Genomic DNA, 288,358 nt, shown 5'->3' on the forward strand with positions numbered 1-288,358 from the left:
GCATTTGCTTTAAAAAAAATATATAATGTTTGGGGGTTCAAAGCAATTTTCTTGTAAAAAAAAATAATTTTTTCATGTAAACAAAGTGTCAGAAAGGGCTTTGTCTTCAAGTGGTTAGAAGAGTGGGTGATGTGTGACATAAGCTTCTAAATGTTGTGCATAAAATGCCAGGACAGTTCAAACCCCCCCCAAATGACCCCATTTTGGAAAGTAGACACCCCAAGCTATTTGCTGAGAGGCATGTCGAGTCCATGGAATATTTTATATTGTGACACAAGTTGCAGGACAAAGACAATTTTTTTTTTTTTTTTCACAAAGTTGTCACTAAATGATATATTGCTCAAACATGCCATGGCAATATGTGAAATTACAACCCAAAATACATTCTGTTGCTTCTCCTGAGTACGGGGATACCACATGTGTGAGACTTTTTGGGAGCCTAGCCGCGTACGGGACCCCGAAAACCAAGCACCACCTTCAGGCTTTTTAAGGGCGTAAATTTTTGATTTCACTCTTCACTGCCTATTACAGTTTCGGAGGCCATGGAATGCCCAGATGGCACAACCCCCCCCCCCCCAAATGACCCCATTTTGGAAAATAGACACCCCAAGCTATTTGCTGAGAGGTATAGTGAGTATTTTGCAGACCTCACTTTTTGTCACAAACTTTTGAAAATTGAAAAAAGAAAAAAAAAAATTTTTCTTGTCTTTCTTCATTTTCAAAAGCAAATGAGACCTGCAAAATACTCACCACACCTCTCAGCAAATAGCTTGGGGTGTCTACTTTCCAAAAGTGGGTCATTTTGGGGGGTTTTGTGCTATCTTGGCATTTTATGGCCTTCGAAACTGTGATAGGTAGTGAGGAGTGAAATCAAAAATTTACGCCCTTAGAAATCCTGAAGGCGGTGATTGGATTTCGGGGCCCGTATGAAGCTAGGCTCCCAAAAAGTCCCACACATGTGGTATCCCTGTACTCAGAAGAAGCAGCAGAATGTATTTTGGGGTGTAATTCCACATATGCCCATGGCATGTTTGAGCAATATATAATTTAGTGACAACTTTGTGCAAAAAAAAAATGTCACTTTCACTTTTGACTTATGTCAAAATATAAAATATTCCATGGACTCAACATGCCTCTCAGCAAATAGCTTGGGGTGTCTACTTTCCAAAATGGGGTCATTTGGGGGGGGTTTGTGCCATCTGGGCATTTTATGGCCTGCAAAACTGTGATAGGTAGTGAGGAGTGAAATCAAAAATGTACGCCCTTAGAAATCCTGAAGGCAGTGATTGGTTTTCGGGGCCCCGTACGCGGCTAGGCTCCCAAAAAGTCCCACACATGTGGTATCCCCGTACTCAGGAGAAGCAGCTGAATGTATTTTGGGGTGCAATTCCACACAGCCCCTGGCCTGTGTGAGCAATATATCATTTAGTGACAACTTTTTGTAAATTTTTTTTTTGTCATTATTCAATCACTTGGGACAAAAATAAATAAATATTCAATGGGCTCAACATGCCTCTCAGCAATTTCCTTGGGGTGTCTACTTTCCAAAATGGGGTCATTTGGGGGGGTTTGTACTGTCCTGCCATTTTAGCACCTCAAGAAATGACATAGGCAGTCATAAACTAAAAGCTGTGTAAATTCCAGAAAATGTACCCTAGTTTGTAGACGCTATAACGCTTTATCAAAGACATGTGGCCGAATACATTTTGGCCTAAATTTATGACTAAAATTGAGTTTATTGGATTTTTTTAATAACAAAAAGTAGAAAATATCATTTTTTTTCAAAATTTTCGGTCTTTTTCCATTTATAGCGCAAAAAATAAAAACCACAGAGGTGATCAAATACCATCAAAAGAAAGCTCTATTTGTGGGAAGAAAAGGACGCAAATTTCGTTTGGGTACAGCATTGCATGACCGCGCAATTGGCAGTTAAAGCGACACAGTGCCAAATTGTAAAAAGTGCTCTTGTCAGGAAGGGGGTAAATCCTTCTGGGACTGAAGTGGTTAATAAATAAAGCTCTGTATGTGAAAAGGGTCTTGGGGCTCATTCACATGTGTGCTGTAGCCTGAATAGTATGAACCAGATATTTTTTTTATGTGGCTGGAGCTGTGTGCAGGGAGCCTATATTATGCTATGGGGGACACAGCAACTGTATGCACACATCTGCAGGTGCTCATTTTATTGGCATGTGGATGCACCTGTATGGCCTCAAACACACAGTGTCCCTTCAGGGCCACTCACCTGCACCTGCACACCTGTCAGATTAGGACCTGGGGCTGTGTTCGTACAGCCGCTAAGTCCCCATTGAGTAACAGGCGGCTCCAGTCACACAAGCAAACCACTCATTCCCACTGTATTTGGCAGAGAACCCATGTGAATGAGCCCTTACTTTTTAAATTATATTTTAAAAGTTTTTTTATTATTTTTTATTTTTTTAATTTTTTTACAATGCTTTTGGGGAGCAGTGGATGATGTCAGTAGGGCAGTGGACGGTATCAGTAGAACAGGGAAGAGAGAGCGGCGCCGATCTAAGTTACATATATCAGTTTAAAAGCTTTATTTTACTTCAAAGGTAAACTCAAATTTGAGTAGTGGCAAACAGGCATTTGTTGTAAGGTACTTTAGCGTAGGGTGCTTATCATTGGGAGGTTTTTGACAAAGTATGTTAAAAAGTCCATACATATACAAACAACACAGGACTAGGAATGGGTAAGTAAAATGAAATAAATGAACTGAAATAAAAAAAAAGTAAAGAATATATGAAAAACGGGGAAAAAGGGAGCATGCAAGGCAGCTCCATGGACGGTCGCATGTTCTGAGAACTCTGCTTCACTCTAGCCAGCTCTCCCCGCCACAGCCACCAAATGACTTGGATCTCATCAGCCCTGCTCCCCACCGACTGCAGAGATCCCGAGGACCCCCGGACCCCCCCCAGATGGCAGGGGGAACAGCAAGAAGGGACTTATCCCGGCAACTCGGCCTACAGCCGTGGCCTCCCCAAAGATGGAGCCCGCCAGGGACACACGAGGCACAGAGTCTGACCCAGAGGAATCCAGAGCCAATCAGGATGGCCTGGATGCTCACACAGAGGGGCCATATCTTCCCACAGTGAGTACACAGATGAACTCCCTATTGTCCCCGGCCTCCACTGAATCGTTGCTGGGCAGAACCCTGGATGGCCTTCTCCTTACCCCAATGGAGGACCTGAAAAGCATGCCAGAGCACCTCAGGGCCCAAAACAGATCACTCCCTAATACTCCTACTGACTTATCCTCATTAATGGAGACATTTTTGAAAATGCTTTCCAGGGGCTTGGCCCAAACTGCAACACAGATCACATCCACTATCCAAGCAGATCTGCACCACTTAGGGGCCAGAATAGAAGTGATTGAAGCTAAAACTGACCAAATAATCGCTAGAGCTAATTAGAACACTGACAGGATTCAGGAGCTTCATGAACAACTGGACATTGCATTCTCAAAACTGGATGATCTAGAAAATAGATCCTGCAGGTACAATTTTAGACTCAGAGGCCTCCCTGAATCTTTTAAGGACACTAACAAGATCGTCCGCATATTCATTAACTACTTAAGGACAAGCCTCGTTTTGAGATTTGGGTGTTTACAAGTTTAACGTGACTTCATCCCCTGATGAAGTCATGTTACCATGACGTCACGCGTAGGGACGGGATAGGCATTCCAGACTGCTGTATGCAAACGAGCTCGCCGCTCGTAGGAGATAAGTTTATTATTTGTTTTGACATGTAAGTTATGTGAGTACCCTCACTGCTGTTTTAATAAACACCAAATTCTGAATGGAATTACTACACTATCTGGCCCCTTTTTTCCTTTACCCCCCCTCCCGCTGAGAGACAAAGACCTACTAAGAATTCCATCCAGTCCAGGAACATAAGGGAGAGGCAGTTAGGAACACAAGGGAGAGGCAGCCATTACCAGTGATTAGATGCGGTTATCTCTTTACCGCAAGGTAAGAGGCCACTTCACATCTATGTGTCCTGTGCACGAAGAGGAGATCACCCCCCTTTTTTCAGCACTTTACTGCACTACTTTGCACATTGTAATGCTCAGCCACAGAAATAGGATTTAATTGCATTGGACTACACACCTAGTCCTATTATACCTTCCACACCGTTGATTTGTTTGGATTTTCACCAGTTTCTACAGGGGACACTGTTTTTTGGTTATATGTTCGCTACACACTGTTTTTGCATTTTTTGCACATATTTATTGCACTGTGCACATTTAGTCTATTTTTGCTGTTTTTGCACATTTTTTTTCCTACTTGCACAGTCCATTGAGGTTTTTAGTGACTGTATATTCACCTACCCATTCCAGCTAGATATTTATCACATCTGGTTCAATGTTGTTATTATTGATTGATTTTTTCACTTTGTCATTATCACCAATTACTGTGATACACCACATTGCACCTATTGTGTATAGAAGTTTTTTAATAGTGATTTTATATATTCTTTCTGATTTCGATTATTTTGTATATTTACATTATTCACTTTTTTATCTACATTTGTACTGCTACCTTTAGCAGTATATTTTTTCACCGTGGATCAAGGAGGGTTGCCAGCCAGTAATGATCCCTCCCCTTGATACCACGAATATGAGGATCCTTCCACAGGCTTTGCAGGATCAGGGAGGCCATGCAGCATAGGTTTGCTGAGGCATTTGGTCCAGAGTCCTCTGAGTCACTAAGGATGACATGATATGCAGCCACCTCCTCCCAGCCATATACAAGTCCATGGGTTTCTTCCGACTGTAATGATCCCTTGAAGACTGCTGCTGATGCTGAGTGCCAGGCTCCACCTCCATGCTGACACAATCCTCCTCCTTCTCCTCATCCTCTTCCTGTGTGATCGGCGGGCACGCAGGAACACTGTCTTGATAAAGGGGGCCTTGAGAGCTAAGGAAGTCCTCCTCTTCCTCCCTCTGTTCTGCCTCAAGTGCCCTGTCCATTATTCCATGCAGTGTGTGCTCCAACAGGTGGACAAGAGGGACAGTGTCACTGATGCATGCACTGTCACTGCTCACCATCCTCGTGGCCTCCTCAAATGGTGACAGGACAGTGCATGCATCCCTGATCATAGCCCACTGGCGTGGGTAAAAAACAAGGTCCCCTGACCCTGTCCTGGTGCCATAGTCGCATAGGTACTCATTGATGGTCCTCTGCTGCATGTGCAGCCGCTGCAGCATGGCCAACGTTGAGTTCCACCTGGTGGGCATGTCACAGATAAGGGATTCTTGGGCAGGTTAAATTCCTTTTGGAGGTCTGCCAGCCGAGCACTGGCATTATATGACCTCCGGAAATGCACACAGGCTTTCCTGGCCTGCCTCAGGATATCCTGTAAGCCCGGGTACCTGCCCAAGAACTGCTGCACACACCAAGTTAAGGACGTGAGCCAAACAGGGCACATGGGTCAGTTGTCCCTGTCGGAGGGCGGAGAGGAGGTTGGTGCCATTGTTGCAAACCACCATACCTGGCTTAAGCTGGCGTGGCGTCAACCACCTCTGAACCTTCCCCTGCAGAGATGACAGAATCTCTGCCCCAGTGTGGCTCCTGTCCCCCAAGCACACCAGCTCAAGCACCGCATGGCATCTTTTTGCCTGCGTGCTTGCGGAACCCCTTCAACGCCTACGGAGCACCGCTGGTTCCGAGGACAAATCAGCACAGGAAGAGGCCATGGAGGAAGAAGAAGAGGAGGGGGTGGAGGAGAGAGGTGTGGCAGAATCACCACTAGTAGTATTTTGGAGGCGTGGTGGTGGAACAACCTCCAACACTACTGCACCCTGTCCTGCATCCTTCCCAGCTGCCAGAAGAGTCACCCAGTGCGCGGTGAAAGATAGGCAACGTCCCTGTCCATAACAGCTGGACCATGAGTGAGTGGTAATATGCACCTTACCGCTGACCGCCCTGTCCAGCGAGGCCAAGACATTGCCTTCCACATGTCGGTAGAGAGCCGGAATTGCCTTCTGTGAGAAAAAGTGGTGTTTAGGAACCTGCCACTGAGGAACAGCACATTCCACAAACTCACGGAAGGGGGCAGAGTCTACCAACTGAAAAGGCAGCAGTTGAAGTGCTAGCAATTTAGCCAAGCTAGCATTCAACCACTGGGCATGTGGATGGCTGGGAGTGAACTTCTTTCGGCGGTGCAGCAGCTGGGGTAGGGAAATTTGCCTGGTACAATCTGACTTCGTTGTACCGATAGCAGATTGCCCGCAAGTACTTGGCTGTGACACACCTAATTCTACACCTTCATTCCTCTCAGTGCAGGTTTCAGAGAGGACTGAAGGTATAGTGGGGTTGGAGATCCCAGCTGATGAGGAGCAAGGAGAGGTCCGATTTGTTCTTTGGTGTGAGCCTTTTTGGTACGCTTGCCAACGAACTGCATGGCAGGTCGACATATGTCTGGTCAAGCATGTGGTGCCCAAGCAGGTGATGTTTTGGCCACGCGAGATACGCTTGAGACATATGTTGCAAATAGCAGCGGTGGGATCTGATGCAATTGTCTCAAAGAAGGCCCACACCAAAGAACTTTTGGAATAACAGCAGCACCCTGCACATGCGGAACTCTGCAGTGTGATGCAGTCGGTGTGCTGCCCTTAAGCTGGCCCCTGGAGGGCATCCTGCCTCGTTGGAGATGTGCCTCCTCCTCCTCTCTCCTATCAGGCACCCACGTGGAGTCAGTGACCTCATCATCCCCTCCCTCCTCATCACTGGAGCAAAGCTGGCAGTATTCTGCAGCTGGGGGAACATGACTGCCAGATTGCTGTCCTTCTTGGGCACCCCCTCTTTCTGGGCTCATGTTTCTGCCTTCCTCTAGCTGGGCACCATCAACGGAGCCTTCAAAACGCTGGGCATCCTCCAGGAGCGTGTACCCAACACTGTGTTCAAACAATTCGGGGGACTCCATAGGAGGACATGGTGGGGCTTTGCCATACAAAGTACCCTGAGCCTGGGTGAGAGAGGATGAAGATGGCTTGGTCATCCACTCTACCAAGTCTTCCGCATGTTGCGGCTCAACAAGGCCAGCTGCCGAAAAAAAGGACAAGCGTGTCCCACGGCCACGTGCTGATGAGGATGCACCTTCACCACGACCATCACTGTTGCCTCTAGACACGGAGCCTGCTTGCCCTCTTTTATTGGCTTGTGACTGTCTGCCTCTCCTTGTTGGCCTTCCAGACATACTAATGGCCTGCAGTGAGATGTAGCTGCACAAAGCTGGGATGTATATATATATATTGATACTGCAGCTAGCAGATGCAACTGCCTGCCTGTAGTATTATTAGTATGAGAACACCAGCAATTCTCTTCAGGTAGCTTTAGGTGCACACTGTGCAAAGGACACAGTACACCAACTGTAAATACTGCAGCTGCCTGCCTGTGGTATTAATAGGTTCAGAACAACAGCAATTGTCTTCAGGTAGCTTTAAGTGCACACTGTGCAGAGGACACAGTACACTAACTGTTAATACTGCAGCTGCCTGCGGTATGAATAGGATCAGAAAACCAGCAATTTTCTTCAGGTAGCTTTAGGTGCACACTGTGTAGCAGACACAGTACACTAACTGTAAATACTACAGCTGCCTGCCTGTGGTATTAATAGGATCAGAACAACAGCAATTGTCTTCAGGTAGCTTTAGGTGCACACTGTGCAGAGGACACAATACACTAACTGTAAATACTGCAGCTGCCTGCCTGTGGTACTAATAGGATCAGAAGAACACCAGCAATTTTGTTCAGGTAGCTTTAGGTGCACACTGTGCAGAGGACACAGTACACTAACTGTAAATACTGCAGCTGCCTGCCTGTGGTATTAATAGTATCAGAACAGCAGCAATTGTCTTCAGGTAGCTTTAGGTGCACACTGTACAGAGGACACAGTACACTAACTGTAAATACTGCAGCTGCCTGCCTGTGGTATTAATAGGATCAGAACAACAGCAATTGTAATTAGGTAGCTTTAGGTGCACGCTGTGTAAAGGACGTAGTACACTAACTGTTAATACTGCAGCTGCCTGCGGTATGAATAGGATCAGAAGAACACCAGCAATTGTCTTCAGGTAGCTTTAGGTGTACACTGTGCAGCAGACACAGTACACTAACTGTAAATACTACATCTGCCTGCCTGTGGTATTAATAGGATCAGAACAACAGCAATTGTCTTCAAGTAGCTTTAGGTGCACACTGTGCAGAGGACACAATACACTAACTGTAAATACTGCAGCCGCCTGCCTGTGGTACTAATAGGATCAGAAGAACAGCAGCAATTGTCTTCAGGTAGCTTTAGGTGCACACTGTGCAGAGGACACAGTGCACTAACTGTAAATACTGAAGCTGCCTGCCTGTGGTATTAATAGGATCAGAACAACAGCAATTGTCTTCAGGTAGCTTTAGGTGCACACTGTGCAGAGGACACAGTACACTAACTGTAAATACTGCAGCTGCCTGCCTGTGGTATTATTAGGATCAGAACACCAGAAATTGTCTTCAGGTAGCTTTAGGTGCAAACTGTGCAGAGGACACAGTACACTAACTGTAAATACTGCAGCTGCCTGCCTGTGGTATTAATAGTATCAGAACAACAGCAATTGTCTTCAGGTAGCTTTAGGTGCACACTTTGGAGAGGACACAGTACACTAACTGTAAATACTGCAGCTGCCTGCCTGTGGTATTATTAGGATCAGAACACCAGAAATTGTCTTCAGGTAGCTTTAGGTGCACACTGTGCAGAGGACACAGTACACTAACTGTAAATACTGCAGCTGCCTGCCTGTGGTATTAATAGGACCAGAAGGACACAAGCAATTTTCTTTAGGTAGCTTTAGATGCATACTGTGCAGAGGACACAGTACACTAACTGTAAATACTGCAGCTGCCTGCCTGTGGTATTATTAGGATCAGAACACCAGAAATTGTCTTCAGGTAGCTTTAGGTGCAAACTGTGCAGAGGACACAGTACACTAACTGTAAATACTGCAGCTGCCTGCCTGTGGTATTAATAGTATCAGAACAACAGCAATTGTCTTCAGGTAGCTTTATGTGCACACTGTGCAGAGGACACAGTACACTAACTGTAAATACTGCAGCTGCCTGCCTGTGGTATTAATAGGACCAGAAGGACACAAGCAATTTTCTTTAGGTAGCTTTAGATGCATACTGTGCAGAGGACACAGTACACTAACTGTAAATACTGCAGCTGCCTGCCTGTGGTATTAAGAGGTCGGACAGATGAGCTAATAACTGGTCTAGAATGGCCACGGGGGGACCAGGCGTTGCGAGTCTGGAAAGTATGATATCTACCCCGGAACCAGACTGTTGTGTTTTGGACACCATGAGGTGCGGGATGAAGTAACTTTGGTGGCGTGTCAGGTGGCATCTACGTAACATATTACAACTGGGGTCAGTGACTGAATTCACTGGGTTGTAAGAATCCGCAGAAAGTCAGTTAGATGGCTGCTTGAATGACCAGGCTGAAATGAACCCAAAGGGGAACGTGACAGGATGGTAGACATGTCTCGGAATATGGTGCTGGTCACATGTAGGCGTTTACTATTGATTTGGAACTGTTGCCTGTGACTACCGTGCAGGATGGTCTTGACCGCATAGGCGGCAACCAAAGATGGTTTGGTAGGTTCTTTGTAAGGAGATGAAATGCTGGATGCCAGCTAAGTAGAGTCTATTGTATTGTGTGACAATGCCAACTGTGTGTGGCAGCATGATATGAAGGCCAGGATGTCATGGAGATCTCCTGATACTGCCCCAGGGTTTGAGACTAGGAACCTGTCATAGATCTTCCAGACAGTATGGTAGGCCTTCAGGGTGTTGTGAGAAAGGTTAGCTACGACCAATGTGGGATAAGAAACATGGTCGGGTCGGTTCCAGATCCCTGCGAAAGAATGACGCAAAGTTAAAACGGGTAGTGCGTTGGCCAGAGTATTGCATTTGCCTGGGATGTAGACGCAGAGGACATTAATTGTTGCTGTGGGGATAGTTGCACCAGCCTGCACAGGAAGGCCATGATGGCCAGCGACTTGGACCTGCTTTTATTTATAATACTAGCTGTGGCTTGCTTGTCTGTGGCAAACGACACGGTTTGTCCTGCCCAGTTGCTGCCCCAGACTTGACCTGCTGAACAAAGAGAAGGACTAACTGAACCTGAGAATCAAGAGGATTTCTGATGGCCATGGCCCTGCAAACCAAAGATGGCCAAAAATTGATGCGAGGACCTGTGGAGGCTGCGGCGTCCGTGACTACCTGAGATGAAGAGGGAGATGCTGATGGAATGAACATTGGTATGCTATTCCAGTTGGTAAGAAATTAATTCCAAATGGGCAGATCCGCTATTGCTGGCACGCCTAATTTAAGGATTTAGTCAGCGTCTTGTACCTGGGAGAGAAACACTAGGAGGCGTGAAATAAAGGATCACCTCGAGTTTGACTGCTGCCCTAGCTGAAAATGAGCAGTGACAGTCATAGAATGAGCACCCTGCATACTTGTGAGCTAGATCCACTACTGCATGCAGATATGGGTCCAGCTCTTCCCTCCTGTTGTGGATGCCCTGCATAGCATGTGTCTGACCATCCCCAAGGCAAGCACAAACTCTGTGACAGTGAGCTTGCGATTAAGTCTAGGGTCTTTGGCCTTCAGGACGATGGAGACGTTTCCTCACGAATATGACTTGATTTCGGCCAAGTCGTGTACTGCTATGAGGAGGGATGCTAAGTTAACGTCATTGCCGTCCAAGACATCCTTCCTGATGCCCTGCTGGGACAAGGTGCGCAGAGAAGACAGTGGTGCCGATGTCGGGCGCACTTGTAAGTAAAGGCACAGGAATGATGGTGGTGACTGAAGCTGGTAGGGGCGTGGCTGGGCGTACCTCCAGGGCTCCCACTCTGGCTTGAATGTTGGTGACTGCTGTTGACAGTGTGGTCACCAAGGAGTGCAGCTGAGTAGTCGCTAAGAAAATAGACTGAAGTTATGCCTGGTAGGGCTGCCAGTGGCGTTTTTTTTTTTTTTTTTTTTTATAAATGGTCCAAGCTCGGTGAGACTGTGAGCTGCCGTTTGCTGCGCCCGCAAAGGGTGATGGCAGGGCGGAGGCGAAGTCATCGCTGTCAGCTTGCGACATGGCGTCAGCTAAAAGCAAGGAGGGGAAATGCATATGTTTAAGGTAAGTTGCAAAGGTAGGAGGGGATAAATGCGTTTGGGTAGATAAGATGGAAAGGCAGAAGGAAAACAAGAAGAACAGGACAAGGAACGACAGCCATAGTGACAGCTAGTTTGCGTGTGAGCGCTGTTGAGTGTGATTTTAGAAAACTCAAAAGAATGCGTGACAACCGAGGTGAACCAGGAGGTGACTGGCTAGGTAACCGATAGCTCAGGTGTCCGTCTGTGCTCGGCACAGACTAATGAACCAGAGCCCCCCAGGGCGGACTGGGGCAGGTAGCTGAAGTCTGGTATTCTAAGTAGGAATATTGCGATCTGTAGTTTATTGACGTATGTTCAGTCTGCTAACGCTTGCACTGCCAGCAAGCTGGACATTAGGCGACCTTGTCTGCATGGTGAAGGATCTCGGATCGCTCTTCGAAAACAGAGTGAAGTCAAATCGTGTATGTGAAGTAAAATATGTTGTGAAAGAGTGTTAAAGAGAAAAGCAAGGGGGATCCCTTTGAACTAAGCACCTGACTTGATGCCCTAGTAGTATAGTTTTGGTTGAGGTTGAGGACTGAGTCGACCGGGAACCTGTAGTAAAGTGACATGGGAATTTTTGTTTTGACAAGGGGGATTGCAAAGAGCTGTTCAGGACAGAGCTGGCAGATACTGTCCAAACCTGGTGCAGGGTGGACCAACTGGTTGTCTAACTGACCTAAAGGGGAAAGCGATAGAGAAAATGATGAGCAGCCGTGTTGCTACTGGAGATGAGTAGCCGTGTTGCTACTGGAGATGATGAGTAGCCGTGTTGCTACTGGAGATGATGAGTGGCGGTTTGAGCCACTTGCTGAAATGCTTGCAGCGATTGCAAGGAAGCAGCCTTATTTGAAAGGCGAAAAACAAAGTTTAGCAGAATTATAAGTATGTAGGAATGACCGTGCGCAACATTGTACAAATAAATGGAGTGAGATGTGAATGTTAATGCTTTGATAAACGTAAGGCTGGGGATCTGAATCCTAAGTTCCACTGTATTCGTAAACGCTGATGCAACTAGTTCGAACCGGGCTGGGGTGTGAGCACCAGTGGGGTTTGTTTGTGAGAGATCGGTCGATGAAGTTTGTATTGCCAAGGATCTGAATCGTTGAGCTGGTGCTGCGACTGGACTCGGATCGGTTGGTGAAGTTTGTCTTGGCCGAGGATCCTAATTGTTGAGCCGGTGCTGCGACTGGACTGGAATCGGTCGGTGAAGTTGTACTGCCAAGGATCCGAATCGTTGAGCCGGTGCTACGACTGGATTTGGATCAGTTGGTGGAGTTCGTATTGCCGAGGATCTGAATCGTTGCGCTGATGATGCGACTAGATTTGGATCGGTTGTGGATGTAAGGTGACGAGGGGGCATGTATGTCGGATCCGAAACGTTGAGCCGTTGCTGTGACTGGACTCGGATCGGTTATTGAAGTTTGTATTGCCGAGGATCCGAATCATTGAGCTGGTGCTGCGACTGGACTCGGATCAGTCGGTGAAGTTGAATTGCCAAGGATCCGAATCATAGAGCCGGTGCTGCGACTGGACTCGGATCGGCTGATGGTGTTAGTGGTTGAAGGGGCTTGTGATTGCCGAGGATCCGAATCATAGGGCCGATGTTGCGACTAGATTCGGATTGGCTGTTGGTGTGTGTTTGGTATTCAGTAAGAGGTGTAGGGTGTCAGGTGAAGTGTGTGTTTTCTGTAGGAAGTGTAGGGGGTCAGTAGGTGAAGTGGGGGTTTAGTAGGGGTGTGGTGTGTGGGACGCAGGTTCGAGACCCTGCGCCGTAAGCGACTTGTAAGCAAAGGTGGCTTGTGCTTATTCGTACGGTTCTTACCACCTAGTCGATAAGATACCAATGGTGCCGAGTGGAGGCTGCCATGAGTCGTAACATCGCAGATGCGACTGGGCTTGAATGAGGAACGGAGAAAGGCAGTAAGTACGAATGTGTGCGAATAACCGAGTAAGACCTACGAAGCCGTAGGCGGTTCATGAAGGGGAACATAAAGTAACGGTTCGGTAGCGGGTAACAAGAAGTCCTACCAAGACAGTGAGTGAGTGTGGGACAATCGATGAAAACCTACGACCGATCTCAAAAGGACATGGACACGCAGTGAGTTGGTAGAGTCGGCCTCTGCAATGCATCTGATACGAATCAGTTTGTAAAATGTATGAAATGAATCCAATATAAATCGGTAGTAAGGAGTATCTGATACAAATTGGTTGTACAGTGTATGCCATCCCTTACTGTGAAACCGAACACCTACCAACCACCCATCCCCCCAGGCTAATCAAGTGCAGAGAAGGCACCAGGTGGGTTTAATTACATCTCAATCAGCCACAGAAACCCATACAAACAATACATGCTCATCTCCTAATGGATGAGATGGCAACCCCATGGACAATTTTTTTTGATAACCAGTGAAGCCTATGGCGAGTGATATTGAGAATGACTAACAGCGACTTGGAGGCTTGGATCTACGAATGAATCGTATGTTTGGCAGAAGGAACTTTACGAATGTACTACGCCTGTGCCGAATGATGTCGGGACATGAGCGACAACAACTCATGGGTAGGTTTTTTTTTTTCAAGAAAGGGGTGCAGGATAGGAAGCGTAATAATCGCAAGATTTTGCACGTCACGAAAAAGTTTGGATACTACCTGCTACCGTTAGCGGGAACCGCCGACGAAGACCACGAATGAAGAAGCCGAAGTGCCCTGCGATTGAATGCACAGACTGCCAAACACGAGGTGAGCTGGGAAGAGTCGGCCCTGTGACGTGCGGTACCGCGCACTGGAACCAACACTGATCATTGTGGGTGGTCTGGTTAAATACCCTCCGGGCTCCTCCCATAATTTCAGGCCAGCATACTGGCCTTCCTATATATACAACACTTAGGATGCATATATATATATATACACAATACACTGTAAGTGCAGCTAACTGACTCGCCTGCCTACTCTATCTAACCTAAATCAAAGGACACTGTCTCTCTGTATATCTCTCTCCGCTGCCGCAATACACTACTTATAGAGTGTGTACTAAACCCCCTGAGCCATAATTGGCCAAAGCCACCCTGGCTTTGGTCAATTACGGCTATCTGTACAGACGGCGCTGTGATTGGCCAAGCATGTGGGTCATAGTGCATGCTTGGCCAATCATCAGCCAGCAATGCACTGCGATGCCGCAGTGAATTATGGCCCGTGACGCGCCACTCGAATTTGGCGCGAACGGCCCATAACGTTCGCAATTTCGACGAATGGTCGAACAGGCGATGTTCGAGTCGAACATGGGTTCGACTCGAACTCGAAGCTCATCCCTAATCCAGAGACATTGTTGTAAAACCGCATTTTTACAAGGTTAAGGAAGAAGTTATGCGGCAAGCTTGGGAAATGGAAAACCTTGCCATACAAGGACACCCCATTCAAATATTTGCGGACTTGTCACCCTACACAATACAAAAAATAAGATCTTTGAAACCTCTTCTCCAGGTGCTGTCCCAGAAATCTATCACTATAGGTGGTCTTTCCCTTCCTGCGTAAACTTCGCTCATATGAACAAATCTTATGGTTTCACCACCCTTGCGGATGGAGAGCGTCTGCAACTGGGCTTCATCTCCCAGATCCCAGCAACCTCATCGGACCCTAGAGGCTCCATCTCATCAAAGAGGCCTCCACCCCAAGCCCTATCAAGCCTATGTGGCAAAAACAGCAAGTGAAGATATCCAAGGACGGTCGCCCCCCTAATGCAGATCTTACTGAGCCCTTCATCCTCTCCCAGGATTTTGCCCACCAAGCTCTAGAAAGTTTGGTCATCCAGTCCTTTCTCCACCATGAGTCAAACCTTTTTTGGCCCACTTTACCTATTACTCCTTTGACAAATGAGCATGTATAGCCACTACAATAGCTCTGATTGGATGTTATTTGTTTTGCATACCAACCAGACTCAACTAGCACTTTCTTCTACCCAGATTCTTCTACGCATCCAAGGACCTGTCTGGTTTAAACTTCCCCTTTTTTTTACCCCCCAGAGTAGTCTTGATTAAAGTCATTGCACTTCAAAGAGGGACGGTAATATATTTCCTTCCAGGATCTCAGAGACTTCAAAGACAGTCTATCCTAACTTGTGAAAATGTAGCCGATTAACCTGCTGTTGGTTTCTCTCTCCCCCCTCATCCTGACTTTTCATGGTGGGGGAGACAGAAACTCTCAAGTAGTGGTTCTTGCTTCCACCATGCTCATATGTTTTTTTTTTTGTTTTGTTTTTCCACTGCATCCAGATTCGAGTCTCCAACTTTATTTTTCGTTTTTAGTTGGCAGGGAGGCTGGAGCGGATGCACTACACCTCCAATTGTCCCAGAGTGGCGTTTTTCCACCATTCAGGGACTATTCTACACCCCGTACATTTGGGGATGTTTTTGGGGAAAAGATTTGCAGTAAGGACACTGTACCTTCTTCCTGCAAAGGGGTTAGGGATTTCTTTTTTTTGCTTTTGTTTTGTTTGTTATATTTTGCTGTTCCATGTTTTTCACTTACCATGTCTTCTCTTCTCAGGACCTGTCTACATCACCCCTTCCTTTCACCCCTCCTTTCTTTTTTCAGGGTCACCTAGAGGCTCCTACCCATGATCTGATCTACATTCTCGGAAGCTTCAGACAGAAGATGTTAAGAACCAACACGGGTCAGGGTAAGATCCCTATTGTTGATGCGTTTATCCCACCCTCTGATCCATGCATGCTGTTCCCCTCTGTATAGCCACCCACAACATTCAAGGGATTAACTCCCCAGTTAAAAGACAGAAACTATTCAGACTCTATTAATCACAAAATATTGATATCCTTTTGCTAACAGAAACCCATTTCCCTTTCGCCTATAATCTCTCCTTCTTACAAAGCAACTATCGCCAGTTCTAGCTCTCTAATGCAAGGAACAAAACAAAAGGTGTAGCCATATGCTTTTCTAAAAACCCTAAATTCTCCCATTTGGATACCATCAGAGACCCCGCAGGTAGATACCTATTAGTGAAAGGCTCCATAGATGGTACAACTTACTCACTTGTTTCCTATTATACTCCAAATAAAGGCCAAGCAACCTTCTTCTCCTCCATGATGTCTACACTTGGGTCCACATCTAGAGGGGAAGATCATTTTGGGAGGAGACCCAAATCTTGCTTTTGATCACTCATTGGACAAATCAGGAAATGGTCTCCCTCGGACGAAAAAGCCCCCAAAACACAGCACTAAAATAGCCTCCACGCTGTGTTCCTTGGGTCTTATCGACATCTAGAGGGAACTCAATCCCCGCGCTAAAGACTACACCCACTATTCGGCCCCACACAAGATCTACTCTAGGATAAACCACATCTTTCTTCAATCCTACAACATACCACTTGCCACAAAAGCTATCATTATGGACACACCCTTATCTGACCACTCTATGGTCCTTTTACTCCTACAACAAATGTCCAACTCCAATAAAAAATTTACATGGCGCCTCAATGAAGCTCTTTTAAGTGACCCAGTTCAATGCTCAATCCTCGCAAAAGGACATTCAGGAATTTTTAAACTAAAGTTTTAAACTAAAAAGATTCCATATCTCTAGAAACCTTGTGGGCTGCCCGCAAGGCTGTAACGAGAGGGAAGATTATACAAACCACTTCTTACCTCAAACGGGAATGCAGGGTAACCATAACCAAACTCACTACAGAGTTCCACTCATTGAGCAAAACCCATAAATGCAACCCTACTAGAGAGTCCTTAGATCATCTAGAAACGGCACGGACAGCTTTAAACCTAGCCCTAACCACAGAAGCAGAGAAATACCTCAGATGGTCAGGAGCCCAATTCTACTCCCAGAAGGACAGGATCGGTACCAAACTAGCAGGCCGAACTATCTCCTAGAGCCCGATCCCTAGCTTTCCCTAAAATACGCACCCTGATAGGAGATTTAACGCAAAACCCATAACGCATCATGGAATCTTTCCATGAATTCTTCACAGATCTGTACAAGGCTAAGAAACCCAGCACACAACCTCACCTTGATGGCTTCCTCAACTCCATATTCCTCTCAAAATTGTCAGTGAAACATTCTGACCTTCTGGACAAACTGATAACTGAAATGGAAGTCATGGAGGTGATAAAACATCTTAAACAAAACTCAGCTCCGTGACCTGACGGCTTTTCGCCCTGGTTCGCATTAATGCGATTTGGCATGCATTTTGACACATCCTTCCTGAGGATTAGTGACAAGAATTGGATGTCATACTCAAGATATGGCCAAACCAGAGTTTTGTAAAGTGGTAGTAAAGTAGTAGAGTTTTGTAAAATGGTAGAATTATAGTTTTATCTCTTGAGTAAATAATCTTTTTAAAACATGATAATAGTCTGTTTGTCTTCCTTTCCTCAGCTTGGCTTTGCATGCTATTGCTGAGTCTGTGATCTACTAGGATCTCCAGATCCTTTTCCATCCTAGATTCCCCCAGAGATTCTACCCTAGAAAGTAACTTGCATTCATATTTTTATCTCCATAGTTGATTACTTTACATTTTTTAATATTAAACGTCATCTGCCATATAGCTGCCCTCCCCTCTATGTTACAGTAATAGGGAACCCTTTGTGCCTTATATGTCTTACCAGCATGTAATATACTATCTAAACTTGTTGCTATAGTTCACATACAATCGCTGTTTTACCCATATGTAAATAATTTTCCACATGGTCACATGATCACAATCCCCCCAAACTTGCTAACACTGAGACGCTGGTGGGTGTGTACTTTCCTTGATAATACACAGCTTCTGGAAGTGACTAAAAATATGTATACTGTGCTTTCTATGTAAGGGAGCAGAGGCAGAGGCACACACTTACATCTCTCCTTCCCCCCTGCAAGCCGTAGTGTGTCTAGGTGAATGAGAGGAGCTGTTTTGGACCCTCATTCAGCAGAAATCATCTGACATGCATACGTCACAGGACAGGAAGGGAGATGCGGGTCCGACAACGGTATAAGGAAGTAGGATTCAGCAGCTATATTATAATGTTGTCAGCCAGAGAGAGGATATATTCCAGAGAGGGACAGAATGGAGGAGAAAAGGTCAGTAGGAGTGACACACACAAGAATAAATAATACATAAGATGATTAATTGGTTCATAGAAAAAAATGTGAATATATAAGATTTTGACTGGAATTCCACTTTAATTAAGTCTTCTTGTAAAGCTGCTATTTCCTGTTGTGAAGTTGTTGCCCTGCTTATTTTATCATTAGCATACACTGAGATTGAACTATAAATTCAACATCTATATTGTTCATGAACAAGTTAAACAGAATTGTTCCTAGGACCAATGCCCTTTTCCACAAAATAATGAAATATTATGTTGGCAATCCTTTAAATAAGATCATTATTTTTAAGCTTTTCCTTTGAGTAAGCATGTTCACAGTGTTAAACCAATAGCACTGTACATGTCAGAATGCACTTGCCCTGATTTTGCAGCCAGCTTCAGCCTTCCCAGACCAGCACCAGCCTCTGAAATGTGGCACAGACATTCTCTTTAAGCCCCTGTTCACACCGGTGCGGCTTTGAAATTGCGCTACTTCAGTGCAATGTCAAAGCCGAACATCAGTGCGATTTTCACTGCCAATTTCATTGCAGCTTGCGACTTCATACAACAGAAGTCTATGCAAGTTGCAATGAAATTGGCAAAAAGTAGTGCAGGAACCTTTTTCAAAGTCGCTGCGACATGAGTTACAACTATTTGAACGGTTCCATTGCTGACAATGAGGTGCGACGTGTCATGCGATTTGGAACTGTTGCATGTGAAAGAGGGCTTACTGTGTGAAAGGTTTGTTATTAGTAGTATATTTATTATTATTGATCGTTACACTGCTTTGATTTATAACACTGTGCTGCCTGATTTTTATACAGTATGGTAAAAGCAGAAGAAATACTTCCCAGCTATAGTTCCTGACCCAGGAGTCAAGCTGAGTATCACAACTAATTATTAAAATGAATATTAAGTCAGTTTAGTAAGTGAATATTCTGAGTGATATCACATTTTGCTACAAAATGTTATTAACAGTGTCTGGAGCTTAGGTGAAAAACGAATATATATATATATATATATATATATATATATATATATATATATATATATATATATATATATATATAATATATATATATATATATATATATAATATATATATATATATACACACACATACACAGTTGTGTTCTGTATGTGTTGTACAAGAATCAGTTTTGCAGCCAATATTGAGCTCTCATGGGACTAAATAGGAGCAATGGCAGGTATTTCTGAGGCCTGCCAACAAGTCCAACAGTGTGCACTGCACTAAAAAACAGCAAGGAGTACATTGGGAGAGTTTTGGAGGCCAAAGTCAATGATGCTCTGCTTCTGTGTCCAGTGCCTGTAGAGACCAAGCAGAAATGTTCAAATTGTGATTGGTAGCATAGGACGTTATTTGTGGTCATTTATATTTATCTAAACCTGACTATGGAAAATTACTATAAGGACATCATATGATGTGTATTTGAACTCTCCTCACATAAGGGAGTTTTATACTGATAACTTATTTATTTATGACTGCTAAGTGTAAATGCTGTAAAAGATGTTATGCAAGATTTTAATTTTTCAATTTAAAATCAAGGTCATTAAATTACATCAAATTATAGTACAATACCTTATACTGAAAGCTCCAGAAGTTATCCTTCCCAAATAATAAACTGTATACTTTACAAATCATATTATAAATATTCTGGGTAAAAATAATACAACTGTACACAATGCATTGATTTGAACAAAGTTTATTGATTAGAGAATAAAGTTAGAGGTAAGAGTTTTGTGGCACATGTAAATGTAAGAAAATTATTGATTTGATTTTATATAATTTTTTTTATTTTTTTGTTCATGCTGTTCTGTTTTTTATGTTTGAAGTCCAAAATGCACCTAGAAAAGAAATTTAAATTAGCCACATCAATAAACAACTAAATATAATGCATTCAGTACTGCAGCATTAAGAATATTTTATGTGTATCTCTTATCTGCACATAAGAATATGACACGAATAATATATAGATTTAGAGATGTAACTCTGGGAAGTGTTTTATAAGTAATTAGATTAAATTCAATGCATTTAAAAGTGGAGGTCTTGTTAACAAGATACGGTAATATGAATAATGAGAAAGAACCTCTTAGTCCTTTAACACTGCATCTATTCATGAAACCAAAACCCCCTTCATCATCAATCTCCCAAAACTTAGTGCACTGTGTTGTTATGACTCCATTGCAACAAATACCTTGTCAGAAAAGACAATGAAGGCTGTACATCAAAGTACTAAACTAACAATTTAGCCCGGTTCTCCAGCATGGGCGTCCGCAAATAGGGGCAAGGCAGGGCAGTTGCCCCCCCTGGAATCATCAGGTGTTGTTGCCAACAACAAGCCGTGGTATTTTTTTTTTTTTTTTTAATCAGCCGAGCTGACCCGTTCACCCTGCACTCCGCAGCCTGCTGGGTTGGAACAACACACACCTCCAGCGCCGCGGCCGCGCCTGGTGTGTCACTGTGTGAGCGTGCTGCATGTCCTCCTTCTTCCTCCTCCCTATCCTACTGAGCCGGCAGCGAGGCTCAGCCTGTCACATCTCATCTCTCACACTGCACTGCAGAGTGAGCGATTACGTCACTCCACACACTACTATCTCCACCCGGGCGGTGTGGCAGCTGCACGCTGTGAAGCTGCCCTCCGCTCTCCTCTCCAGACTCCAGCTGCCACCAGATTCGGAACAGGTGGGGAGGGGGTGGTGTCCTGGTATCCTCCGTTGGCCCGAGACCAGGGGGTGGTTGCCATGGTACCGACACGCCACCAAAGAGCTGGTGTGGGAGGACTCACACTGTCTGTGCTGTGCAAGTAAGTATGATAAGGAAGGGGGGTGCAAGGGTGGTCTGCTAGACACAGCTATAGTTAAAATATATATATATATATTGTGTAATATACCTGGTCCACCCCCCCCCCACCAGACCAGCTCACTCAGCTACTGTGCCTATTTATATCTAATATAATATATCTGTGTCCAGCAGCACCCCCCCTCCCCCCTTTATCAGACAGAAAACACTCACTATATTATATTAGCTGACTGAGCCACCCCCACCCTGAGCTGGTCTGATGATGATGATGATGGGGGGGTGCTGCTGGACACAGATATATTATATTAGATATAGGCACAGTAGCTGAGTGACACACCCACCCACCCTGAGTGAGCTGGTCTCATGGGTGGGGGGTGCTGTGTCCACAGTCACCAGGTAGCTGAGCGGAGCCGCCCCAAGCTGGTCTGATAAGGGGGGGTGTCTACAGACCACAGCACAGGTGTAGGCAGACAGTGACCCACATCAGATCCATCCAGCTAGCAGAAGGTCACAGCAGCATCTTGCCATCTTCCCTGCGGCCATCAGATCCGGTCCAGCAAGCAACACGCCGTGTCAGCAGGTCAGTTCCAAAATGCAAGTCAAATCATCAATGCAAATGATGCCATCACCATACAGTGGGATCTCTGGATCGGATCTATCCCTGGGGACAGCAGATAATGAAAAGTGTGGGTGCAGAGCTGCAATGATGTCACTCATCGTGTTGGAACCCTCGGTTAGGCCCCTTTCACACTGGGGCGGTGGGTGCGTCGACGGTAAAGCGCTGCCATTTTTAGCGGCACTTTACCGTCAATTTCACGGTATTCAGCTGCTAGCGGGGAGCTTTTGACCCCCGCTAGCAGCCAAAAAAGGGTTAAAATCACCCGCAAAGCACCGCTGCAGCAGCCACAGTGCCCATTCATTTTAATGGGCAGGAGCAGTGGAGAAGCAGTATACACACCGCTCCAAAGATGCTGCTAGCAGGACTTTTTTTAGCATCCTGGCAGCGCACCGCTCCAGTGTGAGAGCCCTCGGGTTTTCACACTGGAGTGTGAGGAGCGGCTGTTTCAGGGCACTTTGCAGGTGCTAATTTTAGCGTTACAGCGCCTGCAAAGCACCTCAGTGTGAAAGGGATCTTACAGCACAATACTCTGAAGGTCTGGCATGGTATGTTGGACCTTCAGAGTGCATGCGCCAGTGACGTTGCTGGATGCATCTAGTCTTTAACAGTTTAAGCTTTGAATTCTATTATTTTCATATAATTTTGTTATTCAAAGTTGCTAGTTGATTGATAGTTATTAACGGCACTACTGTTGCCAATATATGCAGTGTTATTAGGGAGAAAAAAAATTATTGAGGGGGGTGACATCATGTTATACTGCACCAGGTGACACCAACCCTAGTGACGCCACTGGTTGTTGGCTGCTTGCAGACTATGTGTTGAAATGTCCGCCGTGGACTTTTTTTCCTTTGTCTGTTTCTCTGCTGGCTGCTCTGAGCTCTCCCCCTGATCATCCCCCGCGCTGCAGCAGCAGAGGCGTTGCTAGGGGGGTGCAGGGCGGGGGTGCGGTCCGCACCCGGGTGACACCCGCTAGAGGGGTGACACCCGTGGGTAGCGGCACCGCTAACACTGCACCGCTAATACTGAGGGGGGTCTGCATTGAGGGGGGTGTTTATACTGAGGGGGGTCTGCAGTGAGGGGGGTATTTATACTGAGGGGGGTTTCTCAAACCTTTGCCTGCCTGAGCTTTATGTGATAATGACTAAGCCCCTCCCCTTCATGACATTGTCGAAAAGGGACTGAGCATGGGTGTCCATAAAATTATGCCCCCCCCCCCCCCCCCCGAAAAAAGTTCTGCGGGTGCCCATGTTCTCCAGCCTACAGACCTATGTAAGTGACAGAATCATTGTCTATGGAGGCAATGAAGTCTATGCCTTTTTGTTACAGAATGTGGTGTTGGTAACCACAAGTGTGATGTTGTCGGATGTGTTGTGTATCGGAGCTTATAAAAAGACAGGAAACTGAAAATCTTTATGGTAAATGGTATCACTGAAGGGATCCAAGAAGAAAATCATGAATATTTAGTACCCTCTTCCCTCCTCCATCTCTGATCCACTCATCCACTGCTGTGGTTCTCCTATTCTGACCACCACTCACTCATCAGATTTGTTTCACTTTCTCTGTCCTATGAAATTACCAGGCCTTTCTGCCTCCCCTTTCCTTTCTTTTATCATGTAAATTGCTGTACACACTTCTCTTCCTTTTACCCCCAGATGTCTCCTCTTCCTCCTCCATACCATGAGGCACTTCCCAGGCATTATTCATTTTCTTATATTTTGTGCCACCCTGCTTAGAAACCAAATCTGATTTACACTGAGTAGGTTAACCTGTTTGCCCAGGTGCAATGTTCCCGCCCAAATCCAGCACAACCCCATGTCCTGTGACACTGGCATCACCCAAAGGAATGAAGGATTTTTTGCTTTCTGGTTTTAAATGTCTTTCTTTGGAACCTGCCCTGGCTTGATGACAATGTCATAGTCTGGTGTCTGCCCTGCAACTATAAGCACGAATGTGTGATGTTCTCAACAAAGATGACTATTGTGACTGATACTATCCAAATGTCTGGAAATAAGAAGGAAGATCTACTATGTGCTGCATGTGCAGTCTGCTCATCAATACTGCTGCCACTACCTCCCTTACTATTTTTAAACATTTGGATTGTAAGTAGTGTAAACATTGGCCTTACGTCTGTTGTGGTCATGTCACAAATATATTTTTGGGCAGCATAGTAACTAGCACCGATCTCACAAACTCTAGCAGAACAATGAGTGCAAATTCTACTTCAAAGTATTTTAAAGACATTGTCAGAACCTGGATATAAAACAGTCACATGGGGGTTGATTTACTAAAACTGGAGAGTACAAAATCTGGTGAAGCTACGCATGGTAGCCAATCAGTAGGGATGAGCCCGATGTTCGAGTCGAACATAAGTTTGACTCGAACATCGGGTGTTCGCCCAATCGCCGAATACCAAACATTATGGGGCGTTTGTGGGACATTCAAGCGCCCCTGAAACGCACCATAATGAACGGCGAGGCCGTCAATGCACTACAAGATCGCAGTGCATTGACGGCTGATGATTGGCCAAAGCATGCACCTGACCTGCATCCTTTGGCCAATCACAGCGCGCTCTGCTATGAGAGCCATGATTGATCAAAGGCAGGGTCCCTTTAGCCAACCATGGCTCAGGGGGCTGAGTCCATGACCCACACTATGTAAGGCTGCTTACATGGCAGCCGTACATAGTTTTATGAATGAGAGCAGCAAAATTAAATTTCTAAAGGAAAAATGTCATTTAAAACTGCTTGTGGCTGTAATGTATTGCCGGATCCCGCCAATATAGATAAAAGTCATTGAAAAAAATTGCATCACCCCCCACCCCCAGTCCATTACAATCCCTTTGGGGCTGGTATAGATATTAAGGGCAACCCTGCGCAAAAATTAAAAAAAAAAAATGCGTGGGGGTCCCCCCCAAAATCCATACCAGGCCCTTCAAGTCTGGTATGGATTTTAAGGTGAACCCCACACCAAAATAAAAAAAATGGTGTGGTGTCCCCCCCCCCAAAATCTATACCAGACCCTTATCCAAGCACACAACCTGGCAGACCACAGGAAAAGGGGGGGCAAAAGAGTGCCCCCCCCTCCTGAACCGTACCAGACCACATTCCCCCAACATGGGGAGGGTGGTTTGGGGTCCCCATTGCCCGGTGGTTGCGGGGGTCTGCGGGCTGGGGGCTTATCAGAATCTGGAAGCCGCCTTTAACAAGGGAACCTCCAGATCCCGCCCCCCCATGTGAATGGGTATCGGGTACATTGTACTTTGACTCATTTCCCCCAAAAAGTGTCAAAATTGTAAAAATGATAGTAGACAGTTTGGGACAAGTCCTTTATTAACCACCAGGCCATTTTTTACGATACGGCACTGCGGCACTTTAACTGACAATTGCGCGGTCGTGCAACGCTGTACACAAACAGAATTGACGTCCTTTTTTTCCCTAAAATAGATCTTTCTTTTGGTGGTATTTGATCACCTCTGCGGTTTTTATTTATTGCGCTATAAACAAAAAAAAGAGCGACAGTTTTGAAAAAAAAAAACAATATTTTTTACTTTTTGCTATAAAAGATATCCCCAAAAATGTTTTTAAAAAACAAATTTCTTCCTCAGTTTAGGCCAATATATATTATTCTACATATTTTTGGTAAAAAAAAAAAAAAAATCGCAATAAGTGTATATTGATTGGTTTGCGCAAAAGTTATAGCATCTACAAACTATGGAAAAGATTTATAGCATTTTTATTATTATTTTTTTTTGTACTAGTAATGGTGGTAATCTGCGATTTTTAGCGGTATTGCGACATTACGACGGACAGATCGGACACTTTTGACACATTTTTGGGACCATTGACATCTTTACAGTGATCAGTGCTCTAAAAATGCACTGTTTACTGTGTAAATGTCACTGGCAGGCAAGGGGTTAACACTAGGGGGCGATCAAGGGGTTAAATGTGTGTTCCCTGGGTGTGTTCTAACTGTGGGGGGATAGGAGTCATTAGAGGAAGAGACATATAATTTTTCCTACTTAGGATGATAGAGACGATATGTCTTTTCTCTCCTGACATTACAGGGATTTGTGTGTGCACATGCACGCGACTGCTATCGCCATTAAAGGTACAGGCGTACCCGTACAGTGATTCACGGGAACTAACCACTTTGCCAATGTATATCGGCGTGAACTGGTTGGCAAGTGGTTTAAAAAAAAAGTGTCCCGCGATGTCCATTCATCTTCGATCACAGCGTCAGACGGACCGGAAAAAAACCTGAAAAACTCTGCCGCCATGGCTTTTTGCATTGACAGTGATATAAATGGGTGACCCCGCCCCCTCACATGATGTCAGAGGGGGGCGGGCGCAGCCACTTAAGTCAACAGGTGGCCACGTTCTCAGCTATATAATAACTGTCAAACCAAAAAGTCTGAAGTTGGCGAGAGCCTCCCATCAAGGCAGAGTTTTTCCATTTTTTTTTCTCGGGTCTTTGGACGCTGTGATCGAAGCTGAATGGACATCACGGGACAGTTTTTTTTTTTCATTTTTTAATAAAGGACTTGTCCCAACCTGTCTACTGTCATTTTTACCATTTTGACACTTTTTTGGTAAATATGTAGGGGTACAATGTACCCGATACCCATTCACATGGAGGGCCAGGATCTGGGGGTCTGGGGCATTTTTCATGTTCGTGTCCAGACTTTCGCACAAATTTTTTGCCTGTTCGCAAGTTCTGGTGCAAACCAAATCGGGGGGGGGTTGGGTGTTCGGCTCATCCCTACTAATCAGCTTCTAACTTCAGCTTGTTCAATTAAGCTTTAAAAAATGGAAGCTGATTGGTTTCTATGCAGAGTTGCACCAGATTTTGCACTCTCCAGTTTTTTAGTAAATCTAGTTTGTAGAAATAAAGAACCTTTTTGTCAATCGGTGCTGCTTCAAATAAACTGCTCTCTTGCAAAGTGTCAGCAACAGGCTCTAATACAACAAGCAATGATCTAGGAACAACTATTTTTGCAGGAATAGTTGCTACTTTTAATGCAGAGTTCAAAAAGAGGTGTACATTTATTAAACAGAGATAATTTATCTCTTTTTAGTTCTCAGCAGTTCTCAGAGAAAAATCTTCTCCTCTGGCACCCTGTTTATGTAGCTAGATATCTATGATATTACAGAGATATCTATGTAATTACAGAACAGCTGAGTTTAAAAAGTGAAACCAACGTTAAAAAGATGGTGTATTTATACATTCTATACTTTGTCCCCTTTTTATTGCGCATTTTGGCATTTATGCGCATTTTGCAGTTTTTACCATGCTGTATTTTTTTTAACACGCATCTGGCATGGATTTTTTTATTGTGCATTTTGCCGCTTTTCTTAACACACATTTTGGCACGTTAACGTACATTTTGGCACATGTTATTTTAACACTCAGTTTGGTGTGGTGTGTAACGCACATTTTGGTGTTTCATAGCATGTATTTTGGCACTTTTGTTAATGTGCATTTTAATTTGGTTTTTATGCTTATTTTGGCAAACAGCACATTTGCTAGCCACTTTTGGGGTGCCATTAACAACTAATGGCACCACAACCATAACATGCATTTTGCAGGTAAAAAGTGAGTAAAAATACATGTTACAAAAGCACCAAAATGCACATAAAAATGTGCTAAAATGCTCAAAAAAGGTCCAAAAATCAAAATTTAACATTTTTGGGGATGGAACCTTGTGTGTTTTTTCAATTTTTTTTTGAATTTTGGCATGTTGGTAGCGCTTTTTTGTCAAATGACAAAATGTGCAGCAAAATGCATGTTTGCTAACTGCATTTGGGATGCCATTAATAATGAATGGCATCAGGGGCGTGGCGTCCAAGCTCGAAGATGGCCGCTTAGCTTCCAAGCTCCGCCACACCACCGGGGGAATCCGCTTCCATCGGAGCAATCAGAGGTGCCATCCTCTTTCATCCAACCCATCAGAGTATACTATACCACCAGGGATGCCGAGGAGAAGAAAAGAAGCTCCGCCGCAGCTCAGTAAGCTGCCGGGGCACTTCTCCACCTCAGCACGGCCTCATCAAAATGGCGCCCAGCCGAAGCGTAAGATGAAACAGGCCGCATCCACGATCTATTTGAGCGGCACCGATCCACAGTATCCGCACAGCGGATCGTCCTCAGCGGCATCCACCCCCACTACCAGGAGTCCTGCTAAGTCCAGACAGAGGACATCCTCTCCACAGGAAAATCGGCCGCAGCAAGACATGGAGGTGAGCGCACACACTACCTCACATTTTCAGGCCTCAGCAGCCCGACCCCATAGCGGGATTCCCTACCTCAGGGCAACCTGTTTCAGACACTGTACTCAAAGAGATGCTAATGTCCCTGAGGTCATCTCTACATCAGGATATGTTGCAGACAGTACAAAAATGTCAGGCAGAAGTACATTCACTAGGAGAAAGGGTAGATCAGATTGAGAACACTCTGGACTCACATGCCTCCTCTTTCAACAAAATGGTGGATGCTCATACCATTCACTCAGATGAAATTTCCTGGATCAAAGATAAATTATCTGACCTTGAAGACAGATCCAGAAGGAATAACCTCAAAATAAGAGGCATTCCTGAATCCATCCCTGCGCTACAACTACCGCAATATGTCCAAGACTTATTCACAGCGCTGCTCCCCGCAATGTCTGTGCTGGAGCTCACGGTAGATAGGGTGCACGGAATACCAAAACCGTCTTTTTTGCCCGATGATATACCCAGAGATGTTCTGCTACGGCTCCATTTTTATAAAACAAAAGAAACCATTTTGGCTTCATTCCGTAACCCCGATCAGCGCCCACCTCAATATGTCTCTCTACAGCTACTCCCTGATCTGTCTAGGCATACCTTCCAGAAACGCCGTAATTTAGCTAATCACACATAACGGCACGACTACCACGGTCTCTACCATGGAAGAAGGTCTGCATATCCTCAGGCAATGGGGAATACTGTCGGAAGCATCTCCGTCTCCTATACAAGTTGACTCTCCTCAATACATGCAGGCAGAATGGCAGGTGGTGAAAAGAAAGAAAAGTGACAAAAAACCTGCTCAACTGCCTGATCGCTCCTAATCGATTTACTCAATCCTTATGTCTACACTCCCCCAGTGAAGGCACACTTGGAAATTTTTCCAATACCCCTCAACCTTATTGAACAGTGTTTATGGATCAAGAATCCCCCTGTGGATTCTCCTATCACCCTGTAACCTTTCTTTTTTCTCCCTTTAACTTGTTTTGTTCTTTGTTTCTCATTGTTTTTATGGATCATCAACCATTTACAGAGCCATACCCAACTACGCTATTATGGAAAGGAACCTGCAACTTTTGCAATCCACCTGTCCGCTTCAAGGGACACTCCAGAAGCAAAGCCACCCTGGAACAGAAGTCATTCATCAAGCGTGAGTACTATCAACCCTTGACATACAGCATACCTTCCAATATGCCTAATGCCAGTTAAAATACTATCCATCAACGCCCATGGCTTAAACCACCCAACCAAGAGAGCATCTCTTTGGAAAGAAGTTGACTCTTCCCAATGCAATATTCTATGTGCCCAAGAGACACACTTCCATCATGCAGCCTCACCAAAATGCTCTCATAGAAATTTCCAACACTACTTCTCCAGTATGAATGCAAAAAAGAGAGGGATTATGGTAGCTATTAAAGACTCTATATCGTTTCAACTTCACTCCGAAATATCCGACGAAGCAGGCCGGTACCTCATTATTGTATGCGACATTAATTCCACCCGTTATACTCTTGTGAACGTGTATGTTCCTAATACCAAACAAATTCACTTCCTGAACAGATTGATGAAAAAGCTGAAAAGAATCCAACAAGGTTCCCTTATAATTTGTGGAGACTTCAATATTACTCCTGATCCACGCATGGACTCTACCTCGACTTATTCCAAAAGATCTCCTTCTCTAAATTTCTTCCTAAGATCGCATGATCTGTTCAATAGCTGGTGCTGAACGCATGCTAATGAACGAGACTTCACATTTTATTCTCATAGACATTGCATTTATTTGAGGATCGATCTGGTCCTAATGGACAAGTGGTTGCTTCAAAAAGTAACTCAAATTAAAATCAATAACATTACTTGGTCGGACCACGCTTCTATCCTCCTGACACTTGGGTATAAATACCCTACTAACGGGGCATTCATATGGCGCGCCAGCCCTCAAGTAATACAAACATCAGCCACTAAAATTGTTAGAAAACCACTTGTCTAATTACTTCCAGATCAATTCCTCTTCCACAAATGATCCGTTTGTTCTTTGGAATGCCCACAAGGCCTACATTAGAGGTATATTTATTCAATTGGCCACAAAACTTAAAAAACAGAGACAGCAGCGGCTTGATACCCTTCTCGCAGATATCAAATTTCTAGAGGATCTAGATAAAAAAAAACCTACACGCCACGTTAGTGAACAACTGACAGCTCTGCGACACAATCTCAGATTAGAATTGCTTCATTCCTTTGAGCAAAAGGAACGACAACTTAAAATGTCATTCTATTCGACCAGTAACAAAGCTGGAAAAGAATTGGCTCGCAAACTACAAGCCCAACGCTTCAAAACTAAAATGCCTTACATCATTAGCCCTACCTCCAAACAAAAAGTATTTGACCCCCAAAGTATTGCCAATGCATTTAGCGAATACTACGGGTCCCTTTACAATCTTAATCAAGACAGTCATATTGACCAGCCGTCAAAAAGAGCTATAAATGATTTCCTAAAAGATATTAATTTACCTAAACTCTCCACTTCTCAAATTCAAGCCTTAAATTCCCCTTTCTCACTATTTGAGTTAATGAAAGTTATTGACATTCTCCCCACCAATAAGTCACCATGACCGGATGGTCTGACAGGGGAATATTATAAGACTTTTAAACACTATTTAGGGCCATACCTCCTTAAGGTATTTGAAGCCGCTGCTGCCTCATCTTCTTTTCCATCTGAGATGTTAGAAGCTTTAATAGTTACGTTGCCTAAACCAGGGAAGACACCGGATGCTCCTCAAAACTTTAGACCGATTTCCTTATTGAATACCGATCTAAAGCTTTATGCTAAAATGATAGCAATAAGGCTAATTGACATTCTCCCTACTATAATCGACCCAGATCAGTCTGGATTCACCAAGGGCAGACAAACATCTGATACTACCAGAAGATTAATAGATGTGATTCATATAGCTAAGAAGCTCAGGACGCCTTCTCTGCTTCTTGCTCTGGATGCAGAGAAGGCGTTCGACAGAGTACATTGGACATATCTCGCAAGCACATTGGAAAAATTTGGTTTTACAGGCCACATAATGTCTGCAATACTATCTCTATATACTTCACCATCAGCCCGGGTATACACTTCCGGTATGCTATCTAAACCTTTCAAGATCACAAATGGCAACCTCTTAATGGAACCCCTAGCAACCAGCATAAGGCAAAACCCTAATATACAAGGCTTTTCCATCAATAACCGCAAACATGTCATAAGTCTCTTCGCAGACGATGTGATCCTCATGTTAACTAATCCGGTGTCATCCCTACAACATGTTTCTCAACTACTACATGAATATGGTACAATATCATATTACAAAGTAAACGAAACCAAATCTTATATATTGGATCTTGGTGTAGCAGCAAACGATAGAACAATTCTGCAAAACAGATACCCGTATGTATGGGACTCCCATGAAATAACTTATTTAGGTATTAAACTAACATCCCAACCTACACAACTATTTAATGCTAATTACCTTCCGTTGATATGTTCATTAAGTTCGGGTCTCCAGTCCATAAGCAAACACACATTGTCTTGGTCAGGTAGGTTGGCTGCCTTTAAAATGCAAATCCTGCCGCAAATACTCTATATATTTCGTACAGTTCCCATTCCAGTCCCTCGACAACACTTTAAAGGGGTTGTAAAGGTAAAAATTTTTTCACCTTAATGCATTCTATGCATTAAGGTGAAAAAACTTTTGACAGTACCGCCGCCCCCAGGCCCCCCGTTTTACTTACCTGACGCCTCGAATCTTCGCTGCTCGTCCTCATCATCTTCATTGCAGCTCAGCCTGGTCGCTGATTGGCTGCAGTGGATGGACTGAAAGCAGCGCAGCCATTGGCTCGTGCTGCTGTCAATTACATCCGATGACGCGGCGCGCCGGGGGGCGGGGCCGAGTGATACAGCGAGCGGCTATAGCCGCCGGCTGTATCACGGGAGCGCGCCCGCAAGCACTCACCACCTTGCGAGGGAGCTCGCATTAAGGTGGTAAATGCTTGCGGGGAGGAGCTGAAACAGCCGCCGAGGGACCCCAGAAGACCAGGTTCGGGGCCATTCTGTGCAGAACGAGCTGCACAGTGAAGGTAAGTATAACACGTTTGTTATTTAAAAAAAAAAAAAAAAAATTAACTTTACAACCCCTTTAATACTTTACAATCCACACTTTCTAGATATTTATGGGAAGGCAAAAAAGCCAGAAGCGCTCTAACCAAGCTCCGCAAAACAAAAACAGCAGGAGGGGTAGGCCTACCGATATTAGCTGATTACCATCTAGCTGCAATCCTAGCACAACTAAGAGGGTGGTTTCCCCACCACCAAACACCACTTTGGTGCACTATTGAACAATCTACAATACCAGGAGGCAACCATTATGATTATTTGTTAGCTTTTATGCATCTTAAATCCAAACCTTCTGACCTCTCTCTCCCAATTCTAGCAACACTAAACTCATGGAAGACCTTGATAACTACCAAATCAAATTCATCTCCTACCAAATCTCTGTCAATCTCTATATCAACATTGGCTCTATTGATCCCAGATATACCCTTGACTAAATGGATAGCGAAGGGAATACAATGGGTTTCGGACGTACACTCTGGCACTAATGCTAGATCATTTGACGATCTACAATCGTCATATGACCTACCTATTTCAGAACGATTTCAGCATTTCAGAATTGCTTCTTATCTCAAAAAACATGACATCAAATACAACTTATTTTGGCAGATTCATGTATACTTAACTGCCAGACTGCCTCGTAAAGGAGGTATATCATTATTCTACACTTATCTCCGTGATAAAAACATATTCACCAAAACGAACTCCATGCTAGCATGGGAAAGAGATCTTAACGACTCCTTTTCCCCACAACAATGGCACAAGGCTTTGCAACATATACATTCGGCTACCAAAAGCACCAACCTCTGGGAACTCTCACATAAGATTACACAACGTTGGTATTTAACACACAATCGATTAGCTAAATTTGATCGCTCCACACCTTCCACCTGTTGGAGGAATTGTGGGCAACCAGGCACTAACTATCACATCCTATGGGAATGTGAACACCTGACCTCATGTTGGTCCCACATCTTCAAAAACCTGCGTCAAACAACGGATCTAAATATACATAATTCCTCTTCATTAGCCATCCTAAACATAGGCATAGAAGATATCCCGCCATTATACAGACAATTTACTATTCCCTTATTCCTAGCAGCCAAATTAGTAATATTAAGAAAATGGAGATCGTTAAACCCACCTGAGATAGAAGAGACTGTAACTACATTATCTTTGCATTACACTTATGAGAAGATGCTAGCATCCATTAGTTGAAAGTATGACACATTTCTCCCACGCTGGCAACGTTGGATCAATTGGTACAATACCCATCGTAAATCAATAAAATCTCACTTAATATCACTAGGGTGAATTATCTCATGCTTTTCTGCTCTTTAAGACCCTTATCCTTCCTTTTCCATATGGCTTCTGAAGTGATCCTGTATAATACATACATTAGTTACTTTTTACTAGTTATGAGCTATACGCTCTTGTTATATGAATGCTAACAGATATAAAATGGTTAATACTGCTGTTGACACATAGGCATGTGGAGGCTGTACCTCCACTGGGCCACAGTTAGTTCCCAAATGGGGTGACTAATGAAGGTATATAGTCTCTCCTGCCTTTCTCTACTCCTCATAATTCAAGGAATTGTATTAAGGCTGCAAAGTTATATGAATCTGTTAGCCTCTATTGTTTTTTTTTCAGTTTATGATATCTACTGCTATATGTAAACATGATGTATATCTTTGTAAACTGACAAAATTTTAATAAAAATGATTTAAAAAAAAAAAAAAATGAATGGCATCCAAAAGTGCATTGCGTAATTTGACACAATTTTAGTGCAATTCGGAATTGCACAATTCTGCCAACAATTCTCCATTGCTCAGATGTGAGTGGATCCTAAAAGACATTATAACTATACTGTGTGTGTGTGTGTGTGTGTGTAAAATATATATATATATATATATATATATATATATATATATATATATATATATATATATATATATATATATATATATATATACACACACACACTGTATACATATAATACATAAACCTATATAACACACAAAATATCAGTCGCATAAAATTACTGATCCCAGCGCTCATAGAAAAAAGGGGTCATGCACATTCAGCTGCTGTTATAAATAAATCAAATAGTATACAATATGCAAAAAGGATATAAAATCATTCTAGCATTAACCTCCCTGGCGATAATCCCGAGTCTGGCTCAGGGTGAGATTTCAGTACCAAAAACAGTAACCCCGAGCCAGACTCGGATCGCATTGCATGATCCAGGAAGAGCTTTCTTACCTTGTCCCATGGATCCTGCGATGTCTCCACGCTGTGATCTGCGAGCCGCCGTGTCTCGCTGGATTCACAGTGCCGAGCTCCGTTCCCTGCGAGTGTTGCGACGCACGGGGAAGGAGTTCGGCGCCAAATTCAAAAAGTAAAAAACACAGTATAGATACAGTATACTGTAATCTTACAGATTACAGTACTGTATCAAATAATTACGCATCCCTTTTGTCCCTAGTGGTCTGTCCAGGGCCCTGCATGCAGTTTTATATTAAAAATTTATATTATAAACAATGTTCTTTCTGCCAGAAAACTGGAGATTGTCCATAGCAACCAAAAAATGTCCGTTTACATCAAAAGTGCTTTTAGACCAGCTAGAAAACAGCGATAATAAATTAGAATCGCTTGCAGAATTGAGCGATAGTGATTTGTGGGGAAATTCGTCATCAAACACTGAAAGTAATGACAGCGATAATTCTGCAACTGAGCAAATTTCAGTGTTTTTGATTTGATTACTTTATTGAATAATTTTTATTATTATTACATTATTATTTCTTATAATTATTTATAGTTATTTATTATATTATAATTTATGATTTCGTTTTTCAAACTTTATCATACCCGGGATGTTTACTAGTCTCTTGTTTGGACAGATTTAAGTGAGTTATTCCTAAGAATTATAGGCCTACAATATAAAACGCTAAATTTCCATGCAAAATATTGTACCGCTTTCAGCAACTAAAATCTGAAATAATCATACCAACAGGGAGGTTAACAGCACTCTCTCAGTACTAAACCAGTGTTAATTAAGTCGACTAAAACCGACTAAAACATTTTAGTCGACTAAAATACGACTAAAACTAAAACAACCGAGATGACTAAAATACGACTAAAACAAAAAAGCCATTTTAGTCAATAGACTAAAATGGGACTAAAACTAAAATGCCATTTTAGTCAAAAGACTAAGAATAAGACTATGTGACAAATGAGAAAACTCAGATCTACGCGCCCCTCTCGAGTTTTCACCACTGCGCTCAAATGCCAGGTAGAAGGGTGCTTATCCCCTACAAAAGAAAAAGACCTAATGGAATAACTATAGAGCTGCCACTTTAAAGTAAAAAAATGTGCTATGCAAACCTTTCTATTGTTTACAAGTCATCCTAGACTATATTGGTACTTGCAAAACAGAAAAAGTGGCGCTAAATGGCGGTATACCTCCTAGCTGTTGCGAAAAATGGTGATCTAGTGTTCTACCAAACAATGTGTACAAATAAAAAGTGAAAAACATTCATGAAAAATCTTATCAGTGTGAGAAAATAGAAAAAATATATAGAATCCCTGTAAAAGTGTGTCATACACACAGCAATATATATTGTATACTAATATAAAACGTGAAATATAAATGATATAAGTCCATAAAGATTCCACAGGCAGGACACCGTGCAGGAAAGGTGAGGTATCTGGAAACAATCCACCAATTCACTCAGTGTTAGTGATTCCTCTCCCCTTGAATTCAACACTCACCAGCTCCATATGCCTCACACTCTCGTGTTTTGGCAATAAGGCATAAGTATAAGGTTGATCAATAGAGGGTCAAAGGATCCAGATTCTTTAATTATCCAAGTGTCACCTCAATTCATAAAAAGAACTCAAAATAGTGTGATACCGTAAAATATATAAAATTTATTCAACTTAAAACTTCAATCATTACACTCACAGGAAAAACTCTTGATTCAAGCCAAACTGACACTGCAAAGCAAATCCAAATAAAACCGAATCCTCCTCTGTGAAACGCCCAGCACCACTGTGAGAATGAGGGTCACGGCGGACCTCAAGAAGCAGCGTTGGATAAGTTCTCACCCCTCTCCGCTGACAATCTAAAGATGTGGATCACCTGCTGGCAACAAAGCCCGGGGGGCAGCTCCTCTGAAACGTTTGAAGGCTCCCGCCGATGCACGGAGATCCGCAACCAAGTCCCCGTCCGTCACTAATGATTACTGATAGGTGCCGTACAGCCACGCCCCGACATGTTTCGTCATATCAGACTTCCTCATGGGATTGGCTGTACGGCACGGCACCTCCTACCCTTATACTCCTTGCGTCTTTCGACGTAATAGTATGCTAATCTGTGTTCACATTCCCAGATGCCTCTGCGGCCCTCAAAAAGCAGCGATGCTGGGCCGATCACGTACATCAGAGAGCAGCTAAACTGTAAACATATCTTGAAGATGGCTAAGCAAAGTATAATCAAATATAATGTATAGAACGGGAGTTAAAAATCAAAAATGGTGAGACAGACTGTTTTAAATTATAGACCTCATACGTTGAGTCCCAATCAGCAGTATATCACCAACCTATTGATTGAACACTCCCCTTATGGAGTATAGAGTCATAGATCTAAAAATGTTATTTGCATGCATCAAAGGTGATAATAGGATAGATGAAATCTTTAAACTTCCATCAACACCGCGTGAAATCCTCTCCTATTGGTAATAAACTCACCCCAAGCTCGAATAAATTGCACCTTGTATCTCCAATATCCTTGATAGACCAGTGATCACTCAAAGTGAAGAATCCACATCAAAACACAATCAACATGGAAAGAAGAGGAACAACTACATAATTCTGTTAAGATTTATTTCCAACTTCCTCCAAAATAAAATATGCTTACAAGATAACACATCCAAAAATGCATTGAGTCAACGAACAATGTTTCTGTTGTGCAAACAGCCTGTAATCTCTCACCGCTACCTGGATATCCCGACCACGGTGATGCCTGGGACGAGATACAAGCTGTTGACACTTCAAAAGAGCCGCGTGGTCATGCATTAACACGTTTCGTCATCACATCTTCATCAGAGGGCGCCCTCTGATGAAGACTTGGCAACACAGTGCGTTTAGTACTGAGAGAGCGCTGGTAATGCTAGAATGATTTTATATCCTTTTTGTATGTAGCGGGGACACATTTTTGATGTAACTTAATGTTAATGTTATGCCTTATCCTCTGGCGCCATCTAGCGGCCAAAGTGCAAAAGGACTGAATCTTTATTTTCTTTTTGCTTTTCAAGTTGACCTGGAAGTTTTTGTTTGTTTATATCTGGACATTAACTTGACCTGCCCACAATGCACAGTGACTCCCACAAGTCTCAGGGGACAGAACTGCATTGTGGGAACCCTATAAAAGGGCTGGGAGCGGCCATCTTAGCTCTCTTGGACACACATGGCCAGCCTGGGAGGATCTGTGTGAGTCCTTCAGCACAGTGCGGCCTACCTCCACGGAACAGCGATCCGAGCAGTGGTATTGTGACATCCCACAGAGTTGGACTGACGACAGAGCAAGACTGGGAAGGAGCCAGAGGAGCTTGTCATAGTCATCTGGGAGTTCCGGAGCGTTTTGAGGACAAGAGCGGAGCATCGCAGCATTGCTGGCCGGCCGGAGGAAGAACCCCGCACATCAGAGTGGAGTCTCCTGACAGCATTGTCCTGGTTGGGTGAGAGGGCTGAGGCCCACAAGTTTCTTGACGCACTTTCATATATCAGTTTACACAAGACAGAGTTGCTGGGACCTGTAGTCCCACAAGTAAAGTGAAGAGGATTCAACACCAAGTCACTGCATCAAAGTTAGTTATAGCTCTGCTGCATCAGGACTTTGCTTTATATATCAGGTTACTTTGTTAAGGAATCATTAACCCTTGGATTACAAAATTGCCTTGTTGCTAGCAGAAGGAAAGAAGATAAAGGACTGTTCAGTAACACATAAGGCCTTGGGTTATTTATCTATATCAGGGCGGTGTGATATTATAGGAGGGAGCTCCCTAGTGTTGTATTATACTAAATCAAGTCAACATTTGATTTAGTATAGCCTTAAGCATGCAGGAAATAGGACAGTACTTAGAGTGAGATACACTCATTCTGACGGTATCCTATTTACTTTGTTATACCTCTCATATATTATTTCAGACATTATACACCTGTATTGTACCTTTGTAATATAAAATTTAGTTGTCTGTCAGACTATGTTGGCCTGGCAGTACAACCATTGTAGTTTAACCCTTCTAATACAACCACAGTAAATACAGTTATTATTTAAGTACAACTGTGTGAGTGTTGTTTTACTCTTCATCTCCAGACAAGAGGAGGGTAAGGTATCTACAGACAGGTATATTATATTGAGTATTGTGAACTTGCCTTGTGATTTCTGTTTGATTGCACACTATTACACAACAGCTGTTATAGGGGGACTGAGATATTCAAGGGGGTATAAAGCAGAGTACAGGCCCAAATAACTCTGCAGCTCCTTCGGGGGTCCATGCTACATGTAGGGGCTCATCCGGGAGCTCTGTCACTGTCACTCTGCAAGCAAGCCCATCCCCTGGCACCAGTATGGACCCTGACGCTGCGGTTCAGTGGTGCGACGAAGAAGGCGCCAACTCGGAATCAAGTGTAGTAATTGAACTCCCTGGAAAGGCATGGACCGAGGAAAAGATCGGTCAGATCGTGCAGACATTGTCCTTTGGCAAGAAAATATGGGTGATCGATGTCAGGCCTGGTCGTGAGACCTCATGCACTCATGTGTTACTGGAATGGAAGAAGGGAATTCCTGACCGTTTCCAAGGATCCAGTATACAGTTGTCTGACCAGACTAAGTTTCATTTAATCCAGACACCAGACAGGTGTCGAACAAGTACCAGTCGAGTTAAGGCCACGAAAGAAGAAGTCCCACCCACGGCACTTTTAGCCACGATCGGGCCAGAGTTCTTGACAGCCATGGGGGCCTTTGTATCCAAATGTCAGAAGAGCAATTCAGTTTGTTCTGGGGCTGACTATCGGAAGCTATGATTCTTCTCAGGAAGAGTGCCCATCCCCTCTGAAGAGGATGATTTTGACACTTGGTTTTATCAAGCTGTACAGGCAGTTGAAGAATGGGAGGTAGCTGATACAGTAAAAAGACAGAGATTGGTAGAAAGCCTGCGAGCTCCAGCTTCTGATGTGATTTGGAACCTGAAGAGAGACAAGCCCAGCTGTGCCACCTCTGAGTGCCTGGAAGCGCTTCGAGAGAATTATGGAAGAACTGAAGATTGCACGGAGTTGCTCTATCTTTTCTCTCACACCTATCAAAAGAAGGATGAGAAGTTATCAGACTATGTCAAGCGTCTAGATCAGATTCTACACCAGATCATAATGAAGGGTGGAATGGAAGGTAAAGTAGCAACCAAGAGCCTAGTATCACAAATGATCAGAGGAGCAAAGCCAATGGATCCCATAGTGCTACAGTTTCTGGCACAGGGTTCGGATAACCTACACACCTACTCAAAGTTAATGAAGATTCTTAGAGAAGAGGAGGCACTCATTACACCAAAGGAGTCAAACCCTGAGTTTACTAAAAAAACCCAAACGGGATGCCTCAGCTTGCATCATACAACCGGAATCTAGAGTAGAGACCAGCATAGAGGAAGAGATTTACAATCCAATTGACATTTTGGTACAAGCCGTGGCCCAGCTGACGCAAACACAGACTGCTCTACAGAGTACCTGTAGTAGGTTTCAGCAGAAAATTAATGAAATAACGAAAGTCCAAGCAGATATACAAAAGGCACTCTCAGAAGGGAAACACGTTGTGCCCATCCCTACGGCTGGAAAAAGAAATGTGATCCCTTCCCCAGTTGCAAAATGTTATCAATGCGGAGAGGTAGGACACTTTATCGCGCAATGCCCAGATAGGAAGAACTTGGCAGATATCGCAGTGGAAGTTGCCAAAGCGCTGAAGAAAATATCTGCCAAGAAGCCAGCGGAAAACTTCAGGGGTCCCCGGTAGAGGAGCCAACCGGGTACCCATCTATGGTGGCTCAACCCAGGAAGATCAATGCGCACCAGACCCTCCAGTTTCGACAGAAGATCAAGCCGGATTCAAACCTCCGCAAGAAAGGAGTGAGAACCACTGAACAGGTTCAGCCTGCCACTTCGTACAAATTTCCCCCCAAATTAGTGGGACCTTCTCCAGTTGTTCCCATCCTTGTAGAGGGAATCTATGCCAAGGCTCTGTTGGATACTGGAGCTCAAGTGACCCTTCTCTACAAAGACTTTTATGAGAAATATCTCAAACATCTCCCCTTGCAAAAGCTTGAAGAGCTGGAGATATGGGGTTTAGGGACACAGAACTTCCCCTATCATGGATACATACCCATCAAACTTAGTTTTGATCCAATTGTGGCAGGGAGGGCTGAAACCGTCAATACCTTGGCAGTGGTGTGTCCCCGCCCTCCAGGGGCGGATAGAAGTTCCCTTATTATTGGGACCAACACTGACTTGGTAAGAAGACTTCTAATTCCACTTGTACAGGAGAAGAACACCCCAGCCGAGGGAGTGCACCCCATGCTAACACAGGTATACCAGGATCTTGTGCAGGAACAAAAGGTCCCACCAGAAGGTGTGGGAAAAGTCTGACGCCTGGACAAGAGGGAAAAGTTGGTGCAGCCGGGTGAGGTATTCTGCTTAAAGGCCTCTGCTAAGCTAAGTTGGAGACAGCCGGGTCCCTTCATCGTTCTTGAGACGGACAGGCAGAAAGAAGGCAAGGGCCTGGAAGTTATCCCTGAAGTGTTGTCAACCAAGGCGTTAAAGAGATGTAAAGGAAGAGTCTCGGTCAGTGTTCGCAACACAACAGCCTTACCTGTAAAGGTACCTGCCCGGATGCTGCTGGGGCAAGTCAGCCAAGCAACCCCAGTCTCACCATGTGGCATCATGGGAGAACAGGAGGGAGAGATTCCAGAGGAAGAGTTCTACCCAAAGAATACACCTCTCACCCCTGCCTGGATGGAGAGAGCGAAGAATCAGCTCCTGAGATGGAGGACTGCCTTCTCAAAAAGTGAGTTCAATGTGGGGCTTGCAAAGAGTGGCGAACACAAAATTCGCCTAGAAGAAGACAAACCCTTCCGAGAGAGGGTAAGGTGGATCCTGTTGGGAGATCTGGAAGATCTACCGGAACAGCTAGCTGAGCTGAAGAGGACGGGGATTATTCAAGAGTCCCGGAGTCCATATGCCTCTCCCATAGTGGTCATAAGGAAAAAGAATGCGATTATGTATTGATTACAGGACATTAAATCGGAGGACCATCCCAGATCAGTACACCACACCTCGGATAGAGGATGCCCTACAGAGTTTAACAGGAGCAAAATGGTTCAGTGTGCTAGATCTCAAGAGTGGGCACTATCAGATCCCCACGTGCCCTGAAGATAGAGAGAAGACCGCTTTTATCACTCCTGTGGGATTTTTCAAGTTTAATCGAATGCCTCAAGGTCTGTCTGGAGCTCCAGCCACCATCCAGCGATTAATGGAAAAGACAGTGGGTGTTAGGTACCTGGTAGTTGAGCCTGACTTGTAGGAGAAGACCTCTCATACAACGCTGGTTCAGGGGCCACTGGAGTGGGGACAGTGGTCTCGTGAGCACAGTGGGGTAGGAGTGCCTGGTGAGGTAGAAGTCTCTGGTGCTGGAGCAGAGTAGAGATCCCTCCAGGGATGGCTGGCTGCAGGTAAGGAGGTCAGCGGGGAACAGCAGGCTGAAGCACTGAATGATGCAGATGAAGAGATCACTGGAGCTGAAGGTGCAGCAGCACACAAAGTAAACGGCAGGCACAAACGGGGTCAGACAGTCCGGGTCGGCAGGCAATCAAGGCAGGTGATAACGGCAGGCAAAAGGCAGAGTCGGTAAGCAGGCAAAGGTCGGCAACGGATATTGGCAGAGACAGCAGCAGGGTCAGGCAAGCCGGGTCGGATTGGAGAGAGAGGGATGGTCAGACAAGCCGGGTCAGTATGGTAGACAGATCAATCAGATGCAGGTAACAAGTTCACAGAAGCTGAAGACAAAACAGCAGCGTGCCAGTGCAGCAGGAGGACCTTTATGTGTTCATTGGTGCCAAACAACGTTAACACGCACCTGCGTGCGTGCACACACCCGTCGCACACCCACGCGTGCCCGAGGGACGCGCTGACGCACAGCAATAGCTGGAGATTGCTGCATAGTCTCCACAGGGGCGCGCCGGCGCATGCAAATGTCCCAGTCTGGTGCTGACAGATCCCTGACAGTGGGTGATATGAACCCGATCGAGGTGTTGGTCTATTTAGACGATGTCATAGTGTTTGGCAGAACACTGGAGGAGCACGAAGAGGGCTTGGAGAAGGTCTTGAATAGGGATGAGCTTCGTGTTCGAGTCGAACCCATGTTCGACTCGAACATCGGCTGTTCGCCCGTTCGCCGAATTGCGAACGATATGGGCCGTTTGTGCCAAATTCGTGTGGCGCGTCACGGCCCATAATTCACTGCGGCATCGCAGTGCATTGCTGGCTGATGATTGGCCAAGCATGCACTATGACCCGCATGCTTGGCCAATCACAGCGCCGCCTGAACAGAGAGCCGTAATTGGCCAAAGCCAAGGAGGCTTTGGCCAATTATGGCTCAGGGGATTTAGTACACGCCCCACACTATATAAGGCCGCCTGCACGGCGGCCCTGTGTAGTGTGTGTCCCGGCGTTCTTTAAAAGAGAGAGAGAGAGAGACAGACAGTGACATTTGATTTGAGTTAGATAGATTAGGCAGAACAGTCAGTCAGTTAGCTGCACTTACAGTGTATTGTGTATATATATGCATCCCAGGTGTTGCATATATATATATACACTGTATTCAGTTTAGCTAGATCCGTTCTTGTTATCTTCCTACTGACAGGCAGGCTTGTCTTGTTACAGTATTTACAGCTACCTGAAGAAAATTACTGGTGTTCCTTTGATCCTATTAGTACCACAGTCAGGCAGCTAGACTATTTACAGTTAGTGCAGTGCGTCCTGCTCACAGTGTTCAGCTAGATCCGTTCCTATTATCTTCTTACTGACAGGCAGGCTTGTCTTGTTACAGTATATACAGCTACCTGAAGAAAATTACTGGTGTTCTTTTGATCCTATTAGTACCACAGTCAGGCAGCTAGACTATTTACAGTTAGTACAGTGCGTCCTGCTCACAGTGTTCAGTTAAACCTACAAAAGTTAGTGGGGTGCGTCCTGCTCAGTGTTCAGCTAAACCTTCAAGTTAGTGCGGTGCGTCCTGCTTACAGTGTTCAGCTAGATCCGTTCCTGTTATCTTCTTACTGACAGGCAGGCTTGTCTTGTTACAGTATATACAGCTACCTGAAGAAAATTACTGGTGTTCTTTTGATCCTATTAGTACCACAGTCAGGCAGCTAGACTATTTACAGTTAGTGTAGTGCGTCCTGCTCACAGTGTTCAGCTAAACCTACAAGTTAGTGGGGTGCGTCCTGCTCACAGTGTTCAGCTAAACCTACAAAAGTTAGTGGGGTGCGTCCTGCTCAGTGTTCAGCTAAACCTTCAAGTTAGTGCGGTGCGTCCTGCTCACAGTGTTCGGCTAGATCCGTTCCTGTTATCTTCTTACTGACAGGCAGGCTTGTCTTGTTACAGTATATACAGCTACCTGAAGAAAATTACTCGTGTTCTTTTGATCCTATTAGTACCACAGTCAGGCAGCTAGACTATTTACAGTTAGTGCAGTGCGTCCTGCTCACAGTGTTCAGCTAAATCTACAAAAGTTAGTGGGGTGCGTCCTGCTCAGTGTTCAGCTAAACCTTCAAGTTAGTGCGGTGCGTCCTGCTCACAGTGTTCAGCTAGATCCGTTCCTGTTATCTTCTTACTGACAGGCAGGCTTGTTTTGTTACAGTATATACAGCTACCTGAAGAAAATTACTGGTGTTCTTTTGATCCTATTAGTACCACAGTCAGGCAGCTAGACTATTTACAGTTAGTGCAGTGCGCCCTGCTCACAGTGTTTAGCTAAACCTACAAAAGTTAGTGGGGTGCGTCCTGCTCACAGTGTTCAGCTAAACCTACAAGTTAGTGGGGTGCGTCCTGCTCACAGTGTTCAGCTAAACCTACAAGTTAGTGGGGTGCGTCCACCTCACAGTGTTCAGCTAAAGCTACCTGTAGAAGGTTGGTGGTGTTCTCATACTACAGGCAGGCAGTTGATTTTGCTAGCTGCAGTATCAGTACATATATATATATATATACATATCCCAGCTTAGTGCAGCTACAGGCCATTAGTATGTCTGGAAGGCCAAGAAGGAGAGGCAGACAGTCACAAGTCAATAAGAGAGGGCAAGCAGGCTCTGTGTCTAGTGCTGGTCATGGAGACGGTGCATCCTCATCAGCATGTGGCCGTGGGACACGCTTGGGCTTTTTTTCGGCAGCTGGCCGTGTTGTGCCACAACATGCGGAAGACTTGGTCGAGTGGATGACCAAGCCGTCCTCATCCTCCTCATCCCCTCTCACCCATGCCCAGGGTACTTTGTCTGGCAAAGCAGCGGCCTCTTCCCTCGGCTCAATGTCATCAGTGACTCCTTCCCTAGCCCCACCATGTCCTCCTGAGGAGTCCCTCAAACTGTTTGACCACAGTCTTGGGTACATGCTCCAGGAGGATGCCCAGCATTTGGAAGGCTCTGATGATGATACTGAGCTCGATGAAGGCAGTAACATGAGCGCAGACAGAGGGGGTGCCCAAGAAGGACAGCAATCTGGCAGTCATGCTGCAGCATACTGCCAGGTTTGTTCCAGTGATGAGGAGGGAGGGGATGATGAGGTCACTGACTCAACGTGGGTGCCTGATAGGAGAGAGGAGGAGGAGGAGGAGGCGGCACATCACCAACGAGGCAGGATGCCCTCCAGGGGCCAGCCTAAGGGCAGCACATTGACTGCATCACACCCCAAAGCTCCACATGTGCAGGGCGCTGCAGTCTCTGCGCGTTATTCAAAAAGTTCTTTGGTGTGGGCCTTTTTTGAGACGAGTGCATCAGATCGCACCGCTGCTATTTGCAACATATGTCTCAAGCGTATCTCGCGTGGCCAAAACATCTCCCGCTTGGGTACCACATGCTTGACCAGACATATGTTGACCTGCCATGCAGTTCGTTGGCAAGCGTATCTAAATGACCCACACCAAAGAACAAAGAGGACCTCTCCTTGCTCCTCATCAGCTGAGATCTCCAACCCCACTATACCTTCAGTCCTCTCTGAGACCTGCACTGAGAGGAATGAAGGTGTAGAATTAGGTGTGTCACAGCCAAGTACTTGTGGGCAATCTGCTTTTGGTACACCGATGTCAGATTGTACCAGGCAAATTTCCCTGCCCCAGCTGCTGCACCGCCGAAAGAAGTTTGCTCCCAGCCATCCACATGCGCAGTGGTTGAATGCTAGCTTGGCAAAATTGCTAGCACTTCAACTGCTGCCTTTTCAGTTGGTAGACTCTGCCCCCTTCCGTGAGTTTGTGGAATGTGCGGTTCCTCAGTGGCAGGTACCTAAATGCCACTTTTTCTCACGGAAGGCGATTCCGGCTCTCTACCGGCATGTGGAAGGCAATGTCCATGCCTCGCTGGACAGGGCGGTCAGCGGTAAGGTGCATATTACCGCTGACTCATGGTCCAGCAGGCATGGACAGGGACGTTACTTAAGTTTCACGGCGCATTGGGTGACTCTGCTGGCAGCTGGGAAGGATGCAGGACAAGGTGCAGTAGTGTTGGAGGTTGTTCCGCCACCACGCCTCCAAAATGCTAATGATTGTGACACAGCTCTCTCCTCCACCCCCTCCTCTTCTTCTTCCTCCATGGCCTCTTCCTGTGCTTTGTCCTCGGAAGCAGCGGTGCTCCGTAGCCATTCAAGGGGCTACGCAAGTACGCAGGCCAAAAGATGCCATGCGGTGCTTGAGCTGGTGTGCTTGGGGAACAGGAGCCACACTGGGGCAGAGGTTCTGTCAGCTCTGCAGGGGCAGGTTCAGAGGTGGTTGACGCCACACCAACTTAAGGCAGGAATGGTGGTTTGCGACAATGGCACCAACCTCCTCTCTGCCCTCCGACAGGGACAAATGATCCATGTGCCCTGTTTGGCTCACGTCCTTAACTTGGTGGTGCAGCGGTTCTTGGGCAGGTACCCGGGCTTACAGGATGTCCTGAGGCAGCCCAGGAAAGTCTGTGTGCATTTCCGCCGGTCATATAATGCCAGTGCTCGGCTGACGGACCTCCAAAAGGAGTTTAACCTGCCCAAGAACCGCCTAATCTGTGACATGCCCACCAGGTGGAACTCAACGTTGGCCATGCTGCAGCGGCTGCACACACAGCAGAGGGCCATCAATGAGTACCTGTGTGACTATGGCACCAGGACAGGGTCAGGGGAGCTTGTTTTTTTTTCCCCACGCCAGTGGGCCATGATCAGGGATGCATGCACTGTCCTGTCACCATTTGAGGAGGCCACGAGGATGGTGAGCAGTGACAGTGCATGCATCAGTGACACTGTCCCCCTTGTCCACCTGTTGGAGCACACGCTGCGTGGAATAATGGACAGGGCACTTGAGGCAGAACAGAGGCAGGAAGAGGAGGACTTCCTTAGCTCTCAAGGCCCCCTTTATCCAGACAGTGTTTCTGCATGCCCGCCGATCACACAGGAAGAGGACGAGGAGGAGGAGGAGGAGGAGGAGGAGGAAGATTGTGTCAGTATGGAGGTGGAGCCTAGCACTCAGCATCAGCAGCAGTCTTTAAGGGATCAGTCCCAAGAAACACATGGACTTGTACGTGGCTGGGAGGAGGTGGCTGCGGACCATGTCGTCCTTAGTGACCCAGAGGACTCCGGACCGAATGCCTCAGCAAACCTACGCTGCATGGCCTCCCTGATCCTGCAAAGCCTGCGTAAGGATCCTCGTATTCGTGGTATCAAGGAGAAGGACCAACACTGGCTGGCAACCTTCCTTGATCCACGTTACAAGGGTAAGGTTGCGGACCTTATCTTGCCATCGCAGAGGGAGCAGAGGATGAAACATCTTCGGGAGGCCTTGCAGAAAGGTCTGTGCAATGCGTTCCCAGAGACTGGGAGGTTACAAACTCCTGTTTCTGGACAACGTGTTGCTGAGGCTTCGGTCAGTCAAAGAAGGAGCGGTGGAGAAGGTGGCCGTCTGACCGATGCGTTCAGACAATTTTTTGGTCCGCAGCCCCAAGGTATGATCGGTTCCAGCAACCATCGCCAGCGTCTGTTTTACATGGTGCAGGAATACCTAGGGGCAAGATCAGACTTGGACACCTTTCCCACCGAAAATCCTCTGGGTTACTGGGTCTTGAGGATGGATCACTGGCCAGAGCTTGCACAGTATGCAATTGAGCTACTGGCCTGTCCTGCATCCAGCGTTCTTTCAGAACGCACATTCAGTGCTGCTGGAGGCTTTGTAACCGATCACAGGGTGCGTCTGTCCACCGACTCGGTCGATCGACTGACCTTCATAAAAATGAATCAGTCTTGGATCACCACCAGCTACCAAGCACCTGATGCTGATGTAACCGAATAATTTTTTTTTAAATCTCAGATCCCTTCAAAGACTGCCTATGCTGATGCTGAGTGACTATCCCTGAGTAATTATCCTCTTCCTCCTCAATCATCACGCTGATAGCTTGAAAGAACATTTTTGGTTCTGGGCGCCACCACCAATGCCTAAGGCACAATTTTTCAGCCCCTGTTTAACAGGGGCGTGTGATTACAATTTTTGATGCAATACTTTGCAGCAGGGCTCATTCCTGCGTTCCAACTAGAGTGTCTGTGAGGGATTGCAGTGTTGTGGCACCAGCACCAGTGCCTAAGGCCCAATTTTTCTGCCCCTGTTTAACAGGGGCGTGTAATTACAATTTTTGATGCAATACTTTGCAGCAGGGCTCGTTCCTGCGTTCCAACTAGAGTGTCTGTGAGGGGTTGCAGTGTTGTAGCACCAGCACCAGTGCCTAAGGCCCAATTTTTCTGCCCCTGTTTAACAGGGGCGTGTAATTACAATTTTTGATGCAATACTTTGCAGCAGGGCTCGTTCCTGCGTTCCAACTAGAGTGTCTGTGAGGGGTTGCAGTGTTGTGGCACCAGCACCACCACCACCACCAAAGGCCCAATTTTTCTGCCCCTGTTCAACAGGGGCATGTATTTACAATTCTTGATCTAATATTTCACAGCAGGGCCCTGTGAGGGCTTACGTTGTTGTGGCCACAACAACACCTAAGGGCCAAATTTCTGCTGAGTATATAGGGCAGGCCCCTACTTTCAAACATCTAACTTACAAACGACTCCTACTTGCAAACGGAAGGAGACAACAGGAAGTGAGATGAAATCTACCCCTAGGAAGGGAAATTCTCTCCTGTAAGAGTTAATATGGGAAAAACATTTCTCCTTTCCACTGATGCTTTCCAATCCTTGTTCCACAAAAAAACCCAAATTTTCAAAAAACATTTGTCATTGGGACAAAAAGTGAGGTGAAATCTTCTGAAGAGGAGCACAGACAGCAAAACAAATGTCACAGGGGTGATAACCCTTCCCTATGTTTTTCAAAAAGCTTAAAAAAGATTTTTTGGCTGGAGCTAAACACGTTAAAAATGTACCCGTTCAAAATGACAAACAGATTCTACTTAACAACAAACCTACAGTCCCTGTCTTGTTTGCAACGCCTGTATACTGCTGTTCAGAGTATATAGAGCCTTGTGGCCCCACACCTTTCCTTATTTTAATTTGGGTGCGGGGTTCCCCTTAATATCCATACAAGACCCAAAGGGCCTGGTAATGGACTGGGGGGTACCCATGCCGTTTGTCTCACTGATTTTCATCCATATTGCCAGGACCCGACATTACATTAAACCCGCAAGCAGTTTTAAATGAGATTTTTTCCTTTAAAAATGACATTTGGTGCAGGGACTGTTCTAAACACGGGAAACACGCGCCACTTTACAGGCATACTATAGACATCCCCCAGGTACGATATTTAAAGGAATATTTCACTTTTTTTTTTTTTTACTTTAACCATCATTAAAATCACTGCTCCCGGAAAAACGGCCATTTTTAAAAGTTTTTTTTGCATTGATACATGTCCCCTGGGGTAGGACCCGGGTCCCCAAATCCTTTTTAGGACAATACCATGCAAATTAGCCTTTAAAATGAGCACTTTTGATTTCGAACGTTCGAGTCCTATAGACGTCAATGGGGTTCTAACGTTCGTGCGAATTTTCAGTCCGTTCGCAGGTTCCCTAGTCTTGAAGAGACTTAATTACGAAGGCCTGAAGCTCTCCTTGGAGAAGTGTCATTTCTACCAACGCTCGGTGAACTACTTGGGCCACATTGTATCCGCTGAAGGAGTGGCAACCGACCCTCAGAAATTGGAGGCCGTTACCTCCTGGCCTAGACCAACTAACGTGACTGAGCTTAGATCCTTTCTGGGAATCTGTTCTTATTACAGAAGGTTTGTGGAAGGGTTTGCTAAGATAGCCCTCCCACTCACCGAGCTGTTGAAGAATCAAGACGGAATTTGCTCAGACTCAGAAGGTTTGGGGAAGCCAAAAGAAGGCCCCAGAAAGAAGAAAGAGTCCATCCAAGAAGAATGGACTACACAGTGTGAAGAAGCTTTTAGACAGTTGAAATGGAACCTTACCACTGCTCTGGTTCTAGCCTCTGCAGACCCTTCTAAGTCCTATGAATTATATGTGGATGCCAGCCCAGACGGGCTAGGTGGAGTACTCTACAAGGAACGTGATGGACAACAAAGGCCCATAGCCTATGTGAGCAGAAGTCTAGTTCCTGCTGAGCGGAACTACCCCACTCACAAATTGGAATTCCTGGCCTTAAAATGGGCTGTGGTAGATAAACTCAAGGATTACTTGTATGGTGCAGAGTTCGTGGTTAAGACAGACAATAACCCACTTACTTACCTACTTACCACAGCCAAGTTGGATGCTACGGGCCATAGGTGGTTGGCTGCACTTTCAGCGTTCACATTCAGCTTGAAATACAGACCAGGAATAGGGAATAGAGATGCAGATGCATTGTCGAGACGACCTCACTGTTCCTAGGGTCAAGAAGAAGAATGGACTCAGCTCACCCCAGAAGGAGTAAGGGCCCTTTGTGATGGAGCACGACGACAAAGTAAAGGTGGGGCTAGGGATGAAGAAGTTGGGGTGTCCGCTGCCGGAGTCTCCAAGTGTTACTGTAATGTTGCTCAGATTGCAGAAGAGGGATTACCAAAGCTGTCCAGGAGGGATCTTCGATTAGATCAACAGGGAGACCCACTTTGTAGCCTGGCATTGAAGGCTTTAGAGAGACCTACCCTACTGACCTACTTCTCAAGAGCACTGAGAAGGAAGCTCGAGTTCTACACAAAGAGTGGGATCGGCTACAGCTCAAACAAGGGGTGGTCTACTGAAGGGGCCCCTCTGACAATGGCGAAGAAAAGTGGCAACTGTTCTTACTGGAGAAGTACCGAGAGAAGGTATTGATCGCTCTACATGACCACCACGGCCATATGGGAGCAGAAAGGACTTTCCAGCTGGTGAAGGACAGGTTCTACTGGCCCTATATGAGAACTGAAGTGGAGGGCTATTGTCACTCATATCTCCGATGTATACAGAGGAAGACTTTGCTTCAGAAAGCTGCCCCAATGGGTCATTTGGAGAGCCAAGGACCGATGGTGCGGGTCTGTATAGATTTCCTGTGTGTGGAATCTGACTTAAGTGGAAAAGGGAACATTCTAATAGTTACTGATCATTTCACTCGTTATGCTCAAGCATTCCCTACTAAAGACCAACAGGCCTCTACAGTGGCGAAAGTTTTGGTAGAGAAGTTCTTTGTCCATTATGGTCTGCCACAACGAATTCATTCCGATCAAGGGAGAGATTTTGAAAGTACCCTGATTCAAAAGCTGTTGGATCTTTTAGGTATTTGCCTTAGATGTGATTACCCTTTGCGATTATCATACCATAAATGACATTTTTGTTGCAGGGGATGCATAAAATCTGAATCAGTAAGCCAATCACACAAGTAGGAAATGACATTTCTGGGGGGCGTTCTGTACACCATTTGTGCACAGAACACCTCCAGGTAGCCATATTGCATTTTACAGAAAATTTCAGTGCCTCAGATTGATAAGGAAAGGTAATTTTTAATAAAATTCAGTTACAACATGACTTGTGTCACAACTATAAATGCTATATTATTTATTTTTTATTTGCTTTTTTTACACACAAAAGTGGAGTTACCCTTTAATTGAACACACTGAAATTAGAAGCTGATTGGTTACTATGCACAGCTGCACCAGATTATGTGTGTCCGAGTTTTAGTAAATCCCCCCCCCCGTATGTCTCTGCAATAAAATGTCTGGATGCTGGATGCTGGATGCTTTTGTTCAGGGGCAAAGTTCTGCTGTAAAGAGGTAGATGACCTCTCTGATGCACTGATACTTACCTTGTCATCACTCCACCTACCCTCACCCACTAGAGCTGCTACCAGCCAGTGAAAATCTCCTGTGCTTTGGGTATGAGGGATGTGTCCTTCTACCAAGTGACAGTGCTTGGCTCTAGCAATGAATCATTACAGAGGAGTGATATCACTGCTCCCCCTAGTGTCTGACATGGAGGATTGTGGAGACAGCTGTGATGGAGGAAGAAGTGGAGAGGGAGGCAAGGTGAGTATCAGTGTGTCGGGGAAGTCCCTTTGCACAGACATTGTCACTTTGCCCTGAATGGATATGGTGACAGTTTGTCTTTAACCACTTCAGCCCCGGAAGGATTTACCCCCTTCCTGACCAGAGCACTTTTTACAATTTGGCACTGCGTCGCTTTAACTGCTAATTGCGCGGTCATGCAATGCTGTACCCAAACGAAATTTGCGTCCTTTTCTTCCCACAAATAGAGCTTTCTTTTGATGGTATTTGATCACCTCTGCTGTTTTTATTTTTTGCGCTATAAACGAGAAAAGACCGAAAATTTTGAAAAAAATGATATTTTCTACTTTTTGTTATAAAAAAAATCCAATAAACTCAATTTTAGTCATACATTTAGGCCAAAATGTATTCGGCCACATGTCTTTGGTAAAAAAAATGTCAATAAGTGTATATTTATTGGTTTGCGCAAAAGTTATAGCGCCTACAAACTAGGGTACATTTTCTGGAAAAAGGAACACAAGGGGGAGGAGGCGCCTCTAAGTGTAGTATGTAAGCCGATTTATTAAAAACACTGTGCAAAAAACTCACATTTTAGTAGAATAAAATACAGCGTGTAGTATAGTTAAAATCCAAAAGGAGGGGAGTCCATCAGATCCATCACAGATATCGCTGCTTCCTGCTGTGCGTGGGGCTATGCTGAACACCGCTCAAGCCGGCCACGGTGATGAGATACTCCAAAGCGAGGCCTGGAACGCTGGTGGAAGGCAGGCGCGGAACTGTGACGTCACTGGAATGTGACGCGTTTCATGAGCGTACGGGCTACGATTTTACGGTAGCCGCGCTCCTTCATCAAAAGCTACAGGTGGATCGTGGAGATGGCTTAAAAAGGAGTTGGGGGAGGGAGTCAAGGATAGGAGGGGAGGGGAAAGGGAACGAAGTGGGATGGGAGAGGGGAAAAAAGAGGGGGGTGGCCATGTGAAAAAACACTCTGTTAAAATAGAAATAATAATAAAAAAAATAAAAAAGGGGTGCATATCTGAAAATAGTCTCAATCAATGGCAAACTGGCAGATGATGAATATGTATATATATGAAATGTGCCCACGTGAAAGGGCAAAAAAAGGAAAAAAACATATCAAGATGATCATGGAGACAGAATTAAATAAAATAAAAATAATAATAATAAAAAATGTAAAAAATGAATGAAATTTAAAAAATGAATTGATTAATTGGTAATGGAGCATAAAAATAATAATAATAATAGTAAAGGAAAAATAATAATAAAAAGTAATAAAATGTAATGTATGAAATTTCTAACGTTAATTGATGGCATTGAAAACTAATAATTGTTTCAAAAATAATTGGGAATTAGATTTGAAAAAAATTTGAAAAATTGAAAAATATGGTGAATAACAAAAAAAAAAAAAAAAAAAAAAAAAAACTTAATGTAGTAGTCAGAGGTATTAGTACATATATATACATATACATATACGCGCGCAGATGCGCATCTGGTCATATACATACGCACATATAAAAACCTCTACTGTATAGCCCCTATATGTAGCAGAAACACCCTCACTGTTTCCTCTTCCATCCCTAACTCAGCTGATCCTGTCATTTCCACTAAGCCAAAACCCTCACAAACTAATGTACTCCCTACCTTGAGTAAACCGATCTCTCGTGATCCCCCATCCACATCCTCTTCCAGTACCATACCATCTTCCCCTGCTCCTTTTTTAGTGCTCAGTCCTCCTCTCGCACAAACCTCCCGAAAAAGAAAGCTCATAGAAGAGGCTGCAGAGGGGGACGAGGAAGGAAATCAGACAAATATGTTGAAATACCCCAAACTATAAAAATATTCAACTTATCTTCACACACGTTATCCCACGCAGATCTATCCCTTCTTGGCCGAGGACTTAATTTTGCACCGACCAATAAACCTAATCCTTTTGTCCTTTTCAAAGACCTCAATGGCTATGTACGTAACCTCACCCTTAAGAGGCACTTTCATATTCAATCAGAGAAAATAGGTCAACATTTCATGTAATCTTGATACTAATTCCCAGACTAATTCCACCATAGTGCCATTGGAACTCAGCCCTGAACCTCCTTTAGACACTGATGATCCCGATGCATCTCATAGTGATATGCTGCTCCACATACTGACCCAACATCTTGCAACATCTCCTCCTATTGTTCATACTTCACTAAAACCCAAATCAATATTTTTTCCTACACAATCCAAGGGCCCCTATATAGAAGCATTCTATAGAATCGTCTTTTCAGATTTAAAGAAATTATGTGAATCTTCCTCGGCCTCCAAATCCAACAATTTATCACCTTCTGAAATTAAAGCACTTGATCAAATCATTCATACAGAGGATTTGGTAATCAAATCTGCAGACAAAGGAGGGGGTATTGTACTGCAAAACAAAACAGACTACCTCAAAGAATCATACAGGTTACTTTCTGACAATAGGACATATGTCTAACTCCCTAGGGACCCCACAACCGAATATGCTATGGAAGCTGACCAATTGATCTCCACTGCCCTTCAAGAAGGTATTATCACTAAAACTGAGAAGTCTTTCTTGCAAAAGACTTTCTACCAAGTACCTTACTTTTACCACCTGCCGAAGATCCATAAAAGCTTAAAGGATCCCCCAGGCAGACCTATCGTGGCAGCCATGGATAGTGTCACCACGGGTTTTAGTTTATATATTGATCAATTCTTACAACTCATAGTTGCCCAATTACAATCATACATTCGGGACGGTACTCATCTCTTGGAAATGTTATCTCTATACAAGTGGGAGCCCACTTACACTTGGCTCTCACTAGACGTATGTTCATTATATACCTCCATTCCACATGACTTTGGACTGATGGCATTAGAACATTTTTTATCCACAGATCCTTTGATCAATATGCGCCAGGCAAGGTTTATTGTGGAAGCAACAAGGTTTTGTGGAAGCAACAAGCCTGACACATAACTACTTCTCCTTTAATGAAGAATACTACCAACAGATACAAGGTACAGCAATGGGGGCAAATTTCGCACCCTCTTATGCAAACCTGGCGATGGGTCTATGGGAAAATAACTTTATTTATAAAAACAACCTCTTTGCGGCCAACATCATATTCTTCGGGAGATACATTGATGACTTAATCATCATCTGGGATGGTGATACTGACCTGATAACCTCCTTTGTCCAACATTGCAATACCAACCCCTATGGGCTGTCATTTACGTCAGCCACTGACTCAGTCACTATCGCTTTCCTAGATCTAGAACTGGGACATGACGGTTCCACCATCACCTCTAAAAACTATACCAAGCCTACAGCAGGTAATTCGTACTTACAGTTTGAAAGCTGTCATCTTCCCAAATGGGTCACAAATATTCCAAAAGGACAGTTCTTCCGCCTTCGGCAGAACTGCACTAGGGATTTAGATTATGTTGAATTAAGTGAAACCCTTAAAAGAAAGTTTTATGACAAAAAATATCCTGAAACTCTAGTAGAAGACGCTTTCAAACATTACCTGCACGGTAAACCACCAAAATTCAAAACCAATTCACCTACTTATGATGGTTCTAGTAGGTTTATAACTACTTTTCATAACAAGCATAAAGGTATGGAGAAGATTCTGGAAAAACATTGGGGTATACTACACCAAGATCCCCACTTAAAAACATTACTCTCACCTCGCCCCAAAGTCATCTACCGCAGGGCTCCCAATCTTAAAAATAAGATTGCACCCAGCAGGTTTAAACCTATTTCTACAATACCGTCTGTGCCTACATTGATTCCCCTGGTAGGCATGTACCAATGCCGTAAGGCCTTATGTAAAACCTGTAATTTTGTCCAGCATGGACAAAAATCCTTCACCACCAAAGGCAAGACCTACATGCTGAAAGAATTTTTTAACTGTTCATCTGACTTCGTCATTTACGGCCTAAGTTGCCCATGTGGCCTAATGTACGTAGGCCGGACAATCAGAGCCCTAAGACGAAGATTTGGCGAACACAGAAGGCTTATAGAGGGTGGAACAGACCCCCATAGTGTTCCAAAACATTTTGCCTCAGCCCACCAAGGTTCTACGGATGGCCTTAAGGTATGGGTCATTGAACAGATCCCGAGGTCCCTTCCAGCTGCTGAGAGATTCAAAAAGCTCTGTGCACATGAGACCTTCTGGATTTATACCCTAGATGTACTTTCGCTGGGAAAAATCAATGAAAGCATCGAGATCGCAACCATTTTATAAACATATTACATATTTCTGCTACATCTGCTTACTACATGAGTTGTGTACATATAGGGGCTATACAGTAGAGGTTTTTATATGTGCGTATGTATATGACCAGATGCGCATCTGCGCGCGTATATGTATATGTATATACATGTACTAATACCTCTGACTACTACATTGAGGTTTTTTTTTTTTTTTTTTTTTTTTTTTTTTTGTTATTCACCATATTTTTCAATTTTTCAAATCTTTTTCAAATCTAATTCCCAATTATTTTTGAACCAATTATTAGTTTTCAATGCCATCAATTAATGTTAGAAATTTCATACATTACATTTTATTACTTTTTATTATTATTTTTCCTTTACTATTATTATTATTATTTTTATGCTCCATTACCAATTAATCAATAATTTTTTTTAAATTTCATTCATTTTTTATTATTATTATTTTTATTTTATTTAATTCTGTCTCCATGATCATCTTGATATGTTTTTCCTTGTCAAAAGAAGTTTATTGAGTATACAATGTTATAAAGATACATAAAGTAAGTTTACAAGGATCTATAAAGTAAGCTCATTGTTTTACAGTAGGGTTTATATAGGTAAATATCATGAAATTTCAAATATTAAACATTGGGTTCACGTAAACCTAAATTAAAGATATATATAATTTTCTTAGTTACTTTTGTAGGTATTTAAATGATTTATACCTACTATACATAATGTTTACAAGTAGAGTGTATATAGGTCAAATAAATTCTGATAATGAGCTTTAATCGTAAGGTGGAGAAAAGGAAAGAGAAAGAAGAAAAAGGGTTGAAAGGTAGAGGTATGGTCCACAAGGTTGTCCCGCTCGTCAGTTTATTATTCTTTTTAGTTCTCTTTGAAGCCTTAGAATGGGTGTCTCTGTAAGTCATTTAATCTGTTACCATGGCAACAGGACAGAGTCATTGAAGTTTGACAGGAACTGTTGTTTTATCCAAGGATGCCAAAGTTTTTCAAATTTTGGAATTTGATTTTGATCGATGGCTACCATCTTAGCATGGGACATTGTATTATTCATTCTGTGAATTGTTTCTGCTAGTACCAATGTAGGAGATTTCCATGCCTTGGCCACTGTTTGTTTTGCAGCCGTTATTAGTTGGATCATTAGTTTGAATTGAGAGAGTGTTAACCATTCCAGTTTTAGATTAAGTAAAGTTAAATATGGATCTGGTTGTATTATTTTTTTAAATATTTTAGATGCAATCACGAAGACTTCCTTCCAGAAGGTTTGGATTACTGGGCACGTCCACCATATGTGTAAATATGTGCCTATTTCTGGGCATCCTCGAAAACAAAGAGCTGAGGTATTAGGTGAATATTTTGCCACTCTAGCGGGTACAAGGTACCAGCGAGTTAGGACTTTATAATTTGTCTCCAGTGCTAAGATGTTGGGTGAAGATGACTTAGATGTGAGCCATATGTTAGACCAGTCCGTGTCTTCTAAAGTTCGTCCCAGGTCCTCCTCCCACCTCTGAACGTAAGAGGGTCTATTAAGATTTGCTACTCCATATAATTGATTATAAATTGATGAAATTGTACCTTTAGCAAATGGATCTTTTGTACAGATTGATTAAAAAATGGATAATTGGGATAATGGTGTATCCCCCTTTAGGAATGGTGTATAGAAATTTTTGATTTGGAGATATCTAAATATCTCAGAGTTTGGTAGATCATATTTTTCTCTAAGCGATGGGAATGAAAGGAATGATTTAGATGCTATGAAGTCATTTAGTGTCTGAATGCCTGATGTTGTCCAAGCTTTAAAAGAATTTGGGTAGATCCATGCCGGATAAAAGGCCGGATTTCTGATAAAAGAAAGGAGAGGATTGTGTGGAGATTGTAACTGATATTTGGTTTTTAGTTTATCCCAGAGAGATAAGAAGTGTTTAGTTATGGGATTATGAATTTTAAAGCGGTCTTTAGGATCAAGCCATAATAAATTTGATATTAATAGAGGGTCATTTTCTGAAGCCTCTATAAATACCCATAATGGGATTTCCTGTTTTGCATGGTATTTGGACAGACTGGCCAAATGTGCTGCTCTGTAGTAGTTAGTAAAATTAGGGTATCCCAGGCCTCCTTTATTTTTGGGAAGATGTAGTGTGTGTATAGGTATACGTGGTTTAGAAGAGCCCCATATAAACGAAGTTGCTCTTTTTTGTACTATTCTCAAAAAATAGGAAGGAATTGGAATAGGGAGGACTCTGAATAGATAAAGCAATTTGGGTAGAATAGTCATTTTGATTGCATTAATCTTCCCCATCCAGGATAAAGGAAGTTGCGACCATTGTTTTATTAGATTTGTGATCTGTCTTAATACAGGAGGATAATTGTTTGAGAATAAGTCAGAATGAGATGCTGTTAAATGAATTCCAAGATATGGGATTGATTTTTCTGCCCATGTGAATGGGAGTGCAGCCCTAGCCGGGATCAATTCCATGTTTGTGAGTGAAATATTAAGCACTAGGCATTTCTTAGGATTAATCATAAGGCCGGATAGGGCTGCAAATCCATCAAGAGCTGGTATTAAGTTAGGACCAGAGACCTGTGGTGATGATAGAAAAAGTAATATATCGTCTGCAAATATACATAATTTGTGTGTAATACCTCCTACTTCAATGCCAGTTATAGTTTGGTTTGTTCTGATGTATTGGGCCATGGGTTCGAGTATAAGGGCAAATAATAAGGGAGATAATGGGAAACCCTGTCGGGTACCTCTTTCGATATTAAAGGCTTCAGATTTGTATCCAGCATATTTTATATAGGCTTTGGGTTTATTATATAATGCTTTGATCCATGTTAAAAAGTGGGGTCCAAAACCTCATTTTTGTAATGAATATTGCATATATTGCCAGGATACTGTGTCAAATGCCCTCTTAATATCGAGAGATAGAAAACATAAAGGGATTTTCCGTTTTTTAGCAATATGTGCCAATAACACTGCCCTGCGTATATTATCGCCTGCCTGTCTATTTGGTATGAAGCCTACTTGATCTCTATGTATTAATTTTCCTATAATGCTATTGAGGCGTTTTGCTAGCCGTCTGGGCCTGGTCTTTTGTTAAGTTTTAGGTCTTTTATGGCGTTAGCAACTTCATCTATAGTTATAGGCTCATCCAAACTGCTTTTTTGATTCTGAGATAACTCAGGTAAGGTTATTTTTGAGAAGAAGGATTCAGCCTCTGTAGGATTAAATTCATTGTTTGTCTTGTATAAAGTTGCGAGATGTGAGTGAAATTTATGGACTATTTTAACTGGATTACAAGTGTAAACATTTTTTGATAATTTCAAACGTATTGGTTTGAAAGATTTGTTAGTTGAATTTAATGCCCGAGCCAAATATGTACCTGGTTTGTTTGTATTCATGTAGAAATTGTGTTTGGAGCGTTTGAGGGATTTATCAACTGACTCAGTGAGAAATAGATCGTATTCCAATCTAGATTTTTCCAGATGAGATTTTGTACTCTGAGATGGATTATCTTGAAATGATATGTAGGCTGCATTAAAATTGAGTTCTAGTTTTTTTGCTAGATTTTTGCGTTCCTGTTTAAATAGTGCCATTTGTCTTTGTATTGTACCTCGCAAGACAGGCTTATGAGCTTCCCACAGTGTTATTGGGGAGATGTCTGTTGTATTATTAATTGATATGTATTCCTTTAAAGCTTGTTCAATGACCATCTGATGTAGTGGGTGTTTGAGCATTATGTCCGGTAAGTACCACGTTGAGTCATGCGCTTTTGGTATGGCTGAGGCTATAGTAGTGTATACTGCATTATGGTCAGACCACGGAATCGGAATTATATCTGATGCAATAATTTCTGGTATCATTCCTATTGTTAGAAAAATATGATCTATTCTGGTGAAGGTTTGATGAGGGTGCGAGAAATAAGTGAATTTCTTTTTCATTGGGTTACTTTCTCTCCATGAATCTACCGGATTGTATTTGGAAAGAAGTTGAGAAAAAGGTAATCTAGAGGTTATTTTGGATGGTGTAAAAGGTGATTTATCTAGAAATGGGAGGAGGACCTGGTTCGAATCCCCACACATTATCACTGTTCCTATTTTGTGTGTATTAATCACTTGTAATATATGTGAGAGGAATGGTGTAGGTTGTTTGTTAGGAGCGTAGTAGGAAATCACCGTGATTGCTGTATCCATTATATAACCCATGAGTATCAGGTATCTACCTTCTGGGTCTTTAATTTCTGATGATAAGGTGAATGGTGTGGATCGGTGAAATGCAATTAGAGTTCCCCTTTGCTTGGTACAGGCAGAAGCCGTGTAAATATGTTGATAAAAAGGAGAAATATATTTTGGAGTAGAATCTTTGGTGAAGTGTGTTTCTTGGAGGCATACTATGTGAGCCTTCTTGTTATGGAAAGTACGGAAGGCTTTGGTCCTTTTTTGAGGGACATTTATTCCCTGAACATTCAGGGAAAGTATATTCAGTGGTGCCATGGCAATAGATCAAATAGTTTTGACTTACTTTTTGTTATGCAGAGCTGACTGCGCAGATCAACCTGTGTGGACTGAAGAGATGGATAGATAGAAAAGAAACCAGTGAATTCTGGTGTAAAGAGTAAACAAAAAACATATGAGATTAGATGATACATTGTATAAATTATTTTTTGCAAGTAATCACAATTTACCCGTGAAAGAGAATAAATATCTCTCTCAGGGGAATAAGTGCCTTCGTCACACTCCCACATAATATGGTTGGGAGAATGAGGAGGGCTAATGGGGGTACACGGATCTTCCGCTTACAGGAGAGAAGTGCTATGTCAAAAGACATCAAAATGATGTTTCATTAATTGGAGTGCAGAATATAGTTTTTGTTGAAATTATTTATTCCAGGGTGGTTGTATATGGTTAGTCTTGCCCTAGGCTAAATAATTCAGTTAGAAAGGTACTGTTAATAACTTTGGTATTGATGAAGATAGTTTGAATTATTTGGGGATTTTAACCCTTTTAGAGTAAACAATTACATATTTTATTCATATGTAACTGTTTAGATATGTTAACTCATAAAATTGAGGTTGTATTGCTTCAGATTAGAATAAACAAAAACATAATTCTAGGAACTAGTTAGGTAATAATATATTTGTTTTAAGAAAAGAAAGAAAAAGCTTCCATTACTTCTGGATTATTGAACATATTTGTCCTAAAAAGTAATAAATCTATTATTATTACCTGATAATATATAACTGAACAAGAATTTCCTTATTTCACTTATATATTCTAAGGCTATATGAATCAGAAGTAATAAGAAATATAACTGGAATGTAACATGATCCCACACAGTGTGTGACTATCAGAATGCAGTTACATTCAGTTATAAATACAGTTTTTTTATAGAGAACCATCTCTTAGTATAATAAATGAAGAGATATCAGGAATTAGGATGTCAGTCCATTGAATCTTCTTGGTCCATGGATGATGTGGCATAACGGCCTCTTTTGTGAGAATGATGATTCCCATTTTGTTCTGAAATTTTCTGGGTGCTGCCTGAAGGTGAAGATGATGCCATTCTTCTGCGTGTGGAAGTGTTGCTGCTTGTGGGTTCTGTCAGATTTAATTTTAAAAGGGTTTGTTGTAGTTCATCTGCTGATTTGCTTCTGTAAATTGTACCTTGGTAGTTAAATCTGACTGAAAAGGGGAAGCCCCATTGATACATAATGTTGTGGCGTTGCAGTTCCATTAGTTGGGGTTTCATGGATCGTCTTTTAGTAATAGTAAGTTGGGATAGGTCAGCAAAAATTTGATAATTGTGTCCATGAAAATTAAGTTCCTTTTTTTCTCTTGCAGCAATTAGTATTTGTTCTTTCGTTCTGTAATAATGAAATTTTGTGATTATATCACGTGGGGGTCCATCTTTCTTTTTGGCTGTGAGGGCTCTGTGTACTCTGTCCAGTTCTAAAAGTTCAATAGGGATATCTGGCTTTAGTTCTTGTAATAGAGCAGTAATAGTAGATTGCAGGTCTGTCACAGTTTCAGGTATTCCCCTTATGCGCAAGTTTGAACGTCTGGCTCTATTTTCGTAATCTTCAAGCTTAGTTTGAAGTATTAAATTCTCTTTTTTTAATTGTTCCAATTCTGTTATATTTTCTTGGGTTGTAATTTCAATTTCATCCATTTTTATTTCTAAGGCTGCGGTGCGGTTTCCCAGCTCTCTTATTTCTTTGGTTAGGCTTTTTGTTATTTGGTCTGAGGTTTGTTTTAAAGCCTTATGAAGCATCTTTTCAAATTGTAATAATATTACTGGGGATACTGAGGAGGCTTGTGGAGAAGTTTGTGAGAGGATTTGTTCTGTATCTGACTCAAATGGAGAGTCTTGCTGTGACATTTTCTGTCTGTGAGAGCGCCCTGATGCTGTATCTTGTGAGGTGACTGGAGCTGCTTCAGCTGCAGTGAGTGCCTGTGAGCTCTTTGTGAGGTGATTTTTATTTCTGCCACGGTTTCCTCCCAGTACCATATTTCCTGCCCAAACTTTCACAGTTTGTTCCCAGGGGCAAAAAGGTTCAAATGGATAACTTTTGAGTCTGCAGGCTCCGCTTTGTCCTTCTCTTCTCTCCTCAGCAGTGTGGAGCTCTAACAATGCATGTCTGCTACGCTAGGCTCCGCCTCCTGCCCCCGATATGTTTTTTTCCTTTTTTTGCCCTTTCACGTGGGCACATTTCATATATATACATATTCATCATCTGCCAGTTTGCCATTGATTGAGACTATTTTCAGATATGCACCCCTTTTTTATTTTTTTTATTATTATTTCTATTTTAACAGAGTGTTTTTTCACATGGCCACCCCCCTCTTTTTTCCCCTCTCCCATCCCACTTCGTTCCCTTTCCCCTCCCCTCCTATCCTTGACTCCCTCCCCCAACTCCCTTTTAAGCCATCTCCACGATCCACCTGTAGCTTTTGATGAAGGAGCGCGGCTACCGTGACATCGTAGCCTGTACGCTCATGAAACGCGTCGCATTCCAGTGACGTCACAGTTCCGCGCCTGCCTTCCACCAGCGTTCCAGGCTTCGCTTTGGAGTATCTCATCACCGCGGCCGGCTCGAGCGGTGTTCAGCATAGCCCCACGCACAGCAGGAAGCAGTGATATCTGTGATGGATCTGATGGACTCCCCTCCTTTTGGATTTTAACTACACTACATGCTGTATTTTATTCTACTAAAATGTGAGTTTTTTGCACAGTGTTTTTAATAAATTGGCTTACATACTACACTTAGAGGCGCCTCCTCCCCCTTGTGTTCCTTTTTGCAGATTTTGGAGCTTGGTTTCAGCTCTTCCTGGAAGGCAGCCATCCGTGTGGATTTTCTAATATGAGTTTGCTTCTGTTTATATAGACTTTTTATGGACTATATCAGTTATAATTTCATTTTGTCATCAACATGATGGTAATATATGGATTTCCAGTTTTTTGCGCCTTTACTTGCTTACATTTTCTGGAATTTACACAGCCTTTAATTTATGACTGCCTATGTCATTTCTTGAGGTGCTAAAATGGCAGGGCAGTACAACCCCCCCCCCCCCCAAATGACCCGATTTTGGAAAGTAGACACCCCAAGGAAATTGCTGAGAGGCATGTTGAGCCCATGGAATATTATTTTTTTGTCCCCATTGATTGAATAATGACAAAAAAAATTACAAAAAGTTGTCACTAAATGATATATTGCTCACACAGGCCATGGGCATATGTGGAATTGCACCCCAAAATACATTCAGCTGCAAAATACTCACTATACCCCTCAGCAAATAGCTTGGGGTGTCTACTTTCTAAAATAGGGTCATTTGGGGGGGTTTTGTGCCAACTGGACATTCCATGGCCACCAAAACTGTGATAGGCAGTGAAGAGTGAAATAAAAAATTTACGCCCTTAGAAAGCCTGAAGGCGGTGCTTGGTTTTCGGGGTTCCGTAAGCGGCTAGGCTCCCAAAAGGTCTCACACATGTGGTATCCCCATACTCAGGAGAAGCAACATAATTTATTTTGGGGTGTAATTTCACACATTCCCATGCCATGTTTGAGCAATATATCATTTAGTGACAACTTGTGCAACTTGTGTCACAATATAAAATATTTCATGGACTCGACATGCCTCTCAGCAAATAGCTTGGGGTGTCTACTTTTCAAAATGGGGTCATTGGGGGGGTTTTGAACTGTCCTGGCATTTTATGCACAACATTTAGAAGCTTATGTCACACATCACCCACTCTTCTAACCACTTGAAGACAAAGCCCTTTCTGACACTTTTTGTTTACATGAAAAAATTATTTTTTTTTGCAAGAAAATTACTTTGAACCACCAAACATTATATATTTTTTTAAAGCAAATGCCCTACAGATTAAAATGGTGGGTGTTTCATTTTTTTTTTCACACAGTATTTGCGCAGCGATTTTTCATACGCATTTTTTGGGAAAAAACACACTTTTTAAATTTTAATGCACTAAAACACACTATATTGCCCAAATGTTTGATGAAATAAAAAAAATGATCTTAGGCCGAGTACATGCATACCAAACATGACATGCTTTAAAATTGCGCACAAACGTGCAGTGGCGACAAACTAAATACATTTTTAAAAGCCTTTAAAAGCCTTTACAGGTTACCACTTTAGATTTACAGAGGAGGTCTACTACTAAAATTACTGCCCTCGATCTGACCTTCTCGGTGATACCTCACATGCATGGTGCAATTGCTGTTTACATTTGATGCCAGACCGACGCTTGCGTTCGCCTTTGCGCGAGAGCAGGGGGGGACAGGGGTGCTTTTTTTTTTTTTTTTCTTTATTATTTTTTTGCTTTTTTATCTTATTTTTAAACTGTTCCTTTCATTTTTTTTAAATCATCTTTATTCTTATCTCAGGGAATGTAAATATCCCCTATGATAGCAATAGGTAGTGACAGGTACTCTTTTTTGAAAAAATTGAGGTCTATTAGACCCTAGATCTCTCCTCTGCCCTCAAAGCATCTGACCACACCAAGATCGGTGTGATAAAATGCTTTCCCAATTTCCCAATGGCGCTGTTTACATCCGGCGAAATCTAAGTCATGAAATGCTCGTAGCTTCCGGTTTCTTAGGCCATAGAGATGTTTGGAGCCACTCTGGTCTCTGATCAGCTCTATGGTCAGCTGGCTGAATCACCCGCTGCATTCTCAGGTTCCCTGTTTGGATAGGAGAGCCAGAGAAAAACATGGAAGACGGTGGGGGAGGAGCATTCCCTCCGACTGCTTGTAAAAGCAGTCTAGAGGCTAATTAGCCGCTAGGATTGCTTTTACATGAAAGCCAACCGCTGTCTGAAAAGAATGATACCAAGATGATACCTAAACCTGCAGGCATCATTCTGGTATAACCACTCAAAGTCCAGCAACATACCAGTACGTTGCTGGTCCTTGTTGGGCATATATTGTAATCTTTTTTTTTTCATGCAGCCTGTGGGCTGCATGAAAAAAAGAGATTGATCGGTGGGTATGCCCACCATTAGAATACCTCCCTTCATCCACCCACTTCTAATGATGGGCATACATGCACCGTTTATATATATGCCGAAGCATGGGGGCATCCTCCCGCAAAAGGTAGGAGCAAATCGCTCCTCCTCCCCTGCTGCACCCATGCTTCGGCATATATCATCTCCGACAGCGCTGGAGTCACAGCTTTATATATCTTGGGAGCAAACGATGTTGCTGTCAAGATAAATAAATCCGCGCTGCAGCTGAATGGCGTACCTGAAGATAAAAAAATGGTTAACAATAAAACACAGTAAACAGTAAAGTATAAAAAATTGCATACCTGAAAAGCAAACATGATAAAACATAATAACAATACAACATTGCAGAATAGAATACAGTAAAAAAGAGCAGAATAATAGAGAGAGAATAGAGAGAGAGAGAACAATAAAACGACAACTATTTTTTTTTATATTTTTTTTTTTTACACTTTTTTTTGTAACTGTAATTTTTGTAACTGTAACCGGTTCCAGGTTCGGGTCTCTCAAAATGCGATGGCATCTTGGGAGACCCTGTGAAAGTGCGCCTAGTCTGTGCAATGCTGTACGCTAATACTCAACTAGTGTATGGTAGAGTTCAAAACATTCACCAATGCAAAGACCAGGATTGTCAGGACAGGAGGGACAATAATAGCGGTGTCACGCCTATATCCGCGCTTGCTGCGGACACGACATCTTTTTTGGGGGGGTTCATTGGGTAGGGGTACTCGAGAGGACATAAAGAAAATGCTTCTCATGCAGCCGACTGCATTTGGTTGCGGATGTGAATGGGGGAAGTACGCGTGCTGCAGAAGTGGTGGGTTCCCAATTAGGATTGGCGAATGCAGCAGGAAGGGCATTATGGGCACAACGGGCCTGTGTTTGTCTTGTGCTTGCCACCTCACCAGCTTGAACTGCACTTATAGGAGTTGTCACGTCACCAAGTGTTACTGCAGTGCTGGTTTGACCACGACCGTGGTGTACTAGGCCGCTGGTGCTTGCCAGTTCACCAAAACGCTACCAAAAAACTGTTAGTGATCGCAGGGATCAGGCCTGACTCTGCGAATGCTGCAGTTATGCGTTTAGTGTTTTGTAAGTGACAGTGATCGATCGATACTGCACTTGGGTGGGCTGGGCTGGGTGGAGGGGCAAAACGCAGGTGCTAGCAGGTATCTGGGCTGATCCCGCTAACACTGCGTTTTTGGGAACCCTAAACTGCTGGGGATGCTAGTATAGATCTGATCGGATCAGATATTGATCCGTTAAGATACTAGACCCCTAAGGGAGGTGTACGGTGCGTGCGTAGGTGTTAGCGGTACTGGCACTAACCTGACGCTGCCTGGGGCTGGTGCTTGCCAGTTCACCAAAACGCTACCAAAAAAACAGTTAGCGATCGCAGGGATCAGGCCTGACTCTGCAAACACTGCAGTTATGTGTGTTTAGTGTTTTTAGTGACAGTGATCGATCGATACTGCACTTAGGTGGGCTGGGCCGGGCGGAGGGGCAAAACGCAGGTGCTAGCAGGTATCTGGGCTGATCCCGCTAATGCTGCGTTTTTGGGAACCCTAAACTGCTAGGGACGCTAGTATAGATCAGATGTTGATCCGTTCAGATACTATACCACTAAGGGAGGTGTATGCTGCGTGCGTGGGTGTTAGCGCTACTGCCAATAACCTGACGCTGCCTGGGGTGATGCAGACACTATCTGACCCTAAAACCTAAAACCCACCGCCGGGCGATCAGGGGGCTAAACCTTTATTCGGTAATAAATGGCGGGTGCCCTGACACTATAAAAAATAAACTAACTAACCAACGTCACCTGTACGGTGATAACTGGTGAAAGGGTTAACTAGGGGGAAATCAAGGGGTTAAAACCTTTATTAGGTAGTATATGGGGGTCCCTGACGCTATAAAACGCTGACAGCGAACCTATATATTTACCTCCCTAACTAGCGTCACCAGTGACACTAATACAGCGATCAGAAAAACGATCACTTAGTGACACTGGCGACGGGGGGTGATCAAGGGGTTAAAACTTTATTAGGGGGGTTAGGGGGGTACCCTAGACCTAAAGGGGGCTAACACTAACTGCCCTAAGACACTAACTGTCACAAACTGACACCAATGCAGTAATCAGAAAAAAAAAACTGCTTGGTGTCACTGTGACGGGGGGGAGGGTGATTAGGGGGTGATCAGGGGGTGATCGGGGGGTGATGGGGGGTGTACAGTATGCCTGGCGTGTTCTACTGTGTGTGTGTGTGTTGTGCACTCACTCAGATGTCTTCTCTCCTCGGTGCCGGAATGGAAAATACGGGAAGCATTTCATTCGCCAGCAGCGATCGCGAGGGGGGGGCCACAAATGAGTGGCCTCTCCCTCACCTTTGATCGCCCCTTGACGAGAATCCGACTGCCGCAGGCACCGGGGGGGGTCTAATCGGACCCCCCGCCCGCGGGCAGGCAAGGACGAACAGGTAAGTCCTTATGCCTGCCCGTGCCATTGTGCCGACGTACATCGTCGCGCGGCAATCGGCAAGTGGTTAAGTAATATATATGTAGCACTGACCCCCAAAGGAGCTGCTGAATTATTTGGGCCTGTACTCTGCTTTAACTCCCCTTTGAATATCTCAATCCCCCTGACACAGCTATGGTGTAATAGTGTGCAGTCAAAACGAAATCATGAAAGCAGTCGGAGGAGGGGTAGGATGAAAATATAAGGACATCATCCGCGAAGAGGGAGGTGCGTAGGTTGTGTTTACCAATTTTGATGCCATGTAGTGGGGCTGATTGAGCTAGATATCTGGATAAAGGTTCAAGTGCAATGTTGAAAAGGAGCGGGGACAGTGGACAGCCTTGCCGCGTACCTTTGTGGAGGCGGAAGTTCTCTGTGAGTAGGCCTGCCGCCACCAGCTTAGCTGCAGGGGCTGTATACATGGTGTTAATGAGATGGCAGAAGGGGCCAGTGAAACCCATTTTTGACATGGCCAAAAAAAAGCCAATCGAAGCTGACATTATCGAAGGCTTTCTCCGCATCTAATGTGATGATGGTGTAGTCTCCGCTTGGGTTATGTTTAGCGTGTTCTAAGGCCAACATGACATTATGTATGTTCAGGGTGGCGGTCCTTCCTTTTACACAGCCAGATTGGGCAGGGTGAATAAGTAAGGGAATGATAGCAGCGAGTCTAGTGGCGATGATTTTAGATAAGATTTTGACATCCAGATTCAGCAGTGAAATTGGTCTATAGGAGCCTGGGTCCTGGGGGTCTTTACCTTTCTTGGAAAGTAATTTAATAATGGCCTGATTACCCGTTGGAAGGTATGATCCGCTGGACCAAATACCATTGTATACCGTGTGAAAAGTGGGTTCTATGATGTTTTGTAGGGTTTTATAGAATTCACTAGTGAATCTGTCAGGGCCAGGGGCCTTGGAGGGAGTTAGGTTGCGGATGGTGGATGAGATTTCGGAGGGAGAGATGGGAGCATTGAGGGTTTCTAGTTGTAAGGGAGTTATTTTGGGCATGTCAATTTTCTGTAGAAAGGAATGTGCTATTTGTGTATGTATGGGATCAGGGGCGTATAAAGCTGAGTAGTATTTGATTGTTTGCGGTGTGGAGTGTATATTGCCGGTGGTGTCTCGTAGAGAGGTGATATGGGTCGGGTGGAAGGCGCCCTTGCAGAGTCTGGCTAAAAGTTTACCCGCTTTGTTTCCAAATTTATGAAGAGTGGCATCCAAGCGTGCTTTTTTAGTTAATTCAAGAGTGTCTGCCCATGAATCGAAAGCCCTCTTGGCTGCCTGCCATTCGTTTCTACTGTCAGAGGAGTCCTTGGTGATCAGGGAGCGTTGTGCCCGATGTAGTCGTGCGCTGGCTAATTTGTACTTTGCTAAAGTGTTTCGTTTAAAGGAGGTGGCATAGGAGATGATCCTAAGGTATGTTTTTCTGGCATCCCAGAAGAGATTTGGGTCACTAATGTGGGGTGCGTTGGCCGTGGAGTATTCAGACCAAGCTTTCTCCATGAACTGTTGGAAATCAATGTTGTTGTAAGGTAGGAAGGGAAGCACCAGATTTTGAGGTGGGGAGGTAAATCTAGGTTGTCGAGGGTCACCTCGATTGGAGCATGGTCAGAGATGGCAATGTCGTGTATGAGTGCCCCGGACAGCATAAGTATTAGGTTGTCGGAACCAAATAAGTAGTCAATCCTGGTGAGGACCTGGTGGGGATTAGAATAAAAGGTGAATTCTCTGTCAACTGGGTGTGAGAGATGCCAAAGGTCTTGGAGGTGCAAGGATTCCATAGGGGATGCAAAATGCGTATGGGTGGTAGGATCGGATCCTGTCCTGGAGCGTTTGGGTGGTGATCTGTCGTCAGTCTGATGAAGAATGTCATTGAAGTCTCCTCCAATTAAGTGTGGAAGGTGTGTGTTGCTAAGTAACTATGTGGAGAGTTAGCTATAGAACTGTTTGTTGGGATTATTAGGGGCGTAAACTTTAGAAATTACTAGGTCCTTAGAACCTATTTGGATATGTGCTGATAGAAGACGTCCCTGGGTGTCTGCTTTTACGGAAAGGACTGTACAGGGGAGATTTTTGTGCATCAGCAGAAGAACTCCTGCTTTACGCCCAACAGCATCTGAGCCTATGACCGTGCCCACCCATTGCTTTTTCATACGATGGAAGTCTTGGGATAATAAGTGAGATTCCTGGAGTAGGGCGATGTCAGTTTTAAGTCTTTTAGGATGTCTGAGGCTCTTCATTCTCTTGTTGGGGGATCTAAGGCCTTTTACATTCCAGGAGACTATTCTCATATTGGGGGGGTGGTGAGAGGGATTTGGACCGCTGTTGTAGATTTATCACTGTGTAGGTGGTCATGTGAAATAGTTTGTATGTCGGGAGGATAGGTTCTGGTCTCATGGTAGTAGTGTAGTGGAGGGGAGTCTGGGGTATTACATGGACCACGGAACTTTTGGAGATGGGGGGGGGGGTAGAGGTAGGAGGAGGAAACTTGAAAAAAGAACATAACAATCAATCGTTTGAACTTCTCTTTTTTCCGCATGGGGACACTGTGTAGATCAGCTCCCAATACAAGACCCTATTAAAATGGCATATGAGCACCCAATTTAACGAGAAAAGTATGCTCGGCTGCCTCGGGTCATGTATGGGGGGAAGGCAAAAATGGGAAGAGGTACACAGTGTGGCCAGGAGGAGAAATAGAGCAAGCAAAAGCAGTTTATAACAGAAAGATTATCATTTGCTTAACATCATAACATGAAACATAGTAGTTGTTATACGGTCACCTAGAAACAAAATGGTGGTTACAGAACAAGTAGAGCTGGTAGAAAGAAAAAGATAACAAAAAAAAAAAAAGGAGTGCCTTTTGAGACGTAAGACATGAAGAAAAAAACTGATAACGTCCGACTGTGTGGTGCTGCAGTATATGCGCCCTTGAAGGAGAGATTGACAAATAGATATTACGTTACTCCCTTTCAGCGGTGGGTGACGTGGTGGTGTTCTGGGGCCGAGGGCCTGAAGTGTTTAGGGGAGTCCTTTCGCGGGCTTCTTTGGTCCAGGGAGCGGTTGAGAGGAGCAGCCTTGGAAGGGGTGTGGGGGTACAGGTCTGCACGCAGAGACCGCAAGAAGGCTTCCGTGTCGGGTGGGTCTTGGAAAAATAATTGCTCTTCATTTGGGGTCCTGAGGTGGAGGGTGGCCAGTAGGGATGAGCCGAACACCCCCCGGTTCGGTTCGCACCAGAACCTGCGAATGGACCGAAAATTCGCACGAACGTTAGAACCCCATTGACGTCTATGGGACTCGAACGTTCGAAATCAAAAGTGCTCATTTTAAAGGCTAATTTGCATGGTATTGTCCTAAAAAAGGGTTTGGGACCCGGGTCCTACCCCAGGGGACTTGTATCGATGCAAAAAAAAACTTTTAAAAATGGCGGTTTTTTCGAGAGCAGTGATTTTAATGATGCTTAAAGTAAAAAAAAAAAAAAAAAAAGGTGAAATATTCCTTTAAATATCGTACCTGGGGTGTGTCTATAGTATGCCTGTAAAGTGGCGCATGTTTCCCGTGTTTAGAACAGTCCCTGCACAAAATGTCATTTTTAAAGGAAAAAATCTCATTTAAAACTGCTTGCGGGTTTAATGTAATGTCGGGTCCTGGCAATATGGATGAAAATCAGTGAGACAAATGGCATGGGTATCCCCCAGACCATTACCAGGCCCTTTGGGTCTTGTATGGATATTAAGGGGAACCCCGCACCCAAATTAAAATAAGGAAAGGTGTGGGGCCACCAGGCCCTATATACTCTGAACAGCAGTATACAGGCGGTGCAAACAAGACAGGGACTGTAGGTTTGTTGTTAAGTAGAATCTGTTTGTAATTTTTAACGGGTACATTTTTAACGTGTTTAGCTCCAGCCAAAAAATGTTTTTAAGCTTTTTGGAAAACATAGGGAAGGGTTATCACCCCTGTGACATTTGTTTTGCTGTCTTTCCTCCTCTTCAGAAGATTTCACCTCACTTTTTGTCCCAATGACAAATGTTTTTTGAAAATTTGGGTTTTTTTTGTGGAACAAGGATTGGAAAGCATCAGTGGAAAGGAGAAATGTTTTTCCCATATTAACTCTTACAGGAGAGAATTTCCCTTCCTAGGGGTAGATTTCATCTCACTTCCTGTTGTCTCCTTCCGTTTGCAAGTAGGAGTCGTTTGTAAGTTAGATGTTTGAAAGTAGGGGCCTGCCCTATATACTTAGCAGAAATTTGGGCCTTAGGTGTTGTTGTGGCCACAAGACTGTAAGCCCTCACAGGGCCCTGCTGTGAAATATTAGATCAAGAATTGTAATTACATGCCCCTGTTGAACAAGGGCAGAAAAATTAGGCCTTTGGTGGTGGTGGTGCCACAACACTGTAAGTCCTCACTCGCTCTTGGTGGGTGCAGAAATGGGCCCTGCTGTGAAATATTAGATCAAGAATTGTAATTACATGCCCCTGTTGAACAGGGGCTGAAAAATTAGGCCTTAGGCACTGGTGCTGGTGCCACAACACTGCAACCCCTCATAGATACTCTAGTTGGAACGCAGAAATGAGCCCTGCTGCAAAGTATTGCATCAAAAATTGTAATTACAGGCCCCTGTTAAACAGGGGCTGAAAAACTGGGCCTTAGGCACTGGTGCCACAACACTGCAACCTCTCACAGATACTCTAGTTGGAACGCAGAAATGAGCCCTGCTGCAAAGTATTGCATCAAAAATTGTAATTACATGCCCCTGTTGAACAGGGGCTAAAAATTGGGCCTTAGGCACTGGTGCTGGTGCCACAACACTGCAACCCCTCACAGATACTCAAGTTGGAAACCAGAAACGAGCCCTGCTGCAAAGTATTGCATCAAAAATTGTAATTACACGCCCCTGTTAAACAGGGGCTGAAAAATTGGGCCTTAGGCACTGGTGCTGGTGCCACAACACTGTAACCCCTCACAGATACTCTAGTTGGAACGCAGAAACGAGCCCTGCTGCAAAGTATTGCATAAAAAATTGTAATTACACGCTCCTGTTAAACAGGGGCTGAAAAATTGGGCCTTAGGCACTGGTGGTGGTGCCCAGAACCAAAAATGTTCTTACAAGCTATCAGCGTGATCATTGAGGAGGAAGAGGATAATTACTCAGGGATAGTCACTCAGCATCAGCATAGGCAGTCTTTGAAGGGATCTGAGATTTCAAAAAAAATAATTCGGTTACATCAGCATCAGGTGCTTGGTAGCTGGTGGTGATCCAAGACTGATTCATTTTTATGAAGGTCAGTCGATCGACCGAGTCGGTGGACAGACGCACCCTGTGATCGGTTACAAAGCCTCCAGCAGCACTGAATGTGCGTTCCGAAAGAACGCTGGATGCAGGACAGGCCAGTAGCTCAATTGCATACTGTGCAAGCTCTGGCCAGTGATCCATCCTCAAGACCCAGTAATCCAGAGGATTTTCGGTGGGAAAGGTGTCCAAGTCAGATCTTGCCCCTAGGTATTCCTGTACCATGTAAAACAGACGCTGGCGATGGTTGCTGGAACCAATCATACCTTGGGGCTGCGGACCAAAAAATTGTCTGAACGCATCGGTCAGACGGCCACCTTCTCCACCGCTCCTTCTTTGACTGACCGAAGCCTCAGCAACACGTTGTCCAGAAACAGGAGTTTGTAACCTCCCAGTCTCTGGGAACGCGTTGCACAGACCTTTCTGCAAGGCCTCCCAAAGATGTTTCATCCTCTGCTCCCTCTGCGATGGCAAGATAAGGTCCGCAACCTTACCCTTGTAACGTGGATCAAGGAAGGTTGCCAGCCAGTGTTGGTCCTTCTCCTTGATACCACGAATACGAGGATCCTTACGCAGGCTTTGCAGGATCAGGGAGGCCATGCAGCGTAGGTTTGCTGAGGCATTCGGTCCGGAGTCCTCTGGGTCACTAAGGACGACATGGTCCACAGCCACCTCCTCCCAGCCACGTACAAGTCCATGTGTTTCTTGGGACTGATCCCTTAAAGACAGCTGCTGATGCTGAGTGCCAGGCTCCACCTCCATACTGACACAATCTTCCTCCTCCTCCTCCTCCTCCTCTTCCTGTGTGATCGGCGGGCACGCAGGAACACTGTCTGGATAAACGAACTGCATGGCAGGTCAACATATGTCTGGTCAAGCATGTGGTACCTAAGCGGGAGATGTTTTGGCCACGCGAGATACACTTGAGACATATGTTGCAAATAGCAGCGGTGCGATCTGATGCACTTGTCTCAAAAAAGGCCCACACCAAAGAACTTTTTGAATAACGCACAGAGACTGCAGCGCCCTGCACATGTGGAGCTTTGGGGTGTGATGCAGTCAAGGTGCTGCCCTTAGGCTGGCCCCTGGAGGGCATCCTGCCTCGTTGGTGATGTGCCGCCTCCTCCTCCTCCTCTCTCCTATCAGGCACCCACGTTGAGTCAGTGACCTTATCATCCCCTCCCTCCTCATCACTGGAGCAAACCTGGCAGTATGCTGCAGCAGGGGGAGCATGACTGCCAGATTGCTGTCCTTCTTGGGCACCCCCTCTGTCCGTGCTCACGTTACTGCCTTCATCGAGCTCAGTATCATCATCAGAGCCTTCCAAACGCTGGGCATCCTCCTGGAGCATGTACCCAACACTGTGGTCAAACAGTTCGAGGGACTCCTCAGGAGGACATGGTGGGGCTAGGGAAGGAGTCACTGATGACATTGAGACAAGGGAAGAGGCCGCTGCTTTGCCAGACAAAGTACCCTGGGCATGGGTAAGAGAGGACGAGGAGGATGAGGACGGCTTGGTCATCCACTCGAGCAAGTCTTCCGCATGTTGCGGCTCAACACGGCCAGCTGCCGAAAAAAAGGCCAAGCGTGTCCCGCGGCCACGTGCTGATGAGGATGCACCGTCTCCACGACCAGCACTAGACACAGAGCCTGCTTGCCCTCTCTTATTGGCTTGTGACTGTCTGCCTCTCCTTCTTGGCCTTCCAGACATACTAATGGCCTGTAGCTGCACTAAGCTGGGATATATATGTACTGATACTGCAGCTAGCAAAATCAACTGCCTGCCTGTAGTATGAGAACACCACCAACCTTCTACAGGTAGCTTTAGCTGAACATTGTGCAGAGCTCGCAAAAAACTAACTTGTAGCTTTTTTAGCTGCCTGCAGTAGTGATAGGATCAGGAAAACACCACCAACCTTCTACAGATAGCTTTAGCTGAACACTGTGCAGAGCTCGCAAAAAAATAACTTGTAGGTTTAGTTGGACACTGTCAGGAGGACGCACCACACTAACTTGTAGTTTTAGCTGAACACTGTGAGCAGGACGCACAGCACTAACTTGTAGGTTTAGCTGAACACTGTGAGGTGGACGCACCGCACTAACTTGTAGTTTTAGCTGAACACTGAGGTGGACGCACCACACTAACTTGTAGTTTTATCTGAACACTGTGAGCAGGACGCACTGCACTAACTTGTAGCTTTAGATGAACACTGTGCAGAGGTCTCACTACACTAACTTGTAAGTTTAGCTGAACACTGTGAGCAGGACGCACAGCACTAACTTGTAGTTTTAGCTGAACACTGTGTGCAGGACGCACCGCACTAACTTATAGGTTTAGCTGAACACTGTGAGGTGGACGTACCCCACTAACTTGTAGTTTTAGCTAAACACTGTGAGCAGGACGCACTGCACTAACTGTAAATAGTCTAGCTGCCTGACTGTGGTACTAATAGGATCAAAAGAACACCAGCAATTTTCTTCAGGTAGCTGTAAATACTGTAACAAGACAAGCCTGCCTATCAGTAAGAAGATAACAGGAACGGATCTAGCTGAACACTGTGAGCAGGACGCACCGCACTAACTTGTAGGTTTAGCTGAACACTGTGAGGTGGACGCACCACACTAACTTGTAGTTTTAGCTGAACACTGTGAGCAGGACGCACTGCACTAACTTGTAGCTTTAGATGAACACTGTGCAGAGGTCTCACTACGCTAACTTGTAGGTTTAGCTGAACACTGTGAGGAGGACGCACAGCACTAACTTATTGTTTTAGCTGAACACTGTGAGCAGGACGCACTGCACTAACTTCTAGGTTTAGCTGAACACTGTGAGGTGGACGCACCGCACTAACTTGCAGTTTTAGCTTAACGCTGTGAGCAGGACGCACCGCACTAACTTGTAGGTTTAGCTGAACACTGTGAGGTGGACGCACCACACTAACTTGTAGGTTTAGCTGAACACTGTGAGCAGGACGCACCCCACTAACTTGTAGGTTTAGCTGAACACTGTGAGGTGGACGTATCCCACTAACTTGTAGTTTTAGCTGAACACTGTGAGCAGGACGCACTGCACTAACTTCTAGTTTTAGCTGAACACTGTGAGCAGGACGCACCACACTAACTTGTAGGTTTAGCTGAACACTGTGAGCAGGACGCACCACACTAACTTGTAGTTTTAGCTGAACACTGTGAGCAGGACGCACCACACTAACTTGTAGTTGTTGTAAATACTGTAACAAGACAAGCCTGCCTGTCAGTAAGAAGATAACAGGAACGGATCTAGCTAAACTGAATACAGTGTATATATGTATATATATGCAACACCTGGGATGCATATATATACACAATACACTAAGTGCAGCTAACTGACTGACTGTTCTGCCTAATCTATCTAACTCAAATCAAATGACACTGTCTGTCTCTCTCTCTCTCTATCTATGAACGCCGCAACACACACTACACAAGGCCGCCGTGCAGGCGGCCTTATATAGTGTGGGGCGTGTGCTAAATCCCCTGAGCCATAATTGGCCAAAGCCTCCTTGGCTTTGGCCAATTACGGCTCTCTGTTCAGACGGCGCTGTGTTTGGCCAAGCATGCGGGTCATAGTGCACGCTTGGCCAATCATCAGCCAGCAATGCACTGCGATGCCGCAGTTAATTATGGGCCGTGACGCGCCACACGAACGGCCCATATCATTCGCAATTCGGTGAACAGACGATGTTCGAGTCGAACATGGGTTTGACTCGAACACGAAGCTCATCCCTAGTGGCCAGAAACACCAGTGTGAATTTTATTTGCTGTTTATAGAGTTCTGTGCACACCTGCTGGAATGCTTTCCGTTTCTTGGATACTTCGATCGAGTAATCGGCAAATATCAGGACCCTTATTCCATTAATTTGGAGAGAGCGGGATTGTCCGAACTTTTGTAGGATGAGGACTTTGAATAGTTCAGATATTTAGCGATTATTGGCCGGGGTGATTTGCGTTCAGTGTTAAAAGATCCCATGCGATGGGCCCGTTCCACTGTGCAGGGGCCTGGAAGGCCTAGTGTTTCAGGGATGCGCCTGGCGCAGAATTCAGAGAGAACCTGCGTTTGGAGCGATTCTGGGACACCCATGAATCGCAGGTTGCTCCTTCTGGACCTATTCTCTAAATCGTCCAATTTTGGGATGATGTATTGATTGGTCTTATCCTGCGATTGTTCAGTGGCCTGAGCCTGGTAGAGCTCCTCTTCCATGCCAGATAAACGGTGCTCTAGATCATTTAATCTGGTGGTATGCTCTCCTAGCTGGGCCTAATTTGTTTAATCCCCGCGTTCACTGCTTTCTCCACAGAGGCAGCAATCATGGGGGATAGCAGAGCAGCCACAGCCTGTGCTATGCGTTCCGTGCTATTGTCTCCTGTGGTTTGTGGAGCAGAGGCCTGTGGAGAGATGGCATGTGGAGCGGAGGTGTGTGGGGAGGAGGCAAGGAGGGATGAGGCATGCAGGGAGGCTTGAGGGGCCGAGCAGCCGCTTACCTCCATTTCGGCCTGTTGTGTTTCTACAGGAAGCTTCATGTAGGCCGAAGCCGGGGCCTCGATTTGCGGCTGGGCCGGCGGCGCTGTCAGGGCCGTGTGCGATCGGGCGCCGGTTTTCTCCACAAACTGGTCCATATGCAGGCGGCAGTCACCCGGAGGAGCCTGTGGAGGTTTGGGGCGGCTCAGGCTGATTTTTCAGGCCGATTTAGGGTCGTTGTGCGGGAGCCGAGGAGAGGAGCAGCTACTCCATGCGGCGCCAGAACCGGAAGTGGTGGTAGATGTATTAAAAAATATATGTAATAATAAACTTACCACATGGATATTAATACAGTAAGTAGTTTTCAGCCTAAACGTCTATACCGAGCACAGAAGGGTCGACCTTGGGAAGAAAAAAAAAATATATATATATACATTAACTGTTGACAGAAAACCAAATTGCTTCATGTCAGGCTTGCAATATATGGACTGTTAAAATATAATATACATAGTTACAGCAAACTGTTTTTTCCCTTTGGGATAAAGGTTCTACATTAAATAAATAAAATATGATCATTGCAAGCACCCCTGTCAGTGTTATATAGGTTGTCTCAACCCTCTAACTGCTACATCTGCAGGACAGCTGTTTCTGTTGAAAAACAACAGACTTATTGCAGAGGGCTCACATTGACTTCAGTAGGAGAGTATCACAGGCGCTGTCAAACTCTGCAAGGTGAGTTCAAATTGCCACATCCACGGCATGTGTACAGACCCTATTTGACTGTATTGTTAGAATTTAGGTGGGTGGCTGGGGGAGCTGTGAAACCGCAGTTCAAACGTTTGTTTTTGCTGCCCCCTAGCCGCCCGTGTGAAACAGCTCTAAAAGGAATGGAAAATCTTACAGTGAAATATTGGAAACTTGAGTTTCTTTGGAATTGAAAAAGAATGTTAGAAGTAATTTAAATAAAACATTTAAATATGTCAAAGACCAAAAAAAAATGCCTTTTTGGTATAAGGACTGTACAAAGTACAGGGGGACATCAGCTGTGTATGGAGGAAAGGAGATTTTATCATCAGTTTATAAAGAATTTCTTTCCAGTAAGGATGTAAGCTGTAGAATGCTTTACTGCATGATTAACCACTTCCGGACCGCCCACCGTACATATACTGCTGCAGGGGGGCCCGTCTGCACAAAACAATGTACCTGTATGTTGTTTGCACTTCCTGGTGTAGGGTGTGCGCTCGCCGGCCTCCCGCTCCCGCTGTGATTGGAAACAGCGAGAATCAATCAGCGGGACCACCTGTGATCGTTCCGGGGAATGACAGAAAGGCGATCTGCCTATGTAAAAAAGGCAGAGCATCATTCTGTCACAGAGAAAGAGAGAGATATGTCATTCCTACTAATCAGGAACACCGATCTCTCTCTTTGTCCAGTGTCAGCATCCCCCACACAGTTAGAAAGCACACATAAGGAACACATTTAACCCTTTGATTGCCCCTGATAACATCTTCCCTGCCAGTGTCATTCATACAGTGTCAGTGCATTTTTTAAGCACTGATCACTGTATTGGTGTCACTGGTCCCCAAAAATTGTCACTTAGTGTCCGATTTGTCCGCCGCAATGTCACAGTCCTGCTAAAAATCGCTGATCACCACCATTACTAGTAACAAAAATAAAAGTCCCTAAATCAAAATTGTTGCTTTTTTTTGTTCATAGCGCAAAAAATAAAAAACTGCAGAGGTGATCATCAAATACCACCAAAAGAAAGCTCTATTTGTGGGGAAAAAAGGACATCAATTTTGTTTGGGATTCAACATCGCATGACCGCGCAATTGTCAGTTAAAGTAACGCAGTGCCGTATTGCAAAAAATGGCCTGGTCATTAAGGTAGATCCATCCAGGGCAGAAGTGGTTAATGACATGGAAAATGCTCTCTCTCCCCTCACAGGACTCATAGGTAGTAGGAGAACCCACTGGCTCCTGCTGTTTTCAATTTAACCCTGTGAGCAGGGAGTGGGGAGTGGGCCAAGCTGTGCTGTGTGTGTCTAAAGATGTACACAGCCCAGCTAGGAGCCTAGAGCACCGGCTGGGGACCCCAGAAGAGGAGCTTTTGGCTGCTTTGTGCAAAAACCATTGCATCACCAGCCCTGGATGGAATCATTGTGCCAGTCAGCCCCAGTCCAGCAACCCAAACAGGCCAAACCAACAAAGACCAACAACCAAAACTAGGGCAGGGGGCTTCAAAGGGAAACCCAAGGATGGGGGAAGCCCACTTACTCCAGGAAAGAAAACAGGGACAGAGGTGGGAGAGAAGGGAATCTGACCAACCAAATTCCCATGGGGAGAAGGGGGACAGGGGAAACCCAAAATAAGTCAAAATAGTTCCCACCTGATGCGGGACCAGGTCATCCGTGGAATAACGGAAGCCTACCCGTGAGGGGGACCTCCCCACCCCACGCGTCCGTACGATACCCAGATAGGCAGACATAGTGCTCCCCTACTTACTGCCAATAATAGATTTGGGATTAGGGATGGCAAGAAAGGCCCAACCTAAAAAGGATAGCTAAGAACTAAAACATTATGTGCCCTCTGAGAGAGACCTAGCCCATAATAACAATAAATTAAGAATACAAACAAAATTGAATGGATATAAACACCAGGCAATGAGAGGTTAAAGTAGAACAGCAACAAACAAGACCAGAAGATGTGTCAAGGACAGAAGGGGAAATATCACAGACAGGACATAGTAGGTGATTCATGATTATAAAAATGGCTTGAAGCTAATAGCTTAATTTAAGCCTGGGTATTTAGCAGCTGACATCTGATAAATTCATCTGGTTTCAATTTGTAATAATTTTTGTCTATGTCCCAAGAATTGGACTTTTGATAAATCAAATCCATGGTGTAATCCACTGTATCTACTTATGGGTGTTTCCATCCTCTCCTTACCTATCAGGGACACATAATTATTTATCACTTATATGATTGGTAAGTTTCTACCATCATTACATTTATTCCCCTCTGTGAGACCCATAATAGCCAGAGACCAATTGATTGGGGTATGTATTATGTCCCATTGTGGTTTTCCCTTTTTAAATCTCATGATCGCTTTATGAATTAATTTGTGCACTGAACAGTTCACAGTGGAAAATCAAGAAAAAAACTGGAGTGTATAGTGTTACTGTGTATGCACCAAGCACTTATCATGGACTCAATGTATTTTTTCTATATGTTATTTTATGTACTGTATAGTACTGTGTGGATGAGGTGTGGATTGTATTAAGTGGATTCATGACCAGTACTAAACAAAAAGAATAGGAGTAGCACAGGTTTTTATTTGTTTTTTTTTTGGTTTTAAAGAATGACTAATGAGGGTTATGATATTTCCCTTTGTTCTACTGAAAAGTACTGAAAAAGACAGTTCTGTCATTTACAGAGACATCTAAAAACTATAATTTTAACAATCTGCTAGACAGAGAGAGCAGTTAAGTCTTTGTAAAGGTTTACTGACCATAAGAGATTTGCTAAGATTTCAAGTTACTTCCCTGTCTTTTTTAATAGGAGACATTTATTTTTTTGCCTATTGCTCATTGTTACATTTTATCTCATATTGATTACAAAAGCTCTTCATTTCTGCATTGTCAACATAGACCATGGCTTTGGACAACAAGGCTTCTGGGATCAGCACACAGCCACCCACACATCATTCTGCTGTCAACAACACATTCTCTTGTATTATAAAGGATCCAGACTGCTGCCCTGCCTGCATTCAGATACAATTTAGCTGGGTTCTTCTAATGCCGTGTACACATGAGCGGACTTTCGGCGGACTGAACTCCGAAGGACTTTTTAACGGAGTTCCGACGGAGTACTGACGCAACGGACTTGCCTACACGCAATCACACCAAAGTCTGACTGATTCAAACGTGATGATGTACGACCGGACTAGAATAAGGAAGTTCATAGCCAGTAGCCAATAGCTGCATACAGACGAACTGATTTTTCGACCGGACTCGAGTTGTTGGAAAGATTTGAAACATGTTCTATTTCTAAAGTCCGTCTGATTTTTCGACAGCAAAGGTCCGATGAATCCCACGATTGAATTGTCCGGCGTATTCGTTCCGTCGGACCTTTGCTGTCAAAGTCCGGTAGTGTGTATACGGCATTATTGTTAGTGGAATAGTGTTGTACAGACCCAGTGTGGATGAACTGTAAGCACACAACTGAACTGATAGCAGAGCAGGGTGAGAGTTTGCCTCATCTTCTAATCATCAGTTTTAGGTGTACTGTCTGGGAATCTGTCTTGCTCGTCTTCTCCACTCCTATCCTCACTCAGTGCGACTTGTGTGGCTATGAGGTCAGGTCTTGTCATTATAATACTAAAGTCAGTCATTCTGCAGTAAGTGGGCACAAGATAGTTGGCTTAGGGTGGCAGGAAGTGTAAATCTTGTCCCGGCTCTTTAGAATGGTTTAAAAGACATCATTTCCTCAGTTTAGGGCACAGCTTATCAACCAGTTCCGTATGTACCCCAATAGACACTTCAAGCATTTTTAGGGGTACAGCCACTTGTAAAAAAGAATCCATTATTTATGCATTGTATTGGTAAATTGAGTCTGATATTTAACAGATTTTGACCTTGTATTCTTAAAAACACAATTTATTGTTTGTAAACATTTATACACAAAGGGTATTAATGATCAATGTATATTTGTCATGGGTTGTCATGGCAGTACAAGATATAGTAATGATAAGGGGGGTGGTGGGAGGATCACTAAGTGCAGGGGAGGTCACAGGAGATGGACGATCCCGGAAGTGTCTGTTTCAGAATGAACTTCACCTCGGGATTTCTCTGCATCAGACCAGTGTTCAGTGTTCAGGGACAGCAGGATAGTTAAGTATTTTGCTTTCTTCTTTGCAAGCACAGATCTCTTTAAGCAACTTTTGCTTAACCTCCCTGGCGGTATGATTATTTCAGATTTTTGGTGCTGAAAGCGGTACAATTATTTTGCTTGGAAATTTGGCGTTTTATATTGTAGGCCTGTAATTCTTAGGAATAATTCACTTAAATCTGTCCAAACAAGAGTCTAGTAGACATCCCGTGTATGATAAAGTTTGAAAAAGTAAATAAAAAATTATAATATAATAAATAACTATAAATAATTATAACAAATAATAATAATAACAATTATTCAATAATGTAATCAAATCAAAAACACTGAAATTTGCTCAGTTGCAGAATTGTCGCTTTCGTTACTTTTAGTGTTTGATGACGGATTTCCCCACAAATCACTATCACTCAATCCTGCAAGTGATTCTAATTTATTATTGCTGTTTTCTAGCTGGTCTAAAACCGCTTTTGATGTAAAGGGACAGTTTTGGTTGCTATGGACAATCTCCAGTTTCCAGGCAGAAAGAACAGTATTTACAATATAAAACTGCATGCAGGACACTGAACAGACCACTAGGGACAAAGGGGGTGTGTAATTATTTGATACAGTACTTTAATCTGTAATCTGTAATCTGTAAGATCTGTATCTGTACTGTGTGTTTTACTTTTTGAATTTGGCGCCGAACTCCGTCGCCGTGCGCTGCAACGCTCGCAGGGAACGGAGCTCGGCACTGTGAATCGAGCGAGACACGGCGGCTCACAGATCACAGCGGGGAGACATTGTAGGATCCAGGGGACAAGGTAAGTAACCTCTACAAGGATCCTGCGATGCGATCCTGAGTCTGGCTCGGGGATACCGCTTTTGGTATTGAAAATCCACCCCGAGCCAGACTCAGGAATACCGCCAGGGGGTTTAAAGTAGAACTAAAGGCAACATTTTTTTTTTCACTTTTTATAGAGTAAGCAAGGATTATAACCACAGTCAGTTTTTTTGCCATCTGTGTCCCATAAGGGAGCTTTATCTTCACTTTCTGTCTCATAATAAAAACAGGAAGGGAGAGTAGATCCCTCCAAAGCAAGGCAATCCTAACTCTATAACTTTTTGAGAGCCTCCACAGTGGAAGCACATGCATTATAATGGCTAGATAGAGGGCAGGTAGTTCTGGAGGGAGCCCATCCCTCAAAGGCACATGTATGTGTTTCCACTGTGACTATCAAAAATTTATAGAGTTAGGACTACAAATAATACTGGGGTGCCGTGAAGTGGTTCTGCAGCTTACTCATGTTTTTGCATATGTGTGCAAACTAAACCCCTTTTTTTAAAGCATGCTGTTAGACAGGATAATTTGGTTGTTTGCAGACTGGTTGGTGAGTTAAGCTGGAAAATGTCTTTGGTTTTGTTTGACATGCATGGCCCTTCCATGTGCTCCTTGCTGTGAAGGCCAGTTATAGATGGGGGCAGTGGCCTATTTGTTTGCCTTTAGTTAATACTTTAAATCACTTTAAATTAGGGTTGTCCCGATACCACTTTTTTAGGACCGAGTACAAGTACCGATACTTTCTTTCAAGTACTCGCCGATACCGATTACCGATACTTTTTTTTTAAATGTCACGTGACAGTGTTTTTTGGGGTTTTTTTTTGTTTTTTTTTAACAGTGCTTGCTTATTTTTGGGGGGGGGGGGGGGGAGTGAACGGGGTATGTGTGTGTTTTTTTTTTTTTTATTTACAACTTTTATTTTTTACAATAATATTTTTTTTATTCTTTATTGTTTTTTTTTTTTTTTTTAATCAGCCCTTTTGGGGGGCTTTGGTGAGATATCAGGGGTCTTAACAGACCTCTGATATCTCCCCCTTGAGACAGAGAAAGAGACCGAGGATAGAGATTCCCCAGTCCCTTTCTCTGCAGCCTCAGCTGCACTGAGAATGAATGGAGAGAAGACAGCGGCTTCTCTCCATTCATAAACTGACACATCGTAATCACAGGAGATTACAATGTTTCAGTTATTGTGAATGGACAGAGTCAGCTGACTCTATCCATACACAAAGGAAGGAGGAGGGGGACTGAGGAACGGAGGGGGAGAACGGAGGGAGACAGATAAGGAGAGAGGAACGGAGGGGACAGATAAGGAGAGCAGAACGGAGGGGACAGATAAGGAGAGCAGAACGGAGGGGACAGATAAGGAGAGCAGAACGGAGGGGGACAGATAAGGAGAGCAGAACGGAGGGGACAGATAAGGAGAGCAGAACGGAGGGGACAGATAAGGAGAGCAGAACGGAGGGGGACAGATAAGGAGAGCAGAACGGAGGGGGACAGATAAGGAGAGCAGAACGGAGGGGACAGATAAGGAGAGCAGAACGGAGGGGACAGATAAGGAGAGCAGAACGGAGGGGGACAGATAAGGAGAGCAGAACGGAGGGGACAGATAAGGAGAGCAGAACGGAGGGGACAGATAAGGAGAGCAGAACGGAGGAAACAGATAAGGAGAGCAGAAGGGAGGGGGACAGATAAGGAGAGCAGAACGGAGGGGGACAGCGGAGAGGCACAGAGGAAAGGAGGGGGCACGGAGGAGGATGCAGTGACAGTCAGCGGTGAGCGATCACCGCTGTATGTCACTAAAGCTGGTGAAAGCCGCTGGGGGAGAATCTTGTAACTCCCCCACGCGCCGATCTCAGCTGTCTTCCGGGTATCGGGGGAAGCATCGGGAGCATTTGCCCGAGTACAAGTACTCGGGCAAATGCTCGGTATCGGTGCCGATACCGATACTAGTGTCGGTATAGGGACAACCCTACTTTAAATACTTGCTGACCAGCCGCCACAGTTATACTGCGGCAGGACAGCTCTATTGTGTGAATCGCCGTACCAGTACAGCGCTCCATGCAATTGCTATAGCAGGCACGAGCCGGAGCTGATGCGCGTGGCCTGCGGCCATGATGTACGCTGGCCACCCGCAATCGCTCCACAGAGAGCTAGAATGGGAATCTGCCATAGTAAACAAAGTGGAACAGGAAATTAGAGAGAGATTGGGGGTTATTTACGAAAGGCAAATCCACTTTGCACTACAAGTGCAAACTACAAGTGCACTTAAAATTGCACTGAAAGTGCACTTAGAATTGCAGTCGCTGTAAATCTGGGGGGGGGGTAGATCTGAAACGAGGGGAAGCTCTGCTGATTTTATCATCCAATCATGTGCAAGCTAAAATGCTGTTTTTTATTTCCCTTGCATGTCCCCCTCAGATCTACAGCAACTGCACTTCCAAGTGCACTTTCAGTGCAATTTCAAGTGAACTTTGCACTTGTAGTTTGCACTTGTAGTGCAAAGTGGATTTGCCTTTCATAAATAACCCCAATTGTCTCTTCCTAGTGATCAGGAACAGCTGTCTCTCTCTACTCCCAGTCAGTCCCCTCCCCTACAATTAGAAACAACTCCCTAGGACACACTTAACCCCTTGATCACCCCCTAGTGTTAACCCCTTCCCTGCCAGTGGCATTTATACAGTGATCAGTGGCTTTTTTTTAGCTCTGATCACTGTAATAATGTCACTGGTCCCAAAAAAGTGTCTGATCTGTCCACTGCAATGTTGCAGTCTTGCTAAAAATCTCTGATCACCGCCATTAGTAGTAAAAAAAAAAAAAAAAAGGAAAGAAAAATGCCATAAATCTATCCCCTATTTTGTAGACACTATAACTTTTGTGCAAAGCAATCAATATACGCCTATTGCAATTGTTTTTTTTACCAAAAATACGTAGAAGAATACATATTGAATACACATTATAATACAAGAATACACATTAGGCTGGTCACTCCTTGCGCAAAGTGTCACGCCGGCAACAAGTGTTTGGCACTTGGACATGGGCACTTTGACTAAGGCACTGCTACAAAAAAGTAAGTACAGACATTATTGTTCCACAGCTATTTTGCAGGACATTCCACTTCATTCTCTAACTTTCATCAGCCTTCCTTCTATTAGCCTGTCCCCACCATCTAAAATGCTCACACTAATCTTTGTTATAACGTCCTCTCTCCTCAAACTCTCATGTCTTTACCCCCCCTCTCCAGCCCCCAACCTTTACATATCTCCCTCTCTTCTGCCCACTCAATATTACTCCACTTACTACCTCCTGCTCATTCTAAGCCCACACAGTATCACCACGTCCATTCCACCACAGCATCTGCCCTCCTATAAATCCCACTCCCGCCTTACCACCCTCACCCTCCTACTACTCCTAATGTCTGGGGACATCGCACTAAACCCCGGCCCTCCCACACCCAATTCCCAACGCCAAGTTTGGCCATCTACCTCCTCCAACAGTAGTTGTAACTTCAACCTTCTTATCCCAATTCCCCTGATTCCACAAGTCAGCCCTCCTCTTTCATGTGCCCTCTGGAATGCCCGCTCAGTCTTCAACAAACTAGTTTCTGTCAATGACCTTTTCCTCTCCAAATCCCTTGATCTATTTGCTATAACTGAAACCTGGCTCCAGGAATTCGATACTACCTCTCCAGCTGCACTGTCCCACAGTGGCCTTCTCTGGACTCACTCCACCAGACCCAGTGGACGAAAAGGAGGTGGTGTCGGACTTCTCCTCTCCCCACAATGCACCTTCCAGGTACTGCCCACACCTCCCTCTCTTTCCACCTGCTCTTTCGAAATGCACTGCATTCGTCTTTTCTCCCCAGCTTGTCTGAGGGTCGCAGTCATTTATCGGCCTCCTGGACCAGTGTCACGCTTTCTGGATGACTTTTCTGCATGGCTACCCTATTTTCTTTCATCCGAAGTGCCTGCCATCATCCTAGGTGACTTTAACATTCCAATCAATGTTAATAATGCTACCACTTCTAAACTACTCAACCTAACCTCCTCTTTTAACCTAACACAATGGACACAAACCACCACTCACTCCAACAGCAACACTCTCGACCTTGTATTCTCCCATCGCTGCACTCCCTGCAATCTCTCCAACGCACCCTTTCCTCTCTCTGATCACAACCTTATCCGTTTCACACTCTCCTTGTCTCCTATATCCCATGCTGCCAACCCACAAACCACTACCCGCAGGAACCTTCGCAACCTCAAACCTTCCCTTCTTCACTCTGCTACTGATGGCCTTTATGACAAAATCGCACCCCTGTCCTGCCCAGACCTAACCACTTCCATCTACAACACCACGTTGTCATTCTCCCTAGATGTACTTGCTCCTCTTGCTACACGCAGAACCAGGCCCCATCTGCCACAACCCTGGCAAACAGACGACACCAGAAGTCTCAAGAGACACAGCCATGCTCTTGAGGGAGCATGGCGTAAATCTAAATCCCTGCAAGATTTTACCCTCTACAAATCTGTCCTTCTCAAATACAACTCCTGCCTCCACACTGCTAAACAAACCTATTACAACACTCTCATCAAAACCCTCTCATCCAAACCTCGTCAACTCTTTTCTACCCTTAATTCCTTACTTCACCCCCCACTGCCCCCACCCACCAACTTGCTTACCGCTCAACATATTGCCAACCACTTCAATAGCAAAATCAACACAATTTGCAAGGAGATATCCAGCATTCAAATTCCTCCCCTACCCAACATATCAGGTCCAACACCACACTCAATACTCTCCTCCTTTTGCCCAGTTACCACAGAAGAAGTTGATAAACTCCTCTCCATGGCCCACCTCACTACATTACTGCGACCACCTTCCCACTCTATCCTCAACTCGATAACCCACATCTTCAACCTCTCCCTCTCCTCCGACACCTTTCCTTCCCCACTCAAACATGCACTGGTTACCCCCCATACTCAAAAAACCCTCACTAGACCCCACCTGCTTGAATAACTTAAGACCTATCTCCCTGCTCCCGTTTGCCTCCAAGCTCATCGAACGTCTTGTTCATGACCAAATGAGTCGCTACCTCACGGACAACAACCTTCTCGACCCCCTACAGTCTGACTTCCGCCTACAACATTCTACTGAAACTGCCCTACTAAAACTCACCAATTACCTAATAGCTGCCAAAACCAATGGCCACTACTCCATACTCATACTTTTAGACCTGCCTTTGACACAGTTGACCACCTGCTGCTCCTCAGCAAATTACACTCCCTTGGCCTCCGTGATTCTGCATTATCCTGGTTCTCCTCCTACCTATCTCAGCGCACTTTCAGTGTCACTTACAACTCCATCTCCTCCGTTCCCCTTCCTCTTTCTGTTGGGGTACCCCAAGGCTCCGTCCTTGGGCCTCTCCTTTTCTCACTCTATACCTCTTCCCTGGGCCAGTTGATAACCTCCCATGGCTTCCAATACCACCTCTATGCCGATGACTAGGGATGAGCTTCGTGTTCGAGTCGAACCCATGTTCGACTCGAACATCGGCTGTTCGATCGTTCGCCGAATTGCGAACGTTATGGGCCGTTCACGCTAAATTCGTGTGGCGCGTCACGGCCCATAATTCACTGCGGCATCGCAGTGCATTGCTGGCTGATGATTGGACAAGCATGCACTATGACCCGCATGCTTGGCCAATCACAGCGCCGTCAGTAGAGAGAGCTGTAATTGGCCAAAGCCAGGGTGGCTTTGGCCAATTATGGCTCAGGGGATTTAGTACACACCCCACACTATATAAGGCCGCCTGCACGGCGGCCCTGTGTAGTGTGTGTTCCGGTGTGCTGAGAGATAGAGAGAGAGAGAGACAGTGTCATTTGATTTGAGTTAGATAGATTAGGCAGAACAGTCAGTCAGTTAGCTGCACTTACAGTGTATTGTGTATATATATGCATCCCAGGTGTTGCATATATATATATACACTGTATTCAGTTTAGCTAGATCCGTTCCTGTTATCTTCTATCTAGACTATTTACATTTAATGCAGTGCGTCCTGCTCACAGTGTTCAGCTAGATCCGTTCCTGTTATCTTCTAGACTATTTACATTTAGTGCAGTGCGTCCTGCTCACAGTGTTCAGCTAGATCCGTTCCTGTTATCTTCTAGACTATTTACATTTAGTGCAGTGCGTCCTGCTCACAGTGTTCAGCTAGATCCGTTCCTGTTAAATTCCTACTGACAGGCAGGCTTGTCTGGTTACAGTATATAAAGCTACCTGAAGAAAATTACAGGTGTTCTATTTGATCCTATTAGTACCACGGTCAGGCAGCTAGACTATTTACATTTAGTACAGTGCGTCCTGCTCACAGTGTTCAGCTAGATCCGTTCCTGTTATCTTCCTACTGACAGGCAGGCTTGTCTGGTTACAGTATATAAAGCTACCTGAAGAAAATTACAGGTGTTCTATTTGATCCTATTAGTACCACGGTCAGGCAGCTAGACTATTTACATTTAGTACAGTGCGTCCTGCTCACAGTGTTCAGCTAGATCCGTTCCTGTTATCTTCCTACTGACAGGCAGGCTTGTCTGGTTACAGTATATAAAGCTACTTGAAGAAAATTACAGGTGTTCTATCCCAGCTTAGTGCAGCTACAGGCCATTAGTATGTCTGGAAGGCCAAGAAGGAGAGGCAGACAGTCACAAGCCAATAAGAGAGGGCAAGCAGGCTCTGTGTCTAGTGCTGGTCGTGGAGACGGTGCATCCTCATCAGCACGTGGCCATGGGACACGCTTGGCCTTTTTTTCGGCAGCTGGCCGTGTTGAGCCGCAACATGCGGAAGACTTGGTCGAGTGGATGACCAAGCCGTCCTCATCCTCCTCATCCTCTCTCACCCATGCCCAGGGTGCTTTGTCTGGCAAAGCAGCGGCCTCTTCCCTCAGCTCAATGTCATCAGTGACTCCTTCCCTAGCTCCACCATGTCCTCATGAGGATTCCCTCGAACTGTTTGACCACAGTGTTGGGTACATGCTCCAGGAGGATGCCCAGCGTTTGGAAGGCTCTGATGACGATACTGAGCTCGATGAAGGCAGTAACATGAGCACGGACAGAGGGGGTGCCCAAGAAGGACAGCAATCTGGCAGTCATGCTCCCCCTGCTGCAGCATACTGCCAGGTTTGCTCCAGTGATGAGGAGGGAGGGGATGATGAGGTCACTGACTCAACGTGGGTGCCTGATAGGAGAGAGGAGGAGGAGGAGGAGGAGGCGGCGGCACATCACCAACGAGGCAGGATGCCCTCCAGGGGCCAGCCTAAGGGCAGCACATTGACTGCATCACACCCCAAAGCTCCACATGTGCAGGGCGCTGCAGTCTCTGCGCGTTATTCAAAAAGTTCTTTGGTGTGGGCCTTTTTTGAGACGAGTGCATCAGATCGCACCGCTGCTATTTGCAACATATGTCTCAAGCGTATCTCGCGTGGCCAAAACATCTCCCGCTTGGGTACCACATGCTTGACCAGACATATGTTGACCTGCCATGCAGTTCGTTGGCAAGCGTATCTAAAAGACCCACACCAAAGAACAAAGAGGATCTCTCCTTGCTCCTCATCAGCTGAGATTTCCAACCCCACTAGACCTTCAGTCCTCTCTGAGACCTGCAGTGAGAGGAATGAAGGTGTAGAATTAGGTGTGTCACAGCCAAGTACTTGTGGGCAATCTGCTTTTGGTACACCGACGTCAGATTGTACCAGGCAAATTTCCCTGCCCCAGCTGCTGCACCGCCGAAAGAAGTTTGCTCCCAGCCATCCACATGCCCAGCGGTTGAATGCTAGCTTGGCAAAATTGCTAGCACTTCAACTGCTGCCTTTTCAGTTGGTAGACTCTGCCCCCTTCCGTGAGTTTGTGGAATGTGCGGTTCCTCAGTGGCAGGTACCCAAACGCCACTTTTTCTCACGGAAGGCGATTCCGGCTCTCTACCGGCATGTGGAAGGCAATGTCCATGCCTCGCTGGACAGGGCGGTCAGCGGTAAGGTGCATATTACCGCTGACTCATGGTCCAGCAGGCATGGACAGGGACGTTACCTAAGTTTCACGGCGCATTGGGTGACTCTGCTGGCAGCTGGGAAGGATGCAGGACAAGGTGCAGTAGTGTTGGAGGTTGTTCCGCCACCACGCCTCCAAAATGCTGATTGTGACACACCTCTCTCCTCCACCCCCTCCTCTTCTTCTTCCTCCATGGCCTCTTCCTCGGAACCAGCGGTGCTCCGTAGGCGTTCAAGGGGCTACGCAGGTACGCAGGCCAAAAGATGCCATGCGGTGCTTGAGCTGGTGTGCTTGGGGGACAGGAGCCACACTGGGGCAGAGGTTTTGTCAGCTCTGCAGGGGCAGGTTCAGAGGTGGTTGACGCCACGCCAACTTAAGGCAGGAATGGTGGTTTGCGACAATGGCACCAACCTCCTCTCTGCCCTCCGACAGGGACAAATGACCCATGTGCCCTGTTTGGCTCACGTCCTTAACTTGGTGGTGCAGCGGTTCTTGGGCAGGTACCCGGGCTTACAGGATGTCCTGAGGCAGGCCAGGAAAGTCTGTGTGCATTTCCGCCGGTCATATAATGCCAGTGCTCGGCTGACGGACCTCCAAAAGGAGTTTAACCTGCCCAAGAACCGCCTAATCTGTGACATGCCCACCAGGTGGAACTCAACGTTGGCCATGCTGCAGCGGCTGCACACGCAGCAGAGGGCCATCAATGAGTACCTGTGCGACTATGGCACCAGGACAGGGTCAGGGGAGCTTGGTTTTTTTTCCCCACGCCAGTGGGCCATGATCAGGGATGCATGCACTGTCCTGTCACCATTCGAGGAGGCCACGAGGATGGTGAGCAGTGACAGTGCATGCATCAGTGACACTGTCCCCCTTGTCCACCTGTTGGAGCACACGCTGCGTGGAATAATGGACAGGGCACTTGAGGCAGAACAGAGGCAGGAAGAGGAGGACTTCCTTAGCTCTCAAGGCCCCCTTTATCCAGACAGTGTTCCTGCGTGCCCGCCGATCACACAGGAAGAGGACGAGGAGGAAGAGGAGGAGGAGGAAGATTGTGTCAGTATGGAGGTGGAGCCTGGCACTCAGCATCAGCAGCAGTCTTTAAGGGATCAGTCCCAAGAAACACATGGACTTGTACGTGGCTGGGAGGAGGTGGCTGCGGACCATGTCGTTCTTAGTGACCCAGAGGACTCCGGACCGAATGCCTCAGCAAACCTACGCTGCATGGCCTCCCTGATCCTGCAAAGCCTGCGTAAGGATCCTCGTATTCGTGGTATCAAGGAGAAGGACCAATACTGGCTGGCAACCCTCCTTGATCCACGTTACAAGGGTAAGGTTGCGGACCTTATCTTGCCATCGCAGAGGGAGCAGAGGATGAAACATCTTCGGGAGGCCTTGCAGAAAGGTCTGTGCAACGCGTTCCCAGAGACTGGGAGGTTACAAACTCCTGTTTCTGGACAACGTGTTGCTGAGGCTTCGGTCAGTCAAAGAAGGAGCGGTGGAGAAGGTGGCCGTCTGACCGATGCGTTCAGACAATTTTTTGGTCCGCAGCCCCAAGGTATGATCGGTTCCAGCAACCATCGCCAGCGTCTGTTTTACATGGTGCAGGAATACCTAGGGGCAAGATCAGACTTGGACACCTTTCCCACCGAAAATCCTCTGGGTTACTGGGTCTTGAGGATGGATCACTGGCCAGAGCTTGCACAGTATGCAATTGAGCTACTGGCCTGTCCTGCATCCAGCGTTCTTTCGGAACGCACATTCAGTGCTGCTGGAGGCGTGGTAACCGATCACAGGGTGCGTCTGTCCACCGACTCGGTCGATCGGCTGACCTTCATAAAAATGAATGAGTCTTGGATCACCACCAGCTACCAAGCACCTGATGCTGATGTAACCGAATAATTTTTTTTGAAATCTCAGATCCCTTCAAAGACTGCCTATGCTGATGCTGAGTGACTATCCCTGAGTAATTATCCTCTTCCTCCTCAATCATCACGCTGATAGCTTGTAAGAACATTTTTGGTTCTGGGCGCCACCACCAGTGCCTAAGGCACAATTTTTCAGCCCCTGTTTAACAGGGGCGTGTAATTACAATTTTTGATGTAATACTTTGCAGCAGGGCTCGTTCCTGCATTCCAACTAGAGTGTCTGTGAGGGGTTGCAGTGTTGTGGCACCAGCACCAGTGCCTAAGGCCCAATTTTTCTGCCCCTGTCTAACAGGGGCGTGTAATTACAATTTTTGATGCAATACTTTGCAGCAGGGCTCGTTCCTGCGTTCCAACTAGAGTGTCTGTGAGGGGTTGCAGTGTTGTGGCACCAGCACCAGTGCCTAAGGCCCAATTTTTCTGCCCCTAACAGGGGCGTGTAATTACAATTTTTGATGCAATACTTTGCAGCAGGGCTCGTTCCTGCGTTCCAACTAGAGTGTCTGTGAGGGGTTGCAGTGTTGTGGCACCAGCACCAGTGCCTAAGGCCCAATTTTTCTGCCCCTGTCTAACAGGGGCGTGTAATTACAATTTTTGATGCAATACTTTGCAGCAGGGCTCGTTCCTGCGTTCCAACTAGAGTGTCTGTGAGGGGTTGCAGTGTTGTGGCACCAGCACCAGTGCCTAAGGCCCAATTTTTCTGCCCCTGTCTAACAGGGGCGTGTAATTACAATTTTTGAAGCAATACTTTGCAGCAGGGCTCGTTCCTGCGTTCCAACTAGAGTGTCTGTGAGGGGTTGCAGTGTTGTGGCACCAGCACCAGTGCCTAAGGCCTAATTTTTCAGCTCCTGTTCAACAGGGGCATGTAATTACAATTCTTGATCTAATATTTCACAGCAGGGCCCTGTGAGGGCTTACAGTGTTGTGGCCACAGCAACACCTAAGGCCCAAATTTCTGCTGAGTATATAGGGCAGGACCCTACTTTCAAACATCTAACTTACAAACGACTCCTACTTGCAAACGGAAGGAGACAACAGGAAGTGAGATGAAATCTACCCCTAGGAAGGGAAATTCTTTCCTGTAAGAGTTAATATGGGAAAACAATTTCTCCTTTCCACTGATGCTTTCCAATCCTTGTTCCACAAAAAAACCCAAATTTTCAAAAAACATTTTTCATTGGGACAAAAAAGTGAGGTGAAATCTTCTGAAGAGGAGGAAAGACAGCAAAACAAATGTCACAGGGGTGATAACCCTTCCCTATGTTTTCCAAAAAGCTTAGAAAAGATTTTTTGGCTGGAGCTAAACACGTTAAAAATGTTCAAAATTACAAACAGATTCTACTTAACAACAAACCTACAGTCCCTGTCTTGTTTGCACCGCCTGTATACTGCTGTTCAGAGTATATAGGGCCTGGTGGCCCCACACCTTTCCTTATTTTAATTTGGGTGCGGGGTTTCCCTTAATATCCATACAAGACCCAAAGGGCCTGGTAATGGACTGGGGGGTACCCATGCCGTTTGTCTCACTGATTTTCATCCATATTGCCATGACCCGACATGACATTAAACCCGCAAGCAGTTTTAAATGAGATTTTTTCCTTTAAAAATGACATTTGGTGCAGGGACTGTTCTAAACATGGGAAACACGCGTCACTTTACAGGCATACTATAGACACCCCCCAGGTACGATATTTAAAGGAATATTTCACTTTTTTTTTTTTTACTTTAACCACTTGCCGACCGCCTAACGTATATATACGCCGGCAGAATGGCACGGGCAGGCAGAATCACGTACCTGTACGTGATCTGCCTCCCGCGGGCGGGGGGTCCGATCGGACCCCCCCCCGGTGCCACCGGCGGTCGGCATCTGACTAGGAGCGTCGGGAGGCGAGGGGGAGACCATCCGATCGTGGCCCCCCCCTCGCGATCGCTCCCAGCCAATAGGAATCCTCCCCTGCCTGTGTGTAGTTTCACACAGGCAGAGGATGTGATGTCATCTCTCCTCGGTCTGGCAGTTTCCGTCCCAGCGCCGAGGAGAGAAGACATGTAAGTGCACACAACACACACACACACAGTAGAACATGCCAGGCATACCTTACACCCCCGATCCCCCCCCGATCGCCCCCCGATCCCCCCCCCGATCACCCCCCCCCCTGTCACAAACTGACATTAGCAGTATTTTTTTTTTTTTTTTTCTGATTACTGCATAGTGTCAGTTTGTGACAGTTACAGTGTTAGGGCAGTGAATATTACCCCCCTTTAGGTCTAGGATACCCCCCTAACCCCCCCTAATAAAGTTTTAACCCCTTGATCACCCCCTGTCACCAGTGTCACTAAGCGATCATTTTTCTGATCGCTGTATTAGTGTCGCTGGTGACGCTAGTTAGGAACGTAAATATTTAGGTTCGCCGTCAGCGTTTTATAGCGTCAGGGACCCCCATATACTATCTAATAAAGGTTTTAACCCCTTGATTGCCCCCTAGTTAACCCTTTCACCACTGATCACCGTATAACTGTTACGAGTGACGCTGGTTAGTTCGTTTATTTTTTATAGTGTCAGGGCACCTGCCGTTTATTACCGAATAAAGGTTTAGCCCCCTGATCGCCCGGTGGTGATATGCGTCGCCCCAGGCAGCGTCAGATTAGCGCCAGTACCGCTAACACCCACGCACGCAGCATACGCCTCCCTTAGTGGTATAGTATCTGTACGGATCAATATCTGATCCAATCAGATCTATACTAGCGTCCCCAGCAGTTTAGGGTTCCCGAAAACGCAGTGTTAGCGGGATCAGCCCAGATACCTGCTAGCACCTGCATTTTGCCCCTCCGCCCGGCCCACCCAAGTGCAGTATCGATCGATCACTGTCACTTACAAAACACTAAACGCATAACTGCAGCGTTCGCATAGTCAGGCCTGATCCCTGCGATCGCTAACAGTTTTTTTGGTAGCGTTTTGGTGAACTGGCAAGCACCAGCCCCAGGCAGCGTCAGGTTAGTGCCAGTAGCGCTAACACCCACGCACGCAGCATACGCCTCCCTTAGTGCTATAGTATCTGATCGGATCAATATCTGATCCGATCAGATCTATACTAGCGTCCCCAGCAGTTTAGGGTTCCCACAAACGCAGTGTTAGCGGGATCAGCCCAGATACCTGCTAGCACCTGCGTTTTGCCCCTCCGCCCGGCCCAGCCCAGCCCACCCAAGTGCAGTATCGATCGATCACTGACACTTACAAAACACTAAACGCATAACTGCAGCGTTCGCAGAGTCAGGCCTGATTCCTGCGATCGCTAACAGTTTTTTTGGTAGCGTTTTGGTGAACTGGCAAGCACCAGCCCCAGGCAGCGTCAGGTTAGCACCAGTACCGCTAACACCCACGCACGCAGCATACGCCTCCCTTAGTGGTATAGTATCTGAACTGATCAATATCTGATCCGATCAGATCTATACTAGCGTCCCCAGCAGTTTAGGGTTCCCACAAACGCAGTGTTAGCGGGATCAGCCCAGATACCTGCTAGCACCTGCGTTTTGCCCCTCCGCCCGGCCCAGCCCAGCCCACCCAAGTGCAGTATCGATCGATCACTGACACTTACAAAACACTAAACGCATAACTGCAGCGTTCGCAGAGTCAGGCCTGATCCCTGCGATCGCTAACAGTTTTTTTGGTAGCGTTTTGGTGAACTGGCAAGCACCAGCGGCCTAGTACACCCCGGTCGTAGTCAAACCAGCACTGCAGTAACACTTGGTGACGTGGCGAGTCCCATAAGTGCAGTTCAAGCTGGTGAGGTGGCAAGCACAAGTAGTGTCCCACTGCCACCAAGAAGACAAACACAGGCCCGTCGTGCCCATAGTGCCCTTCCTGCTGCATTCGCCAATCCTAATTGGGAACCCACCGCTTCTGCAGCGCCCGTACTTCCCCCATTCACATCCCCAACCAAATGCAGTCGGCTGCATGAGAGGCATTTTCTTTATGTCCTCCCGAGTACCCCTACCCAACGAACCCCCAAAAAAGATGTTGTGTCTGCAGCAAACGCGGATATAGACGTGACACCCTCTATTATTGTCCCTCCTGTCCTGACAATCCTGGTCTTTGCATTGGTGAATGTTTTGAACGCTACCATACAATAGTTGAGTATTAGCGTAGGGTACAGCATTGCACAGACTAGGCACACTTTCACAGGGTCTCCCAAGATGCCATCGCATTTTGAGAGACCCGAACCTGGAACCGGTTACAGTTATAAAAGTTAGTTACAAAAAAAAGTGTAAAAAAAAAAAAAAAAAAAACATACAAAAATATAAAATAAAAAAAAAATAGTTGTCGTTTTATTGTTCTTTCTCTCTCTATTCTCTCTCTCTATTGTTCTGTTCTTTTTTACTGTATTCTATTCTGCAATGTTTTATTGTTATTATGTTTTATCATGTTTGCTTTTCAGGTATGCAATTTTTTATACCTTACCGTTTACTGTGCTTTATTGTTAACCATTTTTTTGTCTTCAGGTACGCCATTCACGACTTTGAGTGGTTATACCAGAATGATGCCTGCAGGTTTAGGTATCATCTTGGTATCATTCTTTTCAGCCAGCGGTCGGCTTTCATGTAAAAGCAATCCTAGCGGCTAATTAGCCTCTAGACTGCTTTTACAAGCAGTGGGAGGGAATGCCCCCCCCCCCCCAACGTCTTCCGTGTTTTTCTCTGGCTCTCCTGTCTCAACAGGGAACCTGAAAATGCAGCCGGTGATTCAGCCAGCTGACCATAGAGCTGATCAGAGACCAGAGTGGCTCCAAACATCTCTATGGCCTAAGAAACCGGAAGCTACGAGCATTTTATGACTTAGATTTCGCCGGATGTAAACAGCGCCATTGGGAAATTGGGAAAGCATTTTATCACACCGATCTTGGTGTGGTCAGATGCTTTGAGGGCAGAGGAGAAATCTAGGGTCTAATAGACCCCAATTTTTGCAAAAAAGAGTACCTGTCACTACCTATTGCTATGATAGGGGATATTTACATTCCCTGAGATAACAATAAAAATGATTAAAAAAAAAAAAAAATGAAAGGAACAGTTTAAAAATAAGATAAAAAAATAATAATAATAAAGAAAAAAAAAAAAAAAAAAAAAAAAAGCACCCCTGTCCCCCCTGCTCTCGCGCTTAGGCGAACGCAAGCGTCGGTCTGGCGTCAAATGTAAACAGCAATTGCACCATGCATGTGAGGTATCGCCGCGAAGGTCAGATCGAGGGCAGTAAGTTTAGCAGTAGACCTCCTCTGTAAATCTAAAGTGGTAACCTGTAAAGGCTTTTAAAGGCTTTTAAAAATGTATTTAGTTTGTCACCACTGCACGTTTGTGCGCAATTTTAAAGCATGTCATGTTTGGTATCCATGTACTCGGCCTAAGATCATCTTTTTTATTTCATCAAACATTTGGGCAATATAGTGTGTTTTAGTGCATTAAAATGTAAAAAAGTGTGTTTTTTCCCCAAAAAATGCGTTTGAAAAATCGCTGCGCAAATACTGTGTGAAAAAAAAAATGAAACACCCACCATTTTAATCTGTAGGGCATTTGCTTTAAAAAAAATATATAATGTTTGGGGGTTCAAAGTAATTTTCTTGCAAAAAAAAATTATTTTTTTATGTAAACAATAAGTGTCAGAAAGGGCTTTGTCTTCAAGTGGTTAGAAGAGTGGGTGATGTGTGACATAAGCTTCTAGATGTTGTGCATAAAATGCCAGGACAGTTCAAAACCCCCCCAAATGACCCCATTTTGGAAAGTAGACACCCCAAGCTATTTGCTGAGAGTCATGTTGAGTCCATGGAATAATTTATATTGTGACACAAGTTGCGGGAAAGAGACAATTTTTTATTTTTTTTATTTTTTTTTGCGCAAAGTTGTCACTAAATGATATATTGCTCAAACATACCATGGGAATATGTGAAATTACACCCCAAAATACATTCTGCTGCTTCTCCTGAGTACGGGGATACCACATGTGTGAGACTTTTTGGGAGCCTAGCCGCGTACGGGACCCTGAAAACCAAGCACCGCCTTCAGGCTTTCTAAGGCCGTAAATTTTTGATTTCACTCTTCACTGCCTATCACAGTTTCGGAGGCCATGGAATGCCCAGGTTGCAAAAAACCCCCCCAAATGACCCCATTTTGGAAAGTAGACACCCCAAGCTATTTGATGAGAGGTATAGTGAGTATTTTGCAGACCTCACTTTTTGTCACAAAGTTTTGAAAATTGAAAAAAGAAAAAAAAAAATTTTTTTTCTCGTCTTTCTTTATTTTCAAAAACAAATGAGAGCTGCAAAATACTCACCATGCCTCTCAGCAAATAGCTTGGGGTGTCTACTTTCCAAAATGGGGTCATTTGGGGGGGGTTTGTGCCACCTGGGCATTCCATGGCCTCCGAAACTGTGATAGGCAGTGAGGAGTAAAATCAAAAATGTACGCCCTTAGAAATCCTGAAGGTGGTGATTGGTTTTCGGGGTCCCGTACGCGGCTAGGCTCCCAAAAAGTCCCACACATGTGGTATCCCCATACTCAGGAGAAGCAGCTAAATGTATTTTGGGGTGCAATTCCACATATGCCCATGGCCTGTGTGAGCAATATATCATTTAGTGACAACTTTGTGCAAAAAAAAAAAAAAAAAAAAAAAATTTGTCACTTTCCCGCAACTTGTGTCAAAATATAAAACATTCCATGGACTCAACATGCCTCAAAGCAAATAGCTTGGGGTGTCTACTTTCCAAAATGGGGTCATTTGGGGGGGTTTTATGTCATCTGGGCATTTTATGGCCTTCAAAACTGTGATAGGTAGTGAGGAGTAAAATCAAAAATGTACGCCCTTAGAAATCCTGAAGGCAGTGATTGGTTTTCGGGGCCCCGTACGCGGCTAGGCTCCCAAAAAGTCCCACACATGTGGTATCCCCATACTCAGGAGAAGCAGCAGAATGTATTTTGGGGTGCAATTCCACATATGCCCATGGCCTGTGTGAGCAATATATCATTTAGTGACAACTTTTTGTAATTTTTTTTTTTTTTTGTCATTATTCAATCACTTGGGACAAAAAAAATGAATATTCAATGGGCTCAACATGCCTCTCAGCAAATTCCTTGGGGTGTCTACTTTCCAAAATGGGGTCATTTGTGGGGGTTTTGTACTGCCCTGCCATTTTAGCACCTCAAGAAACGACATAGGCAGTCATAAATTAAAGGCTGTGTAAATTCCAGAAAATGTACCCTAGTTTGTAGACGCTATAACTTTTGCGCAAACCAATAAATATACACTTATTGACATTTTTTTTACCAAAGACATGTGGCCGAATACATTTTGGCCTAAATGTATGACTAAAATTGAGTTTATTGGATTTTTTCTAGAACAAAAAGTAGAAAATATCATTTTTTTTCAAAATTTTCGGTCTTTTTCCGTGTATAGCGCAAAAAATAAAAACGGCAGAGGTGATCAAATACTATCAAAAGAAAGCTCTATTTGTGGGAAGAAAAGGACGCAAATTTCGTTTGGGTACAGCATTGCATGACCGCGCAATTAGCAGTTAAAGCGACGCAGTGCCGAATTGTAAAAAGTGCTCTGGTCAGGAAGGGGGTAAAACCTTCCGGGGCTGAAGTGGTTAAGCATCATTAAAATCACTGCTCCCGAAAAAACGGCCGTTTTTAAAAGTTTTATTTGCATTGATACATGTCCCCTGGGGTAGGACCCGGGTCCCCAAACCCTTTTTAGGACAATACCATGCAAATTAGCCTTTAAAATGAGCACTTTTGATTTCGAACGTTCGAGTCCCATAGACGTCAATGGGGTTCTAACGTTCGTGCGAACTTTCGGTCCGTTCGCGGGTTCTGGTGCGAACCGAACCGGGGGGTGTTCGGCTCATCCCTACCGATGACACACAGATCTATCTCTCCACTCCTCAACTCACCCCCACTATCTCATGGATCTCAAACTTGCTGAATGACATATCGGTATGGATGTCACACCACCTCCTCAAACTTAATCTTTCTAAAACTGAGCTTGTTATATTTCCTCCTTCACGGTCTCCATCCTGTGACTTCACCATTAATATCAACAACACAACCGTTGGTCCCTCCACACATGCCAGGGTCCTGGGTGTAATCCTTGACTCTGACCTCTCCTTCAGCCCCCATATCCAATCACTGGCTTAATCCTGCCGCCTTAACCTCCGCAACATCTCCAGAATTCGACCCTTCCTGACTAATGACACCACAAAGCAACTTATTCACTCCTTGATTATTTCCCCCCTCGACTATTGCAACTCTCTCCTTAATGGCTTACCCTTAAGCAGGCCATCCCCCCTTCAGTCTATTATGAATGCTGCTGCTAGACTAATACACCTCACTAATCGATTCGTGACTGCTGCTCCTCTCTGCCAATCCCTTCACAGGCTTCCCCTACCCCACCGTGTAAAATTCAAAATGCTAACCATAACATACAAGGCCATTCACAACATCGCCCCCATCTACATCACCAACCTCATCTGCAGATATCGCCCAAATCACCCCCTCCGCTCCTCCCAGGACCTCCTGCTCTCTAGCTCCCTTGTTACCTCCTCCCATGCTCGCCTTCAGGACTTCTCCAGAGCCTCTCCCATCCTCTGGAATTCCCTGCCCCAGTATGTCCGACCAGCCCCTACCCTGTCCACCTTTAGGAGATCCCTGAAAACTCATTTATTCAGGGAAGCCTATCCCACACCCACATAACTGTCCCTGAGCCACCCCCATCAAATCATTCTTTGCAGCTATTACCTTTTGTACCACCACCCCCTCCCTTTAGAATGTAAGCTCTACGAGCAGGGCCCTCCTGTACCTTTTGTATTGAACTGTACTGTAATTGTGTTGTCCCCCTTATATATTGTAAAGCGCTGCGTAAACTGTTGGCGCTATATAAATCTCGAGTAATAATAATAATAATATTGGCCTAAACTGATGAATAGGGATGGGCCGAACACCCCCCCTGGTTCGGTTCGCATCCAGAACATGCGAACAGGCAAAAAATTTGTTCGAACATGCGAACACCATTGAAGTCTATGGGACTCGAATGTGAAAAATCAAAAGTGCTAATTTTAAAGGCTAATATGCAAGTTATTGTCATAAAAAGTGTTTGGGGACCTGGGTCCTGCCCCAGGGGACATTATCAATGCAAAAAAAAGTTTTAAAAACTGCATTTTTTTCGGGAGCAGTGATTTTAATAATGCTTAAAGTGAAACAATAAAAATTAAATATTCATTTAAATTTCGTACCTGGGGGGTGTCTATAGTATGCCTGTAAAGTAGCGCATGTTTACTGTGTTTATAACAGTCTGAGAGCAAAATGACATTTCTAAAGGAAAAAAAAAGTTATTTAAAAGTGCTAGCGCTAGTGCCGTATATTAATGAATTGTCGGTCCTGACAATACACATAAAAGTCATTGAAAGTCATTGAAAATTTAAAAGAAAATGCGTGGGGGTCCCCCAAAATTCCATTACCAGGCCCTTCAGGTCTGGTATGGATATTAAGGGGAACTCTGCGCTAAAATTTTAAAAAAATGGCGTGGGGTCCCCCCAAAAATCAGAGGGGGGGCAGGGTCACCCGTACATGTCACTGGGTAACCCTGGCATTTCCCCTTGCATCAGAGGGGGCGGGTGGCCCCGCCCTCAGTTATTTAAGAACTGTCATCCGAGTCGCACGCCATTATGCCGGGTGCCTCCTATGGAGGAGACAGTATCGTTCGTGAATCGTAGAAGGATTACATCGTTGGAATTTTTTTTTTTTTTATTAAAAGACTTGTGCCAAGCTGTGTGTGGGTTTTTTTTACCTTTTTTGTCACTTTTTTGGGTGAAACGGTAGGAGTACAATGTACCCCATTACCATTTCACACGGGGGGGGGGCGGGATCTGGGAGTCCCCTTTGTTAAAGGGGGCTTCCATATTCCAATGAGCCCCCCGCCCACAGACACCCACAATCATCGGGCAATGTTTGTTGGTATGAGGCCCTTCTCCCCATCAACATGGGGACAAGGTGCTTTGGGGGGACTACCCCAAAGCACCCTCCCAATGTTGAGGGCATGTGGCCTGGTACGGTTCAGGAGGGAGGTCGCTCTCTCTCGTCCCCCCTCTTTTCCTGTGGCCAGCCAGGTTGCGTGCTTGGATAAGGGTCTGGTGTGGATTTTTGGGGGAACCGCACGCCATTTTTAAAAAAATTTTGGTGAGGCGTTCCCCTTAAAATCCATACCAAACCTGAAGGGTCTGGTATGGATTTTTGGGGGGAACCCCACGCCATTTTTAAAAAATTTTTGGCGCGGAGTTCCCCTTAATATCCATACCAGACCTGAAGGGCCTGGTAATGGAATTTTGGGGGGCCCCACGTATTTTTTTTTTTAATTTTTCAATGACTTTCAATGACTTTTATGTGTATTGTAAGGACCAACAATTCATTAATAGCCGGCACTAGTGCTAGCACTTTTAAATGACTTTTTTTTCTTTTAGAAATGTCATTTTGCTCTCGGACTATTATAAACACGGGAAACATGCACTACTTTACAGGCATACTATAGACACCCCCCAGGTACGAAATTTAAAGGAATATTTCACTTTTATTGTTTCACTTTAAGCATTATTAAAATCACTGCTCCCGTAAAAAAGGCCGTTTTTTTTTGCATTGATACATGTCCCCTGGGGCAGGACCCAGGACCCCAAACACTTTTTATGACAATAACTTGCATATTAGCCTTAAAAATTAGCACTTTTGATTTCTCCCATAGACTTTTAAAGGGTGTTCCGCAGCTTTGGAATTTACCGCAAACACCCCAAATTGTTTCGCTATTCGGCGAACGGGCAAAAAGCCAATGTTCAATGAACTCATGTTCGACTCGAACAGACAGCCCATCCCTACTGATGAAGAAATTTGTTTCTTTTTTATTTATTTTTTTGGATATTTATTTTAGTAAAAAGTAAAAAATATTGTTTTTTTTTTTTTTTTTTTTTTTAAATTGTCTGTCTTTTTTTGTTTATAGCGCAAAAAATAAAAACCGCAGAGGTGATCAAATACCAGCAAAAGACTGACACTTTTGAAAAAAAATGATTTTTTACTTATTTTTGGGAAAAAAAGGACATCAATTTTGTTTGGCTCCAGCATCCAACGTCCGCGCAATTGTCAGTTAAAGCGACGCAGTGCCGTATCCCAAAAAATGGCCTGCTCATTAAGGGGATAAATCCTTCTGGTGCTGAAGTGGTTAATCTTAAAATTGTTATTGCAGTTATTATAAAGCCTGAGAAAAGGAACATTGCTTACATACTTGATTTTTTTTATCTATAACCTAATTGCAACAGAACCTGCTGGAGAGGTTTCAAGAATTAAGTGTAAGGATGAGCATTCATTTACATACATTTTGAAGAATATTCTTACCAGTTCTGTGACTTTCTGTCCAAACTCATCTACCAAGATACATCCAAGTTCTTTCTGTTTTAAAATGGGTAAAAAGGGGTTTAATACATGATATTGTGTGTGTGTGTGTATGTATATATATATATACACCCCACTTTTATGTAAGCAATGGGGTTTATTTACTAAAGCTGGGAAGTGCAAAATCAGGTTCACTTCTGCATAGAAACCAATGAGCTTCTAACCTCGGCTTGTTCAATTAAGCTTTGGTAATAAAACCTGGAAGCTTTAGTAAATAAACCCCATTGTGTACTTATAAGTGGGGTATGCCTGTAAATTACTCTATAATAATAAATCTCAAATGTGGCACATTCCACAAGAAAACTAAGTGTGGTGAAGCAGGAAAGCTAAAAAAAAAAAAAAAAAGAATTGAGCAAATTGCAGAAAAGTAACATAATAATAATATATAGACTCTGGATCCCTCTGACAAACAGTAACATTGCCAACTATGGACAGCTGCGCCAGATTCTGTGTGCACCAGCCCTTGGTGTCTGCAAATTGGGTTTGGGGAATAATGTTCGAGAAGTGACAGCAGTTGGAGGTTCTTCTGAACAGTGATCTTTCTTAATTGCAGAGACTCTGGGGGTTATTTACGAAAGGCAAATTCACTTTGCACTACAAGTGCACTTAAAATTGAACTGAAAATGCACTTGGAAGTGCAGTCACTGTAGATCCGAGGGGACATGCAAGGAAAGTAAAAAAAACAGCATTTTAGATTGCACATGATTGGATGATAAAATCAGCAGAGCTTCCCCTCATTTCAGATCTACCCCTCAGCTTTACAGTGAGTACACTTTCAGTGCAATTTCAAGTGCACTTTGCACTTGTAGTTTGCACTTGTAGTGAAAAGTGGATTTGCCTTTCGTAAATAACCCCCAATCTGTCTAATACATCAGCAAAAACACCTTGTTCAGAAGTTTGATAAACATTGTTTAACTAGTTTGGCTGTAGAGCAATTTTTTTCATGTTTTGCACACGTGCAAAAAAAATTCTTCATTTAAAGGGGTTGTAAAGGTACATTTTTTTTTGCATAAATCTGATATATATGCTGCATACATCTGGCATCTATATATTATTTCCACCAAAATTTTTATTTTCCCTGTTTTACACATACCTATTTTCGGCACTTCCTCCTTTACAGTCCCTTTAGATTTTCACAGCTTCCGGCTATTGAAGCACACTCCCTGCCACTAAGTCATATGCTGAATGTGAACTATAATTCCCTTTATGCTCAGCAGCATTGCACATGCGCATTGCCGCATTTTCCCTGCCTGCTTGAATGAGAACAAGCACGGGAGGCGGAGCTACAACGTCGTACACGGCTGTGGCTCCCGTGCCTGTGAGTGCAGACAGCGTCTCCCCGCAAGGGGATGTTCGACACGAACATCGGGCTCATCCCTACTGATTTTACTTATTGTAATATTTTAATAACATGAAGGGACACATCGCAGCCAATTACTGATTTTACTGATGTCAGGATGGACAGGATGCATTCTAATTGGTTGTTATCTTATAGCAAAATGTTTTTAAGACTTTTTGGATTACATTGAAGCAAATGTTCAGGATTAAAATGTTTATTCTCCTGTTGTCATTTACCATGGCAGGTTTGGAATTGAATACATGTGAACAGTGTATAGTTGCCAAGCTCTATGGGATTATTCAAGAAGACATTTCAAGTATAGCAAACTGGATGTAGAATATGTATCTAGTAGTCAGATTTTAGCTCATTCCCAACACAGAAATGATTGATAATTGGTTGATATTCTTTACAATACTTTGCATTCACATTATAAAAGGTTCTTACCACTGATGCTAGTATTACAGCAATTTCAGAGGTTGTGAAATTTTGACGTTTGGACCTTCTGTTCTTTAACTATAAAACAGAAAATAATGAATATAAATTAATATTGTATCCAGCACAGTGCTTATGACATTCAAAATACTGATTCCAAGCTTTCTGTTTTGTTTGCTGGAGTAAATGTTAAAGCTTACCAAACCTTGCTACACAAACTATAATGTAATCTAATGTTACTAAAAATTGGAAATTTAATTTCCTGCTTGTATGATTGGCTGACTGGTTTTCTCAGAAATCTGCACTACAAAGTCAAATTTTAAGCATCCCCTGAAATAGAAATGTAAGTTTTGGTGAGATACTCCCCACAGTTTAAATAAGGGTTAAATACCTCTGAAGGGGTGCAGACACTGCAGCTTTCCTCATGAGAACACTGGAAGCGTGACTTGGAGCTCAGCGGGAAAGGACGCTGCCTAACTGAGCTCTGCTAGACCGCAGCACACAGAACCCCTTCCAGCCTCAAAAAACTTGGCGATGGGCAAACGAAACAGACTGCCTGCTTTCCCACAACAGCACCGATCATTTTCCACGCCTGGTTCCCGCAGCATACCGGAGCTTTTCGAGTTCCAGACACACAGGACAAGGGGTCGCTCCGCTGCTGGGATGGCGCTGATGGGACACGAGGCGGAGCACAGCGAGGAGGACTCACTGTCAGCCTCAGAAGACATGGTAAGAGAACCGGAGCACACTGACCATCCCCTACGGCTCTCAGAGATGACAAAAATTGCTGCAGACATAAAAAATACACTTTCCTCTGCCATCACAGACCTGAGAGCTGACTTTCTGGCATTATCAGATCGCTTATCCCACACCGAGAGGGCAGAAGCTAAAAGAGACAGAGCAGTTGAGAGGCTGACTACCACAGTCACATCTCATGCCACACACCTAATTCTCATGAACAGACACCTGGAGGACCTGGATAACAGGGGCCGCAGACAGATTATCAGGGTGAGGGGGATCCCTGAAAAAATAGAACCTGCTCAAATTAAATCAGCTCTTCAGGAAGTGTTTAATGAGCTGCTTGACCGCCCCAAAGACACTGACATTGAATTTGTGCAGCACACAGGGCCCTAGCTCCAAATCCCTCAGATACAGCCCCACCAAGGGACATTATATGCTGTCTACAAAGCTTCACAATAAAAGAGGACATTTTGAACAAAGCCAGAAGGCATGAGCAAATTCTCTTTAATGAACACACCATAGCTCTATTCAAAGACCTCTCCCACATCATCTTGCAAAACAGGCGTGCCATGCGCTCCATGATTGCTACACTAAGGGACAAAGGCATACCGTACAGGTGGCGCTTTCCCTTCGCATTAAACGCCACGTATCTTGGCAAACAGCATTACTTGAGGATGCCAGAAGACATCCCGGCTTTCTGTGACCAACTGCAGCTCCCCCTAATTGATCTACAAGAATGGTATAAGGAATTTCATATTCCCCCACAGGGAGTGTCTCCACCACATACACCGCAAGCTTCGCCCTCCAAACATTCATCCTCAAACAAACCTAAACCCGACAAATACATGGGACTTGGCGCTGGCAAGTCGCCCTATTCCTCTAAAGGATCCAGATTGCAGGATGCTACCTGATTTTCATCTGAGACTCTCAGGAACTCACTCTATTCCCAAGAAACAAAGGTCATGTACATAATGTACTTCCTTTTCATCCCCTTTCTTCCCTTTGCACTACCCCTTTATCAGTTGATAATTGGGAAACTTTGTTTAATCCAGATTTTTATTTCAGCCTGTGAAATTTTCCACACACAGCGATTCCCTATCCTGGATCACCATCTTATGGCAAAAAATGGAACTACAAGTAACTGACTAACTCACATAATATCTATGCCATGCAACTTTCCACCCTGGACAATCCCCAACACCTTCTGTTGGCCAGATCTAAGATACTTGGTATTTATGTATCCCGAACACATCTTGTATTGTATTATGTGTAGGATAAAGGTCCATTTGATATTTTGGGCTCACACAAAACTGACAAATACTTCATATTCGCAAAGGCAAATATGGACTGGGTAAATAATCCAGGTATACCCCTCTCTACAATTTGAGACTCCTCATAGGCTGATCGGAGCTGAGCATGTGCTTGCTTGATGTACGTTGTACGTTCTTGACTGGATAAACAGATCGCACACATGTTCTGCCACGATCGAACCTTGACACCCACCAAATTGACCGCAGACATGACAATTCTAAACCCAACACTGGGGACACCCGATTAGGGTGCGTTCACTGCATCACAAAATAAAACAGATCCTAATTCACTCACAGTAATGGAGCTACCGGTTTTCACATTTATACAATGTTAAATGGTGTTAGCAGGCCATACAATTTATGATGTTTCAAATTTCTTACAATTCTGCTAGGTTAACTAATAGCTATATTTACTCAATGCAGATCCAGCAGATTTTTGATGGATCATAGTTTACAAACCATCGTTCATTATTGAACAACTTTCATGTTGAGATTCATGTTACTACCCTAATGGCTGGAACGGGGTACATGACTAACTTATGTTTACAATTGATTTATATGAGCCGTGGGAGGCTTCACTCAGTTTATTTTAACCTCCCTGGCAGTATGATTATTTCAGATTTTAGGTGCTGAATGCAGTACCATTATTTTGCATGGAAATTTGGCGTTTTATATTGTAGGCCTGTAATTCTTAGAAATAACTCACTTAAATCTGTCCAAACAAGAGTCTAGTAGACATCCTGGGTATAATAAACTTTGAAACACGAAATCATAAATTATAATATAATAAATAACTATAAATAATTATAACAAATAATAATATAATAATAATAAAAATTATTCAATAATGTAATCAAATCAAAAACACTGAAATTTGCTCAGTTGCAGAATTGTCACTGTCATTACTTTTAGTGTTTGATGACGAATTTCCCCACAAATCACTATCGCTCAGTTCTGCAAGTGATTCTAATTTATTATCGCTGTTTTCTAGCTGGTCTAAAAGCACTTTTGACGTAAACAGACATTTTTTGGTTGCTATGGACAATCTCCAGTTTCCTGGCAGAAAGAATAGTATTTATAATATAAAACTGCATGCAGGACACTGGACAAACCACTAGGGACAAAGGGGATATGTAATTATTTCATACAGTACTGTAATCTGTAAGATTACGGTATACTGTATCTATACTGTGTTTTTTACTTTTTGAATTTGGCGCCGAACTCCATCCCCGTGCGTCGCAACGCTCGCAGGGAACGGAGCTTAGCACTGTGAATCGAGCGAGACACGGCGGCTCGCAGATCACAGCGGGGAGACATCACAGGATCCAGGGGACAAAGTAAGAAAGCTCTTCCTGGATCCTGCGATGCGATCCCGAGTCTGGCTCGGGGTTACCACTTTTGGTACTGAAATCTCACCCCGAGCCAGTCTCGGGAATACCTCCAGGGAGGTTAATACAACTAGTTTAATACAAAAGCTTTTTGGTATAGTTGTTTCTAACATTCCTGTGGTAACAACCTCCCACTGCTCCCAACTGTGAATTTTGATTGGCTTATCGCCAAACATAAATTCACTTAATTTCTCTCCTAAAGCTGACACTAGGAGATATATTCCCTATACTCTTTACTCAAGTGACATTCCTCTAGAGAGTTACTGGAATACTTCTTTACTACCTTTTCTTTTTTCTTTTCTTTTCTTCTCCAACAATCAGGGTAATTGAAGAGGGAGTCCCGCAAATTTTTTTTTTTTAAAAGTCAGCAGGTACAAATACGGCAGCTGCTGACTTTTAAAATAAGGACACTCACCTGTCCCAGGGTCCAGTGATGTTGGAAGCGTTGCGGCTTCACTCCCGATTCCCTACTGCGCATGCCTGTGGCCAGCGCAACATCGTGGCCACAGGCCACGCGCATCGGCTCCGGGTCGTGCCTGCTATAGCCATTGCATGGAGCGCTGTACTGGTACGGCGATTCGCACAATAGAGCCGCCCTGCTGCAGTATATCTGTGGCGGCTGGTCGGCAAGTATTAAAAGTGACTTAACCACTTGACAACTGGGCACTTAAACCCCCCTCGTGACCAGACCAATTTTCAGCTTTCAGCGCTCTCACACTTTGAATGACAATTACTCAGTCATGTAATACTGTACCCAAATGAATTTTTTGTCCTTTTTTTCATACAAATAGAGCTTTCTTTTGGTGGTATTTGATCACCTCTGGGTTTTTTATTTTTTGCGCTATAAATGAAAAAAGACCGCAAATTTTGAAAAAAAACGCATTTTTCTTAGTTTCTGTGATAAAATTTTGCAAATTAGTAATTTTGCTTCATAAATTTTGGCCACAATTTATACTGCTACATATCTTTGGTAAAAATAACCCAAATTAGTGGATATTATTTGGTCTTTGTGAAAGTTAGAGAGTCTACAAGTTATGGTGCAAATCATAAAAAATTGATCACACCTGATGTACTGACGGCCATCTCATTTCTTGCGATCCGAACAAGTCAGGAAAGTACAAATACCCCCCAAATGACCCCTTTTTTGAAAGTAGACAATCCAAGGTATTTAGTAAGATGCATGGTGAGGTTTTTGATGTTGTCATTTTTTCCCACAATTCTTTGCAAAATGAAGATTCCCCCCCCCCCCACAAAATTGTCATTGTAATGGTTATTTCTCTCACATGCCATGTATATACCACAAATGACGCCCCAAAATACATTCTGCTACTCCTCCTGAGTATTACGATACCACATGTGTGGGACTTTTTCGCAGCCTGGCCACATAGAGAGCCCCAACATGCAGGGAGCGCCATCAGGTGTTCTAGGAGCATAAATTACACATCTAATTTGTTGACTACCTATTACACTTTTGAAGGCCCTGGAGAACCAGGACAATGACACGTGACACTGACGTGGCACTGATGACAAATGGCACTGATACGTGGCACTGATACGTGGCACTGATGACAGATGGCACTGATACCTGGCACTGACACTGATGTGGCACTGATGACAGATGGCACTAATGACAGATGGCACTAATACATGGCACTGATGACAGATGGCACTAATACGTGGCACTGACAGATGGCACTAATACGTGGCACTGACAGATGGCACTAATATGTGGTACTGATGACATGTGGCGCTGATGACAAATGGCACTGATATGTGGCACTGATGACACGTGGCACTGATGAAAGATGGCACTAATACATGGCACTAATACGTGGCCCTGATGACAGATGGCACTAATACGTGGCACTGATGACACTGATGACAGATGGCACTGATACGTGGCACTGATGACACTGATGACAGGTGGCACTGATGACAGATGGCACGTGACACTGACAGATGGCACTGATGACAGATGGCACTGATGACAGATGGCACTATGTGGCACTGATGACAGATGGCACTGATGACAGATGGCACTATGTGGCACTGATGACAGATGGCACTTATACGTGGCAGTGGGGACAGATGGCACTGGGGACAGATGGCAGGGCAGATGGCAGGGGCAGATGGCAGGGCAGGGCAGATGGCAGGGGCAGATGGCAGGGGCAGATGGCAGGGCAGATGGCAGGGGCAGATAGCAGGGCAGATGGCAGGGCAGATGGCAGGGACCGTTAACAGCGGGACACCTTTTTTTTCCTTTTTTTTTTTTTCTTTTACACTTACCGCCGCAGCGGTTCCGCTCTCCCTCCTCACACGCTGTCTCTGTGTGAGGAGGGAGAGCCGGCGATGAGAGAGGATCTCATATGTTTACATATGAGATCCTCTCTCATTGGCACCGCCGATCGCACTGTAAACGGCCGCTGTCATTGGCCGTTTACGGTGATCTGTGACTGGCTGTGTCCGAGGGACACGGCCAGCACAAAACTTCCGCGATGCGCGCCCGCGGGAGCGTGCAATGCGGAAGTAAACAGGAGGACGTCCAGGGACGCCCTCCCGGCAATTGAAGTCCGCGCTGTAGCCGTCTTTCGGCTATAGCGCAGACGCCTAGTGGTTAAAGTATTAACTAAAGGCAAACAAATAGGCCACTGCCCCCATCTATAACTGGCCTTCACAGCAAGGAGCACATGGAAGGGCCATGCATGTCAAACAAAACCAAAGACATTTTCCAGCTTAACTCACCAACCAGTCTGCAAACAACCAAATTATCCTGTCTAACAGTGTGTGTTAAAAACAGGGGTTTAGTTTGCACACATTTGCAAAAACATGAGTAAGCTGCAGAACAACTTCACGGCACCCCAGTATTATTTGTAGTCCTAACTCTAAATTAATCCTAACTCTAAAGTAAAGCGCTGCGTAAACTGTTGGTACAATATACAGGCATACCCCACTTTTATGTATACAATGGGGTTTATTTAGTAAAGCTGGGAAGTGCAAAATCAGGCTCACTTCTGCATAGAAACCAATGAGCTTCTAACCTCGGCTTCTTCAATTAAGCTTTGGTAATAAAACCTGGAAGCTCATTGGTTTCTATGCAGAAGTGAGCCTGATTTTGCACTTTCCAGCTTTAGTAAATAAACCCCATTGTGTACTTAAAAGTGGGGTATGCCTGTAAATGCTGTATAATAATAACTCTCAAATGTGGCACATTCCACAAGAAAACTAAGTGTGGTGAAGCAGGAAAGCTAAAAAAAATAAATAATTCAGCAAATTGCAGAAAAGTAACATAATGTAATATATAGACTCTGGATCCCTCTGACAAACAGTAACATTGCCAACTATGGACAGCTGCACCAGATTCTGTGTGCACCAGCCCTTGGTGTCTGCCAATTGGGTTTGGGGACTGATGTTCGAGAAGTGACAGCAGTTGGAGGTTCTTCTGAACAGTGATCTTTCTCAATTGCAGAGACTCTGGGGGTTATTTACGAAAGGCAAATCCACTTTGCACTACAAGTGCAAACTACAAGTGCAAAGTGCACTTGAAATTGCACTAAAAGTGCATTTGGAAGTGCAGTCGCTGTAGATCCGAGGAGGACATGCAAGGAAAATAAAAAACAGCATTTTAGATGCACATGATTGGATGAAAAATCAGCAGAGTTTCCCCTCATTTCAGATCTACCCCTCAGATTTACAGCGACTGCACTTCCAAGTGCACTTTCAGTGCAATTTCAAGTGCACTTTGCACTTGTAGTTTGCACTTGTAGTGCAAAGTGGATTTGCCTTTCGGAAATAACCCCCAATCTATCTAATACATCAGCAAAAACACCTTGTTCAGAAATTTGATAAACATTGTTTAACTAGTTTGGCTGTAGAGCATTTTTTTTCATGTTTTGCACACATGCAAAAAAAATTCTTCATTTAAAGGGGTTGTAAAGGTACATTTTTTTGCATAAATCTGATATATATGCTGCATACATCTGGCATCTATATATTTTTTCCACCAAAATTTTTATTTTCCCTGTTTTACACATACCTATTTTCGGCACTTCCTCCCTTACAGTCCCTTTAGATTTTCACAGCTTCCGGGTATTGGAGAGCGCTCCCTGCCACTACGTCATATGCTGAATGTGAACTACAATTCCCTTTATGCTTAGCGGCATCGCACATGCGCATTGCCGCATTTTCCCTGACTGCTTGAATGAGAACAAGCACGGGAGGCAGAGCTACAACGTCATACACGGCTGCGGCTCCCGTGCCTGTGAGCGCAGACAGCGTCTCCCCGCAGGGATGTAGTCCCTGTGGAGGGGGCGCACACCCACGATAACCCCCTTTAGAATGGCTCTGCTGATGGGCGCAACCATCTGGGAGAACAACAGGAAGTGGAGAAAACGAACCCCAAAAAAAACATTTGAAAATAAAATTGAACAAAAAGATAAGTGAAAACACACTACACTACCTTAAAGGAGCAGGATTAGCAGAAAAAAGCTGAAGGTTTAGTATCACTTTAAGACAATAAAATTACTTAAAGAAACGTGAAAATATAAGAGGTTGCGCTCTCATAAACATAAAGCTGTAAAGCTTATAAAGTTGTCTCTTAGTGCATTGACGATCTCGCAGTGCATTATGGGGCGTTCCACGGTGCTTAAATTTCCTATGAACTCTCCACAATGTTCTAAATTCGGCGAACGGGCGAACACACGATGTTCGAGTCGAACTCACGTTCGACTCGAACATCGGGCTCATCCCTACTGATTTTACTTATTGTAATATTTTAACAACATGAAGGGACACATCACAGCCAAATAGAGCTGATTTTACTGATGTCAGGATGGACAGAATGCATTCTAATTGGTTGTTATCTTATAGCAAAATGTTTTTAAGACTTTTTGGATTACAATGTAGCAAATGTTCAGGATTAAAATGTTTATTCTCCTGTTGTAATTTACCATGGCTGGTTTGGAATTGAATACATGTGAACAGTGTATAGTTGCCAAGCTCTATGAGATTATTCAAGAAGACATTTCAAGTATAGCAAACTGGATGTAGAATATGTATCTAGTAGTCAGATTTCAGCTCATTCCCAACACAGAAATTATTGATAATTGGCTGCTATTCTTTACAATACTTTGCATTCACATTATAAAAGGTTCTTACGAATATTGCTGTTTCTCCAGCAGCTGCAGGGGCTGCAGCAGCATCCTCATCAGTATCAGTTGGACCACGGTTCTTTAACTATAAAACAGAAAATAATGAATGTAAGACGCCCTCAGACGACGTCCGGAAGTGACGAAACGCGTCAGGGACGTAATACACCCGAAGTGACGCGTGCGTTCCAGGTACCCGAGAGGAACAAAGAAGCAAGCTGGTTTTAACATCCAGCAGATGTTCCAGAGGACCTCCCGGGAAACGGGATTACAAGGCACAGTGCACTTTATTAACATGCTCGTTTTTTCTGCATATCTGGTACGCATATAAGCTTAAGGGGGAATATTTTGAATGATTAAATAAAATTGTCTTAGCAATATTACACTATCTGGTTATTTCATTCCTCCCATATGTATTGCGGTATCATCTATGAATGTGATTGACATCTGGTGGTTGGACAAAGGAGAAAGGAAGTGTTTATTATAAAGGCTTATGTTTGCTGTCCTTTTGGTGAGTGCAATTTCATTGGGGAGATGTCCCCTGCACGTGGTGATTATCCTTTTTGAAAGAGGCTCTCCACTACAATAGATCACAGCTACTTGAACTTTTCTGGATCTCCTTTATCATTAACGTTACAAATGTGTTTGGACCATCTTTACACATAGCGCTGCTGTAATAAGTGATTAGAGACTGTTTAGGGCATCGGTTATTATTATAGTCTTGTTCTCTATGATTTTTTTGCCTACATACTAATGAATGTAAATTAATATTGTATCCAGCACAGTGCTTATGACATTCAAAATATTGATTCCAAGCTTTCTGTTTTGTTTTCTGGAGTAAATCAATGTTAAAGCTTACCAAACCTGGCCACAGATGTTCTTCCTTTATTTCAATGAAAAAATGTCAAATAAAAAAAAAAATGATGTATCTTATAAAATTGCTACACAAACCATATTGTAATCTAATGTTACTAAAAACTGGAAATTTAATTTCCTGCTTGTATGATTGCCCCACCAAGGGACATTATATGCTGTCTACAAAGCTTCACACTAAAAGAGGAAATTTTGAACAAAGCCAGAAGGCATGAGCAAATTCTCTTTAATGAACACACCATAGCTCTATTCAAAGACCTCTCCCACATCACCTTGCAAAACAGGCGTGCCATGCGCCCCATGATTGCTACACTAAGGGACGAAGGAATACCGTACAGATGGCGCTTTCCCTTTACCTTAAACACCACGTATCTTGGCAAACAGCATTACTTGAGGATGCCAGAAGACATCCCGGCTTTCTGTGACCAACTGCAGCTCCCCCTAATTGATCTACAAGAATGGTATAAGGAATTTCGTATTCCCCCACAGGGAGTGTCTCCACCACATACACCGCAAGCTTCGCCCTCCAAACCTTCTTCCTCAAAGACACCTAAACCCGACAAATACATGGGACTTGGCGCTGGCAAGTCTCCCTATTCCTCTAAAGGATCCAGATTGCATGATGCTACCTGATTTTTATCTGAGACTCTCAGGAACTCACTCTATTCCCAAGAAACAAATGTCATGAACTGGACAGAAGTATAACATTGTCCTCAAGGTTCCAAGTGAGATTTAACACAGCAAAAGGGACCCATATATTGATTTCCCAAAAAGTTGATAATGTACTTCCTTTTCATCCCCTTTCTTCCCTTTGCACTACCCCTTTATCAGTTGATAATTGAGAAACTTTGTTTAATCCAGATTTTTATTTCAGCCTGTAAAATTTTCCACACACAGCGATTCCTTATCCTGGATTATCATCTTGTGGCGAAAAATGGAACTACAAGTAGCTGACTAACTCACGTAATATCTATGCCATGCAACTTTCCACCCCAGACAATCCCCAACACCTTCTGTTGGCCGGATCTAAGATACTTGGTATTTATGTATCCCGAACGCATCTTGTATTGTATTATATGTAGGATAAAGGTCCATTTGATATTTTGGGCTCACACAAAACTGACAAATACTCCATATTCACAAATGCAAATATGGACTGGGTAAATAATCCAGGTATACCCCTCTCTATAATTTGAGACTCCTCATAGGCTGAGCATGTGCTTGCTTGATGACTCTTGACTGGATAAACAGATCGCACACATGTTCTGCCACGATCGAACCTTGACACCCACCAAATTGACCGCAGACATGACAATTCTAAACCCAACACTGGGGACACCCAATTAGGGTGCGTTCACTGCATCACAAAATAAAACAGATCCTAATTCACTCACAGTAATGGAGCTACCGGTTTTCACATTTATACAAGGTTAAATGGTGTTAGCAGGCCATACAATTTATGATGTTTCTAATTTCTTACAATTCTGCTAGGTTAACTAATAACTATATTTACTCAATGCAGATCCAGCAGATTTTTTATGGACCATGTTGAGATTCATGTTACTATCCTAATGGCTGGAATGGGGTACATGACTAACTTATGTTTACAATTGATTTATATGAGCCGTGGGAGGCTTCACTCAGTTTATTTTAACCTCCCTGGCGATATGATTATTTCAGATTTTAGGTGCTGAAAGCGGTACCATTATTTTGCATGGAAATTTGGCGTTTTATAATGTAGGCTTGTAATTCTTAGAAATAACTCACTTAAATCTGTCCGAACAAGAGTCTAGTAGACATCCCGGGTATGATAAAGTTTGAAACACGAAATCATAAATTATAATATAATAAATAACTATAAATAATTATAAAAAATAATAATATAATAATAACAATTATTCAATAATGTAATCAAATCAAAAACACTGACATTTGCTCAGTTGCAGAATTGTCACTGTCATTACTTTTAGTGTTTGATGATGAATTTCCCCACAAATCATTATCGCTCAGTTCTGCAAGTGATTCTAATTTATTATTGCTGTTTTCTAGCTGGTCTAAAAGCACTTTTGACGTAAATGGACATTTTTTGGTTGCTATGGACAATCTCCAGTTTCCTGGTAGAAAGAATAGTATTTATAATATAAAACTGCATGCAGGACACTGGACAAACCACTAGGGACACTGGGGATATGTAATTATTTCATACAGAACTGTAATCTGTAAGATTACAGTATACTGTATCTATACTGTGTTTTTTACTTTTTAAATTTGGCGCCGAACTCCATCCCCGTGTGTCGCAACGCTCGCAGGGAACGGAGCTCGGCACTGTGAATCGAGCGAGACACGGCGGCTCGCAGATCACAGCGGGGAGACATCACAGGATCCAGGGGACAAAGTAAGAAAGCTCTTTCTGGATCCTGCAATACGATCCCGAGTCTGGCTCGGGATTACCGATTTTGGTACTGAAATCTCACACCGAGCCAGATTCGGGAATACCTCCAGGGAGGTTAATACAACTAGTTTAATACAAAAGGTTTTTGGTATAGTTGTTTCTGACATTCCTGTGGTAACAACCTCCCACTGCTCCCAACTGTGAATTTTGATTGGCTTATAGCCAAACATAAATTCACTTAATTTCTTTCCTAAAGCTGACAGTAGGAGATATATTCCCTATACTCTTTACTCAAGTCACACTCCTCTAGAGAGTTACTGGAATACTTCTTTACTACCTTTTCTTTTTTCTTTTCTTTTTTTCTCCAACAATCAGGGTAATTAAAGAGGGAGTCCCGCAAATTTTTTTTTTAAAAAGTCAGCAGGTACAAATACGGCAGCTGCTGACTTTTAAAATAAGGACACTCAGCTGTCCCAGGGTCCAGTGATGTTGGAAGCATTGCGGCTTCACTTCCCGATTCCCTACTGCGCATGCGTGAGTCGCACTGCGTGTCCTAACAGGTCACTGCTATCTCCTGGGACCCGTGTGTATCCCAGCAGACAGCGCGGGGGGACAGGAAGAGGCGTAGACTTCCGTGGGAGTCTATGCCGGAAGTGGGTGCAAATACCTGTCTTAGACAGGTATCTGCAACCCCCTCCCCCCTGAAAGGTGCCAAATGTGACGCTGGAGGGGGGGAGGGTTCCGAAAAGTGGAGGTTCAATTTTTGTTTGAACCTCCGCTTTAAGATAGCTTCTTAACTAAACGGGCTATAATATTTATTGTACTAACCATGTCATACTCTTTGCTTGATAGACATTCTTTTGGTGTCTCTCATAATGTCAAGGGTTTAAATACACCAGAGAAGTGAATCTGGTACACAAGACAAAATCAGCCGTGGTATTTCTCCAGGAGACTCACTTCAAAACAGGTACTGTACCTAGACTACATGACAAACACTACCCACATGCTTTTCATGCGACAAATCCCACGTCCAAATTGAAGGGAGTATCCATCCTACTACATAAAAACGCTGACATCGTCATCACCCAGCAACAGGCAGACATGGAATGGAGGTATCTATTCCTTAAAGGGCATTGGGCAGGAACACCACACAGCAAAGGACAGCAAACTAATGAGTTTTGCCTCTGGCTGTATTGTGCTTGGGGGGGATTTCAATACGGCATTGAACCCCTTACAAGACACATCGGATGGCAAGTCCAGTCTACCTTACAAAAAATTACGCAAAATCAAAACACTTCTAGCCTCACTTACCTTAATAGACACATGGAGCTTGACTAATCCTTCAGGTAGGGATTACACATATTTTTCAGCCCTACACAATAAATTTACACGTATCGATTACATTTTCATCGGTTGCATATATATTAATTGTTTACTTTACTACATTTTATAGATATGTTTGAGCATTGTGCCCTTGATGAGTGATTTACACGAAACGCGTCGGTCATTTTGTTACGCAGATACATGCTCGCATCTCACCATCAACTCAGAACATCTCCCTTCAATCAATTACGGGTTCACACATTTTTGCTATTATTGCCCTATGCTGCTTTTATGTGTATGTATATGTATTTATCATTGTATGTATCCATCGATCACTTGTGACTACCATGTGGCCTCTAGTTTGACATATTGATGTACTCTTGATGCTTTTTGCATGTGCTCATACATATGTGCATAGGTATATTGAATGACATTTATTACAATGTTCTTCTTTTACATGTGGTCTATATTGGTGATATGGTTTGATACAGGTCCCATGATCAATAAACACCATTTTTTATTCACCTCCTGTTGTCCGTGGGCCTCATTTAAAGTCCCAAACTCCCATTTTTCACATGCTAGCCTGGATTAAGACTATATATCACAACCCGACAGCACAAATTAAAGTTAATGGGACTTTGTCAGACACAGTAAAAATCCAGAACAGGACACGACAGGGGTGTCCTCTTTCACCCCTGTTGTTCATCCTCACACTGGAGCCATTGATCCGCACAGCAAATGCTTCACCATCCTTACATGGCTTTCAGGTAGGAGGCAAAACCTACAAATGCGTGGCATATGCCGATGACCTTTTATTTTTCATAACCCAACCACATATTACCATGCCCAATCTATGCAACGTATTTACTCATTATAGTTACGTATTGAACAACTATCAAGATAGATCAACTATAAAAAATCAGAAGCACTGAATTTGACACTTCGGGAAGACACAAAACACAACACACAAAATAACTGTAAATTTAAATGGGAAACAGTCTCCCTTAAATGTTTAGGGATTCAATTGACACCAAACCTAGACTCAATGTACAAACAAATTTCCTATCACTTTTACAAGCCATAGCTAAGGACCTTGAGAAATGGTCGCTAAAATATTTCTCATGGTTTGGCAGAGCAGCCATCATTAAAATGACAATCTTGCCTAGAATCCTGTATTTTTTTCCAAACCATTCCTATCTTATTACCTACGAACTTCTTACGCTCACTACACGCCTTGCTCAGAAACTTTCTCTGGGCATCCAAAAAACCGTGTATAAGTTTATCATTACTCACCAGAGACAAACAAAGTGGAGGCATGGGATTTCCTAACTTTAAAAATTACTACCTAACCACACTCCTCACTAGAATTATAGACTGGACATGCCATGCGGATAAAAAAGATTGGGTGACATTAGAAAATACCATGGGCCCCATACCTGTGTCATACTCACCATGGATTCCATGGGATTTATGCGCTAAACAACTAAAACAACACCCTCTTATAGGGGCGACACTTAAAAATCTACAAACAGTGATCCGTATATCTGACTTAACCACATCCCCAGGTCCACTAACACCACTGACCACTAACCCAGATTTTCTACCAGGTATGTGCAGAATAGCTCAGCCATTTACCAATAGAAACTCACCACTATTGGTCACACAATGGGGTTATTTACTAAAAGAAAATCCACTTTGCACTGCAAGTGCACTTGGAAGTGCAATCACTGTATATCCAAGGGGGGCATGAAAGGAAAATAAAAAACAGCATTTTAGCTTGCACATGATTAGATGATAAAATCAGCAGAGCTTCCACTATTTTCAGATCTACCCCTTAGATTTATAGCGACTGCACTTACAAGTGAACTTGCAGTGCAAAGTGGATTTGCCTTTCGTAAATAACCCCCAATGTCTTGCAGGCAGCAAAGTCAAACCAATTTCAATGTTACAAACGGAATTGGACTTGCCATCTTTAAATCATTGGGTATACCATCAAATACATGACTACATCCTGAGTCCCCAGAGACATAAACACTTTACAAGACCTTGAACGCCATTTGAGACTGTCTGCTTCATGGCTAACACATCCACGAAAAACATTTCCTTTAACCTACACCTGGTTAATGATCTCCTGCCTTCAGGAACCCAACAGACATAAAATGTTCTGGGAAACAGCTTTAAATGTGTCCTTTACCAAGGACCAATGGCTACAGGCATGTGTGTTAGCCAACAAATGTGCGATTAGCACGCGATTACAGGAAACAAATTACTGACACAAAGATCCACCTAAACGCAGCATGCTGCTTATTGCATGTCACCAATTGCTCAATGAAAAGATATAAAAAATCACTGACGAGATTCCTATTCACAGCCGCAAAGGCGGTGATACCCAGACACTGGAGAAATACCACCGCCTCTTCGACAAAAAGAATGGCTAGAAGAGGTACACCTTCTCTACAAAATGGAAGAGATCAGGACAATAGCTCACGACAAAATCAAAAATTTCAATGACACATGGCAACCCTGGATCATCTTAAAATATTCCTCATCATTTGATTCTTTGATACAAACATGAAAATTGTCAAACGTAAGACCCTGACTTACTAATGTTTTCTCCTTACTTTTTTCAATCTTTTCTTCCTTCCCAATGTGTCACCCTCTCGGGGTCGACACCCTTTCTCTCTCCTTTTTACTTTGCTCTCTTGAGCTATAAATGTCTATTTAGAGAATTTCGAAATGATGTTATTGATGTATAATGATCGGTTGATCGTCACAACACATTTTAGCTAAGATTAGGCACTATATATGTTTCTCATGTTGAGACAAGCGTTATTGACAACTCTAATGATGCAATTTCTTATATTTACAGTTTAATTTATTATGCTCAAGTACATGTACAAATGTTATTCCGATTGTACAATGACTTTATTTTTGAACATAAAATAAAAACTTTTATTGGAAAAAAAAATTAGAACACTGGAAGTACTCCAGTCCATTATAATGACCCAGATTCTTACATTCAATATACAATTGTTGTTGTTAAAGAGACATCTATTTCTTCAGAAAACAAGTTTATTAAAATTCCAGCAATGTATATTATCCAACCAGGGAAAGGAGGGTATTTTATTTTTCTCAACAAAAGTGTATGAGAAAAAAAAAAAAAATACAAAATATGTTTAACCACTTGCTTACTGGGCACTTAAACCCCTCTCCTGTCCAGACCAATTTTCAGCTTTCAGCGCTGATGCATTTTGAATGACAATTGCGCGGTCATACAACACTGTACCCAAATGAAATTTTTATCATTTATTTCCCACAAATAGAGCTTTCTTTTGGTGGTATTTTATCACCTCTGTGGTTTTTATTTTTTGTTAAAAAAATGTAAAAAGACTGAATTTAAAAAAAAAAAAATATATTATATTTTTTTATATTTTGTTATAAAATTTTGCAAACAGGTTTTCCTTCATTTATGTACGCTGATGAGGCGGCACTGATGGGCACCGATAGGTAGCAGTGATGGGCACTGATGGGTGGCAGTGATGGGCACTGATGGGTGGCAGTAATGGGCACTGATCGGCACTGGTTGGTTACACTGATAAACAGCACTGCTAGGTGGCACTGATTGGCACCACTGGTGGGCATTGATAGGTGGCACTCATGGGCATTGATAGGTGGCACTAATGGGCACTGTGACTGCATATGACGGCCTCCAGGAAATTCAGGTCCTCGCGGTGGCCGTCATTCAGCTAAAGCGCGGACAGCAAGTGGTTAAAAAAGAAAAAAGACTCAAAGGACCACTTGTTTTTTTTTTCTGCTGTCACGTTTTCTATGTTTCTATAAGTGTGCAAAATAAAAAAGAAAACGATATTTAGTATCTCTCTCAAATATATTCACATTTCTCCATGATTTGCATCTTTACAAATGCGGCAAGCATAGAATAATACCTGTTCGTCCACTAAAAATCCAGTGAGTGTGTATCTTCCTGTGTACCCTGCCTCTGCTGCACTGAAACTTTTTGGACTACAGAACATCTCCCCTCTATGCTAAGGAGGCAAGGTGAGGGGGAAGTGTTATGTTGTCTAGATCAGCAGCAAGCAGCACAAAGTGATAACCCTGCTCCCCATATATGCAGTATAGTAGGAAAGAATCATCACTTTAGAACAGGAAGTGTACTAATGGAAGGAGCACCAGATGAAAATAAAAGGAAAAAAACCTGGGAAATAAAAACAAATGCAGTCACCACATCTAAGGACTGGTGAGCTGAAATATAATACAATATAAAAATTTCTTTTTGGGTTTACATACATTTTATCACCAAAAGGGAGTCTTAATTTCGATTTAGGCAGAAGTAAAAGGCCCATGTACAGATTGGGTGCAGGATCCAAGGTGCTCCACAGGAACACCGATATCAATCTGAAGACTATCACAGTGCATGAGAATCATCAATAGACCTCACATAGTGCCAGCTCCTCAGCACTAATGTTACCTTAGATAGGTAAGATATTTGTTTCTATAAATGATTTGATTAACAACAAAAAAAATCCCCCACACAGTATCAAGCAGTTTTATAAAAGCAACAATTGTATGAGTGCCTGTGCTCTGTGAGTGCCCGTGTACTGTGAGTTCCACGAGTACTGTGAATGCTCGAGTACTCTGGGTGCCCGAGTACTGTGAGTGCCCATGTGCTGTGAGTGCCAGTGTATTGTGAGTGCCAGTGTATTGTTCAGTATTAGAGTCAGGAAGCTAGTTGTTAGTTAATTGGACAGAGTAAATGTCCCAGTCCCCAATAAATTAGTGGGTACGATGCCCAGTGGGTATGGAGATGCGACTCGCTGTACATCTTGTGGCATGTATGCGTTCCTTGATCATCCGACCAAGGGCGACTACAGCTGCGCAAAATGTAAGATCATTGTTTCCCTGGAAGCCCAGGTTCTGAATCTAGGGAAGCAACTGTCAACACTGAGGAGACTCTCCATACTAAAGGAGAGTTGGGATTGTACCCGGCAGGTGTCAGCAGGGGCCAGCACAGAGGCAGGTGGAGACAAAGAAGTGCAAGCACCAGAGCAGAGTAGATGGGTGACAGTCAGGAAGGGTAGAGGGGAAAGAGTCAGGGAGGCCGATCTTGGGCTGGAACATCCCAATAAATATGCCCCGTTGCGTGACATATGTGAAGCCAGTCAGGGACCAGCGTTGCTGGAGCAGAGTGATGCCCCTAGCTGCCAGGGGAGAAACTCTTCTAGTGAGGGCGGGGGCAAAGCCGAGGATAAGGAAAGACAGATTCTGGTGGTAGGGGACTCAATTCTCAGAAGGACAGAGAGAGCAATCTGTCACAAAGACATGAAGCGACAAACTGTATGTTCTTTACTGGGCGCTCTGTTTCAACATGTCATGGATCTGATGGACAGATTATTGGGAGTGGCTGGGGAAGACCCAGCTGTCATGGTGCACGTTGGCACCAATGACAAAGTCAGAGGAAGATGAAGTGTCTTAAAAAACGATTTTAGGGCCTTAAGAGCTAAATTGAGGAATAGGACCTAAAGGTAGTATTCTCATTAATAGTACCGGCACCTCGAACCACACCAGAGAGGCAACGGGAGATTAGGTAAGTTAACAAGTGGCTGAGGAGCTGGTGTAGAAATGAGGGGTTCAGGTTCTTGGAGAACTGGGCCGACTTCTCAGTAGTTTAGCAGCAACGGTCCGGCACCTAAATGGGGAGGGTGCAGTTCGTCTGGGAGAGAAGATGGCCGAAAAGTTAGAGGGGCTTTTAACCACTTGACGACCGCCGCACGACGATGTACGTCGGCAGAGTGGCACGGGCAGGCAAAAGGACATACATATATGTCCTTGCCTGCCCGTGGGTGGGGGGTCTGACCGGACCCCCCCCCCCGGTGCCAGCGGCGGTCGCCTTTGGTCTGGGAGCGATCAGAGATGAAGGGGAGACCATCTGATCGTGGCCCCCCCTCGCGATCGTTCCCAGCCAATGAGATTCTTTCCCTGTCTCTGTGTAGTACACAGAGGCAGGGGATGTGATGTCATCTCTCCTCGGCTCGGCAGTTTCCGTTCCGGCGCCGAGGAGAGAAGACTGGAATGTGAGTGCACCAAACACACACAAACACACAGTAGAACATGCCAGGCACACATTACACCCCCCTTTACCCCCCGATCCCCCCCCAATCACCCCCCCGTCACACTGACACCAAGCAGTTTTTTTTTTTGATTACTGCATGGTGTCAGTTTGTGACAGTTAGACAGTTAGTGTGTTAGGGCAGTGAGTGTTAGCCCCCCTTAGGTCTAGGGTACCCCCCTAACCCCCCCTAATAAAGTTTTAACCCCTTGATCACCCCCTGTCGCCAGTGTCACTAAGCAATAATTTTTCTGATCGCTGTATTAGTGTCACTGGTGACGCTAGTTAGGGACGTAAATATTTAGGTTCGCCGTCAGCGTTTTATAGCTACAGGGACCCCCATATACTATCTAATAAATGTTTTAACCCCTCGATTGCCCCCTAGTTAACCCTTTCACCACTGATCACCGTATAACCGTTACGGGTGACGCTGGTTAGTTCGTTTATTTTTTATAGTGTCAGGGCACCCGCCGTTTATTACCGAATAAAGGTTTAGCCCCCTGATCGTCCCGGCGGTGATATGCGTCGCCCCAGGCAGCGGCAGATTAGCGCCAGTACCGCTAACACCCACGCACGCAGCATACGCCTCCCTTAGTGGTATAGTATCTGAACGGATCAATATCTGATCCGATCAGATCTATACTAGCGTCCCCAGCAGTTTAGGGTTCCCAAAAACGCAGCGTTAGCGGGATCAGCCCAGATACCTGCTAGCACCTGCGTTTTGCCCCTCCGCCCGCCCAGCCCAGCCCAGCCCACCCAAGTGCAGTATTGATCGATCACTGTCACTTACAAAACACTAAACGCATAACTGCAGCGTTCGCAGAGTCAGGCCTGATCCCTGCGATCGCTAACAGTTTTTTTGGTAGCATTTTGGTGAACTGGCAAGCACCAGCCCCAGGCAGCGTCAGGTTAGTGCCAGTACCGCTAACACCCACGCACGCACCGTACACCTCCCTTAGTGGTATAGTATCTGATCGGATCAATATCTGATCTGATCAGATCTATACTAGCGTCCCCAGCAGTTTAGGGTTCCCAAAAACACAGTGTTAGTGGGATCAGCCCAGATACCTGCTAGCACCTGCGTTTTGCCCCTCCGCCCGGCCCAGCCCAGCCCACCCAAGTGCAGTATCGATTGATCACTGTCACTTACAATACACTAAACGCATAACTGCAGCGTTCGCAGAGTCAGGCCTGATCCCTGCGATCGCTAACAGTTTTTTTGGTAGCGTTTTGGTGAACTGGCAAGCACCAGTGGCCTAGTACACCCCGGTCGTAGTCAAACCAGCACTGCAGTAACACTTAGTGACGTGGCGAGTCCCATAAGTGCAGTTCAAGCTGGAGAGGTGGCAAGCACAAGTAGTGTCCCGCTGCCACCAAGAAGAAGACAAACAGGCCCGTCATGCCCATAGTGCCCTTTCTGCTGCATTCGCCAATCCTAATTGGGAACCCACCACTTCTGCAGCACCCGTACTTCCCCCATTCACATCCCCAACCAAATGCAGTTGGCTGCATGAGAGGCATTTTTATGTCCTCATGAGTACCCCTACCCAGCGAACCCCCCCAAAAAAGATGTCGTGTCTGCAGCAAGCGCAGATATAGGCGTGACACCCGCTATTATTGTCCCTCCTGTCCTGGTCTTTGCATTGGTGAATGTTTTGAACGCTACCATTTACTAGTTGAGTATTAGCATAGGGTACAGCATTGCACAGACTAGGCACACTTTCACAGGGTCTCCCAAGATGCCATTTGCATCTTGGGAGATGCATTTTGAGAGACCCAAACCTGGAACCGGTTACAGTTATAAAAGTTAGTTACAAAAAAAAGTGTAAAAAAAAAAAAATATATATATAAAATAAAAAAATAGTTGTCGTTTTATTGTTCTCTCTCTCTCTATTCTCTCTCTATTGTTCTGCTCTTTTTTACTGTATTCTATTCTGCAACGTTTTATTGTTGTTATGTTTTATCATGTTTGCTTTTCAGGTATGCAATTTTTTATACTTTACCGTTTAATGTGTTTTATTGTTAACCATTTTTTTGTCTTCAAGTACACCATTCACGACTTTGAGTGGTTATACCAGAATGATGCCTGCAGGTTTAGGTATCATCTTGATATCATTCTTTTCAGCCAGCAGTCAGCTTTCATGTAAAAGCAATCCTAGTGGCTAATTAGCCTCTAGATTGCTTTTACAAGCAGTGGGAGGGAATGCCCCCCCCCCCTGTCTTCCGTGTTTTTCTCTGGCTCTCCTGTCTCAACAGGGAACCTGAGGATGCAGCCGGTGATTCAGCCAGCTGACCATAGAGCTGATCAGAGACCAGAGTGGCTCCAAACATCTCAATGGCCTAAGAAACCGGAAGCTACGAGCATTTTATGACTTAGATTTCGCCGGATGTAAACAGCGCCATTGGGAAATTGGGAAAGCATTTTATCACACCGATCTTGGTGTGGTCAGATGCTTTGAGGGCAGAGAAGAGATCTAGGGTCTAATAGACCCCAATTTTTTCAAAAAAGAGTACCTGTCACTACCTATTGCTATCATAGGGGATATTTACATTCCCTGAGATAACAATAAAAATGATTAAAAAAAAAAATGAAAGGAACAGTTTAAAAATAAGATAAAAAAGCAAAAAAATAATAAAGAAAAAAAAAAGAAAAAAGCACCCCTGCCCCCCCCTGCTCTCGCGCAAAGGCGAACGCAAGCGTCGGTCTGGAGTCAAATGTAAACAGCAATTGCACCATGCATGTGAGGTGTCACCGTGAACGTCAGATCGAGGGCAGTAATTTTAGCAGTAGACCTCCTCTGTAAATCTAAAGTGGTAACCTGTAAAGGCTTTTAAAGGCTTTTAAAAATGTATTTAGTTTGTCGCCACTGCACGTTTGTGCGCAATTTTAAAGCATGTCATGTTTGGTATCCATGTACTCAGCCTAAGATCATCTTTTTTATTTTATCAAACATTTGGGCAATATAGTGTGTTTTAGTGCATTAAAATTTAAAAAAGTGTGTTTTTTTCCCAAAAAATGCGTTTGAAAAATCGCTGCGCAAATACTGTGTGAAAAAAAAATGAAACACCCACCATTTTAATCTGTAGGGCATTTGCTTTAAAAAAATATATAATGTTTGGGGGTTCAAAGTAATTTTCTTGCAAAAAAAATATTTTTTTCATGTAAACAAAAAGTTTCAGAAAGGGCTTTTCTTCAAGTGGTTAGAAGAGTGGGTGATCTGTGACAAAAGCTTCTAAATGTTGTGCATAAAATGCCAGGACAGTTCAAAACCCCCACAAATGACCCCATTTTGGAAAGTAGACACCCCAAGCTATTTGCTGAGAGTCATGTCGAGTCCATGGAATATTTTATATTGTGACACAAGTTGCGGGAAAGAGACAAATTTTTATTAATTTTTTTTTTTTTGCACAAAGTTGTCACTAAATGATATATTGCTCAAACATGCCATATGTGAAATTACACCCCAAAATACATTCTGTTGCTTCTCCTGAGTACGGGGATACCACATGTGTGAGACTTTTTGGGAGTCTAGCCGCGTACGGGACCCCAAAAACCAAGCACCGCCTTCAGGCTTTCTAAGGGCGTAAATTTTTGATTTCACTCTTCACTGCCTATCACTGCCTATCACAGTTTCGGAGGCCATGGAATGCCCAAGTGGCACAAAACCCTCCCAAATGACCCCATTTTGGAAAGTAGACACCCCAAGCTATTTGCTGAGAGGTATAGTGAGTATTTTGCAGACCTCACTTTTTGTCACAAAGTTTTGAAAATTGAAAAAAGAAAAAAATGTTTCTTGTTCTTGTTTTCTTGTCTTTCTTCATTTTCAAAAACAAATGAGAGAGGTATCCCCATACTCAGGAGAAGCAGCTAAATGTATTTTGGGGTGCAATTCCACATATGCCCATGGCCTGTGTGAGCAATATATCATTTAGTGACAACTTTGTGCAAAAAAAAAAATGTGTCACTTTCCCGCAACTTGTGTCAAAATATAAAATATTCCATGGACTCAACATGCCTCTCAGCAAATAGCTTGGGGTGTCTACTTTACAAAATGGGGTCATTTGGGGGGGTTTTGCGCCATCTGGGCATTTTATGGCCTTCAAAACTGTGATAGGTAGTGAGGAGTGAAATCAAAAATTTACGCCCTTAGAAATCCTGAAGGCGGTGCTTGGTTTTTGGGGCCCCGTACGCGGCTAGGCTCCCAAAAAGTCCTAAACATGTGGTATCCCCGTACTCAGGAGAAGCAGCAGAATGTATTTTGGGGTGTAATTCCACATATGCCCATGGCATGTTTGAGCAATATATCATTTAGTGACAACTTTGTAAAAAAAAAAAAAAAATTGTTACTTTCCCACAACTTGTGTCAAAATATAAAATATTCCATGGACTCAACATGCCTCTCAGCAAATAGCTTGGGGTGTCTACTTTCCAAAATGGCCTGTGTGAGCAATATATCATTTAGTGACAACTTTTTGTAAATATTTTTTTTTCGTCATTATTCAATCACTTGGGACAAAAAAATAAATATTCAATGGGTTCAACATGCCTCTCAGCAATTTCCTTGGGGTGTCTACTTTCCAAAATGGGGTCATTTGGGGGGGTTTTGTACTGCCCTGCCATTTTAGCACCTCAAGAAATGACATAGGCAGTCATAAACTAAAAGCTGTGTAAATTCCAGAAAATGTACCCTAGTTTGTAGACGCTATAACTTTTGCGCAAACCAATAAATATACGCATATACGCTTATTGACTTTTTTTTACCAAAGACATGTGGCCGAATACATTTTGGCCTAAATGTATGACTAAAATTGAGTTTATTGGATTTTTTTTATTACAAACAGTAGACAATATAATTTTTTTTTCAAAATTTTCGGTCTTTTTCCGTTTATAGCGCAAAAAATTAAAAACGGCAGAGGGGATCAAATACCATCAAAAGAAAGCTCTATTTGTGGGAAGAAAAGGACGCAAATTTCGTTTGGGTACAGCATTGCATGACCGCGCAATTAGCAGTTAAAGCGCCTCAGTGCCAAATTGGAAAAAGTCCTCTGGTCCTTAGGCAGCATAATGGTCCGGGGCTGAAGTGGTTAAAGTGGATGTAAACCAAATTTTTTTTTTTTTTTTTATATCATACTGTAGTGTATAAGATTTCCTATCATTTAAGCCCAGTCTTGCCACACAGAGTTAATCCATCTCTGAGCAATCCTCTTTTATTGTTCAGTGAGATAAATCTTGACAAAGAGAAAAAAACTTTGTCAAATACTCCCCCTTGCTGTGAGTGACGGGTGATTTACATATCTCGTGCACCAGCCTAAGACATGCAGTATTTTTTAATTCCCTCCCACTCCTTTCTTCAGCAGCTCTGCAAGGATTGGCTGTTCCACACCTCAGCATGATTTGGCATGCTGAAGTCATGTGGTTACTTTCCTGTCTTTTCACTGGATGTTAGAGATCATAGCAGAAGTTCAGTGTTAGAAATACAGAGGAGAAATGCATATTGACAAGGGGAGTGTAGAGGTGGGCGGAGGGTCTACTGACATCACGACTCCACCCACCGAGCTCCAGACAATAGACCCACCCACAGAATATGCAGTTTTTCGGGTCTAATAACAGACAGAGGGGAGACATTGGACAGGTAAAGATACATGCAGGAGGCATGTATATCCTTATAGATAAGCCCTATGGTAGTAGTTTAGAAAGGATGACATTGGGTTTACATTCACTTTAAACTAGGCGTTGGGGGAGGGTCTAGATGTAGAGATAGCCAGAAAGGAACACATTTCAGAGGGTAGTATTGGGGGCATTCGTGGTAGGATGACTGGAGTACCTAAACTCAAGGTAAGTAAATAAATTAACAAATCCATAATCCAGGTTCAGAACAACCAACAAGGAGATAGCATGTGACCGGACAAAACTATGAGGCTTGTTCACTAATGTTAGGAGTCTGGCTGACATGATGGGAGAACTAGAGCTGCTGTTGTATGAGAAGGATTTCAATTTTGTAGGAATTACAGAGACTTGGTTCAACAGCACTAATGAATGGCTGGCAATCATTCAAGGGTATTACCTATTTTGCAGAGACAGGGAGGGTAAAAAAGGGGGAGAGGTATGTCTGTATATCAAAAATGAAGTGCAAGTGAATATGAGGGACGACATCACTAATGTAGCAGGGGAGGAGGTGGAATCCTTATAGGTAGAGCTTCAAAGGGAGGAAACTAAGAGGAAAGTAATGCTGGGAGTATGGCATAGTCCCCCTAACCAGAGGGAGGAGGGGGAGGCAGACCTTCTATCACAGTTTGGAATGGCGGCAAGGATGGGAAGTATCATTATAATGGGGGGTTTTAATTATCCAGACATAGACTGGGCGGAAGAAACCATGCATTTGACCAAGGCTTGTCATTTCCTAAATATTATGCAGGACAATTTAATGGGTCAGATGAATGCACCAACAAGAAAAATTGCATTACTAGACCTACTGATTACTAACAATACAGACCTAATCTTGGATGTGGAAATACGGGGCAATTTAAGAAACAGCGACCACAGGTCAATTTGTTTTAGCATAAATCACAGAAATAGGAAACTCAAGGGTAATACAAAGATAATGAATTTCAAAAGAGCCAACTTCCCTAAACCGCGCTTTTTGACAGAATATATTAAATGAGATAAAATCCTGGGTACAAAGAATACGGAGGAGAAATGGGTGTGCTTTAAGAGCAAATGAAATAAAGGCATTGGCCAGTGCATCCCAATGGGAAATACATTTAAAAGAGCTAACAAAAGTCCTGGGTGGCTTAACTCTAATGTAAAAAATGTATTTAAAAGCAAAGGAGAAGGCCTTCAAAAATTACAAGGCTGAGGGGTCATCATTAGCGTTCCAACCTTACAAAGAATGCAACAAGAAATGTAAGGGTGCAATTAAGGCAGCTAAGATAGATCACAAAAAGCACATATAGTAACGGAGGAGAGTAAAAAAAAAAACAAGAAATTCTTTAAGTATATAAATAGTAAGAAAGGGAGGTCAGAACATATTGGCCCCATAAAGGATGATGAAGGGAATCTGGTTACAAAAGATGGAGAGATGGCGGAGGTTCTGAATGTATTCTTCTCCTCAGTCTTCACAAGGGAAACGGGGGATTCCATAACCAAGTCTGCAATGTTTATCTTCATAACACATCACAGGAAGCACCCTCTTTGATAACAGAGGATAACATTAGAAGTAGACTTGAAAAACTTAACATAAGTCACCGGGACCAGATGGCTTGCACCCGAGGGTACTTAAGGAACTCAGTCAGGTGATAACCAGACCATGGTTCCTAATTTTTATGGACTGTCTACTCACTGGAATGGTACCAGCTGATTGGAGAAAAGCCAATGTAGCACCAATATTTAAAAAAGGGCCAAGATATATCCTTGGGAACTACAGACCAGTTAGCCTAACATCAATAGTATGCAAGCTCTTGAAGGGGATGATAAGGGACTATATACAAGATTATAGTAATGAAAACAGTATCATTAGCAGTAGGGATGAGCCGAACACCCCCCTGTTTGGTTCGTACCAGAACATGCGAACAGGCAAAAAGTTTGTTCGAACGCACGAACACCGTTAAAGTCTATGGGACTCGAACATGAATAATCAAAAGTGCTAATTTTAAAGGCTTATATGCAAGTTATTGTCATAAAAAGCCTTTGGGGACCTGGGTCCTGCCCCATGGGACATGGATCAATGCCAAAAAAAAGTTTTAAAAACGGACGTTTTTTTGGGAGCAGTGATTTTAATAATGCTTAAAGTTAAACAATAAAAGTGTAATATTCCTTTAAATTTAGTTCCTGGGGGGTGTCTATAGTATGCCTGTAAAGGGGCGCATGCTTCCTGTGTTTAGAACAGTCTGATAGCAAAATTACATTTCAAAGGAAAAAAAGTAATTTAAAACTACTCGCTGCTATTAATGAATTGTCGGTCCGACAATACACATAAAAGTTCATTGATAAAAACAGCATGGGATTTCCCCACAGGGAAACACCGAACCAAAATTAAAAAAAAAAAATGGCGTGGGGGGTCCCCCTAAATTCCATACCAGGCCCTTCAGGTCTGGTACGGATATTAAAGGGAACCCCAGCCAAAATTTAAAAAAAAAATGGCGTGGGTTCTCCCCAAAAATCCATACCAGACCCTTTTACGAGGACGCAACCTGGCAGGCCGCAGGAAAAGAGGGGGGGGCGAGAGAGCGCCCCCCCTCCTAAACCATACCAGGCCACATGCCCTCAACATTGGGAGGGTGCTTTGGGGTCCCCCCAAAGCACCTTGTCCCCATGTTGATGGGGACAAGGGCCTCATCCCCACAACCCTTGTCCGGTGGTTGTGGGGGTCTGCGGGCGGGGGGCTTATCGGAATCTGGAAGCCCCCTTTAACAAGGGGACCCCAGATCCCAGCCCCCCTCCCTGTGTGAAATGGTAAGGGGGTACAAAAGTACCCCTACCATTTCACAAAAAAAGTGTCAAAAATGTTAAAAATGACAAGAGACAGTTTTTGACAATTCCTTTATTCAAAGTCTTCTTCTTTTCCATCTTCTTTCTTCTATCTTCTTTCTTCTATGTTCCTTCAGTTTCTTCCTCCATCTTCTTCTTTCTCTGGTTCTTCCTCCGATCCTCTGCTTCTTGCTCCGGTGTGGTGTTCTCATCCAGCATCTTCCTCCGTGGCGTCTTCTTCCCTTCTTCGTTCTCGGGCCGCTCCGAATCCATGATGGGAGGCTCCCGCTGTGTGATGCTTCTCGTCACCTGACACCTCTTAAATAACGGAGGGCGGGGCCACCCGGTGACCCCACCCCCCTCTGACGCACAGGGACTTGACGGGGACTTCCCTGTGGCATTCCCCCGTGACGTCAGAGGGGGCGGGGTCACCCATTACGTAATGCCACAGTGAAGTCCCCATCTAGTCCCCGTGCGTCAGAGGGGGTCTGGGTCACCGGGTGGCCCCGCCCTCCATTATTTAAGAAGTATCAGAAGACGAGAAGCATCACACAGCGGAAGCCTCCAATCATGGATGTGGAGCGGCCTGAGAACAAAAAAGGGAAGAAGACGCCGCGGAGGAAGATGCCGGATGAGAACACCGGAGCAAGAAGCAGAGGATCGGAGGAAGAACCAGAGAAAGAAGAAGATGGAGGAAGAAACCGAAGGAACATAGAAGAAAGAAGATAGAAGAAAGAAGATGGAAAAGAAGAAGACTTTAAATAAAGGAATTGTCAAAAACTGTCTCTTGTCATTTTTAACATTTTTGCCACTTTTCTTGTGAAATGGTAGGGGTATTTTTGTTAGGCATAAGGCCTTTCATTTCACTACCACTCGAAGGGGCTTGATGTCATTCTTATCCAGGAGATCCACTTCCCGAAGTGCTTTAATCCATCCTTCATGCACCATAATTACCCCACCTTCTTCCTAGCCAACGCGGATGATAAAAAAAAGAGTAGCCACCATCCTCATATCCAAATGCACCCCCTTTAATCTTTCCCAAACTATCAAGGACAGTGAAGGAAGGTACATACTAGTAAAAGGACATATAAATGGGACACTATTCTCCATCATTTTGTATTATGCCCCAAATATAGGCCAGGCCTCCTTTTTCTCTTCCATGCTAACTTTTCTTTCCCCTCACCTGGAAGGCAAGGTGATCATGGGAGGAGATTCAAATGTTGCTTTTGATCACATTCTTGACAAATTGGCACGAGGCAATTCCAAACTCAAACGACCCCCCAAGCAGAGCCTCCGTATTGCTCGGCTCTTACACTCACTAGGTATGATAGACACGTGGAGGGAATTACATCCCAGTGCTAGAGACTATACTCACTTCTCGGCTCCCCATAGAACTTATGCTCGTATAGATCATATCTTTCTACCTACTTCAGACATCCAATTAGCATCTCAGGCTTCTATAAGCGAAGTCCCCTGGTCGGACCACTCCATAGTTTCAATTAAAATTATTGGCTTCCTAAACCAAGCGAGCCCCTCACAGTGGTGCCTTAATGAAGCACTCCTCACTAACCCGGTACACTGCACTATGATCAAAAGAGATATTAAGAAATACTTCCACATTAACGATACACCAGATATCTCCCAAAGCTCATTATGGGGAGCCCATAAGGCAGTGGTAAGGGGTAACTCATTACAATTAGCATCACGCTTAAAATGTGAAAAACAAAGAGATCTTAAAAACCTACAAAAGAACTTCCAATCCATATGTAAGTCATACAAAAAACACCCCTCACCCTCCTCTCTGGCTCAGTTAGACGCAGCTGGGATTGAACTAAACACGGCCCTCACTTCTAGTGCAGAAAAACATTTAAGATGGGTGAGTGGTAGATTCTATCTTCACTCCGACAAATTTGGACCCCATCTCGCATCAAAACTCTCACCTAAACATAGAATTCAAGCCCTGCCCAAAATTATATCAATGTCCAGTTCTCTAACCCAAAACCCCAAACTTATACTGGAAGCATTCCACTCATTCTACTCAAACCTATACTCAAGTCCTAATCCCAACAATACACACACACTCAGTTCTTTTCTTGATAGTGTCCCTCCCCCAAAATCTCTGACTCACATCGCTCCTTAATGGAAGCCCCTATTTCTGCAGAGGAAGTCAAAGAGGTCATAAAAGACATCAAAAGAGGTTTGGCCCTGGCCCCTAATGGTTTCTCGACACAGTACTATAAGACCTTTGGCGAGGTGTTGTCTCCTTATCTGGTCCGGTTCCCTTAGACGCAGCAGCCAATTTAGCCTACATCTCGGTCATCCCCAAACCGGACAAGGACCAGAGCCAAGTAAGCAATTACAGACCTATATCTCTAATCAACAATGACTTAAAAATTATGACGAAAATTCTCTCCAACAGACTAGGTTCCTTCATAGGATGTACATATGTACATAAAGACCAAGTAGGCTTCATACCAGGGAGGCAGGGCCCGGATCAGATAAGGAGGGTGGTGGACATCATTTCCTTGTTGAAATTAAACTGGCATGGCAATCCAGCTCAAGAAGGCTATCTTTTATCCATAGATCTCCAAAAGGCCTTTGACACTGTCACATGGCCATATTTATTTAGCATTTTAGAGAGATGGGGTTTTGGCTCACACTTCATCAATCTTCTCGCAGCCCTGTATTCCCAGCCCAAGGCCCAGATCAGAATCCAGGGTCACCTCTCAGATCCCTTCCCCATTACCAAAGGAACGAGACAGGGATGTCCACTATCCCCCCTCCTTTTTGCCATAGGTATAGAAACTTTAGCAATTGCTACTAGAAATCACCAAGACATTCATGGTGTCAAATGTGGCCAGTCAACGCATAGATGTGCTCTTTTCGCGGACGACGTCCTCCTCTTCATCACATCTTCTCTCATCTCCACTCTTAACGTCCTAACACTCCTTAAAAATTTTGGACAGATCTCGGGCCTGCTAGTTAATATGTCTAAATCTGTTGCCCTCAACATCTCTATCCCTCCGTCCTTGGTAGTTAGTTTACGGAACCATTTCCCCTTTACCTGGAGCACGACCTCCATTCCATACCTAGGCATCCATTTAACTCCCCACATAGACCAATTATATAAATATAACTACCCACCTATGTTAAGAAAGCTCAAGTCTGATCTTGAACAATGGTCACTACATAAATGGTCCTGGCTAAGGCGAATAAATGCCGTCAAAATTACCCTCCTCCCACGGATATTATATCTTTTTCGATCTCTTCCTATACCTGTCCCCAAACTACATATCCATAATCTACAATCATTGATAATCCAATTTACCTGGGGTAAATCAAACCACAGACTTCCTAAAAAGACCCTCTTCAGGCCTAGAAAAAAAGGAGGTTTAGGACTGCCCAATCTCTGGTGGTACTACCAGGCAGCACATCTTAGCCGAATATCAGCCATTTACTCTAGAGGTCCTAAACCTGAATGGATAGAGATGGAAAGACAAGCTATACCTAACTTTACTATTGACTATCTTTTCTGGCGCCCCCCAAATCTAGGCCTCCAATCCTCTCTCCTACCCTCTCGCACTCATTCGCACTATGTGACTCTTTACATAAACTGAACACCATAACATCCAAGTGGCACCCCCTAGCACACATCTTTAACAACCCCCTATTCTCACCTGGGATGGACATAAAGGCGTTTCAGTGGTGGCTCAATAAGGGCCTTTTTTAATTGTAATGGCCCCTTCAAAATGACCCACTGTACTTCCAAATTAGAAATACCCCCTTCAGAAAAATTCTGCTTCCACCAGATAAGTCATTTCCTACATTCGATCTCCTCACAAGAACCGCTCCCCCTTACTATCACCCCTTATGAACAGTGGTGTTCTTCGGCCATGGACATGAGAGGGGGAATCTCCCTTATTTACTCAGCCTTAGCTGAACCACGGGAGAAATGACATATATGCTGAGTTGGGAGCGTGACATCGGATTCAAGTGGGATCTAGTCACCTGGCACACTCATTTCGCTTGCGCTTACAAGGGGATCCTGAACATCTCCCTAGCTTTTTTTTTTTTGTTTAATACATTTTTATTAAAGAAAAGTAGAACAGAGATGTAGTTATATCAAAAAAAAAAAATAGATACATTCTTGGAGATAAAACAACATAGGTTCCAGTGCTCACAGATTACAGCAGATGTCTATAAGCCAATAAACCAATAAATGTCTCTGAAGATACATAAAGGAGAAAAAAGTGCAAATGTGAATACTAAATAGCCAAAGGCTTCTTTCTATGTGAACACTTGAATCAAAACATAAATAAGAGAAAACATTGCTTTAAATAGAAGGGAGAAATAAAGAAGAAAGAACAGTGAAGAAGGAATTGGGAAAATTAGATGATAGGAAAGAAAATAGATGAGAGAAAGCGGAAAGTAGATATGGTATGGGAAAGGATGTTGGGAGGGGAGGGAGGGGGTTGTTGGCATGCATGTTAATACATTGAAAAATGTTGTATTATTGAAATTTAGATGGCTATGCTTAATTGATAGGCTTAAGGGGTTTGCATTATAAGGTCTTTATAGGAGGAGGTGGATTGAAATTTTATCCAAGATGCCCAGGTTAACGAGTGATTCTTGGAAGTACCTCTAATATTGTGGGAAATACTTTCCATGAGATGCACTTCATCCACATTTTGTAGCCAGATTTTTATAGAAGGGATTGTTGGCTGACCCCATAAAGTAGGAATGAAAGCTTTGGCGGTGTTCAGTAGATGAGGAACGAGTGAACGTTTATATAAACTTAAGGGGGTTTTAGTAGCATGGAAGAGGATAGTCCATGGGTCATTGGGTATATTGACATCCGAAATCTGTACAATCAGACTGAGAATGGCATCCCAAAATGGTTGAATGATTGGGCAAAACCACCAGACGTGTACATGGGTAGCTTTGTTCCCACAGTTCCTCCAGCATAATGGGGAACTGGCGGGGAACATTTGGTGTAGTCTAGCTGGGGTGTAATGCCACCTGGTAAGCAGTTTATAGTTAACTTCTGCCATTTTTGAGACCAAGGAGGAGGTATGGGCTAATTGTAGGATCTTATCTTTTTGGTTGTCTGTGAGGGAGGAGCCCAGATCTAGTTCCCATTTAGTAAGGAAAGGTGGAAAGTCGGGATTTTGAAGAGCAATAAGATCTTTGTAGAATAGAGAAATACCATGTAGAGGGGGGTCTTTTGGATGAAATATTTCTTCTATGCCATTTAAATCTTGTATACCTCTAAGCGATTGAGGGAGGGAACTTAAGAAGCGTTGTAACTGATGGTATCTCCAGTTATCAAGAAACGTGGCAGATTTAGGAGCAAGGATCACATGTAAAGGTTTAAGTGCATTGCCACGGAGAACATGATGCAATTGAAGAGGCTCTTACGATCCCCATGATTTAAAGCTAGGGTCCAATAAACTCGGTAAAAAATATTTATGGTTGAGGAGAGGTAATAAAGGAGAATCATAACTCCATGAGAATTTTTTGTGTAGGGCATACCATATATGCAAAGAGGATATGGTGAGTGCTGAAGTAGTTCGAGCAAGATTCCTGCAAGAATCCTGCAAGGGTATCCAGGGAACTATTGAGAGATCAACGCCACTTAAAAAATATTCAAGTTGAACCCATAATTTCGAATTGAAAGCATATTTCCAATCAGGTAATCTGGACAATACAACCGCTTGATAGTATGCCTTAAAATTAGGAAGTGCCAGTCCCCCAGAGCATTTGGAGCGAAACAATAGCTCTCTAGATATTCTGGAATGACTATTCCTCCAAATAAATTGGGAAATCATGGTTTGTAAAATAGTGAAGAACCCCACAGGCACACCTAATGGGAGCATTTGAAAGATGAAGAGGATGCGAGGAAGTATATTCATTTTAATGATATTTACTTTCCCTAACCAGGTGTGCGAGAGGCTGGACCATTTTCGTAAGTCATCCCTAATCCTATTTAGCAAGGGGATAAAATTATGCCGAAAAAGAGAGTGGGGATAAGGAGTAAGATAAACACCTAGGTATTTCATGCATTTCGGTTTCCACTTAAAGGGAAAAAGGGGTTTAAGGGAAAGTGCCTCGGACTTGGGGATATTAATGTTTAAAATTTCAGATTTGGATAGATTTATTTTAAAGTTAGAAATTGTTTGAAAGGCGGAAAATGCAGACATTAAGTTAGGAATTGAAATGCATGGCTGTTGAATAAAAAATAGTATGTCATCAGCATAAGCTGCGTATTTATGGAAGCTTTTGCCTATTTGTATGCCGTGAATTACAAATATTCATTATTCCTAATTGTATCTAGGAAGGGTTCTAAGGTAATGGCAAAGAGGAGAGGGGACAACCCTGCCTGGTTCCATTATGTAAGACGAAAGGGTCACTCAACGTCCCATTAATTCTAATTTGTGCTGTAGGGTTAGAGTAAAGGGATGAGATACGATGAAACATCTTAGGTCCCAGTCCAAAGTGTCATAAGGTCATCTTAAGATAGTCCCAGTCCACCCTATCAAAAGCTTTTTCCGCGTCAGTAGAGAGGAGTAGGGTGGGCTGGGCACATCTCTGAACATATTGGATTAGGGAGATTGATCGAAGGGAGTTATCTTTTGCTTCTCTATTGGGTATGAAACCTGACTGGTCTGTGGAGATCCAACTGGGTAGCAGGGGGAGCAAGCGATTTGCCATTACTTTAGCAAATAATTTAATATCAATATTTATTAATGATATTGGCCTAAAACTGTTACAGATTGTGGGGTCCTTACCAGGTTTAGGAATGACAGTGATATGAGTTGAGAGGGATTCTGGGCGTAGGCCTGAAGAGTGAGAGACTGAGTTTGCATAAGCAGTGAGGCGAAGGAGCAAGATGTCGCTGAATGTTTTATAGTATAAAATAGTGAACCCATCAGGTCCGGGAGCTTTACCAGATGGGGAAGATTTCAATGCAGCCTGGAATTCCTCAACCGAGAAATCCTCTTCCATTTCTTTAAGGACAGATATAGGCAATTTAGGTAAGTTGGCGTCTTTCAAGTAGGAGAGCATGCGGCTTCTTCTCTCTTTCAGAGGCAGAGAGGATAAATCGTTTTTAACATTGTAAAGGTCCGCATAGTACTCTCTAAAGGCATTAGCAATGTCTGGAGTTGCATGCGCAAGCTCTCCTGTTGAAAGTTTGATTTTTGGAATAAATAACTGCGATTGTTTAGCTTTTAATGATCTAGCCAACAGTTTACTTGGTTTGTTCCCCCACTCATAAAATTTCTGTGATAGTCGCTGGAATTTTCTCTTAGTGTCTAAATTGAGAAGGGATTTTAATTCCTCTTGTTTAAGTGTAAGGTATTGGAGGTGCTCAACATGCAGAGAGAGTTTGTGCTGTTTGTCAAGAACCGCTATTTGTTGTAGAACCTGATTAATTTGTTGACCATGCTCCCTTTTTTTTCCTGGCACCAAGCTCAATGAAACATCCTCTAATAGTAGCCTTATGAGCTTCCCAAACAATGGAGGGAGAGGTGTCAGAGGGCTTGTTTTCCTTAAAGTATTGTGACAAATAAGAGGATAACATGGAAACCTCAGCTTCATTAGAAAGAAGGGAATCATTAAGTTTCCAGTTGTAAGTACGTCGTGTTAAGGAAGACATGGTTAACGTCATTGACACAGGTGCGTGGTCTGAGACAGATGCGGTGCCTATGTGAGTAGACTGTAGGAGGGGGAGATGAAAATGATCTAGGAACATGTTGTCTATTCTGGAATAAGATTGGTGTGTTGTGGAAAAATGTGAGAAATCCTTCTCCTTGGGATGGAGGAGGCGCCAAACATCCATTAATTTCAGGCTTTTGAAAGAAATATTAGAGACGTATCCATTGTTGGGTCTAATGCCATGTTTATGTCCCCCACTAGAATAGTAAGACCCTTGGCGAAGTGTGTTAGTTTAGTTAGGATTTGTGAGAGAAAAGTAGGCTGATTTTGGTTTGGACAATATACATTTGCAAGAGTACATTGAGAGCCCCTAAGGAAGAGAAAGCGACCGTGATCATCTGCTAACATATCAGATAAGTGAAAGGAAACACTTCTGCTAAACCCAATGGCCACTCCCTTAGCTTTATTGGTGTCTGATAAGCTGTAATACCACTGCGGAAAGTGGGGTGAGGTCAATTTAACAGGTGTCGTGTGGGTTAAATGTGTTTCTTGAAGAAAAACAATGGAACATGCGGCTTGTTTTAGTTCACAAAATATTTGGTGTCGCTTAGCGGCGACATTAAGACCCCTAACATTGTATGATGTAATCTTTAACATAGCCATTATGATAGAAAAGTGGGATCCCTTAGCCTACACTTCCATGTATGCCAACAGGAGGGGGGGAGGGGAGGGGGGGAGAGAGGAAGATTATTTGGAGAGAGAAAAAAAGAAAAGAAGAAGAGGATGAACACATATAGGAATCACATATGTGAATTAATGAGCTTGTGGGAAACATATGAATAACACGCAGAAATCTGCAGTGGTCCCATTGGGGAAAGAGAGAGCGAGAGGCTATCCAAGTCCCTGGGCAGGGATTGAATAGAACAACTGTAAGGTCGCTCGCCCTCGCTAACCCCAGAAGGAAAGGGGAACAAGGTTATGCTATAGGGGAGGGGTAGTGAGGAAAGTGCTCCCCGACAGCACATGGCCTGTGAAAAACAAATAACTTATAACTATAAGTAATTAATTAGTTCCAGTTAAATACGAAGATTATGTATGCAGGATCAACTTAAACAATATATATCTTACAAGGAGACATATGAGTAGACCAAACTGGTACAAGAACCAAATAACAAATGAAAAAAGGAAAAAGAGAACAGTGGTCAATCCAGTGGCAGGTCAACTTTGGCCAAGTATAGTCAGGCAAAAATAGAAAAAACTACAGCCAAAATCTGACTTTGTAGAAATAACCTGTAGGAGAATGAGTTTCTACATTAGTAGAATTGGCATGGGTAAAAGAATGCACAATTCAAACATGCTTTTGTGCAGAGCCTGGGAGAGAGGTTCGTCTTTTCTTTGAAGGGGTTTTTCTCCAAAGTGGATCAACTGGGTTCGAAAATTTGGGGATTGGGTCCTGCCAGCCTGGGAGCTCCATGGACGGGAGATTAAGATCCTGCAAGAAGGTTGAAAGTTCCTCCGGAAATCTTAATGTATGAGATCGGCCATTTTTTGTGGCAATCAGGCAGGCTGGAAAGCCCCATCTGTATGTTATCCCGAACGCAGGTGATCAAGGAGCGGCTTAAGGGCTCTACGGCGGTTAAGAGTATCCTTGGAGAGGTCTGGAAATATGGTGATGACTGCCCCGTCAAAGTCTATGTTAGGTAAGCCCCGCATCTTCATCATGATGGCATTTTTATCCTCAAAGTAATGCAAGCGACAAATAACATCCCTGGGCTGGTCTGAATTAGCATTACGGGGTCTTAGGGCACAATGCACATGGTCAAAGAGCAGTGGTTCAGTGACAGAGTTACCCAGGATGGTATTGAAAATGCCTCGTATGGATGGTTCAAGGTCATTATCTCCAGTTGCTTCCTGCAGACCTCTGACACTTATATTATTTCTACGATTACGGTTCTCGAGGTCCTTGAGCTTGTATAGAGAGGCCCGATGCGCAAATGCCAACTGGGTAACAGTGTCCTGCAGTTCTTTAATGGCTAGGGCGTGTGTGTCCTGCCGTTGCTCCGTTTCCTCTACTCTGACCAGGATGTGTGACATATCAGTTCTAACAGCAGTTATTTCCTTTTTAATGGATTTCTCCAAACTGTGAAACATACCTGCGAGTCCTTTCTTGTGACCGCTCATTATCGTAGACATTTTGGAACCAGCAGGGGATCCAGGATCATCCATAAGGTCTGAGCAATATGAGGAGGCCAGGGAGCTCTCCTGTACAGAAGCAGAGTGAGAAAAAGGAGATGCGCTTGTTCTTGAGGTTCGGGCCTGGTCGCCACGTGCGTTGGCCAAATATTGCTGAATGAAACCTGTGGAAACTGAATTGGATGATGACCTCTTGCCCGATTGTTTACCTGGGGCAGAACAGAGTTTAGGTGTTTTGGCGGGCATAGCTGGAACTATAGGGCTGATAGCTGTAAGGGGCACCTCTCACTCACATCAGTTCAGTGCCATGTATTCATTAAAATACTGTTATAAAAAATTAGAAGAAAAGTGGTTTAACCTTAAACTGTGTAGAGAGTTCTTTACTGTAAGAGCGGTAAGGATGTGTAATTCTCTTCCACATGCAGTGGTTTCAGCGGGGAGCATCGATAATTTTAAAAAACTAAATCAGATGGGCACCTAAGCGACCACAACATACAGGGGTATACAATGTACCATTAACATAAAATCACACCGACAGGTTGGACTGGAGGGACTTGTGTCTTTTTTCAACGTTACCAACTATGCAACTATATGTATGAAGTAGTGACACACATATTTTTACTGAGACAATGAACAATTTGATTATTCTGGTTTGCTTGGGGAATATTCCCAATCATCCATGTTGGATTTTGCCAGAGCTGTAATATTCCCTAATATTTTTATTTTTGAATATGGTATAATAATATCTAGGAAAGAATTACCTTACAATAAAGATCGTCAAGGTCAGTTAATATATCCGCAATATTCTGAAATGAAATACAGCAGTTTACATAACAACTCATATCCACATGACAAACATTTATTGAAAAAACACAAATAATAGCAAAACTGTTTATACCTTCATATATTTCTGTGAATAATTTATGACATGATAACAGTTAAACGCCAGGTAAATCTATATACTTTTTCACCCGCCAAAAGATTTGTCATTGTGTTCATGAAGTATTGAGATGAAGGCAACCTTAGCAGACCTGAATTTTCCCAAGAGATTGGTCAATAACCTTCTACTATTCTGCAGCTGTCACTGTCAAAAACATTTATGAATTTTACTGACTGAATAACTGGATAAAATATTGTTTCTTATATCTGCATGCGGTTCGTCTTGATTAAAATAGCATGAAGATGTATTATAATGTTCACTGATAAATCTGTAAAAGTCTCTTTACTAAAAATATGTGTTTAGTATAAGACAAATGTCCAAATGGTATGTAACAGTTCAGATTTTGGTCCCGTAGCAACCAATAATCCTAAACAACGTGACACGGGGGGTTATTTACTAAAGGCAAATCCACTTTGCACTACAAGTGCAAACTACAAGTGCAAAGTGCACTTGAAATTGCACTGAAAGTGCACTTGGAAGTGCAGTCGCTGCAGATCCGAGGGGGACATACAAGGGTAATAAAACAGCATTTTTGCTTGCACATGATTGGATAATAAAATCAGCAGAGCTTCCCCTAATTTCAGATCTACCCCTCAGATTTACAGCAACTGCATTTCCAAGTGCACTTTCAGTGCAATTTCAAGTGCACTTTGCACTTGTAGTTTGCACTTGTAGTGCAAAGTGGATTTGCCTTTCGTAAATAACCCCTGTAGTCTATTTTTTTGCCATTTCTAATTTACAGATGATATGATATAAACATACCTCGATGGCTTTCTTCATGCAATTTGATTGTAAAAGGCCCCTTGCCTATTGGAGGATATTATTTTGAATTAGTATATATGGGTAATTAATGTTATACATAAATAAATCATGTAAATCATCATATAATACAGTAAAGAGAGACATGCATAGGTAATACACCATTTATTTAATACAATATGAGAAGACATATTGTTGTATTTAATAAATTATATACAGTATATTTTACATGAGCAGGGTGGTTGGTTTCTTCCTCAAATAATTGTGGTGGTCTCATTGATATAGTGCTCATTTTTGTTATAGGCACACATATTGCAATGCAATAATATACCAAATTGTATAAAAAAAAAGAGTAGTCCTTATTAATTACCCAATAAAAATGTATTTACAGAGGAGTGCATTGGAAAATATGATGATATTTAACATAAAAAACAAAATAAAATGTCTTAGTTGTCAATATACAGTTTTGGTCTTACCAATAAGCAAATAAGCTTCATCTTTAATTCGTCTATTCCCACTGCTTTCTGAAAAATCAAAAGCCCAAAAAGATTATTAGTATATTTCTTTACAAAAATGATTATAGTAAGGCCAGTACCCTGTCCTCATAGACTTCAATGGGCTGTATGCACACACCAACTAGTGCTTCAAGCCACATAAACACACAGCCCATTCACAGACTAATGGTCCCAGCGCACCTGTGAATGAAGATTAAAACACAAAAAGTATTCTTTCCTGAGGACAATAATAATCTAATTCAATCTTCAAGTTATCCCCCATTCTAAGTGTACAGGTATGTCACTTACATGATTCTTACTCATCAGTCTCAGCGTTATCCCCTTACTTTCTTGGAACAGGTTCTCTTTATATTGGAAGACAAGGGAACTGAGGGTTTTGATTTACTAATGTAATACAGACAGTTTGCTTTGCAAATTAAACTTTTACTTAGCTTAAGTTGGCCATACACAGGAGGAATTTCAGATGATTTCTGCTGAATTGGCCAAAATTTAAGCCATAAGTGGTCCTGCAAGCACCATCCAGCTCAACAAAAGTCAACTAAAATTGACTGAGCCAGGTAGAAAATGATCAGCCCAACAGTGTCTGCATCTTAATAGATGTTCAGGTATTCAGACAGTTGCAGGTGGTGTGATTGGTGAATACAATAGCCAGCAGTCAAGATGCCCTCAACCACTGTGTTTAGCTTGGAATGGGCAATAGACTGATTTTTCTATATCAGCCTGTGGGACTGAATGAGATACACCAAGCCATGTATGGTTAGCCTTCGTAAATTAGATGAAGCTTTGTTCACTTTGAGACTGGGTTCACACTGCTGCGGTGCGGGAACGAAGCGAATTTACTGCGGGTTCCCGCATCGCACCAACTCGCACGGCAGTTCACACTGCCATATGCGAACTGCTGGGGAGTGTCATACAATGTTAATGACACCCCCAGTTCAGCCTGCATATCGCACTGCGAACTGACAATTCGGACATTTTCGGATCGCATAGGTGTGAACACCCATGCGATCCGATTCTGGTCCGAACAAAAAAAAGGGTCCTGCGCGAGTTTGGACCGAATGCGGTGCGATATCAGCCATACTATCTTTATGGCTGATATCGCACAGCACAGACATCGCATGTGATGTGAACAGCAGTGCGCTGCGAATCACATATGATGTCTGCCACCGCAGCAGTGTGAACCCAGCCTTAATGCCAAATCATGCACATAGGAAATAGACAAACAGGATTTATGCCTGTATGTGATTGGATGATTACATTGAAAACAGCTTCACCTTATTCACTAAGCTAAGTCTCTATTTCTTTAGTAAATAAACAATTAGTGTTTACCATAGCAGAAAATATTCTTACTAGAAATCAACTAATTAATTCTTTAAAATCACCTAAACATATTTTCCCATTCTTAGGACTATGGCACACTAGAGATCTTGAACTACTGATAGAGTAATTACTCAATGAGTTGGTGAGTGATATTTTGCAGTATTTTTGTCATTTTAGGAGTTATGGCACATACACTTAAAGACGTATTTATAAAACAGTGAATGTGACATTAAACAATAATTTACTGCAGGTGAATATCCCTAGTGAATTTGTTTAAATATGCAGTAAACTTTTCACCACCAGTGAATGTTCAGTGAATGCCACCTTCACTACCTAAATGTGCTGAGCTGGTGTACTTTAATATATATACGATGGCTACTTTTGGTGGTTTTCTCTTGTTTGTTTTGAATTGTACTATTTTAGTCAACTGAAGAACTGATTTCTCATTTGTTTTCAATTATGTCTATATTCCAATTTATAACAAAATAATAATTGCAGCATCTATTTTAACCGCTTCCGCCCCGGAAGATTTTACCCCCTTCCTGACCAGAGCACTTTTTGCGATTCGGCACTGCGTCGCTTTAACTAACAATTACGCGGGCGTGCGACGTTGTGCCCAAAAAAAATCCTTTTTTTCCCACAAATAGAGCTTTCTTTTAATGGTATTTGATCACCTCTGTGGTTTTTATTTTTTGCGCTATAAACAGAAAAGCGGCAATTTTGAAAAAAAGAAATATTTTTTACTTTTTGCTATAATAAATATCCCCCCAAAATATATCAAAAACGTTTTTTTTCCTCAGTTTAGGCCGATATGTATTCTTCTACATATTTTTGGTAAAAAAAAATCGCAATAACCGTATATTGATTGGTTTGCGCAAAAGTTATAGGGGATAGTTTTATGGCATTTTTATTATTAATTTTTTTTTTACTAGAAATGGCGGCGATCTGCAATTTTTATTGGGACTGCGACATTATGGCGGACACTTCGGACAATTTTGACACATTTTTGGGACCATTGTCATTTATACAGCGATCGGTGCTATAAAAATGCATTGATTACTGTAAAAATGTCACTGGTAGGGAAGGGGTTAACACTAGGGGGCGATCAAGGGGTTAATTGTGTTCCCTGGGAGGTGATTCTAACTGAAGGGGGGAGGGGACTGTGTAGGGGAGATGGCAGATCGCTTTTCATACTCTGTATGAACAGACGATCTGTCTCTTCTCCCCTCCGAGAACCGGAAACAGTGTGTTTACACATACAGATCACGGTTCTCCGTGTGTCAGCCATGATCGCAGGAGCCCTTCGGTGATCGGGACTGCTGAGCACTCGCATTGGCTCCGGGGGTGAGCAGCAGGCGTGCACACGCCCCTAGTGTGCACAGGGCGAAGTGACGTAACATAACGTCGCTTCGCCCAGCCATGCCATTCTGCCACAGTACAACTGTGGCGGCTGGTCGGCAAGTGGTTAATAATACAGTATATAAAAAATGAATGCATAATAAATCATTCAATAAATATTATGATCGAAAAAAGTATTTTTTTTTTTTCCTAAAGGCAAATCCACTGTGCACTGCTAGTACTAAGTGCACTTGGAAGTGCAGTCAAACTCTCAAATGCATTTAGGGGGAAAAAAGTCTAAGAAAAATTAGATATTCATAAATGGATATTCATGTGATGAAAGGTGATGAAATTCATGTGATGAAAGGTTAGCACATGAATATCCATTTGGGACTGTGCTCCAGTTTCTCAATTTTCATTCTTGGGACTCTGCTTTAGTCTTTTTTGCTTAGACTTTTTTCACCTAAATACATTTGAGAGTTTTTATTATCTTTATATGGTGTTAGTTTATTGTTTATACACGCATGAATACTTTTTGTAGGTTTTTAGTATTCAATATTATTGTTTGTATATTATACCTTCACTGTTTTGAGCACATTATTAATTTATTTATATGTTATTTCATTAGAGCGCGTTACTGGTGATCACATTTTATATGTCTTTCACCTGATTTGGTTGTAGTTTTCCAATTGTATGTACTGGAACTCTACCTTAGTTTTCTATTTTCAGACTTTTTTTTTTTACCATCATTTGAATTTATTACTTTTTTTTCCTTTTTTCATAGAATTGGGAATTTAATTTTGTACAGTTGCTGCACCCACACCTTTTTCCACTTATCTGACTCCACCTTGGCCTGATTCACTGAGGCTGATTTACTAAAGGAATTGAGAATGTTCACACTATAAATTGAATGAAGGTTCACTTCAAGAATCCAATTCTAAAAAAAAACAACAACTCCCTGTTCACTTATTTCATCTGCCCATGATTGGGTAATTTATCTTCAGTATCTCTCTGACCGGCTGATATGAACAAACAAAAATTAAGCGAATGAACAAGCAAACTTACCAAAATCGTTCTACCAACTTTAAGGGCTTCGATTCCAGTTCCTCCAATTGGCACCAAAAGATTTTTCTATAAACAAAATGCAACAGGATTATGTATGCATGCATGTCAAATATTTCACTTAATATAGATAAAGTGTAGCTTTAAATATTACAGATGACTTAACTAGAACAAACAAGTTAAAATTTCTGAAAAATGAACTTACATTTAAAAAAATAGATAAATGTTTTATTTTTATTTTTTTTATCGTAGTTATGTGTGTGTGATCAGTGCTCATTTATGTTTCTAGTGTTGGCATTTTTTTTGATTTTTAAATATCTGAGTACATTACTGTATCAGATTAGAAAGTTATCATATTATCTACAAAATTCACAGTAACAGATCCCAAAAAACATGGAGATATTTTTGCAGCATTAGGAGCTTTGATGTGTTATGATCACAGGCACACATACTTTTTATATGTCTTTATTTTTGTCATATAGACATTTACTATGAAAGATTGTGAACTTTGATATATATGTATGTGAGAATGGAATAATTTGTGTTATATATGTATATATATATATATATATATATATATATATATATATATATATATATATATTTATTGCTGTCAACACTCACCTCCAATCCAATCCTGATGCATGTACACAGTGTATGACTTATACCCTCTGCTCCTATATATAGAAGATACATTACAATACTTGTCCTGCAGAACCTCGGGTGAGTTATTTAAATATTTGCAAAATCCACAAACTTCATATGTGATAAATCCATGCAATCTGTATAACATTTTTGAAACACCCACAGTCCTTCCTCAGGTAAAGTATGTATAAAACTGAAATAAATCATCTCCATCTTAAGCCCCTGTTCACACTGAATGCAGCTTTGCAATTGCACTTCTTCAGTGTGATATTAAAGTTGCCGATCAGTGCGATTTCATGTGTGGCTTGCCAACATCCGTGCAAATTCATGCACAGATGTCAATGCAAGTCGCACATGAAATCATCATAAATAGTGCAGGAACCTTAAAAAAACACATAGAAAAGACAAGTCCATATGGACAGTATAGTTGGAGTGGATCTGGTTCTCCCTAAACTACAGTCTTTGACCTTTTTAGGGCTTAAACAATATGAATCTTTGCCATGTTTGTCCTGTGTACATTGTTCTAACATGATTAAGGGTTCATCTTTTACATAAACACACAAAAAAAGACATCAAAGGGTACAAGGCATGTCAGAGCTCTTTTTGTAGTTTATGCAGTAAAATGCCCCTGTGGTTTGTACTATATCGGGGAGAAGACACAGAGGATGAAATATAGATTATCACAGCATAAATCCTCAAGGGGGGCAGATCAGCCAGAGCTCCCTGTTTCCAAACATGTTTCTATGCACAGACATTCTATCTCCCAGCTTAGATTTATAATCATTGATCATGTTCCTAGATCACGGAGGGGTGACAACAGGGAACTGCAGTTGAAATGCAGAGAGGTTAAGCTGGCCATACGTGGATCGAATTTCAACGCATTTGGCAAGGAGCGGCCAAAATTTGATCCATCTGTGGGCAGGCTGGTTCTACTAAAGTCAATCCATCAGAAGAGATCATTGTGTTCTGCTGGCCAGGAAGGCTCCTCACCAGCAGAACACAATAGTGCTGCAAGAGGGATTCCCCCATCAACACTGACTGTGATGATAGGGAATCAAGTATTTTTTTCCTTTCAACTGTGGTGGAAAGAAAGAAAATGATATCATCTATGACCTGCATTAAACTGATGGTTGAACTGGACACTATACAGATTAAAGGGTTAAATGCTGACTTGGATTTATTCCCTTTCTTATGAGATTTATCAGCCTTTATTTTATGTATATTTTTTACAGGTTGTACTGTGAATGGAGAATAGAGTATAAACACCAAGATAATTCATTTCCAGTGGATTGTACATATTACATAAATGTCATGTTTTTGGGCTCATACACACTAGCAGTTCAGTTGGCGGTAAAACCCCACATTTGAGCCATGGTTTTACCACCCCAAGCACTCCCCTTTTGCCTAAAAAATACATCAACCATGGGTTAATACATGCCACAGCCACAATGCTTTGCTTCATGGCCACAACAGGAATTATACCCACTGTTGCATTCTGTGGGCATTACTATCCACCAAACGTGACGCATTCAAGTGAATGGAGCCAATCTACAACCGCCCCACAGCCACATACAATGCACATTGTTGCAGCACAGTGGTGTGGTATTTACATGGTTAAAACGGGTGGTGAGGAGGTGAGATATTTCCTTCTTATTGCCTCCCAAACACCTTATCCATATTGCTCTGTGAGAGCGGTTCTTTGATACAACGTAGTGGAGGGATCTGTGTACAGGTGTTACATGGTTCCGGTTGCAATTAACATTTTAAATAGAATGCTCTGTTTTAGCTTTGTACATGCTTCACCTGAGCAAGGACTGTGATGGTTCAAGAGATTACATGGATTTATCACATATGAGGTTTGTCGATTTTACAAATTTTTAAATAAATCACCAACTTTGAAGAAGTCCGGAGATTGGACACTATGCATCAAAGAAGTGGGGCTGTGAGGCTGATGATGTCATGCTAATTGTGTCCGGTGCATCCTCGTTTATCGTTTCAGGTCTGATTTCAGCCTTAATTTTTGGCTGAATTCAGACCTGAAACGGACCAAAAGACGCACAGGACCACTGTGCAAATTTGCACTAGTGTGAACCCAGCCTATAGGGATCACTGCAAAGGCAGTATTGGATTCCTTAATTTCCCTTAAAGGAAGGAAGCACTTTTGACTTTTACATTTTCAGGTCTGGATTGAAGTTGAGCAGCCTAACTTACCACTGGTGGTGTTTGCACTAAGTGTATGCATGAGGAGGCTCACTTTTATCACACCAGAAGAATCACTTATTGTAGAAGTTTGGATAATTCACTGTGAATACATAGAATTATCTTGGTTTATGGACTTTTTTGGCACAAATATACTTTGAGTGACTGATGCACTTTAATGGGATTTCATGATTTGATGCACTTTTGTATTATGTGTATAATATTTTATTTATTTAGGTATTATTCATTGAATTGCATGTCGCATTACGCTACTATTTATTATTTTATATTTTTTTCAGTTAAAGCGGCTGTAAACCCATTCAGACTACTTTTCTGTATATGGACAATTGCAGGTTAGGAAATGTATTGTACTATATGAATATCTCCTTACCCAATTGCCTTGCAAAGTAATCTGTATTTTTCTTTCTTATGACGTCACCCGCACATGCGCCATATGTCATAATTTTACGGCAAGCATAGACCCTGCCGGAAAAATGCAGGGTCTATGCTGGGGCTGCGTCATTTCCTAGTGTTGACGTCATCCCACGATACTCTAATTGAGAAGCTGAGCCTGGACCCATGTGACTCGCTATGTCACAGGGGTTGTGGAGAGGGGACGAGGCTTGACTTCACGGAATAATGTGCACGCATGGGATTATAGCCACAGCTGCATACTGAGGGCGGAAATGTATTACTGTATAGACACGGAAGACAGTAGTTGTAATGGCGGCGGCGAGATACAAGCACGAGCGTTCACAAAACCTAAATTATAACAAGTAAGAAGGTTTTTTTGGCATACTATATATGGCACTTTGATTGAAAATACCTAAATTAAGTTATATTTTATATTTCAAGTGCACTTGAAATTGCAGTGAAAGTGCACTTGGAAGTGCAGTCGCTGTAGATCCGAGGGGGAGATGCAAGGAAAATAAAAAAACAGCATTTTAGCCTGCACATGATTGGATGATAAAATTAGTAGAGCTTCCCCTCATTTCAGATCTACCTCTCAGATTTACAGCGACTGCACTTCCAAGTGCCCTTTCAGTGCAATTTCAAGTGCACTTTGCACTTGTAGTTTGCACTTGTAGTGCAAAGTGGATTTGCCTTTCGTAAATAACCCCCATAGATTACTGGAAGTATGTCCTGTGGTCTGATGAGACCAAGATAAACTTATTTGGTTCAGATGTTGTCAAGCGTGTGTAGCAGCAACCAGGTGAGGAGTACAAAGACAAATGTGTCTTGCCTACAGTCAAGCATGGGGGTGGGAGTGTCATGGTCTGGGGCTGCATGAGTGCTGTGAAGCTACAGTTCATTGAGGAAACCATGAATACCATGTACTGTGACATACTGAAGCAGAGCACGATTCCCTCCCTTGGGAGACTGGGCCGCAGGGCAGTATTCCAACATGATAACAACCCCAAACACCTCCAAGATGACCACTGCCTTGCTAAGGAAGCTGAGAGTAAAGGTGATAGACTGGCCAAGCATGTCTCCAGACCTAAACCCTATTGAGCATCTGTGGGGCATCCTCAAATGGAAAGTGGAGGAGCGCAAGGCCTCTAACATCCACCAGCTCCTTGATGTCGTCATGGAGGAGTGGAAGAGGATTCCAGTGGCAACCTGTGAAGCTCTTTTGAACTCCATGCCCAAGAGGGTTAAGGCAGTGCTGGAAAATAATGGTGGCCACACAAAATATTGACACTTTGGGCCCAATTTAGAAATTTTCATTTAGGGATGTACTCACTTTTGTTGCCAGCGGTTTAGACATTATTGGCTGTGTGTTGAGTTATTTTGAGGGGACAGTAAATTTACACTGTTATACAAGCTGTCCACTCACTACTTTACATTGTAGCAAAGTGTCATTTCTTCAGTGTTGTCACATACAAAGATATAATAAAATATTTACAAAAATTGGAGGGGTACACTCACTTTTGTGAGATACTGTGTATGCGTGTGTGTGTGTATATATATATATATATATATATATATATATATATATATATATATATATATATATATATATATATATATATATATATATATATATTGATAAGCATGCATGCATGATGCATACATACATTTACCACAGTGTTTGTATTTTTGTTTCCATTAAGCTAAGCAAAACTTATTTAATTTCTGTCATTTATCAAAAGTGTTGTCAATCTTTGTAAAAAAAAATTGCCATTATTTTTACTTACAAATGCAAACTGCAAGGCACAGTGACCAATTTGACAATAATTAATCATTTTTGTTTGCTCTGTATGCTGTGATTCAATGAAAGGCAAAATGTGATTAGTTATCATAGATTCCTGCACTTTGCACACTTCATTGTTCATTGAACTGGTTTACTGAGATGGATTTTTCTCATGGAGCAAAAAATGCTCACATTTGAATACCAAATCATGAAGAGAAGCATTTGAAAATAACGTTTTGATTTGAAGATTAAAGATGTTGCATTGTGTGTGATTGGATAATGCTTTATTGAATCAGAATTACTGAAATCATTTGATTTTCTGCTATATGTCATGTTTGAATGTGGCTCATGAGCTGGAAACACATGGCATACATTATATTAAAATGAGATATAAAAAATATAGGTAGACGGAGAGAGACTTACTAACGTTTGACCTTTATCAAGATAGTTATCAAACTGGCAGTTTGTTAACCTCTGCAACAAGAGTATAAAGTACATTGTTAGATATAATAATAATATTAATAATAATAACAGTAATAACAAAATACTTAAGTGAAAATGATAAATAAGGGAATTCCATTCATTTTTGTGATTTTCGTAGTATCTTTTTTCCATGTCTATAAGCTGTATCATGTATTAAAGTGGTTCTAAAGGTAGAGAGTTTTTTAACGTAATGCATTCTCTGCATTAAGTTAAAAAAAAACTTCAGTGTTCAGCTCCTTCCCCCATCCCCCATTATACTTACCTGAGCCTGATCTCTATCCAGTGCTGTACCTGAGAGCAGTGGCTCCCTCCACACTCTCTCTCTCCACTCTCTCTCTCTCCTCTCTGGCCATGGGGGAATCCATAGGCTCCTGATGCTGTCAATTGTAGCCATTTAGCAAAGAGCAGAGATGGAGCTGAGTTGCTCTGTGTGTGTTAATAGACACACAGAGCCCAACTCAGGATCAATGAGCATGAATGCCCCCTAATAAGCAGCTTGCTATGGGGGCACTCAGAAGGGGGATGGAGCCAGGAGCACTGGCTGGGACCCCAGAAGAGGAGGATCAGGGCTGCTCTGTGCAAAACCATTGCACAGAACAGGTAAGTATATACCAGGGATATGCAATTAGCGGACCTCCAGCTGTTGCAGAACTACAAGTCCCATGAGGCATAGCAAGACTCTGACAGCCACAAGAATGACACAGAGAGGCAGAGGCATGATGCGACTTGTAGGTTTGCAACAGCTGGAGGTCCGCTTATTGCATATCCTTGGTATATATACGTTTATGATTAAAAAGATGTATTGCTTGGGGGAAAAATATAAACAAATTCCCCTTACAGTACAATCAGTTTAAAGCTTAGGGCAGCAAAACTCAAAAAGAAAAACTAAAAGTATAAAAAAAAACTTACAGTCAGTAGGATGTGTCCCTTGTGCTGATTCCTTTTCTGGTGAAAACCTCCTCCACCCTGCTCCCTCCAACCCCACCACTCTAATCTTCCAGTGTGGTAGGGGTACATTTTCTTTTACTGGATAGACTTTAGTAAATATTTTCCTATGTTCATGTTGGTCATAAAAAGAAAAAAATATCTATTCTTCAACAGCTAATCTATACATAAAGTCTTAAAATTAGTACTCCGTACCAGAAATTTAATGAATTCTTGCGCTGCAACATTGTAATTGTCTACATTTGGATCCTCCTAAAAAAAGAACAGTCAAAGTTAAAGTTAAGTCAAACTTACTACAAAGGAATGTGAGAGCATCCACTGCCATTAATCAATTAATACATGTCAAAGTTATTGTAACTGCCCTATTAAAAATTTGATTTTTTAAAGCAATCTCAGCAAACCAGTAACACTTTAATAAAAGTCTTTGGCTGGGTGACAGCTGGTTTCTGTGCTCCTGTCTGCCAGCATATTCTATTGCAGTGTTTCTCAACTCCAGTCTTCATGGTGTCCTAACTGGTCATGTTTTCAGTATTTCCCTCTGATGAAACAGCTGTGGTAATTACTAAAGGCCCGTACACACGATCCGAATATCGGACAAAAAATACTGCTTTTGACGCGATCGTATGATAATTGGATCGTTAGTACAGAGCTTTCGAGAGCCGATCACGACAGTTCATCTGATATTATTCGATCGGACAAGCACGAAAATGTTCCTCGTACAATACCAGATCGTACAATTTTTGTTTAGTCAGTACAGTTGTCGTCCGAAAATACAATACAAATACATTACAACACATGACATCACTTCAGATTTTTTTTTATGTCGTATGAGAATTTTCGCGACTTTAGGAACTTATTCAATTTCTACTTGCGACTAGTAAGCGAAAAAAGTTGGGCAATCTGTCGTCCGATTTTCGGATCGTGTGTACGTGTATTAGGCAGTGTAACTGGTCAAATCACCTGTGCAAAATAATAGGAAGCCTGAAAACATGACCTGTTGGGACTCCTTGAGGACTGGAGTTGAGAAACACTGTTCTATAATAAGGCCATTGGCCTAAAGTGTCATGGCAAATGTAATTTTAAAAAGAAAGTGTCCTAGACACCAAAATTCTTTTTAGCACACCAAATCTGATCTGTTGTCAGTGATTAAAGTGTCCATTTATGAACCGATATATGCCACAATAGTGACTATCACTTGTCTCCACTGTACAGTGGTTTATGTGGCTGTGATGAGGAGTGGAGATGTTGTTCTGTCTCCCACTGCAGCAAAATCAGAAGAAATGATCTCCTCCCCGCTTCTCCACCTCAGAGATGGTAATAGCAGGGAAAGAGAAGAGAAACAGTCATGGGGGGGGTAATTTACTAAAGGCAAATCCACTGTGTACTTCCAAGTGCACTGCAAGTACACTTGGAAGTGCAGTTGCTGTAGATCTAAAGAGGGACATGCAAGGAAATTAAAAAACAGTATTTTTGCTTGCACATGATTGGATGATAAAATCAGTAGAGATTCCCCTCATTTCAGATCTTCTCCTCAGATCTACAGCGACTGCACTTCCAAATGCACTAGCAGTGCAGAGTGGATTTGACTTTAGTAAATCAACCCCAATGTGATGAGGAAGCAGATGAATGTCACTGATTGGTAGCTCCAGTAAAATCCCCCTTCTCATTCAGGTTATATATTTACCTACGTGTGTACATATACAACTATAAATATACACCATATGAATAATATATACATGGCAGTTTTTTTTTTTTTTTTTTTTGGGGGGGGGGGGGGTGCAATATATTGCCATGCTTCTTATGTCTTATAAAAGTCAGAGACCATTACACCCTAAAAACAATTTCCTAGTGCTTAGGGGATCATGCCCTTTATATTCCCTGGGATCTAGTGTGGGTATATTTTCATACTAGACCTCAATATATTCCATTGTGTATGTGGACAGTAAAAATAATAATAAAAGTCCTCTTGGAGAGGGACCATGCCTGAATAATTGTGCTCTTATCATAAATACATTTGGTTACAAATGTAATTGTCTTAAAATAAATAAAAACACAATTTCTTGCATAGCCCCTGCCCAATAAGTCTTATTTTAACTGTAATTTTTTCTTCTTTCGCCTGCTTACTTTAATTTTTATTGAAGAGTGCTTTCTCCTCACTTCCAATACACACCATGGCCATTGATTGCATATTCTATCACTTTATTCTTCTTAAAAACATCATGACTTTTATTTTTAAATCTTTTCCCTATCACCTCAAACTTCTGAACATCCTGGCTTTTTGTATTATCATTTTCTGTATATTTTAATTGTTATTAAAGGTTAAAAAATGTCTGTATAGGACCCAGCAGAAAAAAAGCAAATGCATTTCAGGGGCCTAACAAACTTCCCCTTCATCATGATTCAGGTCTGTTTTCATGGACTAAACAGATATCAGACAAATCTGTGGTTTTGACAGTGTTAACGAGCACATCAAAGGACCTGATGAAGGGGGAGTCTGTTTGGCTCCTGAAATGCATTGTTTTTTTTTTTTTGCTATGAACCAGTTTTATCAATAAAAGCTTTGGTTGGTTGTTTGGTGCTCTCATTAGACTGTACATATGGTTTTATTGCTGTCTGTGTCCCTGCTATGAAGTTTAGTTTCACCTTCCCTGTTTGTCCTGATGACCATTGAAGCAGGACATAAGGTGATGAAAAATGAAAATGTTACAGCTGTTACCAGGACAAGAGATGAGGGGAAATCTTCAATGTGGGGACACCTGTTTCTGTAACTGTAAATTCCCCATTATATAGAGATTTCCTCTCACTTCCTGATGCATCTTCAGAATGTAAATTAAATAGAAATCTCCTTTTTTGGTACACAGACAGCAAAAAAAAAAAAAAAAAAAGAGATAAAACAAAGCGTAGTGGGTACATTAAAAAAAAAAAAAAAATGTGAAAGAGCTTGAAACATTTCATGCTTATTTAGTTATATCTTGCTGTTAATAGGCTAAACTCAAGTGAGCTTAGGATGGTGAAAAAGTATTATTTTCTAGAATTAGTCCAAGCCACATTATGAAGGATAACATCTCTATTACATATCTCACTTTTCATCTTCACTTGTTATTCTCAGCTCTCTCCACTGTTTTACAGAAACTGCTTCACAGTGGTGGCTGGTGATAAACTGTTTTTTTTGGAGGGGGGTGGCAAACAAACACCCCCCCCCCCCCAGGTCCACACTCACCCCTCCATTGCTGCGGCTTCTCAGGTGTTCCATCAAATCATGAAGTGTTTGGAATGCATAACACCATGAAACGCATAGCGCATGCGCAGTAAGTATTTTTTGGTTGGAATGTCACTTCCGTTACACAATCTGATGGGTAGCGGTAATCTGATAGAATCTGATAGCTTCCTCAGCTTCTCCTCCTGGCCAACCCAATCTGCCTCCTGTCCTGATTGGCCAGGAGAAGAAGGCGGGAGACAATAGCAAATATTGATTCACTAGTGTCACAAGTGGGTGGGTTCAGGGCGCAGTGCTCTGCTCCCCGAGCCCAACATTTTTAAAGCCAATTAGAGCCTCAGGCTCTAATCATGTGGCTTGAGAAAAAAAAAAACTAATAGAAACCTATGAATCCAGTACCCCGCACATGCATTCTGCATGCAAACTAGAGAGTGGTATGCAAACTGGGGGGGTGGCACCCCTGCTCCCCTTATGGAGCTTCATTCTGCTGCTTAATGAGAAAAATAATCACATTTTTATACCTAGTAGTAGATAACTGGAGGTGAATGTGATTAACTACAACTAAGTATACCATGAAGTGGGTAAATGAGATGCTCCACAGACATTATTTTTGTATAGTGGCTTTTCATAAGCAGTGCTTTCAAAGTAGGGTTATTTAGTAACATCTTGTTATAGTCTCATTAAAATGTACCTTTAATTTATTGTATGCACAAACATAATTGCCAATAGCGGGAAATAAATATCCAAATTCCTGAAAATGAACAACATATGTTAGTGATGAATATATCTAACACTATTAACAAATAAATGCATTGTAATAGTACAGGGTTATGACAGTTTGTTTGGCAAGTAGAGCTTTTGAAATGAATGTTCACTTCAATCACACTTAAGCCGGCCAGACATGGATCAAAATTTGGTCAGTTCAGCAGGGACTGGCTGAATTCCGATCCATGTCTGGGCTAGCTGGTTGTACATAAGTCGATCTATCAATTGACTTGACAGCCTGTTGGGTTTCTCCAGAACGATCAATGCCATCAGCTCCCCACCTGGCAGAACATAAAAGCTCTGCTGGAGTGATTCCTCCATCCACATTGAGTGTGTGAATGGAGGAATCAGATCTTTTCTTGTTTAACCCACTGGTTGAACAAAAAAAAGATCAGTGTATATGCTGCCTTAAATAACAATCCCGTGTATTAAATGTGAACACAATTTTTCTTTACTCACTTTGCTATGTAAACAGCCTCTCTATACCTTTAGTACAGTAACCTTGTAAAAGTGAGGATTTTTTTCATGAAACAAATACAGGAAAACATTGCTTTAAGAGCCCTTTCACACTGCCAGCGCAGGGGCATTGGTGGTAAAGCGCAGCTAGTTTTAGCTGCGATTTACTGTTGTTTTTCTGGCACTTTTCAGGCGCTAGCGGGGCGCTTTTAACCTCCGCTAGCGGCCGAATAAAGGGTTAAAAGCATCCGCAATTAATTCAATGGGCAGGGGTGCTAAAGTGCCTCACAAAGAAGCTGCTTTCAAGGCTTTTTTTTTTGACGTCCTGCCAGCGCAGCGCCCCAGTGTGAAAGCACTCAGGCTTTGACACTGGGATTGCAGATGAGGCTTTTTTCAGTTGCTTTACTGGCGCTATTTTTAGCCTCCAGTGTGAAAGGGATCTTAACAGCCGGTTCACACAGGGGCGACTTGTCAGGCGACCTAGCCGCCTGACAAGTCGCCTCCCGTTCAGTACAATGGAACCGTTCTAATAGGAGCGACGCAAGTCGCTCCGACTTAGAAAAAGGTTCCTGTACCACTTTGGGGGCGACTTGGGGCGACTTGCATAGACTTCTATACAGAAGTCGTTTTGCAAGTCGCCGCAGAAGTCGTTTGCAGGTCGTCTCGCTGAGGCGACCTGCAAGTCGTGCCACCCCTGTGTGAACCGGGGCTAAAGGTAAAATTAAAGATGCAATATATCTGTAGATGACAAAAATTTAATACAATTTTGTAACAAAATTAACAAAATGAGTGTGTAACCAAGAACAGTTCTATACTGTACCATTTAATCCATTTTATATTCCAATCATAAAATTAGAGGTGACATAACAGCATGATTTAGTATTTGAGCAGTTGTACTGGATTTCACTTACCCATACAATGCATTACCCAGATTCCTATTGAACTAAATTAAGAATAGCACACTGTATCTTGTCTTGATGACAAATTAAGCAAATAAATAAGAACAAAAAATATTACATTACCAATAGTGCTTGAATCAGACAATTATGTACTTCTGCGTTAGGATTTACTGGACATTTAGTACCTATAATGCAACATAGACATAGTTTATTGCTGCTTGAAGACCCTCAAAAATATGTCCACATTTTTCTAGCAATATAATACAAATCTTATTTAATGATTAATAGTGCTTAACACCATTACCGTCACCAACATCGCCGTCGCTACCGAAGCTCAGACCGAACAGTGCAAAAAGCAGGATGACCTTCATTGTACTGATTGCTGATTTCAGCTCAGTGGGTGGTTGCCTGTACTTCTCAGCTCCTCTTTTAAACTTGTTAAAGTCAGTGACATCATTAAACACATGACATTGGCACTGGCACATGTCTGTTGGCAGCACTTAAGAAAACAAACAGTGTTTGCCAAGACTAAATGTTTTTTTAATTTTGCTTCCTACTATTTCATCTTTCTGCACATCATGGCCTTTATATGATTTCTTTGTATTTTATGATGAGAATTGCACTTTCCTTTTTAATCCAACTAGACTTAGTTTTTATTTTTTTATAGGAAAAATACAACAGAGGGTTCCAGAATAAGTACTTGGATAAAATGGTATATTAAATATTATATTGTGTATATTTTATAAAATTATATGGACAATTTTAGAGTCATCCTATTATACTGCATTCTTTAAATCGTTGTGATCAGCAATGCAACTCACCATGCCCACTAGCCAGGTTCTCAGTAATGTTAGTAGAACTAGATGTGCTTATTAAAACAACTAGGAAGAGTAGTTCAAAAATTAGTAATACATCAAACTTTGACCTAAAACCTAAAAACTTATAAGTCCATGAAAGTTTAGTTTTATTTAAAGAACCACTTGTCTTGGCTGCAGCACCTCACTGGAATAGGAACTTGGGTGGATCCCATTGGTACCTATAATACAAAAAAGAGAGACAGAGGGCAACACCATCTTAAGGCTGGCCATAGAGGGTTTGAATCTCGGCCAGTTCCTGCTGAACCGAACCATGTATGGGCAGACTGACTATACCCATATTGATCGATGGATCAACTTGAGTACAACCAGCCTGTCATGCAAATATTTCTAGCAGCTGTTATATCCACTAGCAATAATCACTGCGGGAGGGGGGGGATCTGTCCACGTCTGGAGAACACAAGGGCCCTGCGGGAGGGATTCTCCTATCAACACTGACTGTGCTGATGAGGGAGTGGTGCAATTTTCTTTCCTGTAACCCATCCGGGAGGTATCTTAGCAGGTTACAGTCTGTGTGATGTTCTCAGCCCTGAAAAGATTCAATACAATATGTCAAGAACTGATAACTAAAACCTACTTAAAATTAACAACCCATACCTTCCTTGTGCTGAACCTATGGCCCTTTGGTAAATGGAAGTTGGTTTTAGTAACCCATTTAGTATGCTTTCCAGACCCACTAGAACTGCTAATATTAGTCTGTTTCATGAATAGTGCCCATTTTTTTTGGTGACCAATGAAATACAGTCAGGTCCATAAATATTGGGACATCGACACAATTCTAATATTTTTGGCTCTATACACCACCACCACAATGGATTTGAAATGAAACGAACAAGATGTGTTTTAACTGCAGACTTTCAGCTTTAATTTGAGGGTATTTACATCCAAATCAGGTGAACGGTGTAGGAATTACAACAGTTTGTATACGTGCCTCTCACTTTTTAAGGGACCAAAAGTAATGGGACAATTGGCTGCTCAGCTGTTCCATGGCCAGGTGTGTGTTATTCCCTCATTATCCCATTTACAAGGAACAGATAAAAGGTCCAGAGTTCATTTCAAGTGTGCTATTTTCATTTGGAATCTTTGATTTGGCCACATCTAATGTTTTTGCTATCTCTCTGATGGGTTTGTTTTGTTTTTAAGCCTACTGATGGCTTGCTTCACTGATAGTGACAGCTCTTTGGCTCTCATATTGAGAGTTGACAGCAACAGATTTGAAATGCAAATAGCACACTTGAAATGAACTCTGGACCTTTTATCTGCTCCTTGTAAATGGGATAATGAGGGGTTAACACACACCTGGCCATGAAACAGCTGAGCAGCCAAATGTCCCATTACTTTGGGCCCCTTAAAAAGTGGGAGGCACATATACAAAGTGTTGTAATTCCTACACCGTTCACCTGATTTGGATGTAAATACCCTCAAATTAAAGCTGAAAGTCTGCAGTTAAAGCACATCTTGTTCGTTTTATTTCAAATCCATCGTGGTGGTGTGTAGAGCCAAAAAGATTAGAATTGTGTTGATGTCCCAATATTTATGGACCTGACTGTACCCCTTAAATTGAACATCTGAGCTGCCATGTCCCCTTACGTTGGTCAGTGGTAGGGTGATCCCTTACTATGGTGGTCAGTTTTGGAATAGCCTCAGTTGTTGAGGAAGGGGGTCAGTGGTGAAGTGCCTTCTTATATGGAGGTCAATGCATTGGTGCTCCCTGAAATTGGTGGTCAGTTTTAAAATGTCCTACTTCATTAGTTGTCAGTGGTGAAGTGCCTTATTTACATTGGTGAGCATTGATGAAGTTGCCTATTATGTTGTTGGACAGTGGGAGCTAAATAAAGTATAGATATAAGTGGATAGTGCTATACTGTATCAGTTAGCAACATCAAAATGTGCTAAGGTGACAAGCAGTGTATATTATATTAGACTTCAATAAAAAAGTACAGTAAACCAATGAGAAATCTAATATTCCAAAGAGAACATCTGTTCACATATCTGCTATACTTTGTCAGTCAGCACCATCGAAATGTGTTAGGATGACAAACAGTGTATATCAAGAGTTGAGTTTTAAATTAGACCTCATGCAAAAGGACAGTACATCAGTAAGGAATCCAATATTCCAAGGAGAACCTCTGTTGACATATCCTCTATAATGAAACAATGTGAATCAAATGTGCATCACATAAATTAAACCCAAAGACTAAAAAACAAACATAAGCATGTATGAGTGAGGGTAAATGGTGAGTCTCTGAGGTGAGGACAGTTCATATAATCAGATGGAGACTTCTTGGAGCATAGATATCTATCTCAAAATGACATTTGTTGTTGCTGGATTCCTCCAGTGATCAGCCTGGTGTAAGAATAATGTAAAATGCCCTTACCGGACGCGGTGGACTCACAGGCCGTACAGCGGTGAGTCATACGAGCTTGAACCGTGTAACACGGTAGGGTTATAGTTGTTCCTAGTCCGCCATCAGATGATCTTGATAGAAAACTCCAATCTTGTACGGCCTCCCGGTTCGTCCTCCAGCACACACTTGGGTCTCAGACAATTTAAGACAGGGAAAATAGGAGAAGAAAGGCTCCACATAGTGTGAATTCCGATTTGTCAGAAGATTTTATTACATAAAAATTTCCAGCGTAAAAAATTCCAGATGAAAGCAAAATTCATAAAAACATGAAAAAATGTATTGAGCGCAGTAGATAGATGGTTTGAGGTAGCGTCCTACACCCGACGCGTTTCGTCTGAAAAGACATCAACTGGGGTACAGCTCACCTCTCATCTCCTGCGCTATTTAATAAAAAGTGCTCAAAATTTGCTCCCAGCCTGGCGAACATCTTCATGGCCAAATGGGAGGAGGATGTCGTCTATGCTTTAAACCCCCCGGAGCTAGCTGTGTGGGTGAGGTACATAGACGATATCCTCCTCCTATGGAGGGGGAGTATGGACTCTTTGGATGCATTTATTACAATCTTGAATGCAAACCGGAGAGGAATCCATTTGACATACGAAGCCAGCCCGTCCAGAATCCATTTTTTGGATTTAGAGATCATATCCAATAATGGACATCTGGAAACCAAAACATATTTTAAGGCTACGGATCGGAATGGATACATTCCGACCGATAGCTGCCACCATGAGGTATGGCTTAAATCTATTCCGAAAAGCCAGCTGGTGAGAATAAGGAGAAATTGTTCTCACCTTTCGGACTATTTCCTACAAGCTGAAATTTTAAGAACACGTTTCTGTGAAAAAGGTTATGATAATTCCCTTATCACTAAGGAGATCCAACAGGTAGCCCAAATGGATCGGGCCTCTCCATTGGTCGCTCAATCAGAAAAACCTATAAAACACGGGGATTCTAAACATAAGTGGTCTTTTCTTACGAATTTCTCTACTCAATATAAACAAATTAGAGACATCATCAAAAAACATTGGAAAATACTGAGTGATACCATTTTGGGCCCAGTGCTACCTGAACACGCTGCGACTATATTTAGGGGTGCCCCATCAATTAAAGGACAAATCGCACCAAATGTGATAGATCCCCCAAATAAGATATCATTCTTTCATGACATTAAGGGATTCTATCCTTGCAGAAGATGTACAGTTTGCAAATGGAATGTTTGTCAAGCACGGAAAATAGAAACTTTCAATTCCACCATTACAGGTAAAGAATATAAAATGAAACAATTTGCTACATGCAAAACTCCATATATTGTATATCTCATTACATGCCTGTGCAAAAAACAATATATTGGTCGGACAATACGGAATTTCACCACTAGGGTAAAAGAACACATTACAGCAATTAAAAAAGGTAAAACCAATCATAGTGTTCCCAAACATTATGCATTACATCATGACCGCAACCCAGCTGGGACCACCTTCCAGGTCATAGATCGTTTTATCCCACATTGGAGAGGGGAATCTAGCATAAGGGGGGTCTCGAAACTTGAAACTTGGTGGATACACCAAATTAAATGCTATGTACCCCACGGTTTAAACATCGAGTGGGACATCAATGCCTTTATTAATCAGTCCTAAAGACCCCTATTATGTTCCCCTCTTTTATTTATCTATTTTATTTGTTTACTTAGATTTTTCTATATATATTTAAAAAAAAAAAAAAAAAAAAAATTTTCTTTTTTTTTAGATTGTCTGTAGGTACTCTATTGGGTATTAGATTTTGCTATCTCTACTATATTGATTCTACAAATATCTATAACAATTAACTTCACAACAGTATTCACAACACCAATCTCTGATAGTCTCCGGTGGGTAAGACGTCTCGCGCTGTTGCGCCTGCGCGAGGAGCGGTCTTTCTTTGCTATATGCATTGCTTTCAAATGAGAGGGATGTTTTGACGCATGACGTCACCGCGTAGACACGCGGTGACGTACACGTCTAAGAACAGCCAGCTAGCTAGGATGAACGCACTGCGCTCCGCGTCATAAGGTTGTAACACGCGAACGCAGGGATCACATGCCCACACCGCCCGATTCTAATTGGCTACATGGACATTCCAAACCGAGGTCTGGTTTAGATCTGGAAGCCATCTGGTGATAGGTCAGATAGATAGTCAGCTGACTAAGAATATCCTCACGTGATGCAAACCCGGAAGTCACGCCGCACAGGTGTCCCCAATGTAATTTTGAGCACTTTTTATTAAATAGCGCAGAAGATGAGAGGTGAGCTGTACCCCAGTTGATGTCTTTTCAGACGAAACGCGTCGGGTGTAGGACGCTACCTCAAACCATCTATCTACTGCGCTCAATACATTTTTTCATGTTTTTATGAATTTTGCTTTCATCTGGAATTTTTTACGCTGGAAATTTTTATGTAATAAAATCTTCTGACAAATCGGAATTCACACTATGTGGAGCCTTTCTTCTCCTATTTTCCCTGTCTTAAATTGTCTGAGACCCAAGTGAGTGCTGGAGGACGAACCGGGAGGCTGTACAAGATTGGAGTTTTCTATCAAGATCATCTGATGGCGGACTAGGAACAACTATAACCCTACCGTGTTACACGGTTCAAGCTCGTATGACTCACCGCTGTACGGCCTGTGAGTCCACCACGTCCGGTAAGGGCATTTTACATTATTCTTACACCAGGCTGATCACTGGAGGAATCCAGCAACAACAAATGTCATTTTGAGATAGATATCTATGCTCCAAGAAGTCTCCATCTGATTATATGAACTGTCCTCACCTCAGAGACTCACCATTTACCCTCACTCATACATGCTTATGTTTATTTTTTAGTCTTTGGGTTTAATTTATGTGATGCACATTTGATTCACATTGTTTCATTATAGAGGATATGTCAACAGAGGTTCTCCTTGGAATATTGGATTCCTTACTGATGTACTGTCCTTTTGCATGAGGTCTAATTTAAAACTCAACTCTTGATATACACTGTTTGTCATCCTAACACATTTCGATGGTGCTGACTGACAAAGTATAGCAGATATGGGAACAGATGTTCTCTTTGGAATATTAGATTTCTCATTGGTTTACTGTACTTTTTTATTGAAGTCTAATATAATATACACTGCTTGTCACCTTAGCACATTTTGATGTTGCTAACTGATACAGTATAGCGCTACACTTTTTTGTTTCTTTATTTATTGTCACAATTAGTCTAATTGGTGGTGTTGGCTGCTTATCGTTTCACTATATTTTATTTTCACTTTTATTGGTCTGCTGGGTTGGCGCAGTAGTTTTTTCTTCTTTTCTTACTTTTTTTATAAGTGGATAGTACCTTACAGAGGAGCTTTCTGCCATATATTGCAGGATTGGTTTCTAAGCAGTGACATCAGCACTACAACTATGCAAGCACTGTGGTGCTGGAGAAGGTGATTGTAAGCTGGGTATCACTTAACCACTTGCTTTCTGGGCACTTAAACCTCCTTCCTACCCAGGACAACTTTAAGCTTTCAGTGCTGTCATTCTTTGAATGACAAATGCGTGGTCATGCAGCACTGTGCCTAAATTAAATTGTCATAATTTTTTTTACACAAATAGAGCTTTCTTTTGGTGGTATTTAATCACTGCTGGGTTTTGTATTTTTTTGCTAAAAAAAGACCAAAAATTTTGGAAAAAAAAAAGTTTCCTAGTTTGTTATAAAATTTTGCAAACAGGTAATTTTTCTCCTTCATTGATGTGCGCTGATGAGGCTGCACTGATAGGCACTGGTAAGGCGGCAATGATGAGGCAACATTGGTGGGCACTGATAGGTGGCACTGATGGACACTGGGAGGTGGCACTGATGGGTGGCACTGATGAGTGGCACTGATGGGCACTAGGAGGGGCACTGATGGGTGGCACTGAATGGCACTGATAAGTGGCACTGATAGGCAGCACTGATAGATGGCACTGATGAGCACTGATGGGTGGCACTGATGGGCACCGATAGGCACTGGTGGGTGACACTGATAAGCAGCATTGCCTATTACTGAGGCCCTGATGGGCACCGATTGGCAGCATTGAGGGGCATTAATTGGTGGCATTGGTGGGCACTGGTAGGCACTGATAGGCAGCACTGATATGCACTGGTAGGTGGCACTGGTGGGCACTGGCAGGTGGGTGTCTATGTGATGTCCCTCTGACAGAAGCCGGTAATCAGCTTTTCTTTTTCTCCTCACCCTATCAGTGTGAGGAAAAAAAAGCCGATTATGAACTTTTGTTTACATCATGTGATCAGATGTCATTGGCTGACAGCTGATCGCATGGTCAGGGGCCGGGATCCGATCTGTGATCCAGCGAGTCTCATTGACTCGTTGATCACAGAGCAAGCTGTGTGCACCCTGCAGGGGGCACGCAGACAGCTCATGCATGGGAGGACGCACATGGATGCCCTCCCGGCAATTAAGGTCCGCAATGTAGCCATCTTTCGGCTATAGCGTGGGCTGGAGGAGGTTAATACCAGTCACCCAGTAGGTGGTGGGATCTAATGACACCCATGCTGTTTGCTCTTACAGTTAAGAGTGCAGAAGAATACAGTTGAATGAGCATTGCATGATAGATATGTAGACAATAGCCACAAATATTGTACAATGTCTAAACAGTATGTAAGCAGCTGGGTAAGGCTGCAATTTTAAGAGGGAGAGTATACCAAAAAATGATTTGCTCTCAGCAGTGGTGGCCGCTCCATTAGGGGTGCCACCCCCCTAATCCCAGCGCCCAGCCCCTAATCTATATGCAGGGTGCCAGACACATGGATTTCAATAGTTTTTTTTTGTTTTTTTTAAGCACATGATTTGAGCATGAGGCTCTAATTGGCTTCAAAAAGAGTGGGCTCGGGCGCAGAGCACTGCACCCAGAGCCTACCCAGTTGTGCGGGTGGTTTGTTTGATGCCCCCCCCTCACAATAAATGGAGCACCAGCCACCACTGGCTCTCAGTGTACATAAACCAACGGAAAAGCTGCACACAAAAACTATTCAATTACACAATATCCTAAAACATAGGTGGCACTGTCCCATTTAAGACAATGAGAACTAAAACCACATCATCACAATTTGTAACAAATCAACATCAATAAGTGAAATAACAGATTATCATGAAAAATCATATAAATGACTTGCCCCTTAAAGGTAAAAAGCAAAGTCTAAAATTGAAATCCACAAACAAATAACTGCAATGAGGATTCCAAAATCACTCCACCAAATGTGTCCACTTCAGTGTCACACCAAACCACTGTGCCAAAGTTTGCTAAGCAGATAGATAGAATATCTGAAATACAAGAGATCGACTGTGCATAAGCTGTATGCAACATGGCACCACCTTTCACCATGGATCATCTGGCCACAAGTGGTATGCTCTGTAAAAGGAATCACATATGCCATGGGGAGAAGGCGCAAGAGCAATCCTCTAAGTGCAGTAACTTAAAAGCATGAATTCAATAAAAAATAGTGTCACTCACAATATAAAGTTTGCCACAAGCATGTATAGCATTCCGCCATGTTGCAGCCAATGAGCGTGATAATGTCACTGGTCAAAGCTCCACCCAGGGACATTTTAAATTAAAGCAACATAAAAATACATATTTGGTATCCCAAAATTAAATAAACATATAGGGAGACTTTCAAATGTAAATAGGGATTTTTAAATGAGTGAAAATTAAATATGTAATGAATAAAATTAAAATGAATGAAATTAAAATAAAATAAATATACAGTGGTGTAAATAAATAAATGAGCAAACAGTTAAACCACTGGGTTAGTTCATGCTCCATAGAAATTAATCTATATACAAAATATCCACTTAAAAACATAATTTAGGATAGGCTATGGACCTCAAATCAATAAAACGTTAATTAAATAAAATAGTAGGTTGGTAAAATTAATTTTAAGAGCAATATTAATAAAAAGAATGAATTGTATATGAACAATATGTGTTATGTCTCAAAGGGACACATAGAGGTGCCAGAGAGTAACATCCATATTATAGAAGTAGAGAATTGTGACTCGGTACCACAGTCAATACCGGAGGATGAAAAAAATGATAACCCAATGATTTAACTGTATTTATTTAAATCACTTTGTATTTAATTTTCACTGTTTTTAAATTGTTTATTTACATTTAGATGTCTCCCTTTATGGTTCTTTATTTTGGGATACCAAGGATGTATCTTTGTGTATATTTTAGAGTTGCTGATCATTTTAGTTCACCTCTATTATAAATATTGTCTGTCCAGTTCACAGTAGAGGCTTGAGAAAGGAGCAAGGCAGCTTTGAAACATATAACCATGCCCCCTTGCATTCTACTGGCGCATGACGTCACTTTTGGTCTGGCACTGTGTTCCACCAAGGTCCCTGCTTCCTGGTGTTGAGGCACTTCTTGGTTACACTACAACACACGGCCAGTAGCAGCGATTAGCTTGCTGGCATAGACTGATGTATACCCCAAGTTAGCAGAGCTGTTGTGACTATGAGACTTGGTTATAGGCATTATTCTTCATTATGTATATGTGAGCTGTCTTTTATCCATTAAGCGGGGGGGTTAGCAACCCATCAATCATGATCTACCCGTCGATTGTGGGCAGGTAATGGGTACAGTAGATTGCGATTCTTCCTTGACGACCCATGAAACCTAGACAGGAAGGGCGGTGGGGGCATCATTTACAGAAAGTGATCCCCTGTGTTTTTCTCCTGCAACCGCTGAATGTCATCTCCTCCTCTTGCCAATATTTAGGTGCTGTAGGAGGAAAATCCAGGGGATTGGTTCCAGTAAATCCCCCCCCCCCCGTGTGCTCCCCTGTCCCCTGTTCCTTCATAGTGCTGCATGATTTCCTCCTCTCCTGCCGGCTGCTGCGGATCATTTACTATGTTCATTCATAACTGAAGCATAGTAAACTATTCTTCAATTTGTGAATGAACAGGAAGACACTCAGCACAGAGAGCTTCCCATTCATTCATAGTACAGTGCAGCTGAAGCTGAAGAGAAAGAAACTGGGAAATCTGTCTTCAGTCCCTTTTTCTGTCTCAAAATTGAGACATTGGGGGTCTGTTTAGACCCCTGATATTTCACCAAAGGACTCCTAAAAAAAATGTAAAAAAATAAAATATTATATTGTAAAAAATAAGTAAAGAATTAATTTGTAAAAACATAAAATAATACAAATCTACTAACACCATCCTCTAAGGCTGAGTTCACACTAGTGCAACTTGGATGTGGGTTTCCCAGTATCCAATTCACATAACAGGAGATTGTGACCACCTCTCAATGGAGCCGGTCCAAACATCTCCAGAGTGCAGGAGAGGTCCTGTGTGTCTTTGGCTCCAATTTGAGGTCCAAATTCAGGCACAAATTTGGGCCTGATTTGTTCCTGAAAAGGTGAACAGGGACGCACTGGGTCCCTGCTGTCAACCGCATCTGTCTGCAATATGAACCCAGCCTAAAGGATAGTTTAGTCATCTTTGTAGGAACGGTACACTTAATCAGGATTATTTTTGCAAAGGTCAGATCCTCAAAGACAGATTTCTGGAAAAAAGGTCTCAACCTCCCCTTAATTTAACAATTCTTTAAAATGTGCCACTAGCCATATCAGGGCCGTTAAAACGGAGACCACCTCAGGGTCTGACACCAAATTTATAACCCAGTTTTTTATAACCCAGTCATTTCACAACATTGGGAGATCCTTTTGAAGGACCCCAAGTTGGGGCCGGTTCTCCCAAACAGACCTATGTGTATAAAAGGGCTCCCAATGTAAAAAACAGGATTGCTCCCAGAAAATAGCCATCCACCAATAAGCCCTCCTCCCATCCTTTGACTACCTTCTTCAACATAGTAGGGATGTTTCAATGTAAAATGACTAAAATGCAGGCAGGGCTATTCACTCAGTCTGGGTACGTTTTAGTGAACACAGGAGACTCACTGAGGAAGGCAGCACTGATCATAGTGTTCCCCACCTTTTTAAATACACTCATGATTGCTCCACCAAAGGCCTTCGGGTTTGGGTTTTGTTATGAATTCCCCCCTGTATGTATGTAAGAACTTGAGGCACGTACTATTTTGTAGTGTGCACCCAGTTCCCTCTCTTACACACTTTTCAATTTTGGTAAATAATACCAGCTTCTGTTATCATGTACTTTTTGCTACATACCATGTATTCTCATTGGATTAGAAATGGATACCAGTTGTGCATTTTTTTTTCTTTTTACATAAGTGCATACATTTAATTTTATTGACTTGTTTATTTTTATATATCACCATTTTTATTATATATTTGTCTTACATACATCATTATTCCTAATATATGTATAAATTTTTATGAATATATCTTCTAGTAATAGTATTGCTAATTGTTTGCTCTGCATATATAACCATATATTTTATTTGGTGTAATGTTTTATCCATGTATATTCGTCTTTCACCTGGAGTAATACATTTTGTTTTTTCTCAATATAATTTTTATTGCAAGAAAAAGATATTAACTGTTGTACAAAGTAATAACATTTGTACAGATATTTGTAATTGTTATAAGCATAATGATGAGTACATAAAATCTCAGAGGTAATTGTTAATCAATTATCAAATCAGTGTAGAAGGTAGAATAATCAATAAACTAATTCAAAACTTTTTTTAATTTCAATAGTTTTTATTGGTTTTTAAACATATCATGTTATCGATACAATAGCATTGAATATGTGTGTACAAATTATAGCAGTATAATAGCATATCAAAGAGAAATATATAGCGACATTTTTTCCTTGTCAAAAGAAGTTTATTGAGTATACAATGTTATAAAGATACATAAAGTAAGTTTACAAGGATCTATAAAGTAAGCTCTTTGTTTTACAGTAGGGTTTATATAGGTAAATATCATGAAATTTCAAATATTAAACATTGGGTTCACGTAAACCTAAATTAAAGATATATATCATTTCCTTAGTTACTTTTGTAGGTATTTAAATGATTTATACCTACTATACATATTGTTTACAAGTAGAGTGCATATAGGTCAAATAAATTCTGATAATGAGCTTTAATCGTAAGGTGGAGAAAAGGAAAGAGAAAGAAGAAAAAGGGTTGAAAGGTAGAGGTATGGTCCACAAGGTTGTCCCGCTCGCCAGTTTATTATTCTTTTTAGTTCTCTTTGAAGCCTTAGAATGGGTGTCTCTGTAAGTCATTTAATCTGTTACCATGGCAACAGGACAGAGTCATTGAAGTTTGACAGGAACTGTTGTTTTATCCAAGGATGCCAAAGTTTTTCAAATTTTGGAATTTGATTTTGATCGATGGCTACCATCTTAGCATGGGACATTGTATTATTCATTCTGTGAATTGTTTCTGCTAGTACCAATGTAGGAGATTTCCATGCCTTGGCCACTGTTTGTTTTGCAGCCGTTATTAGTTGGATCATAAGTTTGAATTGAGAGAGTGTTAACCATTCCGGTTTTAGATTAAGTAAAGTTAAATATGGATCTGGTTGTATTATTTTTTTAAATATTTTAGATGCAATCACGAAGACTTCCTTCCAGAAGGTTTGGATTACTGGGCACGTCCACCATATGTGTAAATATGTGCCTATTTCTGGGCATCCACGAAAACAAAGAGCTGAGGTATTAGGTGAATATTTTGCCACTCTAGCGGGTACAAGGTACCAGCGAGTTAGGACTTTATAATTTGTCTCCAGTGCTAAGATGTTGGGTGAAGATGACTTAGATGTGAGCCATATGTTAGACCAGTCCGTGTCTTCTAAAGTTCGTCCCAGGTCCTCCTCCCACCTCTGAACGTAAGAGGGTCTATTAAGATTTGCTACTCCATATAATTGATTATAAAGTGATGAAATTGTACCTTTAGCAAATGGATCTTTTGTACAGATTGATTCAAAAATGGATAATTGGGATAATGGTGTATCTTCCTTTAGGAATGGTGTATAGAAATTTTTGATTTGGAGATATCTAAATATCTCAGAGTTTGGTAGATCATATTTTTCTCTAAGCGATGGGAATGAAAGGAATGATTTAGATGCTATGAAGTCATTTAGTGTCTGAATGCCTGATGTTGTCCAAGCTTTAAAAGAATTTGGGTAGATCCATGCCGGATAAAAGGCCGGATTTCTGATAAAAGAAAGGAGAGGATTGTGTGGAGATTGTAACTGATATTTGGTTTTTAGTTTATCCCAGAGAGATAAGAAGTGTTTAGTTATGGGATTATGAATTTTAAAGCGGTCTTTAGGATCAAGCCATAATAAATTTGATATTAATAGAGGGTCATTTTCTGAAGCCTCTATAAATACCTATAATGGGATTTCCTGTTTTGCATGGTATTTGGACAGACTGGCCAAATGTGCTGCTCTGTAGTAGTTAGTAAAATTAGGGTATCCCAGGCCTCCTTTATTTTTGGGAAGATGTAGTGTGTGTATAGGTATACGTGGTTTAGAGGAGCCCCATATAAACGAAGTTGCTCTTTTTTGTACTATTCTCAAAAAATAGGAAGGAATTGGAATAGGGAGGACTCTGAATAGATAAAGCAATTTGGGTAGAATAGTCATTTTGATTGCATTAATCTTCCCTATCCAGGATAAAGGAAGTTGCGACCATTGTTTTATCAGATTTGTGATCTGTCTTAATACAGGAGGATAATTGGTTGAGAATAAGTCAGAATGAGATGCTGTTAAATGAATTCCAAGATATGGGATTGATTTTTCTGCCCATGTGAATGGGAGTGCAGCCCTAGCCGGGATCAATTCCATGTTTGTGAGTGAAATATTAAGCACTAGGCATTTCTTAGGATTAATCATAAGGCCGGATAGGGCTGCAAATCCATCAAGAGCTGGTATTAAGTTAGGACCAGAGACCTGTGGTGATGATAGAAAAAGTAATATATCGTCTGCAAATATACATAATTTGTGTGTAATACCTCCTACTTCAATGCCAGTTATAGTTTGGTTTGTTCTGATGTATTGGGCCATGGGTTCGAGTATAAGGGCAAATAATAAGGGAGATAATGGGCAACCCTGTCGGGTACCTCTTTCGATATTAAAGGCTTCAGATTTGTATCCAGCATATTTTATATAGGCTTTGGGTTTATTATATAATGCTTTGATCCATGTTAAAAAGTGGGGTCCAAAACCCCATTTTTGTAATGAATATTGCATATATTGCCAGGATACTGTGTCAAATGCCCTCTTAATATCGAGAGATAGAAAACATAAAGGGATTTTCCGTTTTTTAGCAATATGTGCCAATAACACTGCCCTGTGTATATTATCGCCTGCCTGTCTATTTGGCATGAAGCCTACTTGATCTCTATGTATTAATTTTCCTATAATGCTATTGAGGCGTTTTGCTATTATTTTTGCTAATAATTTAATATCGAGGTTTAACAGAGAGATAGGCCGATAATTCACACAGGAAGTATCATCAGAAAGGGGTTTTGGGATCATACAAACAATTGCCATTAGTGTTTCTTGCCGAAAAGAATGTCCATCTAGAAGTTTGTTAAAAGTTTCAGTGAGAATGGGAGAGAGTATTTCTGAGAATGTTTTATAGTATAAAGCCGAGTAGCCGTCTGGGCCTGGTCTTTTGTTAAGTTTTAGGTCTTTTATGGCGTTAGCAACTTCATCTATAGTTATAGGCTCATCCAAACTGCTTTTTTGATTCTGAGATAACTCAGGTAAGGTTATTTTTGAGAAGAAGGATTCAGCCTCTGTAGGATTAAATTCATTGTTTGTCTTGTATAAAGTTGCGAGATTTGAGTGAAATTTATGGACTATTTTAACTGGATTACAAGTGTAAACATTTTTTGATAATTTCAAACGTATTGGTTTGAAAGATTTGTTAGTTGAATTTAATGCCCGAGCCAAATATGTACCTGGTTTGTTTGTATTCATGTAGAAATTGTGTTTGGAGCGTTTGAGGGATTTATCAACTGACTCAGTGAGAAATAGATCGTATTCCAATCTAGATTTTTCCAGATGAGATTTTGTTCTCTGAGATGGATTATCTTGAAATGATATGTAGGCTGCATTAAAATTGAGTTCTAGTTTTTTTGCTAGATTTTTGCGTTCCCGTTTAAATAGTGCCATTTGTCTTTGTATTGTACCACGCAAGACAGGCTTAAGAGCTTCCCACAGTGTTATTGGGGAGATGTCTGTTGTATTATTAATTGATATGTATTCCTTTAAAGCTTGTTCAATGGCCATCTGATGTAGTGGATGTTTGAGCATTATGTCCGGTAAGTACCACGTTGGGTCATGCGCTTTTGGTATGGCTGAGGCTATAGTAGTGTATACTGCATTATGGTCAGACCACGGAATCGGAATTATATCTGATGCAATAATTTCTGGTATCATTCCTATTGTTAGAAAAATATGATCTATTCTGGTGAAGGTTTGATGAGGGGGCGAGAAATAAGTGAATTTCTTTTTCATTGGGTTACTTTCTCTCCATGAATCTACCAGATTGTATTTGGAAAGAAGTTGAGAAAAAGGTAATCTAGAGGTAATTTTGGATGGTGTAAAAGGTGATTTATCTAGAAATGGGAGGAGGACCTGGTTCGAATCCCCACACATTATCACTGTTCCTATTTTGTGTGTATTAATCACTTGTAATATATGTGAGAGGAATGGTGTAGGTTGTTTGTTAGGAGCGTAGTAGGAAATCACCGTGATTGCTGTATCCATTATATAACCCATGAGTATCAGGTATCTACCTTCTGGGTCTTTAATTTCTGATGATAAGGTGAATGGTGTGGATCGGTGAAATGCAATTAGAGTTCCCCTTTGCTTGGTACAGGCAGAAGCCGTGTAAATTTGTTGATAAAAAGGAGAAATATATTTTGGAGTAGAATCTTTGGTGAAGTGTGTTTCTTGGAGGCATACTATGTGAGCCTTCTTGTTATGGAAAGTACGGAAGGCTTTGGTCCTTTTTTGAGGGACATTTATTCCCTGAACATTCAGGGAAATTATATTCAGTGGTGCCATGGCAATAGATCAAATAGTTTTGACTTACTTTTTGTTATGCAGAGCTGACTGCGCAGATCAACCTGTGTGGACTGAAGAGATGAATAGATAGAAAAGAAACCAGTGAATTCTGGAGTAAAGAGTAAACAAAAAACATATGAGATTAGATGATACATTGTATAAATTATTTTTTGCAAGTAATCACAATTTACCCGTGAAAGAGAATAAATATCTCTCTCAGGGGAATAAGTGCCTTCGTCACACTCCCACATAATATGGTTGGGAGAATGAGGAGGGCTAATGGGGGTACACGGATCTTCCGCTTACAGGAGAGAAGTGCTATGTCAAAAGACATCAAAATGATGTTTCATTAATTGGAGTGCAGAATATAGTTTTTGTTGAAATTATTTATTCCAGGGTGGTTGTATATGGTTAGTCTTGCCCTAGGCTAAATAATTCAGTTAGAGAGGTACTGTTAATAACATTGGTATTGATGAAGATAGTTTGAATTATTTTGGGATTTTAATCCTTTTAGAGTAAACAATTACATATTTTATTCATATGTAACTGTTTAGATATGTTAACTCATAAAATTGAGGTTGTATTGCTTCAGATTAGAATAAACAAAAACATAATTCTAGGAAAAAGTAAAGATGGCTAGATGGTACCAGAGGATACAGCACCTCATCCCCTAAATAATCAAACGTTAAATGGGTGTGTGGACAAGGGATTATAGCGGTGCTAGGGTCAGGAAGATTAGAGAAGAAAAGATAAAACAAAAAATACTAAAATTACAAATTTTATTAATAGTCTATCATAAATACAATGTACATTATAAACAATTCATACAGTAATTATACAAATTTTGTGGATACATGTACTGTAAGTGACCCTAAGAATGGTCAAGTGGGCCAGATGGCAAGTGGCCGTTGAAGGAGGGGGGGCTCATTTTCCTACATGTTTCGCCAAAACATTGGCTTCTTCAGGGAACAGGAGCTCATAGGGTGGATATATATAAAAAAAATTCTGTGTGGTGGACATAAAAACACATGTTAGAAATATTAATTTGACCAAACACTGCATAGTAAAAACAATAACACATTGCAACTGTGGCTGGACATTCATGCAACCCCAAGCTCCACACCACTAAACGGAACTGCGGACATACCTGGGGCGTCAGTGCCCAAGACGGGAGGGAAGAGAGGGAGAGGGGGAACACAGCCACCCAAGGAGATCCCCACAGGGGAGCAGGCAGACCGCGCCGTAAATTATGCCTGCAGGGGGCATACAGTAGACCTGGCAAAGGAATGTAAAGATAGTCATGTGTCATAATGCACTGTGGTAGTTATTCCAGGAATAGAGGGTTGCGCATATGTGCATTGTATTAAAAAGAGAACAAAAAATATATGTATATAAATAGGTATAAATGTATCTATATCTCTGGAAAAGGTGCGGACTTACATGTATATCTAAAAGCTGTAGAGAGGCAAGGTCAGGAAGTGCCTGTGATATATGTATGCACACAGCAAGGAAAGGACATCAAGGTTGAACCATATCTGCAGACCACTTAAAGCAGGCCTAGTTGGAAAAATGGATAGTGTTAGGGGTCTTGCTGTTGTTAACTGGGGCCAGATATGGTAGTTTATGCCTATACTTACTTGATGGTATCTGCTGTAAGAAAAGATTCTCATAGCGGTACATTCACAGGTATATAGTACCGGTGCTGGGATGAAAAAGGGATAAAAATAACAGTGGATCCTATATGCAATATAAAGGAAAAAAGGAGGATCAGAAAGGTAGGGAAATGGAAGCTTTAAAATGTACTTGGGCACAGGTGAGGCTAGTGAAAAGGAATCTATTACCTAATTCATCATGAAGCACACCGTGTTGCTTGAGAAAATCAGTGTTAACCACCAGAGTAAGAGGCCGGTCCAAAGTAAGTTCTAAAAAGTATGTAAAGGAATAATAAATAATTCATGTAAACAACATGAAGTCAGGGTGTTTTGAAAGGCAGAAGTTTACCTTGTAGCTGTGTGCAGAGCGAATGCAGGCACGTCCCTCGTCCATGGGAACTGAGGGACTGGCCGGTTACTCATATACCCCCCACACCTGATCAGATGATGATCAGGTGTGCGGACGCTAAACGAGGGGTAGCCATGGCTGTGCACTGCACGGTGCCTAGGAACTACGAGTTCCATCATGCAACGCGCGCACATGCTCAGATCTCACGGACCGTGTGGCGATTGGAGAGGCGAACACCCCTGGAATGGGAAGTACCAAGGTGTCATCTCACCCAATCTGCCGATGGAATAAAGGACCAGAGGGTCTGAGAACAGACGTGGGCACCCAGGGGCAGACAGTTGTCTGCGCCTTGGCGTCCGTACAGGCAAAGACAGCGCTAGCCATGTCACCCCCAAACCGGGAGAGCCCGCGGAGCCGCCGCCCACCACCCACGCCACAGATAATCCCCCCAGTCGTGGGGCTAGCCAAGGCACCAGGGACAACCGCAGTCCAGTGGCGGGGAACAAAGGGGCACGAAGTGTAGTGCGCCGAGACACAGGATGGGAGGATATCCCAAAGGTTGCCCAACGATCCACAGGGGCCACTGGGGAAGGTGGGAATTACTGTGTGTCAGCACACGACATCCAGCCACAATGTGTGCAGTGTGCATAGAGAACCACTGGGTCCCAGTACGATAGTAAAACCTACAACCAAAAATTGAAAATACAATGCAAAAACAATATATAGAAAAGAATATATAAAAAAGGAAACACACAGTATATGTATTGCAACAGTTGTGTCGAAAAATATTGTTCAATAATGACAAAAAAGAGTTTTAAGTCGCAAATAAATACAGGCAATATACACTTATAGAATATACAGGGATATAAGATATATTGAGTCAATTTGCCAGCTTGTCTCAGAAAAGGAAAAAGGCATTTGTAATCAATGTAGAAGGCAAGGTATTAGTCCATGTCAAAAAAACATTATATGGATGAAATACCGGGTGGAGCCATGGCAGCAAAGGGAAAGAAAGACAGGGAATACAGGAGAATGAGAAACTAAGAAGGGAATAGAAGGGGGGGGGGGGGGGAAGGGATGGAAGAGGATAGGGTAGAGAGGAAAAACCACAAACGACGTTGTCTGGGGAAGGGGCATGGAAAAGAAAAACTTAAAGGAAGGGCTTAAAACTAATATATTCATTGAGTCCTGGGAAGATGGTAGCATTTAATATATGAATCCATTTGGTTTCGAGTCGTAATAGTGAATTATCAGTACTACCGCCTCTTACATGTGAGGGGATATGTTCAAGTGCGGAAAACAAAATAACATGGGGATCGGAGTTATGTTGGGCAGCGATATGCCTATTAATGGCCGTAGTGGTGGTGTTCTTGTATAGTGGTTTGATATGGTCCCGGATACGGGTCTGAAAGGGGCGCTTGGTTTTGCCAACATAGAATGCGCCGCATTGGCATTGGGCCAGGTATACAACCCCAACAGTGGCGCAGGTGACATAGTGTCTGATGGTGTGTGTGTTTCCATCGGGTAGATTAACAACCTGAGAGTTGGCAACGAATGTACATATGTCACATTTGCCACATTGATAGGTACCAGTGGCAGTGGGCCTATGTGCAGTGTCAGTAGAATGATGACTATGAATCAGACGATCACGGAGAGAGGGAGAGCGTCGATAGGTAATATCAGGATAAGTGTTAATATATTTGGCAATGGTAGGATCAGATGTGAGTAAGGGCCAAAATTGTTTGAGGACGTCTTTGATTTGGGTATGCTGATTGGAGAATTGGGTGATGAGTCGTGTGGGTTGTTTAGAATCCAATGGTTTGTCGGAGAAAACCAGGTCTTTACGGTTGAGTTTTTTTGCCTTATGGAATGCTTTCTTTAAGAGAGAGTGGCTGTAGCCTCTATCTAAGAGTCTATTATAGAGGTCGTGTGCCGCCCTGAAGAAATCTTCATCGCGGGTACAGTTACGTTTAATCCTGACATATTGACTATATGGTATACTTCGAAGGAGGGGCTCAGGATGGGCACTCTGGGCATGTAGGATTGTATTGCCCGAAGAGGGTTTGCGATATAGAGTAGTATAGACTTGGCCATTGGGTTGTACACCAATCTGGAGGTCCAAGAAATGGATCTGAGACTGGCTGCACTCCATGGTAAATCTTAGATTGTATGTGTTGTCAGTAAGGCTTTGTACAAATGAGGAAAGTTCTTCCTTAGTACCGGCCCAAAACAGAAGTATATCATCGATATACCTGTACCAGGATATAATCCTGGACAGGTAGGGGTTGAAGTGAATCGAGTCAAAAAGTTCCCTCTCCCACCCCCCCAGGTACAGGTTGGCATAGGCAGGGGCACACTTAGTCCCCATAGCCACACCCTGCACCTGGAGGAAGTGGGAGGAGCCGAACATGAAATAATTGCGTGTGAGTATGAACCTCAATAATTTGAGGACAAAGTCCCCGTATTCATCATATTGGGGGCCTCTGGCACGAATGAGTTTGCTGATAACTGAGATACCTCTATTGTGGGGGATTACGTTGTATAAGCTTTCCACATCTAGGGCTACCAACCATGTGCCACTGGGCAGGGATTGGCCATCTAATATACGAAGGAGATGGATAGTGTCCTTTATATATGAAGGCAAAGCTACAACATGGGGTGCCAGATATTTATCTACCAGAGCACTGGCAGATTCTGTGAGGCATTGACGACCAGACACAATTGGGCGACCAGGTGGATGGTCGAGAGATTTGTGCAATTTCGGGAGGGAATAGAAGGTAGGGGTAGTGGGTTCTTTAACATAAAGAAATTTCCATGTGTTGGAGTCTATAATGCCTTTTTGATAAGCTGCAAATATCAGCTGTTGGTATTCGGATATATAGTTAGCAATGAGTGTTTTAGAAATTGGTCTATACCACTCGCGATTGTTTAAAATATCCAGGCACATTTGTTCATAGAAGGACACATCCATCACCACCACATTGCCACCCTTGTCGGCTGGCTTAATGGTGAGTTCAGGATGGTTTTGTAGGGATTTGATGGCCCTAATCTGAGCCAAAGTTAGGTTGGAGGGATACGCGGAGTTGAAATTTAAGCCTTCGATGGTGTTAGTGACCTGTTGTACAAAGGCCCATATATTGGGATTTGTAGAAAGATTTGGAAAATTCACAGATTTGGGTTTAAAAGAAACAGGAGGGGGGAAGGGGGGAGCACCAAGGGCGGCGGCCTCAAGATTGGTAGGATCAAGAGAGTCGTCACCATCAGTGCACCCCTCCTCCCAAAGTGACATTAATTCTTCGAGGGCTTGTATTTCCGCTAGGGTGGGAACCTGTTGGGAAGGATTTACATGCACATTCTGAACAAATGCAGTATTAGATTGAGATTTGTCATAGATCACTTTGAAAAGAAGTTTACGTGCAAAAAGATGCACGTCTTTAATAAAGGCGAATTTGTCAAAGTCGTTAGAGGGACAAAATGTGAGGCCTAATTGGAGTACATAGATCTGATCCGCATTGAGTGGAATAGAAGATAGATTGATTACATCAGGGGTGGTTGGTCTTGCTGGATCATTGGCATTTGTGGGTGTAAATCGGGGGATGGGCTTGGGAGAGACTCCTGGCCCTGCCCTAAAAAAATAGGTGCAAGTTTAGGGTCTGCTGTAGCAGAGTTGGCTGGAAACATGGAGGTGATAGTGGGTTCACTTACCCTTCGGGAGGTGATGTGCGTTTGAGGGTGCGGTGGTGCCATTATGCCTGCAGGTGTCTTGGTAGAGGATGATTTGGGAATCGCTGACGACTTGGGTTGTGCTTTAGTGAAGGGAGTGGATACGTGAGCGGTCTTTGAATGACCTGTAGGTGGATGTGGTAGAGGAGTGGGTCCTAGTGTGCGGTGGAGTGACTCCGAGGATATGGCCGAAAGGTCGCCTTTTCTTCTTTTTGCTAATTGTTCCTGTGTCAAATCATGGTAAACAGTGGAGGTACTGGATGAAAAAGAAGCAGATAAATTGTTAGAGGCATGGTTATTCGAAGTAGGTATATTAGTGGAAAAGGGTTTGTTTCTAGCTTTGGTTTCCTTGGCATTGTCCCAATTGTAGGCATATCCATTTTCATGGGCTGCTAAGTCTCTTAAGAATTTGCTTTCTTTGTCATTAATAGTCGTAAGTGTATATTCCTCCAGGTGTGCGCGCAGGGTTTTATCCCGCTTGCTATACCTGGGGGAGGAAAGACCAAGAGCATGATCTGTGTACCATCGATTGATTGCAACATCAAGTTGTGCCAACTCGGTGGTATATTCGTGGCACAACATGGAGAGCATGTTGAGAGAGCATGATATAAGATTGCTTTCCCAAGAGGTTTTTAATGTGTCGTTGATTTTTTTGATATTGGGGAAAAGTTGTATTCTTAATCCCCAAGGTATTATTTTGTGTTCCGCATATTTTTCAAAGTAGGTTTTATGCCAGTAAATTCTGACTTTTTTTTCCAAGAGACGTTGTAGTCTGATAAATGCCCTATCCAGCTCAGCATCGGTTATGGTAGAAGCATTTTGGGATGCCTGGATGCGGGTCATGAGACCCTCCCAGGCTTCTCCACAGAAATCCGCCATGGCTCCACCCGGGGTCCTGAAAAGAGAAAGAAACCAGTCCTATGATAACACAAAAGATATACACGGATTAATATGTGTTCCAATGATTATCACAGTCACAGTAAGATGAAGATAAGAAGAGATATAATTTGTCAAGATGGCATATAACTAGGGAAGGATAGTGGATTTGTTGGGAATAAACGAAGATAGAAGGATATATAGTTGTATTGGACAAGTATATATAATATATATGGGGATATTCAAATCAACATATCAGGGACCAAGACTAGCCAAAAGGACATAAGCATTAAAGCTTGTATTGCTCAAAAAAAGTAAAGATGGCTAGATGGTACCAGAGGATACAGCACCTCATCCCCTAAATAATCAAACGTTAAATGGGTGTGTGGACAAGGGATTATAGCGGTGCTAGGGTCAGGAAGATTAGAGAAGAAAAGATAAAACAAAAAATACTAAAATTACAAATTTTATTAATAGTCTATCATAAATACAATGTACATTATAAACAATTCATACAGTAATTATACAAATTTTGTGGATACATGTACTGTAAGTGACCCTAAGAATGGTCAAGTGGGCCAGATGGCAAGTGGCCGTTGAAGGAGGGGGGGCTCATTTTCCTACATGTTTCGCCAAAACATTGGCTTCTTCAGGGAACAGGAGCTCATAGGGTGGATATATATAAAAAAAATTCTGTGTGGTGGACATAAAAACACATGTTAGAAATATTAATTTGACCAAACACTGCATAGTAAAAGCAATAACACATTGCAACTGTGGCTGGACATTCATGCAACCCCAAGCTCCACACCACTAAACGGAACTGCGGACATACCTGGGGCGTCAGTGCCCAAGACGGGAGGGAAGAGAGGGAGAGGGGGAACACAGCCACCCAAGGAGATCCCCACAGGGGAGCAGGCAGACCGCGCCGTAAATTATGCCTGCAGGGGGCATACAGTAGACCTGGCAAAGGAATGTAAAGATAGTCATGTGTCATAATGCACTGTGGTAGTTATTCCAGGAATAGAGGGTTGCGCATATGTGCATTGTATTAAAAAGAGAACAAAAAATATATGTATATAAATAGGTATAAATGTATCTATATCTCTGGAAAAGGTGCGGACTTACATGTATATCTAAAAGCTGTAGAGAGGCAAGGTCAGGAAGTGCCTGTGATATATGTATGCACACAGCAAGGAAAGGACATCAAGGTTGAACCATATCTGCAGACCACTTAAAGCAGGCCTAGTTGGAAAAATGGATAGTGTTAGGGGTCTTGCTGTTGTTAACTGGGGCCAGATATGGTAGTTTATGCCTATACTTACTTGATGGTATCTGCTGTAAGAAAAGATTCTCATAGCGGTACATTCACAGGTATATAGTACCGGTGCTGGGATGAAAAAGGGATAAAAATAACAGTGGATCCTATATGCAATATAAAGGAAAAAAGGAGGATCAGAAAGGTAGGGAAATGGAAGCTTTAAAATGTACTTGGGCACAGGTGAGGCTAGTGAAAAGGAATCTATTACCTAATTCATCATGAAGCACACCGTGTTGCTTGAGAAAATCAGTGTTAACCACCAGAGTAAGAGGCCGGTCCAAAGTAAGTTCTAAAAAGTATGTAAAGGAATAATAAATAATTCATGTAAACAACATGAAGTCAGGGTGTTTTGAAAGGCAGAAGTTTACCTTGTAGCTGTGTGCAGAGCGAATGCAGGCACGTCCCTCGTCCATGGGAACTGAGGGACTGGCCGGTTACTCATATACCCCCCACACCTGATCAGATGATGATCAGGTGTGCGGACGCTAAACGAGGGGTAGCCACGGCTGTGCACTGCACGGTGCCTAGGAACTACGAGTTCCATCATGCAACGCGCGCACATGCTCAGATCTCACGGACCGTGTGGCGATTGGAGAGGCGAACACCCCTGGAATGGGAAGTACCAAGGTGTCATCTCACCCAATCTGCCGATGGAATAAAGGACCAGAGGGTCTGAGAACAGACGTGGGCACCCAGGGGCAGACAGTTGTCTGCGCCTTGGCGTCCGTACAGGCAAAGACAGCGCTAGCCATGTCACCCCCAAACCGGGAGAGCCCGCGGAGCCGCCGCCCACCACCCACGCCACAGATATGTGCATGTAAATCCTTCCCAACAGGTTCCCACCCTAGCGGAAATACAAGCCCTCGAAGAATTAATGTCACTTTGGGAGGAGGGGTGCACTGATGGTGACGACTCTCTTGATCCTACCAATCTTGAGGCCGCCGCCCTTGGTGCTCCCCCCTTCCCCCCTCCTGTTTCTTTTAAACCCAAATCTGTGAATTTTCCAAATCTTTCTACAAATCCCAATATATGGGCCTTTGTACAACAGGTCACTAACACCATCGAAGGCTTAAATTTCAACTCCGCGTATCCCTCCAACCTAACTTTGGCTCAGATTAGGGCCATCAAATCCCTACAAAACCATCCTGAACTCACCATTAAGCCAGCCGACAAGGGTGGCAATGTGGTGGTGATGGATGTGTCCTTCTATGAACAAATGTGCCTGGATATTTTAAACAATCGCGAGTGGTATAGACCAATTTCTAAAACACTCATTGCTAACTATATATCCGAATACCAACAGCTGATATTTGCAGCTTATCAAAAAGGCATTATAGACTCCAACACATGGAAATTTCTTTATGTTAAAGAACCCACTACCCCTACCTTCTATTCCCTCCCGAAATTGCACAAATCTCTCGACCATCCACCTGGTCGCCCAATTGTGTCTGGTCGTCAATGCCTCACAGAATCTGCCAGTGCTCTGGTAGATAAATATCTGGCACCCCATGTTGTAGCTTTGCCTTCATATATAAAGGACACTATCCATCTCCTTCGTATATTAGATGGCCAATCCCTGCCCAGTGGCACATGGTTGGTAGCCCTAGATGTGGAAAGCTTATACAACGTAATCCCCCACAATAGAGGTATCTCAGTTATCAGCAAACTCATTCGTGCCAGAGGCCCCCAATATGATGAATACGGGGACTTTGTCCTCAAATTATTGAGGTTCATACTCACACGCAATTATTTCATGTTCGGCTCCTCCCACTTCCTCCAGGTGCAGGGTGTGGCTATGGGGACTAAGTGTGCCCCTGCCTATGCCAACCTGTACCTGGGGGGGTGGGAGAGGGAACTTTTTGACTCGATTCACTTCAACCCCTACCTGTCCAGGATTATATCCTGGTACAGGTATATCGATGATATACTTCTGTTTTGGGCCGGTACTAAGGAAGAACTTTCCTCATTTGTACAAAGCCTTACTGACAACAATACAATCTAAGATTTACCATGGAGTGCAGCCAGTCTCAGATCCATTTCTTGGACCTCCAGATTGGTGTACAACCCAATGGCCAAGTCTATACTACTCTATATCGCAAACCCTCTTCGGGCAATACAATCCTACATGCCCAGAGTGCCCATCCTGAGCCCCTCCTTCGAAGTATACCATATAGTCAATATGTCAGGATTAAACGTAACTGTACCCGCGATGAAGATTTCTTCAGGGCGGCACACGACCTCTATAATAGACTCTTAGATAGAGGCTACAGCCACTCTCTCTTAAAGAAAGCATTCCATAAGGCAAAAAAACTCAACCGTAAAGACCTGGTTTTCTCCGACAAACCATTGGATTCTAAACAACCCACACGACTCATCACCCAATTCTCCAATCAGCATACCCAAATCAAAGACGTCCTCAAACAATTTTGGCCCTTACTCACATCTGATCCTACCATTGCCAAATATATTAACACTTATCCTGATATTACCTATCGACGCTCTCCCTCTCTCCGTGATCGTCTGATTCATAGTCATCATTCTACTGACACTGCACATAGGCCCACTGCCACTGGTACCTATCAATGTGGCAAATGTGACATATGTACATTCGTTGCCAACTCTCAGGTTGTTAATCTACCCGATGGAAACACACACACCATCAGACACTATGTCACCTGCGCCACTGTTGGGGTTGTATACCTGGCCCAATGCCAATGCGGCGCATTCTATGTTGGCAAAACCAAGCGCCCCTTTCAGACCCGTATCCGGGACCATATCAAACCACTATACAAGAACACCACCACTACGGCCATTAATAGGCATATCGCTGCCCAACATAACTCTGATCCCCATGTTATTTTGTTTTCCGCACTTGAACATATCCCCTCACATGTAAGAGGCGGTAGTACTGATAATTCACTATTACGACTCGAAACCAAATGGATTCATATATTAAATGCTACCATCTTCCCAGGACTCAATGAATATATTAGTTTTAAGCCCTTCCTTTAAGTTTTTCTTTTCCATGCCCCTTCCCCAGACAACGTCGTTTGTGGTTTTTCCTCTCTACCCTATCCTCTTCCATCCCTTCCCCCCCCCCCCCCCTTCTATTCCCTTCTTAGTTTCTCATTCTCCTGTATTCCCTGTCTTTCTTTCCCTTTGCTGCCATGGCTCCACCCGGTATTTCATCCATATAATGTTTTTTTGACATGGACTAATACCTTGCCTTCTACATTGATTACAAATGCCTTTTTCCTTTTCTGAGACAAGCTGGCAAATTGACTCAATATATCTTATATCCCTGTATATTCTATAAGTGTATATTGCCTGTATTTATTTGCGACTTAAAACTCTTTTTTGTCATTATTGAACAATATTTTTCGACACAACTGTTGCAATACATATACTGTGTGTTTCCTTTTTTATATATTCTTTTCTATATATTGTTTTTGCATTGTATTTTCAATTTTTGGTTGTAGGTTTTACTATCGTACTGGGACCCAGTGGTTCTCTATGCACACTGCACACATTGTGGCTGGATGTCGTGTGCTGACACACAGTAATTCCCACCTTCCCCAGTGGCCCCTGTGGATCGTTGGGCAACCTTTGGGATATCCTCCCATCCTGTGTCTCGGCGCACTACACTTCGTGCCCCTTTGTTCCCCGCCACTGGACTGCGGTTGTCCCTGGTGCCTTGGCTAGCCCCACGACTGGGGGGATTATCTGTGGCGTGGGTGGTGGGCGGCGGCTCCGCGGGCTCTCCCGGTTTGGGGGTGACATGGCTAGCGCTGTCTTTGCCTGTACGGACGCCAAGGCGCAGACAACTGTCTGCCCCTGGGTGCCCACGTCTGTTCTCAGACCCTCTGGTCCTTTATTCCATCGGCAGATTGGGTGAGATGACACCTTGGTACTTCCCATTCCAGGGGTGTTCGCCTCTCCAATCGCCACACGGTCCGTGAGATCTGAGCATGTGCGCGCGTTGCATGATGGAACTCGTAGTTCCTAGGCACCGTGCAGTGCACAGCCGTGGCTACCCCTCGTTTAGCGTCCGCACACCTGATCATCATCTGATCAGGTGTGGGGGGTATATGAGTAACCGGCCAGTCCCTCAGTTCCCATGGACGAGGGACGTGCCTGCATTCGCTCTGCACACAGCTACAAGGTAAACTTCTGCCTTTCAAAACACCCTGACTTCATGTTGTTTACATGAATTATTTATTATTCCTTTACATACTTTTTAGAACTTACTTTGGACCGGCCTCTTACTCTGGTGGTTAACACTGATTTTCTCAAGCAACACGGTGTGCTTCATGATGAATTAGGTAATAGATTCCTTTTCACTAGCCTCACCTGTGCCCAAGTACATTTTAAAGCTTCCATTTCCCTACCTTTCTGATCCTCCTTTTTTCCTTTATATTGCATATAGGATCCACTGTTATTTTTATCCCTTTTTCATCCCAGCACCGGTACTATATACCTGTGAATGTACCGCTATGAGAATCTTTTCTTACAGCAGATACCATCAAGTAAGTATAGGCATAAACTACCATATCTGGCCCCAGTTAACAACAGCAAGACCCCTAACACTATCCATTTTTCCAACTAGGCCTGCTTTAAGTGGTCTGCAGATATGGTTCAACCTTGATGTCCTTTCCTTGCTGTGTGCATACATATATCACAGGCACTTCCTGACCTTGCCTCTCTACAGCTTTTAGATATACATGTAAGTCCGCACCTTTTCCAGAGATATAGATACATTTATACCTATTTATATACATATATTTTTTGTTCTCTTTTTAATACAATGCACATATGCGCAACCCTCTATTCCTGGAATAACTACCACAGTGCATTATGACACATGACTATCTTTACATTCCTTTGCCAGGTCTACTGTATGCCCCCTGCAGGCATAATTTACGGCGCGGTCTGCCTGCTCCCCTGTGGGGATCTCCTTGGGTGGCTGTGTTCCCCCTCTCCCTCTCTTCCCTCCCGTCTTGGGCACTGACGCCCCAGGTATGTCCGCAGTTCCGTTTAGTGGTGTGGAGCTTGGGGTTGCATGAATGTCCAGCCACAGTTGCAATGTGTTATTGTTTTTACTATGCAGTGTTTGGTCAAATTAATATTTCTAACATGTGTTTTTATGTCCACCACACAGAATTTTTTTTATATATATCCACCCTATGAGCTCCTGTTCCCTGAAGAAGCCAATGTTTTGGCGAAACATGTAGGAAAATGAGCCCCCCCTCCTTCAACGGCCACTTGCCATCTGGCCCACTTGACCATTCTTAGGGTCACTTACAGTACATGTATCCACAAAATTTGTATAATTACTGTATGAATTGTTTATAATGTACATTGTATTTATGATAGACTATTAATAAAATTTGTAATTTTAGTATTTTTTGTTTTATCTTTTCTTCTCTAATCTTCCTGACCCTAGCACCGCTATAATCCCTTGTCCACACACCCATTTAACGTATAATTCTAGGAACTAGTTAGGTAATAATATATTTGTTTTAAGAAAAGAAAGAAACAGCTTCCATTACTTCTGGATTATTGAACATATTTGTCCTAAAAAGTAATACATCTATTGTTATTACCTGATAATATATAACTAAACATGAATTTCCTTATTTCACTTATATATTCTAAGGCTATATGAATCAGAAGTAATAAGAAATATAACTGGAATGTAACATGATCCCACACAGTGTGTGACTATCAGAATGCAGTTACATTCAGTTATAAATATAGGTTTTTTATAGAGAACCATCTCTTAGTATAATAAATGAAGAGATATTAGGAATTAGGATGTCAGTCCATTGAATCTTCTTGGTCCATGGATGATGTGGCATAACGGCCTCTTTTGTGAGAATGATGATTCCCATTTTGTTCTGAAATTTTCTGGGTGCTGCCTGAAGGTGAAGATGATGCCATTCTTCTGCGTGTGGGAGAGTTGCTGCTTGTGGGTTCTGTCAGATTTAATTTTAAAAGGGTTTGTTGTAGTTCATCTGCTGATCTGCTTCTGTAAATTGTACCTTGGTAGTTAAATCTGACTGAAAAGGGGAAGCCCCATTGATACATAATGTTGTGGCGTTGCAGTTCCATTAGTTGGGGTTTCATGGATCGTCTTTTAGTAATAGTAAGTTGGGATAGGTCAGCAAAAATTTGATAATTGTGTCCTTGAAAATTAAGTTCCTTTTTTTCTCTTGCAGCAATTAATAATTGTTCTTTCGTTCTGTAATAATGAAATTTTGTGATTATATCACGTGGGGGTCCATCTTTCTTTTTGGCTGTGAGGGCTCTGTGTACTCTGTCCAGTTCTAAACGTTCAATAGGGATATCTGGCTTTAATTCTTGTAATAGAGCAGTAATAGTAGATTGCAGGTCTGTCACAGTTTCAGGTATTCCCCTTATGCGCAAGTTTGAACGTCTGGCTCTATTTTCGTAATCTTCGAGCCTAGTTTGAAGTATTAAATTCTCTTCTTTTAATTGTTTCAATTCTGTTATATTTACTTGGGTTGTAATTTCAATTTCATCCATTTTTATTTCTAGGGCTGCGGTGCGGTTTCCCAGCTCTCTTATTTCTTTGGTTAGGTTTTTTGTTATTTGGTCTGAGGTTTGTTTTAAAGCCTTATGAAGCATCTTTTCAAATTGTAATAATATTACTGGGGATACTGAGGAGGCTTGTGGAGAAGTTTGTGAGAGGATTTGTTCTGTATCTGACTCAAATGGAGAGTCTTGCTGTGACATTTTCTGTCTGTGAGAGCGCCCTGATGCTGTATCTTGTGAGGTGACTGGAGCTGCTTCAGCTGCAGTGAGTGCCTGTGAGCTCTTTGTGAGGTGATTTTTATTTCTGCCACGGTTTCCTCCCAGTACCATATTTCCTGCCCAAACTTTCACAGTTTGTTCCCTGGGGCAAAAAGGTTCAAATGGATACCTTTTGAGCCTGCAGGCTCCGTTTTGTCCTTCTCTTCTCTCCTCAGCGGTGTGGAGCTCTAACAATGCATGTCTGCTCCGCTAGGCTCCGCCTTCTGCCCCCCTATATAGCGACATTTTTAATAAATTACGCCTGTACATTCTTCAAGGAACTTATGTTAATTATCTATTGTATCTTAATACAGTTCCAATAATTCCTCTATCAACGCAAAGTATGAAGAGTGCATATTTCGGAATGATTAGAGCATTGAAAAAGTAATTTTAAACATACCTTATTGGAATTATTGTGCAAACAGATATAAACTGAACATATTAAAACAAACATAACAATCTATTCATCACAATCAGCCTAGATCAAAAGGTTGTTTTCCCATTAGATATGTAAGTGTTATCAATTTCTGGTGTGTCTCTTATGCCAGACCATCCATGTTTTCCATTGCAGGTCTGCCACATGGAGTTGGTTTTGCGTAGAGGCAAACATCATTTCGTATGCGGCATGAGTGTGGGTAGTCATTATTACTAGTATTAGTCATTAGCATTAGCATTAGTATAGTAGGAGCCATCTGGTCTTTCCAATGGTGAGTTAGTACCAATCTAGCACTTAGCAGGATATGGGTGGCTACTGTTCTAGACTCTACTGGAATTGTCTCAATGTTTAGGGATAGAAGTGCTAGATCAGGAGATATAATAACCTGATTTTTTAAGATTTGTTTTAGCAGATGAAACACTGCTTTCCTATATTGGGTTATCTCTGGGCATGATCATAAAATATGATACAGAGTTCCTACTTGCCCACAGTTCCTCCAGCATAAGGCAGAGGATTGTGGGGTGAATTTTGCGATCCTATATGGGGTCAAGTACCATCTAAGCGATATTTTTTGGGTTAATTCCCAAAGGTTTAGAGAGCCTTTTGCCATTGATCTGGTGTGTAAGAGCACCCTATCTCCCTTTCCCAGCCTGCCATAGCAGACGTTTTAGTATACACATTCTTGTTATTGAGCATCTTATAACACAAAGAAATACCTTTGGTTCTAGTGTTTGTGGTGGAGTTATTGTAGTCTTTGGGAGTGAACAAAGAAAGTGGGTGATTTGTAGGTACGTATAATAGTCATGGGAGGTAAGGTCAAATTCTATTTAAAGGGATCGGAAGGTTTTTGGGGAAGGTCCTACCATTATGTCTTCAAGATTTTTCATCCCTTTTGTAGCCCATTTTCCTATGTTCAGATCAGGTATAGCAGTAGTCAGACTTTGTATGGGTATAGATACTGTTGAGTTCTTGGTATTTTGAAAGGGGAAAGATACAAGTGTATCCCAGGCTTTCAGAGATGCTACAACTGTAGGGGATAGTTTTGGATTTTGTGGGGAGCAATGGCGACTTTTGAGAAGTAAGTGGTGCAGGTTATACTTGTGGGTTTGGGAGCTTTCTAATTCCATCCATCTATTATGTTTGGAAGTAGGGAACCATGCCTTGAGCTGTGTTAGTATGGTGGCTACATAGTAATCTTTCAGGTGGACCATTCCTATTCCACCTACATTTCTGGTCGTGACCAGTCGTGAGAAGGCGCACCTTGCCCTCTTACCTTGCCATATATATCTATTGAGTATTGACTGGGCAGCAGTAAAAAAGGATTCAAGAACAGGTATCGGGAGTGTTCTAAATAGATAAATTAGTTGGGGAAGGATAGTCATTTTAAAGGCCGCTAACCTACCAGTCCAGGAGAGTTCTACTTTAGCTAAAGCTTGGAGTTTCAACTTCAATTTGTCTATAAATGGGGCATAATTAGCCCCGTATAGATCCTCTGTTTTGGGCGTCAGAGTGGTACCTAGGTATTTTATCCCTACACTTTCCCATGTGTATGGATATGCTTTGGCTAGTCTTTGTTGTGTTGCTTTAGGAACATTTAGACCAAGTATATATGATTTGGATTTATTCACTTTATAATTTGACATGCGACTGAACATTTGTAACGTATAGTGTACCGAAGCCAAGGAATTTTCCACATCCGTGAGCATTAAAATAACATTGTCAGCGAATAGGCTGATGGTATGTGAGGAATTATGCATTTTAAACCCTGATATGAGGGAATGGGTACGAATGTGACATGCCGGAGGCTCCATTAGCAAATTAAATATTAACGGAGAGAGGGGACAGCTCTGACGTGTCCCATTCGTAATATTAAACGGCGTTGAGAGGACTCCAGATGTGAATACCTGGGCCGTGGGGTTGGTATAAAGGGCCATTATTGCAGAAAAAATACTGCCTGTGAATCCAAAAGCTGCTAGTACTCTAGCCAGATATCCCCAGTGTATGCGGTTGAACACCTTCTCCGCATCCAAAGCCAGGAGTAGAGAAGGCGTCCCCGTCATGTTTGCGTTGTGAATAATATTTATTAGTCGCCTAGTGGCGTCTGAGGTTTGGTGGCCCTTAATGAATCCAGATTGACCAGGATGAATAAGGCTAGGGAGTATATCTGTTAATCTTTTTGCTATGAGTTTTGCATATAATTTCAAGTCATTATTGAGAAGTGAGATGGGCTGGAAATTCTGCGGGGCGGATGGGTCCTTCCCCGGCTTCGGTATAGTTATTATCAGTGCCTTTAGCATTTCTGAGGGGAAGGAGGAAGAGGCAGCAGCATAGTTAAATTTGGGGAGTAGATAGGGTGCTAAGATCTGTTTGAAAGTTTTATAATATTCCCCTATAAATTCATCTGGACCCGGGGACTTATTGGGTGGTAGTGAGGCTATAGCCGTGCAAATTTCAAAGACAGTGAAGCACTGATTTAACTGCTGGAGCTGTTCTGACGTTAGCTGAGGGAGGGATAACTTGGCCAAGAAATTGGTTATATGTTCGGGAAGCGGTTGAGGAGTGAGGGGATCCGCCTCCAGATTATAAAGGGATCCATAGTAGTCACTGAAAGCATTTGCGATATCTTTTGGATGGTGGTGTTTATGTTTAGTGGTTGGGTGAATTATATATGGAATTCTGGCTTTATATCTACAACCCCATAGGTGTTGGGCAAGAAGCTTCCCCACCTTGTTTCTGTTGGCAAAATATGACATTTTTAGTCTGCGGGTGGACTCCTCGTAGTCCGCCAGGAGACAAAGTCTAAGGTCATTTCTAGCCTGTAATAATTTGTGTGATAGGGAGGGTGAGGGTTTCTGTTTATTTTGGGTTTCAAGATCATGAATGCTGTCAGTGAGTTCCTTTACACATCTCTGCCTCCTTATCCCTGCACCAAGTTTGATAAAAATCCCCCTCATGAACGCCTTGTGAGCATTCCAAATTATAGTATGGTCAGGTACAGAGTCTATATTGTCAGCAAAAAATTCTTTCAGGTGGGTTTCTAAAACAGTCCTGGTATCTTCCCTCTGTAGGATAGCTGGGTTTGCTCTCCAGATTGGGTTAACCCCGGTCGAAAGAGAGTCTGCTAAACTCAGAGACACTGATGCATGGTCCGACCAGGTGATATTATTGATTGACGTTTTAATCGTCCGGGTTAGAAGACCTTGATCGACTAAAAAGAGGTCAATGCAGGAGTAAGAATGGTGGGGTGCCGAGAAGAAGGTAAAATTTCTTTCTCCCGCATGATAACAAAGCCATGCATCAAATAAACTGTGCTGATGAAGCAGATTCCGTATAGAGGGAACTATGCGTGTGGAAGTAGAGGTTGTGTCGATAGCTTTGTCTGGAGCAAGGTTGAAATCTCCACAGATAACTAGGGACCCTCTCTAATGCCCCGTACACAAGGTCGGATTTTCCGATTGAAAATGTCCGATCGGAGCGTGTTGTCGGAAATTCCGACCGTGTGTGGGCTCCATCAGACATTTTCCATCGGATTTTCCGACACACAAAGTTGGAGAGCAGGAGATAAAATTTTCCGACAACAAAATCCGATCGCGTCAATTCCGACCGTGTGTGGCCTGTTCCGACGCACAAAGTGCCACACATGCTCAGAAGAAATTCCAAGACGGAACAGCTCGTTCTGGTAAACTTAGCGTTCGCAATGGATACAGCACTTTCGTCACGCTGCAATGTTAAAAATGGTTGAATACAGAGCACTCTCTTCTTCTTTATAATGTGACAAGAATTAAGTAGTTTTGCTGCTCATATTCACACACACTTCTCACAAAGTTTTATTTTTGTTTTTTTATTGGGATTCCCTGAATATATTGTTATTAGTTGTCACATCTGACAGAATTTTTTTTTTTTTATTTAATTTTTTTGGGGATTTTAAGCCTTTTTTTTATTTAATGTTTGGATTTTTTCAAAGGCTGATCTTTGTTCAATGTTATTTTTATTTTTACTCCAGAATATTTTTGTGTGTGTTTTGTGTGTCAAGTTACCCCAACACCATTGATATCTTTTATTATTTAATCTCAAGGAGATTGTTTGGTGTTGGTGTCCCTTGTTAATTTCACATTGTATATTTGAAATGTACCTGAATCCTCACAAAAAAACTGTCATTTTTGAAGTAAAACACATAGGAGAGTATAATTCAAACCAAAAATCCTTTATTAAGGGCTCAGAACCAAACAAAGAGGAAGGCAACACTGGATCAACAAGAGAAATTAGCGAAGCCTGGGACCCCCACGGCAGACATCAATTCTTGAACATCAAAATTGGTGGCCTGAGGAGTCCATATGTAAGGGAGGGCAGTCTGGTCCAGAATTCGCAGAGATCCGGATAGCAGCAGATGACATCTGTGTCCCCAGGCTGTGGTACCACAAGAGGCTGCATTTTTTGGCCGACCAGACTGGATCCAGGGTCCTCACTTTCTGGTCTTCCTTTCACGCTTCCTTCCCGGCTGTGGCTGTGCTGTTGGAGATGTGGCAGGAGGAGGAGTAGGACCTGGAGGAGGACTGGGAGGACCTGGAGGAGAGGGAGGACGAGGAGGAGGACCTGCAGGAGGAGGACCATCGCAAAGGTGTGTCTGAACTGTCATTTGGCCCCTCATACCTTTGTTAAGAGCCTCCAATATGAGCGCCTCACACATGGCTTGTTGGCCCTCCTCCATCCTCTGCATTTTATATGCAATGACGGCAGCAATGTCCTCCTCCACGGTCTGTGGTGCTCCCAGGACCTCTGTAGCCCTCCAAAAGAGTCCTCTGGTAGCCTCCTTTAGGGCCTACTGCCACTTTCTCTTTCCAGGGGGGGTGGAGGGACCTGCAGATCAGCCAGCCGGCTCGGCCCGGCCACCTCCTGGCTGAGACTTCCCTGTGTATGAAAAAGGGACATGGTTTTAGTTTTTGCTTCATCAATCACAATCCTAAATTAGTACTCCCAACTAACATCTAGTTAACATCATTGATTGGACAAGCAGAAATATTTAGAGGAATACTATACCTGGCTCAATCTGGGCTCCTCCACATGCGGCCTGGAAGGCCCAGGTTGGGCGTCAGAAGCCTCAGCTGGGGGGGAAGGAAGCGTGGAAGTAAGACTGGAGAGGGATGGCCTGGGTTCAGTCTGGCCTGCCAGAAAATGCAGCCTGTCGTAGTACAACATCCTGGGGACATAGATGTCATCTGCTGCTCAGGATCTCTGTGAGTCCAGGACTTTCTTGCGCTCCCTTAGATATGTACTCCTCAGGCCACCAATTAAGATCTTTAAATAGGTGATGTCTGCCGTGGGGATCACCTGCTTCACAATTTCACACAATTGCACCAGTGCTGCCTTCCTCTTTGCTTGGTTCTTGAAATGGGGGTGGTTAATCTCCCACAGACAGGGCAGCTCCCTTAACATATCTACGAATACTGACATGAAGTCATTGTCTTTCAGTAGCATATCCATGTTCATTGCAAGACACAACACAAGACAAAGCCTAATGTCAGACAAAACTCTCCTAATCTTGTTACAATATAGACCTCAATGTAGAAGCAGTATAGGCACAAGTTTGTCTCTTACCTTCGTTCTTATGATCGGCGCGTCCAATACTCCTTCCTCCGCTCACAGATCGTACGTAATATGCATGCGTGTTACGCTTTATACACACTGCGCATGCGTGTAACTCTGCCCGCCCCTGACGTTCTTTCTAGTCTATTCCCTGCCCCTTTTCGTTCGAACGAGGAGGAGGAGGAGGAAAGCCTGGATCCGGACACGTCCCGATCCAGAAGGAGACGTTTTAAGGCCACAAATATGTCCTTTGGGGAGATGTTGGAGATGGTCGACATCATGAAGAAGTCCGACTATGACGGAAAGTATGGGCCTTACCCCCAACCCCAATATCAGAAAGGCCAAGATCATGGCGAAAGTGATCAAAAGTCTGCACAAGAATTTCGGGGTACGATGATCGAAAGATCAGCTCAGGAAGCGGTGGTCGGACCTGAAATTGAGAGAGCCAGAGCAGTACCGAAAGATCCAGAGAGTGCTGCAAAAAAGTAAGTAGTTGTGCCGTGTTCCTATTCTTTCTGTCTTTATTCCGTTCGTGCTGCTCCATATGCTTTTATTAATTGTAACTTTTAAAAGGGCAACTTTAATGTTCATGGGCCCATTATTCGTTCGTATCAAATATTTTTCTTTCGGCCTCTAAAACACCATTGTTTAGGCCATATGCATTTTCCCACATTTTTTTTGGGCCTACTTGGATGCCAAATATTTGTTTGTGTAGATGGGTTTGTTACTAGAATGAAATGCAAACTAGATTCTGTGTAAGGAGAGGACACTGAGCAGCTGTTTTCACATCTGGACACTGGAGCACTAGTGTGGGACACAAGAACACCATTTTTATTAGGGGGCCACACAGGTGCTCCAGTGTATACTATAGGGGGGCTACATCTGTGAAGCTTGTACCAAACAGGTAAAGTATTGCAGCTTGACAAAGGCCAATAAAAAAAATACATCTTGGAACTCTGCCAAAATAGACAATTGTACCCCACTTCCAAGCAATGTTTCCTATTTCTAGTTCTGCCATCAAATATCTGTGTGCTAATTATACCATTTTTGTTTTACATAGGGGAGAAAAGACTTGGAGGACACCCCTCATCCGAGGAGACCACAGACCCCCCACCTCTGGAAGAAGGGGAACTAACACCAACCCAAGAAGAGCAGGAGGAAGAAGAAGATGTGGTGGAGATTGGCACCACAACAGGTGAGTGTCTGCGACCACAGGCTCAGGTAAAAGAGATGGATGGTGGCAGATTTTTGATACCTGTTTTTGTTTTCTTTCTCTCTTTTTAGGTGATCGTGATGTGAGGGATCCAGAACGTTTCACATCAGAAAGTGCCCAGATCCTGATCGGGGAGATCATGGGGTGTAATGTAGAACTGCAAAACATAAAGCAAAAAATCAATGATGTGATTAAAAAAAATAATAACATCATTGATGTTTTGGGGCGAATTTAAAACCCCACAAAATCACTTTTTGGATTGTGGTCCAATCTTTTAAAACTTTTTGCAATGTTTTGAAAAGCCAAATTTGGAGGATGCACACAGTGTGTCAACATGTGCTATCTGCCATCACGGGAGATCAATGGACGCGTTTTGGGGGTGCAACCCCTTCTTCAATTATAAAGTAGCGTTGAGGAAGGGCTTGCTCCCCCAAAACACGTCCCTTGATCCCCCCTGATGGCAGATAGCACATGTTGACATTCGTAAATTGGTGTGCATCTTCCAAATTTGGCTTTTCCAGGGGTGATTTCCCCCCATCTGAACGCTATATCAAACCCAGTTCCTAAATACTGATGTCTGATATAGCCTTCAGGTTTTACCTAATGTGAACTTTGTAAGTTCAAGTTTTTTGGTTTTCTTGTTGGTTTTACACAAGCCTGTTTTATCTGAAATGGACATTTCGATTTTTGATAATGCTACTGCAAAAATTGTTATACAACAAACATGTTGGTTTGTTTTAAAAACCTTTGGTAAATGCACATGTGATTGTGCAGGTATAAAAAAGTTGGTTACTCAAGAATGTGTGGATTATTGTCTCAACACTACAACTTTTGGGGTGATGTAATTGCTGTTTTCAGCAAAAATGGGGGTTATTTCCTAAGGGCAAATCCTCTTTGCACTACAAGTGCAGTTTCAGTGCAGTTGCAAGTGCACTTGTAGTGAAATGTGTTTTTGCATTTAGGAAATAACAGCCAACAGTGCTTTGTATAATAAGGTTACACAATCACGACATTTTCTGGACTCCGTCTGGGCGATGACTCCACCATCGGACATCCGGCCATTTCTGTCAGGGTCAGCTAAAACAAACACAAGCAGTAAATGTCCACAAAGAATTTCTTTTTTTTTATTATAAAAAGGCTTCACAGATTGTCTGGCATATTGATAGCCCCCCTACCCGCAAAGAACTCCAGGTAGCGTAACCGGACATCACGGGCACTCAGGGAGGGCAAGCCAGGACGGCCACTTTCAAGCGCCGTCAGTGTGGTTTGATGTACGATTCTGGCCTCAGGCCCAACTGAGCCAGCATAGTTGGCCGAATGTTTCCTTAAAAAGTTATGGAGAACACAGCACGCCAGTATAATATGGTTCAGTTTATACTCCACCATATGGATGGGTGTCAGAAATAGTCGGAACCGGCTGGCCAGGATTCCAAATGTGTTCTCCACCACTCTTCGGGCTCTGGCCAGCCGGTAATTAAAAACCCTCTGTTCCGGGGTGAGGGTCCTCATTGGGAATGGCCGCATCAGGTGGTCCCCCAGCGCAAACGCTTCATCAGCAACGAACACAAATGGGAGTCCTTCCACATTGTCCCCTGGAGCTGGCAAGTCCAAGCTGCCATTCTGGAGACGCCTGTAGAACTCCGTCTGGGCGATGACTCCACCATCGGACATCCGGCCATTCTTCCCCATGTCCACATACAAGAAGTCGTAATTAGCCGACACCACCGCCAACATCACTATACTATTAAACCCCTTGTAATTATAATAGTACGACCCCGAGTTGGGTGGTGGGATGATGTGGACGTGTTTCCCATCAATTGCCCCTCCGCAGTTAGGAAAGTCCCACCGCTGGGCAAAGTGGGAGGCCACAGTCTGCCATTCCTGTGGCGTGGAAGGAAACTGTTGAGGAAAAAACAATAAACATTACTATTTTTTCACAGAAACATGGCAAGCAGATTAGACACAAACATTATGGGGCAACCTCCAGATAGCATTTAGTAAGGGGAATTTAACAAGGCCAAAGTATAAGGTACACCTATCATATTCCCCCTCCCCCCTCTCTCATGGGCCATTTCTAACATTATAGGGGGTGTGTGGAAATCTTGGACAGGTGACCCTCTTCACTTCATTGAGAGATGAATGCCTAAATAATGGGTATTACTTTGAACAGACCCTCCTTAGTTACACTATTGGCAGTCCACTGGACAGGTAAGAAGTGTCATAATACAAAGATATAAATACACATTGTACACATGTGAGGACATTTGGACATTCTGCTATTACCTATCAAGATAATAATAGGATCCCAAAAATTTTAACAGTACCATTTGAAAGTATACAGGCAGGCCCTTGCACTACATGCTTTGGGGAATTCATCCCTAAATCTGAGCACTAAAGAGGTGGGTATAGTGTGTATGGGTTTGGCAAAGTCAGCAGATAGATGATTGAGGATAGATAGAGAATTGGGATCAACTGACTTAGCAGTTGGGGGAGGGAGGGTTACTAAAAATTATTTGGGGACACCACAAAAAAAAAGCCTCTGGCACTCTGCCTGAATTTAAAGCAAAAATGACATTTCTAAACATTTTAGGGGGTGTTTGGGGTAAAGCACTACTATGGAGCTGATAAAATACATTGTTAAGTGACTACATGAAGTGAATATAGGCCAGGAGACACCATGCTGGAGAGGTTAGTGAAGGACAAATATGTATGAAGGACCTAAAATAATAATTACATAAAAATCCAGCATGCATGAGGACAAAGGGGACATTCACAGCATATTACAATCATGGTAATTAGGGAATGAGGAAAGAAATACAAGACATTAGCAAACATTAAATACAATAAAATGTGATATTAAAGGATAAAAATCTTACCTTCATATACTCCTTCTGTAGGACCTGTATGATGGCAGAACAGGTCTCTGGGATAATGATCCCCAGAGCCTGGGGGGAGATGCCTGTCGAGAACTTTAAGTCCTGCAAACTTCTCCCTGTTGCCAAATACCGCAGGGTAGCGACCAACCTCTGCTCTGGAGTGATGGCTTGCCTCATGCAGGTATCCTGCCTGCTGATATAGGGGGTCAGCGAAGCCAACAGACGGTGAAACACGGGGTCCGTCATCCTGATAAAGTTCCTGAAATCATCAGGATTATTCTCACGGATCTCACGGAGCAAAGGCATATGAGAGAACTGGTCACGCTGAAGCAACCAATTCTTGGTCCATGAACTCCTCCCCACCCTGTTCATGGACTGGACTTGTGTCAAGGTCAGGACCCCAACACCAAGCCCCCACACAGCACGAACTCTACGAAGAGTACGCATACGAAACATGGCTAGAAAACAGTCAGCTGCTCAGAACGAAGTAACAGAACACACTGAAGAACAGCAAGGCCTGTGAAGAGCGAACTGAAAAACAGTAACGAACGAACAAGAATACAATGACTACTTAAAGTCACGCGGAACTTGCTGCACGCACTGAAGAGCAGATACAAACCCACAAGCACAAACTGAACGTCAGAAAACGATCTGAAAGCCATGAGTCTGAAAAAGCGCGAATTGTCTCTCACCAAACTTTTACTAACACGAGATTAGCAAAAGGAGCCCAAAGGGTGCTGCACTTGGTTCTGAACCGGCCTTCTCTAGTCTCGTCGTACGTGGTGTACGTGACCGCGTGGTTGGCGATGGGAAATTCCGACAACTTTGTGCGACCGTGTGTAGACAAAAAAAGTTTGAGCCAACATCCGTCGGAAAAAATCCTAAGATTTTGTTGTCGGAATGTCCGAACAAAGTCCGACCGTGTGTACGCTCTATAAGAGTAAGTCAATCTTCTTTAACATTTTGTTAAGAAATTTAAGTTGATGGGTGTTGGGGGTGTAAATATTGGCAATGGTGTAAGTGGTAGAGTTGATATCGCAAATAAGAATGAGATATCTTCCCCCGGGGTCTTTAATTTCTTCATGTAGTTGGAATGAGACCATATCTCTAATTTCTGTGAGGACACCTCTTTGTTTTGACTCGGCGTTTGTGGTAAAGATGTAAGGGTAACTTCTGTGCAAGCATTTTGGTGGGGCAGTGGCACAGAAGTGTGTTTTCTGCGCACACAGGATGTCACTTTTAGTTTGTAAGGCTTCAGCCCATAGTGATTTCCGTTTTGCTGGGTGGTTAAGGCCTTTTGAATTAATGGATCGGAATGTCACCCCCATGCGAATTGTACAAAAATGCTTTGCTGCAGTCTCCTTCGGTATTTAACTAGGTCATCATGGTAGCAAAAAAGAGGTGTAGGAATGTGGCTGAGGTACTCACGTAGTGAAGAGGTCCCATTGGTGGTCAGCTGGGCGAGATGGTCATACTTAGGTAACAGTTCCGAAGGTCCCGTTGTATCGCTTCTGGTAGAGAATTTGTTGAAGTGGAGATCCTTGGATGTGATACTTATGGAGTAGACATTTGTGAGTTGCTGTCGACTGTGATGAATAGGAACAAGATGAGAAAAAAACAAACAAAAAGAAAATATGTAAAACACAACTTTAGGTCAGATTCCCAACGAGAAGGGATCATTCTGAGGTTCAGGAATCGACCGTGTGGATCAATATGGTTAACTGTCTATTCGAATGCAGCTAGCTGCTGCTCAAGTTGAGGGTTAAGTTAGTGGCAATGAGGGTTGCTCCTCATTTCCTCGGGACTTGTATTTCCCTGGACATACCTATTCAGTTTAGGTATGTGACTTTGAGTCTTTTGCGGTGACCATTCTCCATTCTGATTCCACCTGAGTGGCTTTCTTGGGGTGAGTGGAGTTATTATCCTCATCGGGGACATGCCATTCCTTTAATAAGAATAGACCTTTATCTAGTGAAGACACAATATGTGTGTGCCCATCTTTGGTAATAGTAATGTTAGTAGGGTACTCCCAGCGATAGGTTATTTGTTGGTTCCTGGGTGCTTTGGTGATGGTGGCTAAGCTTCTCCTCTTTTTCAAAGTATACTGAGACAGGTCTGCGAAAAATTGTAGGTGCTGGTACTGGCTTGGGATGCAGTCTTTGGTACGCATAGTCACCATGAGCTGCTCTTTGACATGATAAAAGTGCAGTCTCAATATCACATCTCTTGGTATGTGATCAGGGAGGTAGGATGGTTTAGGGAGGCGGTGGATTCTGTTTATAGTGACATCCATCATGGAGATGTCAGGTAAGAGGTCTGTAAACAGGGTAGTGGTGTAGGCCCTCAGATCTCCCTGCCGAACAGATTGCGGGATACAGCGGATTTTCATATTATTCCTCCTACTTCTGTCCTCCATGTCTGCCATTTTTGCCTTTATGCCCTCCATCTCATCTTCATTCTCCTCTTGTGCATCTACTAGGTCGTTTATCGTAGATGCAAATTCCCCCATTTTACATTCGATATGCTCCACCCTTGATTCCACCTCCTGAATATCAGTATGAAACTTCTGCATACAAGACATCATATCAGTAGGGATGAGCTTCGTGTTTGAGTCGAGCCCATGTTCGACTCGAACATCGTCTGTTCAGTCGTTCGCCGGATTGCGAACAATATGGGCTGTTCACGCCAAATTCGAGTGGCGCATCATGGGCCATAATTCACGGTGGCATCGCAGTGCATTGCTGGCTGATGATTGGCCAAGCATGCACTATGACCCGCATGCTTGGCCAATCCCAGCACTGTCTGTACAGAGAGCTGTGATTGGTCAAAGCCAGGGTGGCTTTGGCCAATTATGGCTCAGGGGGTTTAGTACACACCCCACACTATATAAGGCCGCCTGCATGGCGGCCCTGTGTAGTGTGTTCCGGCGTTGAGAGACAGAGAGACAGCGTCATTTGATTTAAGTTAGATAGATCAGGCAGGACAGTCAGTCAGTTAACTGCACTTACAGTGTATTGTGTATATATATGCATCTCAGGTGTTGTATATGTATATATATATATATATATATATATATATATATATACTGTATTCAGTTTAGCTAGATCCATTCCTGTTATTATCTTCCTACTGACAGGCAGGCAGGTGTTGTTACAGTATTTACAGCTACCTGAAGAAAATTGCTGGTGTTCTTCTGATCCTATTAGTACCACAGTCAGGCAGCTACATTATTTACAAGTTAGTGTAGTGCGACCTCTGCACAGTTTTCAGCTAAAGCTACAAGTTAGTGTAGTGCGACCTCTGAACAGTGTTCAGCTAAAGCTACAAGTTAGTGTAGTGCGACCTCTGCACAGTGTTCAGCTAAAGCTACAAGTTAGTGTAGTGCAACCTCTGCACAGTTTTCAGCTAAAGCTACAAGTTAGTGTAGTGCGACCTCTGCACAGTTTTCAGCTAAAGCTACAAGTTAGTGTAGTGCGACCTCTTGTCATGAACGACACAGTTGTGGGCGGAGGATCGGTGCACAGAACTCCTGTTGTTAGAGCCGGTGGATGTGTGCGGGTGCGCGCTAGCGCGAACGGACGCACGCGGGTGCGCGCTAGCACGAACGAGTGTACGCGGGTGCGCGATGGTGCGAGCGGGCACGTACGATCGGTAATCAGGTGCGCGCGGGTGCATGCAGACGTGCAGTGTGACAGTGTTTGGCGCCAGTGGACTTATTTAAAGGAGCCTGTCAGCATGCTTTCTTGCTGTCCGGTCTACAGCGTTCCCTGTGACCCTAAGCTACCAGTATACCTGTCTACCTGATTCCTGTTACTCGGCCTGCTCCTGACTTCTCCTGCTTGCTGCCAGTCCCCGATCCCGGCTTGTTTGACTATTCTCCTGCCTTCTCCTACGGTTGTTCGCTGCCTGTCTGTTGCCGACCCGGTCCGTGCCCTGACTACTCTTCTGCCTCTATCTGGTACCTGCTCTGCCCGCCAGTGTTGACCCAGGCCTGTCCAACCTCGCTAGTGCTCCAGTTGAACTACAGAACACCTCCCTGCTGCCTGCTGTTCCTGAGTTCCTGCCAGCTATGGTACTTCTCTGCTCAGCCAGCTGTTCCAGTGTTCCTGCCAGAGCTCCAGTGCATCTTACTACAGTCAGCTGTTCCAGTGCTCCAGTTGAACTACCGAACACCTCCCTGCTGCCTGCTGTTCCTGAGTTCCTGCCAGCTACGGTACTTCTCTGCACAGTCAGCTGTTCCAGTGTTCCTTCTAGCCCTCCTTCTGCTGCACCAGAAGTCCAGATCAGCCCTACATCTGCCACTTGCCAAGCACTTGTGGCCCCCTGTGCTCTTGAGTCCCTGTTTCCTCTATCAGGGGTTCTGGAGCCAGAGGCACACGAGAGGCTACTCCCTGCATTCTGGGCTCCGCCATCAGGTACGTGACACCTCTGCACAGTGTTCAGCTAAAGCTACAAGTTAGTTTAGTGCGACCTCTGCACAGTGTTCAGCTAAAGCTACCCGTAGAAGGTTGGTGGTGTTTTCCTGATTCTATCACTACCGCAGGCAGCTACATTATTTAGACGTTAGTGTAGTGCGTCCTCTGCATAGTGTTCAGCTAAAGCTACAAGTTAGTGTAGTGCAACCTCTGCACAGTGTTCAGCTAAAGCTACAAGTTAGTCTAGTGCGACCTCTGCACAGTGTTCAGCTAAAGCTACCTGTAGAAGGTTGGTGGTGTTTTCCTGATCCTATCACTACCGCAGGCAGCTACATTATTTAGACGTTAGTGTAGTGCGTCCTCTGCACAGTGTTCAGCTAAAGCTACAAGTTAGTGTAATGCAACCTCTGCACAGTGTTCAGCTAAAGCTACAAGTTAGTGTATTGCGACCTCTGCACAGTGTTCAGCTATAGCTACAAGTTAGTGAAGTGCGACCTCTGCAAAGTGTTTAGCTAAAGCTATAAGTTAGTGTAGTGTGACCTCTGCACAGTGTTCAGCTAAAGCTACCTGTAGAAGGTTGGTGGTGTTTTCCTGATCTTATCACAACCGCAGGCAGCTACATTATTTACAGGTTAGTGTAGTGCGACCTCTGCACAGTGTTCAGCTAAAGCTACCTGTAGAAGGTTGGTGGTGTTTTCCTGACTCTATCACAACCGCAGGCAGCTACATTATTTACACATTAGTGTAGTGCGACCTCTGCACAGTGTTGAGCTAAAGCTACCTGTAGAAGGTTGGTGGTGTTTTCCTGATCCTATCACAACCGCAGCAAGCTACATTATTTAAACGTTAGTGTAGTGCGTCCTCTGCACAGTGTTCAGCTAAAGCTACAAGTTAGTGTAGTGCAACCTCTGCACAGTGTTCAGCTAAAGCTACAAGTTAGTGTATTGCGACCTCTGTACAGTGTTCAGCTATAGCTACAAGTTAGTGAAGTGCGACCTCTGCACAGTGTTCAGCTAAAGCTACAAGTTAGTGTAGTGTGACCTCTGCACAGTGTTCAGCTAAAGCTACCTGTAGAAGGTTGGTGATGTTTTCCTGATCCTATCACAACCGCAGGCAGCTACATTATTTACAGGTTAGTGTAGTGCGACCTCTGCACAGTGTTCAGCTAAAGCTACCTGTAGAAGGTTGGTGGTGCTTTCCTGATCCTATCACAACCGCAGCAAGCTACAATTTTTACACGTTAGTGTAGTGCGACCTCTGCACAGTGTTCAGCTAAAGCTACCTGTAGAAGGTTGGTGGTGTTTTCCTGATCCTATCACTACCGCAGGCACTTACATTATTTAAACGTTAGTGTAGTGCGTCCTCTGCACAGTGTTCAGCTAAAGCTACAAGTTAGTGTAGTACAACCTCTGCACAGTGTTCAGCTAAAGCTACAAGTTAGTGTATTGCGACCTCTGCACAGTGTTCAGCTAAAGCTACAAATTAGTGAAGTGCGACCTCTGCACAGTGTTCAGCTAAAGCTACAAGTCAGTGTAGTGCGACCTCTGCACAGTGTTCAGCTAAAGCTACCTGTAGAATGTTGGTGGTGTTTTCCTGATCCTATCACAACCGCAGGCAGCTACATTATTTACACGTTAGTGTAGTGCGACTTCTGCACAGTGTTCAGCTAAAGCTACCTCTAGAAGGTTGGTGGTGTTTTCCTGATCCTATCCCAACCGCAGGCAGCTACATTATTTACACGTTAGTGTAGTGCGACCTCTGCACAGTGTTCAGCTAAAGCTACCTGTAGAAGGTTGGTGATGTTTTCCTGATCCTATAACTACCACAGGCAGCTACATTATTTAAACGTTAGTGTAGTGCATCCTCTGCACAGTGTTCAGCTAAAGCTACAAGTTAGTGTAGTGTGACCTCTGCACAGTGTTCAGCTAAAGCTACCTGTAGAAGATTGGTGGTGTCCTCATACTAATAATACTACAGGCAGGCAGTTGATTTTGCTAGTTGCATTATCAGTATATATATATATATATATATATATATATGCTTAGTGCAGCTACATCTCACTGCAGGCCATTAGTATGTCTGGAAGGCCAACAAGGAGAGGCAGACAGTCACAAGCCAATAAAAGAGGGCAAGCAGGCTCTGTGTCTAGAGGCAACAGTGCTGGTCGTGGACACGTTGCATCCTCATCAGCACGTGGCCGTGGGACACGCTTGGCCTTTTTTTCAGCAGCTGGCCATGTTGAGCCGCAACATGTGGAAGACTTGGTCGAGTGGATGACCAAGCCGTCCTCATCCTCCTCATCCTCTCTCACCCATGCTCAAGGTACTTTGTCTGGCAAAGCAGCTGCCAAACCGGCCTCTTCCCTCGGCTCAATGGAATCAGTCACTCCTTCCCTAGCCCCTTCATGTCCTCCTGAGGAGTCCCTCGAACTGTTTGACCACAGTATTGGGTACATGCTCCAGGAGGATGCCCAGCGTTTTGAAGGCTCCGATGATGGTCCTCAGCTAGAGGAAGGCAGTAATGTGAGCCCAGACAGAGGGGGTGCCCAAGAAGGACAGCAATCTGGCAGTCATGTTGCCCCTGCTGCAGCATACTGCCAGGTTTGCTCCAGTGATGAGGAGGGAGTGGGATGATAAGGACACTGACTCCACGTGGGTGCCTGATAGGAGAGAGGAGGAGGCACATCACCAACGAGGCAAGATGCCCTCCAGGGGCCAGCTTAAGGGCAGCACACTGACTGCATCACACCACAAAGCTCTGCATGTACAGGGCGCTGCTGTTTCTGCCCGTTATTCCAAAAGTTCTTTGGTGTGGCCCCTTTTTTGAGACGAGTGCATCAGATCGCACCGCTGCTATTTGCAACATATGTCTCAAGCGTATCTCACGTGGCCAAAACATCTCCCGCTTGGGCATCACATGCTTGACCAGACATATGTTGGCCTGCCATGCAGTTCATTGGCAAGCGTACCTAAAAGACCCACACCAAAGAACAAAGAGGACCTCTCCTTGCTCCTTATCAGCTGAGATCTCCAACCCCACTATACCTTCAGTCATCTCTGAGACCTGCACTGAGAGGAATAAAGGTGTAGAATTAGGTGTGTCACAGCCAAGTACTTGTGGGCAATCTGATATCGGTACACCGAAGTTAGATTGTACCAGGCAAATTTCCCTGCCCCAGCTGCTGCACCACAGAAAGAAGTTCGCTCCCAGCCATCCACTTGCCCAGCAGTTGAATGCTAGCTTGGCAAAATTGCTAGCACTTCAACTGCTACATTTTCAGTTGGTAGACTCTGCCCCCTTCAGTGAGTTTGTGGAATGTGCGGTTCCTCAGTGGCAGGTACCCAAACGCCACTTTTTCTCACGGAAGGCGATTCCGACTCTCTACCGGCATGTGGAAGGCAATGTCCATGCCTCGCTGGACAGGGCGGTCAGCGGTAAGGTGCATATTACCGCTGACTCATGGTCCAGCAGGCATGGACAGGGACGTTACCTAAGTTTCACCGCGCATTGAGTGACTCTGCTGGCAGTTGGGAAGGATGCAGGACAAGGTGCAGTAGTGTTGGAGGTTGTTCTGCCACCACGCCTCCAAAATGCTACTAATTGTGATTCTGACACACCTCTCTCCTCCACCCCCTCCTCTTCTTCTTCCTCCATGGCCTCTTCTTGTGCTTTGTACTCGGAACCAGCGGTGCTCCATAGGCGTTCAAGGGGCTACGCAAATACGCAGGCCAAAAGATGATTGAGCTGGTGTGCTTGGGGGACAGGAGCCACACTGGGGCAGAGGTTCTGTCAGTTCTGCAGGGGCAGGTTCAGAGGTGGTTGACGCCACGCCAACTTAAGGTAGGAATGGTGGTTTGCGACAATGGCACCAACCTCCTCTCTGCTCTCCGACAGGGACAAATGACCCATGTGCCCTGTTTGGCTCACGTCCTTAACTTGGTGGTGCAGCGGTTTTTGGGCAGGTACCCGGGCTTACAGGATGTCCTGAGGCAGGCCAGGAACATCTGTGTGCATTTCTGTCGGTCATATAATGCCAGTGCTCGGCTGACAGACCTCCAAAAGGAATTTAACCTGCCCAAGAACCACCTAATCTGTGACATGCCCACCAGGTGGAACTCAACGTTGGCCATGCTACAGCGGCTGCACACGCAGCAGAGGGCCATCAATGAGTACCTGTGCAACTATGGAACCAGGACAGGGTCAGGGGAGCTTGGTTTTTTTCCCTACGCCAGTGGGCCATGATCAGGGATGCATGCACTGTCCTGTCACCATTTGAGGAGGCCACGAGGATGGTGAGCAGTGACAGTACATGCATCAGTGACACTGTCCCTCTTGTCCATTTGTTGGAGCACACGCTGCGTGAAATAATGGACAGGGCACTTGAGGCAGAACAGAGGCAGGAAGAGGAGGACTTCCTTAGCTCTCAAGGCCCCCTTTATCCAGATTGTGTTCCTGTGTGCCCGCTGATCACACAGGAAGAGGATGAGGAGGAGGAGAATTGTGTCAGCATGGAGGTGGAGCCTGGCACTCAGCATCAGTAGCAGTCTTTAAGGGATCATTTACAGTCCCAAAAAAAACATGGACTTGTACGTGGCTGGGAGGAGGTGGCTGCGGATCAGGTCGTCCTTAGTGACCCAGAGGACTCCGGACCAAATGCCTCAGCAAACCTACGATGCATGGCCTCTCTGATCCTGCAAAGCCTGCGGAAGGATCCTCGTATTCGTGATATCAAGGAGAGGGATCAATACTGGCTGTCAACCCTCCTTGATCCACGTTACAAGGGTAAGGTTCCAGACCTTATCTTGCCGTCGCAGAGGGAGCAGAGGATGAAACATCTTCAGGAGGCCTTGCAAAAAGGTCTGTGCAACGCGTTCACAGAGACTGGGAGGTTACAAACTCCTGTTCCTGGACAACGTGTTGCTGAGGCTTCGGTCAGTCAAAGAAGGAGCGGTGGAGAAGGTGGCCGTCTGACCGATGCTTTCAGACAATTTTTTAGTATGCAGCCCCAAGGTATGATCGGTTCCAGCAACCATTGCCAGCGTCTTTTTTACATGGTGCAGGAATACCTAGGGGCAAGATCTGACTTGGACACCTTCCCCACCAAAAATCCTCTGGGTTACTGGGTCTTGAGGATGGATCACTGGCCAGAGCTTGCACAGTATGCAATTGAGCTACTGGCCTGTCCTGCATCCAGCGTTGTTTCGGAACACACATTCTGCTGGAGGCTTTGTAACCGATCACAGGGTGTGCCTGTCCACCGACTGGGTCGATCGACTGACCTTCATAAAAATGAATGAGTCTTGGATCACCACCAGCTACCAAGCACCTGATGCTGATGTAACTGAATAATTTTTTTTTAAATATCAGATCCCTTTAAGACTGCCTATGCTGATGCTGAGTGACTATCCTGTTATGCTGAGTGACTATCCTCTTCCTTCTCAATGATCATGCTGATAGCTTGTAAGAACATTTTTGTTTCTGGGCGCCGCCACCAGTGGCTAAGGCCCAATTTTTCAGCCCCTGTTTAACAGGGGCATGTAATTACAATTTTTAATGCAATACTTTGCAGCAGGGGTCGTTCCTGCGCTCCAACTATAGTATCCGTGAGGGGCTGCAGTGTTGTGGCACCAGCACCAGTGCCTAAGGCCCAATTTTTCAGCCCCTGTTTAACAGGGGTGTGTAATTACAATTTTTGATGCAATACTTTGCGGCAGGGCTCGTTCCTGTGCTCCAACTATAATATCCATGAGGGGCTGCAGTGTTGTGGCACCAGTGCCTAAGGCCCAATTTTTCTGCCCCTGTTCAACAGGGACATGTAATTAGAATTCTTGATCTAATATTTCACAGCAGGGCCCGTTTCTGCGCCCACCAAGAGTAACTGTGAGGACTTACAGTGTTGTGGCACCAGCACCACCACCAAAGGCCCAATTTTTCTGGCCCTGTTCAACAGGGACATGTAATTACAATTCTTGATCTAATATTTCACAGCAGGGCCCATTCCAGTGCCCACCAAGAGTAACTGTGAGGACTCAGTGTTGTGGCACCAGCACCACCACCATCACCAAAGGCCCAATTTTTCTGACCCTGTTCAACAGGGGCATGTAATTACAATTCTTGAAATAATATTTCACAGCAGGGCCACAGTGTTGTGGCAACACCAACACCTAAGGCCCAAATTTCTGCAGAGTATATAGGGCAGGACCCTACTTTTAAACATTCAACTTACAAGCGACTCCTACTTGCAAATGGAAGGAGACAACAGGAAGTGACATGAAATCTACCCCTATGAAGGGAAATTCTCTCCTGTAAGAGTTAATATGGGTAAAACGTGTCTCCTCTGCACTGATGCTTTATCAACAATCCTTGTTTCACTAAAAACCCCAAATTTTCAAAAAACATTTGTCATTGGGACAGAAATCTTCTGAAGAGGTGCACAGACAGCAAAACAAATGTTACAGGGGTGATAACCCTTCCCTATGTTTTACAAAAAGATTAAAAATAGATTTTTTGGCTGGAGCTACACTTTAAAAATGTACCAGTTTAAAATTACAAACAGATTCTACTTAACAACAAACCTACAGTCCCTGTCTTGTTTTCACCGCCTGTATACTGCTGTTCAGAGTATATAGGGCCTGGGGGTCCCACGCCTTCCCTTTTTTAATTTGGGTGCGGGGTTCCCCTTAATATCCATACAAGACCCAAAGCGGCTGGTAATGGGCTGTGTTGGGGGGGTACCCATGCCTTTTCTCTTACTGATTTTCATTCACATTGCCAGGGCCTGACATTACATTAAAGCCGCAAGCAGTTTTAAATGACTTTTATTCCTTTAAAAATGTCATTTTGTGCAGGGACTGTTCTAAGCACGGGAAAAACGTGCCACTTTACATGCATACTATAGACACCCCCCAGGTACTATAGCTAAAGGAATATTTCACTTTTTTTTTCACTTTAAGCATCATTAAAATCACTGTTCCCGAAAAAACTGCAGTTTTTGAAACTTTTTTTTGCATTGATACATGTCCCCTGGGGCAGGACCCGGGTCTCCAAACCCTTTTTAGGACAATACCATGCATATAAGCCTTTAAAATTAGCACTTTTGATTTCGAACATTCGAGTCCCATAGACTTCAATGGGGTTCTAAAGTTTGCACAAATTTTCTGTCTGTTCGCAGGTTCTGGTGCCAACCGAACCGGGGGGTGTTTGGCTCATCCCTACATATCCGCCTGTATGGTGCTGCAGAGTGAGAGTAGCATGTCTTTCAACACTGTGTCCATGACAGGCTGATTAGTGGTGGGGAACTTTTCTATTCTGTCTGGGAGTTCCCTAGTGTCTTCTAGTGTCTTCTCCTGGACTGCATCCAGGGCCATCCATCCTAAACTTAGCCTTAGCAGGGCTGGCGGACTGTGGTGTGTTGGGGTAGGATTGGATGCTCCCTGGGGATCCACTATGTTTGCTGTGGGAGGTGGATGGAGGCTGAGGGGAACGTGCGCTATTGGCCGGGGTTGATGCTGAGCCGGCGCCATCTTGCCTACCTCCATCCTGCCGATATTTGTAGAATTCGGTCAGTTTTTGTGGCTTTCTGTTCTCCTTTCGCTTGCGCGACATTGTCATCCGGTCCCGGAGGGTGCCTGTCACCAAGCTGGGGTGTAAGGATGTCCAGGGGAAGCCGATGTGTGCCGCTAGATGTCCCAGTCTAGAGGAGCTCCTCTCTCAAGCAGCCATCTCCGTCGGTGGTTAGCCACGCCCCTAATTCAAAACTTTAATATACTGTAATATAACCGGTCGTCTGTGTTATTTTCCAGATTGCAAAAGAATTGTTTATTTGTTTGCAATTCCTCAATCATTATACACTAAATGCATATATATGGTAAGTAACTTATATTATTTAAGTGTTAACTGAAAAAGGCATACAGTTCGACCACCTGCCATAGTTGGGGCATGTGCGTTTGTTGAGTTTAGTTTTTTGGAAGAAGGAGGTTTAGAAGGAGAGGCTTGTGGAGTATGAGGAGGAGTAGTGCCCTGTGTTGGAATGTGGAACTCCTTGTGTAAGGAGATTCCATAATACATTGCATTATTGGTTATTGATTTTGATTATTGATTTTACCCTGAGGATATAAGTTCAGGATTGCTTATCTGCTTAGTGATTTAAAAATATTTTTTCTTGGTACATTTTAGAGAAACTGTCTTATGACAAGTATTACTTAATGACTGAATTATCTCATTGCAATATCACCCTGTCTGTCTATTCCTGTCTGATGCCTTCATCTTAGGAAACATCTGTCTGTGGTTTTTATCTCTGTACACTGTTGCTGGGTATGAGAAGGCCAACAACGGCCAGAATTAGCTTTTTTTTAGGAAGTTGTGGCTGGGCATCTCATGGTCAGCAGACGATAACAGAAAGTAAGGAATCTTTTGAACTGTAATGACTTGAACTATAGGGGTTAACATTAGGGTCACAAGATGAAGACATTACTAATATATGGAAAATCACAAGATTAAGAAATTACTAAATATGCTAATGAACATTTATGTGTATCATTTTGATTGGCCCCCAAATGGGGCAGAGTCTTGTAGAGGCACAGCATAAAACAGCAAATCATTCAATAAACTATTGTAATCATTCAGCATACCTGATGTGTGTATGTGTAATTGATTAACCGCCGGCGTGGTCCTCCACTGAGCCATCTCAAGAGCCTAGGCCACAAGGAGAAGACGGGCGCCTAACAGTTTTGGTACCAGAAAGTGTGGGGGTGTTTGAACAGGTAAGTCATTTACTCCTTATTACCTATCTTTTTGGTAACTGGTGTTGATGCTTGCCATGTTCAAATAACCTTGTATACCCACCTATTTACATAACTGTGCCTTCGCAACGGACTAGGCTGGTCCCTTGGAGGGTTAAGAAGGGCTCGCAGGTTTTTTGGTTTTTTGTTTAAAATAGTCTGACTAGGTTGGTCTGACTGTGTTAGGTAGATATATGTGTGTTTAAAACTCGGGAAGTATAGAATACGCCCGTAGTATAAGGAGTGGCTGAGTGGACGCCCAATTTTTGGGGAAAATATTGAAAAGTGCACTTATTATTGTTGTAATATGTTGGCCAATTTATGTATAATATTGTATTGGAGTGCTGACCAGAAATTCAGTTGCATTGTCCAACTGAATTTTAACATAGCAAGGGAAAAGCTGAAGACTCTTTGATGTGTTAATCATATGCAAGTCTATTTGAACATTTCAAAGGGTATTCAGGTGGTATGTTAATCTAATCTAATTACATATATCTAAAGGGGACTTGTTGATGTTGATATGCGGGAGTGCAAATTGGGGTGGTTCACGGCTGTTCACGGCTGGGGGTTGTTGTCTGTTTGAAAGACTCCTAAATTGAAAGGCCAATCAAATTGCTCAGCCATTCAATATTTAGTGAATATAACACGGCATTCAGTCTATAGGTTTAGTAAGTGAGGCTTGTGTGTGTAAGTTAGGCTTGTCTGTATGGGGTAAGTGAGGCTTGTCTGTGTATGCACACTCAGACCTAAGAACATGGGACTTTGAATTATATCTCCTCTGTCGGATTTCTTTGTCATCTGTGGACTTTGGACTTTGTGCTGTGTTGGAAGTCAATAAAGTGCATCTCTCTGGAAGAATTGGGTTGCTGCGGAAGAGTACTTATATCATCATCATTTTATAATAATACCTAAATATTAATTATATATTAAATCACTACATTTGGTGCCGTGAAGTGACCAGAAGAGCATTTTCGGACTTAGTAACGGAAGTCGGTGGTGACAACAATCCTGTGAGGTGGACAGAAGTCTGATGAAGAACCAAGAGCTGTGCTGTGACTCTAATGTCTGGAATGTCTGGTTGTGACATAAGAGAGTCTGATCTACAAATTTAAACAAGTTGGGAACCCCAGAATTATTCTCTGGAGACCGGAAACAACAAAAAAAAAAAGGACTGTGTCGTGTACCAGAAGACCTGAACTGGAATCTGAAGGAGTAACTAATGCGGTGAGTAAAATATTTCCTTTTTTTTTTAATTATTAGTAATATAGTCAAAATGCTTACTCAGTGTGAAGCCAGTGTCAGTTCTGATAAAGTTAACAGATGGGTATTAAAATGTATTAAGCGCCATGGCGGTCCTTATGAAATTCCAGAAAAATGTAAGCAGACGTGGACGATGATGAAGGAATTTTTAGAGAAAAATGTTTTTGATAGCAAAATTTCAGAAAGTAAAAGAAAAGGTTGTATTATACAGGGCTTGTTATCTTGCTGTTTAACAATGGAAAGTTCTTTGAATTATAAGGTTGAGGAAATTACCCAGTTACAGAAGGCAGTTGATAATAGCAACAATGTTTGTGAGAGGTTACAAAACCAATCAGACACTGAGACAGTAAATTTAAAATTGCATGCGGTTACGATTGGAGAAGCTTTACTTGAGAAATCTAAACATTGTGATGAATTATCAGAGGAAAACGAGAGATTAAAATTAAGAATTATGGAATTAGAGAAGAGATCTCAGGAATGCAGATATGCATCAAATCTTGGATTCAGCAATCTGCAGCAAACAGAACCTCCTATTGAATCTGATAATTCATTACCAGCTGCCCCCACTGTGACTACCACAGTTTATAACAATAATAATAATACAGGTGAAGTTCAGCTTGTAATGAAGCCATTCAAACCAAAATTATTAGACGCAATTCTTAAAGAAATAGGAATGGTTCCATACCATGATTTAAACAGATTTTTAAAATGGTTTTGTGACGTGCAGCAAGTCAGAGATATGTACAATCTCAACCCATCTGACTTAGAAAGAGTTTTGCAACATTCTGTAGGAAGTGGTCTTTGGATGAGAATTAAACAAATCTGTATTCAGCCTCTGAGGACAAGGGACATATTACTGGAATTATTATGTGTTTTGTATGGTGTACGTTCTGATGTTACTATTCATGGAAAGATCCAACAAATGCAAAATGAATCTCCCTATGAATTGTCACACAGGATAGCAACTATTATGGAATTATTGGTCGGTAATAATCTTGCATTTGAGCGTGGTGGCTTGATACATATGAGTATGTTTCTAGATGCGTTGCATGAAGATATCAAACAAAATATTTTATTAGTTACCCCAAATCCTCATGATTTAAAAGACATATTGTTGAGAGCAGACCATTTGTGGAGAAAGTCAAATGAGCAGGCTGTCAAAATTGATTTAGCCACATTGTTTAGGACAAATACTGAACATAAAGATCAGAAGATAATATCCTATGATAATAGCCAGAGAGGAGACATCGGGTCAAACATAGGTGATATTAATATGAAAAACAGAGCTGACCAAAATAATAATAAGAAAAAGTCCAAGACCTGGATACCGTTTTCTCATTTAAAACAGAAATATGACCACCTGAAAATTGAGTATGACAAGATGAGAGGGGAACGTGATAAATTATTAGAGCAGCTGAAGGGGGTACAGGGTGTCATGAATGTACTAGATGTATATTCTCCAGATCTGTTTTTGAATGCAGATGACACTTCTCTAGCAGTGGGGGTGAATTAGCTTCAAACTGTAAACTGTAAATAGTGTTTTGTTTTAACTTCAAACAATGTTTAAGGACCTTGCTAATTAGTTTTGTTGGAGAGTTTTTTTGTCTTTCAGATATTGACATTTAAATGACGGTGAATAGCAGAAGTCTGAAATTGAATAGTGGTGGAGAATTATGGGAGAAATGCTGAATAGACAATATATCACTATACATGGAATTATAAAGCATTCATGGACTCTCTCGAAATTCATCAAGCAATGGACCTTTTTTTCTTTTTTCTTCAACGCCCTAATTTTTTTAATTTTTCTCCCTTTTCCTGATATATTTTGCTTTTCATTTTTTATTTTTGTTTGTTTTATTTCTTGAACTTTATCTTAAAACCAAAGAGAGGCATTTTAACCTAAAATAATTTTCATAACATCTGTACATATTACATAATGCGTATTGATCAATATATTTGACATCTAAGGTGAGATGCTGCACAATGGCTTGGCATAGCATAAATTATAGTATGTTGGGTGGTTTTCATAAATTTATAAGAGGGGTGAGTGAAATTCATCACTCTAGTCATGATTTGAAACTTTGTTGATTCAGTTGTTTATAATATGCTAAAGGCTATGACATATATGGATGGAAAAGACCTTTCTACCTTTCATGGTGAAGATACTGGCAAGAATTTCCACTGCCGCTTTGTCTGGATAGAAGATCTGATAAACACTGATGACTCTATCTAAACCATTGTGTGGGGGTATATGTATATGTTGGTATACCATTCAAGTGTAATTATGGACTGAATGATCCAAGTAACTGCTTTATTGAAGACAATGAGGGGTCGGCCTACAGCAAATTAAGCAAATTGTGGCTGGCAATCAACAAATTCTGGTACTTGACAGGTACACAACAGGTCATCTTTGTTCAAATTGTGGAAATGGAAAGAAGCAGATGTGAATTGTAAAATGATTGCAAGATGGACTCATGAATGTCAAGTGCAAGAAAATAGTTTGAAGCACAGTTCTTACTGCCATATCCAAACTTTTTGACCTTGAAAGTGAGTGCTGGTACATTGATAGTTCTTCTTACTATAAAGATGAAAGTAGAGTGTTTGCGTAAAAGCATCTTTAAAAATGAAAAGCTTGAGCCTGGAGATGAGAGAATCCTGGACTTATGTGGATTGGAGTTCCCAGAGCATACCAAGTTTACTTTCAGTGAGATAGTGAGAGATGTGATGAAGTCCGACCGAAGAATGGACTGTGACATCAGCTCGTCTTTGCGCAATATTAAAGATCTTGATGTGATATAATAAGGCCTAACAGCTATATGGGCCATTGATGTTTACCAAATCCTTTTCCAGTCATGGTCTAAAAGTTATATTATCTAATAACTGTTTCATGGGGATATTTTAGAGGCTGGCGAAGAGAGATGTAACCAGTTTCAACTTCATATTTTATATGAGCCATTGTAAAGCATCCAGTACCTTAAATCGTAATGATATTTTTTGTTGTTTGATTTATGGGTCAGTTCTAGTTGTTAGAACCGACCCAAGTGGGGGTATATGTTGTAATATGTTGGCCAATTTATGTATAATATTGTATTGGAGTGCTGACCAGAAATTCAGTTGCATTGTCCAACTGAATTTTAACATAGCAAGGGAAAAGCTGAAGACTCTTTGATGTGTTAATCATATGCAAGTCTATTTGAACATTTCAAAGGGTATTCAGGTGGTATGTTAATCTAATCTAATTACATATATCTAAAGGGGACTTGTTGATGTTGATATGCGGGAGTGCAAATTGGGGTGGTTCACGGCTGTTCACGGCTGGGGGTTGTTGTCTGTTTGAAAGACTCCTAAATTGAAAGGCCAATCAAATTGCTCAGCCATTCAATATTTAGTGAATATAACACGGCATTCAGTCTATAGGTTTAGTAAGTGAGGCTTGTGTGTGTAAGTTAGGCTTGTCTGTATGGGGTAAGTGAGGCTTGTCTGTGTATGCACACTCAGACCTAAGAACATGGGACTTTGAATTATATCTCCTCTGTCGGATTTCTTTGTCATCTGTGGACTTTGGACTTTGTGCTGTGTTGGAAGTCAATAAAGTGCATCTCTCTGGAAGAATTGGGTTGCTGCGGAAGAGTACTTATATCATCATCATTTTATAATAATACCTAAATATTAATTATATATTAAATCACTACAATTATAACATGTTGATATAATGTAACTTTATTTTGCCACTGTATATATAAGATTTTGCTTGTTTTCTTTTAGGTACCACCGTAAGTATTTAGAGTGTATAGAGAATTAGAGAATTAGAGATAAGTGTATGATATATATGTGTATGACAACTGAATGTAAAGTACTGTATTGATTTAGAGGATTTTTTTGTTAAAGCATTACACATATATGCACTAAATGAACCACATAGGGCAAGAACCTGACTGTAGTGAGATAGCGCCCGCCTGCCCACATTGCACCTTTGGTTTACTGTTCCTTAGTGTTGACAGGACGTGGATCCTGCTCACCACTAGACCAACCGGGTTTTCATACCGACTTGGTGCAAGGGGAGTATATCCTACCACAAGGAGGGGTTTCCTATACCGAGTACTGAGGGTTAACTTACATAGCTATATCAGCCCCACAGCGATAACAGACGAGGGGACTTACTCCCAAGTCAGGGAACAGATTATAGCACAAACAGGTTGCTTTCATCTCTGTCCCTGTACTAGACACACACTACCAAGGTTATTGGATGGGGAATTCTGCGGCAACCCAGACCATGGCCAACCCATCCCCCTATGAGTACGTTAAAAACACACTACCGGGGCCACAGGTAGAACCGTTTTGGACACAGGTCAGAGAGAGATGCCAACAATTGGGGATACATGACCCGGGGCCACTAGGTCCCTGTTCTGAGGATGATTGGAAGGAAGTGAGCAAGGTGTGTCAGGTACACAAGCACTCTTACCCACCTGGGAAGTGGGAAGACACCCAATACATGAAAGATTGTTACAAAACATGGAACAAATGCTTAGCCAAGTATAAAACAAAGTATGTAACTAAAGCCCCCACACCAAAACCTGTAAACTCACCCGCCCTATCACAGCAACCCGAAGCACCTCCCCCTTATGTGATGGTTAAACAAGAGGATGGAACATTGGGTCCATGTCTTCAGCTGTATCCATCTTTGGATCCAGCAGTATTGGCTACCATGGTATATGGGGCAGCTGATCAGGCACAAGTTACACGATGGGAAAACGAAAGTAGGGACAGGGAAGAGGAAGTCCGGGCAGAAGGTATACGTAGGAGGGAAGAAGAGAGGATTAGGAGGTTGGATCCGAAGGAAAGGGAATTAGAAGAGAAGTTAAAAGAGCTTAAGAAGAGAAAGGAGGAATTAGAGGAGAAAATGTCTAAGAGGGAGGAAGAGCTAGAACATTACAAAAGAGAGCTAGATAAGAGGGAGGGTGAAATAAGAGAGTATTCTGCGATAACTAAGGAAGAAAGGGATGGAATGTCCCTGGAAGAGGGAGAAGAGGAAGGAGTCAGGAAGTTAAGCCCCAGGGAAAAGGAATGGGAGGAGAAACAGAAAGAATTTAATAAAAGACAGCAGGAAGAGGAAGAAAGGATACAAAGGAAAAGGGAAGATTTAGAGGCGTACGAGAGGAAACTAGAGAAAGAGGCAAGAAGGATTAAGGAAGCTAAGGAAAAGATAATTTCACAGCCATCCACCACACTCAGAAGCCAAACTAAACCGGCCATAAGCCAGAAACCCCCACAGGAGGAAAGGGAGCAGGGTGAATCCTCTACTGAGGAAAGAGAAATGGAAATGGAACAGGAAACTCTAGGTGCCACCTTTAAAGCACCACTTATGCATATAGGGGAGACGGTAGTCCATATTCCCCTAGCCCTAGGCACACTGTCAAAAATAAAGGAGTTATGCCCCAGCCCAAAGAAAAGCCCTAGGGAGGCTGGCGCTTTCCTTGCAAAATACAGTGCAGGGACGAGCCTGGATAAAGAAGATATAGCAGGGATTCTTAGTATAGTTGACCCTGACAGTCCAGAAGGGCATCCCGTAGATGCCTTATGGACAGCCCACATAGAAGAAAATAAAGATTGGGTATCTTTTTGGAAAGGTATGGGGAATCATTGGTCTACTATATACAAGGGTTCATCTGCACTTCAGGAACTTGTCCTAGCAAAACAGGGACCGAAGGAAAAGTTCTATGAATTTTGTACCCGGGTATATGGTCTGTGGAAAGCAGTAGATAACGCCAACCCCCAATTGTTCACCACCACCATTATGGCTGGTGGCGATACGAAGGTGACACAGTTGCTTAAATTCACTAATCCAAAGTGGGCAGAACAACCCCCAGATGAATTTATGAAAGATGCTAGGTCACGAGAAACATCAGGGGTATTTGAGCAGAAGGGTGGCATTTTTCCCTCCCTGACACCAACCCAGACTCTGCCAACTGGTGGGACTCCGCCCACCCACATAATGACAATGCAACCTTATCCACCAATGCAATCTTATCCTCCAGACCAGGGTTACCCACCAGACCAGGGGTGCTTTAACTGTGGGGAACTGGGGCACTGGAAGTCCCAATGTCCCTACAGAATTAGAACACACGCCCAAAGAGGAAGAGGTAGGAATCTTAACACCACCCCCCGTCGCCTTCAGGATATCAGGTATCCTCACCCACCACAACCCCAACCACCCCCACCACAACCCCAATACCAGCCTCAGCCTAATAGACCACCCCCACGCATCCCGATGCAGTGGCCATCCGCTCGGCGGACACCACAATAGGGATGCCAAGAGTATGTCCCGTCCCTCAGCCTTGTGTGTTACAATCCATCATGGAAAAGTCTTCCGCAGGTACTATTGCGGGTAGACAATCACCTGATATGTCTACTTTTGGATTCAGGGGCTACATTCAGTAGCCTGAATGATGCCATATATGACACACCGCACTACACTGAGGGAAACTCTATTGGTATAAATGGGACATCAATTACCCACCCCATCACTCCACCATTGCCCGTGGCCACTCCAGAAGGGCAGGAACTGTGCACCCAGAGTTTTGCTGTCCTTGTGGATTGTCCAGTATCTTTAATGGGGAGGGACCTACTCTCAAAACTGAATATCACCATTAAATTTGACAGAGGGGGCTCCCTCACTGCCAGCTTACCGTTCTGCGATTTACATGCTCCAAAGAGACACACTTTCAGAGGACTCTTTGCATCATTGCCACCCACTTTAGAAACACATGCTATATGGGCAGACAACAAAGGGAGTGTGGGTTTTATTAACTGTACACCTTACACACCACAAATGCGTCCAGACGCTGAAGTACAATATCACAAGCAATACCCCCTGCCACTTGAAAAAATTGAAGGCATCACACCATTAATCAATGATTACATAGCAAAAGGGATTCTGAAACACATTATAAGCCCCTGGAATACACCAATCTACCCTGTGAAAAAGGCGAATGGGGAATGGAGGCTTGTACAGGACCTAAGGGCCGTTAACAAGCAGGTTATACCTCTGCCACCTTTGGTAGCAGATATTTCTTTCATCTTTTTGAAAATACCTGCTGATTCCCTTTGCTACACAGTAGTAGACCTGGCGAATGCATTCTTTAGCATCCCGATCGATGATGGGGTATTGCCCATGTTTTCATTCTCATGGGGGAGGGGAAAACAGTTGACCTGGTCAAGATTACCGCAGGGGTATGTGGACAGTCCGGCAGCCTTCTCCATGGTCCTTAATGAGACAATTAAGTCATGGACTGCTGAGCGCGGGTCGGTACTAATACAGTATGTGGACGACTTGCTCCTGTGCAGTCGATCTGCTGAAGATTGTGCGGTCGATTCCACATCTCTGTTACATCACCTGGCCAGGTCTGGCCACCTAGCATCACGGAAGAAAATACAATGGTGTCAAAGTCAGGTAGAATACCTGGGATGTATTCTGAAGGAGGGAACCAGGCTGGTATCCCCCAAACGTGCCGCAGCCCTGCAGGCTCTCAGTCCTCCAAGAGACAAAGCAACTTTGCTCTCATTCTTGGGCGCAATCGTATATTGCCGCCAATGGATCCCAGATTGTTCATATTATGATGGCATTCTGAGGGAGGCTACCTTGTCCACCGCCCCAAAGACAGTAGATTGGACAACAGAAAGGCTCTGTGCTTTTCAGGCCTTGTTACAAAGTCTGACTCAGGCCCCCGCCCTGGGATTGGTAGAATATGGCAAACCCTTTCAATTATACTGTGTGGTATCGGGAAATTCTTTTGCTGCGGTTTTGACACAGCAACATGGAACCGGGTACCGACCAGTCTCCTATCTCTCAAAAAAGTTGCCTACCCAAGTACAAGGGATGCCATCTTGTCTACAAAACCTTGCTGCTTGTGCTATGGCAGTTCAGGAGGCTAGCAAATCAGTATTAGGCCATGAATTGACTCTCTACACTACTCATTCAGTAACTCACCTCCTGCAAAACATGAACACACAGCATATGACAGCACAAAGGCTTAGTGGGTATGAGATCACACTTCTGAATACTGATAACCTCACCCTCAAACACGCACCACCAAGAATTCCCACTGTCCGTCTTTTACATTCTTTGCTCAGGCTGCCACAAGACCCTGATCAGAAGCACAATTGTGTTGAACAGGTTGCAGCAATAACCAGCCCTCGCCCAGATCTCACTGACATTCCCCTACCAGGAGTACAGGACGTCTTCATAGACGGCAGTTGTTCTCGCCCCTCCGATGCAACATTCCTGACAGGGTACGCCATTGTCCAACTCCCTGACGTGGTATTGGAAGCAAAAGCCTTACCACCCTCCTCGGCACAGGTAGCAGAATTGGAGGCGCTCACAAGAGCTTGCATACTTTTCTCTGATGAGGAGGTAAACATCTACACAGATAGTAGGTACGCTTTTGGGGTCACGCATGACTATGGCGTAATCTGGGCGAATAGAGGATTTAAAACCGCTGACAACAAGCCAATCGCTAACTCTACGCAAATTAAAGCACTCCTGCAAGCGATTCTTCTCCCAAAGAGGATAGCGGTCATCAAGGTAAAGGCACATTCATCGGATAACAGCAGAGTTTCCAAAGGAAACGCTCTGGCAGACAGAGAAGCAAAAAAAGCCGCTGCCCTATACATTGGTCAGCCAGCCCCCACAACAATGTTCTTCAAAGAACATTTTACATCACCCAACTTCAAAACCGTTGTGGCACAAATACAGGGATTAGCTACAGAAGAGGATGTTTCTTTTTGGGTCAAGGATGGCTTGACCAAGGACCAAGAAGGTCTTTGGTCAAAAGAGGGGAAGATATTGGGCATACCAGAATCAAGCAGTGTTCTCATACTTTCCTATCTCCATGGTCCAGGACATATAGGTACCACCGCCCTAACAAACATATACACAAAGTCTTTCTGTACAAACAACTTAAGTAAACAGGCAAAACTCCTCACCAGCAGTTGTCTGACCTGTGCACAAAACAATGTCCAAGGGAAAAATCATGGATTACATGGCCACCTGCCCCCACCCCTGGGTCCCCTAACAGATTTGCAAATAGACTTCACACACATGCCCAAACAAAAAGGCAATTTGAAATGCCTTTGCGTGATCGTATGCAAATGGTCAGGTTGGGTTGAGGGTATTCCGTGTACAGGTGAGACTGCTAAAATTGCTGCCAAATGCATACTGAACCATTGGGTTTGTAGGTTTGGAATACCAACGGCCATATGGTCAGACAGAGGGCCTGCCTTCAGCTCCTCTGTTACACAGACTTTAGCTAAGCTACTAGGCTTACAGTGGAAATTGCACATCCCTTACCACCCACAAAGTGCAGGAGTAGTGGAAAGAATGAATAGGAACATTAAAGACAAGTTAAAAAAGGCTACGGGGGGCACCATGAAAGGATGGTTGGATTACCTTCCTTCTGTCCTATTTCAGATCAGAACAACACCACATGCTAGAACAAAACTCTCGCCCTTTGAGATTTTGATGGGAGTTCCTGCAAACATAGAGCTGCCCCTCTTAGATCAAAACACTGACATTAACATCTATTCTCAACAGGAAATGTACGTGAAAAATCTGGTAAGTATGCTACAGGATATGAACGAACAAGTCTCTGTCACCTTTTCTCCTCTTTCAACAGAACCTACTCATCCCTTCATCCCAGGAGACAAAGTACTGGTGAAACAACTGGCACACAAAAAGAAGGTTGGACCCATTTTCTCTGGACCTTGGAAGATAGAGAAGGTTTCCAGAACTGCTGTACTGACCGATCTAGGAAACACCTGGATCCACGCCAGCCGGTTAAAGAAGTGTCCACAGCAACCCCTGACCCTCCTCCAGCACCCCAAGACTCCTCTCTTCAGGAACAGCGATCAGATTTTGAGGACATTCAAGAAGGCATAAAACAAATCTCTCTGGACGACGAGACGAATCCCCCACCAACAAGAGGAAACGAGTAGCAGAACTTTGTACACAGTACCTGACAAAATGATTTCTACCTTTGTGTCAGGAAAAACATTATGCTTCTGGACATGTCTGATTCTGATAGTATTAAAATGAGGCCGGGGGATATGAATCCTTAAGGCGTGACGAAAAGGTAGAATGACCATTTCGATGATATCGAATGGTCAAAGGGAGGATTGTAAGGAGATTCCATAATACATTGCATTATTGGTTATTGATTTTGATTATTGATTTTACCCTGAGGATATAAGTTCAGGATTGCTTATCTGCTTAGTGATTTAAAAATATTTTTTCTTGGTACATTTTAGAGAAACTGTCTTATGACAAGTATTACTTAATGACTGAATTATCTCATTGCAATATCACCCTGTCTGTCTATTCCTGTCTGATGCCTTCATCTTAGGAAACATCTGTCTGTGGTTTTTATCTCTGTACACTGTTGCTGGGTATGAGAAGGCCAACAACGGCCAGAATTAGCTTTTTTTTAGGAAGTTGTGGCTGGGCATCTCATGGTCAGCAGACGATAACAGAAAGTAAGGAATCTTTTGAACTGTAATGACTTGAACTATAGGGGTTAACATTAGGGTCACAAGATGAAGACATTACTAATATATGGAAAATCACAAGATTAAGAAATTACTAAATATGCTAATGAACATTTATGTGTATCATTTTGATTGGCCCCCAAATGGGGCAGAGTCTTGTAGAGGCACAGCATAAAACAGCAAATCATTCAATAAACTATTGTAATCATTCAGCATACCTGATGTGTGTATGTGTAATTGATTAACCGCCGGCGTGGTCCTCCACTGAGCCATCTCAAGAGCCTAGGCCACAAGGAGAAGACGGGCGCCTAACACCTTGTACCATTCCGGGAGATCAATTAATGGCAGGTGTACCTCACAGAAAGTTGGAATGTCCTCTGGCATCCTCAAGTAGTATTGTTTGCCCTGGTAGGTGACATTGAGGGCAAAAAAGAAAACGCCAGTGATAAGGTATCTCTTCTCCCTCAGTGTGGTGAGCATGGGGCATAGTGCTTGTCTGTTTTGGAGCGTAATATGTGAAAGATCCTGGAACAGGGAGATTTTGTGCTCATTAAAGAAAATTTGATCATTCCGTCTTGCCTTGTTGAGAGTTTCCTCTTTAAGTGGGAAATTATGCAGGCAGCAAATGATGTCCCTTGGTGGAGCCGTCAGAGGAATGGGGATTTAGGGCCCTATGTGCCCATACAAAGTCTATGTCTGTATCCTTAGGGCGATCTAGGAGCTCATTAAAGACAGCCTGGAGAGCTTGTTTAATCTGGGGTGGTTTCACCTTTTCAGGGATCTCCCTGACTCTAATGTTTTGCCTCTGACCCCTATTATCTAGGTCAGTGATGGTGAACCTTGGCACCCCAGATGTTTTGGAACTACATTTTCCATGATGCTCATGCACTCTGCAGTGTAGTTGAGGATCATGGGAAATGTAGTTCCAAAACATCTGGAGTGCCAAGGTTCACCATCACTGATCTAGGTCCTCCAGATGTCTGTTGATAAGGATTAAGTGAGTAGCATGGGAGGAAACAGTGTTTTCCAAATGCTCCACAGCTCTGTCCCTTTTAGCATATGCTCTCTGCGTGTGTGCTATGCAATCAGTCAGGGCCAGCAAATCTGCTTTTAAGTCAGTGATGGCTGAGGAGAAGGTGCTTTTAATGTCAGCAGCAATCTGTGTCATTTCTGACAGTTGCAGAGGATGATCCACATACTCTGGGTCTCTTACCATATCTTCAGAAGCTGACAGAGAGTCTTCACTGTGATCTGCTTCACCTGTCCTCAGTGCCATCTTGGCTGTAGAATGGCCCCTGGTGTGGTGAGACTGAGACCTGAAAAGCTCCGAGATACTGCAAGTTCCCAATGCAGAGAACAATCAGCACTGACTGGAGCCGGGTGTGGGTTTGTTCCGCTTGCCCATAACCATAGCGGTTAGGCTGGACGGGGTTCTTTTAGTCATGGGTATGCAGAGCTCTTCAAAGCCGCATCCATTTCCGTTGAGTGCCAAGCCACACCCCCCCACCTGGAGTAATGCTTGACCCTTGTATTTACAGTTCTGAAATTTTGTTGTATCTGCTTTGTATTCCTTTGCCTCACTCCCTGTCATGAGTAGTAACAATGAATATCCTGATGATGGAAGTCTGCAAGCTGAGGGTTAATGGCTCGGCTATGTCTTCTGTGCTTTTCTCTCCCCTCTAACTCTCCCGCCCTTCAGGCTCTATGCAGCAGCTCGGCTTTTCCTTCATTCTTCTCTCATGTGACATCACCAACCAGTGCATGCAGACCCCCACAACCACAGGCCGTGGTTGTGGGGAAGAGGACCTTGTCCCCATCAACAGGGGACAAGGTGCTTTGGGGTAGGGGGCACCTCCCATGTTGAGGGCATATGGCCTGGTATGGTTCAGGAGGGGGGGCTGCATGCTTGAATAAGGGTCTGGTATAGATTTTGGGGGAACCTCACTCTGTTTTTTTTTATTTGGCGTGGTGTTCCCCTTAAAATCCATACCAGACCCAAAGGGAAGCTTTGTTGACAGCTGATGACTCATCCGTCACCACAACCAGCTTTCCAGCCTGCTCCTTAACAACCAGCTATTCACTGTGCCCTGATTGGGCAAAGAATGCACTGTGCAGCATGCAGTTCATTTTTTGGGCACTGTGAGTGAACATCCTGCCGAGCACTCCACAAATTTGGGTGTTTGCTCAAATTGCTCGCCCAACTCTAATAACAAAGTTCTCATGAAAAGGCCCGTCTAAGTCACCTGACTTAAGACCATGCAGAGCATTATGGTTACAAGCCAGCAAATTCCCATATTATTTTGTCAGGTCTGTGTACCTCAAACACACGAGTTTCACCTTGAACCCATGGTAGCACCAAACCTTGTGCCTATAACTGTGTCCTAAAATGATGTGGGGGTAAGCAGGCATTGCCGAATTTAGACCTTGGGGGGCCGTGGCACTTTAAATTCAGGGGCCCCTCAACGTAGAACTTAAATTATATGATAAATAAAAAAGTGAACTGAAATGTATAATAAACCACATTTGTTCCGCAAAAAAATATGTTTCAAAGAAGACACTGATATTGTTTTCTTAATTATTGACTGTAAGAATACACATTACACAGGTAATTGGAACTGGCAAGTCATACATCACAGTTATGCATCACACTACAATATTTACAAAAAGTCTTTCTTCCTGAACTTAGCATCTGCAAAATCTTTAAGGTCTGTTTCACACAGGCTTTAACTTGTATAAGAGTAGTGTGAACAGCAAGCTTTGACAAAGCACTGCAAATGCAAACTTTTGAAGTACCATTCAGCTACAGTTTGTAAATGTTGAACACAGATCCTAATAGAAGTGCTGATTGCCACTTTAAACCAGCTGCTAGTAGACTTCAGCAGGCTTTCAACAAGCTTCAAGAAGATCTGAAGCCTGCTGGCAGCTTGTTTAAAGCAGCAATCAACACTCCCATTAGAATGTGTGTTCAACATTTACAAACTGGAGCTGAATAGTATTTTAAATGCTTCAACAAAGCTTTCCAAATGCTTTGTCAAAGCTTGCTTGTTCACACTTCTCTTTTACAAGCTGAAGCCTTTGGGGAAACAGGACTTACTAACTCATCAAACTGTATCATCTTGAGGAGTTCGACAGCCAGTAGGTGCAGAGCACATAGACTTTCATGGTTTCATTGTGGTTCCCAGATAATTCTTTACAAGTGCCAATTTGCTGAACGACCTTTCTCCTGAACAACTTGTGACCATCATGCTCATATATATTTTAAGACATTAACACCTGGAAAGGTATCAGCAATCCGTTCACAATGTAATAAAACTGCCTGTTGAGATGGAGTGAGAGAAGACTGGAGCTTGGCAAAGGCTGCAAAGTGAACAATTTCCTCAATGAACATACTACTAAAGTCTCAAGGGAAAGTAAGTTTAATGTTTTCTATAAAGGAAGTCTGGGTCAACCTCTGGGAGGGGAGCCCACAGCAATTGCCTTTTTTGACCCGTTATAAACCCAGCACTGTTAGCAGAAGGAACCAGTGAGAACTGTTGGGGACCCAGAATTTCCTTGTCAAAAGAAGTTTATTGAGTATACAATGTTATAAAGATACATAAAGATACATAAAGTAAGTTTACAAGGATCTATAAAGTAAGCTCATTGTTTTACAGTAGGGTTTATATAGGTAAATATCATGAAATTTCAAATATTAAACATTGGGTTCACGTAAACCTAAATTAAAGATATATATCATTTCCTTAGTTACTTTTGTAGGTATTTAAATGATTTATACCTACTATACATATTGTTTAAAAGTAGAGTGTATATAGGTCAAATAAATTCTGATAATGAGCTTTAATCGTAAGGTGGAGAAAAGGAAAGAGAAAGAAGAAAAAGGGTTGAAAGGTAGAGGTATGGTCCACAAGGTTGTCCCGCTCGTCAGTTTATTATTCTTTTTAGTTCTCTTTGAAGCCTTAGAATGGGTGTCTCTGTAAGTCATTTAATCTGTTACCATGGCAACAGAACAGAGTCATTGAAATTTGACAGGAACTGTTGTTTTATCCAAGGATGCCAAAGTTTTTCAAATTTTGGAATTTGATTTTGATCGATGGCTACCATCTTAGCATGGGACATTGTATTATTCATTCTGTGAATTGTTTCTGCTAGTACCAATGTAGGAGATTTCCATGCCTTGGCCACTGTTTGTTTTGCAGCCGTTATTAGTTGGATCATAAGTTTGAATTGAGAGAGTGTTAACCATTCCGGTTTTAGATTAAGTACAGTTAAATATGGATCTGGTTGTATTATTTTTTTAAATATTTTAGATGCAATCACGAAGACTTCCTTCCAGAAGGTTTGGATTACTGGGCACGTCCACCATATGTGTAAATATGTGCCTATTTCTGGGCATCCTCGAAAACAAAGAGTTGAGGTATTAGGTGAATATTTTGCCACTCTAGCGGGTACAAGGTACCAGCGAGTTAGGACTTTATAATTTGTCTCCAGTGCTAAGATGTTGGGTGAAGATGACTTAGATGTGAGCCATATATTAGACCAGTCCGTGTCTTCTAAAGTTCGTCCCAGGTCCTCCTCCCACCTCTGAACGTAAGGGGGTCTATTAAGATTTGCTACTCCATATAATTGATTATAAAGTGATGAAATTGTACCTTTAGCAAATGGATCTTTTGTACAGATTGATTCAAAAATGGATAATTGGGATAATGGTGTATCCCCCTTTAGGAATGGTGTATAGAAATTTTTGATTTGGAGATATCTAAATATCTCAGAGTTTGGTAGATCATATTTTTCTCTAAGCGATGGGAATGAAAGGAATGATTTAGATGCTATGAAGTCATTTAGTGTCTGAATGCCTGATGTTGTCCAAGCTTTAAAAGAATTTGGGTAGATCCATGCCGGATAAAAGGCCGGATTTCTGATAAAAGAAAGGAGAGGATTGTGTGGAGATTGTAACTGATATTTGGTTTTTAGTTTATCCCAGAGAGATAAGAAGTGTTTAGTTATGGGATTATGAATTTTAAAGCGGTCTTTAGGATCAAGCCATAATAAATTTGATATTAATAGAGGGTCATTTTCTGAAGCCTCTATAAATACCCATAATGGGATTTCCTGTTTTGCATGGTATTTGGACAGACTGGCCAAATGTGCTGCTCTGTAGTAGTTAGTAAAATTAGGGTATCCCAGGCCTCCTTTATTTTTGGGAAGATGTAGTGTGTGTATAGGTATACGTGGTTTAGAAGAGCCCCATATAAACGAAGTTGCTCTTTTTTGTACTATTCTCAAAAAATAGGAAGGAATTGGAATAGGGAGGACTCTGAATAGATAAAGCAATTTGGGTAGAATAGTCATTTTGATTGCATTAATCTTCCCTATCCAGGATAAAGGAAGTTGCGACCATTGTTTTATTAGATTTGTGATCTGTCTTAATACAGGAGGATAATTGGTTGAGAATAAGTCAGAATGAGATGCTGTTAAATGAATTCCAAGATAGGGGATTGATTTTTCTGCCCATGTGAATGGGAGTGCAGCCCTAGCCGGGATCAATTCCATGTTTGTGAGTGAAATATTAGGTACTAGGCATTTCTTAGGATTAATCATAAGGCCGGATAGGGCTGCAAATCCATCAAGAGCTGGTATTAAGTTAGGACCAGAGACCTGCGGTGATGATAGAAAAAGTAATATATCGTCTGCAAATATACATAATTTGTGTGTAATACCTCCTACTTCAATGCCAGTTATAGTTTGGTTTGTTCTGATGTATTGGGCCATGGGTTCGAGTATAAGGGCAAATAATAAGGGAGATAATGGGCAACCCTGTCGGGTACCTCTTTCGATATTAAAGGCTTCAGATTTGTATCCAGCATATTTTATATAGGCTTTGGGTTTATTATATAATGCTTTGATCCATGTTAAAAAGTGGGGTCCAAAACCCCATTTTTGTAATGAATATTGCATATATTGCCAGGATACTGTGTCAAATGCCCTCTTAATATCGAGAGATAGAAAACATAAAGGGATTTTCCGTTTTTTAGCAATATGTGCCAATAACACTGCCCTGCGTATATTATCGCCTGCCTGTCTATTTGGCATGAAGCCTACATGATTTCTATGTATTAATTTTCCTATAATGCTATTGAGGCGTTTTGCTATTATTTTTGCTAATAATTTTATATCGAGGTTTAACAGAGAGATAGGCCGATAATTCACACAGGAAGTATCATCAGAAAGGGGTTTTGGGATCATACAAACAATTGCCATTAGTGTTTCTTGCCGAAAAGAATGTCCATCTAGAAGTTTGTTAAAAGTTTCAGTGAGAATGGGAGAGAGTATTTCTGAGAATGTTTTATAGTATAAAGCCGAGTAGCCGTCTGGGCCTGGTCTTTTGTTAAGTTTTAGGTCTTTTATGGCGTTAGCAACTTCATCTATAGTTATAGGCTCATCCAAACTGCTTTTTTGATTCTGAGATAACTCAGGTAAGGTTATTATTGAGAAGAAGGATTCAGCTTCTGTAGGATTAAATTCATTGTTTGTCTTGTATAAAGTTGCGAGATGTGAGTGAAATTTATGGACTATTTTAACTGGATTACAAGTGTAAACATTTTTTGATAATTTCAAACGTATTGGTTTGAAAGATTTGTTAGTTGAATTTAATGCCCGAGCCAAATATGTACCTGGTTTGTTTGTATTCATGTAGAAATTGTGTTTGGAGCGTTTGAGGGATTTATCAACTGACTCAGTGAGAAATAGATCGTATTCCAATCTAGATTTTTCCAGATGAGATTTTGTACTCTGAGATGGATTATCTTGAAATGATATGTAGGCTGCATTAAAATTGAGTTCTAGTTTTTTTGCTAGATTTTTGCGTTCCCGTTTAAATAGTGCCATTTGTCTTTGTATTGTACCACCCAAGACAGGCTTATGAGCTTCCCATAGTGTTATTGGGGAGATGTCTGTTGTGTTATTAATTGATATGTATTCCTTTAAAACTTGTTCAATGGCCATCTGATGTAGTGGGTGTTTGAGCATTATGTCCGGTAAGTACCACGTTGGGTCATGCGCTTTTGGTATGGCTGAGGCTATAGTAGTGTATACTGCATTATGGTCAGACCACGGAATCGGAATTATATCTGATGCAATAATTTCTGGTATCATTCCTATTGTTAGAAAAATATGATCTATTCTGGTGAAGGTTTGATGAGGGTGCGAGAAATAAGTGAATTTCTTTTTCATTGGGTTACTTTCTCTCCATGAATCTACCAGATTGTATTTGGAAAGAAGTTGAGAAAAAGGTAATCTAGAGGTTATTTTGGATGGTGTAAAAGGTGATTTATCTAGAAATGGGAGGAGGACCTGGTTCGAATCCCCACACATTATCACTGTTCCTATTTTGTGTGTATTAATCACTTGTAATATATGTGAGAGGAATGGTGTAGGTTGTTTGTTAGGAGCGTAGTAGGAAATCACCGTGATTGCTGTATCCATTATATAACCCATGAGTATCAGGTATCTACCTTCTGGGTCTTTAATTTCTGATGATAAGGTGAATGGTGTGGATCGGTGAAATGCAATTAGAGTTCCCCTTTGCTTGGTACAGGCAGAAGCCGTGTAAATTTGTTGATAAAAAGGAAAAATATATTTTGGAGTAGAATCTTTGGTGAAGTGTGTTTCTTGGAGGCATACTATGTGAGCCTTCTTGTTATGGAAAGTACGGAAGGCTTTGGTCCTTTTTTGAGGGACATTTATTCCCTGAACATTCAGGGAAAGTATATTCAGTGGTGCCATGGCAATAGATCAAATAGTTTTGACTTACTTTTTGTTATGCAGAGCTGACTGCACAGATCAACCTGTGTGGATTGAAGAGATGAATAGATAGAAAAGAAACCAGTGAATTCTGGAGTAAAGAGTAAACAAAAAACATATGAGATTAGATGATACATTGTATAAATTATTTTTTGCAAGTAATCACAATTTACCCGTGAAAGAGAATAAATATCTCTCTCAGGGGAATAAGTGCCTTCGTCACACTCCCACATAATATGGTTGGGAGAATGAGGAGGGCTAATGGGGGTACACGGATCTTCCGCTTACAGGAGAGAAGTGCTATGTCAAAAGACATCAAAATGATGTTTCATTAATTGGAGTGCAGAATATAGTTTTTGTTGAAATTATTTATTCCAGGGTGGTTGTATATGGTTAGTCTTGCCCTAGGCTAAATAATTCAGTTAGAAAAGTACTGTTAATAACTTTGGTATTGATGAAGATAGTTTGAATTATTTTGGGATTTTAACCCTTTTAGAGTAAACAATTACATATTTTATTCATATGTAACTGTTTAGATATGTTAACTCATACAATTGAGGTTGTATTGCTTCAGATTAGAATAAACAAAAACATAATTCTAGGAACTAGTTAGGTAATAATATATTTGTTTTAAGAAAAGAAAGAAAAAGCTTCCATTACTTCTGGATTATTGAACATATTTGTCCTAAAAAGTAATAAATCTATTGTTATTACCTGATAATGTATAACTGAACAAGAATTTCCATATTTCACTTATATATTCTAAGGCTATATGAATCAGAAGTAATAAGAAATATAACTGGAATGTAACATGATCCCACACAGTGTGTGACTATCAGAATGCAGTTACATTCAGTTATAAATATAGGTTTTTTTTATAGAGAACCATCTCTTAGTATAATAAATGAATAGATATCAGGAATTAGGATGTCAGTCCATTGAATCTTCTTGGTCCATGGATGATGTGGCATAACGGCCTCTTTTGTGAGAATGATGATTCCCATTTTGTTCTGAAATTTTCTGGGTGCTGCCTGAAGGTGAAGATGACGCCACTCTTCTGCGTGTGGGAGTGTTGCTGCTTGTGGGTTCTGTCAGATTTAATTTTAAAAGGGTTTGTTGTAGTTCATCTGCTGATCTGCTTCTGTAAATTGTACCTTGGTAGTTAAATCTGACTGAAAAGGGGAAGCCCCATTGATACATAATGTTGTGGCGTTGCAGTTCCATTAGTTGGGGTTTCATGGATCGTCTTTTAGTAATAGTAAGTTGGGATAGGTCAGCAAAAATTTGATAATTGTGTCCTTGAAAATTAAGTTCCTTTTTTTCTCTTGCAGCAATTAGTATTTGTTCTTTCGTTCTGTAATAATGAAATTTTGTGATTATATCACGTGGGGGTCCATCTTTCTTTTTGGCTGTGAGGGCTCTGTGTACTCTGTCCAGTTCTAAACGTTCAATAGGGATATCTGGCTTTAGTTCTTGTAATAGAGCAGTAATAGTAGATTGCAGGTCTGTCACTGTTTCAGGTATTCCCCTTATGCGCAAGTTTGACCGTCTGGCTCTATTTTCGTAATCTTCGAGCTTAGTTTGAAGTATTAAATTCTCTTTTTTTAATTGTTCCAATTCTGTTATATTTTCTTGGGTTGTAATTTCAATTTCATCCATTTTTATTTCTAAGGCTGCGGTGCGGTTTCCCAGCTCTCTTATTTCTTTGTAATAATATTGTAATAATATTACTGGGGTTACTAAGGAGGCTTGTGGAGAAGTTTGTGAGAGGATTTGTTCTGTATCTGACTCAAATGGAGAGTCTTGCTGTGACATTTTCTGTCTGTGAGAGCGCCCTGATGCTGTATCTTGTGAGGTGACTGGAGCTGCTTCAGCTGCAGTGAGTGCCTGTGAGCTCTTTGTGAGGTGATTTTTATTTCTGCCACGGTTTCCTCCCAGTACCATATTTCCTGCCCAAACTTTCACAGTTTGTTCCCAGGGGCAAAAAGGTTTAAATGGATACCTTTTGAGCCTGCAGGCTCCGCTTTGTCCTTCTCTTCTCTCCTCAGCGGTGTGGAGCTCTAACAATGCATGTCTGCTCTGCTAGGCTCCGCCTCCTGCCCCCCTCGGGGACCCAGAATTTCAACATCCCTGAAAGTGTTGGTTTCCTTTCGGACATCACATGAACATTTCTTACACTATTTACATCTTAGCACGTTACATATTAGATTTTAGTGATCTGATTTATATATTCTTTAATAAACTCTAAGGTTTTGTCTATACATCAGGTCACATCGTAATGGATATGAGAAAAATGTTCACAAAATGCAGGGGATAACCAATGCTACATGTTCCATCTCACAAGGTGTGCCATAAAAACAAAATGAAAAATAGACACAATATTTGTTTTATTCAATGCTCTGTACGCAAAATGTTTATGAGAAATATGAGGGAGAAAGTCTTGATGGAACATGAAAGGTTTGGAGGCTACTACAATAAGTATTCATTTGGCAGCAATGGCATGCAAACACCCTGGAGAGATGCTGGCAAAGATGATGACAAAAGTTACAGTTGTTGCATCAGTCTTTGTTAACTAAGAGACAGTTTCCATTATTACAGAGATTGTAAAAGAAATGACCAGATTTTAGATTTAAAATAAAGGTTTGTGGAAAAAAAAAAAAGTATGAAAATCTTGTTAACTGCAGAACTGATCCAGAGAATGTAAGGTACAGCTTCTTATATTACAAACAACTTTAACCTATGTTGAGTAGTATTTCTAATCATAATTGTAGCCTAAGGGGTCCAAACCTTGGTAACCCGTCAAGGTTATACTAGCACGTAAACAACAATAAAGGGAATCCATAATGGGCAGATCTATTGTGAATTACACTTATCTTAGTTTGAGAGTTGGGCTAGCAACATGCAGCTTGAAATTCATTCAATTCTTATAGATTTGGCCAAAATTCAAACCACAAGTGGGCACCACCTGGCTCAAAGAGCCGTGATTAAAAAAATTAAGTGGGTGAAAATTGTCAGCTGAGTAGTGACTGCACAAATCAATTGCAGTCACTGTTTGTGCATTCAGAGACTCACTTGTGGGCGAGGTCTGGCTTGTCCCCGTGGGGTACTGCCGCGCCCGCAGGCATGCTCACTAATGCCTGGAACCAGTGGAGGCTTCAGTCATGTGAAGAATCAAATATTAATGCAGTCCCTGACTCAGAGGTGAGCCACTTGTGTGTAACACTGATATACAGACATTCCTCCTAAAGATGTTCTATCCCATGTCAGTACACACTCAATCTAGCTACACCTAAATTATGTTGCCTCAGGTTACCTGAACAGGTCCCAATGAACTCTTGCAGTTTCCTTATGTTTTTTTTGGTCACAGCTCCCCTGAGATCCAGACCTCATTCCCTTTTATACAACACGGGAGGGAGGCTGCACCCCAGCAAAAAGCCTGTGAACACAAATGGGGAAGACAGCAAAACGTTAACCCCTTACCCCTACATGGGCAGCCAAGCTTACTAAACTGACAGTAGGCCACCTGCCTACAGACTGAACACAATAACAGATAATGCAGATTCCAACCTCCATGCTGTTAAGCATGGAGGTGGAAATCAAGTGGAATGTGGGGCTGAATTATGAGAAATCAACAAGTGCCTAACTATAAATAACAAAAACAGTGCTGCGCTACTGAATAAATAAATGTGTAAACCAATATGATTCATATGATTCAATCAGAACCATATTTCCATATAAAGATAAATAATACTAATAAGTCCAAATGAACATATAAGTGAATCAAAGTTCATAAACATTATCAAGTGATTGATTGAATTGGATCCAAAGATATCAATTCACCCACAGTGCAAAATGATGCTTGTGCTTACCTACACCAGTATCACAGGCTGCTCACCTCACATATGAGTCAAAATCAGCAGTATTTTCCTCTGGGGATAATGAAGATCACTGGCATGGTATAGACACCTTCACTTCTTCATTTCAGACACCTGCTTCTTTGGGTTCCAAAGAGCCCCGATCACTTTACCTGAGATAAGTATGCAAAAAAGAAGGCAAAATCTAGTGCTCTCAATCTAAGTATATTTATTCTCGTAAAAAAAAAAAATAGAGGGTGAACTTACAAGTATGGCAATATAAGCCGTAGCTGGAACAGCATTTAAACAGCGAGGTAATGAGATGGCTGCGATGTGACATCAGTACACAGACTTCACCCCCTATACGCATGTCGTCAAGGCATTGACTTCTTCAGTAGGGGTCTTTTTTTTGGGGGGGGGTCATTTATTTATTTAATAGCGCAGCACTGTTTTTGTTATTTATACCAGTTTAAGTGGAGTGAAAGCACTTTAAGTGATAGCGGCTACTTTTATTACCCTTATTAATTCATTTTCACATTTTTATTTTCACATTATTGGTTTGATTGTGGTGATTGCCATTTGCACACTATATATATTTCTTAAAGGGTAACTCCACTTTCGTGGGGAAAAAAATAGCAAATAAAGAAAAAAATAATATAGCACATATCATTGCAGCACTAATCATTATGTAATTGAATGTTATTAAAAAATACATTTCCTTTTCAATCTGCAGCCACTGTAATTTTCTGAGAATGCATTGAAATATGGATACCTGGAGTTGTTCTGTACACAGAATGTGTACTGACCACTCACCAGAAACATCATCATTGCCTGCTTGTGTGATCGGCTCACCATTTTTTCCAGAAGTCTGCCTATGATACAAGTCAGATTTCAGGTATCCCCAACAAAAATGTCATTTTTGGAGAGATAGTTTCAATAGGAGCACGTCTAAAGGGATGCAGGCCCAGCAGATTTCCTCATTAGTTCCCTGCAGCTGCACAGCTGACAATTAATTATGAAACCACTCCCATTAGACTCACTCAGTACAGAGGCACAGACAAACACACATCGATTTCTTCAGAATAACAAAAGGTAGGAATCTGCAACAAAGGTTGTTATAATCCTTGCAATGTACATAGATCACCCAGAGTGGAATGTTTTTTTCTCAACAAAAGTGGAGTTATGCTTTAAGTGCATAGCTGAAAAGATTGTGGCCTCTAAAATATTCATTGAGGATAAACTAAATAAGGTGTACCATCATCCAATTAGGAATGAAAAGGGAGACTAGGGAATGGTCCCCAACTGATCGCCCAGAAAGGAGCATTTAAGCAGGATTATTACGGTACCAATATTAAACAATATATACTCAATATTAATAATAATATTATACAATTTTATTGATACAAAAGACAAGACATTTAATACATCATAAAAGGTCCAAAGTAACAAACCATATCTGTCACCAGCATACATGTCCCCAGTATGGGAGGATCAAGATATGGTGGGTTCCCATGGAAATTGTGGTTCTCAACATGTTTTGCGGAGTTTGTACCGCTTCATCAGAAGAATATCTGCAAATGATTATCAGAGTATTGAGCACCATGTATCAAAAAATATATTACACATATAAAACATTACATTGAAGAAATAATAATTAAACATGAGGAGAGAGCATGGGGGATGTTGCTTAACCAATAACCCAAGCCTAGGCCAAGGTCAGAGCACCACCAAGGTTCCCCCCAGCGAGAATATTGATTAATAATAGAGTGAAATAAAATAAAATATAAATGATGGTACCTGCTCAAGGCGACTCAATTGAATCAAAAGAGAGGAAAGGGAAAGGGGAGGGAGTGGGAGGAAAAGGGGCGAGGGGAAAGGAGAGAGGGAGAAATGGGGAAAGGTGGGGAATAAACTGGGGGAGGGGCAGAAAGGGGGGGAAGGGGGGAAATGGGAGGAAAGGGGGGAGGGGGAAGAGGGGAAAAGGGAGGAAAGGGGGGAAGGGAAGGGGGAAGAAAGGGTGAGGGGGAAGGGAAAGGGGGGTGAAACAAGGGGGAAGTGAAAGAGGGGGTGCGAAGGAAGGGGGGAAGAAAGTAAGGAAAAGAGAAGAAGGGGAGGAAAGAAAAGAAAACGAGCCACAAGTTAAGTTTTAGGGATAATTGACCATGTATAAAGAAAGGGCAGAAAAAATTCTCTGGGAGGAGAAAAATCCCAATTTGTTAAGGAAAGGAGCCACATAAAGATGCCTCGATGGAAAGGAAGACAAGTGGATGGAAATAGTCAGGGAGAAGAAATCAACCTGATGACTCAAACCTTGGACATAAGTAAAAGGAAAAAAATTAACCATCCAACTAGATGGACTGGGTGGAGCTCCGCAACACAGAACTCCCCAGTACAATCAATATGTGGCAATGATATACTATGTGGAGGGTCATGGTGTACTTTTAATTGTCGGCATGTGACCTCACCGAATCAAATCCCCTGCATAGCACACATGCGAGGGAATCGCGCCCGCGCATAAAAATGGCAAAGGGGCTGGGAAGCCAAGCCTTGACATGCACAAGTGGGAAGGGCAACTCGAGGTATCATGATACACCTAGCCACCAGGGAGATCACGCAACTGCCGGGATGAACAAAGAAAGTCGCCCACGACATCTAGTGGCCATCAAGGGGAAGTGAGCAAGCAACAGCACTCTCACTATGATAATGACAGCAATGGGATATACATACATGAATACAGAGATGCAGTTTTGAATACAGCTTAATACATCATGGGGTACATAGAATGTACTTGACAGCAATAAAAGTTAGTTACAGTTCAGCCCATGTAGGGTGTCGTAAGGGCACAGATCAATCCAAATCAGCTGCAAAATCTGATAAGAGAAAATCAATGATGCATCAAATGTCTTGTCTTTGTATCGATAAAATTGTATAATATTTTTATTAATATTGAATATATATTGTTTAATATTGGTACCGTAATAGTCCTGCTTAAATGCTCCTTTCTGGGGGGTGTGTCCGGCCAAGGTCAGGAACAGCTGTGTGAGAGCAGAGCTCTGGCTCCACTGACTGTACAGCGACAATCCTAAGTGACAGAGGCACTTCCCTTACAACCTACAGTCTCTCTCAGAAGCACCTACACCCAGCGGTATGTCTAAACGGAGGTCCCACCGCTCTGGCCCCCAGAAATTGACAGATTTTTTTGCTCCAGCCGGGGGACGGGTGTACCAAGATGGCGTCGACCCGGCCACGTGTGCTGTGGCTGAAGAGGAATGTCCTTCAGGGACCAGCGACTCGGCATCCTCAGTGTGTACTGCTATACACCGCTCCACAAAGGGTAACACTAATTCATCTCCCCCTGATAGTCCCACTACTCGCAGCCCTGCTAAGTTTAAAAAGGCCAAACAGGGAGAATTGTCTGGAGAAGAATCTGACATGGAGGAAAATGCTGCAGAGCATTCCACCCAAACTTCACTAGAGCAGATTCCTGCATCTTCTCAACCAGTGTTGATCTCTTTGAGATTTATTACATATAGATATGGTGAAAATGCTGAATCCTATTAATGCTTCAGTGCAGGATTTACAACAGAGGGTGTCTCATGTAGAAAATAAAATGGATGCATTCTCTGCACACAACAACCTAGTTGATGCCTATAAGGAGCAGCAGAATGAAATACAAAGAATGACGGCCAAATTGGCTGACCTGGAGGACCGCTCACGCAGAAATAATAATAAATTCTGTGGCATTCCTGAACCAGTTTCTGCAATGGATTTAAAGGGATTCCTATGCCAATTACTATGCACTCTCGTACCTGAAGCTAATGATGCTGAGCTGGTCATTGATAGGGCACACAGATTGCCCAAGCCGTCTTTCCTTTCTGACACAGTACCAAGAGATGTATTGGCCAGAATACATTATTTCCATGTTAAAGACAATGCCATGCGAGCCATAAAAAAAAAATCCATTAGAGGGTTAATTTGCTGGCATTGCATTGTACACGGACTTATCTCAGGCCACCATCCAACACAGGAAGCAACTCCTTACTATTACCAAAGCTCTAAGAAATCATAATGTGACCTACTGATGGGGGACCCAAATCTAAACTAACAGTGACATTTCAGGGTAAAACGGTTATCATCGACCATTATAGGCTGGTCTCTGTTACCTCAAGGAATGGCACATCATTCCTGCTGAAGTCCCAGGGAAAAGTAGACTTGGGCCTTCCAAACTCAGGAATGAGTGGTCTTAATCATCCTAGGAGTGCAATCAATCAGGCACCTCGCACATACTTACTTAGTGTGGTCTTTTGCCTATTACTTTTGTATGTTTTCAAGTTTGCACCCCTTTTCACCTATTTGGCATCTATGTGCTGAGCCCTACCAAAAATGCAGATTCATCTGCTTCTGGAATCTGGGGCGGGCTCCAGACTCTTTTTTTCTTTTGTTGTTTTTTTTGTTCTGTGCACTCACTTGTCACATTCCAATCATTAAGCTCCCAAGTTGGCAAACAGGGAAAACAGATCTCCTGTATGTGCCATTACCATCTGTGAATCTATACTCATTGTCACACTGGATGACAAGATACCACCATCCTCTTGGCCTACGGTCCTATTCACCTAAAGGTACTCTACTCTGCACTTCAGTATCAGCTATCTTAGAACCCACTTTCCTTCGAGAGATCCCTTCCCTATACTGTATAAAAGAGAATTAACAAGATCAGATGTCCTCTGCACTATGACTCTATGATGACCATAAAATTTGTTTCCTTTAATGTCAAGGGATTAAACAGTCGCTATAAGCGTAAACTTATGTGGTCAGAAGCTCAAAGACTCAGGGGAGATGTTCTTTGTATTCAGGAAACACACTTCTTCACAAAGAAACCCCCTAAGTGCTCACACAGACTATATACACATATGTTCTTTTCCAATGCGGACACTAAACACAATGGAGTACTTATAGCAGTTAGTAATACAATTGCATTTACTTTGCATGATGTGGTCACTGACCCCTGTGACCGATTTATCATTTTGGTTTGCACTATGAATAATGTGTTATATACCATTGTATCAACATATGCGCCTAATCAGGGTCAAATTTCATTCTTAAACAGTCATCTTAAAAAAGTGAGAACTATGTGTAAGGGAAACCTCCTCTTGCTGGGAGATTTTAACTCAGTGAATGATTCCAGTATAGATAGCACATCCACTACATCTAGTCATAAAACTACATTGTCCACCTTACATAGAGATGCCTTATATGATGTCTGGAGATGTCTTCACCCAGGCAAAAAAGACTTTACATTCTTCTCAGCCCGGCACAGATCCTACTCAAGAATAGACCTAATACTTGCTGATTTAACTTCTGTGTATAAGGTAAGCAATGCCAGTATCGGCACCATTACATGGTCAGATCATGCCCCAATAATGGTAGAACTTAACATCACAGTGAGGCACCCACAATATTGTGGCGTAATAACACTCATATTTTTAATAAACCTAATCACCGAGAGAAAATCTGAAAACAGCTTGAGGAATTTTTCCATTTTAATGTTACAATTGAAACTGCAATTTCTACTACTTGATGCACACATAAAGCATATATAAGGGGTGTGCTGCTACAATTAGCATCCAGAGAAAAGAAGCAGAGGATACAGGAAACTAGAATTCATCTCAATAAGATCCAAGATTTAGAAGAGAAAAGCAAAAATCAGACTACTAAAAAAATAACAGCAGAACTACAGAATTGCAGACTAGATCTTAAGCAAATTCTCTTATATGAACATGAAAAATCCCTTAAACTACTAAAAGCCTCTTATTATGCCAAGAAACAGGTAACAAGGCGCAATGCACAGATACCTCAATGTAGAACCCAATAGTCCAAAAGCAGAAATAGTAGGATGTATGTATGTACTCATACATGCATACTGGCATAAATATAACAGGGGTCAGTCAGCGCAGCCACCAAGAAAGCCAGAAACAGGTTCCAGTAAGCTAGAATAAAAACAAGGAAAGGGGCGCCTCTGAATATGTATCATAAAAACAATTTATTAAACAGCAATATCCACTCACATGGAGGAAAGGAGAGTTGCATTCTGGTCTGTTAGCTGGGCTGAAGAGATGCAGTGGAACAGCAGGTCACAGTAGATCCTGCAGGGCTGGCTCCACATCGAGAATGGGGAAGAAGGATAGGTAGGGTCAGAATAAAAAAGGGGGAGGGGTATACAGCTACCTATGGGGTTACCAATACTTACTGGACAAGCAAACTAACCCGCCACCCCCAAATGTATATATATGTATCAGATATACAGACTCACAAAAAAACTATAAGGCACTATAGGAATATTATAAAACGGTGGATATCTCTATCCCTTCATTGAGGCCACCGGGCGAGAGTACATCAAGACAATAAATCCAAAATGTCTTTCTCGCGCACAATTTTTTAAAACGTTCAGCTTCAGACATCAATTTTGGAATTTGCTCGATGACCCAGACTGAAAGACCAATAAGAGCCCTTCTCTTATGATGAGATTGATCTATATCCCATCGTTAGTGAATGGCGTTGTATACTTGCTATTTTACAGCTATTATCCAGTTTATTGCTTAATCCCATCCCATGACTGTTCTATAGTGGCCATTTTTGTTTAAATCATTCTTACATTACTTACCCATTTTTTTCATAATGTATTTTAATCTAGGCCACTGCTTGTGTTTCTGAGGGTGTTTTGCTGTTTTATTATGTCTTTTAACGCTCTCTCCCCTATTAAATTACTGACTTTTTCACTTTGTATGTTCTGGCCCTGCCCCCTGTCAGGTTATAAAAGGTTTATTGTGCCCCACACATCTCATGCTTGAAAAAGGAATGCGGCAATTCGTCCACCAATGGCAAGCTAATTCTGAAACGCGTCGCATACTTGTGATGTCATTGCCGGGCGCCGTGCTGTGTGTGCTCCCCAAGCCTCGTTCTGACTTTGTATACACGCCGTGTCTTTTCCACACCACCGAGGCTTAACAGCTCACTGTGGAGCCGCAGCGCGGCCAGCCAGCAGCGCTAGCGTCTACCCTCCTTTGGAACCCTTATCCCTGTGTGATGGACATCATCTGACTCCACCTGACCAGGATATGATATAGAGTGTATCGCTGAAGGAGACCGCGCTGTGCTGAGCCATCCCACCCTTCCTTCTCTGGAATCGATGTGGAGCCAGCCCTGCAGGATCTGCTGTGACCTGCTTTCCCACTGCATCTCTTTAGCCCAGCTAACAGACCAGAACGCAACTCTCCTTTCCTCCACATGAGTGGATATTGCTGTTTAATAAATTGTTTTTATGATACATACTCAGAGGCGCCCCTTTCCTTGTTTTTATTCTTATTATGCCAAGGTTAATAAGGCTGGAAAATTATTGGCACGACAAATCCAAGCTAGACAAACCAAAACAAAATTGTCACAATTAAATAACCCAATAAATGGTAATACTGTATATCATACCAAGGAGCTTGCAAATACTTTTAAGGACTATTACAGTGCCCATTACAATTTACAGTCAGACGCTGGTACTCCTCAGCCTACTACGGAAGGTATAACAAAATTTCTAGAATCAATAAAACTCCCTTCCCTTAACTCACAGATACTAGAACGCCATAATGCTCCGTGAACTGCTGATGTGATCAATAGAATTATCAAGGACCTAGCATTAACCACTTGCCTACCAGGCACTTACACCCCCTTCCTGCCCAAGCCATTTTTCTGCTTTCAGCACTGTTGTACTTTGAATGACAATTGCGCGGTCATGCTACATTGCACCCAAACACATTTTTTATCATTTTCTTCACACAAATGGAGCTTTCTTTTGGTGGTATTTAATCACTGCTGGGTTTTTTATTTTTTACAAAATACCAAAAGTTTTGAAAAAAAAATGTTTTTTACTTTTTTTCTGTCAGTAAATTTTGTAACAAAGTAATTTTTCACCTTCACTGATGTGTGCTGATGAGGCAGCATTGATGGGCACTGATAGGCTGAACTGGTGGGCATTGATGAGGTGGCACTGATGAGGCGGCACTTATGGGCACTGATGAGGAGGCACTAATATGCTGCACTTATGGGCACTGATAGATCGCACTGATATGTGGCACTGATGAGCACTGATAGGGGGCACTGATGGGCACTGTTAGGTGGCACTGATGGGCACTAATATGCAGCACTGGTGGGCACTGATGGGAACTAATAGGCAGCACTGGTGGGCACTGATAGGTGGCAATGGTGGGCTCGGATAGGCGGAACGGATAGGCACTGATGGGCATTGATGGGTGGCACTGATGGGCGACACTGATGGGCATTGATTGACAGCAGTGATGGGCATTGATGGGCAGCACTGATAGACAGCACTGATTGCCAGCACTGACTGGCATCGCTAATGGGCATTGATTGGTGGCACTTGTGGGCACTGATTGCTGCCACTGGTGGGCATTGGTGGGCACTGTATGGTGACACTGCTTTACTATACTGTAATCAGGGCACTGATGATCAGTGCCCTGATTATATTTCTACATGTCCCCCTGCGTGGAGATCCCACTGAGCGCCTCTCCTCGCCACACACTCTGTCAGTGTGAGAAGAGGAGCGCCGATTACCGGCACTTCCTTGTTTACATGTGACCGGCTGTGATTTGACACAGCCGATCACATGGTTAAGAACCGCTAGAGCCGCGGACGTGGTTCTTTACAAAGATCGGGGTCGTGCCGCGTCCTAGCAACATGGCGCGGCCACGATCGCTGCGCTGCGCGGCCCCGCGGGCATGTGAGAGTGGCCGTTCTGGGACGCCATCATATGACGTCGGCACCGCCCCGCCATCATTTGACGATGGGCAGGCGGCGACCAGATGGTCTCTCAGCAGACTACTATCAAACCTTTAGTGACATTCTAGTTTCACACCTGCAAGAAATCTTTAATACAGCAGCATCATCTGGGTCTTTACCGACAGAAATGCTTAGGGCCTTAATTGTCACGCTGCCCAAACCCCACAACAGAATTTCAGGCCCGTATCTCTTTTAAATGCAGATCTTAAGATCTATGCGAAGGCTATTGCCAATTGTATTGCTGATGTGATGCCAACTTTAATTAACCCTTGAATTTGTAAAGGGAAGACAGGCACCTGATGGCATCCGTAGAATATTAAACTTACTTCGCGTAGCTGAAAGTCAGAAACTTTCAACTGCCTTTTTAGCATTAGATGTCGAGAATGCTTTTGATAGGGTGCATTGGGAATATGTGAAAGCCACCTTGATCAAATTTGGATTTAAAGGCTTCATTCTTTCAGCCATCTTAGCCTTATACACTAAACAATCTGCACAGGTTTTTACATTCTCAGGACTCCCTGACACCTTTGCCATCACAAACAGAACTAGACAGGGATGTCCCCTGTCCCCTCTGATCTTTTCTCTGGTGATGGAGCCATTTACGGCATCCATCAGAACTTCCATGTCCATTGCGGTTATCCAAGTGGCTGGCAAATCCCATAAGATCAGGCTATTTGCCAATGATGTTATATTGACCCTTTCCTGTGTGACACCCCAGACGATGTCCTTGGAGACGAAACGCGTTGGGAAGGTCCCCACTGCTGCCTATTGACTTTGTACAAGCGCTTTTTTATCCAGTATCATGTGAGTGTTTTTCAATTTTAATAAATTACTGTATATACAAATACTGTATGTCACGGAATTATGCTATGTGGTCTCTTTTTGCTTTCTCCTCTGCCACCTTTGTCAATATGGATTTCTGAGAGCTCATTTCCCACGCGTCCTTATTGGATTGTGAGCAGGGTATCTTCGGTCTACAGAAACCAGCACCATCATAATCCACCCACCGCGATACAAGCTTGTTTGACACGCAGAGCGTATGCCCTGGCATGTTAAAACATTCTGGTAAGCCTCCTCTACTCATGGTGGTGATTTGATTACAGTCACTAATTTTCTCAAGGATTTACACATTTTCCGATTGGAACTTTTTGGTGTTAGATTCCACTATTTTATTTTCACAGACTTGGATTGTATTTAACTGGAATTTTTTGTTATGTGATTTCACATGTATCATTTATACATGGACACTACTCTTTATATTCATTCACTGTGTTAGTTTGTAATAATTTAATTTATATGTGATATCATTATCAATGATTTCACTGGTTTCATTTATACATGATAGATAATTTAGTAAATTTCGCGCAATATTCCAATAGTGACAGTGTCTAAAATAATAAAATATTAACAAAAATTTACATACATTATGGTAGCATAAATACACGTGGGTGTATCCTAATGCGTGAAAAACCTTGTAAAAAGTGTTAAATATTCAATAAATTAATAAAGTGAATAAAGTGCAGCCATATAATAAAAACCGTGAATGAACGTATCTTATGTGAAATGTGATGGCCTTAAACAATATAAAATGCAACCGTGACTGGATGACCATAAATAGATACTGATAAATACTTATCACAAAATCCTTAGACTAAATTAATATAAAGTGCAATCCATCGCAAAGTGATTGATATTAAAATAATATCACAAGTGCACTAAAAACTCAGCGTAAAAATATTTCATCTAACTGCGCCTTTAAACTCAGGATAGCAGCATTACAAGGTAGAATTGTGTATTACATAAAGTCTAAAATAGATGGTGCTATTGGGTGAATAAAAAGTCCTTCTAATCAGGTCTGTGTGTATTCTAATGCTGATGGAATAGTTCCTGCGGTGATGTCCTCTAATGTAGTCTCTCTGGCCTCTCACCTTAAAATAGTACAAATCGAGTAGTGGAACTAAGATCCGTATAGTATAGGAGCGCTGGTTGGACACTTCTCCTTCTGTGTCAATTGACTCTCTGGATCCTCTCCTGTATTCCCTCGGCTCCCTCCGCTCTGATGCAGCTCAGACAAGATAGAAATAGGGGAGGGGGAGAGAGAAGGCAGGCTCCACTAGTGTATTAACGTTTTTTTTAAAAACAGGGGGATGTTTATTTAATATGCTCTTACATTTAGAATGAAAAATTCAGGCAAAATACTGAACAGATGAGAAGTCTGGCGTTCTCAGCGCCCTCTCACTTGAATTGACAGCTGTGTGCCGCTTCAGCCAATCCCTACGCGTTACGACACGTCACGTGTCTTCATCTGGGGAACCGGATTGGCTGTTCTATGTTACCTTATATGTAATATAACCGGAAATGCTGGAACCGCCATTTTCCTTGTGGGTATATTATTAGACTCAGCGGTTCATGTATTACAACCGGAAGTTACCAAGCGGCCATTTTACCAGTGATTTTGTGGGGTTTTTTTAGCAATCATTTATTATGGAAATCTATCACCATTTTGTTGTAGATGGCTATATTCTTGCTCTATATTATTGCACTTCTATGTGAGCGGCCATCATTATGGTGGACATATTAACTGCAACGAATATAAACAGTGAAAGAAAGTAAACCATAAATAACTGTAGCCGCAAAGGAACAAACGGCTTTGTTTATGTGCTAATGATATATTTAAAATACAAATAGGTCGGAAATAATATTAATTATCGATTTCAATAGAACCAATAAATATCCTATAGCGGTATACGGGTGAAACCAGGTGAGAGTGCTCTGATTTGACAAACAATGAATGCATTATACAACGGTAAACTAGCATATAACATTGGTCTTCCAAAAATATCAAACTCACAAAACTATTAACAATATAGGACTCCTGATATATTGAGCAGTAGATATTATTATTGGTATTAGTATACCACATGTAGTACCAATAAAAACCACTAGTGGGAATAAATACATAAAATTCTCTAAATAATCAGCTACATATTATAAACATTATACACCATATTGGCAGATACCTCAATATAATTAAAATAAAATTTATTATGTAATGGGAAACTTCATATGTTAGTATATTGTATGGGAGTCTATCATAAATATAATAAAAATCTAAAAAATTAAAAAATTATTAAAAATCGTTTAAAAAACAATTTAAATCAAACTCTACGTTGAGACCCCCAGGTACCAATGTACGTAAAGTATGAATCCATCTGGATTCTTTGCGGCTAATATCTCGGACAAGATGGCTACCTCTCCACATAGGCTTGTGTTTCTCAATTCCCCAAAATTGGAGATGTGTGGGGTCTCTGTTGTGAACTAGTGCAAAATGTTTTGACACATTGTGCTTCAGGAAGCCGGATTTTATGTTTTGTACATGTTCCTTTATTCGTGTTTTAAGCGCTCTTTTTGTACGGCCAACATATTGAAGGTTGCAGCTACATTGCAGCACATACACTACCCCTTCTGTGTGGCATCCTATAAAATCCCTGATGATAAAATTTTGTCCTGTGTTGGTGGCTGTAAAATCTTTGCGTTTTCCCTGAAATTTTCTCGCATGTCGACAAGCGTAACAATTACGGCAGGGATAAAAGCCTTTACCTGAGAAAAATGTATAAGTGGATGTTGGAGGGGGGTCTAGAACAGACTTAACGATCAGATCTCTAATAGTTGGTGCTCTCTTGTATACTATATTAGGTCTTTCTGGCAATATTTCCCTGAGGTCTTTGTCATTTTTTAAAATATGCCAATGTTTTTGAATAACTTTCGCTACATCTCTATGTTGTGTATTAAAATCCAGTACTATGCTTGGTACTTCATTTTGGACTCTTGTCTTTGGTTGTTCTTCAAGCATTTTATTCCGATCTAACAGATTGACGTGTTCAATCTGGTTTTTTAACCAATCTTCATTATAGCCTTTTGCTTTGAATCTTTCTCCAATGACCTGTGCTTGGTTCCGATAATCTTCTTCTTTCGTGCAGTTCCTTTTCAATCTGGTGAATTGGCCCTTAGGGATGTTGTATAGCCACGGTTTAAAATGACAACTGTCTGTCGACAGATAACTGTTAGCGTCTACTTTTTTAAAATGCGTCTTAGTGACTATTTTCTGTCCTTCCAGACTTATATTCAAGTCTAGGAAGTCTATTTCCTTCTCTTCGATTCTCCATACCAAATTGATGTTTTTTGTGTTGTCGTTCAATTTGTTTAGAAAAGCTTCCAAACTCTCTTTGTCACCATTCCACACTATCACTACATCATCTATGAACCTTTTATATAGCGTGAGTTCGGCGGGGGTGTTTGTATATACTGCAGTTTCTTCCCACTGCGCCATAAATGCGTTTGCCACTCCTGGTGCAAATTTGGCACCCATGGCTATTCCCACTGATTGTTTAAAATAAGTTTGGTTGTGCCAAAAATAATTGCATTTCAGGCAGAAGTCTAGACACTTCAACAGGTACTTTCTTTGCTTGCAAATTAAGGTGCTATATTTCCTTAGCAGCCATTTTGTAGCTGAAATCGCATCATAATGTTGTACTATTGTGTACAATGATGTGACATCGGCGGTAGCCAGTAATGTGCGTCCTTCTAATACTGGTACTTCGTTCAGAAATTGTAATGTGTGTTTGGTGTCTTTTAGGTACGCTTGCGTTTGTTGGACAGCCGGTTGTATGAAATAGTCAATGTATTTTCCCATTCTTGAAGTGAGTGAATCAATACTATTGACTATTGGTCTTCCAGGAGGGTTCTCTTTATTTTTGTGTATTTTAGGAATGGTATAGATTATCGGTATACGACAGGTTTCAGGTATTAAATATTTGCTTTCTTTCGCGTTCAAGATATTTTTCTTCTTTCCAAGCTCTACTATAACTTCTAGTTGTTTTTTATATTTTGAAGTTGGATTTCCAAGTAATTTAGTGTACGTGGTTCCATCTTGTAGCTACCTATTGAGTTCAGTTAGGTACTGTTCTTTAGACTGTAATACTATTGCACCTCCCTTATCCGCCGGCCTAATTACAATATCTTTCCTTTCTGTCAGGCGTTTTATACCATTTCTTATATGTATAGGGTCTGCGGCTTTTTTAATCTTTATCTGATCAATGTCTTGTAACACAAGATTTTTGAAGACTTCTACATTCTGGTTGTTCGTGATCTGTGGGTTAAATAATGAGGCATTTCGCAATGTGCTATGTACTTCTGGCTGTGTAATTTCAATCCTTGAATTTCCTGGCTTCCACAAATTATTCATCATGTATTTTTTAATATTGATTTTCCGAATATACTTTTGTATTCCAATGTATGTGTTGAATTTGTTGAGATTACTTTTGGGTGCATGTTTTAGGCCTTTATCGAGTACTGCCAACTCTTCTGTTGTTATTTGTTTCCCACTTATATTGACTACGTTTTCTCCAATTACATTCTTCTTCTTTTGGAATCTCTTCCCTGATCTTCGTCCCCTCTTTGTTCTGGGGTGTCTCTTCTTTGTTCTTCTTGGGGTCGTCTCCTGGGTGAGTGGTATTCCTCTGGGGGGGGTCTTTCTGGTGAGTAATCCCTCCTCTCTCTCTCTAAAAAAGGCCTTTGTGTGTTGTAATATTGTTGCTGTCCATGATGGTACGAGTCCGCGTAATGGTATTCCTGATCGTTTCTGATAGGCTCAAATCTATTATACGTGGGGATCGGATAACGTCCATATCCATCATGGTATTCATGTTGATATGATGATGTTCTGTTGTCTCTATTATTTCTTTCATTATGTTGCCAGTTCCTATTGTTAAATGGTTTTCTGAAAGGTTTCTTTCCTCCTCTTTTTGGAGTGTGTTGCCCGTATCCATAGCTATTCCTTTGGTTATAGTTGGTTCTCGGTGTACCTCCATATGTGTCCCTTTCATCTCTTCTTCCATGGTTGGGGCCGCTTGTATTGGATCTCTCTGTATATGTGCGTGGTGTTCCCATTCGTCCACCTTTTTCTTCCCACCTAGGAGGGTTAAGAACATGTGTGGTTGTGGGATCTTGGATCCTAACTTCCCTTTCCGGAGTTGAATATGTGGATGAAGGAGGGTCAGGTTCAACTTTACTTTGCCATTTAAAAACTTGATTGGTCTTGTAATCCGTTACATCCCTTTGGTATTTTTTCATTTTTCGATTTTGTACTTCAAGGTCTTTGGTTATTAGATCCTTATTGAGCTGAGTTGCCAATCTTTTAAAATCGGCTGTTTCTTTGAATGGTTCCATTTTTTGTTTGATTTCTTCTATTTGTTGTTGTAGTATTATGGCTTTCTTATGCTTGCGTCCAAGCAGGAATTTTAGGCCTTCGATGCTTTTATCATTATAGAATGCAAACCATTCTTGCATCGATTCCTTATCAGTAAGTCCATCGTTAGGTGGTACTTCCCACCTTAATCTCCTAGGGACCATATTTTCCCTAATATATCTCTCGAATGTGTTAGTATCCCACCATAGGTTAATCTTTTTCTCCATATGGTGTCCTAATTTTCTAGTCATACTTTCGAGATCTGTATTGCGTGTTTTATTTAGTGGGTTAAATACCTCATCTAAGTTCACTTTTCTATTTTCAATATAGGTAAATACATCCATGTTAGCTGCAAAGGTATAGATTTGTGAGATCTCTAAGCATAAATTGTAAAGGATTTCCTTCGCGCTGGTAGATGTAACAAATTCAAAAATGTGAGTGATGTGAAATATAAGATGTGAATATTGCAGCAAAATTAATGGTGCTTACACGACAGCTTAATGGATAGATAATTTAGTAAATTTCGCGCAATATTCCAATAGTGACAGTGTCTAAAATAATAAAATATTAACAAAAATGTACATACATTATGGTAGCATAAATACACGTGGGTGTATCCTAATGCGTGAAAAACCTTGTAAAAAGTGTTAAATATTCAATAAATTAATAAAGTGAATAAAGTGCAGCCATATAATAAAAACCGTGAATGAACGTATCTTATGTGAAATGTGATGGCCTTAAACAATATAAAATGCAACCGTGACTGGATGACCATAAATAGATACTGATAAATACTTATCACAAAATCCTTAGACTAAATTAATATAAAGTGCAATCCATCGCAAAGTGATTGATATTAAAATAATATCACAAGTGCACTAAAAACTCAGCGTAAAAATATTTCATCTAACTGCGCCTTTAAACTCAGGATAGCAGCATTACAAGGTAGAATTGTGTATTACATAAAGTCTAAAATAGATGGTGCTATTGGGTGAATAAAAAGTCCTTCTAATCAGGTCTGTGTGTATTCTAATGCTGATGGAATAGTTCCTGCGGTGATGTCCTCTAATGTAGTCTCTCTGGCCTCTCACCTTAAAATAGTACAAATCGAGTAGTGGAACTAAGATCCGTATAGTATAGGAGCGCTGGTTGGACACTTCTCCTTCTGTGTCAATTGACTCTCTGGATCCTCTCCTGTATTCCCTCGGCTCCCTCCGCTCTGATGCAGCTCAGACAAGATAGAAATAGGGGAGGGGGAGAGAGAAGGCAGGCTCCACTAGTGTATTAACGTTTTTTTTAAAAACAGGGGGATGTTTATTTAATATGCTCTTACATTTAGAATGAAAAATTCAGGCAAAATACTGAACAGATGAGAAGTCTGGCGTTCTCAGCGCCCTCTCACTTGAATTGACAGCTGTGTGCCGCTTCAGCCAATCCCTACGCGTTACGACACGTCACGTGTCTTCATCTGGGGAACCGGATTGGCTGTTCTATGTTACCTTATATGTAATATAACCGGAAATGCTGGAACCGCCATTTTCCTTGTGGGTATATTATTAGACTCAGCGGTTCATGTATTACAACCGGAAGTTACCAAGCGGCCATTTTACCAGTGATTTTGTGGGGTTTTTTTAGCAATCATTTATTATGGAAATCTATCACCATTTTGTTGTAGATGGCTATATTCTTGCTCTATATTATTGCACTTCTATGTGAGCGGCCATCATTATGGTGGACATATTAACTGCAACGAATATAAACAGTGAAAGAAAGTAAACCATAAATAACTGTAGCCGCAAAGGAACAAACGGCTTTGTTTATGTGCTAATGATATATTTAAAATACAAATAGGTCGGAAATAATATTAATTATCGATTTCAATAGAACCAATAAATATCCTATAGCGGTATACGGGTGAAACCAGGTGAGAGTGCTCTGATTTGACAAACAATGAATGCATTATACAACGGTAAACTAGCATATAACATTGGTCTTCCAAAAATATCAAACTCACAAAACTATTAACAATATAGGACTCCTGATATATTGAGCAGTAGATATTATTATTGGTATTAGTATACCACATGTAGTACCAATAAAAACCACTAGTGGGAATAAATACATAAAATTCTCTAAATAATCAGCTACATATTATAAACATTATACACCATATTGGCAGATACCTCAATATAATTAAAATAAAATTTATTATGTAATGGGAAACTTCATATGTTAGTATATTGTATGGGAGTCTATCATAAATATAATAAAAATCTAAAAAATTAAAAAATTATTAAAAATCGTTTAAAAAACAATTTAAATCAAACTCTACGTTGAGACCCCCAGGTACCAATGTACGTAAAGTATGAATCCATCTGGATTCTTTGCGGCTAATATCTCGGACAAGATGGCTACCTCTCCACATAGGCTTGTGTTTCTCAATTCCCCAAAATTGGAGATGTGTGGGGTCTCTGTTGTGAACTAGTGCAAAATGTTTTGACACATTGTGCTTCAGGAAGCCGGATTTTATGTTTTGTACATGTTCCTTTATTCGTGTTTTAAGCGCTCTTTTTGTACGGCCAACATATTGAAGGTTGCAGCTACATTGCAGCACATACACTACCCCTTCTGTGTGGCATCCTATAAAATCCCTGATGATAAAATTTTGTCCTGTGTTGGTGGCTGTAAAATCTTTGCGTTTTCCCTGAAATTTTCTCGCATGTCGACAAGCGTAACAATTACGGCAGGGATAAAAGCCTTTACCTGAGAAAAATGTATAAGTGGATGTTGGAGGGGGGTCTAGAACAGACTTAACGATCAGATCTCTAATAGTTGGTGCTCTCTTGTATACTATATTAGGTCTTTCTGGCAATATTTCCCTGAGGTCTTTGTCATTTTTTAAAATATGCCAATGTTTTTGAATAACTTTCGCTACATCTCTATGTTGTGTATTAAAATCCAGTACTATGCTTGGTACTTCATTTTGGACTCTTGTCTTTGGTTGTTCTTCAAGCATTTTATTCCGATCTAACAGATTGACGTGTTCAATCTGGTTTTTTAACCAATCTTCATTATAGCCTTTTGCTTTGAATCTTTCTCCAATGACCTGTGCTTGGTTCCGATAATCTTCTTCTTTCGTGCAGTTCCTTTTCAATCTGGTGAATTGGCCCTTAGGGATGTTGTATAGCCACGGTTTAAAATGACAACTGTCTGTCGACAGATAACTGTTAGCGTCTACTTTTTTAAAATGCGTCTTAGTGACTATTTTCTGTCCTTCCAGACTTATATTCAAGTCTAGGAAGTCTATTTCCTTCTCTTCGATTCTCCATACCAAATTGATGTTTTTTGTGTTGTCGTTCAATTTGTTTAGAAAAGCTTCCAAACTCTCTTTGTCACCATTCCACACTATCACTACATCATCTATGAACCTTTTATATAGCGTGAGTTCGGCGGGGGTGTTTGTATATACTGCAGTTTCTTCCCACTGCGCCATAAATGCGTTTGCCACTCCTGGTGCAAATTTGGCACCCATGGCTATTCCCACTGATTGTTTAAAATAAGTTTGGTTGTGCCAAAAATAATTGCATTTCAGGCAGAAGTCTAGACACTTCAACAGGTACTTTCTTTGCTTGCAAATTAAGGTGCTATATTTCCTTAGCAGCCATTTTGTAGCTGAAATCGCATCATAATGTTGTACTATTGTGTACAATGATGTGACATCGGCGGTAGCCAGTAATGTGCGTCCTTCTAATACTGGTACTTCGTTCAGAAATTGTAATGTGTGTTTGGTGTCTTTTAGGTACGCTTGCGTTTGTTGGACAGCCGGTTGTATGAAATAGTCAATGTATTTTCCCATTCTTGAAGTGAGTGAATCAATACTATTGACTATTGGTCTTCCAGGAGGGTTCTCTTTATTTTTGTGTATTTTAGGAATGGTATAGATTATCGGTATACGACAGGTTTCAGGTATTAAATATTTGCTTTCTTTCGCGTTCAAGATATTTTTCTTCTTTCCAAGCTCTACTATAACTTCTAGTTGTTTTTTATATTTTGAAGTTGGATTTCCAAGTAATTTAGTGTACGTGGTTCCATCTTGTAGCTGCCTATTGAGTTCAGTTAGGTACTGTTCTTTAGACTGTAATACTATTGCACCTCCCTTATCCGCCGGCCTAATTACAATATCTTTCCTTTCTGTCAGGCGTTTTATACCATTTCTTATATGTATAGGGTCTGCGGCTTTTTTAATCTTTATCTGATCAATGTCTTGTAACACAAGATTTTTGAAGACTTCTACATTCTGGTTGTTCGTGATCTGTGGGTTAAATAATGAGGCATTTCGCAATGTGCTATGTACTTCTGGCTGTGTAATTTCAATCCTTGAATTTCCTGGCTTCCACAAATTATTCATCATGTATTTTTTAATATTGATTTTCCGAATATACTTTTGTATTCCAATGTATGTGTTGAATTTGTTGAGATTACTTTTGGGTGCATGTTTTAGGCCTTTATCGAGTACTGCCAACTCTTCTGTTGTTATTTGTTTCCCACTTATATTGACTACGTTTTCTCCAATTACATTCTTCTTCTTTTGGAATCTCTTCCCTGATCTTCGTCCCCTCTTTGTTCTGGGGTGTCTCTTCTTTGTTCTTCTTGGGGTCGTCTCCTGGGTGAGTGGTATTCCTCTGGGGGGGGTCTTTCTGGTGAGTAATCCCTCCTCTCTCTCTCTAAAAAAGGCCTTTGTGTGTTGTAATATTGTTGCTGTCCATGATGGTACGAGTCCGCGTAATGGTATTCCTGATCGTTTCTGATAGGCTCAAATCTATTATACGTGGGGATCGGATAACGTCCATATCCATCATGGTATTCATGTTGATATGATGATGTTCTGTTGTCTCTATTATTTCTTTCATTATGTTGCCAGTTCCTATTGTTAAATGGTTTTCTGAAAGGTTTCTTTCCTCCTCTTTTTGGAGTGTGTTGCCCGTATCCATAGCTATTCCTTTGGTTATAGTTGGTTCTCGGTGTACCTCCATATGTGTCCCTTTCATCTCTTCTTCCATGGTTGGGGCCGCTTGTATTGGATCTCTCTGTATATGTGCGTGGTGTTCCCATTCGTCCACCTTTTTCTTCCCACCTAGGAGGGTTAAGAACATGTGTGGTTGTGGGATCTTGGATCCTAACTTCCCTTTCCGGAGTTGAATATGTGGATGAAGGAGGGTCAGGTTCAACTTTACTTTGCCATTTAAAAACTTGATTGGTCTTGTAATCCGTTACATCCCTTTGGTATTTTTTCATTTTTCGATTTTGTACTTCAAGGTCTTTGGTTATTAGATCCTTATTGAGCTGAGTTGCCAATCTTTTAAAATCGGCTGTTTCTTTGAATGGTTCCATTTTTTGTTTGATTTTTTTTTTATTATATTTATGATAGACTCCCATACAATATACTAACATATGAAGTTTCCCATTACATAATAAATTTTATTTTAATTATATTGAGGTATCTGCCAATATGGTGTATAATGTTTATAATATGTAGCTGATTATTTAGAGAATTTTATGTATTTATTCCCACTAGTGGTTTTTATTGGTACTACATGTGGTATACTAATACCAATAATAATATCTACTGCTCAATATATCAGGAGTCCTATATTGTTAATAGTTTTGTGAGTTTGATATTTTTGGAAGACCAATGTTATATGCTAGTTTACCGTTGTATAATGCATTCATTGTTTGTCAAATCAGAGCACTCTCACCTGGTTTCACCCGTATACCGCTATAGGATATTTATTGGTTCTATTGAAATCGATAATTAATATTATTTCCGACCTATTTGTATTTTAAATATATCATTAGCACATAAACAAAGCCGTTTGTTCCTTTGCGGCTACAGTTATTTATGGTTTACTTTCTTTCACTGTTTATATTCGTTGCAGTTAATATGTCCACCATAATGATGGCCGCTCACATAGAAGTGCAATAATATAGAGCAAGAATATAGCCATCTACAACAAAATGGTGATAGATTTCCATAATAAATGATTGCTAAAAAAACCCCACAAAATCACTGGTAAAATGGCCGCTTGGTAACTTCCGGTTGTAATACATGAACCGCTGAGTCTAATAATATACCCACAAGGAAAATGGCGGTTCCAGCATTTCCGGTTATATTACATATAAGGTAACATAGAACAGCCAATCCGGTTCCCCAGATGAAGACACGTGACGTGTCGTAACGCGTAGGGATTGGCTGAAGCGGCACACAGCTGTCAATTCAAGTGAGAGGGCGCTGAGAACGCCAGACTTCTCATCTGTTCAGTATTTTGCCTGAATTTTTCATTCTAAATGTAAGAGCATATTAAATAAACATCCCCCTGTTTTTAAAAAAAACGTTAATACACTAGTGGAGCCTGCCTTCTCTCTCCCCCTCCCCTATTTCTATCTTGTCTGAGCTGCATCAGAGCGGAGGGAGCCGAGGGAATACAGGAGAGGATCCAGAGAGTCAATTGACACAGAAGGAGAAGTGTCCAACCAGCGCTCCTATACTATACGGATCTTAGTTCCACTACTCGATTTGTACTATTTTAAGGTGAGAGGCCAGAGAGACTACATTAGAGGACATCACCGCAGGAACTATTCCATCAGCATTAGAATACACACAGACCTGATTAGAAGGACTTTTTATTCACCCAATAGCACCATCTATTTTAGACTTTATGTAATACACAATTCTACCTTGTAATGCTGCTATCCTGAGTTTAAAGGCGCAGTTAGATGAAATATTTTTACGCTGAGTTTTTAGTGCACTTGTGATATTATTTTAATATCAATCACTTTGCGATGGATTGCACTTTATATTAATTTAGTCTAAGGATTTTGTGATAAGTATTTATCAGTATCTATTTATGGTCATCCAGTCACGGTTGCATTTTATATTGTTTAAGGCCATCACATTTCACATAAGATACGTTCATTCACGGTTTTTATTATATGGCTGCACTTTATTCACTTTATTAATTTATTGAATATTTAACACTTTTTACAAGGTTTTTCACGCATTAGGATACACCCACGTGTATTTATGCTACCATAATGTATGTAAATTTTTGTTAATATTTTATTATTTTAGACACTGTCACTATTGGAATATTGCGCGAAATTTACTAAATTATCTATCCATTAAGCTGTCGTGTAAGCACCATTAATTTTGCTGCAATATTCACATCTTATATTTCACATCACTCACATTTTTGAATTTGTTACATCTACCAGCGCGAAGGAAATCCTTTACAATTTATGCTTAGAGATCTCACAAATCTATACCTTTGCAGCTAACATGGATGTATTTACCTATATTGAAAATAGAAAAGTGAACTTAGATGAGGTATTTAACCCACTAAATAAAACACGCAATACAGATCTCGAAAGTATGACTAGAAAATTAGGACACCATATGGAGAAAAAGATTAACCTATGGTGGGATACTAACACATTCGAGAGATATATTAGGGAAAATATGGTCCCTAGGAGATTAAGGTGGGAAGTACCACCTAACGATGGACTTACTGATAAGGAATCGATGCAAGAATGGTTTGCATTCTATAATGATAAAAGCATCGAAGGCCTAAAATTCCTGCTTGGACGCAAGCATAAGAAAGCCATAATACTACAACAACAAATAGAAGAAATCAAACAAAAAATGGAACCATTCAAAGAAACAGCCGATTTTAAAAGATTGGCAACTCAGCTCAATAAGGATCTAATAACCAAAGACCTTGAAGTACAAAATCGAAAAATGAAAAAATACCAAAGGGATGTAACGGATTACAAGACCAATCAAGTTTTTAAATGGCAAAGTAAAGTTGAACCTGACCCTCCTTCATCCACATATTCAACTCCGGAAAGGGAAGTTAGGATCCAAGATCCCACAACCACACATGTTCTTAACCCTCCTAGGTGGGAAGAGAAAGGTGGACGAATGGGAACACCACGCACATATACAGAGAGATCCAATACAAGCGGCCCCAACCATGGAAGAAGAGATGAAAGGGACACATATGGAGGTACACCGAGAACCAACTATAACCAAAGGAATAGCTATGGATACGGGCAACACACTCCAAAAAGAGGAGGAAAGAAACCTTTCAGAAAACCATTTAACAATAGGAACTGGCAACATAATGAAAGAAATAATAGAGACAACAGAACATCATCATATCAACATGAATACCATGATGGATATGGACGTTATCCGATCCCCACGTATAATAGATTTGAGCCTATCAGAAACGATCAGGAATACCATTACGCGGACTCGTACCATCATGGACAGCAACAATATTACAACACACAAAGGCCTTTTTTAGAGAGAGAGAGGAGGGATTACTCACCAGAAAGACCCCCCCCAGAGGAATACCACTCACCCAGGAGACGACCCCAAGAAGAACAAAGAAGAGACACCCCAGAACAAAGAGGGGACGAAGATCAGGGAAGAGATTCCAAAAGAAGAAGAATGTAATTGGAGAAAACGTAGTCAATATAAGTGGGAAACAAATAACAACAGAAGAGTTGGCAGTACTCGATAAAGGCCTAAAACATGCACCCAAAAGTAATCTCAACAAATTCAACACATACATTGGAATACAAAAGTATATTCGGAAAATCAATATTAAAAAATACATGATGAATAATTTGTGGAAGCCAGGAAATTCAAGGATTGAAATTACACAGCCAGAAGTACATAGCACATTGCGAAATGCCTCATTATTTAACCCACAGATCACGAACAACCAGAATGTAGAAGTCTTCAAAAATCTTGTGTTACAAGACATTGATCAGATAAAGATTAAAAAAGCCGCAGACCCTATACATATAAGAAATGGTATAAAACGCCTGACAGAAAGGAAAGATATTGTAATTAGGCCGGCGGATAAGGGAGGTGCAATAGTATTACAGTCTAAAGAACAGTACCTAACTGAACTCAATAGGCAGCTACAAGATGGAACCACGTACACTAAATTACTTGGAAATCCAACTTCAAAATATAAAAAACAACTAGAAGTTATAGTAGAGCTTGGAAAGAAGAAAAATATCTTGAACGCGAAAGAAAGCAAATATTTAATACCTGAAACCTGTCGTATACCGATAATCTATACCATTCCTAAAATACACAAAAATAAAGAGAACCCTCCTGGAAGACCAATAGTCAATAGTATTGATTCACTCACTTCAAGAATGGGAAAATACATTGACTATTTCATACAACCGGCTGTCCAACAAACGCAAGCGTACCTAAAAGACACCAAACACACATTACAATTTCTGAACGAAGTACCAGTATTAGAAGGACGCACATTACTGGCTACCGCCGATGTCACATCATTGTACACAATAGTACAACATTATGATGCGATTTCAGCTACAAAATGGCTGCTAAGGAAATATAGCACCTTAATTTGCAAGCAAAGAAAGTACCTGTTGAAGTGTCTAGACTTCTGCCTGAAATGCAATTATTTTTGGCACAACCAAACTTATTTTAAACAATCAGTGGGAATAGCCATGGGTGCCAAATTTGCACCAGGAGTGGCAAACGCATTTATGGCGCAGTGGGAAGAAACTGCAGTATATACAAACACCCCCGCCGAACTCACGCTATATAAAAGGTTCATAGATGATGTAGTGATAGTGTGGAATGGTGACAAAGAGAGTTTGGAAGCTTTTCTAAACAAATTGAACGACAACACAAAAAACATCAATTTGGTATGGAGAATCGAAGAGAAGGAAATAGACTTCCTAGACTTGAATATAAGTCTGGAAGGACAGAAAATAGTCACTAAGACGCATTTTAAAAAAGTAGACGCTAACAGTTATCTGTCGACAGACAGTTGTCATTTTAAACCGTGGCTATACAACATCCCTAAGGGCCAATTCACCAGATTGAAAAGGAACTGCACGAAAGAAGAAGATTATCGGAACCAAGCACAGGTCATTGGAGAAAGATTCAAAGCAAAAGGCTATAATGAAGATTGGTTAAAAAACCAGATTGAACACGTCAATCTGTTAGATCGGAATAAAATGCTTGAAGAACAACCAAAGACAAGAGTCCAAAATGAAGTACCAAGCATAGTACTGGATTTTAATACACAACATAGAGATGTAGCGAAAGTTATTCAAAAACATTGGCATATTTTAAAAAATGACAAAGACCTCAGGGAAATATTGCCAGAAAGACCTAATATAGTATACAAGAGAGCACCAACTATTAGAGATCTGATCGTTAAGTCTGTTCTAGACCCCCCTCCAACATCCACTTATACATTTTTCTCAGGTAAAGGCTTTTATCCCTGCCGTAATTGTTACGCTTGTCGACATGCGAGAAAATTTCAGGGAAAACGCAAAGATTTTACAGCCACCAACACAGGACAAAATTTTATCATCAGGGATTTTATAGGATGCCACACAGAAGGGGTAGTGTATGTGCTGCAATGTAGCTGCAACCTTCAATATGTTGGCCGTACAAAAAGAGCGCTTAAAACACGAATAAAGGAACATGTACAAAACATAAAATCCGGCTTCCTGAAGCACAATGTGTCAAAACATTTTGCACTAGTTCACAACAGAGACCCCACACATCTCCAATTTTGGGGAATTGAGAAACACAAGCCTATGTGGAGAGGTAGCCATCTTGTCCGAGATATTAGCCGCAAAGAATCCAGATGGATTCATACTTTACGTACATTGGTACCTGGGGGTCTCAACGTAGAGTTTGATTTAAATTGTTTTTTAAACGATTTTTAATAATTTTTTAATTTTTTAGATTTTTATTATATTTATGATAGACTCCCATACAATATACTAACATATGAAGTTTCCCATTACATAATAAATTTTATTTTAATTATATTGAGGTATCTGCCAATATGGTGTATAATGTTTATAATATGTAGCTGATTATTTAGAGAATTTTATGTATTTATTCCCACTAGTGGTTTTTATTGGTACTACATGTGGTATACTAATACCAATAATAATATCTACTGCTCAATATATCAGGAGTCCTATATTGTTAATAGTTTTGTGAGTTTGATATTTTTGGAAGACCAATGTTATATGCTAGTTTACCGTTGTATAATGCATTCATTGTTTGTCAAATCAGAGCACTCTCACCTGGTTTCACCCGTATACCGCTATAGGATATTTATTGGTTCTATTGAAATCGATAATTAATATTATTTCCGACCTATTTGTATTTTAAATATATCATTAGCACATAAACAAAGCCGTTTGTTCCTTTGCGGCTACAGTTATTTATGGTTTACTTTCTTTCACTGTTTATATTCGTTGCAGTTAATATGTCCACCATAATGATGGCCGCTCACATAGAAGTGCAATAATATAGAGCAAGAATATAGCCATCTACAACAAAATGGTGATAGATTTCCATAATAAATGATTGCTAAAAAAACCCCACAAAATCACTGGTAAAATGGCCGCTTGGTAACTTCCGGTTGTAATACATGAACCGCTGAGTCTAATAATATACCCACAAGGAAAATGGCGGTTCCAGCATTTCCGGTTATATTACATATAAGGTAACATAGAACAGCCAATCCGGTTCCCCAGATGAAGACACGTGACGTGTCGTAACGCGTAGGGATTGGCTGAAGCGGCACACAGCTGTCAATTCAAGTGAGAGGGCGCTGAGAACGCCAGACTTCTCATCTGTTCAGTATTTTGCCTGAATTTTTCATTCTAAATGTAAGAGCATATTAAATAAACATCCCCCTGTTTTTAAAAAAAACGTTAATACACTAGTGGAGCCTGCCTTCTCTCTCCCCCTCCCCTATTTCTATCTTGTCTGAGCTGCATCAGAGCGGAGGGAGCCGAGGGAATACAGGAGAGGATCCAGAGAGTCAATTGACACAGAAGGAGAAGTGTCCAACCAGCGCTCCTATACTATACGGATCTTAGTTCCACTACTCGATTTGTACTATTTTAAGGTGAGAGGCCAGAGAGACTACATTAGAGGACATCACCGCAGGAACTATTCCATCAGCATTAGAATACACACAGACCTGATTAGAAGGACTTTTTATTCACCCAATAGCACCATCTATTTTAGACTTTATGTAATACACAATTCTACCTTGTAATGCTGCTATCCTGAGTTTAAAGGCGCAGTTAGATGAAATATTTTTACGCTGAGTTTTTAGTGCACTTGTGATATTATTTTAATATCAATCACTTTGCGATGGATTGCACTTTATATTAATTTAGTCTAAGGATTTTGTGATAAGTATTTATCAGTATCTATTTATGGTCATCCAGTCACGGTTGCATTTTATATTGTTTAAGGCCATCACATTTCACATAAGATACGTTCATTCACGGTTTTTATTATATGGCTGCACTTTATTCACTTTATTAATTTATTGAATATTTAACACTTTTTACAAGGTTTTTCACGCATTAGGATACACCCACGTGTATTTATGCTACCATAATGTATGTAAATTTTTGTTAATATTTTATTATTTTAGACACTGTCACTATTGGAATATTGCGCGAAATTTACTAAATTATCTATCCATTAAGCTGTCGTGTAAGCACCATTAATTTTGCTGCAATATTCACATCTTATATTTCACATCACTCACATTTTTGAATTTGTTACATCTACCAGCGCGAAGGAAATCCTTTACAATTTTCATTTATACATGGACACCATTCTTTATATTTATTCACTGTGTTAGTTCGTAATAATTCCATTTTTATTATTGATGGTTTTGGGTTTTTAACCCACCTTTATATAGCGCTACACTTTTATTTATATGTTTTCTTTGCCATTTATCCAATTTGGTGTGTTAGCTGCTGAGTATTTAGAGTAGCGTGAAATTATTATTATTTCCGACATAGAAAAGTCCCTACCTGCTGTATGCGCATCAATTGAGGCCTTTAGTGTTATTTCTCATTATAAAATGAATGTATCCAAATGCCAAGTTTTAACAGAAACCACCCAAATTACCCTGATCAAAAGTTTACATACCCTGGTGATTTTGGCCTGATAACATGCACACAAGTTGACACAAAGGGGTTTGAATGGTTATTAAAGGTAACCATCCTCACCTGTGATCTGTTTGCTTGTAATTAGTGTGTGTATATAAAAGGTCCATAGGCGTGCGCAAGGGGTGTGCCAGTTGTGCCTGGGCACACCCTAATCCCGGGGTTGGCAACCTGTCAATGGTGGGCAGGTGACAGGTAAACCACAACCCTTCCTTGCGGACCCTCAGAACCTGGACAGGAGAGATGGGGTGGGTGAAATTTAGTGGAACCGATCTGTATTTTCCTCCTGCAGCAGCTGAAAGTAGGCTTCTCCTCTCCCTTTTGTCAACATTCAGCTGCCACAGGAGGAAAATATAGGGGATTGGTACTAATATATGCCACTCCCGCCACCCCTCATTTCCCTGTTCCTCTTCCTTCTGTTGCCTGGGTCTCCCATGTGCTCCCTTGCTCCCCCTTCCTCCAATTGTTTCAGGATGGAGAGCGGGGAAGAGGCCGGTAAATATGTCAAAGGCATATGTGTTGGAGCTTTGAAGTGCACACCCTAATGCAATAGGCTGCGCACACCTATGAAAAGGTCAATACGTTTCTGGACTCCTGACAGATCCTTGCATCTTTCATCCAGTGCTGCACTGACGTTTCTGGATTCTGAGTCATGGGGAAAGCAAAAAAATTGTCACGGCCACGCACATTGGGTCCTCCTGCCGCGCAGCTGCCCTGCGCACGCCCCTGTAGCGGCGCACCCGCACCCTCTGGCGGCTCTTTAAGGAACCCCGTACCTGTACGGGGTTTCGTGAAGGGGAGCCGTTCAGCCCCTGTAAATGGACGTGAGCCAGTCAGGAACCGGTTAATAAAATCCTTAAAATTAAAAAAAAAAGGATACATTTTTTCCATGACACATCGAATGGCAGTAACCATAACTTCTATGTAAAAAAATCTAACAAAACTGTATTTGACAAATGAATAAAAACAAGACTTGAAACCAAATAAATACATAAATGCTCCTTTCTGGGCGATTAGTTGGGGACCATTCCCTAGTCTCCCTTTTCCTTGAGTGCATAGCTATCCTAACTCATATTTCAAAGAAATAACTTAATGGTGGTTCACTGGAGGACTGAAATGCTTATAAATATTCAGTACTACCATTCACCATCAACATAATGAAGAAAATTATTATTTTCATCCCTATATATGAGAATTCAGAGCCTTTTATGACAGTATTGTATACAGGATTGCTAGAGCAGACAAATAAATGTAGTGTAATGCAATGTGCTATTGGTACTATTGGAGCTGTCATAGCTTTGTTCATCAGAACAGTCAGATATTCAGCAGTGACAGAAAGGTTTAGAAGACTAATACAGATATGTTCACCTATAGGTGCTGACAAGTCATACATGTAGCAGTGACATCCATTTAGAGAGGCCAGGGGCCATATTTGAAGTGATTGTAAAGGCTCAAGGTTTTTTATATTCATGCATTGTATCTTCATGCATCCCCCCAGCTCCCCCAATACTTACCTATCTCAATCCCATCTCAATCCAGCAATGTGCACAAGAGCAGCGGCTCTCCTGGGTCTCTTCCTCTTTATTGCTTGAGACAGCAGAGGGAGCCACTGGCTCCCACCACTGTTAATCACAGCCAATGGGTCAAAGAGGACAGAGCGGGGGTGGGGCGAGAAGAGCCAGGATCCATGTTTGCATGGACACACATAGCAGTTGGTCTGGAGCAAACCTGTTGGGGTGGGCACTTGGCAGGAGGGAGGGGCTAGGAGTGCCAGCGGGGAACTCGAGAAGAGGATTAGTTTGGCTGCTCTGTGCAAAACCACTGCACAGAGCAGGTAAGCATGACCTTCTAGACCTAAAAGCCTCTTGTTCACTTAGTTAAAGTTGAAATGTGGGCAAAGGCAAAAATAAAATATAGTATATGCTTCTTTCTGACAGTAACATTAAATTAGTATTAAACCCTCAGCTTTTAATTCATATTTCCATCTAGCTTCAATTTATTATCTGTATTTCCAAAAATGTTATTATTTTGCTCCAAAACATGTTTTTGTTAACACTTCAAAACTTGCCTTTTGCTATCTTGCTTTCCCAGCAGCTTCCCCAAACTTCCAATCAGGGAACGCACACTGTTCATATCATAAAATCATCAGTTTTATACTTATTTCAATGAACTTTATTGCTCTTATTTTTCTTTCCGCTGGTCCCTCTTACCTCAGCTCCCTGCACTGGAGAACCAGCATTTAATTTTTTTTTTAATAAACATTATTCCACAGCTTTTTTTATAGTGTCATGTAATCAAATGCAGCCCACTGTCCTGACGGGGGGCACACATGATGGGGTGGCAATGTTGAAGCCCCAGGGATACTCAGAAGGCATCATAGCCTCCATATAGAATGCATTTCATGGTAAATAGTTCTAATTTTCCTTTAAACCACTTCTGGACCTCCGCACAACTATATACGTCCTCACCGCGAGATCACTTTTATCGGTGGCCGGAGAGGGCCCCCCCCTCCCGCCGCGATCCGGTGCCCTCTGCCACTTACCGGAGCCGTCGGCAGCAGCGGAGGCGATCCAGTCCTCTCGGTGGCTGTGCATGGAGACGAGTGAGGGGAAGATGGCCCCCACCCGTCTCCATGACACTGCAGGGCGGAAGCAACGTCAAAACGTCACTTCCACCCATAGGGCCATTTTTTTTTTCATTATTTTAAATTACAAAATGATTTTTTTTTTTATTGCATTTTAGTGTAAATATGAGATCTGAGGTCTTTTTGACCCCAGATCTCATATTTAAGAGGACCTGTCATGCTTTTTTCTATTGCAAGGGATGTTTACATTCTTTGTAATAGGAATAAAAGTGACGCATTTTTTTTTTAAACAGTGTAAAAATAAAAAATAAAAGGTAAAATAAATAAGAAAAAATAAGAAAAAACATTTTTTTAAACGCGCCCCATCCCACCGAGCTCGCGTGCAGAAGCTAATGCATACGTGACTAGCTCTTGCATATGAAAATGGTGTTCAAACCACACATGTGAGGTATCGCTGCGATCAGTAGAGCGAGATAAATAATTCTAGCCCTAGACCTCCTCTGTAAAGCAAAACATGCAACCTGTAGAATTTTTTAAATGTCACCTATGGAGATTTTTAAGGTTAAAAGTTTGTCGCCATTCCACGAGCGGGTGCAATTTTGAAGTGTGACATGTTGGGTATCAATTTACTCGGCATAAAATTGGGCTAACTTTACAGTTGTCTTATTTTTTAATTAAAAAAAGTGTATTTTAAAAAAAAAAAAAAGTGCGCTTGTAAGACCGTTGTGCAAATACGGTGTGACAGAAAGTATTGCAACGACCGCCATTTTATTCTCTAGGGTGTTAGAAAAAAATGTATAATGTTTGGGGGTTCTTAGTAATTTTCTAGCAAAAAAAAACTGTTTTTAACTTGTAAACAACACATCTAAAAAAGAGGCCTGGTCCTTAAAGACAAAAGAACACAGAGTAAGAAAGAAGCCAACATTTCAGCAAGAGTGATGCTACCACCAAAAGAGGGGGAGGGGGGAGAAAATTTAAAAAAAAAAGGGGGAAAAGGTGGTTAGGAAATTAGGTAATTATACGTGACAGCTTCCCATTGTCAATGGTTGCAAAGGACAGCGGCAGGGTGCACAACTGCACATACATCCCTAGCACAGCCTTAAAATTTCCTAGCCATGTAAGGTGGGGTCCCAGTGATGTCATTGACCATATATAGTCATGTCTCTATACAGTCAATTACATCACTGGGAGACCCCAGCCCCCTTGTATATAACAGTTGCCATCCAGAAAACATGTCATTCGGCGGGTGACAAGCAAACAAGTGGGACATGGCCTGGTGATGGCATTGTTTCTTCTTTCGGGGGACATCATCTTTCGTATATTGTAATTGTCGTGGATCTGCATCACTGGGTGACATGATTAACAATGGATTTTCAATGAGGGACAATTTTTTTTTTTAATATATATACATATATATTTAAGGACTTTAGACATTTGGTTGTCTTTATTTCTAGGGTTTAGGCTTTTTTTGAATGAGTAGAGGTTCTATGTATCCCATACTCATTTAAATAGGGGACAGCCAGTATCAGAGTGTCCCCTTATTGTTAAAAGGGGCTTCCAGATTCTGATAATCCCCCACCTATAGATCCTCACAACCACCAGGTCAGGGTTGTGGGAAAGAGATTCTTGTCATGAATATGACCAGGAAATTTGTCTCATACCTCCCCCTTTCCTGGCCAGCCAGGCTGCATGCTCCAATTAAGGGTCTGGTTTGGATTTCTGGGTTTTTTTTTCTCTTTTGGGTTAGGTAAACCCTAAAATCTATACCAGACTTGCTGTTGGATGTGCTACAGTAAAATTACATTTACCAATAAAAAAATGTACAGTTAAAATTGCAGCCAATGATATTCATTGAGAGCTTCTCGAAAAAAAGCACACAGACCCAGTGGCGGCTGGTGCTCAAAATTTTTTGGGTGCGCAAACTGAAAAATTCTGAAAAAAAAACCATCAATTGCAGCCTCACTGTGCCCATCAATTGCAGCCACTGTGCCATCAAACGCAGCCACTGTGCCCATCAAACGCAGCCACTGTGACATCAAACACAGCCGCAGTGCCCATCAAACGCAGCCACTGTGCCCATCAAAGGCTGCCACTGTGCCCATCAAATGCTGTTACCGTGCCCATCAAATACCGCCACTGTGCCCATCAAATGCCGCTACTGTGCCCAAATGCCACCACTGTGCCCATCAAATGCCACCACTGTTCCCATCAAATACCGCCACTGTGACCCCCCCGCCCACTCCCCGTCTGAACAGCACTTACCCTATCTTGGTGGCTAGTCAGGCAGCGGGTGACAGCGGTGAGCTGTGGGACCTTGCAGCGGCAAGCTGTGTCTTCCATGCTTATCCTCCTGATAGGTGTTCAATCACAGCGCATGTTGTTTCAGCCAATCAGGTGACGGGTAACACACCCGCCCTTCCTGACTGGCGGAGATGCAATTCAGTGTCAGAAAAAGTGAATATTCATTCGCTTTTCCCTGACACACCTGGGTGAACTGCAAGCACAATGCTTTGCACTCCGAGTTTACCTTTTTTAAAGCCTATTAGAGCCTATGGCTCTAATCAAGTGCTTCAAAAAAACACCCTGTCACTGTAATTCAGGCGCCCGGTGTCCGAAAAGGAATCAGACGCCTGAATGCATGAATCTATCCTTTATACACAGAGGGGAGTGGCTGGAGAGAGGGGGTGGTGCCCGTGCGCCCTTAATGAATGCATGGTCACTGCACAGACCCCTACAAAGGTCCCCCAGAATACATAGCAGACCCTTTGGTGGATATGAGTGTTTTTTTTTTTTTTTACAAAGAATCTGTCAATGACAGCTGTCAATTTTCTTTGCCAACAATTTTAAAACGTTTTCCTTTGTAAATGTCAGTGCTGTTGCAGCACCTTCTGTACATCACAGAAATGTTTCCCTTCACAGGTAGGATTAGGATACCCACCAGGCATCTTATTTAAAGGAATTGGACATGTTTAATATTTCACTTTATGCAATTAAAAAAAAAAATCACTGCTCTTCGCTAAATGTATGTTTATTTTTATTTTTTTGCATTACTACATGTTCCAGTGCCCACCTCCATGCAATTTTTTGACACTCCCTTTGCTTTTAAACCCAGAAAATTAGGCATTTTTTAAATTTGCCAGATCATATTGATTTCAATAGGGTGCAGGTTCAACATCCAAAGTTCGCCAAATCCTTGCTGAGCTGAACCAAGGGCAGTTTGGCTCTTCACTAATTGTCACCCTATGGACAGGGTACAGATTTTACTGAAGTGAAAAAATACTTCCAAAATGAAGCAATACTTCAAGCATAACTCCACTTTTGTTGAGAAAAAAGCACCCCCCTGGGTAATATATGTTCATTACAAGGATTTTAAAAGACTTTGTTGCAGATTCCTACCTTTTGTTATTCTAAAGAAATATCTATGTGTTTCTCTGTGACCATGTGGAAAAATTAGTCTAATGGGAGTGGTTTCATAATTAGCTGTGCACCTGCAGGGCACTAATGAGGAAAGCTGCTGAGCCTACATTCCTTTAGATGTGTTCCTATTGGGAGTATCTCAATACATTTTTGTTCCAGGGGATGCCTGAAATCTGACTTGTATCTTAGTGCAGACTTCTGGCAAAATCAGTGAGCCAATCACACAAGCAGGAAATTATGTTTCTGGGGGGCGTACTGTACACATTCTATGTACAGAACACCTCCAGGTAGCCATATTCCATTGCATTTTCAGAAAATTACAGCGGCTGCAGATTGAAAAGGATAGTTAGTTAACTTTTATTAACATTCAATTACAATATGACTTGTGTCGCAATTGTATATGCTATATAATTTTTTCTTTATTTGCTATTTTTTTCTCCACAAAAGTGAAGTTACTCTGTAAAGAGTAATACAGTTTTAGAAGGGCATAACTTCTAATAATTTCCAAGAGTACCTTGCTCCAGGTACATTTATGTTGGCCAATAGCCAATAATATCACAGAAGACTGAATTGTTAATGCAGGTTTGGGCAGTGACGGCCCGTCCATTAGGGGCGCAGGGGTGCCGCTCCACCTAATCCATTTGCATGGCCCCTAATCTACATGCAGGGCACTGGATGCATAGATTTCAATGTTTTTTTGGGTTTTTTTGAAGCACGTGATTAGAGCTGGAGGCTCTAACTGGCTTTTAAAAAGGGTGGACTCGGGGCGCAGAGCACTGTGCCCCGAGCCCACCCACTTGTGTGACAATAGCAAATTAATATTAGCTATTGCTTTCCTGATTCTCCTCCTGGCCAATCAGGAAGCTGGTCCTAAGACCGGATTGGCCAGGGAGTCTCAGGATCCACTTCCTGTTCGGCCGGGAGGAGAATGCCTGGCTCTTCTCTCATCGCTTCATCTCGGCTTGGCTCCCAGCTCGGCTTGGATCCCATCTGCCTCCTTACAGTAAGGCATCTGATCGTGGCCTCCCGCCCGTCAGTAAGAATATATTATCAATGGCTGCAAAGGCAGATGCAAATGTTTGCAATGATATTGAACAATTGGTAAATGAGAAGTGTGTATTGGAACAGAAAATTGAGGAGTTGAAACAAACGTGTACATTAAGAGAAAGTTGTATTGCATCGTTGAATCAAAGAGAGTCTGAGAATGAGCGTATTATACTGCTGCTTAGGAAGGAATTATAGGGTGCACAAGCAGCCATAATGGAGTTATCCTCCACACATGCAAAAGCTAAACAGTCTCAGTGCTCAGCAAAGGTAGATGCTCTAGAAGAGGGATCTCAAACTGGCGGCCCTCCAGCTGTTGTGAAATTACAAGTCCCATGAGGCATTGCAAGGTTCATAGTTACAAGCATGACTCCCACAGGCAGAGGCATGATGCGACTTGTAGTTTCGCAACAGCTGGAGGGCTGCCAGTTTGAGACATCTTCTCTAGAATAGGGATGAGCCGAACACCCCCCTGTTCGGTTCGCACCAGAACATGCGAACAGGAAAAAAGTTTGTTCAAACACACGAACACCGTTAAAGTCTATGGGACACGAACATGAATAATCAAAAGTGCTAATTTTAAAGGCTAATATGCAAGTTATTGTCATAAAAAGTGTTTGGGGACCTGGGTCCTGCCCCAGGGGACATGGATCAATGCAAAAAAAAGTTTTAAAAACGGCCGTTTTTTCAGGAGCAGTGATTTTAATAATGCTTAAAGTCAAACAATAAAAGTGTAATATCCCTTTAAATTTCGTACCTGGGGGGTGTCTATAGTATGCCTGTAAAGGGGCGCATGTTTCCTGTGTTTAGAACAGTCTGACAGCAAAATGACATTTTGAAGGAAAAAACTCATTTAAAACTACCCGCGGCTATTGCATTGCCGACAATACACATAGAAGTTCATTGATAAAAACGCATGGGAATTCCCCAAAGGGGAACCCCGAACCAAAATTAAAAAAAAAAAATGACGTAGGAGTCCCCCTAAATTCCATACCAGGCCCTTCAGGTCTGGTATGGATATTAAGGGGAACCCCGGCCAAAATTAAAAAAAAAAATGAAGTGGGGTTCCCCCTAAATTCCATACCAGACCCTTCAGGTCTGGTATGGATTTTAAGGGGAACCCCGCGCCAAAAAAAAAAAAAAAAAAAAACGGCGTGGGGTCCCCCCAAAAATCCATACCAGACCCTTATCCGAGCACGCAACCTGGCAGGCTGCAGGAAAAGAGGGGGGGACGAGAGTGCGGCCCCCCCCCTCCTGAACCGTACCAGGCCACATGCCCTCAACATTGGGAGGGTGCTTTGGGGTAGCCCCCCAAAACACCTTGTCCCCATGTTGATGAGGACAAGGGCCTCATCCCCACAACCCTGGCCGGTGGTTGTGGGGGTCTGCGGGCAGGGGGCTTATCGGAATCTGGAAGCCCCCTTTAACAAGGGGACCCCCAGATCCCGGCCCCCCCTGTTTGAAATGGTAAGGGGGTACAAAAGTACCCCTACCATTTCACTAAAAAACTGTCAAAAATGTTAAAAATGACAAGAGACAGTTTTTGACAATTCCTTTATTTAAATACTTCTTCTTTCTTCTATCTTCCTTCATCTTCTGGTTCTTCTGGTTCTTCTGGCTCTTCTGGTTCTTCCTCCGACGTTCTCGTCCAGCATCTCCTCCGCGGCGTCTTCTATCTTCTTCTCCTCGGGCCGCTCCGCACCCATGGCATGGGGGGAGGCTCCCGCTCTTCTCTTCTTCTTCATCTTCTTCTCTTCTTCTCTTCTTCATTTTCTTCTCCGGGCCGCTCCGCATCCATGCTGGCATGGCGGGAGGCTCCCGCTGTGTGACGGCGCTCCTCGTCTGACAGTTCTTAAATAACGGGGGGCGGGGCCACCCGGTGACCCCGCCCCCCTCTGACGCACGGACATGACGGGACTTCCCTGTGGCATTCCCCGTGACGTCACAGGGAAGTCCCGTCAAGTCACCGTGCGTCAGAGGGGGGCGGGGTCACCGGGTGGCCCCGCCCCCCGTTATTTAAGAACTGTCAGACGAGGAGCGCCATCACACAGCGGGAGCCTCCCGCCATGCCAGCATGGATGCGGAGCGGCCCGGAGAAGAAAATGAAGAAGAGAAGAAGAGAAGAAGAGAAGAAGATGAAGAAGAAGAGAAGAGCGGGAGCCTCCCCGCATGCCATGGGTGCGGAGCGGCCCGAGGAGAAGAAGATAGAAGACGCCGCGGAGGAGATGCTGGACGAGAACGCCGGAGGAAGAACCAGAAGAGCCAGAAGAACCAGAAGAACCAGAAGATGAAGGAAGATAGAAGAAAGAAGAAGTATTTAAATAAAGGAATTGTCAAAAACTGTCTCTTGTCATTTTTAACATTTTTGACAGTTTTTTAGTGAAATGGTAGGGGTACTTTTGTACCCCCTTACCATTTCACACAGGGGGGGGGCCGGGATCTGGGGGTCCCCTTGTTAAAGGGGGCTTCCAGATTCCGATAAGCCCCCCGCCCGCAGACCCCCACAACCACCGGCCAGGGTTGTGGGGATGAGGCCCTTGTCCTCATCAACATGGGGACAAGGTGTTTTGGGGGGCTACCCCAAAGCACCCTCCCAATGTTGAGGGCATGTGGCCTGGTACGGTTCAGGAGGGGGGGGCCGCACTCTCGTCCCCCCCTCTTTTCCTGCGGCCTGCCAGGTTGCGTGCTCGGATAAGGGTCTGGTATGGATTTTTGGGGGGACCCCACGCTGTTTTTGTTTTTTTTTTTGGCGCGGGGTTCCCCTTAAAATCCATACCAGACCTGAAGGGTCTGGTATGGAATTTAGGGGGAACCCCACGTCATTTTTTTTTTTTTACATTTTGGCCGGGGTTCCCCTTAATATCCATACCAGACCTGAAGGGCCTGGTATGGAATTTAGGGGGACTCCCACGTCATTTTTTTTTTTAATTTTGGTTCGGGGTTCCCCTTTGGGGAATTCCCATGCCGTTTTTATCAATGAACTTCTATGTGTATTGTCGGCAATGCAATAGCCGCGGGTAGTTTTAAATGAGTTTTTTCCTTCAAAATGTCATTTTGCTGTCAGACTGTTCTAAACACAGGAAACATGCGCCCCTTTACAGGCATACTATAGACACCCCCCAGGTACGAAATTTAAAGGGATATTACACTTTTATTGTTTGACTTTAAGCATTATTAAAATCACTGCTCCTGAAAAAACGTCCGTTTTTAAAACTTTTTTTTGCATTGATCCATGTCCCCTGGGGCAGGACCTGGGTCCCCAAACACTTTTTATGACAATAACTTGCATATTAGCCTTTAAAATTAGCACTTTTGATTTCTCCCATAGACTTTTAAAGGGTGTTCCGCGGCATTCGAATTTGCCGCGAACACCCCAAATTGTTCGCTGTTCGGGCGAACTTGCGAACAGCCAATGTTCGAGTCGAACATGAGTTCGACTCGAACTCGAACCTCATCCCTACTCTAGAACAACAATTAAGTAAACCTGATGCTCTTGTTGATGCAAGTGAGGTAGCTATGGTAGGAATCAATGTTGGAGATCTGAATGAGGGGTACCTAAATAAAAGTGTGGTAACTGCGCTTGAAATTTATTTAGGAGTTGAAATGGAAATCTTTTCAAGCATAGTAACACGGTGACAGTGTTCTGATGAGTCCATTGCTAGTGAATCCTCAGACAATGAAAGTATAAAATCTCTTGATTCCAATCATAGTAATGCTATGCAGCAATAAGAGTCGCCATATGCTCAGAGAAGGGCCTATGCAGGGAGACCTGCTCTCAAATGCTTTGTTTGTAAAAAGGGGGGTCACATTGCAAGGTATTGTTTGGTGGCTAAAAATGATATTCAAAGGAAATTGCACCACCCAAAAACTACACCAAGGCGTTATGAAGTTTATTCTGTGAGATGGGGTACCAATACAAGGCCATAGTAATCAAACCCGTGCCCCTTTCAAAATCCAAATGCTGAGGCTACAAACTGAAAATAGTCAGTTAAGGCAGGAATAGCATCTTTATATGGATCAGCTGAATAGACTCAAAATGGAGGTAACCACATGTTTATTAAAGTATAGCACTGGGGGAAACAAATCTTTTGTTAACAGCCCTTAATGAGTCGCATGGATAGTAAGAATTTTCTGGTTAATGTTTCTTTGCTATGAATTAAGCTGTGTACACACGAGCGGAATGTCCGACAGAAAAAGTCAGACGGAAGCTTTTCTTCGTATATTCCGATTGTGTGTGTGCCTCATCTGACTTTTTTTTTTTTTAATTCTGACGGACCTAGAAATAGAACATGTTCTAAATATTTCAGACGGAACCAATTCCTATCGGGAAAACCGCTCATCTGTATGCTGTTCCGATGGACCAAAAACGACGCATGCTCTGAAGCAAGTACGAGACGGAAGCTATTGGCTACTGGCTATTGAACTTCCCTTTTTTAGCTCCGTCGCATGTGCTGTACGTCACCGCGTTCTGGATGGTCGGACTTTGGTCGGACTTTGGTTTGACCGTGTGTAGGCATGACCACTTGAATGGAATTCCATCGGAGTTCCGTTGGAGAAACCTTCGGAGTTTATTCTGATGGCAAAACCGGTCCTGTGTACAGGGCTTAAGGTTTATATGTGAGTTTCAGAGATTTTTCCTTCATGTTTGGAATATTATAGAGAACCTTGATGTGTTTTTAGTATTTTTAAGGATAAGCCTCTGGATTTCTGATTTTTTTTATTATTATTATTTTTTTCTCTTATTTTAATTTTTTTCTCTTGTTTTTATTATTTTTTTTAATTTTTATTTTTGTTATTTGTTTATTCATTTATTTTATTTTTGTTTTATTCAGGTGAAAAAATTCAAAATGTTTAGGTTTAGTCCACCTAAAAGGGGGGTCATTGGCTATGCCCTCAATTAGCAGCTGAATACATGGTCATTCATTGGCTATACCTTCAATTAGCAGCTGAATACATTTTGTTTAAGACAAGAGTTGGTGAAAGCCATTTTTAGCCGCTGGAGTTATTGTAGGTTTTCTTTGTTTTTATTTTCATTCAAGTGGAAAAAAAAATGAGGTTTTGACCAACTGAAAGGGGAAGTAGTGCATAAGTTTTAAGTAACAGATAAATGCATTTTTTTAGCGTTTAAAATTACAATTTTTTTTTTGCTTGTACCATGGTGATCCATTTTAGAGTGGGTTCATCCTAAAGAAATCATGGTTGAGTGCGCATGCGTGGGACTTCCGGGAAGACGGACTAGCTGGGAGCTCCGACCCACTCCGGCCTCATTACAACCCACAAGTCAGCAGACACGAGCGGGGCCCCCCACGAGACTGACCTCCCTGAACTCCAGAAGAGTCAGAGCATCTGTCCGCATGTTGTGAGAGCACCCCAAGAAGTAGGTCAGTCGCCAACTCCATTTCGGCCTATCTACACCTGTCTCCCTCAAGATGGCAGCTGCGGCTCCTCCATGCGGAGGCACAGGAGACCAGGAATCAATTGCGGACCCACCATCGGCACACCAGCCAGCCTGTAACATGATGGCTACTGCTGTGAGCAACACATCTCTGTTGAGCACTCCCCTCAGCCATGCAGGCTCCCAGCAGGCCTCTCCCCACCTCAGGGCCACTGAATAGCTTTTCATAAATGCTGGCTGCGGGACTAGCTCAAAATGCCATACAGATCACATCATCTATTAAGGCAGACCTACAGACCTTGGAGCCCGTATAGATGTCATAGAACAGGCAGTGGATAAAATGGCCAGGACTGTCTTTAATGCAGGGCAAAAGGGGCGGCTGCCCTGGGCCCAGTAATTGTTGTGGGGCCCAAAGAAGCTGCCCCTAGAGCCCGTGCTGCCCATACTCGCAACCTGTCAGGAATTTTAGTAAATTCCCAAAAATCAGAGCTGCGGTCAACACATCACGAATCAACACTGTACCAGTGTTAGGGATTGCTGCCCACTCTCCGCACGGACTGCAATCTCTGCCCCTTGTACCTCCCCCTACCTCACTCCCCTGGGTGTTTTGCAGGCACTCAGAAACCAAAGGAACATCCATGAGGCGGAGCCTCCTGGCTATAGAGGTTTGACTGGGTGGGATAGACTGGAACCCGTCCTATGAGATCGCATCCACCGGGATGAGGGTGGTGTGATAGCAAACTGAGCAGTGGGAGCTGAGTCTCGAGCTAGTGTGTCCGGACGGAGGTAAACTCATCTAACAGCATATACTGGATTAGCTTGCAGGCACCTCTATGCTAAGTCTGCTGATCCACTGCAGCTTAGCATAGAAGTGCTGCCTGTTAGCTAACAAATGGGGAGATGGCTTTTTTTTCATGTATCACTGGGAGAAATTGGGCTCATTAATGATTGCCACTGCCTCAGGTTTTTACTGCCCCTGGTGTATGCCCTCCTGACCCCCTGGCATGTGCCCTTCCAGCCCCTTTACTGTGCCCTCCTGACCCCTGCACTGTGCTCTCCCACTCTTCCCTCCTGACCCCCCTGGCCTGTGCCCTCCCAGCCCCTGTACTGTGCCCTCCTGACCCCCGCACTGTGCTCACCCACTCTTTCCTCCTGACCCCCTGGCATGTGCCCTCCCAGCCCATGTTCTGTGCCCTTCCACTCTTCCTTTCTGACCCCCCTAGCGTGTTCCCTTCCAGCCCCTGTACCCTCCTGACCCCTGGTGTGTGATCTTCCAGCCCCTGTACTGTGCCCTTCTACCCCCCACTCTTCCCTCCTGACCCCCCTGGTGTGTGCTCTCCCAGCCCCCCATATTGTGCCCCTTTGACCCCTGAACTGTGCCCTCCCACCCCCCATACTATTCCCTCCTGACCCCCCTGGTGTGTGCCCCCCAGCTCCTGTACTGTGCCCACCTGACCCCCATACTGTGCCCTCCAGCCCCTGCATTGTGCCCTCCTGTCCCCCATATTGTGCCCTTCTGACCCCTGCACTGTTCCCTCCCACCCCTCAATACTCTTCCCTCCTGACCCCCCTGGTGTGTGCCCTCCCAGCCCCTGTACTGTGCCCTCCTGCCCCCTGTATTGTGCCCTCCTGACCCTTGTACTGTGCTCTCCCACTCCCTGTACTCTTTCCTCCTGTCCCCCCTGGTGTGTGCCCTCCCAGCCCCCATATTGTTCCCTCCCACCCCTCAATACTCTTCCCTCCTGACCCCCCTGGTGTGTGCCCTCCCAGCCCCTGTACTGTGCCCTCCTGCCCCCTGTATTGTGCCCTCCTGACCCTTGTACTATGCCCTCCCACCCTCTGTACTTTTTCCTCCTGACCCCCCTGGTGTGTGCCAACCCAGCCCCGTATTGTGCCTTACTGACCCTCATACTGTGCCCTTCTGACCCCTGTGTGCTCTCCCAGCCCCAGTATTGTGCCCCAGTATTGTGCCCCCCATGGACTTCTGTGGACATGTTTCTGGTGTGTAAGTTTGGTACCTATTTTGTGTCTGCTGACATGTTTTTGGTGCGTAAGTATGCTACTTATTGTTTCTCTGCAGGCATATGTTGTAATTACAGGAAATGGATGATAAAAAGATAAAAATGAATTAAAAGCTGTAACTTTCAGCCACCAATCAGTGAGCGGTAATAATGTGCAGTAACCTCTAGCAACCAGTCAGTGAGTAATAATGATGATGCACAGTAACCTATAGCAACCAATCAGTTAGCAGTAATGATGTGCAGTTACCACTAGCTACCAGTGAACAGTAATGATGTGTTTTATGCTATAGGAACCAATCAGTGAGCATTAATAATGTTCAGTAACCTCTAGCAACCAAATCAGTGAGCAGTAAGGATGTGCAGTAACCTCTAGCAACCAATCACTGAGCAATAATGATGATGCACAGTAATCTATAGCAACCAATCAGTTAGCAGTAATGATGTGCAGTTACCTCTAGCAACCAGTGAGCGGTAATAATGTGCTTTAATCTACAGAAACCAATCAGTGAGCAGTAATAATGTTCAGTAACCTCCAGCAACCAAATCAGTGAGCGGTAAGGATGTGCAGTAACCTCTAGCAACCAGTGAGCCTGGACCAGTTTTTGGGATGTAAGGGTGAGGAGTGAAATTATATGAGTGGGGCCCAAGAAAATGTTTGCCCAGGGTCCAATCAATAATAAAGACGGCCTTGGATACACTTTTAAAGGAGGATATCCTCCTCTTCATCAGTCTGAGCATCCGGCCACAGTGTTTACCAGTGACAGCTGGCTCTTCCCCAGAGACCACACTCTGTATTCAGTGACTTCTCATGCTCTTTGCTTGTCATCCTCCTAAAATTGTGAATTACACGTGTGTGCATTACCTATTGTTCTTTTTATTACTCACCAATAAATACAAGGCTATTCTATGAGACTGTTTGTGCCCCTAACTTTTTCCTGTCTTCCAGTACCCAGTTCTCCAAGCCTTAGCTTGTGGTAGCAGCACAGATAGTAGCCAGACAGAGTCTTTTATGTTTAGAAGATTTCACCTCCAGGACTCAGATCTTGAATCTTTTTTTTATATATTCACTATCAGCTTATTTGTTCATTTATTTACTCATGTATTTTTTGTGATATGTACAACATACTTTGTTTTATGTGGGTAATTAGGGGTTACTTCCTACTATTGATTTGACAGATTGTTATCTTCAAAGCTGCTACATTATTTCTGACTTGAGATTATCTCTCACTGTACATCAGGCTCAGTTCACATCTATGCAGTTTCCTTTGATCTGTTTCTGCAGTTCTTTTTTCAGCGTGTTTTGTGTTTTTGTGGCACACACAATTTTACAGAGATTTGCATTTCTGCATATTTTATGATTTTTTTTGGCCAACTTGTTGTTGGACAGATTGCAAAATACAAATTGCAGTAAAATCGGTGCAAAAATGCACTACATGCTTTTCTGCAGCTTCTCTATTGAAGTCTATTGAACTAAAAAAGCAGCATTTTGGGACCAGCAGTGTATGTGTTCACAGGCAAAGGTGTATGTGGTCTTTCCTCAGGCAGGGCACCATTTCCTCTGTTTAGTGATGTTGCCTGTGCTATCCAGCCACAGCATGCAGATGAGGTGGTGGACTGGCTTACTAAACCATCCTCATCCTCCATCACCCAAGCAGAGACTAGTGCGCAATCCACCACAGCTGCCAGAGTGGCTAATTCTGCTTCCTTGTCCACAGCTACTCCTGCCATAGCCCCAGAATTATGCATTGAGGAGTCAGCTGAAATATTTGTAGACAGCATCAGCCACTTGCTTCTTGATGATGCACAGCCATTACTTGATTCTGATATTGGTTTTGAGGTTAAGGAAGGGAGTAACATGAGCCTACAGAGAGGGGAGAACACTGATAAACAACAAATTGGCAGTCATGTTTCCCCATGAACTTGGGCCTGAGTGTACTATAATTTGGCTTCTTCACATAAGGCTTGCTCGCTGTGGTGCAAAACGAAAGCTTGCAGGAAATATCAATTTAAATGTCAATTTTTTCTTTATACAGTCTTGGGGTCATGGGCGGTCGCAGAACTTTTTTCGGGGGGGCATAATTTTGTGGACACCCATGCTCGGTCACTTTTCGACAATGTCATGAAGGGGAGGGGCTTAGTCATTATCACATAAAGCTCAGGCAGGCAGGCAAAGGTTTGAGAAACCCCCCTCAGTATAAACACCCCCCTCAATGCAGACCTCCCTCAGTATAAACACCCCCCCTCAGTGCAGACCCCCTCAGTATAAACATCCCCCCTCAATGCAGACCCCCCTCAGTATAAACATCCCCCCTCAATGCAGACCCCCTCAGTATAAACACCCCCCTCAATGCAGACCACCCTCAGTATAAACATCTCCCCTCAATGCAGACCCCCCTCAGTATAAACATCCCCCCTCAATGCAGACCCCCCTCAGTATAAACATCCCCCCTCAATGCAGACCCCCCTCAGTATAAACACCCCCCTCAATGCAGACCCCCCTCAGTATAAACACCCCCCTCAATGCAGAACCCCATCAGTATAGACACCCCCTCCCCCTCAGTGCAGACCCCCCATCAGTATAGACACCCCCTCTGCCCTCCCATAGCGCCCCCCCATGTCCATCTAGACTACACATAGTAAAGTGTACAGACCTCAGTTCGGACGGATACACACAGCTGTGTCCCTCGGTCTCCTCCTCCTGTGTGGATGTGGAAGGAGGAGGAGGCGGCAGCTTCAGTCCGCTCCGCTGAGGGACACGTGAGATCTAAGAAGAGCAGATTAGTGTAGGGCAGCGGGCAGTGTTAGCGGTGCCGCTACCCACGGGTGTCACCCCTCTGGCAGGTATCACCCGGGTGCGGACCGCACCCACCGCCCTGCACCCCCCTAGCAACGCCTCTGCTGCCACAGCACCGGGGGGTGATCAGGGGGAGAGCTCAGAGCAGCCAGCAGAGAAACAAAGGAAAAAAAGTCTGCGGCGGCCACGGCAGACATTTCAACACATAGTCTGCAAGCAGCCAACAACCAGTGGTGTCACTAGGGTTGGTGTCACCTGGTGCGGTACAACATGATGTCACCCCCCAATAATTTTTTTCTCCCTAATAACACTGCATATATTGGCAACAGTAGTGCCGTTAATAACTATCAATCAACTAGCAACTTTGAATAACAAAATTATATGAAAATAATAGAATTCAAAGCTGTTAAAGACTAGATGCATCTGGCATCGTCACTGGCGCATGCACTCTGAAGGTCCAGCATACCGTGCCGGACCTTCAGAGTATTGTGCTGTAAGACCCCTTTCACATTGAGGCGCTTTGCAGGCGCTATAACGCTAAAAATAGCACCTGCAAAGCGCCCGAAACAGCCGCTCCTCACACTCCAGTGTGAAAACCTGAGGGCTCTCACACTGGAGCGGTGCGCTAGCAGGATGCTAAAAAAAAGTCCTGCTAGCAGCATCTTTGGAGCGGTGAAGGAGCGGTGTGTATATTGCTTCTCCACCGCTCCTGCCCATTAAAATGAATGGGCACTGTGGCTATACCGCCGGAAAAGTGCTGCTGCAGCGGTGCTTTGCGGGTGATTTTAACCCTTTTTCGGGGGTTAAAATCTCCCCACTAGCGGCTGAATAGCACCGTGAAATTGACGGTAAATCGCCGCTAAAAATGGCGGCGCTTTACCGTCGATGCACCCACCGCCCCAGTGTGAAAGGGGCCTAACCGAGGGCTCCAACATGATGAGTGACATCATTGCAGCTCTGCCCCCACACTTTTCGTTATCTGCTGTCCCCAGGGACAGATCCGATCCAGAGATCCCACTGTATGGTGATCTCTGGATCAGATCTGTCCCTGGGGACAGCAGATAATGGCATCATTGGCATTGATGATTTGACTTGCATTTTGGAACTGACCTGGTGACATGGCATGTTGCTTGCTGGACCGGATCTGATGGCCGCAGGGAAGATGGCAAAATGCTGCTGTGACCTTCTGCTTGCTGGATGGATCTGATGTGGGTGTGGGTAACTGTCTGCCTACACCTGTGCTGTGGTCTGTAGACACCCCCCCTTATCAGACCAGCTTAGGGCGGCTCCGCTCAGCTACCTGGTGACTGTGGACACAGCACCCCCCCATGAGACCAGCTCACTCAGGGTGGGTGGGTGTGTCAATCAGCTACTGTGCCTATATCTAATATAATATATCTGTGTCCAGCAGCACCCCATCATCATACCAGCTCAGGGTGGGGGTGGATCAGTCAGCTAATATAATATAGTGAGTGTTTTCTGTCTGATAAGGGGGGGTGCTGCTGGACACAGATATATTATATTAGGTATAAATAGGCACAGTAGCTGAGTGAGCTGGTCTGGTGGGGAGGGGGGGGTGGACCAGCTATATTACACAATATATATATATTTTAACTATAGCTGTGTCTAGCAGACCACCTTGCACCCCCCCTTCCTTATCATACTTACTTGCACAGCACAGGTCAGCCAGGGCACCAGACAGTGTGAGTCCTCCCACACCAGCTCTTTGGTGGCGTGTCGGTACCATGGCAACCACCCCCTGGGCTCAGGCCAGCAGAGGATACCAGGACACCCCCCCTCCCCACCTGTTCCGAATCTGGCGGCAGCTGGAGTCTGGAGAGGAGAGCGGAGGGCAGCTTCACAGCGTGCAGCCGCCGCACCACCCGGGTGGAGATAGTAGTGTGTGGAGTGACGTAATCTTTCACTCTGCAGTGCAGTGTGAGAGATGAGATGTGACAGGCTGAGGCTCGCTGCTGGCTCAGTAGGATAGGGAGGAGGAAGAAGGAGGACATGCAGCACGCTCACACAGTGACACACTAGGCGCGGCCACAGGGCTGGAGGTGTGTGTTGTTCAACCCAGCAGGCTGCGGAGTGCGGGGTGAACGGGTCAGCTCAGCTGATCAAAAAAAATACCACGGCTTGTTGACAACAACACCTGATGATTCCAGAGGGGGGCAATTGCCGTGCCTTGCCCCTATTTGCGGATGCCCATGATTGGGGTCATTTACTACAGCGCCAATTAGCGCTTATTACAGTAATTAGAACTAAACGGTATTCACTATAGTGCTGGTAAAAAAAAAAAAAATACTCCCAAAATCAAATTTACTATAGTTCCCTGAAACCAGCGAGCGCTCAAACCCTTACTCTGCTAAAACCTGGAGTAGTGCACATGGAAATAATGTTTAGAGCATGATATATTGCCTAAATGGTACTGAAATATGCGGTATATTATTTAAAGATAATCTGATTTTAAACTATGTGAAAAAGTGATTTCTACACTGAAATATCTTTAAAAGTCTGAGAAGAGATACATTCCCAGTTTTTGTACAACTAGGTGCCAGTACAACTGAGCATGCTCAGACCTGCAAATATCTCTCATTTTAGTGCCAGTGTCTTTTTTACAGGGCGCTATAAAAAATACGAAAATGAGCAATGTGTTGAAGAGCATTTTTTGGTAGTGAAAATCAGCACAATTATAGTCCAATGTAAGTTTTAGCCATTGATTCTAATGGTACAATTGTAACTTCCCCAAATAAATCCTTTTAATATTGCGATGAAATGTATCTTTCTCTGAAATACATTTTCCTTTGCAACATTGTTGCTTCTACTTTAAATATTTTGTTTTTAAGAATGCTAGAATGTGGAATGTTTTGTTGTTTTGGTAAAATATATTTTTCACTGTCACTTTCGCTTGTTACTCTCCATCTCACAAC

The 288,358-nt window shown here is 42.7% G+C and overlaps 1 protein-coding gene across 8 annotated transcripts; it reads right to left on the reverse strand.

The window, feature by feature from the left end:
• Positions 1-20,008: 20,008 nt before the first annotated feature.
• LOC141103571 (uncharacterized) lies at positions 20,009-162,717 on the reverse strand. 8 transcript variants are annotated; one of them, XM_073593303.1, is made up of 14 exons: positions 162,522-162,717; positions 162,341-162,402; positions 160,789-160,848; positions 157,076-157,132; positions 155,876-155,926; positions 150,418-150,483; positions 146,656-146,703; positions 146,183-146,227; positions 145,242-145,286; positions 115,463-115,540; positions 106,882-106,950; positions 105,042-105,095; positions 78,298-78,364; positions 20,009-20,166 (listed from the first exon to the last, which is right to left on the reverse strand). In XM_073593303.1, the coding sequence occupies exons 1-13, from the start codon at positions 162,700-162,702 to the stop codon at positions 78,332-78,334; spliced, it is 849 nt and encodes a 282-aa protein (XP_073449404.1). In that variant the 5' UTR covers positions 162,703-162,717; the 3' UTR covers positions 20,009-20,166; positions 78,298-78,331. The 8 variants fall into 8 exon arrangements, with proteins under 8 accessions (XP_073449404.1, XP_073449407.1, XP_073449408.1 ...); XM_073593306.1 differs by lacking the exon at positions 160,789-160,848; XM_073593307.1 differs by lacking the exon at positions 115,463-115,540.
• Positions 162,718-288,358: the final 125,641 nt, after the last annotated feature.

The sequence above is a fragment of the Aquarana catesbeiana genome, linkage group LG07, assembly GCF_042186555.1.
Source record: "Aquarana catesbeiana isolate 2022-GZ linkage group LG07, ASM4218655v1, whole genome shotgun sequence".
NCBI classification, from domain to species: Eukaryota; Metazoa; Chordata; class Amphibia; order Anura; family Ranidae; genus Aquarana; species Aquarana catesbeiana.

Excerpts from the sequence above, each read along its gene's own strand:
- LOC141103571 (XM_073593303.1), bottom strand. The coding sequence starts at position 162,702 with ATGTGCCAGTGCCAATGTCATGTGTTTAATGATGTCACTGACTTTAAC. Across the intron at positions 160,849-162,340 it reads GTCTGATTCAAGCACTATTG|GAATTTGGATATTTATTTCC; the intron begins GTAATGTAATAT and ends GTTCATTTTCAG. Across the intron at positions 146,704-150,417 it reads AAGTTGGTAGAACGATTTTG|AAAGCAGTGGGAATAGACGA; the intron begins GTAAGTTTGCTT and ends TTGATTTTTCAG.